The sequence below is a fragment of the Lissotriton vulgaris genome, chromosome 11 (assembly GCF_964263255.1).
Source record: "Lissotriton vulgaris chromosome 11, aLisVul1.2, whole genome shotgun sequence".
In the NCBI taxonomy this organism is placed as follows: domain Eukaryota; kingdom Metazoa; phylum Chordata; class Amphibia; order Caudata; family Salamandridae; genus Lissotriton; species Lissotriton vulgaris.
In genome coordinates, this window is record NC_141699.1 from 189333752 (window position 1) to 189622109 (window position 288358).

Here is a 288358-nt window from a genome sequence, read left to right on the forward strand (position 1 = left end):
TGAATGTCTGCAGCTGTATTTGAAAAGACAGAGTGCGAAAGGAAATGGGGGGCCGCTCGGCCCCCACGCACGCATGGCTGGGCCCGGCCCCCCTCACCCCTCCTGATTGGTGGGTCCCACCGTTGACCCGGAAGCGCTGCAAGTGCTTCTGGGTCAAGGAGCGGGACCAGGCGGGCTTTAAGAGGCTTGGGGGGGCGCGGGAAGCACCCTCTTGTACCCACGCTCCCCAGGCTCGCTCCTCGCCCCGCTGTGGGGCCGGTAATTTTTCTTTTGCTTTTTATTTACTGCAGGTCTACAAGCCAACGGAGCGAGAGGCTGTCGGCATTGCGGGTGAACTACGAGCGGACACCCGGCACCGGCACTGGCACCCAGTGAATTGGAGGAGCAGGCGGCATCTCTGGCATAGCGTGTGAGGCGCCTGGGACACGGAGCATTTCTTGAGCGGTCAGCGTTTTCACAGGGCACTCGGCGCAATTGTAGGCGACAGTCACGGCCGGTGGTGAACAAGTGAGTAGGTAGTATAAGGGGCTGTGCTAGGCAGGGCAGTTGTGGAGCAAGTATCGGCCCGACTTCAGTGGGATGGTGGAATAGCTGCACTGAATTTCATTGTTTGTGAAGCGAAGCAGGGTCGGCCCGGGTAATAGCTGAATGGGAGACCACAGATAGATCAATGGGGGAAAGCCTTGCGGTGCCTTAATTTTGCAGAATTGTAGAAACAAGTGCAAGATTGTGTGGTGTTTAAGGAATTATAAAACCCCAGGCCTATTTATTGGGCAGGACAGGATTAAAAACCCCTTGACACCACATTATTTAAATACTGTGCCCAGCCCAGCTTTATCAACATATAAAAGGGGGCAGGCGGTCAGCAAGAGGGTGTGTTTTGACGTACGGTCTGTATAAATATAATCCTGCACAATGTACAGCGAGGTCCTTTTTTAATGCTATAGCTGCGATTAGGGACCAGGTGAGGCCAAAAGGGGACTGTATAAAGATAAGTGTGATTAAGGGGCAGCCCCATTGCATTCATTTGATTACGGTGCAGAACGAAAGCTAGAGTGTTTTGAAAGGGTGAATTACCCCACCTTACAAACTGCAACGGTCATTGTCGCATTGAGCCGGATTTGTTTAACATTTCTTTCATTGTAGGCTTACAGACAGGGTGCGCAGCAGACCGAGTTGCGGAGGAGCGCACAGTGGACTGTGTGATCCGAGGACACGGGCAGGCCTGCATTTCACTGCTGCTGGTGGGCCGCGGGGCTAGAGTGCGCTCACCCAAGCACCCAGGCTAGCTGGTGTGTTGCGGTCACAGTTGCGTGGTGCATACAGCCGGCCTGTGAGCCTCCATCTTTGGACAGGTACAAGGCACATCGTGCCCATAATTACCGTATTGTGTAGTGTAGGTGCTGTAGAATAGTAGAAAATTTCTGGTAAGTGGGGCGCAGGAAACTCCCGCAGGGAGCTAATGTTTCAAACCATGATGCGCAGAATGTCAGCGATGGACAAGAGATTGGGGAAAGTGGATAAATTGGGAAAGACCGTGGCGGATTTGGGTGAGAGGTTTGAGGCACAGGCAGGGCCATCAGAAAGGCCCAGGCGGGTGATCGTACCACCTAGACCCAGGGGGGAATATGAGGCCCCACCTAAGCATGGCAGAGCAAAGAAGGGTGGTAGTCGCCCCCCCAAGTCACGGTTGGGAGGGGGGTCCCCGGGGCCAGGCCCTAGCGGAGCACCTACATCACCTGGGACGCCCACACCACCCCCACCAACCCGATAAATGTACCGGTAGCACCGGCTCCAGTCACGCCACCTGTAAACTCAGTACCGACAGTGGTCCCACCAGTAATTCTGGCCAGCCCATCCCCTGGGGTGGGTCAGGTACCCCCAGAATTGGCAGCACAGATAGTGGCAGTGCTCCCATGGTTAGGGATTGGGGGACTGTTACCCTCACCAGCTGATCCCACGGCCGATACACAGAGAATGGTCGCAAAAATCATGGTGGCTAGGGGAGAGGGTAGCATGCCAAGCACACCAATTTCTCCCCAAACAGGGTCAGCGAGCGTTGCGGGCGTTGCGGGGAAAGACCATAGAACCAACGCGACTCGCTGAAAGTGGTAAGAAGGTTGCCTTGCCAGTATTAGGCGAAGGCGCAATACCCTCCACGGGGGAGAACTTGGCGCAACATGTCTCGCAGAGGGTTAAAGAATTGATCTGGGCAGACAAAGATGTAAATATATTTTCATTGCTGATTGACAACAGGGAGTGGGAGTATGCCAAGTCACAGAAAGATATGATGTTGCCTAGCGAATGGCGGTCTCAGTTGTATAAATTAAGGGTGGAGGAGACGCTCATCAACTGGATCAGGGTTTTTTGTGTATTTATGACGGTTACCGCTGAACGTTCACCTTCAATGCAGGCGGAGATGGCTTGTTATCAGAGTAGGATTACGATGTTCAGTGACAAACATGGGGGGGATGCATGGAAAGAATATGACATAGCTTTCAGGAAAGCTAGGGAATTTGATCAATCTTTAGCCTGGGACAAAGTTGATTTGTTTCCTGGCATTCTCAGTTTTCAGGGGGTCAATCAGCAGGCGGTAGCACTAGCTGGAACAAAGGATATTCGCCCAAGCCCCAGCAGCCCTTTCAGCAGCCCTTTCGCTCAGCACAAGGAGGGGAAGCGACCAATAAGGCCAGAGGCAATACAGGCGGGAAGGGCGTGTGCTGGGATTTCAACAGGCGAACATGTACCAGGGCAGCAGGCACGTGCAAATTCAGACGTGCCTGTTACATATGCGGCCACCCTTCCCACCCAGAAACGGCATGCCGTTCAAAGGGTAGTACTTCAGGTAACAGGGGGAGAAAGAAACCAGAATAGTGGGGGACACCCCCGGGTCGCTCACTCCCCCATTGACCTTTTGGCTATGATTCCTTGGCTGAACAGATACCCAGACCATACCTCCGCAAGGATGCCACAAGAAGGTTTCACACATGGTTTTCGGATTCCAGCTGGGGGATATACCGGGACACCGCAGTGTAGGAACCAGTTGTCAGTGAAACACAATCCTGGGGTGGTAGCGGCGAAAATTGAGAAAGAATTGCGCCTAGGTAGAGTAGCGGGTCCCTTCATTGACATCCCAGTACCAGATTTTGTCTGCTCACCTCTGGGGGTGGTACCGAAAAAAGAAAAGGGCGAATTCAGACTCATACACAATCTCTCTGCACCTAGGGGCTTGTCATTGAATGATGCGATTGATGAGGGCATTTGCAGCGTAAGATATGCGTCTTTTGATCAGGCAGTAGTGATGTTGAGAGTTTGGGGCCCTGGGGCATTGATGGCAAAATCAGACATTGAGTCCGCGTTGAGACTACTGCCAGTACATCCATCTGACCAACACCTGCTAGGCTTTTCCTTCGAAGGCAAATATTATATGGGCATGTGTATGCCCATGGGTTGCTCTGGTACATGTGCCTACTTGGAGACATTCAGTTCTTTCCTGGAATGGGTTTTGAGACAATCTACAAACCACCAGCATGTGATGCATTACATTGACGATTTTCTTTTGCTGGGGGTGTCGGGCTCACAGGAGTGTGCGTGGGCATTGCATGAGTTTTTTGTGCTCATGCGTGCTTTTGGGGTCCCGCTGGCCCCAGGAAAAACGGTGGGGCCATCTACATGCCTGGAATTCGTAGGCATCGAATTGGACTCCATTGAGAGTTGTTTCAGGTTACCCAAGGAAAAAATTGCAAAGTTCGGGGCAGCCCTACAACAATGTTTGGTTAAGGAGAAAGTCACATTACAGCAGTTGCAGCAGACTGTGGTCCAGCTGAAGTTTGCATTAAGGGTCATCCCTATGGCGCGCCCATTTTCCCGCTCAATTACACAGGCCACAAAGGGCCTGCGAGACAAGCATCATCGCACGAGACTGTCAGCCGAGGTTCGCCAGGACATGCGGATATGGATTGCATTCCTGGAGGATTTCAATGGCAGAGTAGTGTGGGGTGTCCCCCACATTACCTCGGCGGAGTTGGGACTATGGACCGACGCTGCTGGCAGTGTAGGGTTTGGCGCCATACTTGGCAACAAGTGGGTGGCAGAAAAGTGGCCCGATGGTCGTAGGAGAGCAGTTTGACAGCAAACTGTGGATTTCTGGAGCTCTTCCCAATATGGGTTGCTTTAAGGGTTTGGCCTGATCAATTGTGTAATCGATCCGTGATTTTCTGCTCGGATAACATGACAGTAGTAGAATACATCAATCAACAGGCAGCACGGTGTAAGTTGATACTCCGCCTTATGAAGGAGATCGTGCTAAGATGCATGAAGTTGAACGTACAATTCAGGGCCAAACATGTTCCAGGGGTCTTGAATAACCCAGTTGACGCCCATTCTCGCTTTAAGATGCAGGTATTCAGGGAACACCTACCAGCTGCAGAGGCTTCACCAGCACACTTCCCAACAACACTTTGGCAGATTGGTGCCCCCAACTACAGGACCTTGTGGCAGCCAGCCTAGCTCCCAGGGCCAGGAAAGCTTACGAAGGGGCGTTCAGGTCTTACTGCAATTTTCTGGGACAGGATTGGGAGGCCAAATGGGATCAGGAGGCAAACTTTACTAGAAACTTTGACTCATTGCACAGGGAGGGGCGCTCAGCTGTGACAGCTAGCAGGCACAAGGCAGCTGTTTCTTTCTTCGCACAGGCTAAGAGGGCCAGAATTCCCACGAATAGCTTTGTGGTATGAAAGGCGATGAAGGGGTGGTGGCGCCTACAGGCAAACACCGCCGATGGCAGAAGGCCGATAGGTTTAGAACGGTTGGCAGTGGTATTAGTTGAATTACAACCAAGCGAAACCGCTTGCCCTCTGTGCACTGTTGCTAGTCCCTGTTGGGAATTTGTAACCAAAGCTAATCAGATATGCTTCATAACATTCCACAAAATGTTCAACATTTGGTTTTGATCAATGCTTTTTTACTGAAAGTTTATAGTCCATCAGAACATTATTATGATTCATAATATCCAGTATACATATACGATACATTCCTTTGACAATCCAATACTTTTTTCAAGAAATGCTCAGATGCCCAATGCATTTTGGGCCCCACAGCCCTTCGTCAGGGGCTGTATCTGAAAAACAGAGCGTCGCCCCTTCTAAGGTTAGTCTTGTGCAACATATGCACGTTTTATTTTTATTTCATATTGTTGCCACAGTGAAGTGAGACCGGTTTCTTTTGTCAACAGTTAGATGCTAGTTTATTACGGGACAACCTTGAAAAGCCAGGACCACTTTTTTTGAGCATCACGGGTTTTCACACACAAGTGAGTGTTTCTCAAAGCGCATTAAGTTCATTTGTACAATCATGTCACTATTTCGATTTCCCTTCTTTTCACTACAAATACAAGTCATGTGTTAATGAATTTTTTGTTTATATATTACCAATGGATGACATTATGTTGCATATGTAATGAGGAAGCTATAGACTGTAACCCATGTCATTGGAGATTTGATTAGTGCAGTGAATGTATTATTTAATGTTTTTCATATACATCGTCTGATGAAGGGCCGTGGGGCCCGAAATGCATTGGGTATCTAAGCATTTCTTGAAAAAAGTATTGGATTGTCAAAGGAATGTATCGTATATGTATACTGGATATTATGAATCATAATAATGTTCTGATGGACTATAAACTTTCAGTAAAAAAGCATTGATCAAAACCAAATGATGAACATTTTGCGGAATGTTATGAAGCATATCTGATTAGCTTTGGTTACAAATTCCCAACAGGGACTAGCAACAGTGCACAGAGGGCAAGCGGTTTCGCTTGGTTGTAATTCATGTTTCAGGCGCAATTGGGACATTGTGCGAACCTCAGTAGCACGCATTGAGTATTTTTTCAGACAGTTCAGAAAAAGTGAAGCAACTTAGGAGTGCCCTTCCCTAAATTATTTTAGTGGTATTAGTTGCCATACCGGACACATGCAGCTCTTCAGGGGAGGTACTCCTATTTAAAGCTGCCTTTTCCCTGGCATTTTACGGGGCATTGCGGTTAAGTGAACTAGTGGCTAAGAACAAACTCAACAGGTTAGGTGGCCTGCACTTGGTAGACACTACGATATGGGGCAACTCTATGTGGGTGACCATTCGGAAATCCAAAACTGATCAGGAGGCCCGGGGTAATAGTTTAGTGCTACACCGGGCGCCGAACAACCTGTGCTGCCCAGTGTCGCATGTGGAGGCGTTCATCAGACAACAGGCAGGTGTGGCGTTGGAAGCATTGTTAATACATGCAGATGGTACCCCTTTGACCAGGTTTCAGTTCCAGAGAGTGTTGGCAATGGCAATCGCCAAAGCGGGTTTGAACCCCAAGGAATTTGGGACACATTCTTTTTAAATAGTGGCGGCCACCGAGGCCACTGCGAGAGGATTGGACGCCAACAGTGTGAAGAGGATTTGGAGGTGGTCTTCCAATGCCCATAAGCGTTATGTGCGGCTGCACATGTTGTGAGGGTCAACTACACCCCCCTGACACCTGCCTTGTGTATGTTTATCTTTCAGTTTCTCAGGCCTGTGACGCAGGACAGAAACTACCACAGGGTCATCAAATGCAACCACCAACAATTCGGCAACGGTAGGAAGACAAGAGGAGGACACATGTAGTATGGGTTGTTGGTCATTCTTATGTGAAGGAGGGTGTAGACGGAGGGTGGAGAGCGGGGGTTTCAATGTTTCCTTTCATGGCAGAGGGGGGCTCTGCCTTAGCCAGCTTAGGGGCTTTATTTCTGACTTACTTGAAAGACACCCCACCGCCCTCAGTGGTTATCCTGCACCTGGGGGGAACAATTTGGTGACGCTGGGCAGAAGGGTCTTGTTGGAAGAGATTATCTCAGCAGCGGGTTGGCTGGCGAAGTTGCTACTGGGTTGCACCATAGTGTGGTCACATTTAATTCCTAGACTTCAGTGGAGGGGAGGGGAATCAGTTAGGGCATTAAATCACTCGGTAAAGAGGGTCAACAACAAGATCGAGAAGCTGTTTCGAACACCTCAACTGCAGAGTATCCCACATGGGTGCATTTGGGGAGATCATTTCTACTTAAGGGATGGGGTCCACTTGACTGAGGCAGGTAATGACCTATTAGTAAGGAACATACTGGCATGGTTAGAAGGTTTTGCGAGGTAGGTATGACCTTTCAGTGTAGGCATTTTGGGGGAGTCAGATAGTCGGTCAACTATGCTGGCCTGTGGCGGTAAGGTCATAATCGGTGAGCAGAAATTTAAGGTCCTTAGGGGGCGGCAGCATTATCGAATGGGGATGCCCAGGGGGAGGGGCCACTGGTCTTTCCTAGAACTTCAGGGACAGGATATCCGCTTGCTTGGAAGGGTGCGGGGGAGGGAGTTACGCTTTCCTCTGGCTGGTAGCCACCCAGCACATACACTATGATGTCAACAAACGGCGCGAGTGAAAGGGCCCTCCTTTTTGGTTAAATGGAGTTCGCGGAGCGTACGAGGGTAACCAGGAGAGGAACGAACTCTCCCAGTAACCGGGCCCTTGTTGCGCATGCGCACTCAGACATGAGGGCGTAGCTGGGGAAAGGCTCTGACACCGGTTAATGACCTTGCAGTAGGCCCAGAAATTATTAGAATGCAAAAATGATACGCAGGATGTTAGATTCGGTTAGGAACACGCTGTATTAGACATTTGTTAAGGTTAGCCCTTCATACCTCTCTACATTGCTGTAAATCTAATGTCGGAATTTTGCATTTAAATAATTATGTAAATAATGTTTCATTTTCTCAATTTTATTTGTTTTCATATTTTAATAAATACGGCCGGGCGGTCGCGAGACCCCCTGCCTTCCAAAGAATTCTCTCGCCTGGCTAATTTACTATGGGGATTGTAAATGTTCCTTGCATGATGGGGAAGGGGTGGTCGGTAGTCCCAGACCATGAGGAAAGGGGGGCCGCTTGGCCCCCACGCACCCATGGCTGGGCCCGGCCCCCTCTCCCCTCCTGATTGGTGGGTCCAATCGTTGACCCCGAAGCGGTGCGAGTGCTTCCGGGTCAAGGGGCGGGACCAGGGGGGCTTTAAGAGGCCTGGGGGCGCAGGAAGCGCCCTCTTGTATCCGCGCTCCCCAGGCTCGCTCCTCACCCCGCTGTGGGGCCAGTAATTTTTCCCCACCCACCATTCCTGTTAGCAGAATTTCAGTTTGAACGTTGGTAAGTATCACTGGTGATGGTATTGAGTGCTGTAGATATGTGTGTAGTTTTCTTCCTAAAGCCTTTTTTTCCCGTGTACAGGCAAGATTAGTGGAATGTGCGCATTTTGATATGTGGATGTGTATTTACTTGTTTTTTCCTTAGGCCCTTTTCCCTTCATATGTTTCTTAATTGTCGTATTTATTGCGCTGGTCAGGCGGTAAGGTCAATTCTCTCGCCTGGCTAATTTACTATGGGGATTGTAAATGTTCTTTGCATGATGGGGAGGGGGTGGTCGGTAGTCTCAGACCATGCTGCTTATAGGGACTTTTCTTAGTAATGCACTCAAGGTCCTGCCTCAAACAATAGGCTACAGTGGTATGATAGTTTGCATTGCCAAGCCAATGGGGTGCAAACAAGATCTGCACGTGTTGGAATTGTCTGACTGCATAGTGTTTGTTTACCCAACTTCTCAATAAATATAGCTAATAATGACTACCCGCCGACCCTGTTTTCTCCTTCTGATCTCTAGGCGATACATGGCGTAAAGGGTTCATATTGAAAATGTTTTTTAGTTTGTAGCTGGTTCTACTACGAGGTAAAGTGCAACTTTTTTTATAGATCTGGGTGACATTTCTGTTACAGTGAGATAATCTTGCATCATTTTGTTACACGTATTACATGAAATGGCCGAAATTATTATGTCACATCGTGTGATTATGTCCTGTACTCAGCAGAAATTTAGCCCTAGCATAGGGTAACAACATACCAGAACAGAAAGCAATGAGCCCAAGGGTATATTTGTGCTTTTTTTCCTGAGGAAAATGCATCCTCTAGTCCTACATGGATGCTAGGACTCTAAACTTTAATACAAAATACCGGTTTTGCTTTTCAAGTAATTTCTCATCATTTTTCAAAATGTTGCCTGCACGTGCAAAAACAGATGACGTGAATTAAGCACACTCCCACTGTTCTTTCATTCTGTGGCGTTCTCTGTAGGAGAGTAGGGTCTGCAATCCTATGGTCACCCCCGATTTTTGCTTTTTGCTTCACTGGTTTACGACTTTCCCTGGCTGTGGGCCTGCTAATCAGACCCACAGCCTAGCTGTTCTCTCTCTAAATTGACAACCATGTACCTTAGGTGCATTTACCAATTGGTACTGGGCCACCTTATCAGTCCTTGTACAGCATACCTTAGGTATCCAGGGCATAGGTGTACCCAGGGCCTACCAGGGGCTGAAGCATGTATTATCCCACCCCTGGCTGGCCATCTAAACAGACACAACTGGCTGCCCGACAGCTGGGGCAAGGTGGTGTAATCACCCTTTGCTTTAGATATAGTCCCCTATATCTAAACTTAAAATGGACACATATATTCCTATCAGTCAATCCTGAAGGCAGGGTGCTTGGAATTATGTGAGATGGTGCTCTGGCATGAGCTGAGCCCGTTTTCAGCTTGCGGAACCAAGTCCTAATAGCTGTTCCATGATAACGCTATACCATATACTCTTAAGTGCATTATAATCCTCGTGGTTAAATGCTAACTTTGGTATAGCATTATCAAAACATGTCGAGTAAGGTGTCAAACGAATTGTAATACTACCCCCTCGCCAATTCTGGCGACGGGGGTAGCATTCCACCCTTCTAGAGGGACACGACATGTATGTAACTGTGAACCCCGGTTAAAGTTAACTCGAGCCTCAGCATCACAAAATGGATGCTGCCACCACAGACACAAGTCTGACCTCCTGCTGCTGGGAGTCCTTCCAGTGAGGGAGGCTTGGACAAAGGGTTTCCTGCCTTGGGAGGTGCTAGCACCACCCCTGACAGGATTTTTTGTATTAGGTAGGACAGGGCTGAAAGGAATGAGACATGCCTGGGGCACACAAGGTGTCTCTGTGGATACTCCGGTCTAAACCAGTTCCTGGGGCACTCCAGCCCCAGAGCTGGCGCAAGACCGGACAAAGGATAGGGGGTGTAACCACCCCCCTTCCTGGTCCCACCCAGGGGAGGGACCTAGTCGTAGTGCAGCCTCCTTTAGCTGAATAAAGGTAGGAGCTGGACCCATTCCAAATTAGATTATCCTGAACAACTTTACAAGAAGAAACTCTGGACTTCGACGTTCTGCTCCACTTACTCAAAATGCACTTACTCTTTCCTTTCACGAGAACAACTTTTCAGGAACTTCCAAGATGTGAAACTAGATGTAAGAAATGTGTGGAAAGTTGACAGACTTATACGTATGTGAGTGTTTCTTTACTTTTGCAGGGTGGCCCACCAGAAACACCCATGATCTTGCCCCTAAACATATGCTTGTGAATGTGGAAATTCCAGCAAAGGAGACGCATTTCTGAATTAAAAAATGTAGATTATTACCAATACTACTCTTCCTGAGAAGTAGGAGTAGGAATTTCTATTAGCAAATGTTTTTTGTGTACCTACCCAATCATTATGCACATAAATTACTAGAGGAATTGAGCCTTAACTGTTGTCAAGAGCTTTTATCCTGTTCCCATTAAGTGACTAAAGGTGCATTGGAACCAGTGACCATGAAGAACATGGTAGTCTAACCTTGTACTTAACTAGTCACCCATCAAGTGCCATTTTGATGAGATTGTGGTTTATAGACCGTATGACATAAGCTATTTCCTTATTAAATTTTTGATCTATCCCACAGTTTATGCAGCATTGAATACAATGAATGATCCCATAAGGAACCTTGGTATTTCCTGAGATAAAAGAAATAATGGCATGCTTCAGCCTTCAGAGCAGGGGCCATAAATTCCTAAAAGACCATTGTGCTTTGTTAGCTCTGAAGTGATGAATGGCAGCAAGCCATACCACTGCTTCTGCTCCATTTTTGAAGAAAGAGAAAATTGATCCAATTTACACAAAACAAAACCACTGAAGGGTTTCCTGCGCTCCGCTATGCCCACTCGCCCTTGCTTTGCTTTCAGCTGCAATGGAGTTGCGCGGAGGAAGCAATAGGTTTCGGTCTCGATAAATGAGACGGGCTGAGCCTTCCATTCATGAAGAAAAAAAAATCAGATCAAAACAAAATGTTGATCATCCTCTATATTTTCGTGTCGTTTGTTCACAAATGTTTGCTGAGAGTGAGTGACAAGCCAGTAGCAAGGGTTGCTGCCAGCACCATTAGCTTAAAAGCCAAGTAGTGGAATGCGGCTGTGCATGGTTCCAGCGCAGCATACACCTCCAGCACTAAAAGACATCTACTTGGTGTCAGTGAGTTATGATTAAGAATTTTCCTCCAAGCCTCGAAGTGTTTTTCTGCCTTCATCTATCAATCTGCCTGCACCCGCGTGGAACCAGGAGAAGCAGAAAACAAACAACACAACCGCCTGAATAATTCAACTCTCACTGCAACCTTTGGCTACAAGAATCTTTTTCTGCAAGTCCCACACTTTGTACACAGCGGCTATTTTCTGCTCAGCCAAACACCTCTTAGCATTTCAAAGGCCAAGATGCAATAGGGAACGTTCTCTTACCCATTTAATGGGCGAAAAATTTGCGTGGAAAATGATTTTAATTAAACTCGCCTTCTTAATTAATTAAAAACAAATATCCCCCGAGCGCACCCCCAGTGCAGCTCAATGCGCTCCTTTCAAGCGAGGCTTTGATTTTAAATCTCGGAAACGGGCAATTGCTCGTGTTGTGATATGGAAAGCAGGCTCCGGGCGTCCCGTTCAAAGGCGCGCGCGCGCGCGGGCTGGCACGAGATCTGTTTCCTACATCACCATCAAGCTGTTTACTTGTGATTCATAACAAACAATTTGCGTTCTCAGAAAGAAAAATGCTGCCGATGTAGAAAGGGACCAGTTTCATCTGTAAAGCGAAAAGTCAAACTTTCCAGAAAAGAACGGTACTCCGAGAGCGAGAGGCAGATGTTGCCTGTCGAATTATTCAGACTTAATGCGCGAGACCTTTTTCAAATGAAAAGGCTGTAACCTAAAGATTCAATTAGGTTGCTTTGTTGACAGCCTAAACCCTGCCCTGGGGAGAATGGGGGGATTCTATCCCCAGATGTTATTGATGGAGGCGGTAAATCTTCAACTCATTAGGCAGCAGCTCTTCTAAATATACTACCTACAATATATTACATCGCGTCGATAGTTTGTGCTCAGAAATCATTTAGATGAGTTCTAGAAGGCTAATAGCTTCGTCCATCTCTGTGGGAAAGCCTGATATAAGGCCTCTGCTTTCCGTCAGTGCTGGAAAAGAGATGTCTATCCCGCCCAAAGCTAATGAAAGGTATAGTTTCAAGCCTGTGTGGCCTAATGTTGGTTACACAATTGAGTGTTGGCAAGAATCTGGTTAATTAATTCAGCACATACCTATCAACTTATGTATTCAGTGGTCATGATTTTAGCTTGCTCCACGCGATTTGTGCTGGGGCACCATTTTTTTAACCTAGAAGCATCATGAAAGGTCAATGTGACGATTCATCAAGTGTGACAGTGATTGTGCATGTGGTTCCAAAGGTAAAATTTACCACATGGAGGCGTCATTAAGTGATTTAAATGGTAATGAAAGGCGCTCTGCCCACCTACCGGTTTTATTGGACAGATACAGAATCAACATTGGCCGTGGCAGCTGTCCAACACCTTTCGCCCCCTTGATGCTGATGTGATAAAGGTATCACAGCCGCCTGAGAGTCACAATATCCCTGATTCGAGCACAAACAATATTTTATTGACCAAGTGGATTTCCGAGTACAAATTTCCAAATTAAAACCTCACACAATTGTCTTGGGAAGTAACAACAATATGCTGAGTTTTGCAGCGCGTAAAAGAAGAAACATGCAGTAATGCCACTTGATTCTGTAGGCCATTTTGCAAACTCGAAATGATGCAATGGTATTATTAAATTCCCACGTTATTCCCCCAAAATGTGTTATTCCAGTTATTTCCCACTCTTGGAGTTACCCGCAACTCTGGCAAGGGTAATTCCAAGGAGGGAATACAACGGGGATTACTTTGGGGCCCCCGTAATATGTACAAGAGCAGCACAATGCCTTTACCATGGTCTTCAGTGATTCATTGCAGTGTTATTACTTGTAGCATCTTCTGTTCCGCTGCCAATATAGGGTGCTGTGGTACATGTTCATTGATGTGTTTCATACCACTAGTTTAAGTTTTAGGTAGTGTGACATTATGGTTGTTCTGTGCAGTAACATTGTGCAGTATGTTTTGCTCTAGGCACTGAGCCATCACTAAGGGACTAATTAAGACTTGGCGGTGCAGGGGCAGGCAACATACGTCCACATGCCATTGCATGCATTTACCAGAGTTAGCACTCAAAAGTCATCTCACCTAACTGAAGTTAAATACATTCGGGGGCTCATTACAATGTCGGTGGTGAGCAAAAAAAACGATGGATTTAGGCCCAGATCTCTGTACTGGGGTGAATGTATGACATTGTTCTGCATTCTGTCCATCAACTGTTGTTTTTGCATTTGTCACCCCGAGTTGGATGGGTATGCTCAGACGTGAGTCCCGTGCTCTCCATGCCACTGGAGTCAAGCTATCCTGGCTGAAGACGGCTGATAGCCAGAAACCGGTCCTAGGATGCTTGATTACGGTCCAGGGAAGACATGGCTTGGCAGTTCAGGCTCGACTGTTCCCATGAGGCACAGGGTCAAGGCTGATTTGCATATTGCCATGTCTGAACTGAGGTCGTGTGGTGAGCAAAAAAACGATGGATTTAGGCCCAGATCTCTGTACTGGGGTGAATGTATGACATTGTTCTGCATTCTGTCCATCAACTGTTGCTTTTGCATTTGTCACCCCGAGTGGGACGGGTATGCTCAGACGTGAGTCCTGTGCTCTCCACGCCACTGGAGTCAAGCTATCCTGGCTGAAGATGGCTGATAGCCAGAAACCGGTCCTAGGATGCTTGATTCCGGTCCAGGGAAGACAAGGCTTGGCAGTTCGGGCTGGACTGTTCCCATGAGGCACAGGGTCAAAGCTGATTTGCATATTGCCATGTCTGAACTGAGGTGGTGTGGTGAGCAAACAAACTATGGATTTAGGCCCAGATCTCTGTACTGGGGTGAATGTATGACATTGGTCTGCATTCTGTCCATCAACTGTTGTTTTTGCACTTGATTCTGTAGGCCATTCTGCAAACTCGAAATGATCCTGTGATATTATTAAATTCCCACGTTATTCCTCCCGCAACTCCGGCAAGGGTAATTCCAAGGAGGGAATACAAAGGGGATTACTTTGGGGCCCCCGTAAATGTACAAGAGCAGCACAATGCCTTTACCATGGTCTTCAGTGGTTCATTGCAGTGTTATTACTTGTAGCATCTTCTGTTCCGCTGCCAATATAGGGTGCTGTGGTACATGTTCACTGATGTGTTTCATACCACTAGTTTAAGTTTTAGGTAGTGTGACATTATGGTCGTTCTGTGCAGTAACATTGTGCAGTATGTTTTGCTCTAGGCACTGAGCCTTCACTAAGGGACTAATTAAGACTTGGCGGTGCGGAGGCAGGCAACATACGTCCACATGCCATTGCATGCATTTACCAGAGTTAGCACTCAATAGTCATTTCACCTAACTGAAGTTAAATACAATGTCGGACGGAGAGCGTACGCCCAACTCTGTATCGGATTCGGGACTGACCCACTTGTGTCGGCAGTTCCAACCACCTCATCATGATGCGACCTAAAACTGTTCGGTCGGGTAACCATTGTTTCCTAAAGGAGCCTGTGTTATGCCCAAGAACACAGGCTCCTATGGGGAAATAGGGTGTGGGAGGAAAACCCTGCATCCTGTCGCAGGCACCCCATGGTGCCTCCCACACAGTGCAGGGTTTCACAGGGGCTACCTTAGGTACCCCCTCGGCTACCAACTGAAGGCCGTGGGGCCAAGGGGCCCTGCCAGGGCCCTCAGAGCCTCTTTCCGACAACCTTTCCATGTTGGACAGGCCTTTGTGGAAAGGCTGTTGGAAACCGACATCGTAATCCTGACTGGAGAAACGCCATCCATAGGGGGCTACATTGCTGTTCCGATCGACACAATTAAGCCGCAAGTTGGAGGGAATCTACTCAGAATAACCGGCCTGTGAACATTATGGCCGCGAACATTGTAATCGGGCGGTCGAACTGTAAACCGATTAGTCGGTCAGAAAGGCTCTGGCACATTCGCAGTGATTCCGACTGTCGGGCAGAGACTTTCAACCTGACAGCATAATGAGCCCATTGGTGTAGACAGTTCAACTGAATTAATTGAAATCTGTTCTGGAATTACATCCCACTTAACAGTAAAAGAAAAAAGCGGAAGAGTCCCATATGGAAGGCTGATTTGCATATAGCCATTGTCTGACCTAGGGTGGTGTGGAGTGCAAAAAAACGATGGATTTAGGCCCAGATCTTTGTACTGGGGTGAATGTAAGACATTGCTCTGCATTCTATCCATCAACTGTGTTTTTTGCAAATATAGGTATTTGGCTGCCACCAGGGCGGTCACATCCCTGTGCCCCATGAACTCAAACCATAAAGGGCGGCTCACAAGACGTATGGATTGTAGTCTGTAAGAGCCGGAGAGATAGGGAAAAATTGGGACCCTCTGTGCATTATTAACATTCCCCTGGTAGATTATTTTAATTTAAGCCTTTGTTGTGCTATGTGAGTCTGCCAGTTAGGCTGTAAGTGTGATCCCTAATCAATCAAAGGTATGCACATTATCCACAGCGATCCTCCTTAGGGTGGCATTTGATCCTGTGAAGTTGCATGGATTCAAAACCATATACTTGGTTTCCCTACTTTAATCTTTAGGCCCCTTTGTCTGCAGAAGCCCTTAAAATGATCTACATTTTTTGCAGCCCCATAGGAGATTTGGAGAGCAATCTCCCGGACCTTATCTAACCCTGGTGTTATTGGGGACTATTTTCTTGATGGCCTTACTTATCTCCAGGTTTGAAATAAAGAGGCTCTCTGCATGACCATTCAGTTTGATGGATCTAGACCGTCAAATAGATTTTCCTGAAACTCTGTCAGTGCAAGGGCCAACTGGTTCACTTTGGGAGACGTTAAGTCCTCCTGGCAAAGAATACAAGCTGGAAAAATGTGCAACCCAAACTGGCACAGCCATGTTATTTTCAAAAGTGCAGAAGCCATCGGAGCATCCTGTGACACAGTGTTCCAAAAACAACGGTGGTCCCCTTCTGTAGCTGCAACTAGCAAATCTTTTTGCATCGGTGACAGTGCTTTTGTACACACCCTTGTTACTTGGATCAGGGATCTATCTTGTTGTTTTATATTATCAGTGAGCACTGCCCTGGCACTTCTACACTGCTTATTGTACCCAAAAGGGATGTTTTTCTCCCTGCTTGGTTCTACATAAAAATAATGTTTTTAAGCTCTGAAACACTTGGATGTAGATAGTAATAATCTTATCTAGAGTTTCCCCTTGGTCCAGTGACAGATGCAGTAGGACAACTTGTTTGCAGATCACGACCAACTTGCTCCTGAGACCGGGTCATGGCACTCCATTTCACTCTGCTCCGATTATCAGTCAAATGGAGCCTTCCATCAAAGGGTTCAACACAGCTGACATGACTAATGCGGGCTGAGAGTCTAAGTGAAAGGATAGAAGCGCTGTGATCACTCTCGTAAATGGAGAAGAAAGGGGTAGGGCTCCAAGGCGGCTATGTAGAGCCTATGCAACTTTCTAAACAAACAAGGATCAGCCTTCATTTTAGAGTGCTGCTTTTACTTCAACAGACTAAGAGCATTCTCTGATTCAAATGATCTGAAGTATTTATTTACTTCTCTTTAAATATTTCTGCATGTTCATATCATTTGGGAAACATGTCAATTTGAAAGACAGACCACCTACAACAATTATCTACACATATATGCACACTGTGCTAAAATTTAACTAAACATACAATATATACAAATTATAACCCCAATTAGGTTACAATCAGGTTGAATCCAGTCAATACACAACACAACAGCCATTTGGGAGGTTATTCTTTACATTTAGTTATTTTTACTGCAAAGGCTGTTGCCTACTGGGTACACGTTTGTATACTAAAGGGTCAAAAGAATTTTTGTAACCAATTGCTCCCTGCAGGAGAGTAATGTTCAATAAGTATTATATCCAATAGAAGCTAACTACATTGCGTTTCGAGCCTGCCCGGAAGGATTGAGTGAATGTGTTGTTAGAGAGTTCATCATGAATTTCCCTCGGATCTTTTCGCGAGGAGGAACTCCAGTCACAATTGTCATATAAGGGCACGATGCAGGGGGAGAATTCCCACATGATCGTTAGGGTTCTGGAAGGCTTGACAGACCCAGGATGATCCTGGATTGTGGCTTTCTGGTGATTATTCCCATCATGGTGGTTTGCATTGTGATCAACAAACTTGGCTTACTGGTAAAGGTTGGAATTATGGGCTCAGGGCGATGACTATCCAGCTAAGGCTAAGTAATGATACAGGCTCAGCTGCACATAATGAGTTTCTTAGAGTGGGCACCTTACCCAGGTTAGTCGCAGGAGGCATAATTGGTTCTTGTGCAGCCTCGGGTTTTGGATGAGGTAGCTTAATAGCAGCCAGCCTCATGCTCAATCGCTGCCAGACAATCTATTACCGGGGTTAATTCTGCAACAGTAAATCTTTGACTTTAACAATGCAGTCCTCCAGCAGTTTTGCTACCCAGGGAGTTTTGGACATGATTGCTCCTTCAGCGTTCTTCATGAGCATTGATGGTACCATAGCGAGGGGCAAATAAACAGTTGAGGTTTGACTAGCACCCTCTATAGATTTGTTTTGGGCCGCCCGCCTAGGTCATTTGGCAATTGCAGATGGCTGTAAGCTGCCTGTGGTGGTAAAAACTTATCAATTTGAGCATATCTGCTATTCAGAAGGGGGCACCCTTGGTGAATGCCCCAGCATGTTGCTGGGAGAAAGGGACGCACTAGTACCTATAGCACCTGGTGCAGTACCTGAGCCAAGTGAAAGTCTCCTGTCTGTTAGTTCAATTTCAGTAGTTATACCCCCCACAGTCCTTTGTAGCTCCTGAGGCCGTATTTGGGTATCCCACCTATCTGTATTGTAATTATGCTGCCCAATAGTATAATTCCTAAGATAGTACTCTCAGTACACCCTACGTGAAAAGGTGAATCTTACCTAACACTACCCTCCATCTACTTTTCCAGAAAACCAGGATGCCAACCAGTGGTTGTTCCTCTAGGGAGTGCCATGGGCCGGTGGGGTGGGGGAGGGGCATGGTTGGGGGTAGTAAACTCTGTCATATGGCCGTCGGAATTTAAGTAAATAAACAAATAAAACGAATTACATTGCACGCGCTGCATCACCATTTGGCATTGCAGCGCACGCAATGTAATTCTTTTTATTTATTTACTTAACTCTGTTCGGCTGTATGCAGAGTTTACTACCCCCGATTCTGCCCTCCCCCGCCCACCTCACCACAGCACTCCCTCGAAGAGCCACCACTGCTGCCAACTATAATCCAAACCCCTTTAAAAAGTGTATGCAGCAGTATCACTGAAAGGTTTGCAAAGTAAGAGAGAATTCAAGGAAGAATTGTCCTATCCTAAAGTTTTATTGATTTGATTCTCTACCAAGTTACTGTCTGACTGGTACACATGTATTTCTAAATATCTGGGCATACACGAGTTCCATTCAAAAGGAGCTATATCAGTTTTACCAAATTTTTCCTCCTCATTCTCTCTCATTGGGAATAAACGGAATTTTTCCCAATCAAAGTAAAAGTCCAAAAATACAGCCACATCCTCTAACTTCTTCATTACTGCCAGGTGATGGTTTGTGGGTTCACTAATATACAATAATGTATCAATAGGATAACCTTTACATCTAAAGAGATAATTAGTTGATGCCTTGATAACATCAACCCCCAGTCAGAACCCTACATGTCAATGACTCCATTAACAGAGTAAATAGCAAGAGTAAAGGCATCACTGTCTAAATGCTATTTCAGCTGCCCACTGTAATTAATATATACATATCTTGTATGGACCTTTTGCATATGAGCTCCCTATTACAAAGAAATCCCATTCCAAGGAGAGTATGGCTGGCCCCAGTTTGCAGAAACCTTGGGGCATCTAGTGATGTTGAGGGGCTAAGAATCATCTGTACCTCCACTGATATGCCCATTGTGCTGGGAACAGCAAAGTACTTGGGGTGGGCATGGTCCATTAGGCGGAGGGCTTTATCTGCTAATATGAACTGACATTGTTATATACGTTTATATAAGTTTAAATTACTTTTTTTCCCTTTTTGTGTTAAAGCTTGCAGAAATGTTTTAAATGTATTTATATGTATGAAATATGGATTTTAATTAACATGTGTTTTTAAATGTATGTTTGTGCTTTTATGAGTATATATCTCGAATAAAGCTTTACAACAACAAAGAAATCCAGTTTTGTATTTACGATCTGAAGCCTAGCTGCTCTAGAACTACCTCTAAATAGTTCCAACAATCCACATTTAACACCAACTTCATGTCCATTGATGCAATCCCTGAGGGTGGTCCATGCTCCAGGACCAAAGACATCAAATAGAAATGTAATTGAAAATTAGCTGATAAACTCTGCCCTAGCGGTAAGCCATTTTGATAAGAATGTATTATCACGTGTAGCACTAGCTGTCCCAAGTCAGCCATTACTTTACTCAAAATGTTATAGTTACATTAAGTAAGGAGAGGGATCTATAAGACCCCTTTTCCAGTTTGCCTTTTCCAGGGTTGTGTTGGAGCAACGCCTCTCTTGTTGCATAAGGTAGTGATAACCCTTTTATCACCACATTATCTAAGTCCAACAGTCTGGGGCATAACTATCTTTTGCACAACTCATAGAATTCTAATGGTAAGCTATTCACCCCGAAGTCTTTTTCCTGTCCATGTGTCCGCTTCAAGAAAATTATAAGCACCCACAGGCCTGTATTGCTTCAATTTTGCTGACGAATGCTGTTGGTACCGACCTACTTATGATTGGATATTCACATATAAAAAGATAGTCTTAAGAACAATTTTGCTTATGTCTTCTTTCACATTTATTTTTACAAACAATTTCTGTTACTCCATATGAATTATTATGAAAATCATTTCCTTATTGAAAAATGTCTACAAACACATTTTAAAGTCCTTTCTATTTATTGTGACACATTTGTAAACATAGGTTTCTTTGCTTTTGTTAAAAACACAATGGCTTCACCAAAGATGAACCACCTGCTCTCATACCCAACCCTTTCAATCTTACTATTGTTCACACTGTAACACTGAGTCCCAGTAATATGTACATCAAAACAAGCCTTAGCAGTAATACAGCAATTGTTGTTATCCGCTGTGGTGTGTGAGCTGGGATCTGTTATCCAACAGTGATCAACACACGTTTCGGTGTGGGCTTATAATGCGCCTGTCACCTTCAGGACTGCTGACTGCGGGAGGTTTCCTGCCCCGCTCGAAGGTCGCTACAAGAGCCAGGTCGCTGCTACAGACTAAAATATTACGTTGTAGATAGCTGCCGCTACAGCTGCTGTTACTACTATAAAGAACAAGGGAACCCGCTAGGTAGGCAAGGACCTGGGGTATCAATTGTAAGAAAAACAATGGTCCTTGACACAAAAATAGAAGGTTATAATAATTATAGGCCACAATGTGCGCTATAATAGCAAAAAAGTCCAGCCGGACTTACAAATTTATTCAATAATTCAGTAAACCAATTTAAAGGGAACAATAAAACAGTGGGACACAGTCCTGTATCCACAACGCTTACACAAACTTAGAGACAAACATATAAGATGTATCAGGCATGTGAACAAAATGGAGCAAGAAAGGGAAACTCTATAACACGCTTGCTTCACATATGTGGGGAACAAAACAGATTATGCACATAATAGTGAACCAGTGTTAAGCCCACATATCATGTCGACGGCGTTTTGATCCATTCAGGGATAGTGGATCATCATCAGGACAACCATTGTCTGCCTGAATAAAAGCCTGTAAAAACGTGGACAAGGGGAACATATAACAACGAATTAGACTTCTGTGTAGCACTTGAAATATTTCTAGAATTCGGACTCATACCATGCTTTTAAGGTGTTGCTAATTAATTCCTGTGTGAGAAGTGTCAAGCAACCTGTGCTGAGCATCCACGGCGCAAGGTGTTCAATACATGCGACGGGAACAAGGTGTACAAATGTGATTGTAATTCAATATGTGTCTCACATGCCTTGGTGGTTAATACTATATTGGCATTGGGTGAAGGAGTGGGTGAACAAAGAAGTGAAAGCAATGGGATAATTACATCAGGGCAAGGAGAAGTTGAGCTGCCACGTAAGGTCCAGATGGGCTGGGGGGGACTGGGTCAGAGCTAACTAGCCGCGGTGCGCCGATGCGCTTGTGCCTGGGTGGGAATTGCAATGGTCAGGGGATGAGTTTAATTGACAAACCAAGCCATGACCCCACACCCTAAAGAAAAAGGCTTACCGAGTGCCCTGGGAATGATTGAAGCAGTAGACTCGGCACCGTGGTTGCAAGTAGTCTGAAGGGCATAATTAAGGGACATCAGACTAATGGACCGCTGCGGTAAACATAGACAGTTCCTAATGCGTACAAACACTGTGCACGGTGTACCGCTTACCTGAGGGAATTAGTATTGGGACAGCTGTGCGAGGATCATGGAAGTGCTATAGCTGGGCGCGAGGTCTCATAGGAGTTGCGGCGTGGGTCTTAGGGTGACCTGGCATGAGCAAGGGGAGAGGATGAGTGGATGTGGATGTTACAGCACGGGTGTGAAGCAATAAATATACCCGATGCATAACAAGTTTTTAGGAGACAGATTTTGATGTTCACTTATACATTTGTGTACAGGCAGGACACTCCCTGAGGGATTGTTGGGATCTTCCATTCGCTGGGCAACCGAAACGCGTATGATGGCGCATGTTAATAACCTAACAGAACAAACAGCCTCAAGATGGAGGAAGCACTTTGAGGTGGAGAGGGTAGACAATCTCTTTACTAGTGACAAACATTACACTGAGATGTGAATCTGTTGTAAGGTATTAATGAGAAACAGAGCCTGCCGGCAGTAGTGTTTATAAACTATGGTGGATATTGGACTCTGGAGTTTCGATTTCCCAGAACTTACAGATATTTTCTTTGATTGGGACTTTTTTAATATACATTTTCCTGAAGAAGGTGATGGCCAACTATTAGTGCCCACCGAAATGTGTCAATGCTTTTCAGAGAAAACCTTTTTAAAATCTATGGTAACGATTGTTTCCAATTGCAGCATTTCTCGTAGATCAAGTACAGCTGTTACAATTGATCCTTGAATGATTTACTGGCTTTCTTTTGTGATATGAATTAATTTTTCCTTTTATGTCCCTTATTAAGTTCTTGTATAATTTTTTGTGCAGAATTTTGTGTAGAATTTAATTGCTGTATTTTTATGTGTTGTGTGTATGGATATATGTTTTTAATAGAGTTTACACCATAATTTACAGTGAAAAGATAGATAACCACTGTTGAGAGGCATATCTGTGTATGATTGTAGTGAAAAATGTGTATTTAGCCAAAGGGGCTTCTTTCTTGACTCTGACCTTCTTCAGGACCACACAACAATGTTCTAAATCATTTCTATAGGTGGGTTTGATGTGAAGACTCTAATAAAAACAAAAAAATGGGATCAGGACAAACCAAAATAAGCTCCTAGGATCTGGAGAAAAACCCTTCTGTTAAAGGTGGGTTTACATGTGCTGTACCATCAAAGACACACCCAAAACTGGTGCTGAACAGATTGTGATAATGTAGGAAAAAAGTGCTACTTCACCCAAGCATTCCTAGTGCAGAACCCATGCGTGTTCATTATTCCATGTGTCAAACATGAGATTTCAAATGAGATCCCAAGATTCAAAGAAAACATTTTTGATAGAGAGCGGCAGATAAATACGTGCATAGGAAGTCTCTTTCTTATTCATAGTTATATTTCTTATCGACCATGCAAGGGTATATTTATAAATACTTTTGCACTTACTATGCTTATCATGTGGACGTCCCTACTCCTAGAGTGCTTTCAGTCTTTGGAGATTAAATGGGGAACCAGGAGTAAGCATGGGCGAAAAATTTGTTCCGCTTGCGAATTTGCGGATTTTCTGCGATTTCGCGATCTGCGAATCGCGCGTAATCGTGGCAAAATCCTTGAGCTGGATGAATTATGCTCAGGAAGCACTTACAGGGTTACAGCAGGTGCCCAAGTTGAAGCTAATTTCTTTGTAACCATTTACAAAATGGTTACAAAGAAATTAACTTCAACTTGGGCACCTGCTGTAACCCTGTAAGTGCTACCTGAGCGGCGCCTCGTTGCCTACTTGCAACTATTCTCTGACCCTGCTCTGACCCTCGAAGCAGGGTCAGAGAATAGTTACAATTAGGCAATGAGGCTCCTGTCACAAAAATTAAACCTCAGCAGGAAGCACTTACAGATATAAATCAGGTGCCCGAGTTCAAGCTCAAATTCAGTAACTCATTATAATCAACAGCCCAAGAATCTAGTGAGCACGGTCGATGCTAGGCAGGTGTGCTTTCTCCCCAAATAGCTGTAATGGGTGATGGAGGTCTAGGCATCCAAGAGTTTCTTAAGCGCAGCCCCCCTGTGCTTCCAGTGACCAGGAGGCTGCTTTCTCCTCATCTGCTGCTCTAATCGGCCTCTGACCTTTATAAACAAGAGGCATGTGAACTCGCACAGAAGCCCGGCCCCAAACACACTAGGCTATGCAACCTCTTCCCGCCCTTTCCCCCACTGTGATGGACAGCTAACACGAGGGACCTCGGCGCCTCTGGGCGCGGTGGCAAAGTTACAGACACAGGGGCTCACTGGAGACAACTCTTCTGGGCCTTTACACAGCTGTAGTGCAGGAAAAGCGCAATACATTTATCCAATGGGGTTGCACTTACTGCTTTCTCCTCATCTGCAGCGCTGATCGGCCTCTGACCTTTTAAACCATAGGCATGTGAACTCGCACAGAATCCCGGCCCCACACACACTAGGCCATGCAACCTCTTCCCGCCCTTTCCCCCACTGTGATGGACAGCTCACTCGAGGGACCTCGGCGCCTATGGGTGCGGTGTCAAAGTTACAGACACACGGGCTCACTGGAGACAACTCTTCTGGGCCTTTACACAGCTGTAGTGCAGGAAAAGCAAAATACATTTATCCAACAAGGTAGCACTTACTGCTTTCTCCTCATCTGCTGCGCTGATCGGCCTGAATTTGAATTTGATTTTGAATTTGAATGTAGATTTGTGAAGCGCATAGCTGCCCTGGGGCGTCCAAGCGCTGACAATCAACCTGTAGCTTTCAGAGGGGGGGGAGTTGTAGGGATGGGTTATGGGAAGAGCCACGTTTTTAGTTGCCTACGAAAGGCTAGTAGGTTGTGTTCTCTTCGGATGGAGAGTGGGAGGGAGTTCCACAGCTTTGGAGCATTGTTTGAAAACAGTCGCCCCCCAGAGCAGGCCTTTCTTATTCTGGGGACACTGGCCAAGGAAAGGGAGTCTGATCTGAGTTGTCTATTTGAATGGTGCAGTTTGACAAGAGATCTCAGAATAGGTGGGCCTCGGCCTTGAAGTATTTTGTGTGAGATGCAGAGGGTCTTAAAGGTGATCATTTCCTTGATCAGGAGCCAGTGTAGGGATCTGAGGGCTGGTTTGGCAGAGCATCTAGATTTGGTCCCAGTCAGGAGTCTGGCGGCGACGTTTTGGGCGTATTGCAGTCTGTTGATGACCGATGCGGGAGTCCCTAGATAAAGGGCATTTCCGTAGTCCAGTCTGGAATTAACTAGCCCCTGTATGAGCAGTTTCCTGGACTGAAAGGGGATTAAGTGGAGGATTTTTCGCGCTGTTTGAATAAGGCCGAAGCATGTGCCGGCGGTTTTTCTGGCCTGGACTTTAAAGTTGAGGTCTTGGTACAACCAGATACCTAGGCTCTTGACTTCGGACTTGGGGGTGGGGGGTGATCCCATACAGGGTGGCCAGGAGAGGGATGGGGAGTCTGTGTGGGTCTCCCAGAAGAAGGATCTCGGATTTCTCTCCGTTTAGTTTCAGACGCGATTTTCACATCCATTGAAAGATATTCTGGAGGCATGATGACAAGTTGTCCAGACATTTAGTCGACTGGTTTATGGAGACTACCAGCTGGGTATCGTTGGCGTACATAACTGTTTTTATGCCGATGGAGTTACAATGACCTTTATAAACAAGATGCATGTGAACTCGTACAGAAGCCCGGCCCCACACACACTAGGCTATGCAACCTCTTCCCGCTCTTTCCCCCACTGTGATGGACAGCTCACTAGAGGGACCTCGGCGCCTTTGGGCACGGTGGCAAAGTTACAGACAGCCATGCTCACTGGAGGCAACTCTTCTGGACCTTTACACAGCTGTAGTGCAAGAAAAGCACGATACATTTATCCAACAAGGTAGCACTTACTGCTTTCTCCTCATCTGCTGCGCTGATCGGCCACTGACCTTTACAAACAAGAGGCATGTGAACTCGCACAGAAGCCCGGCCCCACACACACTAGGCTATGCAACCTCTTCCCGCCCTTTTCCCCACTGTGATGGACAGCTCACTCGAAGGGCCTTGGTGCCTATGGGCGTGGTGGCAAAGTTACAGACACACGGGCTCACTGGAGACAACTCTTCTGGGCCTTTACACAGCTGAACTGCAGGAAAAGCACGATACATTTACCCAATGAGGTAGCACTTACTAATTAGCCAGTAGAAAGTACTCCAGTTGAGTATAGTGTGCAATTGCAACAAAATCCGGGATTTCACGGGGAAATCTGCGAATTCGCAGATTTTTTTTGCGAATTTGCGCGAATTTGCGAACCGCGAATTCGCAAAATTCGCCCATACTTATCCAGGAGCACAGTCTCCTAAGATGATGCGCGAGTCTCTTTAGATGCATGTCTGTATAGAGGTTAGTTTTCTAAAAAATTGATAAAGTAGGTAATTATTATCCCAAAAGGATGTAGAAACGTTATCTGTTGTTAATACTAGGGTGTCTAGAGTTACCATGGTCCGGTGTTAGCTCGGTGACTGCCAGGTCTGTAGGTGTGTCCTCTATATAGCACTTCAATTAAGCTTATTTACTTTGGTACTAAACAGCCAGTATCCTGGTAAGTGAAAAAAGATAGCCTATTTAGTCAGATGTTACTGAGACGTACGAACTATGATATAGGGGAAAGTATATAGTTTATGCATATCAGAAAGGAAACGTGCAAAGAATCAAAAACGATTCCAACCTAGCTTATGTCTGTCTCCTGTTAATATATGCGCAGAGAGACACATAATATCATGACATATTCGAACTGCTGAGATGAATTACTGCCCTCCAGTATGAGGTGGGGTTCTTTCTGTAGCTGTAAATCTAATATGAGGAGACTAATGTTAAAGTGTGTTCTGCATTCTATCCAACATAATAAGTGTCGCTTATCAGGTAGAGGCAGATTGAAGGAATGAATGAATGTTTGTCTAGTTCACTGCCAAAAATCAGGACTTCTGTTTTGTCCCCAATGAGTTGTAAGTAGTTTTCTACCATCCAGGCAGCCATGGCCCGCATGCAGCTTTTGAAGTTTGCTGGGTACGCCTCAATCCTGTTGATGATTGACACAATTGTTTGTCTATCGTCCGCATAGGACAAGGCCTCCAGCCCAAAAGTTCTAACAACCTTGGCCAGTGGGGCGACATAGATGTTGAATAAGGTTGGACTCAATGAGGAACCCTGGGGCACCTCGCAGAATGTGTAAGTGAAGTCAGAGTAGAATTGGTCCAGTTTTACTTTTTGTGACCTATCTGTGAGAAATGAGGACAGAAGCTCCAAAGGGGAGCCTAAGACCCCAATTTCTTTAAGGCGGCTGACCAGCACATGGTATCAAAGGCCACAGTTAGATCTAAGAGAACTAACAGAGAAGTGTACCCAGCTTCTACTTGAATACCTATGTTATTTACTGCAGATGTTAAAGCAGAATCCGGGCTAAGGCCTCTCCTGAACCCATGCTGGGAGCCATCAAGCAGGTGATGTTGCTCCAAGTAGGAGCTAAGTTGGATATTTAGATGCTTCTCCAAAATGTTGGCAGGGACTGGTAGCAGAGAAATTGGCTGATAATTTTTTAGTTCTGAGGAGTCCAAAGTAACTTTTTTAAATAATGGTTTAACTACCGCTGTTTTCCAAATGAGTGGGTACTGCCCTGATGAAATGGCCACGTTGAGCGTGGTTGTTAGGTGAGGGACAATCATCTCCCTACCTAATTTCATAATCCACAGGGGGCAGAGTTCCAGAGGGGGACCAGGTGTAATTCCCCCTAAGAAAAGATCTATATGCTCATGAAACAAGGAAGGGAAGGCAGATAGTTTGGCTTCCCCCTCGTTGAGTAAGGGAGGATTATAGGGAACAGAGCTGGCTGTTACCGGTGTATTATACAGCCCTGAATTAAGATTGTCCAGGGAGGAATATATTTCTGAGATTTTTGAGTGGAAATATTTAGCCATCTTGTTACAGAAATCTTGTGAGCTATTGTTGTATAAAGAGAGTTCAGAAAACTGTAGAAAGAGGTATTCAGTTACTACAAATTGAATGAACTGTGTCTGTTTTATTAGTAAGATCTCACACAAAAAGACAAGTGCTAGAAATTATTAAATTATTGTTTGTGTATATACGAGAACATAAGAGGTCTCAATTTGCAAAGCTTACCCGATTCAAGGTTGCACCTAGAATTGAATCCTATCTAGTGGGTAAAGTCCACATGGGATGTCTCCCATGGCATCCTGCTAGTTTATTGTTACCAGAAGCTGTTTTAAAAAAAATAGGTGTATGCACGTAGTTGATGTGTGCGCTTAACCATGCCTAAAGAGTTGATGAAAACCTATCGCCATATTGGAGTGTTGTCTCCTCGTAATCAAGCCACATGGGCATATGCTGAATAAAAAAAGTGTGTTCAATGGTACATAGAGAACCACACTTGGAGCAAAGAGAAGGGAAATGTCACTGGCCTCGCTTTGGTCAGTTAGAAAAGCCCTCACTCACCGACCTGGTCGATGACATGCTTCATCATCGGGCCCCACTGAAGAGGCCGAGTGCCTCTTCAGTGTGCTGCGACGCTAGATCTACTGCAGAGCGGGTTTTTTTGTGAGTTCAGGCGTGATGTGAAACTAATTAGTGGTAGTGTGAGATAAAAAATGTCTTAAGTGTATCAAAAATTATTTATTATATGATCACTAGGACATTAATAAAATCTAGTGTTGGAAGATGAACCCAAATTAATTGTTAGGTTAATTCCAATAGATGTTTACATCAGTCAACATGTTTCTGCCTTTGAAACGGTGTAATTGTACCAGGCATTCGTCAGGACAACAAAATGGACTAAACCCTGGCGGTACGACCACGAGCTCCTCTTGATAACACTTTGTGATATTGGCATCGATGATCCAATCATCACCTTTATAAAAGAACTCTATAAGGATGCAGGTGCTAGAGTGAGGTTTGGTCAACAAGGAGAATGCTCAGATAAATTTCCCATACTGAGAGGGGTTAGACAAGGTTGCATATTAGCACCGCTGTTATTTACCCTATACATCAATTCTATTGGGCAACATATAACAGACTCATTATATGACTACCCTTCTGTAAACGGGTCCCTGGTGCCTATCCTACTATACTCCGAGGATGCGGCAATAATGTCACGAACGAGGCTTGGATTACAGCGGGCAGTGGAAAAATTTACAGGCTTCATGAGGGACAGAGGCCTAAAGGTGAACATTTCTAAAACTTACACCATGCCCTGTGCATCAAAGTTAAGGAGGGTTCCCTGACCCATATTCTTAGAAGACCAAAGAATTGAAACAGCCGACAGATTTTGTTATCTGGGAGTAATGTTCGATAGGCGGGGTGGCTGGCAGGCCGCAATAGCTGCTAGGAAATTGCTTTTACCCGGACCATAGGTGCCCTAAGAAACTTTTCTGTAAAAATTGGCGGTAAACCAGTCAAAGAATTAATACACATATACAAGGCAAAGTGTGTATCCATGGCCACGTATGGTGCAGGGTTATGGGGAATTGAGAGTTCCCAGACTTAACAATGTTGTGAAAACCGGTTTATTCGCTACTTACTGGGTGTATCAAAAACTACATCAACTTACATGACACATATTGAAGCGGGAGTCACCTATATTAGCGATATTATCAGGATGTCCCCTATCCTGCTATTGCATAAGGTTTGGGTTACAGAAGAAACCACGCTGAATAGAGACCTAATCAGCGCCTGTCTGGCATTGGACGGGGTAGCTAACATCAGATGGTTATCTTACGTGAGAAACTTGTTCATTGAATTAGGTCATCCAGAGTTCTTTGACAAGCCTACCACCTTAGAAGGGATTACTAGATCCTTACTGAAAAAGATGGTGGCCACTCACTTCAATACCATCAGATGGAATCATGAAAAATCTAAAAATACTGTGCTCAGATTTCAGGAAATTACACTTTGCGAGGGGTTACAACCTTATCTTGTCCTGGTCCAGAGCCCTTACTCCCACATGTTGTTGACACGCTGAAGATTGGGTAACTTTTTCCGTATGGTCCCTCTACCAACTTGTAATGATTGGTCTGCTGCCAAATTAATTTGCCCTTGTAACAACAGTGCATCCCAATCGAACATTCACTTTGCGTTATTTTGTAAATTTTACATGAATACCAGAAAGATGTTTTTATTACCAATCCTTAAATCCTGGGGGATTCGTACATGTAGATCAGCATTCGTGAAACTTCTACAACTAGGAGATGAACATGTTATTTATGCTGTCTCATGTTTTTTAAAAGCTGTGATAAAAGTTAGAAGTTCCCTGTAATTGGCTCTGCTTGATAATACATTATTAATGTCATTTTCCTGTTTTTAATAATTTTTATTAGATGACTGAAGATGGTTTTTTAGATATCAATCAAGCCTATTCTGTATAATATGGATTGTATTTTGTCTATTTTAAAAATTTGTAAAAGTGTGATTTTATGCTTTTATGATTTTAAATCAAAAATCGAAAAAAGCTTGTTTTGATTTGATTTGATTTGAACATCCGTTCCGCCGACCTTGACCTGGCAGAGACCCCCCCACATCTGCAGAAGCCAAGCAGGCAAAAGAGCCTCCTCCTACATCGCAGCCAAGACCTGGAACCAGCTCCCAGTGAACATCAGACTCTCCCGACTCTTCACCTGTTCATGAAGAACCTCAAGACCTGGCTCTTTGACTGAAACTGGAGCTGCACACCCCCCCTCCTGAAATCAAACCCTGGTTTAAATCTATATATATGAAAATGAAAGTATGTCTGTTTGTCCTTTATGCATTACTACACCATTCATCCGATCGCCATGAAACTTTGGGAAGTTGTTGAGTACACTCTGGCGAAGGTTTCTGGCAAAAAAAACAATTGTTAAATATCGGCCCCCCCGGCCCCCAAGGCCCTCATAATCCATCCAATACTGAACGTTTACAGTTTCCGGTGCAACTAGCTTTTTCAATGACCATCAACAAAGCACAAGGACAATCACTGCAAGTGTGTGGACTAGATTTGGAGAATCCGTACTTCTCACATGGACAACTGTATGTGGCAAGCTCACGAGTCGGAAAACCTTCTGATTTATTTGTGTACGCACCAGACAGAAAAACAAAAAATACTGTGTATCCACAAGCACTCGAATAAATAAACAGAATTAAAACAGCACTTTAGAATGTTTTCCATATTAAAATGAATACGTTTCAATAAAAATGACACAATGTAAATTGAATGTTATCATAACAAGTTTCCTTAAATTTCCTTTCTTCTGAGATCGCAGCAACGCGCGACGGGTAAGCTAGTCTGTAATAGATGAAAGTTAATTTACACATGATATCAATGAGTTTCCTTGATTTTTGTTTAGACAGCTTAAAGAGAAATACATGCCAATAGTATTAGTACAGTTGTCATTAGTACACAGACTAAGTTGGTATACATAGTACTTTGGTTGTATATCATGACAACGCGTGGTATTACCAAGTGTGCCATTACAACGCGGGGATTACAACGAAAGTCGGTACAACGACTTTTGCTCTGGAGGGCGCTGGATAGTGGAATAGTTACATTTTCTATTCCAACTCCAGCCCACGTTGACAGTAGGGAAGATGTTGGATAGAAAATTAAACTATTCCCTATCCAACAGCGCTCTCCAGCGAAAGTCGTTGTAAAGACTTTTGTTGTAATCCTCGCGTTGTAATGGCAGTGCGGGGTATTCCCAGCGTTGTCATGGCTGTTCACCTAGTACTTGGGGATAAGAATACCCCCTATTAGTTACTACATTATCTACACATGGGGTTCACTAATAGCCTTCCTCAAGAGATCTACATGTACCTAGGGTGAAATTAAAAGAATTCCAAGATTTATCTGAAATAAGAGATGTATGACTCACAGCGGAAAACCTTGTGATGAAAAGGATAAAAGGAAAGCCAGGGATGATCTCATAATGCTATGAATTGCTGGTGCCACCTAGATCTCTTTATGTAATTTTCCTTTTGATCTCTTAGTTTACTCTTTCTTTTACTGTATTGAGAGAGAAGATCGAAAAGTTCTCTCTTTCTTTACGTACTTGCATCATGGTGTGTCCAGTAACAGGAAACTAGCTGGATGCCATTGGAGACGTCCCATGTGGACTTTTCCCGCTGGATAGGATTCCACTCTAGGTGCAACTTGAAATCGGGTAAGCTTTGCAGATTGGTACCTCACATATTTTCGTATATGCACAGACAGTAGTTTAATCCTTTCTAGCACTTGCCTTTTTCTGTGACATCTTACTAATAAAACAGACACAGTGCATTCAATTTGCAGTAACTGAATACCAATCGATCAATAAATCATAGCATTTATAAAGTGCACTACTTATCTGTGAGGGTCTCAAGGTGCAGGGGGGATTCTGTTACTGTTCGAAGAGCCAGGTCTTGAGGAGTCTTCTGAAGGTCAGGAGGTCTTGGGTCTGCTGTAGAAGGATGGGGAGGGTGTTCCATGTCTTGGCGGCGAGGTGGGAGAATGATCTGCCGCCGGTGCTCACTCTTCAGATGCGGGGGACGGTGGCAAGGGCGCAGTCTGCAGAGCGGAGCTGGCGGGTGGGGGTGTAGAAGCTGAGTCGGCTGTTGAGGTACGCTGGTCCGGTGTTGTGGAGTGCCTTGTGTGCGTGGGTGAGGAGTTTGAAGGTTATCCACTTGTTGACAGGGAGCCAGTGCAGGTCTTTTAGGTGTGGTGTGATGTGGCTGCGGCGAGGGATGTCGAGGATCAGGTGTTAGGAGGCGTTCTGGATGCGTTGGAGCAGTTTCAGGAGTTTGGCCGAGGCTACTGCGTAGAGGGCATTTCCGTAGTCCCGTCTGCTGCTGACGAGGGCCTGGGTGACTGTCCTACTTGTTTCGGTGGGGATCCACTTTTAGATCCTGCAGAGCATGCAGAGGGTGTTGAAGCAGGAGGAGGAGACGGCGTTGGCATGCTACCTCATGGAGAGGGGCGAGTTGAAGAAGACCCCTTGGTTTCGTGCGTGGTGAGTGGGTGTTGGAGCTGTTCCTAGTGCAGTTGGCCACCAGGAGTCGTCCCAGGCCGAGGGGGTGGATCCGAGGATGAGGACCTCTTCTTGTCCGAGTTCAGCTTCAGTCGGCTGTTCCTCATCCATTCTGTGACGGCCTTCATTACTTCGTGGAGTATTTTTTGGGTGGTGAAGGGCTCTTTGGTGAGGGAGAGGGTGTCGTAGGCGTAGGAGATGATGTTGAGGTCGTGCAGTCGGGCGACGTGGGTGAGCGGTGCGATGTATATGTTAAACAGCGTTAGGCTTAGGGATGCGCCCTGGGGTATGCTGTAGATGATCTCGGTGGCTTCGGAGCGGAATGGGGGAGCCAGACACTCTGTGTTCTGCCGGAGAGGAAGGAGGTGGTCCAGTGCAGGGCCTTCTCTTGGATTCCGGCGTCAAAGAGGCGTGTTCGTAGTGTGCGGTGGCAGATTGTGTCGTAGGTGGCTGACAGGTCCAGGACGATGAGGGCCGGGGTTTCTCTGTTGTCTAGCAGGGTCCTGATGTCATCAGTGGCGGCGATGAGGGCAGTTTCGGTGCTGTGGTTGCTGCAGAATCCAGACTGGGACGGGTCTAGGATGATGTTCTCCTCAAGGAAGCCTGTCAATTGTTTGTTGATGGTCTTCTCAATGACCTTTGCCGGGAACAGGAGCAGGGAGATGGGTCGGAGGTTCTTGAGGTCCTTGGGGTCCTCCTTTGGCTTCTTGAGTAAGGCGTTGATCTCGGCGTGTTTCCAGCTCTCCGGAAAGGTTGCTGTCTCGAAGGAGAAGTTGATGGCTTTCTGGAGGTGGGGTGGAATGTTGATGCTGGCTTTGTTGAAGATGTGGTGTGGGCAGGGGTCTGACGCAGATCCAGAGTGGACGGTGTTCATGATCTTGATGGTGTTGTCGTCTTTGATGTTGGTCCAGGAGAGCAGGCGGTTGGTGCGGATGGTGGTCATGGGGGCCACGGTCTCGGTGGTTGCTGGGGTGGTCACGGAGTTGAAGCTGTTGTGGATGTTTGTGATCTTGCGGTGGAAGAAGGTGGCCAGCGAGTCGCACAGGTCTTGCAACGGTGGGATATCGTTGGTGTTTGAGCTGGGGTTGGAGAGTTCCTTCATGATGTTAAAGAGCTCTTTGCTGTTGTATGCATTGTTGTCTAGGCGGTCTTTGAAGGAGGCCCTTTTGGCAGACCTGATGAGGTGGTGGTGTCTGCAGGAGGCGTTCTTGTGGGCTGCATAGCTTTCCGGTGTTCGTTCACGGATCCTGTTCTTCTCCAGCTTTCGGCAGGTTTAGGAGGTCTCCGGAGAACCAGCTGGCTTTCTTTCTGGTGTGGCTGGTGGGGGGCATCTTGAGCGGGTGAGGGTGTTGGCACAGTCGTTGATCCACTGTCTGAGGTTGCGGGCCGAGGCATCGGGGTCAGTCGGGTCTGCCGGTGGGCTCTGGTCAAGGGTGGTGGATAGCTGGTCTTTGGTGACTTTGCTCCAGCAGTGGCGTGGCATCTGTTGGGTGCGGTGTTGCATGGTGGGTTTCCGGAAGGTGAAGTGGATGCACCAATGGAGGTCCAGTGGAGCTCGGTGGTGTGGTTGAAGGAGACGTGGGAGCTTGCGGAGAAGATGGGGTCAATCGCGTGGCTGACAGAGTGGGTGGGTGTTGTGACGAGTTGTCTGAGTCCGAGGTTGGTGAGGTTGGTGCTCAGGGTAGAGGAGTTGGAGTCGTTGTTGTTTTCGAGGTGGAAGTTCAGGGCCCCAAGGAGGATGTAATCCAAGGAGGCGAGGGCGTGTGTGCTGATGAAGTCGGCGATGGATTTGCTGAACTGTGGTCGGAGTCTGTGGTTCTGTTGATGAGGGTTCATCTGAGTGTGGTGCTGGGGTCGGTGTGGATCTGGAAGTGCAGGTGCTCGGCAGTGCTGAGGGTGTCGTTGGTATAAGTCAAGACTTTGAGAGTGTTCCTGTGGATGATAGCGATTCCTCTTCCTACTCCATTGGTTCTGTCCTAGCGGGTGTTCTTATAGTCTTTCGGGATGGCTATGACAATGTCGGGTGCAAAGGAAGGGCTCAACCAAGTCTCCGTCAGGAAGGCGACGTCCGGGGTGTTGGAGTCGAGAAGGTCCCATAGTTCAACGGCGTGTTTGCGGGCGGAGCGGGTGTTGAGAAGGATGCATCTGAGGTAGTTGGGTTCTTTGATAGGTGGGGTGGCGAACTGGATGTTGGTGAAGCTGCAGTTCCAGCAGGGGAAGGGTCCTTGGGTGCGCTTCGGGGAGGCTAGGGAGCAGGTGCGTGATCGTCCAGCGCTGAGTGCGTCGAGGGTGCTGGAGTCGTAGCAAGGATGGGCGTTGTGGCGTTCGCGTAGGCCAGGGGTTCTGGCGTTGGGCACAGTCCAGGCGCAGACGGGCACAGACTGACTTGCCTTAGGCACGCCCGCAGCACGCAACTACGCAGTGGCCGGTATATGTAGGAGAGGGGGGAGAAATGAGCAGCTGGGAGGCGGGAGCGGGGGGTGCAGGATAGAAGAAGAAACGACGGGAAAAGCAGGCAGGGAATGCAGACAAAATACAACAAAGCTTTACTTACAGGCATAAGCTAACTCATGGGCACAAAGGTTAGCTTACGAGCACAATACCAGAGGAGAATATAAACAGCTGACACAGGAATTAGCGGGCTGAGGGGAAGCTCGAACCCTGAATGGAGGGCTGGCTGGCAGGAAGGCAGCGCTGTTCGCCGAAGAGCTCTCACTGTAACTTTCTATACTTTTTCCAATCTCTTTATTCATTCTGCCTTTACCGGATAAGCAGCACATAAAAATATGTCATATCGAATGCAGAACACACTTTAACTTAGTCACCTCATATTAGATTTACAGTTGCAGAAAGAACACCACCTCGTAATGTAGGGCATTAATTCATGTCAGGAGCGACAATATGTCAAGACATTATGTGCCTCTCTGCACATTTATTAACAGGAGACAGACATAAGCTAGCTTGGAATCTTTTTTTGATTCTTTCTTCTTTCTGATATGCATAAGCTATATACTTTCCCCTTTATCACTGTTCAGACATTTCGGTAACATCTGACTACCCTTTTTTACTTACCAGGATACTGGCTGTGGAGTCCTAAAGTAAATAAGCTTAATTGAAATGCCATATGGAAGGCACACCAACAGACCGGGCAGTCACCGAGCTAACACCGGACCAATGTAACACTATACACCCTAGAAGTAACAACAGATAACGTTTCAATATCCTTTTAGAATAATACTTAGCTACTTTATCAACAAATAAAAAATAGTGACCTCAATGCAGACATACATCTAAAGAGACTTGTGCATCATCTTAGGAGACTGAGTTCCTGGATCCCCATTGAAAAGGACTGAAAGCACCCTAGGATTAGGGATGTCCACATAATAAGCATAATACGTGCAGAAGTATTTATAAATATGCATGGGCGATATGTTCTGCCGCTCTCCTGTCAAAAACCTTTTCTTTGATTCTTGGGATCTCATTTAAAATCTCATGTTTGACATGTGAATAATGAACATGCATTGGTCCTGCACTAGGAATGCTTGGGTGAGGTAGCAATTTTCTCCTACATTATCACAATCTGTCCAGCATCAGGTTTGGGTGTCACTTTGATGGTACTACACATGTGAACCCACCTATCAAATATAAAGGCTTTCCTCCAGAGCCTAGTAGGATAATTTGGTTTGTCCTCATACCCTTTTTTGTTTTAATTAGAGTCTCCACATCATGCCAATCCTATGGAAATGGTTCAGAAAATTGTTGTGTGGTCCTGAAGAAGGTGATAGGCACAGTATATGCCCACACCAAAATGTGTGTTGACATCACACCACAGCGGATAACAACAATTGCTGTAGTACTGCTGAGGCTCATTTTTATGTACAGATTACTAGGACTCTTGAAGGAATGTTTAATTTGCTAGGGTTACAGTGTGCATGATAGTAATAATGCAAGTGTTGGGTATGACAGCAGGTAGTTCATCTACGGTGAAACCCTTGTGTTTTTAACAAAATCAAAGAAACCTATGTTTACAAATGTGTCACAATATATAGAAAGGACTTTGAAATATGCTTGAAGACATTTTTCAATAATGAAATGATTTTCAAAATAATTTATAGGGAGTAACAGAACATTTTGTAAAAATAAATTTGAAAGAAGACATGATAAAATTGATCTTAAGACAATCTTTTTATGTGCAAATATCCTATCAAATGTGGGTCAGTACCAACGACATGCATCAGCAAATTTGAAGCAATACAGCCCTGTGGGTGTTTTGCATATTCTTGTAGTAGTTTATCTCCCTGCACCCAGACCTAGAATTATTTGTCTCAGGGGTTACCTTCTTACATGTGATCATATGTCCGCTTCTTCAATCTCTTGAACTGTTACTGGGGCATCCAGCCGGTAGGCTGCAACTCCTTTAGACTTACATATCCCCCTAATCTAACTATAAATGCATCCAAGAGCCCAAAACACAGATTTCCCGACTACAACCCAGAAATGCTAATCTCTGACCATATTTCTGCACACCAACCTCCACAAGGGAATGAAGGCCATCGCCGACTGGATGAGGAGCAGCCGTCTAAAGCTGAATTCGGACAAGACGGATGTCCTCATCCTCGGACCCACCCCCTCAGCCTGGGACGACTCCTGGTGGCCGACCCCACTGGGAACAGCAGCAACACCCACGGACCATGCATGAAATCTAGGGTTCATCCTCGACTCCTCCCTCTCCATGTCTAAGCAGGTCAGCGCCGTCTCCTCCTCCGCCTACAACTAAGTATGGGCCGAAAATCCGTTCCGCTCGTGGAATTTGCGGATTTTAGGCTATTTCGCGATCTGCGAATCTCACGAAATTGCCGAAAAATCCACAAATCCGCTCAACGGGAGCCCCCCCCTCTCAAAGCATTCAAATCATTCAAAGAGTGTAGAGTTTGTACTTTGGTGCCCCACCATGGCCGACGTGTGATTTGCACACGTGCTCCCCGCATAGATTCAGTCCGGTCAAACTAACTAGCAATGTCCCCCCACTCTAAAGAGAAGCAAACACCGAAAACACAAGCCACAAACAGGGACGATAGTGGGTGGGTTATATTGGGGGGCGGGGGTGGGGGTTGATGAACATAATGCATTCGAGAATCTGAGTTATGCCGAAGTATCTAGTGTAGATATATTGCTACTTCTGAGAACACTTTAAAATGTTAGCGAGGCTGGCTGAAACAGTTAAATCCCGCCAGAATATATCCGCACTCCGGACCTCGGGACAGTTCTGCGACCACACGTGCCACCCATCACCCACGAAAGGGCCGTCTATCATGCGATCCGAAGAGGCTGTTTCAATAGGCACGTGGCCACCCCACACCCGAGGGAGCCCGTGCACCCATCAGGGCCGCGAGTCACCCACTCGCAAAAGCTGACGCCAGATTAGAACTGTGAACTCTTAATAGCCAAGCAAATGCCCTACCGCTGGGCTCGGATGCCCAATCTCTATGATCAAAGGCCCATGTTGCCGACGAGGGACCATAGTGTACCAAATGACGGAGAGGCCACAAATATCTGCTCTTTGTGCTTACCAAGCGCACTTCTCTTCTTATCTTGCAGTTTAGGCGACATCAGTGACATTAAAGGTGACATTAAAGATGTCCATCTATTAACCATGGGCTTAGCTCTTACATTTTACCAGAACCTCCTACAACCACTACAACCCATTTTGCACATGCCCCCCCCCCGGCACCGCGCACACCATGTACACCCCAGACGCCCCAAGACCCCCCGCACCACCACCACAAGCACAGCTGCAACCAACTCTACCCCAAGAAACCGGCAACCAAAAAAATGGCACCAACCCGGAGCGACCCCCAAAGCACACAAACACACGCGCATCCCCCCACACACAACACAATGGCACCGCCACCGCCACCATCCAGAAGCCGAAATCATTACAGAACTTCAACGTCCAAAGGGCAATAATGTCAATGACTGCGCCACCGCGCCGCACATGGGGGAAGACGTGCGCGCTCCCGCACGCCCGGGAGCCACTCCCCCCGGCCGCCAGCCCCACGGGGCAGAGTCGCCAACAACCGTATCCCTGGAGGTAAATCTTCTGTCCCTTTACGCAGTTGCAATGTACGAAAAGCACTATACATTCACCCAACGAGCAAGCACTTACTGATTAGCCAGTAGAGAAAGTCGAAACAGTCTTTGTGCAATCGCAGATTTGTTTGCAATTTTGCACTAATTTGTGGACCGCAAATCCGCAAAATTCGCCCATACTTAGCTACAACACCCTCCGCATGCCAACAATACTTTATTTGGTTACTCAAAACCATTAAAGAAGATGTCAAACTTTAAATAGGTATTGTTTTCGTATCAGAGATAAAATAAAGAAAAAGAAAAAAAAGGTTTAAAAATGAGTAAAAACATGGTTAAAAGAGCTAAGTTCATTAGTCCATTTCCACGTAAACTGAAATGTCTCATTGATGTGGTAGTTAGCGGCCGCTGGCCTAATTGTGCTGGGCCATCAGCTTCCTGCGTGTCTGTTGAATGAATTTGCTGAACACCGCCATGTCTTTCACTGTTTCCATTGTGAATAGATAGTTGACCACCTCCTTTATCGTTCTAATTCCTTGTCTGAGTAGAATTGGCTTTAAATAGCGGTTACACAAGATCTACAAGTGTATCCCGACCGAAACAAGAAACACGGTGACACAGGCCCTCGTCAGCAGCAGACTAGACTACAGCAACGCACTCTACGCAGGAATCTCAGCCAAACACCTACAACGACTACAACGCATCCAAAACGCCTCCGTCCGATTGATCGTCAACGTCCCCCGCTGCAGCCACATCACCCCCACCTAAGAGTCCTACACTGGCTCCCCATCGACAAGAGAATCACCTTCAAGCTCCTCACCCACGCACACAAAGCACTTCACAACGCCGGACCAGCCTACCTGAACAGCAAACTCAGCTTCCACACCCCCACCTGCCTGCACCTCTCCGCCAGCCTCGCCCTCGCCACTGTCCCCCGCATCCAACAAATGACCTCCGGTGGCAGATCCTTCTCCTACCTCGCCGACAAGACCTGGAACACCCTCCCTACCCACATACGGCAGACCCAAGACCTACTCGCCTTCAGAAGACTCCTCAAGACTCGGCTCTTCGAGCTGTAGCAGCACCCCCCTCTCCGCTCAGCGCCTTGGGACCCTCAAGGCTAAGTAGCGCGCTTCACAAGTACACTATAAGTGATCTTATTTTCTACACTAAGAGAAGAGCACAATGTAGGAAAGGCTTGCTCTCTCAGCTCCGGATCATGGCATCCAGGAAAATTCCACATGGGCTCAAACTCTCAGTAGCCCCCTCATCAACTTGTGAGCTGAGGCAAAATTCACCCTATGCAATAACTCGATCATTCTCATTGTTGAACTTTGCCCTTTTTGCAGGGTTTATCCTAGAACTTTTCGCCTTCCTGCTGTATTTTTTCTGACCTGTGTTGGTGGTTTTAGGACTCTGGGCACTTTATCACTGCTGTTCAGGGCTAAAGTGCATGTGCTCTCTATGGTGAACTTGGTAAGATGGGTTCACACCTGTTTGACATATTTAATGTACCTGTCAGTCCCTTGTTCAGTGGGATCTCATATACCCAGTGGCAGTAAATTAAATGCTACAGGTGAGCTTGCAGCGCTGCTTGCGCCACCAACCAAAGTGGCCTTTCAAACCTGTCTCAGGCCTCTGGCATTGCAGGGCCTTCACACACAGTTTACTGCCACTGCCACTGTGACGTGGCACATAAAGTGGTTGCCACATCCATGACTCCTCTTTTACTACATATCAGTCACCCCTAAGTTGGCCCTAGCTAGCTCTATGGGCGGAGTGTGGTGTAGATAAAAGGTAGGACATGTGCCCTAACTGTGTGGCATGTCCTTCTAGTGACAAACATCCTATTTTCTTTCTCACTGCTGTGAGGCTGCCCTCTTATAGGAATGCATTGGGGATTCCCTGATATGTGCTTCAGTGGTAATTCCTGAACTGAGAGGGGTAGCAGGATCAAGTTTGGTATGTTTGGAATGCTCTGTAATGGTGTTCCCGGATTTATTATTACTATTTTAGATATGCCACTTTTAGAAGTGGCCATTTCTGTGTGCTAGGTAACCCTGGGCGCAGTGCTACGCTTCGCCCACGGAGTGTACGCAGTGTTGCCTACTTCGCACTTTGCAAAGTAGGCGGAGTAGGCAATGCTACGCACACTCCATGAACGGAGCGAAGTTGCCCGCCACCCGCCTCCCTCCCGCCCTCTTCTACATGCTTCTATTAATTTAAAATACATTTAAAGTACATTAATAGCACTTACCTTTTATGCGGCGTCCCAGGGTTCCCTCTTCTGATGTTGCGGCGAGTACTTCTAGCCAAATGCGCATGCGCGGGCGCCTGCGTATGCGCATTTCTTGCAAGTAATGTGCGGGCGCATGCGCATTTAGCTAGAAGAACTTGCCGCGTCATCAGAAGCGGGAGCCCTGGGACGCCTCAAATAAGGTAAGTGCTTTTAATGTACTTTAACTGTATTTTAAACTAATAGAAGCATGTAAAAGAGAGCGGGAGGGAGGCGGGCAGCGCGTAGTTGGGCTACGCGAAGTGTGTGGGTGGGCGTAGCGCCCTCCCCACTTCACAAAGCTTTGTGTAGCCTCACTACGCTCACTACACCCACCCTTAGTGCTAGGTGTCTTTGTGCCTGCCTGTTGTGTATTGACTGTCTGGCCTTGGAGTGACCGGGGCTGGGGAGGTGCAGTAGCCCGGAGAGTCTGGGTGAGTCAGTACTAGGCTGAATAGGCCTGATCTGCATTTGCAGTAGTGGGAGGAGTAGTACCTAAACCTGAATAGGGCTGTGCCTGCCATCCACATTGCTGGGCCTGCCCCCCTGTGGTGTGTCTGGGTCGAGAGCCTACTCTCACAATAGGGAGTGTTGTACACTTGATAAGTGCCTCCCAGAACTGGTTTGGACTGAGTCCAGGGCCTTGTACTAGGGCTGAACAAAGCCTTTGTGGAATATAAATATTAGGGCTGGGACTGCATGTCTGTTGACCTGCTTAGAACTAAGACACTGCATGAACCGCTGTGTGCTAGGAGGAACCGCCACATTGACTGACCTACTGGGGGAGCTGGAAGGACCCCCCCCCCTCTGCTGAAAAGTCCAGTGGGATAGCCTGCCTTGTGAGAATCTGGAGACTTAGGACTGACCTGAGAACTGTGTTCTTTCCATTGCCCTGAAGCATGAGGAGCGCTTTGCCTTCACTGAGCCCCTTAGCGCTGTGCCCGCACACCAGAAGTGCGTGGTGGGCGTTTTTTAAATTTTATTTCCTGAGCCTGAGGTGGGGACTCCTACATTAAGTGGGGTGGGCGCCGTTGCAGAGAAGCCACAGAACAGGAAGCCATGCAGCTGTTGCCTGGTTGAGGGTGAGGACCCCTACAAGGAGGAAATCAAGCCTCGGGCCTACCTTCATCTGGGGGCCGCCAAAGGTTTGCAACGAGAGAATGGAGGGCGCGTGGTCTTCCTGAGCCCAAGGAGTGGGCTCAACCCCACCTGGGCTCAACCCCCCCCACGGCCGGCGCGGTGGGTGTTGTAGTGTAGCCAGAAGTCAGGTGGTGTCTTGGCCTGACTGTGGGTGGGTCCAATTCCCATAAGCAAAAAGGAGCAGAAACGTTTGAGACCGCTCCATGTGTGGCCGGCAGCAAGACTCTCCCTTCCGGGCCGGTTTCGCGTGGGTACATGCAGCCGGCACCGGAGGAAACCAGCGAGGCAACCAAGTTAGGCTGTCTCTGTTCTGTTGTTGTGTCACACAGTCACGGGTAAGCATGGGCGAATTTTGCGAATCTGGCGTTCTCGAATTTGCGTATTTGCGAACTCGCAATCCGCAAAATCCCCGAATTCTCGGGAATTTGCGTATTTTTATTTTTTTTGTGTTCGCAAGGGTTTCTGCAAGTTCGCGAGGGTTTAGTACCAGTTCGCAATTGCGAACTTACTTGTCGGCTCGCAACGGTCGCGACTATGTTGTTTCTACGTCTGGTTCATCATCACAGGTTCCCAGCACCCTCTGTTTCACCACTGCCACCCTCTGTTTCACCCATGCCACCCTCTGGTACATCAATGCCACCCTCTGGTTCATCATCACTCTAGATTATGGGGGGGGAAAGCAAGCACACCTGCCCTGCTTCAACTGACATGAATTATTTTGGGGTTGATTTATTTATGTGTCACTGTTTTAAAATTCCAGTCTGGCACCTGCTTCCTTATCTGTAATTTGCTTTCTGTTGCAGTGGAATTTTTTTTCCAGGACCTTTGTGGCCTACTTGTAGCTATTCTATGAGCCTGCTGTGAGGGTCAGAGCAGGGTCATACAATTGTTGCAACTAGCAACTGCACACTGGAGGGGCCCCAGTCAGGAAGCACTACAGGGAATGGTTACTAATGATGAGTTTGAAGTTGAAATTTTGCACCTGCTGAGTGCTTTCAGTTTTGCAAAACTCGTTTATCTGCAGAACAGCAACTATAATGCCCCAAACAAACATAGGCAACTGAACTCTGGAGGGGCCCCTCAGGAAGTACTACAGGGAATGGTTACTAATGATGAGTGAACTTTTGCACCTGCTGAGTGCTTTCAGTTTTGCAAAACTCGTTTTTCTGCAGAACAGCAACTGCTATGCCCCAAACAAACTTACTTGTGAAAGTTGATTTCTAATCCAAAAGTGATCCAAAGAAAGTCAAAAGGCCTCAAATCCAAAAAAGTGCAGGCAAATGTAAACCTGAGGAGTTATTCTGATAAAAATCATCATTTTCAGAAGGTCTATGCTGCTTGCTAGTGGATTTCTTGTGCAGAATTGCAAATTTTGTAATTTCGCGAGTGCGAGATTGTTGCTGCCCGCCGCACCTACATGTTCGCAATTGCGAACTCTCGCGATGCGTCGCCAAACTCCCGCAGCAAGATCCAAAATGGCGCAGCATTTGCAAAATATCGAGAAAACAACTCGGCAAATGCTGAATGACGGTAAGTGAACGCTGCGTGCGAATTTGCGGATTTTCGGTATATTCGCGAGCGTTCGCGGATTGCGAATTTACCGAAAATCTGCAAAATCCGCGAGTGGAACGGATTTTCCGCCCATGCTTAGTCGCGGGCAGCTGTCTCTGTGGGATTCCTCCAATGGGGGCTAGAGAACCACTCCCACGCCAACCACACTGTTGTAGAAGCTTTGGCAGTGACTCTGCATGATTGCAGGAGGATTCCAGGTGAGATGGGGGTGCAGCAGCCTCCCCGCCATGCTATGTGCGCTGGACACTGAGGACACTCTTCTTTAGTAAGGACAGGGTGTGTGTTGCACCCCACCCTAGATTTTGTGCACTGGGCACCAGGGCCATTCTGCTCAGGCAACGTGGGAACAAGATACTGGCTGCACTTTGCCTCCTGGTGTTGGGCCAAGACCGGGTGCATGTTGCGCCCGCCCCCTTATTTGGTGTGCTGGGCACTGGGGACAATCTTGATTACCAGGAATGAGGGTGGAACCTCAACGAAGACCCCCTTGTCCCAAAGGAGAAAGGATCTCCTCAAATGTATTGCATTCCCTGTAGCAGGCCGGCAGGTAGCACAGGAGCCTACGCAGGGAAAGACAGTACAGGTAGCAGGACCGCTCCTTAGTTGTGGTAACCACTTTTCTGGGTTACACCCTATGCACGTTAATGGTGATATGCCTAAGGTGGGCATAATGGATTTATAAGGTGTGCAACCTACTAATCTTTACTACGGTGCACTGATGCTGATGTTATGTATAATGTATTATGCTCAGTGTGATCCTAATAGTAGTTACTGGTGACCCCTTCTGTAAGGTTTATGCCTAATTGTGTTGTTCCTAGTGCAATCTTGCCAGTCATTACTGGTTATCCTCACTAATTGCGAATTGTGATGATTATTACAGTGGCCCGATTGGTCATTTATGCAAATACCTGTAAATACATGAAAAGGGCCTGGTGGCATAATATATATATGTGATATGTTCTAATGTGTTTTATGATAATTCAAAGCAATTTTTATGTAACCATTTTGTGTGCAGTTTCCTTTGTGGTGTGCCTAGTGTGTCGCTGCTGTGTGAGTGCGTTGCGCAAATGCTTCACACATTGCCTCTGGGGTAAGCCTGACTGCTCTGCCAAGCTACTAAGGGGGGGAGCAGGGGTTATCTTCAGTGTGTTACTCCCTTGCCCTGACTTGAGTGTTGGTTTCTGCCTGGCTTTGGGGCATGCCCTAGCCAACCAGAAATCCCATTTCTACCACTTATCCAATCTTCAGACTGACACCTAGAATTCTTTAGTGAAACCTTCTCTATCATCAAAAACTCTTTACATAGTAACGAACACTCCCCATCACAAGGCTATCTTGACTCTGCAGGCTCCTCTCGGGAACCCACAGTAATGTACCCTCATATCTTATCTGCATTAAGTGTTCCACCCCTTACCCCTCTTACCCCCCTCCCCATGGTGTGCTACACACATAAAACCAACTCTCCACCTCCTTCTGAGAAAAATAAATCCCCACCCATAAGGCACCAAACTTGACTACCACCTTATTATCCTGCTAATATAGCCCATACAGAGATTATTAACAGTCAACAAAATAACCATACCCCCTTGACTGTCCCCCTAACGGCTCAACACACACCCATGAATTCATCAAATTCACCTAAGTCACTCCCTTTGGCCCAAATTATCTCACCCATGATGCCTGATTACCCCCTACCGAACAACATCACATAACATACCTGGCCAGATCACCAACCCTCTTCTTCCACTCCTCAAACCCCTTCCCATCTACACCTCAATCTCCACTCGGCTGGTTCTACCAGGTCAGCAACCATCTAACAGAACAGTAATGAGCTCCCCCCTTTTCCAGGGCTCTGGACCCAAACCTCAACCTCTTGCTCTCACACATCACTAGATTCTAAAAGTGATGCACTTACAAGAGACCTACAACTTCTTAAGGCAAACCTACGAATCTAATTAGCATTGTCACAGAATTGGCTAACAACAGATGGATCTGCAAAACTCCCGTGAGGAATAGCCACAATACGTTCCAGGCACTAAACCGCCTTCAGGCTGCACAACCAATGGGACCCCAACTTTCTCAGCATCTACACATCTTAAATGGAGAACAAGACCCTACCCCATTCCCTACACTCGGCCCTCAAGACTCAAAGATCCTCTTTCCGAAGGTGAAATTCACACCCTCCTCCTCTCGTATAATTCTACAGAGTCCGGCATAGAGCTGAATTGGACCAAATACAAACAATTTTTAAAAACCCGCACATAGAACCATGGCACAATCACAGAACTGCAAACAAGTCAAACCTCAAGTTACTGCCTGTTGGAACTGGGGTAGCCTGGCCTAGGGGAAGACATTCATTTCAGAGGCACAGTGTAAAGGTTGCAGACCACCCAACAGTAAAACCACGCAATAGCACCCAAAAAGATAACGCTACACCAAAATGTGGAAAAATATGTACTGGTTTATAAAAATAATGTCGTTGTACTTTTACTTTCAGAGTTCACTATTAATTTACACTTCAGTTGGTTTGGAATTTGGCAAGAATACTTTTAAGTTCTAAATCATATTAACAACCAGCATTTATAATATGGACAGATCGCCTAACCAAAACTAGCAGGTAACTCTTACATTTTTTTTTAGCTCAGTTAGGCATTTACTACACACTGCTTACTTTATATCATCTCTCATCACAGCATTACTTTAAAGTTTGGCAAGATCAACACTTAAATCAGATCAGAATAATACTTTCCTTTACATGGATAACATTACAGTTCTTCTTCTACTCCTGTTTAAAAGCAATCGGTTAAGAACCACTTAAATCAGCTTCCCACAGAACCCTGTCAAAGATTCCTCATGGACTGGTTAATCTTGTGGAAGTCACTCCCCCACGTAACTACCTCCTTACTTGTTGGTGTTGTTCATGAAGTAGTCCTGCGCCAGAGGTGAAGAAGCAACAAGAGCGGGGGGGGCTAAGGAAGTAAGGCTGAAGAGGCTCTCACGCCTCTGAAGACCCCTCAGGGCTCCCCAACTCGGGCCGACTCCTCCGCACTGCACTAGCGCAGGAACAACAAAGGCAGTTATCACAATGCCCCCAGACCTCTACCGGGCCTTGTATCTCTCCCTCTCAGCTCGGGCCGGCTCCTCAGCGCGGCACTCCAGCAGGAGGAAAACGAGCCGAACACTCGGCCAGATGAAGGAACCTCCGGCGCCTCTCCTCAGCGCTGAGCTCTAAAGACACTCCTCAGGCGGGCATGCGCGGTAGCGCTCCTGCTGTTGCCGCCTCCCACTGCTCCCTCTCCAGGGACGAACACTACTCTTGGGCCTGCTCACCTCTTTGCCCCTCCTTCCGGGGACATCAGCTTCCGACGGGGCATGCGCGTAGGCGCCCTCACTCTCCTTTCAGCTGGGTTGCTACAGACAACGCGATTAAGCGCAGTAGGCGCCCCCGGGGTCCCGCTCTCGAAGGGAAGCCTCGCCAGGCTTCTCAGGCTCAGTGGATCCCGGGGGGGGGGGTTGCTGGCACAGAGCGCAAACGGTGTTCCAGAGGCCCCGCTCCCAGTTCAAGGAAGGGAACAAGTTCTTCACCTCGCACCTTCCACCCAACAGGCGGGGAGGCTTGACACATGCCACAGAGCCAGTCAATGGTAAGGAAATCTTGAAGTTGTTCAGGGGAGTTATTTCCTTTCTTCACTATAACGAAGAGGGAGGTAAAAACGGGGGGCTCCTTCAGGAAAAAGCCACAGTGCACTTCCTCAGCACTAATCCCCTTTCCCTCTTTACTGGACAGACTAGGGGCACAGGGGAACTCTTAATTCAGCTCCCAGGGTAAGGCTCTCCTCAGTTTCCAAGACTACTAGAATTAACCCCTTCACCTATCTGCCCAGGATCAGCAGGATGGGCTAACTTGGTTAGGACAACAGGAAATGGGGGGGAAAGAAACCCAGACAGAGGGCTACTCTTGTAGAGGAAACCACCCTTCAGGATCCTGCCCCTGCCAGACCTCAACCTTCACTCTAGCTGCTCCTCACTGACAGACAAAATGGCTGTCCAGCATTCCGCCTTATATAGGCTGCCCTTCAGTGGTCCAGAATGGACCAGAAGGTTCTAGAACGCCCTATGCTAGGCTATGGCCGAGTTCTGAGTGTGACAGTTAGGGCAGTTGGTGGCCACCATTTTGTGTGGTTCCAACTTTTCATGTCAGAACAGGCCTCTGGGCCTGAGGTGAAAAATTATGAGGGGGGAAAAGAACACCTATCCCCTGGGCCAACACCTAGAAAAAGTCAGTGGACAAAAATTATCAAGGGTATGAGGGGCAAAAAGGGGACAAAATAAATAATAAATAGGAGGGACTACGTCAAAAAGCCAGACAGGTCTAACACGCGTCCCCCCCAGCTGAAAGTGGGGAGAACTACCCAACCCCTTGGGAGTCCTCATCACTAAGGCGGAAATACCTGGAGAGACCGTCTGCATTGGCGTGGTCCACTCCAGGCCGATGTTCCACCCGGAAGTCCATTCCCTGTAGGGAGATGGACCACCTCAACAGCTTGGGATTTTTCCCCCTTCATCTGCATCAGCCAACGAAGGGGTCGGTGGTCAGTCTGAACCAGGAAGTGCGAGCCAAAGAGGTATGGCTGCAGCTTCTTCAGAGCCCACACCACCGCAAAAGCTTCCCTCTCAATCGCACTCCACTTCTGTTCCCGGGGAAGCAGTCTCCTGGATAAGAAGACTACAGGCTGATCCAGGCCCTCTTCATTTAGTTGCGATAACACTGCCCCAATGCCATGTTCTGATGCATCTGTTTGGACAATGAACTCCTTGGAGAAGTCTGGGGCCTACAGGACCGGTGCTACACACATTGCCTGCTTCAACTTTTCAAAGGCTTGCTGACAAGCCTTTGTCCAAACTACCCGTCGAGGTTGTTTCTTAGAGGTGAGCTCTGTGAGGGGCGCTACAATAGTGCCATACCCCTTCACAAAGCGACGGTAGTAACCTGTGAGGCCCAGAAAAGCTCGGACCTCAGTCTGTGTCTTGGGGGGTTCCCAGGCCATGATTGCCTCAATCTTCGCCTGCAGGGGCTGCACAGTCCCTCTACCCACCAAGTGTCCAAGGTACACAACTGACCCCTGCCCAATCTGACATTTGCTGGCCTTGATTGTCAATCCAGCTTGTTTCAGGGCCTGGAGAACTGCTTGCAAATGCTGCAAATGGTCCTCCCAACTGCTACTGAAGACAGCAATGTCTTCCAAGTAAGCAGCAGAGAAACTCTCCAATCCAGAGAGGACCTGGTTCACCAGCCGCTGAAATGTGGCAGGGGCGTTCTTGAGCCCAAAGGGCATCACACAGAACTGGAAGTGTCCCTCAGGCATGGAGAAGGCTGACCTTTCCCTTGCTCCATCTGTCAAGGAGATCTGCCAGTACCCTGAAGTGAGGTCAAAGGTACTCAGATATTGGGCAGATCCTAGCCGGTCAATCAATTCATCCGCCCTAGGGATCGGATGAGCATCAGTCTTGGTTACTGAGTTCAGTTATCGGTAATCCACACAGAACCTCAGTTCAGGTGTGGTGCCTGGTGGTGCGGCTTTTGGCACGAGCACCACCGGACTGGACCAAGGGCTGTTGGAAGGTTCAATAACTCCCAGCTCTAGCATCTTGGCAACCTCTCCATGGATGCTAGCCTTCACCTTGTCGGACAGCCGGTAGGTCTTTGACTTCACTGGTGGGCTGTCCCCTGTGTCCACGTCATGGGTACACAGGTGAGTCCTTCCCGGGACAAGGGAGAACAACGAAGAGTACTGCTCCAGGATCTGGCGGCAGTCCTCCCGTTGCTCAGGAGTTAGAGTAGGAGAGAGAATCACTCCCTCCACTGACCCATCCTTCTCTTGAGACGAGAATAGATCTGGGAGAGGTTCGCTTTCCGCTTCCTCTTCCCCGTCAGTCACCATCATCAACATGACTTCGGGCCTCTCATGGTGGGGCTTGAGACGGTTGGCATGCAGCACCCGTAGGGGCTGTCGAGGGGTCTTAAGGTCACCAGGTATGTGGCCTTACCCTTCTTCTCCAACACCTCAAAGGGGCCTGTCCAGCGATCCTGGAGGGCGCTAAGCTCTCCAGGCTCCATCACCCACACTTTCTGGCCAGGCTCCAATTCCACCTGGTGAGCATTGTGGTCATACCACTCCTTCATGACTGCCTGGCTGGCCTCCAAGTTGTCAGAAGCTTGCTTCCACAACTTCGCCATTTGGCTCCTGAAGGCCAGCATGTAGCTCACCACATCCTGGGGGGGTTTCCTGGGAGATTTCTCCCAACCTTCCTTCACCAGGCTGAGAGGACCGCGTACAGGGTGCCCATACAGAAGCTCAAAGGGGCTGAAGCCCACTCTCTTCTGTGGCACTTCCCTGTAAGAAAAGAGCAAACAGGGTAGGAGGACGTCCCATTTCCTCCGCAGGCTTTCGGGCAGACTTCTGATCATGCCCTTCAAGGTCTTATTAAACTTCTCAACCAGTCCATTCGACTGGGGGTGATAGGGAGTGGTGAACCGGTAGGTCACTCCACACTCCTTCCACATTGCCCGCATGTAAGCTGACATGAAGTTGGTCCCCCTGTCAGACACAACTTCCTTGGGAAATCCCACTCGGGTAAAGATTCCCATTAGGGCTCTTGCCACTACAGGTGCAGTGACTGTCCTCAGAGGTATTGCCTCTGGGTACCGTGTGGCATGATCCACCAAAACCAGGATAAACCTGTGACCAGCTGTTGTTGGTGGATCCAAAGGCCCTACAATGTCGATGCCCACCCTCTCAAAGGGTGTGCTAACGACTGGAAGTGGTTCCAGGGGAGCCTTTAGCTTCACCCCTGTTTTCCCACTGGCCTGGCAGGTTACACATGTCCGACAGTAAGTGTTGGACGCCCCTTTCATCTGAGGCCAGTAAAAGTGGAGGACAAGCCGTGCAAAGGTCTTGTCCTGGCCTAAGTGTCCTGCCAGGGGTATGGCATGAGCCAATTCCAAAAGAAAGGCTCGGTACTGTTGCGGGACTACCAAGGCCCTTGATGAACCCGGCAAGGGTACCTTGGGTTCACTGTAGAGGAGTCCATCCTCCCAGTAAATATGGTAGTGTCCCGTAACATCACCTGCTGCTTGGGCTTCAGCCTGTCGCCTCAGTCCCTCAAGGGTGGGGCACTCCCTTTGCCCCTTACAGAATTCCTCTCTGGTAGGACCTCCCTCCACATGCCACTCCGCAGGGATGGGTAAATCCTCCAGAGAGTCTACTTCCCCCTCCACGGACTCCTGGTCCACCACCGCAGGTGGCCGATCTGTCACATGGGGTGTGGAAGCCGGAGCAGGCTTTCTCTGTCTCCGGGTCTGTCCCTACTTAGCAGCGGGTTGGGCCATTGTTCCAGGCTCCAACCCAGGCGGTCTCCCTCTCCGGGCAGTCGCAGACCGTGTGCTTGCACAGGCCCAGTCAGGTGTACCCAGCATCGCAGAATGCGTCCGGTATTCCACCTCTCTCCAAGTGTTGTGCTCCATGTCATTCCCCAACAGACAATCGACTGGCACGGCAGGGCTTACGGCAACTCGAAGTGAACCTGCAACCCCCTCCCATTCAAAGGGAACCTCAGCCACTGGATAGTGGCCCATTCTGCCGTCAGCCATCGCGGCGGGGTGGAGTACATTAGGAACAACCTGCTCTGGAGACACCAGCTGACTTCTCACCATAGTCATACTGGCTCCTGTATCTCTCAGAGCCTCCCCTCTCTGGCCATTGATGGTAACCCATTGCCCATACTTTGTAGTATTTGGGGGCACCTGGATCTTTGGAACCATCTCCTGCTCTCCCAGGGACACTAAGGTGACACCTGCCCACTCACCCCCCTTATCTAAGGGCAACTCCTCCCCGAGCGCTACACTAGCTACTCCCGGTGACTTTCCTCCGGTGGGAGGGGGTGGTCTCTTTGGGCATCTGACATCCCCCTTATAATGTCCAACACCACCACATTCAAAACAGTGGAGAGCCCTTGGCTGCTGGCTTTGGCCAGGATTAGGGTTTCTGGGCGGGTTTGCCCTAGGGGTGAAACCTGCTCCCTTCCCTTGGAATTTATTTTGGGGACCTTTAGAGAACTCTTTCTTTTTCTCCCCCCCTCCTTCTTCTGGGGGGCGCCCTGTCCGGCTTTTTGAGAATCCCCTCCAGTCCCCTTGGAGGACACCCGGGTACTTGCCCAGATGTCCGCCTCCTCTGCAAGCTTCCGGGGATTGGTCAGCTTGCTGTCCACCAGGTGTTGGCGCAGCTCGGGAAAACATTTCTCGAGGAGGTGTTCTCTCAAAAATAGATCGTACAGCCCCTCATAATCTTTCACCTCACTGCCCTTGACCCAACCCTCTAAGGCCTTTCTGGCGTAGTCAAGGAAGTCCACCCAGTTCTGGGTGCTTAATTTGTGGCTCCCCCTGAACTTCTGTCGGTACCTTTCTGGGGTAAGCCCGAACTTCCTTAACAACGCCAGCTTCATGGTGGGGTAGTTAGTTTGTTCCTCTGGTTCCAGGGCCAGCAAGGTGTCCCGACCAGCAGGAGGCATGTACTTGTACAAAACTACCCCCCCAGTGCTTCTCCTGCACCCCATGAACCCTCAGAGAAACCTCATAAGCAGCCAGCCACTTAGCTATATCATCCCCCTGACTGAAGCTCGCTATCAGGTCTTTTGGTAAATAGGGTTTTGTCTCCCTGGCTGTCTCCTTTGGTTCGCTGCCACCATTCCTTTCAGGAGAGGACCCCCGTCGCAGGCTTTGGATCTCCAGTTCCTTCAGTCTGAACTCGTGGGCCATCCTCCTCTCCTCTTTCTCCTGCTCCAACTTAGCCAACTCCCATCTCAACTGTCTTTTCTCCCTCCTATCTGTGAGCTCGGCTTCAGTTAACCTTCCCCCAGAGGCGCTACTGCCCCTTCTGGAGTAGGACACTGGTCCTGGGAGTAAGTTTTCCCCTTCAGTGTGGAATAACTCATCTATCTCCCCCACCGTGTCCTGATCTACCCCCTCTTCCTCCTCCTTCTTTTCTTGGTGTGCCTCCACCCAAGCCCTAAGACTGGTCTGGAGCTCCCCCTTCCTGGCACCATGTTTGAAAAATACCCCCATTTGCTGGCAGAACATTCTCAACTGTGACACAGAATAGACCTCTAGGTTTTCCACAGCGAACTCCATTTTGAGTCAGGCAAACCTAGATAACACACCAGAAATTGCAGAGTTGCAAGGGCAACCTAAAGCCACCTCCACCCACCACCAGGAACAAATTTGGAAAAATCAAAAAGACAAATTAGGAGGGCCGCAAGGAGAAAACTCCTGGTGTAGGTTTAGTGTATTACGTTGAATTACTATTGAGTAGCTGCAAACAAGTCAGTATCCCACCGCTAGGCACCAATCTGTTGGAACTGGGGTAGCCTGGCCTAGGGCAAGACATTCATTTCAGAGGCACAGTGTAAAGGTTGCAGACCACCCAACAGTAAAACCACGCAATAGCACACAAAAAGATAACGCTACACCAAAATGTGGAAAAATATGTACTGGTTTATAAAAATAATGTCGTTGTACTTTTACTTTCAGAGTTCACTATTAATTTACACTTCAGTTGGTTTGGAATTTGGCAAGAATACTTTTAAGTTCTAAATCATATTAACAACCAGCATTTATAATATAGACAGATCCCCTAACCAAAACTAGCAGGTAACTCTTACATTTTTTTTAGCTCAGTTAGGCATTTACTACACACTGCTTACTTTATATCATCTCTCATCACAGCATTACTTTAAAGTTTGGCAAGATCAACACTTAAATCAGATCAGAATAATACTTTCCTTTACATGGATAACATTACAGTTCTTCTTCTACTCCTGTTTAAAAGCAATCGGTTAAGAACGACTTCAATCAGCTTCCCATAGAACCCTGTCAAAGATTCCTCATGGACTGGTTAATCTTGTGGAAGTCACTCCCCCACGTAACTACCTCCTTACTTGTTGGTGTTGTTCATGAAGTAGTCCTGCGCCAGAGGTGAAGAAGCAACAAGAGCGGGGGGGCTAAGGAAGTAAGGCTGAAGAGGCTCTCACGCCTCTGAAGACCCCTCAGGGCTCCCCAACTCGGGCCGACTCCTCCGCGCTGCACTAGCGCAGGAACAACAAAGGCAGTTATCACAATGCCCCCAGACCTCTACCGGGCCTTGTATCTCTCCCTCTCAGCTCGGGCCGGCTCCTCAGCGCGGCGCTCGAGCAGGAGGAAAACGAGCCGAACACTCGGCCAGATGAAGGAACCTCCGGCGCCTCTCCTCAGCGCTGAGCTCTGAAGACACTCCTCCGGCGGGCATGCGCGGTAGCGCTCCTGCTGTTGCCGCCTCCCACTGCTCCCGCTCCAGGGACGAACACTACTCTTGGGCCTGCTCACCTCTTTTCCCCTCCTTCCGGGGACATCAGCTTCCGACGGGGCATGCGTGTAGGCGCCCTCACTCTCCTTTCAGCTGGGATGCTACAGACAACGCAATTAAGCGCGGTAGGCGCCCCCGGGGTCCCGCTCTCGAAGGGAAGCCTCGCCAGGCTTCTCAGGCTCAGTGGATCCCGGGGGGGGTTGCTGGCACAGAGCGCAAACGGTGTTCCAGAGGCCCCGCTCCCAGTTCAAGGAAGGGAACAAGTTCTTCACCTCGCACCTTCCACCCCACAGGCGGGGAGGCTTGACACACGCCACAGAGCCAGTCAATGGTAAGGAAATCTTGAAGTTGTTCAGGGGAGTTATTTCCTTTCTTCACTATAACGAAGAGGGGGGTAAAAACGGGGGGCTCCTTCAGGAAAAAGCCACAGTGCACTTCCTCAGCACTAATCCCCTTTCCCTCTTTACTGGACAGACTAGGGGCACAGGGGAACTCTTAATTCAGCTCCCAGGGTAAGGCTCTCCTCAGTTTCCAAGACTACTAGAATTAACCCCTTCACCTAACTGCCCAGGATCAGCAGGATGGGCTAACTTGGTTAGGACAACAGGAAATGGGGGGGAAAGAAACCCAGACAGAGGGCTACTCTTGTAGAGGAAACCACCCTTCAGGATCCTGCCCCTGCCAGACCTCAACCTTCACTCTAGCTGCTCCTCACTGACAGACAAAATGGCTATCCAGCATTCCGCCTTATATAGGCTGCCCTTCAGTGGTCCAGAATGGACCAGAAGGTTCTAGAACGCCCTATGCTAGGCTATGGCCAAGTTCTGAGTGTGACAGTTAGGGCAGTTGGTGGCCACCATTTTGTGTGGTTCCAACTTTTCCTGTCAGAACAGGCCTCTGGGCCTGAGGTGAAAAATTATGAGGGGGGAAAAGAACACCTATCCCCTGGGCCAACACCTAGAAAAAGTCAGTGGACAAAAATTATCAAGGGTATGAGGGTCAAAAAGGGGACAAAATAAATATTAAATAGGAGGGACTACGTCAAAAAGCCAGACAGGTCTAACACTGCCCATCACTCAAATAACCGTCAAGGACACCAAAGCACACTTGATATGCATGTTACTCAATTGCAGATCGGCAATGAAACATGCAGAAGACATAGCAAACCTCATACATGCACACAAGCTGGACATACTACTCCTTACAGAAAGTTGTCTAAATGACTCATCCACACCTACCCTGAACTTACTAGTTCCGCCTAACCATGACATTAGCAGATCAAAAAGACCCAGCAGACCAGGAGGAGGTATTGCTTGTATCCACCGTAACAACCTCTATGTGAAACAGTCACACAACATTGCCCTATCCTCATGTGAATACTTAGGCATTGATATTCTGAATTACAACAACCCAGTGTGCAAACTCCACACAAATTGCCATCCACCACAAGATAACATTGCATTCATAGAACAAATTATGGATACCATCTCTTCTAACGCAGGACAACATTGCACCCAGATCTTCCTCTGAGATTTCAACCTCCACTGGAATGACCGTAATGACCCACCAGTCAGTAGCCTTAAATCCTTCTTAGTAGACCTCAACGTGACACAAGTCTGTGACAGATCTAGCCACAATTTAGGGGCCACTTTGGACCTTATTATCACCAAGTCTAACAACATCCAGATGGAATCGATCACCCCTTGTGATCCCCACCTCATCACTTTCCTCATCACATAATCAGTAAAAACAAGAAAGGCTCAACCAAAGAAACCCATACACTGGAAAAGAAGCATGCACAGTACCAACCTAAACAGTCTGGCATCCCTCTGCAATAACATCTTGACACATCCCTTGAATATGGCAGAGGTCTAAAATCCTCCCAGCCCATTACAACAAGTCAATGCTGAAAGTTCTAGATATGATAGCACCATTACAATTCAAAAGAATGCCCACAAACCTAAACCATGGTTTCATAACATCGTAAATGTAGATAAACGTAAGCTCCGACTAGCCGAATGATCGTGGAGATTCGCACACTCCATCAGACATCTTAAACACTTGAGATCATTGAGGAACACTTACAACAAACGGATCCGAATCTCGAAAGTGAACTTCTTTAGTAACCAAGTGGATAATGCTGGAAATCGCCCAAGAAAGTTATTCAAACTTATCACGCTATAAACCAATGGACAACCCAACTCTACTGCTACAGACTCTAATCCACAGCTGAACTGTGAGGACTTTGCCTACTTCTTCAAGGAAAAAACAAGACAGATCAAAAGTGATCTGCAAAAAAGGTATAGAGCACCTCTCTCTCACATCTCATGTTAACTCATCCCTGCTGGGGATCGATAAGCCATTAATCCTCTGAGACAACACCCCCAAAAACAATGCCTCATGGAGCACATTCAAAACCTTTGATGAAAGCACCAATCTCAAAATACTAATAAAACTAAAACCCTCAAACCACTTCAAGTACCCCCTACGAGCAAATATCTTCTTGTCCGAAAGTAGCAATTAGGGCAAGCAGAAGCACAATAGTTTTTGTGCTCAGATCAAATCGGGTTCATAAATTCTGTCCCTTCTAAAAGTGCTGTCTCTGTACTTAAATCTGCCCGGAAGCTGAATTGCGAAGGATGGAAGATGTTAGCCTCCTCAAAGAAGTTGGTAACCTTATGATTAACCAGGGATTCCAGCATCTTTCCACTAACTGGGAGAAGTGAGGGTCTATACTTGGCTGGACATGTGGGGTCCAGGTTGATTTTTTTTTTAAAAGAGGAAGGACCTCTCATATGTTCTATAATTGTTCCTTACTTAAACCTTTCTGGGACCTTATTCAGCAACATTTATCTCTTATCTTTGACATTCAGCTCCAGCTCTCTTTTCCTCTAATTATATTCTCATATGTTCTATAATTGTTCCTTACTTAAACCTTTCTGGGACCTTATTCAGCAACATTTATCTCTTATCTTTGACATTCAGCTCCAGCTCTCTTTTCCTCTAGTTATATTCACCCCTCCTCCCCTACCATTTCGCTATTTTGTATTTGGCTCAAAGCTGGTCATGTTGCCTCCCACATATATAAGTTTCTATCTTCTACTTCGCTTCCTGACCAGACGGTTGCACAACAAAAATGGATGCGTCATTTTGATCACAATATTACAGATCATTTATCATCTGAAGCTTGGCAATCCATTAGCAAATTTGCGCTTCGTAACAAAATAGCTCCTTCCCTAATACAGTCCAAGTTTTTCTCGATTAACTTACTCCACTGGACACCTGTACGTCTTCATTCTCTCAACCTTAAAGAAGATGATCTCTGTTGGAGTTGTGGCCTGGAGGCGGGGGATTTCCCTCATATGTTCTATAATTGTTCCTTACTTAAACCTTTCTGGGACCTTATTCAGCAACATTTATCTCTTATCTTTGACATTCAGCTCCAGCTCTCTTTTCCTCTAGTTATATTAGGTCCCTGGGCTGCTCCTACGCCCCTTCCCCTTGATTTGTTGCAATTACAGCTGTTAGATCTTCTTTTATCTATTGCGGTCAAGGTTATCCTTATGGATTGGAAATCTTTCTCGTCAGTCTCTTACCATACGTGGTGGGCATGGGTTTCCTTCTTACGCAGTGCTCACACCTCAGTAGATCTAGCACACCTATCGCCTTCCATTTCGAGTGGGGTTTGGGCATCCCTGGATAAATACATGGAACTCTCCTCGCAAGGTGTAGTCCCTCGATTTCCTGTTGGTTTGTCTACTTAATGTTTGGTCTGCTAGTTACGTTGCATTGGGTTATTCCTGTGGGATTCCTTCTCTCTTTTTCCCTCTTTCCTGTCCTCTCATCCCGTTCTTTCTTTCTACTGCTATTTTTCCTTTCTTTCCTTCCTTCCTCCTTTTGCTCTTGTTTCTTCCCCTGCCCCTACCCTCATCTCAGAGGCTGTTATGTTCCACGTTCTGCATGATATACCCATTATTGACTTATATTGGTAACTCCATATTGATTCCCTTCTTTCTAATTTTATTTACATATAATTGAGTTACTGATCAAATGATATCCATGTTTGTTTTTTCACGTTCTACTCATATTGGAATGTATCACCTCTTTGTATTTTGACTGCTATTATTTGGATCCTTATTTCTCTCAATAAAATCTTGTTGAACTAAAAAAAAAGAGGAAGGACCAATGCCAGGGTACAAGGGTTCCTGGATTGGCACTAGGCAGCAGTTTGTGTGCTAGCACAGGCAGAGCGCAAGAATGTGCCCTATCTTGATAGATATGATGCATTCCTGCACCCTCCTTTTTTATGCAGTGCAGAAAAAGTGTTTTGCAGCGCTGCGTGAAATAATGATAATTATGGCCCCAGGCCAGACAGTTTACCATAAACTTGGCGCCTTCTTTCTGTATCCCGTTGCTGCACAGAGGTGGTTTTTCTTGACTATGGTGTCACAGCAACAGGTCACAATTTTATAGATCACCGGAGTGGAAGGAGTAAAAGGCAGAGTGCCTAGAAATCACATCCTTTAGGCCATCTTGAAGCAACGACCCAACCCCACCTCCCTCTCCTCAATTTCGATATATTTCAATATTCTGTATGCCCATAACTTGACACAGTATCATACAATCTTTAGATTTTTCATCTCAAATGCCAGGACTACATCACATTCTATTTCACCTACATGCATTTTATATGGAATTCCACAACCCACAGTCAGTGTTAACATAATCCACAAAGTTACTCTTACTAGTAATATAGAAAACAACTCTTTTTTTTAAAAAAAAGGAAATCATTAAGCCTTTGCCTTTTTTTCCAAACAGGTATTTTGAAAATAATCTATTGCAAACATCTCTTTCATGACTCATAGAGAATACTACTTATGTTAATGACATCATACTTTGACAACATATGACTAATTATGAAAAATATTAGTAAAGAGAAAAATAAAAAAGAGCTGTTACATAGAATGGCTCAATTGGATGAGGGGATAGTCATAGCGCAGATGTATTTTTCTTTTTCAGAATGATCCTGCATCTGTATCCTTTCAGTCTCCAGTAATTATATTGGGAGATGGTCAAGATGGTTAAGTTAGTCAAGTTTGTCTGTTGGTATTTAACTTATCCATTAGAATCTTTGTGGGGCTAAAGTGTCTACATTTGCTCTAAAATATCACCACAAATGATCAATCAGGGGGACTGTGAAATGTTGATAATTTCCACTGATGTTTGCCCAATTTTGTTCATGCTCTATACATCATGTTTATGTTTTACTGACCCATAGATTCAGTAGAAATGAAAAGTGAAAATATCAGCCGATGTTTTTACACAACTATATGTTGGCAGCCCAGCGTATGCATTTGTTGTCTGTGCTGAGTAAGTGTAATATCAAAATATCAAAGTTTATACAAATCCCCAAATAATGTTTACATTAATCCTACGTGAACATAATAATGCTGATCCAAAATGATGCGACATTGCATAAGCTTTATCCGTGGTTTTACCTACTGTATGATTTTCTGAAGACTGTGAACTAACATACACATTCTCAGGTTGTACAATATGTTGAAATGCTCAGGATAAAGATGTACATAATTTGCATTTGCAAGTTGACGACTTCAGATTGGTGAGATTTAACAATCTCAAGAAATGTCAGGGTTTCCAAAACTACTTATGTAAACCCGCGACCCTGGTAGGTTTCCAGATATACTCCTAGAAAAGATATGTGAATTTTGGCTTATGACCCTATAATAGAATTTTCTCCTGCATATTGCACATAGTGTATCATGTCACATGGTTAGACGTGCCATGGTACTTTTAATGCAACTGCAACTTTATTTCTCTACTGGGAAATTATTTTTTCCATTGGAAAAAACGTACTTTACTTCCCCCTCTCACAATTATTTTGAAGCTGGAAAAAAGATTACTATTACTCTTTTGAGAAATGCATATCGGGCCATTCTCATGGTAGGAATGAGTTAGTTAGGGGTGTTCTCAAATTCTCCAGGGCTTTCCTTCCCTTGAGCGTAAAGTAGTATTCATCCATGCCTAAAATGACACCTTTGTAGGTTAATATTATGCATGTCTAAATAGATTTTTCATAGCAAGTTACCTTTTTAAGAATTCCTTGCACTCATCAACCCACTTGTGTGCATAATGTTAATTTACGTATGGACATGGCATCCAGACCTGAATTGGGCCTTCAGTGTTTTACAGGGGGTAAAAAAAAACTTGAGAAAGAATAATACCAATTCCCTGCCCCAGGCGGGCAGAAAATCAGTGACCAAGCAGTACAGCCAATCCAAAGTTTGTCCCAGCAATCAGATCTATGCCAAGGGACTTTTGGTTCTAGTCACAAAGCAAGCATCTGCGAAGGAGACCTAAATAATCAGGGCAAAGCAAACCAAATCTGTAAAACAACGTACAAGGTGATTCTTACCCCCAGATATCATATCAAAGGCCAACATGATATTTTAAATAGGGGAAATCTACTCAGACTTTTTAAGCACATCCTGTCTCTTACGGAAATACAGTCAAACGACTTAGTCTGGGTTAAGTTCCTAAGTCTAACCAGCGACTCTCATGGTGAATCAACCTCGATTGGTTTGAGTCGACACGCCCAAGTGAGTCTCACAACAGATGAAACAGCAAAAATGTCTGCCTGGGGTATTGACATAGCATTTCCCATACGCGAGAAATACCCACATGTATTAGCAGTAACTTCTCCAACAAGGGAAGTTTATTCGGTTTTAAGGGGGACGGTCGTTAATCAAATAGGGAAAAGCTCTGCCACTGAACCCAGACTGTACAACGCTTACAAGATAAAAAGCACAGCAGAGCAAAGGGCAGTGTTCTACACGGAACCAAAGCACAGCGCAAGGCAGAACACGCTGATTGGTTCCGGGTGGCTCGAGCCCTCGACGGCATATCTAACAGTAATAAGGCAGCCAGTTTTTTGAACAAGAATAGAAGAGCGGGGAATATCACTCTTCTGTCCATCCTATCGTGGAACGTCGCAGGGCTAAAAAGACTGCTCAGCTGTTAAGCACCATGCTTGCACCTTCGAGAAAATGACATTCTCTGCCTACAAGAGACATGAGGCACTGAACCTCTAATTCTCTCAGGCTACTATGAGATTCACACTGCAGCAATATAAAGCAACATCTTTGGGAGAGCAGCAGGTGGGCTCTCAATCTATATCAATCACAACCGCAAAATGGAGGTAAAATCAATAGAAACCAACCCCCCCAACCTCCAAGCAGTACTGATCGGTGGATTTAAAAGCAAAAATAACTCAATTCGACTGCTAATAATCAATTGTTACATAACTCCTGCCACAAGGCAAAAAAGCAAGCATTAAAATCATTAACCAAAAAAATGGACCACCTTATAAACAAATATGCCTCTCATTTCCCAATCATCGTAGGGGACATGAATATCAGGGGCTTGGGAGATGGTACGAGGAAACCTCCAAACATAACTTTGAATATCTTTATTCGGCAACTTGATCACCATAAAAGAATACATATAAAATACATTTCCAATACACAATAAAATATTAAAATACAGTAAAAGAATAAGGTGCAACACAATCACCAATTTGCTACCAGCAGATATGGCATCAGACCGTTGGGCCCCCCGACTGCAGTTTCAGTAAGTGGGATCGCGTCATCCATGCACTTCCCAAGAACTTTGCTATCCCACAAATCATAAAGGAAGATGATGAGTCCGTGGAGAGTACACGAAGAGCCTGTCTATGGCACCTCAACCCCAGTTCCCTGCAGACAGGTTTCAGCCAAAATTTCCGCGCCCCTTTATAAGCTGGGCAGGCAAAAAATAGATGGGCCACAGACTCAGTTGGTGCTACACAGCCAGGGCATGAACGCAGGGGGGCACCAGAGTTTGACCACCTCACCATAAAGTCATGCACCGGAAGCGTCCCATATCGCAGTTTTAGGTATAGTGCGCGATCAAAGGGTTTAGTTATCAGGTCGAGGAAGGGCTCCAATTTCCTCACACATTTAAATAACAAAAATTGGTCCGTGAGTGAGCCCCCATCCGTGGCCCTCAACACATTACTCTGAACCCAGTCCCAGTATAACTTTTTGATCACATCCTTTGGTGGCGGCGATTGTGACTCCCAAGCATCTCTTAGCCCTAACTTAAGAACCAAGTCTTTCAATTTATTCAATTTTTTTTCCCGTGTCCAGTAAAAAAAGATCGTCCAGCCCCTCAGCATATTTTGCAAGCTCTTCCGTTCTTCTTAAACGGGTCCAAAAGAGCAACGGGCGTAGCCTTGCCAAGTCCTTAAATGCTCTTCTGCCCAGATCTAATCTCAGGGGAATTAGTGGGGTGGAAGCAGGAAGAGCCACCACCTTCCTTAGAAAATTATTTTCCGCTGTCGATAGATCTGATACATTTTCGAACCCCCAAAGTTCAGAGCCATATAATGCAGCTGGGATAATCTGACCCTCGTATATGGCCATGGCCGGGGAGACAGGTTTACTACATGATTCACGGACTTCCCTCAGAATCACCCCCGATACTCTTTGATGACTGAGTAACATTTTGGCCAAGTGATCCTTCCAGGTCATTCGGCTGTTTATCCGGACACCAAGGTAGTCAAAAGACTCAACCAGCTCCAAAGGGACACCATTAAGCAGGAAATTATTTTTGAATCTTTTAGAGGGGGAGAGTGCCATCAATTTAGTTTTTGAGGTATTGATGGTTAAGCCTCGGGCGGTACAGAAGGAGCTAAACCGGTTCAAGAGTTTTTGTAGACCCACTGGGGATTTGGAGATTAATATGGTGTCATCGGCGAAGAGTAAAGTGGGGATTCTTTCCCCCGCCAGGGATGGGGCATCCGTCTCCTCCCCCTTCAGATGCTCCACCACTCCATTCACGAATAGGGAGAAGAGGGTCGGAGCCATAACACATCCCTGACGTACTCCTCTCCGCACAGGGATCCTCTCTGTCAATTGTCCCTGGGGTCCCCATCTAACCTTCGCGTAATTCCCCTCGTGGAGCTTTACGATAAGGTTCAGGAGACCACTTGGGAAACCCATCTCTCCTAGAATCTCCCATAATTTTGCCCGGGGGACCAGGTCAAAAGCCGTCTTGAGATCTATGAAGGCCATATATAAACTGCCTTTCTTGATGGTAACTGCCTTCCAATAGATAACAAAAAAACGAAAGACCTGGTCCATCGTGCCTACCTTTCTTCTGAACCCCGCCTGTAGGTGAGAGAGAATACTGGCCTCCTCCATCCAATCTCCTACTCTTGAGATGATGACCCTGCCGACCACTTTCTGAATTATGTCTATCAGACTAATAGGTCTGTAGTTCGCAGGGTCGTCTCTTACCCCCTTCTTGAACACGGTTACTACCTCTGCCCCTTTCCAGGAGTCTGGCACCTGGTGACCCCTGGTGATCAAATTCATTATAGTAGCGATTAATTTAGCCCAAGCCTGCGGCTCCGCTATCAACAGGTCTCCAGGAATCCCGTCCTGTCCAGCTGCTTTCTTTGGGGTTAGGTGCCTGATCGCCATCACTACTTCCATGGTCGTAAATGGAGGATCGTCCACCCCAGAGAAAACTCCATCTCTCAAACTATCTGCCCCAGGGCTAGTTGTTTCCTCATTACCTCCATAAAGGGATGAGAAATGATCAAACCATTGCTGGCTGGTTATATGTGCAGCCAATGGTTGCGATTTCCTCTGCCTAGTTCTATTCATCAGGTCCCAGAAAAGGTTCGGGTTCCTACTACTTACAGCATTGGATAAGTCCTGCCAATGCTGTTCCTCCTACTCCCGCTTGGCCAATAATAATACATGTAGGTATTCCTTCCTGGCCGCTCTAACCAGCAAAGGATCCCCAGAAATCAGGGCTTTTGTCAGATTTTTCCTTTTGCCCTTACACAGGACTGTATACCAAGGTTTATTAGAAGAGGGGGGATTGACAGTATCCCTATTGCTTTTCCCTTTCGAGATGAAACATTTGCCAACATGATCAATTGTAGCTTTATAGGCTGAGTCAAGGGAGGGGTATGGGACCCTGTTGGTCTGATTTTCACCCACCCAATCTTCCAGATCAGAAGACAAGCCCTCAACCAATAATGTTATCGCCCCTAAATCTTCCTCCTTGAGTTTAGCCTTATCCCATTTTAATCTACGGTTGTTATTATAGGGGATAATCTCTTTAGATGTTTTTAAGGTGACATTCATCCTCCTATCTTTAAGGGTGCCCCAATAAAACTTGCAGCACAAGGGATTGTGATCGCTATCCTGGCTTGGGAGGACTTCCATGTCAATAAGCTCTGCACAAAAATTAATATCCATTAGGATATAGTCAATTCGGGATGGCCCAGTAAGCCTATTAAAGGTCAATGCCCCTGCCTGGTCGGATATAGTCCTGCCATTGAGGGCTCTTAACTTGTGAACCCTGGTCAATGTATTGATTTGAATAGCCCTAGCCGACCACCTCCTAATGGGGCAAGGATAAACTTGGGATGGACCATTTTGAATCCTCCTCTTCAATGCCCAAGGGGTCATCTCCGAGGAGGGGTTCAAACGTGCAATTAAAATCACCCCCCACAATAATTTTTGCTGTTGAAGGGCAATTAGCTAAGGCGGAGTCCAGGGCTGTTAAAGTCAGAGAGGTAGAGTCCCCAGGTGTCCCTCTAGCATAGACATTGAAAATGTCAAGCCTACTACCCTCTAACTTTCCTCTGGAGGAGAGATGGAGTATATCATTACACTCCAAATTGTGACGTGTGACCACCCAATCCAGTTCTACTTTAATCCAGACCATGAGACCACCCGCTGGTCTACCCTTTCCCTTACTTACTGCTGACAGAAAATGGGTTGTATACCCTGATTTGTGTAATGGTGATAGGCTCCAAGTTTCCTGAAATAGGCAAACATCGAACCCCTCAATGAACGTATGCCACTCTGGAATGTCTAACTTCCTTTTTAGCCCCGCAATGTTCCAAGAAAGGAAATTTATTACCCGCCGTCCATTAGGCACTATGGTGGACCCCCCCCATTCGCACCCTCCTTATCCACCCTGGTCTTACATCTCCCGCCCTCCTGTGCCGGGTGAATAGGTGTTACGAGGCAACCAACCATGCTAGTCATAGGCCCATCAAAGGAAGGAACCTCTGTAATGTTATTAATACTAACAGTTTGAGCTGGAAAAGAATTACCTTCCCCTATACCTATGCTACCACATGGTCTTGTTGGGGCCCCCCCATCCAGAAGTTCACTTGCCTCCCCCCCAGGCGCTGAACTTCAATCGCAATCTTCCAGCCCAGAAAGCTGGGAAAACCGATTGTAAGTGTCCAGTGGGGTAAAAGGCCTCAAATGATTCATCCTGGTGCCATGGTTCATCGTATGTCTATAAGGGACAGTAGACCAGGCAGAGATCTGTTCAGGTACCAAGGAAAAGTGTTGCCCAAAATGGGTATAATTGTTATTGTAGGGCAAAGTAAGGGGTGGTCTATAAGAATGAGGTTTATTTGGATATCTAAATGGGGTGTCCTCTGGCCTAGGATAGAAGTATGTTAGGGCCCGAGGAATGATGCAAGTTCCCCCGTTTCCTGGTGGCCAATTTAGGATATAATCAACGGCCCGAGGGTCTCTAAAATTGACCACCACTAGATCCCCCTCCATATTTTTAGTTCTACTCCCCAGCCAGTTAATCCGTCTAACATGGACTATATCTCCATCTATGTTGGGCGCTATCGGCCTATACGTCCTTAACCAATGAATAGTTTTATTTCTAAGGTCAACATATCCCTCCTTCTTATTTTCTGCTAGCTGAGGGACCCCTGTTAGGACCACCACAAAGGGCACTGCTTCAGGGGGAATCTCCACTTGTGGCACCTTTTTGCGTGGTATTCTATTATTACTAGTTTCCCCATTGTACATCCTGGTTGTTGCTTGCCGGGACCTTAGGAATAGATTTATTTGAGGCGCCACCCGATTCAACTACTGGTGTCTTTACATGTTCAGGAGGCAGTGGGTTTTCGGAGGGAAGGTCAGCTCTAACCTGGGGCTGAATAGTTTGCTTGGCCGACTGAGCTGGGGCAGGTGGGTTCTTTTGGACAGAGGTAGGGGGGGCCTTATCGGGGGTGTAGGATGCACCACCCCACTCCCCTGGGTTTTTGACAGAGTGGCCATACTAGTTATAGCTGCTTCCAATATGGTAAGTCTGATTTCCACATTTTTAATAGACTCATTGATTGGTACAAGGAGAGATCTCAACAAAAACTCCAAGTTTCCTATCAATGTGGGGGGAGGTAAAGTATCAGCTGCTGTATCTCTAATATTACTGTCAGAAGCCGCCACCTGCATGGCTACTTCAGGTAAAGTACAAATCAATGATGGTACTACTGCTGGTGTAGAATCCCGAACCTCTGCTGGGGTAATCTCAATTGAAATGGGGTTTTTTGCCCTTTTACCAAACTCAGTATGCGGGGTTTTTGCTTTACCTGGGGCCTCCCTAAGTTTTCTCCTCTTTTACTAGGTGGTGGGCGATGAATCTGAGCCGCGGGTAGAGGCTTAAGTTTCTGTTTCCTAGGTTTAGGTGTGGCCCTAATGCGACTGGGACTAGGGGTAGGAGAAACTATTGTGATATTATCCACAGGCAGACAAGGTGTGGATACAAAATCACGGAACAATAGTGGGACGCCTTCTAGACTAGCATTGTCCTCACTCAAGTCTACTGAACCTCCTTCCCGGGTCATAACAAGCAAGGAGCTATCCGTGAGGGGTCTATGCTTCATGCTCTCAACAGAGCGACGGCGCTCTGCCCTACGCTCTGCTAGAATAGAGTCCTTTTCGCCCTCACTCTTCTTCTGAAAATAGTTCTCCAATGACCCATTGCGTAATCTACCTTTTTTTCCAGGGGTATCCTCCTCTGTCGTCATATCCGACGAAGCAGGTCAGGGGCCACTGGGCAGCAGATGTTAGGGAGGTGGCCCAGCCCGGCCTCCTCTGGCCTACGAGGGCCTTAGAGGGCCCGCCCTTGTCCCGGGCTTCTCCCGGCGTGCTCCCGCGCAGCGGTAATCACATGTTATTTTATGGCTGTTATGGTGATGGACGGGTTGTCGGGGGCGGGGCGGGGAGGGAGAGCAGCCCAGGTGGAACGGGCGGGGTTACTGGGACTCCTGGGAAATGTAGTCCCAGCCCTCTTGCTCGCAGCCCTCAGCCCCTGTTTTACCCCAGCAGCAGCTAACAGCCCACAAAGGAGAGCGCCCTTCTGCGAAGCGGGACCCACGCAGCGAGTTCCGCAAGGCGTTGGTGGAGATGCAAGGAGTCCACGGGCAATCCAAACAGCAAGGCAGGTTTGTCAAGGTGTCCCACAAAGTGCAGGGCAGGCCAGCATTTGATCACCCGGTCGTTGGGGGCTGGGCGGGGAGGGAGAGCAGCCCAGGTGGAACGGGCGGGGTTACTGGGACTCCTGGGAAATGTAGTCCCAGCCCTCTTGCTCGCAGCCCTCAGCCCCTGTTTTACCCCAGCAGCAGCTAACAGCCCACAAAGGAGAGCTCCCTTCTGCGAAGCGGGACCCGCGCAGCGGGTTCCGCGAGGCGTTGGTGGAGATGCAAGGAGTCCACGGGCAATCCAAACAGCAAGGCAGGTTTGTCAAGGTGTCCCACGAAGTGCAGGGCAGGCCAGTTTTTGATCACCCGGTCGTTGGGGGCTGGGCGGGGAGGGAGAGCAGCCCAGGTGGAACGGGCGGGGTTACTGGGACTCCTGGGAAATGTAGTCCCAGCCCTCTTGCTCGCAGCCCTCAGCCCCTGTTTTACCCCAGCAGCAGCTAACAGCCCACAAAGGAGAGTGCCCTTCTGCGAAGCGGGACCCGCGCAGCGGGTTCCGCGAGGCGTTGGTGGAGATGCAAGGAGTCCACGGGCAATCCAAACAGCAAGGCAGGTTTGTCAAGGTGTCCCACGAAGTGCAGGGCAGGCCAGTATTTGATCACCCGGTCGTTGGGGGCGGGGCGGGGAGGGAGAGCAGCCCAGGTGGAACGGGCGGGGTTACTGGGACTCCTGGGAAATGTAGTCCCAGCCCTCTTGCTCGCAGCCCTCAGCCCCTGTTTTACCCCAGCAGCAGCTAACAGCCCACAAAGGAGAGTGCCCTTCTGCGAAGCGGGACCCGCGCAGCGGGTTCCGCGAGGCGTTGGTGGAGATGCAAGGAGTCCACGGGCAATCCAAACAGCAAGGCAGGTTTGTCAAGGTGTCCCACGAAGTGCAGGGCAGGCCAGTATTTGATCACCCGGTCGTTGGGGGCGGGGCGGGGAGGGAGAGCAGCCCAGGTGGAACGGGCGGGGTTACTGGGACTCCTGGGAAATGTAGTCCCAGCCCTCTTGCTCGCAGCCCTCAGCCCCTGTTTTACCCCAGCAGCAGCTAACAGCCCACAAAGGAGAGCGCCCTTCTGCGAAGCGGGACTCGCGCAGCGGGTTCCGCGTTTAGTTGGTGGAGATGCAAGGAGTCCACGGGCAATCCAAACAACAAGGCAGGTTTGTCAAGGTGTCCCACGAAGTGCAGGGCAGGCCAGTATTTGATCACCCGGTCGTTGGGGGCTGGGCGGGGAGGGAGAGCAGCCCAGGTGGAACGGGCGGGGTTACTGGGACTCCTGGGAAATGTAGTCCCAGCCCTCTTGCTCGCAGCCCTCAGCCCCTGTTTTACCCCAGCAGCAGCTAACAGCCCACAAAGGAGAGTGCCCTTCTGCGAAGCGGGACCCGCGCAGCGGGTTCCGCGAGGCGTTGGTGGAGATGCAAGGAGTCCACGGGCAATCCAAACAGCAAGGCAGGTTTGTCACGGTGTCCCACGAAGTGCAGGGCAGGCCATTATTTGATCACCCGGTCGTTGGGGGCGGGGCGGGGAGGGAGAGCAGCCCAGGTGGAACGGGCGGGGTTACTGGGACTCCTGGGAAATGTAGTCCCAGCCCTCTTGCTCGCAGCCCTCAGCCCCTGTTTTACCCCAGCAGCAGCTAACAGCCCACAAAGGAGAGCGCCCTTCTGCGAAGCGGGACTCGCGCAGCGGGTTCCGCGTTTAGTTGGTGGAGATGCAAGGAGTCCACGGGCAATCCAAACAACAAGGCAGGTTTGTCAAGGTGTCCCACGAAGTGCAGGGCAGGCCAGTATTTGATCACCCGGTCGTTGGGGGCTGGGCGGGGAGGGAGAGCAGCCCAGGTGGAACGGGCGGGGTTACTGGGACTCCTGGGAAATGTAGTCCCAGCCCTCTTGCTCGCAGCCCTCAGCCCCTGTTTTACCCCAGCAGCAGCTAACAGCCCACAAAGGAGAGCGCCCTTCTGCGAAGCGGGAACCGCGCAGCGGGTTCCGCGAGGCGTTGGTGGAGATGCAAGGAGTCCACGGGCAATCCAAACAGCAAGGCAGGTTTGTCAAGGTGTCCCACGAAGTGCAGGGCAGGCCAGCCAAACATAACAGAATTAGCGCCTCTACATCGGCTGCTTTTCGAGCATAATATGGTTTCCACCCACGCCTCCAAGAAAGCAGTGGACCCTCGATGGCTTCCCTTGCCCACCTTCAGGATAAGTCAACAATTGATTACATCTTTATCGTCAAAAAATTGCTAACATACTATAAAGACTTCGAGGTGAGAAACAGGGAGGAAAGTGATCACAGGCCATTGAGGGTCACCCTTGATATAAATGGGAAATCCGTAAAACACCCCGGAACACTGGGTATCTCAACCGAGGAAGAGCACCACACAGCACTGAATAGAATAAAATGGTCCACAAAACTATGTCCAGTACTCATGGAGTGGGTCACTCATAAAGAGCAGTGCAAAACACTGGCACCTCCCCTGGAGCACTGGAAGGAATTACTGGAGGAACTAAAATCCCCAGGGACCTAGAGCAAATCAAACGGAGTCTCTCAAAGGCCTTGAAGGCGAGAAGAAAAGGAGTCACAAATCACCTCATACAGGAAATTAAAGCGCTTCGAGGAGAACATAGCAAAAAAAATATGGAAAATTCGAACATAGAAAATTGAGGCAGAGTGGCTGAAAATATTCAATATGCTTAAAGAAAAGGGACATACTTGACTTTGGAGACACATCAGACAATTGTGCCACACCGGTCAAAGCAAAGAAAATGGGGTGGCAGCCGCAGAGTGAGTTAAGTATGTAAAGCAACTGTACACAACAGACCAGGAAAGGACGGACATCCAAGAACAACATTTCCCACCAGCAAATGAAGAAGAGGACAAAAGACCATTTATCAATATAATAGAGATAACCAATTGGATTAAGAAAATGAGGACAGACAGCGCACTGGGTCCTAACGGAGTGCCAGCGGCGGTGTTCAGATTGTCTCATGGATTCTGGGCGGACCAGTTAACCCCACTCTTCAAGTATGCCTTTGAAACAGCCTCCATTCCATCATCATGGAAAGGCTCAATACTTTTCCCTATACATAAAAAAAGTGACCGCACAAAACTCGAAAATTATCGGCTTGTGGCTCTGACATCGAAGCAAAGGCATATCCTAGAGTATTGCTGAAGGAACTAGAAAGCTGGGTAAAGGAGCACAACATCCTCACCAACTGGGGCATTCCTCAAAAGTTGCTAAAGGCGATAATGGCTCTATACGATGGGACTTGGGTACGCATCAAGACCAGCCAAACGTCGTTAACAACTAAGGTCCCAAATAATAACGGCTAAAACAAGGGTGCGTTCTTGCACCTTTACTCTTTAACATCTACACATTCGATCTGGGTCAAGCCCTGGAGGGGGCAAATCTAGTTATTCCAAAGTTGGGGAATGTGCGGCTTCAAATCCTCCAATACGCGGACGATCTTGTTATATGGGACCACACTAGGACAGGTTTACAGAAAGCCTTAGATGCGCTACATAGATTCAATCAAAAGAATAATTTTCTGGTAAACCAGGAGAAGACCAATATCCTTATCTTTGGGAAGTACCATCGAAAGCAAACAGCTCAATGGCGCCTAGGTGACCATCAAATCAGATCTTGTAAAAACTATAACTATCTGGGTCTCAGGCTAATGGAAGGGGCAAAATCAACAGCTCATTTGAAACACTTAAGAAACAAAGGGGTCAGAATCATCTGCAGCTTAAGAAGTCTTAACCGAAAACTACACAGTCCATCCACAGAACCCATTCTGAAAGTCCTAAAAGCAAAAGTAGTGCCCTCAGTTAACTACGGCCACTTAATCTTTCCTGGCGCCCTTACTAACTTTTTCATGAGTTTTCTAATTTCTGTATACAAGAAAGTAAAGGAATCCCACAACAGGCCAGGAGAGCCAGAGTAAGGTTGGAGCTGGGTCTATCTCGCCCAGATATTTCCTGCCTGGGTGACACAATAAAATACTACATTAGTACCCTGCAAGCTCCAGCAACAGCCTTAAAAGCGCAAATCAAAACAATCTTCGAAGAAAGCGGATCCCCATGGCAAGCGCAATTGTCAGTAGCCACAAATCTGCTAGAAATATAGGTGCAAAACTTGGACAACGCTAATATTTCAATAGCTGCATGGAAAAGACAGGTCAAGCATATATCACACGTAAGAGACCTGGAAAGTCTGCATCACCATCCAAATCTTTCTACATTGGATGTCTCCTACAGAGAGGGAAAAGTACAGCCTTATCTTGAGCAAGCACTATCTGTCCAAACCCGAAAAAAGATCACTTACATGAGGCTTCTCGCATTACCCAACGTGGATTTTAATCAAAGCTGGGCCCGTACGGTTAAATTAGCAGCATGCAGACTTTGCAAGTACCATCAGGAATCCTGGCTCCATTTGTTGTGTTGTTGGCCAAAGCTAGCTAGTGAGTGGCACCGTTTGGTCACCCCAATCTGCAGAGCTCAGGGCCTCACACGATGCAGTGAAATCTCTGACTTGTGTTTTTCTTCAACCTCAACTCAAACAGTAGCATGGCTGGGGAAATTCATAGAACTAATTTGAGCTGCACTGACCGCAAACATAGAGCCTCATAAAGAAAACAGTCGGCCCTGAAGTATGGGTGCTGCGAACACACCACCCATTTAAAAACCAAGGCTCTATTGTTTCTTCAGTTCTGTCTAATGTCTTCATAGGATTTCTGCTTTTATCTTCTATGTGATATTCTAGGCATCATTAGTAGCATTAGCCATATAGTATGCAGTAGCATGTGCAGAAACAAAGCAATGACTAAAAGTGAAATGCATACTAACCTCGGAGTTATCTTATAATGAAGATAGAGTGTCTAAAGAATGTAATTAGAAAATTAGAACAGTAATTCAAGCATAAGCATGGCATAACAAGCTTAGGGCCCCATGCATCAATGAAAAACCGGTCCGAAACAGGCAGATTCTCAGAATCTGCCCCTTTGCGACAGTTGTTTTTTGCATTTGGGATGCATCATCCCAAATGCAAACATCGCAAATTGTGCTTGCATTTAAAGAATCGCAAATTGCGACGCCTTGCATGTAATGCAAGATGCCATTTAAAATACCGATTTCGCTATTAGTATCCACTAATACCGGAAAATTATAGCTGATGGTAATTAGCGAAAAGTTCCAGGTTACACCCACACATGCCCTTGGGGTATGTGTATGCACAACATGAGTGCACATCACAATTTCAGGGGTGCAACAGGGTGTCCTTATGCGCCCTTGAACAATTCAAATTGCATGCGCAATTCGCGAGAACCTAATTTGTACTGGCAAATTGCGCATGCAATTCCCATTCATTCCTATGGGCCGGTAGGCCCATCGTAATGAATGGGAAGCCATTCCTTAATTGCGACTCGTAATTTGCGACTCGTAATCAAGGAGTTTGAAAGAATCGCTATTTTGTTAGCGGTTCCTACATGCATAGGCGTTTGCGATTCCATAAGTGTGATTCCTTAATAATCGCAATTAAGGAATTGCAAAAGCCTACTTTGATGCATGTGGTGGTAAGTTCTTTAAGTACACAAGTCTACAAGACATTCCAAACAATGTGTATGTTGTATCTATTTACCCTTTCACGTTACTAAATAGTTAGATCTTACAATTTTAGCAATTTCCTCCACCTTTAGGAAAGGTTTGATGGCACAACAAGATATCAGATAAACTTTGAACATTAATGAGAGTTGTAACATTGACACAATTGAGTGTTTGCTCAGTAGCCTCTAAGCATTGTGGTAGATGTAGTCCCTGCATCTCTCATTTAACAGTTAAATATGGAACTATATTCAATGATGCAATCTCCTTTTATTTAAACAGTCATGAATTCAATTTTCTTTGAGGTAACCACCTGACATCATGACATTTAACTATCATTAAAGCCCTTCAGAGGAAAAACAGCATCGACCCGTCGTCTAAAAAGACCATGGCACAAACTGTCCCGCAGTGACCTCCATACCACCCTTGGAGAATTCCACCATGACACCAATTCTGACATCAACGCTAACTATAGCGCGTTTCATGATTGGATCACGGGAGCGCTAGATGCCCTCATTCCAGCAAAATGGTCGATAGGACGCAACTCCCCATCCAACCCTTGGTATAATGACACCCTCAAAAACATGCGCAAAGACTGTAAAAGAGCGGAGCGCCTTTGGAGAAGGGACTATAACAACGAAGCTAAATCCAACTATCTACTAAAACAAAAAACGTACCACAAAGCCATCCGTGCTGCGCGAACTGCCTTCTATGCTGACAAAATCGAATCTAGTCCCACCCCTGCCAAGGAAGTTTTTAAACTTGTTCAAGAACTTCAGAGCGGCAAATCCCCCCTCCCTAATATCTCCTCCGCACAGCAATGCGAAGATCTTGCTAGGTTTTTTGTCGACAAGGTACAGAAAATATATACTTCTTTTCCTCAGCATTCCCCCAGCCCTACCAATAGCCTTTCTCCTCCTTCCAACTATTCTACCTTGACTCACATCCCGGAAATTTCCAGTGATAACCTCATCAAACTTTGCCAAAAAGTTAAATCTGGTTCACCGGCTGACCCCATGCGCCCAGCTCAATTCTTAGAGTCACTCAACTTCTTTCTACCCCCACTCACCTCTATGCTGAACCTCTCCTTTACCTCAGCGAGCGTACCATCTGCCTGGAAACAAGCGTGGGTTTCACCCATCATCAAGAAACCCACCCTCGACCCATCGAAACTGGAGAATTTTCGACCAATCTCCCTGCTTCCATGGCTGTCTAAACTTGCTGAGGCACATGTGAACAGCACTCTATCTCAGCACATGGTCAACAATCACATCCTGGACCCATCCCAAAATGGGTTCAGACCAGGCCATAGTACTGAGTCTGCTCTCCTGGCCACCACAGAGCACCTCCGAACGATTTTAGATGCCAGTCAAAGTGCTGCGCTGATTCTTCTCGACCTCAGCGCGGCCTTTGATACGGTATCCCATGACATCCTCCTCAATCGTTTGGAAACATTTGGAGTGTCTGGCCAAGCTTTGGATTGGTTCCGATCTTTTCTCAAAGACAGATCCTTTCGGGTCTCTGCTCCCCCCTTTCTATCCAAACCCCACCCTATTGCACAGGGAGTTCCGCAGGGCTCTGCGTTGAGCCCATCCCTTTTTAATCTTTACGTCCAGCCTTTGGCGGCAGTGGCCAAAGAGTGGGGCCTGACATTAGTGTTGTACGCCGACGACACACAGCGGGCCATCGCACTTACAGAAGCCCCCTCCATCTCATCCTCCAGTTTTAAAAACGGTCTCTCCGCGTTTGCTCAATGGATGACAAATAACTGTCTACAGCTTAATGCTGGTAAAACAGAGGTGTAACTCCTTGGCAAAAACACCAGCCTCTGGAATGAGCACTGGTGGCCGTCTTCCCTAGGCACCATCCCATCTCCCAAATCCCTAGTGAAAAACCTAGGAGTCTGGATGGATGCCTCACTCAACTTTCAGGCCCACACCAAAAAAGTTGCTGGCACCTGTATTGGCCTGCTGAGGAGTCTTAGCCACATACTAGGCTCCTTCTACGCCAAGACTCGCCAACTTATCATTCAAGCCACCATCCTTTCGTGTCTTGACTACGCCAATGTTCTCCTTCTTGGCGCCAACAAAAGTGAGGTAGCACGACTCCAACGCGTGCAAAACTCTGCGGCTAGAACTCTAGTCGGCCTCCCCCGCAGATGTTCAGCCAGAGCGACCATATACAAACTACACTGGCTACCCGTCGACTCCAGAATTAAGTTCAAGGCCCTCATCATGACCTTCAAAATCATCAAACTGGATACCCCCCCACTGCTTCGACCACTCCTCACCCCCTACGCGCTGTTACGTAACCTGCGATCTTCAAACCAAAATCTCCTATGCGTTCCACGCATAAAACTCTGCCGCATGGGCGGCCGCTCTTTTAGGTTCCTTGGAGCTAAACTATGGAACAGTCTGCCACAATACATCCGCTCCATAGAAAGCCTGCCGGCATTCCGGAAAGCAATTAAAACGTACCTATTCCCTCTCCCCTAATTCCCTCCCACCCTTTCCCGCTCAGGCCAGGGTCTGTGGTTCCTAGCGCCAGGACGCCTCATTGCTGGGGCAGCTGTTTGCGCTCTACCAAAACAATACAATACAATACAATAAAATATGATCACATTCAGCCAAGAGACTTAGAAATAAAAGATTGCAAAGAGAAATGCAATTCGAGGCACCAGAATTTTACATACTGACATAAGGCCTTTGTGAGAAATTGTGTTCTTGGTTGAGGAGGGTGTGTGCCCTTTTCAAGCTACATCCAACATCCTTGTCAGGGTGAACAACAAAAAGTCATTAAATTAACCAGTGCTCAACCCTTTGGTAGATTGGCACAAAAGCAGTCACGATTTGCTTAGACTTAATGTGTTTTTTAAAGCACTTGAACAGTAATAAAGTGAAAGCACAACCAAGAAAAACCCCATTCTAATTTAGAAAAATAGAGTAAAATGCAATAAATTATTTGACAGCAAAACGACAAAAGTCCACTTGGACACAAAAATGACAAATGTCCAGTCAGTGGAACCACAGTTTTGAATTGTTAAAGGTTTTATTGCAATCTAGCTCATAAAAGATCAAAGCGCCAACTGCGGATATCTAGTTGCGCGAGGTCGGGCAAAGTTGAAAGTTATAGACAACTGCGATAGGGTGCGGTTTGGATACAAGTTGTGGAGTGGCCCTGATCTCAGCTTGACTTTGGAATTAGAAGAAATTTCATAGACAAATGTCTGAGAAGATAAAGTTCAGTGAGACAAGGCAGCTGACGATGTCCGAGGAGGAGGTGTTGTCATCAGGGAGCCAGTTGACGAAGTTGTAGTACGATTTCTTTGTTCAGAGTTAGGGCCTGATTTAGATTTCGGTGGAGTGGTTACTCTGTCTGTGACCCATTATAACCTGTGGTATTTATACTTCGGTGGATGGGATATCCATCACCGTTGTAATGGAGTAACTTGTCTACCAAGATCTAAATCAGGCCCATAGTCTCATTTTTGGAAATCAAAGATCTCCAATTGGGAGAAGCTGCAGGCGGTATCTGATAAGTTCTCCAGGAGGCTGGATACCCTTCTTGAGAGGTGCTGAACTGGATTTTGCTGTTGTGGAGAAGAACATAGTGAGAGCTACTGTAAAGTTAGGCCGGCTGGCGATGCACCATGGGCGTATCAGCAAACAGGTAGGTACTGGTCTCCTCTCGGTTTTCAGAGCACTTTTGGCAGAACATTTTCAGTCCCACGTTTATAATTTTTGCGGATTTGCACCTTTAGCACCACTTCCAAGGGTCCAGGACTGGGAAGCACTTGGAGGGTGGGGCCTCTCTTCAGACTGGTTGAAGGTGCACTTTAAAAGTTGTTGCAGTCTATTTGTGTCCCTGTTGGTCTGAACAGGAGGCCAGCAAAGTGCCCTTTGAGTCACACTGGTGACCATGGACCATGCAGGAAAGCAAATCTCAAGCAGCAGGGCACTGGGCAGTCCTCTGAGGGAACCAGGCAGGCTTCAGGCAGCAGAGTAGTCCTCCTGGAGCAGTAGGGCAGTCCTTGGAAGTGCACCTCATGTCAGGCAGCAGAGCAGTCCCCCGAGACTCCTCTGCAGGTCAATAAATGAACTTAAGAGCATGTCTGAGGGTCCTCTTTTAATACCTGTTGTCAGCTTTAAAGTGGAAGAAACTTCTAGAGTTTTCACCCCAGAGATGGTCCTGGAATTACCTGCCTCCCTGCCAAGGCTTCACTGTGCCTGGGGTCACATAAGGCTAGTGTCAATTTCTTGGTGTTTGTGCTGAGGCACATCCTTTGAAATGTAAGTGGGGCTGTGTGAACCTCTGCCTCTCCATTTCTGACAAGATTGCCCATCCTGCCAACACCAATTCCCCCTTTGTGTTACTGTCATGTAGGAATACACAACAACCAATTGCCAACTACACCTAATATTGTGACCCAGGAAACAGGCTGCAAGCACCAAATGGATAGGACAAGAAAATGCAAACTTTCTAAAAGTGGAATTTTCTGAATTGTGACTTAAAATCAAACTTTACCATTAAAGAGGATTATAAATAACAATTCATCAGATACCAAACACAATTTCCCTACCTGTTCTCAATTAAACATTTCCACTTAATAATAAATGTAATAAAGTAACTCAGTGTTATCCTATGAGAGAGGTAAGCCTTGTAGTAGTAAAAACGGAATTTGTGAGTTTTTCACTAACATGACATGAAAACCTTAAAAGTTTATGTCTAACTTTTTAACTACAATGCACCTTGCCATATGGGTTGTCTAGGGCCTACCTTAGGGGTGGCATATATATTACACTCCTGGACCTGTGGATACTACAGAAGAAAGTCTGGACTGCCCCCAGAGGAATGCCCTGCTGCCTGAGAAGGAAGACTCGACCTGCTCTTTTCCTCCTAGGCTACCTGAAGTGATTCCAAAGGTCAGCTGACTGACAGGTTTAGAGCTACAGGGCCATAAAAAGCTCCAGATGCCTTTCTGCAATTGCCCAGCTGACCTGCTGCAATTGAACCTGCCTAGGTCCTGATGGCCGCTGCATGAGAGAGTCCCTGATCCCCAAGAGGCACCTCTCCAGGTCCTGGGTTGTCATTGGAGCACCTCTCTGAACACAAAGGAGAATCCAGAAGTTGTGGGCTCTCCGCAAACTGCCAACGGGCCCGTTTGTGCTGAGATCTGCCACTCGTGTTGATCACCAAAGCGAAGTTTCAGTAAACTCAACTCTTCAAACTACAGCTTAGACAGGGCACAGTGACTGCTAACACGAAGCTCCGGCAATGACCGCACCACAGGATCTTTGTGCTACAGTGATGACCATTGTGATGTCTAGCCTGCTCTTCTCAGGCTTGTGCACTGAGAACTGGACTCTTCGCACTGGATTTTAGGAAGGTAACTCTTTCAGCGGGAATAATGTGACACTGTATTTTGCCTGTGATCCATTGCAGTTGGCCTAAACTTGTGACTTTCACCCAGTCTCATATGACCAGATAACCGCAAGTGGCACTATACATACCTAAATCTTTGAAATTCCATATCTCCAGTTCTACTTATTGGATATTTGTCGTTTTAGTGTCAAATATGTTCTGTACATGTTTCTGAAATCATGTGGGATTTTTCTTGTGTTGTATTTTAATTTTGTTACTGTTTGTGTGCTGCATAAATACTTTACACATTCCTATATTAGAGGTGTAATTGTAGTGTATGCTTCAGAAAACAAAAAAGGATGTCAGAAGGAATTGGAATACTAGAATAATACATGTTGAGTGTGGAAAAAAGATGTAGTCTTACGAATAAAGATACATGAAAGAATGAAACTCGATATGCATATATGAAATTAACAAACAATACACTAAGAAGGCAGAGTTCGGCTTCTTCAGAGTATGACAAAAGTATTGTGACTATGGGGATAAATATAGAATACCTATAAGAGTCAAATTAAATAATCCGAACAATACTAGGAGGAAAGGATCAGAAAGTTTAAGGCATAAAAACATAGACATAAGCTACTCATTCGTAAGATTCTATAATAAATTAGACAAAGCAGCTGAATGTGACAAGGAGGTAATAAAAGAGTGATATTAAGTGTAAATGAGTATTAATGAATATGAATTAACCAAGCACTGTTAGGATTACTTCTGAGGCTAACAAACAATTCAAACAGTATCTGAGGTTCTCAGCAGGTCGCAGATAAGTGTGTGTGTTCGTACCCCAGTGAGGATAAAGACGTTATTTGCATTTTTATTGAGGCTAGGAAATCATCCCAAAACAATAGAGCCTACTTGCTGGGGTAGTGATGTGTTTGTATGTTTGATTGTATCCAGTGAGGATCCAGTCACAGATTGGAGTTTTTTCTGAGCTTCTGAGCAAAAAAAAGCCAAACATGTGTGTATGTGCGAGTGTGTGAATGGGTGTGTATGTGTGTGTCTGTATGTTTGCCTATACCCATCCAGGAGCCAGGTGCCGTCTAATTTTTTTCTGAAGATGGGAAAAGTAGATATGGTCTACTTGACTGATGGATTTGTTTTCAAGATTACAGATTTTCTATTTTATTTGAATGACATAGATGTACATTTAGAACCATATTTATACAGTACTCATATGATGGCTGCAATTTTATGCTGTGCATCATGTAGTGTGGGCTGGGCCCTGTTGCGCACATTGTTAAGTTAGCATAGGCTTATTAGAAGTTTGATAGCTGTTTTACATTTTTGCCACTTTTGCACACAACACTGCACATAATTGTTGTCATAAGTTAGGCTGCATGAAATGCTTCACATGAGAAGGGCTTGTTTTCAGCATCCCTAAACGTACATCGTGACTCTAGTCTGCACACTGAGTTCTAAAGCCTGCAAGGTCATCATAACAAAGTAGCTGTTGTTCAAGCTGATTGGCTCACGCTCTAGCCATAACATATGCAGATGCAAGCCAATGTGTTTCTGGCGCCTTTATTATCACACTGTAAGCATGATTTCACACACTTGGAAGAAGCCCTTTTTTCTAGACAGACAGAGAGCTTTTGCAGATCCTGATGTGATTCACACTTGCTGATCTTGGAGGTCTGGGGTCCCCTAAACAAGCCTAAGAGACATTCCATATTTTATAAAAATATAGTTCCTAGCTAGGGAGGGTGATGCACTAGGCGCTATAGGAACTATTTTCACCATCATTGTGGTACTGAAAATTCTGGACCCGTGTTATAAACATCGTCGTATCATGACGATTTTGGTATCAGCAGACCGAGAATGATTAAGATACTATGTTCAAGCATTTCCGTCATATTCGGGTGAGGAAATCACCCTGAAATCGGAGTTTCCGCCTTGAACCCTCGGGTTCCATTTTGTGCACGGCAGCCATTGTGTGATTGCCCTCACCTAGGCCAAATGACTAAAGCCAAAATCGAGTTTGAAGGACACGTACATCTTTGCTGACTCCTCTGTGACCTGGGCGAGCTGAGTCCACTGCCTGAAGCCAAACCTGTTCGGCCGGTTCCTTTCCCAGTGGCCGAATGAGATTAGCATCAAAGCACAACATGTCATAAACCTTTCATCGCACACAAACCATGCCTAATCTTACACACACACCTGTCCCTGTTTCTTTCTTTATGACTTGCTTTACGAGGAGGAGGTGTCCATTTTTATTGGAGGTCCGTCGATATCTGATGAAAATACTGGGCCTTGCCGGATAATTGATTGTGGGCTGAACAAATTGAAATATGGGCTTGTCATCATGACTCTGCTTTTTCTCTGTAGTGAAAATATGTGAATGGTCAACTGTAAAATAAGGAATGTTTGCCTAAAGCATAATATTTTGTATAAAAAGAGAAGGCTGGCTTTGTGAGATTGAGCAGTCTCCTGAGAACATACACCGTGTTGTACTTCTAGGATACCTGTTACTGGCTGCAGCCAATAGATACGATCTTTGACTTCACCTAGAAGACTCTGTGTTTCTGCAGTCTGAAACAGGAAGGACTCAAGGTTTTCGGGTGTGTTCCCTGGCACCGCTGGGTTCTTATAAACCCAGTACTTCATCATTTAATATGATTTCTCCCTTTGTGTTTTATGGAATTGTAACAATGCTGATCATATTATTTCTAATCATATGCCTGCTTATGTTAGCAAAGATACTGCATCTTAGAGCACGTTGTTAAAATAAACATTTTAACCTTACCCGTGTCGCTTTTTTACTCCTGTTGTGGACTGGTATGAGAGTATAACGAAGGTGTGTTCTTACTTCCCACCATTCCTGAGTATAACCTAAGTTGCATGTTCTGGGTTGTCTAATCATTGATTCCTTTGCTATAGGACGAAGAGCTAATGTGACACTGATGCTAGCTGGTTAGGGTTTCTAAGCACTGAGGTGAGTTTTTTGGTACACCACAATTCACTGAGGTCCTGGGTCTCTGTGCACAGTACTGTGTAGGAGCAGAAACCCTGCGACATGGCGCACCTAACAATGTGGTCTTATTGTGAGACTCTCGAGTAGTGCTTATATCAGTCCACGACCTCCTCACTATTGTTTACAGTTGACAGTGGTGACAGATAAACCTACCTATAGTAACATAGGTCTTTTGAAGCTTGATAATATAAAAACGGTTTCTATTGAATTACTACCCAGTTGTGCTACATTACTTTGTAATGTACTGTTTTCTTTCTGTGTCCTTATGGCAGCCGTTGATATCCCACAGCACAGTAGATTGGCTGTTCGCAATCATCTGCAGGGTTTCAACGGTGCCTTGGAAGGCATGGCAGTCATTTTTGTTGTGAGTGCCGACGCAGCTTACCCATTTGAGCTTTTCTACTCATTGGTTACGTTTACAGCCGTTAATGAGGATACCAATGTGTTTCATACGTACACTCCCACTGCCGTGCCTGCGGAGTACACTCCTTATAGGACACAGGAGGTTCCGATTTCTGCTTGGCAGCACAGCATTTGGTTTGATGCCTCCCTTTCCCACCCTCTAACGACAATTAGATTGGGTCCTTTGTCCATTCCAGGCGCTTCTTGGCATGTTTTGGCTTGATTTACCCCTCACCCGTGTGCAGGGGAATGTCCCTTAATTGAATTAAGGCCCCTTTATACCTTTGTAGTAGCAGTTATTAGGGCTCTGGTTCATTAAATTTCCCGCATCTTGCCAGGTGGGGGCCCTGGTATTGCGGCGCATCCAGTTGGGCCGAACGGGTTGAAGCTTAGTCCCGTTATGGTTAATGCGTCTATTGGCAAGCATCCCCAAGATAAGGATGAAATGCCTTTTTGGCTTGCCGAGAAATTTGACCAACTGGAGGCGGTACACACAGTATTCTGACGATTAGTTTGCAGAAAGACTTAGTACCTGAAGTGACTGACTGTACCACATGGGGTATGATTTTTGCAGCAGTCTATATCAGGTGCTTCGGCACCCCGTCAATGTCTGTCCTACCCTCCATCATTGAGCGTGTTCAGGATGAGCACGGGCCGAAGGCAGCTGTTGAAATGGGAATGAGACTCGTTGGAGTGTGTGACGTAGTTTCCGATCTTGTCCTTGCTAACGTTAAGGGAGTTGTGGTAAGCTTCCAGGTGTTGAATGCTTTGCGCGATGTCCCCGATGCAAAGAAACCCTGTCAGTTACTGAGAATTATCACAGCGGCTTATAAGACTGCTGACCATAATAGGTTAGGTGTTAAGCCTTTTGCCAAGACAGCGAAAAAGCAAACACAGGGAGCGAAGTCTGACAAAGATGATCGCTCCGCAGGTCCAAAACAGACTTGGACTAAAAATAAAAAACAAGGGAAAAAGCAACAGAAACAAGGGTCCCATTCTGCCTCGCCAATGCCTGTGTCTACTGAGCGCACTTATGAATTGCGCGACCGTGCTACGATTAAGTCACCTGATCGTTTTCAGGTTCCTGAACAATGTTCTCCTCGCTCTTTGCAGGATTCATCTGTCTCACCCACCGGTGGAGACGGCGGCAAGGGTAAGCAAGACCCACCCGGCAAGGCTGACGGTAAAGGCAAGAAGGACGATTCTCCACGTGTGAGACCACAGTTACAGAAAAAGAAAGTTGCAGCTGTAACAGCGAGATATGCCACAGATAGTGAGAACGCAGCTTCGTAATCTGACGTGGGTGCTGCGCTGTTTGACAGCGCGGCGGAGATTACCATAGTGCGAGAGGCCCTGCATCCATTATTGAAGGTGACAGCGACAGAGAAATTTGTTGTAGTCAAGACGGCTGACACTTGGGTGACACCCCCTGAAAGACTTTTTGAAATTGTCCTTTTAATTGAAGGTGACATACAACGTACCATAAAAGGGTATTTTGGGAAAATCTTACTACTACCTATGACATTTTGTTGGCGGAGGTCGACCACCTTTTGTTTTGGCAGCTCCGCAAGGGGAGGAGGTGATCTTCCCTAGTTTCGCGCACACAGTGCTGAAGGAGCAGGCCATGCATTTTGCACAAGATTGGGCTAAGGCTCTTGCGCCGGATTTGTATTGTACTCACTGTGGTTGGGACAAATTTTCCCCTTCATCTGTGTCGTGTTGACCGCAAAATTTGCCATTTTGCGGATTTTGGATATAAATTCAACTTTGCAAAATCACACATTGCAGAGTATAAAGTGTTGTTCCTGGGCTATGAGTTCAACTATGAAGATTGAGGCTTGGCTCCTCACTTCCTAGTTCAAGTTCAGAAATTTGTATAGCGCGCTATCCACCAGGAGGGTCTCAAGGCGCTTGAGGGAGGGTGGGTGCATTATTTATCGAATAGCCATGTTTTAAGCTGCTTTCTGAAGGAGAGGTGGTTCTGTGTGAGGCGGAGGTGAGTGGGGAGGGAGTTCCAGGTCTTGGCCGCTAAGTAGGAGAAGGATTTTCCTCCCATGGCGGATCTCTTGATGCGCGGAATTGCGTCGATGGCTTGATTGGTTGATCGTAGTTGGCGGGTGGGTGTGTAGAAGGACAGTCGTGTGTTGAGACATTCAGGTCCTAGGTCATAGAGGGCCTTGTGTGCGTGGGTGAGGAGACGGAACGTTATTCTCTTGTTGATGGGGAGCCAATGGAGGTCTTTCAGGTGACCGGAGATGTGAGCTTGACGGGGTATGTCCAGTATGAGTCTGACTGAGGCGTTTTGGCTGCGTTGGAGTTTTTTCTGTAGTTTAGCTGTGGTTCCGGCGTAAAGGGTATTTCCATAGTTAAGTCGGCTCGTGACCAGTGCGTGGGTAACTGTCTTTCTTGTTTCGGTGGGGATCCAGCAGAAGACTTTTTTGAGTATGCGTAGGATGTTGAAGCATGAAGATGAGACGGCGTTGACTTGTCTGGTCATTGAGAGGGAGGAGTCTAGGATGAAGCCTAGGTTACGTGCGTGATCTGTGGGTATGGGTGCTGTACCCAGGGCGGGTGGCCACCAAGAGTCGTCCCAGGCAGAGGGGGATGATCCTAAGATGAGAACTTCCGTTTTGTCCGAGTTTAGTTTTAAACAGCTGATCTTCATCCATTCGGCTACTTCTTTCATTCCTTCGTGGAGATTGGATTCGGCGGTGTTTGGGTCTTTGGTGAGGGACAGGATCAGCTGGGTGTCGTCTGTGTAGGAGATGATGCTGGGGTTGTGTTGTCGCGCGATGGATGCGAGGGGACTCATGTAAACATTGAAGAGGGTGGGACTGAGAGATGAACCATGTGGTACGCCACAGATGACTTCGGTGGCTTCTGATTTGAATGGGGGGAGGCGGACTCTCTGGGTTCTTCCGGCGAGGAACGAGATGATCCAGTCCAAAGCTTTTCCTTGAATTCCAACGTTGCTGAGGCGTTGTATGAGGGTGCTATGGCAGACTGTGTCGAAGGCGGCGGAGAGGTCGAGTAGTATGAGGGCAGCTGTTTCTCCGTTGTCCAGTAGTGTTCGGATGTCGTCAGTTGCTGCGATGAGGGCGGTTTCGGTGCTATGTTTGGCTCGGAAGCCGGCTTGTGAAGGGTCGAGGGATTTGTTGGATTCGAGGAAGGTGGCGAGCTGGCTGTTGTCGATTACTTTGGCAGGGAATGGGACGAGCGAGATGGGGCGGTAGTTCTTGAGTTCCGTGGGGTCAACTGTGGGTTTCTTCAAAAGGGCGCTGAGTTCGGCGTGTTTCCAGCTTTCCGGGAAGGTAGCGGAGTTGAAGGAACAGTTGATGACATTGCGGAGATGGGGTGCGATGATGGAGTCTGCTTTATTGAAGATGTGGTGGGGGCAGGGGTCGGTAGGCGAACCTGAGTGGATGGAGTTCATCAGGCGGATGGTGTCTTCAGTAGTGATTGGGTTCCAGGCGTAGAGGTTGTTAGGGTGTTGTTTAGGTTCGGAGGTGGGTGGGGTGGACTGTTCTACGGGCTGGTTTTCAAAGCTGTTATGTATGTCGACGATTTTGTTGTGGAAGAAAGAGGATAAGGAGTCGCAGAGGTCTTGGGAGGGAGTGATGTCGTTGGAGCCGGCGGAGGGGTTGGTAAATTCTTTGACGATGTTAAATAGTTCCTTGCTGTTGTGGGCGTTGTTGTCGAGACGATCCTTGAATGCTGATTGTTTGGTGGATCGGATCAATCGGTTGTGTTTGCGTGTGGCGTCCTTGAATGTGGCAAGGTTGTCAGTGGTTGGTTTTTTTCTCCAGGTTTTCTCGAGAGTGCAACATAACTTCTTGGATTTCTTGAGGTCATCGTTGAACCAGGGGGCCTTTTTGCTACCTTGTTTGATTTGATGGTTTTTCAAGGGTGCTAATTCGTCAGCGCTGTAGGTGATCCATTGTGTGAATTTGGTGGCCGCTTGGTTTGGGTCCGATGGTATGGCGGGAGGGTTTTGGTTAAGTGAAGGGAAAAGTTGGTCGGTGGCGATTTTTTTCCAATTTCTTCGAGGAATAGGTTGTGGAGGGTTGTGGGTCGTGGTCTGTTTGTAGCTGAAGTGAACGCAGCTGTGGTCCATCCAGTGGAGAGCTGTGGTGTGATCGAGGGAGATGTGTTTGCTGGAGGTGAAGATGGGGTCGAGCGTGTGTCCCGCCAAGTGGGTGGGGGTGTCAACAAGTTATTTTAGTCCGAGATTGGCCAGGTTGTCCAGAAGGGTGGAGGTGTTGCTGTCGTTTTTCTTTTCCAGGTGGAAGTTGAGGTCTCCTAGTAGGATGTAGTTCTCGGAGGTGAGGGCATGTGGGCTGATGAAGTCTGAGATGTCTTCGCTGAATTGTGTGCGGGTTCCTGGTGGTCTGTAGATGAGGGTGCCTCTGAGTGTGGTCTTGGGGTCGGTGTGGATCTGGAAGTGATGGTGTTCGGCGGTAGCGAGGTTATCGTTGGCGCTGGTCGTGATTCGGATGGTGTTCTTAGGGACGATGGCGATGCCTCCTCCTGTTTGGTTGGTGCGGTCCTTACGGGTGATCTTGTAGCCGTGGCTATGGCGATGTCGGGCGATGATGAGGCGTTCAACCATGTTTCTGTAACGAAGGCGACGTCCGGCGCGGTAGTGTCGAGTAGGTCCCAGAGTTCAGTGGCGTGTCTGTGGACCGATTGGATGTTGAGCAGGATGCACTTCAGGTGATTAGAGTTGGAGCTGTGTTTGGAGTTAGTGGATTTTGTGTGGGTCCTGATGCAGGTGAACTTGCAGGCGTGGCAGGTGAAGAGTCCATGGGTGTGTCCTGGGGAAGCCTCGCAGCATTGTGGCGTTCGACCGGGGTTCAGAGCAAAGAGGGTTGCGGCATCGTAGGATATGTGGGCGGAAGGAATGAAGCGGGGGCCAGGTGGTCTGGCGCTGGGCGCGGTCCAGGCGCGGATGGGCGTAGACGGGCTTACCTTTGGCACACCTTCGGCGCGCATAGGGCGCAACTGCTGCGTGTGAACGCTGCGCGCAAAAGCATCTGTCATAAGTGGATAGTGAAGGGGAGGGGCGAGGGAGGGTCAGCTGGGAGGCGGGAGCGGGGTGGAGATCAGGGCAAGGAGGCAGAACAACAACAACAAAATGGCAGCAAGCAGCCAATATCTAAACAAGACTGGGGCACAATCCACAATAGCGCGATGCAAATGGCGGAGACGCAGGCACAATCAGGCACAAATAAAACTGCAGGCAGCACAGCACAAGTTCTAATGTCGGACAAGCGCACCTTGGCAGTCGAGCGCTACGATCTAATTCACCTCAGCAGATATTATAAATAATGCTAAGCAGGCGGGGCAATCTAGCGCTACGAACTAGGTTAGATAATTATACAGGCTTAAGCAGTAGGCGAGATAGGCACTCAGCAGTCTACGATACCAGGTGAGGAGGCTGGGAGCAGTGTGTGGAGCGACCGCTTCTGCTGGGAGCAGGACGGTCACAGAGCTACCACGGCAGAGCGGGGAGATCAGTATCAGTGGGAGGGAGGGTCAGCTGGGAGGCAGCAGCGGGGTGGAGATCAGGGCAAGGAGGCAGAACAACAACAACAAAATGGCAGCAAGCAGCCAATATCTAAACAAGACTGGGGCACAATCCACAATAGCGCGATGCAAATGGCAGAGGCGCAGGCACAATCAGGCACAAATAAAACTGCAGGCAGCACAGCACAAGTTCTAATGTCGGACAAGCGCACCTTGGCAGTCGAGCGCTACGATCTAATTCACCTCAGCAGATATTATAAATAATGCTAAGCAGGCGGGGCAATCTAGCGCTACGAACTAGGTTAGATAATTATACAGGCTTAAGCAGTAGGCGAGATAGGCACTCAGCAGTCTAGGATACCAGGTGAGGAGGCTGGGAGCAGCGTGTGGAGCGACCGCTTCTGCTGGGAGCAGGACGGTCACAGCGCTACCACGGCAGAGTGGGAGATCAGTATCAGTCGGAGGGAGGGTCAGCTGGGAGGCGGGAGCGGGGTGGAGATCAGGGCAAGGAGGCAGAACAACAACAACAAAATGGCAGCAAGCAGCCAATATCTAAACAAGACTGGGGCACAATCCACAATAGCTCGATGCAAATGGCGGAGGAACTTCCTGGAGAAATGCGCACAGCTGTGTGCTCCAACAACACTGAAAAATCTACAATATTTACTGGGCTTTTTGAATTTTGGGCGTACTTATATTCCCGATTAAGCCCAGCGTATCAAGCCTCTTTACGCTTTGATAGAACCTACTTTCTCCAAATCGTGCTGGTTGCCCGCGCATTCAACCATTTTGCAATCTTTGCAGGCTGATCTTCTAGAATCTAAATTCTTGTTGACCCATGATAACCACACCAAGCTGGTGATACGAACCTTACCAGGGGTGGTGGGTTTCACGTACCTCATTTTAAATGAGGGTGACACAGTCCCTATTGCTTACAAGTCACACTTGTACACTTTGGCTGAGTTGTGGTTTTCCACTGTGGAAAAAAGTTTGACAGCAGTGCAAATGGCGATTCTTACGGAACGTGCTCTGTCGCAGGGAAAGCGCATTTTGGTTGTTACTCCGTATCCTCCCTTGGAGGCAGTGCCGAAAGCCAGTGTCCCAATTTCAAAGGCTTTGCACCCACGGTGGATACAATGGGCTACGTCCTTAACATCTCCAGATGTCACATTCATTTTTGATTCCTCTCTGCAGACTCAGGAGGTTTTGCAGTATGAATTTGTTCCTCCTGCTCCTCTGACCATGCGGCCACTTGAGGATTTTCATTGTATCATTTACACTGATGATGGTGCGCAAGTGGCTACGGTTTCTAAGCATGCATATTCTTTGGCCTGTGCAATAGTGGTCGGTACTATGGATACACAGACAATAGGGGACTGTACCACCCAATTGGCAGAGCTTTGTGCTCTGATGCTTGCATTGGAGTACGCAGATTCTAGTGTGACTACTCTTATCGTAAGTGACTCTTACTACTGTGTTCGAGCATACAAAGACAATTTATCCTTTTGGACTCAGAATGACTATTTTGACTACAAAGGTAGCACAATAAAACATAAGATGATCTGGGCTTGAGTGGCTGAGCTCAAAGAATGGCTCCCACTTGTGTTTGTAATTCATACTCTTGGTCACCAGCGTGTAGGAGTTCACGCTGTTGGCAATAGTCTTGCAGATAAAGCAGCCAAGACAGCAGTTGCAGCATATTCAGTAGCAGCAGTTACACGTTCCAAAAGTAAAATTGACGATGGCATCTTGGCAGCTATTGCCGCAACTGAGACGGGAGGTAATTACCCGAAAGGTTTCCCTTCTAAATATTCTTATCATTTAAACCCTGATAAAGTTCCTTATGTGAGAATTAACGATGTTGGTGACAGGTTGATTCCGAACGCAGACCGCAGGCAGACTTGGATTACAGCGGCACACGAGGGTATGGCCTCAGCGCATTGCAGCGTGCCAGCTTCTGTTTCTCCTCTGCAACAGCATTACTGGTGGCGGGGATTGTACAAGCAAACGCGTGATTATGTCCTTCATTGTGACATTTGCCAGCAGATTAAACCTTCTACTGCTGCACGTCTACCCCAGACACAGTTTTACATATCTAATAAACCACTTGTGTGTGTTTATTTAGATCACTGCGGTCCTTTCTCCTCTGAAACTGCGTATAAGTACATCTTAGTTGCAGTTGATTCGTGCATACGCTTTGTGTGGTTGTTGCCACAAAGGAGTGTTGATTCTCGAACTCTCGTAAGGGATTTGTGTGTCTTTGTGGGAATTTTTGCATGTGGTACCTTCCATTTGGACCAGGGTCCAGTGTTTGCCTCTAAGGCATACAAGGATGGCATGCGTTCATTGGGGGTCTGTAATGGCCAGATTTTCTGCTTAGATGGGATCCGCCCCTAGGGGCCCCTCTAACCCAGCCAAAACGTAACCACATCCCTCCTCAGGACCATCTATTCAGGCACCTGGGTACCTACCTGAGGATGGGGAACTCGCAATATACAAGCTCATATTATCAGAAACACCACTAAATCTATAGGGATACTAAGAATACTTACTGATTACTAAGGACATCCATGCCCTACACCACACTCATACCTTATAGTCTGGCGACCACATGGGTCCAGGCTAATCTACCCTGGGGCAGTTCTGATTATCTACCATTACACACCAGTATCCTACCTGGTGTTCTCATTACACACATGGGTCTGCAGTCCCAGTGCTCTCATTTATACCCGGTCTGCAATCCAGCAGACCTACACACCCCTCAATCTTGGGTGCTCTCACTTACACACGGCCTACAATCCGGCAGGCCTCCGCACCGTATCCCTCTGGTGCTCTCATTTAACACAAGCCACAATCCTGTGGGTATACACACTGACCGCAATCAGTGCTCTCACTAACGCCACTTACCAATGACGACCACTTTCCTATGGACACCTATGGTTTTCTCTTGGGAAGTCTCTCTCACTATTCACTAAGGGCTTGCTACTACAATAATAGAAATTGGTATAAACCTTTATCCCTTAGTTGCAGGTCTTCTGTTTCCCTAATTATTCACTATTACTTACCTGATCAGGGGTAGCATCTGTTCAAACAGTAATAATTGACTAGAAAACGGGATTACCCTCACTGTATAGGGACAAAAATATACACACTATGTGATTAAGTTATTCCTTGATTTAAGCGCTCCTACTCCCTTCTGAAGACAGGCTAACTTTATCATAAACAAACTCATACACACTAGTTCACTAATTAAATGGAATCACTTTATTGTAACAATGATAAAGACACATACACAGATCTGTATTATAATGGACACATCCCCATGTAACTGACAAAGACTATAGATAGAACACACCGCTGCAAGGAAAAGGATTAGCAATACAAAAGCCTAGGGAATAAAGATAAGATTAAGATGTAAGTATGATTAGTTCAGACTACCTCACCTATTAGAAGGAAGATTTCTCTCTGACCCTGGTGGTATCAGGGCTCTCTCTGTCTCTCCCTCCGTCACCACATCACCACGCCTCTGGTTCAATTGCTCCAGCTGACAGCCTTCTTTGATGCTCTCTGCACTGCTCTCTCTCCTCATCTTCAGCAATCATCTGCCTTCTTTCTCCATTCCAGAACTGCACTCTATTCTGCAGCTCCAACAGAAATCCTGTTCTCTCCTCTGCAAAGATAGTACTCTGCTCTGACTCCAAGCTGAGCTGACCTCCAAGCTGCGCTGCACACAAGCTGGACTGAACACAAGCTGGAATGAACACTCCTCCTCCCCTGTAGTTCGCTAATATGGATTCCTCTCCCCTCATGGAAATTTCCAACAGAGGGCTGCCTCCTACCGAATTCCTGTGCCAGCTCCCAGGCTTCCACGCAACCGCAGTGGCCAGCTGCTTGTTACGTCTGGGCCCAAGAGAAAAACAATTCAATTCAAAAAGTGCTTTATTCGAGTATTACTCATAAAAGCAAGACAAACAAACATATAATTAAAAAACCAATTAAATTTACATACTCAATCAGTCAAGCACATACACATTATAACAATTTCTCAGATAAGAAGCAGTCCTAACCGGTCTTCCTCTAGCACACAAACAGCCTTAACTATAAACTTTACCTTTACCCTGAAAGCCTCTCAGCTTCATCAACATGGAGTCTGTCTAGTTCTGGGCCTGTACGCCTGAGAAGGATGAAATACCCCTTAGCTCTGTCAGAGTACCTACATAAACCATACCAATGTGTAATATAAAGTCAGGACCACAGGATCCAACCTCTACTATAAGCAAGAATGTCAAAGCCAATAGGCAATAGACAGATTAGAGTCAAGAATAAGGGATCTATCATCATATTAAGCAGCTATCCTCTTCTAGGTCAGGAAAAAGGGCTTAAAAAGGCCAACATAAGCTAGGAATACATATCCTATATGTGAGCAAGATTAAAGTCTATACTACTGCTAAATAGAGCCAAAAACCCTGCCATTACAGGGTCCAAGTCAAAATTTCGTCTCCATATCAGCCTTAGGCCAATGGTGTTGTGGAGCGGATGAATCGTGACTTAAAGCAATCCTTGACAGCTAGAGTATTAGGTACAGGCCCAAACTGGCTAGCCCACCTCAACAGCGTACAGCATGCACTTAATAATCTCCCTAGAAGGTCTCTGGGTGGGTGGACCCCATACGAAAGGCTCTTTGGCAGAAACAAGTTTGTTCCGGACCTTGAGGGTCTAGATATGGCGGCGTCGGCCGCATCCTTTGACGTAGATGAACATTCTAATGTTTTACAGAATCTACAAAAGACCAGAGACAGTCTTGCAAAGGAACATTTGCCCTCCACATATGATGCTGCGTTGCACATTCCGGTAGTTGGCTGGCTACCCCGAGTTTGTGAACTGGTCTGAGAAAAGGGCGCAAAAAAGAGGGAGTTTGGTCCCTCATATCGTGCTCCAGCTCCTGTGCTTGGCGTGCAAGGTACAAGAACAGTCATTTTACCTCCACTTCCTGGCCGAAAGGAAAACAGGTACATCCCTATTGACAATGTCAAACTACAGAGTGGCCGATTCTTCTTAGTATGACACCTACGGTCTCTTGTCCAGCTATGGTGTGAAACGCTGTTTTGGCACCTGTTTTGGCTCCAACACCTGCTGCCGGACCTGATGTTACCATCAAGATGACTACAGTTACAAATCCTCTATTGAATCCACCGGCTGATAATCCTCTTGATGTTACTGAGTACATTTATGCAACAGACTTATCAAGGCCTGATTTAAAGACCTGTGTGGCTAATCAATCACGTTTTTCATTTGACACTGACTCTACCACATCAAAGTCCCCTTCAAAAGTTTCGATTTTTGCTATATGGTTTAAAAAACATTGTTTTATTTCCCCATGGACTTACATTTGGCTGGTGCTTTTTGGGATTGAGCATACAGCGCTTGCGCAGTCGCTTAGCCACCTATTGTGTATGGTTTAGAAGGTGAACTCCGCCCATTCTTAGCCGATTGCTTGAATTGGTCTGTTAGTGCCCTCTAAAAATGCTTGTTTTCAAATGGGCAACCCGCCGTCTTTCTCCATCCTTCTCGTTTCCGGTTTCCCCCGTGCAGCACCGACCAACTACTACATTATTACGTCCTACATGTTTACGTCTTCGTTGGGGGACTACTTTTGTTGTTTGTGCATTTCCCTGCCTCATCGCCACACTTGTTTTGTAACCAGCGTTGTCGCCTTAGCTGATATAACAGGCATTTACAGGTGCATGTTTGTTTGTTTTTTCTATCGTTTAACTTTTGTTACAATCGCAAACCCTAGCTTTAAATATTTTAAGCAAAAGCGTGGGTGCTGTGATTGCTTCAAAAGTAAATAATTAGAAAATACATGTTCATTTTTTTCTTTTTCTTGACTTTGGAAGCAATTGTGTCACACGCGCTTTAACTTAAGATGTTTAAATCTAAAGCGCGTTTGCCACCATTGTAACAAAAGCAAACAAATAGAAAGAAAATAAACGGGTCCACCATGTCTTTCTGTTTGTTTACTGTTCTTGCAATGGCGGCACATGGGTTTAGTTTTAAACATCTTAAGCTAAAGCGCAGTGCCGCAATTGCTTCAAAAGTCAAGAAATAGAAAAAAAGATTTAAAAAAAAATCTTTTTCTTGACTTTTAGAGCAATCGTAGCACTGCGCTTTAGCTTATTGCATTGGTCCTTTGGTGCAAGCGTTGTGGCAAAATTGCCCATCTCTGTAACCCGGGAATGGCAAGTAAAATTGCTGCGCTCAGTTGCAGCGTCGGATGCCGTCAACTCAGTGACTTCAGCCAGACATCTACGGGGAATCTTCATTATCTGTTGATATGCGCATAGACAGCGTTTTAACTCACTGCGCTTCCATGATAGCTGCCAAGTAAAACATTCCTGGCCCGGTCTCCTGACAGCTCCCAAGCCTCCCGGTCTCCCTGGCATCTGTGTAACTAGACTCAGGGGCCTCTTAGAGAGTAGACGGCTGTCAGCAGTGCCGGGGTGGGGGGCGGTCTTCGGATGTGCTTTGATGTCCATTCACTGCCGCTAGGAAGTTTAAGAAAGAAGTGTGCGATCAACATGTCTGACTGGTTTCTGTTTAGGGGCGCCGGCAACTGGCACCGGATTGGGCTTTGTTTAGGGGCGCTCGCAGCTGAGAGACAGGTTTTGACTCTCTGCATGCAGGCCTTCTTAGTAAGACAAAGCGGACTCTTATAGTGCCCTCCTGTACTATGGAGTTACATTCCCATGTACTCAGGCTACAGCTATTTAGAACACTCCCACGTGCTGGGGCTCTGAAGTGGCTCCTGCTGCTGGCCTACGCAGCAGACTTTAGTCTTCTGCCCTCTGCAGCAGACTTTAGTCTTCTGCTCTGAATTAGTCTACCCATGCTGTCTGACTGGCTGACCGTGTTTGGTGGGGGAACAAGCGTGTTTACTTCGTAGCATTAGTCAGCATCTGCTTTACGTCACATCAGTTTAATTATGTGGTGCAGGGACCAAGTGTAGATTGATTTGATTGCTGTATGTCGGCCGCTCGCGATGTGACGGAGGTAGTATTTCCTTTATTTCTAATCCTACGAATGTGTTGCTCCCTCGCTCACTATTTTTTTCAGGCAATGAGTGATTTTCCAAGAGTCACAGGATGTTTAACTCCGAACCCCAGTTCCAAAGTCGACAGCTCTGGTCCTTATGCCACATTTTCTGAACCCTCAGAAACATGTATTTGGAATTTACACTACAAAAATCATCAATAATGCCATGTGGTTGGGTCGCTAGGTGCAAGCAGATTTACAGTGGGATTAATAGGAGTGCATTCACTCCGAAAAAGTATTCCCTGCACTGGGGGAGAGGGAGGGGCAATGGGGGGTTTACTGAAAATCCATTGGACCTGTCAGAGGTGGATGAATTTTAAACCTTCCATCTTTAAGTGCAAAATTACTAAACGTACTACATAATCGTGGAAAATCCTCTGTGCTACAGTGTATCTCAATGTTTCAGTAGGCTTTGCCATCCCTTTACAGAAGTAGAACTTTTCCTCCATGCAAATGGTGACGTTTTTATAACAATGTGTTGATTTGATAGCATCTCGTTTCCTCTAAAGAACCACGCTACTACACTTAGCAATGACCATCGGGCAGCCTTTTGAAGAAGGCATCTTAGTCAGCAGAGAGATTGCCTGGTTGACACATCGTATGGTCTCATTCGCTTATGCAGCACAGACCTACTTAAGGTTAAATAGAACCTTGAAAGTTTTAGTTTTAAACCTTTTTAAACCCCAGTACAGATCCTACAGAATATACGCAGCCCTTCATTAAAAAGCATCAAAAACCTTAAATGTAACCGTTCTAACAGGCACAGAGATTATAGGGTAGCGTTAGCTCTAACAAGAAGTTTCATTTTATTTTTTTAAACTTAAACACCGTGCGCTCTGCAGTACAACAGGTATTGCTTTTTCAAAACTTTGAACTATTGGTATTATAAATGACAATGCCTTTTAATATTATTAAAAGCATTGCTATTTACAATGCCAATAACCTCAAAACCTGAAATTGCAAGACCTGTTGCTGTAAATGCTTGCTTTAATTTGTTTGTTCATGTCCATTGGATTTGTAGTGTATTTTTTCCGTCTTGTGAATGGACACTATGTTAAAGAAAGAACTACGACTAGGCTAATTGATGGAACTTTGGCACCCCACTTCTCTTCACACAGAATGAAAAGGGACCAGACTTTTGTGAATATCACTGCTTGGCCTGTCCTAGATGCTGTAAAATTTCAAATCCACAGACCCCCAGAGGTTAATAATGTCCCTAATGTACTTTGTGTTTCAATGGGGGATGTGCTTAAACAAAATGTTCGCTCTGATGATTGGGACGTCCAAGCCGTAGAGGCTCTATTTTCTGATTTAAAATATTATGCTGCCTTTGATGCTGAAGATTTGTATTAAGATTCTGCTATTTATGGTGATTTGTTTTTTTTAACACTATGGAAATCTCTTCCTGCACAAAGCAAACACATTTAGAAATGTGATTAATTACACACAGTGGGAACATTGCCCGGCTCCTGTTGAAGGCAGCTCCAAAACTCTTTTAAAAAAGTGTTCATATTTTACTGATTTTAATCAAACCAACCCTGAGGCATTTTATTTTAAGTTGACTGAAAAGTCCTCTTCCAAATTTAGAATTACCCACACTAAATTATTGTATTCAAAGTCCCCATAGGAGGCTTTGAGCTGTGGAAATATACCATCAATCTTAAATCTGTTTGGGGTACTAAGCATTGGCAAGTGCAAGGCACTAAGGAGTCGCATCATGTATGTCTCATTCCGAACCATATGTTGTTTCTGAATTCGACTATTTCACAAATCACATGCTTTGGGTTGGTAACGTCTAAAAAATTAAATGCCCCCTCTATTCCTAATTTGGGAGAATACTCCAATTGTAATAATCATACCAGTAGGTCCCTTAGTGATTTACAAACTCTGTTATAGAATTCATCCTTTAACATTTCCAGTTTGGATCCCAAAGTCTGGCTGTTATGGTAAAAAAGTGCAAATTCATGCCAGCATTGTTTTCTGGGTTTAGACCCTGGCTATGCACAAGTTAGGGTGGAACCCCGTTTTGAGATTGACCATTCTGTCACTACCTATTCTGTTGGCAAGCTTTGTCAGTCCTGGTTCAAACACTCTACCTTAGCGTCAGTTAAACTACATTTGTCTAAATTGACTGACGCCGTTGACTTTAATAACTTTGTCACAGGTCCTGCGAAAGGCAGGTCCAAAAGATAGATCTATGCAGTTTATAACGAAATTTGGAAGTTGTCCCAAACTGAAGCTGCTTCTAGGTTATGTGCTATTGATCAAGCTAATTTAGAAAAAGGGCTTGAAGTTGTAGATAATAGCATTAACACTCTCTCTTCCCGCATTTTCACATTATATAATATTGTTTCTTCGGTTGTTGATATTGTGCAAGATTAAGTCTCAGTTTTGTACCATGGTCAAAATCAATTGCATTCTATTATGCAGTTTGCATGGACTTTACAAACGTTAAAGGCTGGGAAAGTGCCTTGGGACTACATGAACACTTCTTCATTATTTTTGCCATTTAATCTGACTGTCAAACAACAATTTATGTCAATGAAAGATGCCACGTTTTCACTGCTACATATTGAAAAGTTAGAACTCCTACCATTTACTGTGGCCGAAACCAATTCAGCAGTTTGGTTCATCCATGGGTTAATAACGTTACCTTTTCCGCTGTTTAAATTTGAATCATGCATGAAAACTATGCCATAGGCAGATATGATCTCACAAATGGGAGGGGAGAGGGTCTACACACAACTCTGTCACCCCGAACCCCCTAAAGTAAATGTAATATACACGTAGAGGGGTGGAGAGTAAAGAAATACATAAAATGAGGCGTACAAGCAGTGACACACTTGTGTATTATGAAAAACATGCTTCATCATCGGGTCTGCTGCGAGGTTAAAACTGGCTCCTGGATACCTGTTTAAGCTTTATTGGTAGGTTCCAAGGTCAGGATTAAAACTAAATTGCGGATGGTGGTATTGAAATAGGAAATTAGGACCCCCTAAAACTCCTCCTCTACTGCTAAAGTCAACATGTTTCGACCTAAGCGTGCCCTCAAATGGTCGGTCACATCGGTCTTCTTCAGGACGTTTGGCTGTCCCAGTCTCATATAGTAACCCCCCTTACCTTAGTCTGGTGCTACAGAGGTACTAGTAGATTTATAAATCATTTAGGTCCATGTGGAGGGAATTCCGCCAACACGGATGACATATAGCGCAGGGAATTAAATTGTAATCAAGGCCAAATGTTGCCTATTCTACAGTGTTTCAAAACATCTTATTCCCTCGTCTTGCGTAATGTCCCTCCATCTCAAATATATTTACTTCGAACCCTCAGGTTCAACAACAAATATATAATAACTAAACAAAGCAAATATGTCTGGACAGATAAATATATCTAAATAGACAAATAAATTCTCTCTATCCCCACGGAAGAGCTCTAAACATAAAATTTAATCTAACGACCAAAGATATACACATATATTTCCACCAGTCTTACCATTCATACAATCCACACTCTCATAGAAATCACATAAAGCAGATTATACACAGACAATATATACAAAAGGCAGAAACCCACAAAAGGTACAGGGCACTAGTGCACCTAATATGTGCTGTCAGAAGTTAGTGGTCCAAAGGTTTCTGGCTTGCACAGTGTCAATGCGCGTTTTGGTGCTGGGCTAACAAGTAGCCATCACCTTCCTCAGGGCACTAAAGAAATCTGGAAAAGAGCACTGGGGTGGGGAAAATCAGGCGGGAGGGGAAAGGTTTTTACATGCTCAGCCTGGGAGTCAAAAGGACACTTTTCATAGACAGCAGTTCTGTAAAAGTGAAGATCCGGTAACCAGCCCGTCCTCTGATGATTATAAGGGAAAAAGACAGAACAGGATGCCGATAACACACAGAATGATGATGCCTTGAAGACAGCAATGTCTGGGGCCAAGTGGTCGGACTGAAGACAGATCTGAACGACTGTGTCTATACCAGGAAACAGGATGGATCCAGATGAGGCGTGGGTTAACACCAAGGACCCTTTCGCTATTATAGCAGTTAAATTCGAATGAACAAGATAAATATCTCGGAGGACGAACAAAAGGTGCGCTGCCTCCCTGTGCAAATGCTAGCATGCTGGACAAGTGCAGTTCACGGTCCCAAGAAGCAGGAGGGAAACAGCATTCTCCTCCAGAAGCGACAACAATATTCAGGCGTACAGGACTTCCGAGAAAATGGCGGGTCTCGTCTTCGCAGGATCTTGAAAATGAGAAAGCGTAATTTAGAACTTTGTGCTGTTAACTGCCATCAAACAGCTGTGTGTATACTGCAAGCATTATGTTGGATTGATATGTTTTTTTTTGCCCAGTCTTTCATTATCCTAATCTTGCCAAAAGGGTTCAGTTGGGTAGAAAACAATTCTTGTTATTAAAGAATACCCCTAACAATGGTGTTACATTTTAAATTCAGAATGTGTGCTTTTCCAGAATATGGACTCTTAAGCTATATTGCCTACCAGTATCACTAACATGTCATGGAACTGATGATAGTGTGAGAGGAGGCAGTAGCCTGTTTCTGTTTAGCATAGTGGCTTCCGAAAGTCATGAAAATGCACCATTTCCCCACTCAGTTTTCAAAATGTTCTTGGGGGAGAACGCCCCGAACCCTGCTTAGGTCGTTTGGGCTCGCTTGCTCGCCGCGGTGTGCTCCACCACTAATTATACACCTCACCACTTTCAAGTGTCACCAGCCGTCACTGTGTTCGCTTAGCCTATCCGCCTGCCGCACCTGTTTCCCGGCTTCCAGCACTCAGTCTTGCCCAGCTCCCTTGATCCTTCTGCTTTGACCTCACTGCAAAGAATGTCCTGCATTACTCTTGCACCTGGATAGAAAAAAAGAAGACAAAGAAAAGGAGATATACATTAACAGACTTGACTTTACTACACACTGAGTAACCACTGTTTTTCTTAAAATTGTAGATACCGTTGGCAGTGCTCTGCCAGAGAGGACTTGTGTGAAGCTAACCCCATCCAAATTTGCTTGTGGGTTGGATTATGAAATCATACTCACTACATTTTTAAAAGATTCGATAAAGAAGCCTCTGCAGACAATCTAAATGAAAGCAAATCAACAACAAAACTAAAGGTACCATATCTGCCAGAACCATTCATCAGACTGGTGTGAATGTCTGCTGCAGTGTTGCTGTTGAGTAGACGAGTCACAGCATCTTTAACTCGACACACTCTCTCCATTCCAACCCCTTCCCCCTAGGATTCCCCACCACAGCAGTGTCTTCTCCTGTAAACCAAGGGCAAGTCTCAGGAGGATTCTCAAACTAGCTTTGCTGCCCTATTGAAGTCATCTGGGATCCAGGTAGGTGGCTTATGACAGTGGACCTGTGGGTATTTGAACCTGTTACCATTAGGTCAAACACAGGCACCTACAGTGGACACTAAGCCACCAGACCAGGTTATGCACTAGCTAATGATTGGAGAATGTGTCCCATTTAATCCTATTTTGTTTCTCACACTATACCCACCTCCTTTTCTCTGTTCTTCCTTTGTGTTTTACAGTAAACATCTCCAGAAGTCTTACATCTAAAAAGGCTAGCTTCCTTTTCCTTCCGAAGGGCTTCTATTTCTCCCTTTCTCAATACGATTTAGATGGGAAAACCTCAACTCTGTGAGGGACAAGACTGGTTCTTTTGCTGGATAAGAGTCGAAATTGTAGCGTTCATGTCTTATCAGAAGGCCCAGACGAAATTTACACTACACCTGCATAATTAGCGTAAGTTCGGTAATGTCATGTTACTTTTAATATGCTAAATTCCTGAAATGATGCTATTATACCACACTGCATAATTATGTGCAGTTGGCTGCAAAATTTACCCAAAATACACGATTCATTGTAAAAAAAATTCAGTAAATTTATGGGAACAACGCTACCATCAGAGCGCAAGCAATTGTTGTTGGTAGTGATTTTTATGTTTTTTTTAGTATTTTTTTCTGCAAAATGCATCCTTGCTTCCAAACAACACAGACATACAGATTTAGTGCTCAATTACCACTCCTAAAACTAGTTTTTCATTTTGCCTAATTAAGTGCAATTTCATGTCATTTTGCTAAAAGTTAATGTAATTACCAAAAGGCACATTCTTTAGATTTTGCAGACCCTTACTTCTAACAGATATATTTACCCCCAAATCCCATCCACAACTGGATCTGGGCACCAAATGATTTTGCTTCCACCCTTTGCTCAGGGCATTGCGACTCAGGATGTCATCTGAACTGTCATGGCAGGAGTCATGCTGACAAGATTTTAGCAGTTGCATGTGTACTGCCCAATTGTTAGCTACTCTCCATCACCAGCGCAGTCGATTCTGTTCCGCAAGGCCATACACAAATGTTCGATCTGAGTGAGATGCTACAGGGGATTCAAGGATCTACTGCAAGATTTGAGGATCCTATAAGGATTCTAGATTTCAAGGATCTACTACCGGAATTTTAGAATCCTGGGATTCTAGCATCTACTGAAGGGAAGGAATTGAGGATGCTGAATTCTATAAAAGTGAACCCAGGGCATATCAAGGTGCTTGGCTTTCCTCTCTATTACTTGGCTTGGGCTCTGCTCTTCACTAGTACTCCTCTGACATCATAAACATCTTCTCAGACATTTTTTGTTTGCAGCTCTTCTTGAAATTCCTTCGACAGCATCATTTCAAAGTCTTTACCTGTATGGTTGTAATTATTCCTTCTCTCACGCACTGTCTTTAGAAGCCTAAAGTTTGTGATAGCTAAGGAAAGTTGGAAATTATTTGTTTCAAATGTGGGACTACTCTTTGTCTCCTCTACTGTCTCCTGCACCTATGTATTGGGATTCTGTCACACCCTCGAAGTTGTGCTGTGACTGTTGTGACCTGTTCCTCATGGACCATGTGAAAGGGTAGACTCACCCTTCACTCTGACTTTTCTTGCCTGGCCCTTCCCTACAGCTGCAATGCTGTGCACCTTTTATGACTCCCTGGGCTTGTGCCTGCCATACCCCTGACACAGTCCATGATATGTCACATTGAGAAAATGAAACCCCATGCCCAGTGGTTAATTTGTTAAAAAATAAGTGCTGGTGCTCTGGTCGGGAGGCAGCTTCGACCAAGCCCAATTCTCCTGTTAGTGCAGCCTAACACAGAACCAATAAATCTTACAAGTGGGATGGGGATGTGGCGGAATGCCGACCTTGGGGATGAAGAACCCAGTTTGAACCTCGGCCTGTGCCCCGTGCCTATCAAAAATGAATGTGTCCTTAACTGGTGCTCAAGCACAGGTGTTGAGGCTTAAGTGCCGGTGCTGAGCACCGGAAACAACTGGCTCAAATTAAACAGTGCCTGTGCCCTAATAAGTGACCCCAAGCACTTCCCTCATCAGCCCAAGAGAAAAGGCCTCCTTCCTGTCCACTTTTCCCTCCTTTCTGGCTGTTTCCATGCGGGACTCTGGATCTCATGAGATCTCAAGCTCTTGCGAGAGTTGGCGGTCATTGCGTGGTCTATAAACACGGTGGTGATTTCTTCAGGATGCTGTTTTGCTTGTGCTCATGACGGAATGGTTCTGTGACGAGCACTAGTGCTCCTGTGCTCATGACTGAACCATTCCATCATGTGCAGCGGCACACAAAATCCCCCTGCTACAGACAGCAGAGGGATTTCCTTTTTTTAAATGTTTGCCTCTGGGATAGGGAAGAGCTTCTTCAACCTCCAGGGGCTTTTTTTTTTCTTACAGTGTCATCATTACATTGAAAAAGAAACTGAAACATAGTTTCAGTTTCACTGTTACAGTGTTTGTGGGGCTATCTCAACCCCCGAGCACCGAAACACATGGGAGAGGTATTGTTGGAAAGGGGAGAATCTCCCCTATCCAATGCTACCACTCCCTAGAGGATCCCTGCTTGGGGATCACCCTCCTGGGCCCACCCTAGAAACCAGGGATTATTTTTTCATAGCTCAGGGGTGGGGGCTCCCCACAATGGGCATGCCAATACCCCCACCCCTTCTCCGCAAAAAAGCAAAAGTCTTTCTGCCCCCCAGGAGGCAGATGGGGCAATAGCCCCTGATCTGCCCGGGAGGGAGGATGAGGGGGGGAAGAAAGCCCACTAGGCACCAGAGATTTTTAAAAAAATGTTGCACATAGGTGTGGGGGCCCCCCAGAATGGTCATGCCAGTGCCTCCGCCTAAAAAAAAATTCTACAGTCATTCTGCCCCCGAAAGGCAGATAGGGAAATGGCCCCGTATCTGCCCCCAGCGGGGAGCAGAAAGCCCACTAAGCACCGGGGAATCTTTTTTTCAGAGTTCAGGGGTGGGTGCTGCCCAGAATGGGCATGCCAATGCCCCCCCAAAAAACTTACTACAGTTTTTTTGCCCCGCCAGGAGGCAGATGGGATAGTAGCCCCTGATCTGTCTCCCCCCGGAGGGCAGATAGCCCACTAGGCACCCAGGATGGGGTTTTTTATATGTAGGGGTGCGGGCTAGCCATTGCCCCACCACAAAAAACATAGCCACAGTCTTTCTACCCCCCCCCCCTCGGGAGGCAGATGGGGGTAATAACCCCCTATCTGCCCCGGGGGGCATAAAGCCCACTAGGCACCGGGGAATATTTTTAGTTCAGGGGTGTGGGTTGTCCAGAATGAGCATGCCAATGCTCCCAACCCCCCAAAAGGCCACAGTGTCTCTGCCCCCCCCCAGGAGACAGATGGGGGCAGTAGTCCCTGATCTGCCCCTGGGGGGGCAGAAAGCCCACTGGGCGCCAGCAATTATGCTGGCTTTTTTATACATAGGGGTGGGGGCTGCCCCGAATGAGTATACCCATGCCCCCACCCTCCAAAAATAGCCAGAGTCTTTCTGCCCCCCTTGGGAGCATATTGGGGCATTACCCAGGTCAACAGAAAGCCCACCAGGCACTGACTTTTTTACAATGTGCCAACCTGTGGATTTTGAGTCCTAGCGCAGCTGGCACCTAGGGAAACCTAGCAAACCTGTACATTTTTAAAAACTAGACACAAGGGGAATCCAGGAAGGGGTGACTTGTGTGCCTCTCACCGGGTTCTGTTACCCAGAATCCCATGCAAATTTCAAAATTAGTTTTAAAAAAACACATTTTCCTCATATTTCTGTAATGGAAAGTTCTGGAACCTGCGCAGATCCACAATCTTGCATAAATCAAGCACTCCCCCAAGACTCCCGATAAAAATGGTACTGCACTTGTGTGGGTAGGCCTAGTGGCAGCTACAGGAAATGGCCCAAAATGTAACATGGACACATCACAACCTAGCATACCTATACATTTTTGAAAGCCAGACACACTGGGGAATCCAGGATGTGGTGACTTGGGTGGCTCTCACCAGGTTCTATTAGCCAGAATACCTTGCAAACCTCAACCATTGCCAAAAAAACTAATTTTCCAAACAGTTCTGTGATGGAAAGTTCTGGAATCTGTGAGGAAGTACAAACTTCTACAGACCCAGCATTAATCAAAATCTCCCAATAAAAATGGTACCTCACTTGTGTGGGTAGGCCTAGTGCCCGTGACATGAAACAGCCCAAAATGTACTGCAGAGACTTCAAAATTATAGATTACAAAAAGATCTTGTTTTGTGAGGAAGTCACCTGCGTTTTTGATCTTGGGTTCGGCGGCCATCTAGAGAAACCTACCAATCCCAGACATCTCTGAAAGCCAGGCGCCCTGGGGAGTCCAGGTTGTGTGACTTGCGTGGATTCCACAACGTTTTCCTATCCAGAATTAACCCTGGGCGGAGTTCACGGAGTTGCACTATCCAGAACTCCGCAAACTGCAAAAAAAACTCTGCCGCATACGTGGAGCTCTGCAAGCGGTGGAGTACAGTAGAAAAATGCTGTTCACGTTGATTGTACAGTGCCGGATGCTGTCTGCAAAGTGCAATCATTGCGAACGGCACCATGCACATCGTAAGCGGTCCCGGCTTTCCTTTTCTGCCACTCGAGTAGATATTTTCTCTCGCAGCAGCTTTCTCAACGCGAACGGGCAGTTTCTCAACACAAGCTGTCACGAACATACGCGACCACTTGCAATGAGAAACCTGCTCCCCCCCCCGCATTGAGAAATCTCACTGGGATGTTGATTTTCCATGCTCGTGCACGCCAACTTGATGTTGAAGATCGAGAACAAGGAAAAATCTCGCCAGGAATTTGATTTTCCTCGCTTTTTGTCCCTAACTTGATGTTGATAAATTGAAACTAGGAAAAAATACAAAGTGGAGCAGAGTTTTTTGGAACTCCGCGAGCTCCGCTCAACGCGGAGTGCAAAAAACTCTGAAAACTCCATGAGTGGGTTACAACAAAAGGGTTCACCCAATATCGTCACTGGGGCCTGGGTATGTATATTGCTGAGAAAGAGGGGTCCCAGTAATCACACAAAAAGTTATTTACAAAACATCGAGATAAATCAAATATGAAGACAAAAAGGTCAATCTGCTAGCATTGTTTTTAATTACAATGAAGCTAAGCCCATTATTTGGGCAAACATTCTTGATGCAACACTTTTAATTTAATATGGCGCTTCTCAATTAGTGAGGTCTGTCCCCCCACTGCGCAAGATATAATGCAGGGTAGTTTATCCATCCTTCTATTCCCTCCTAATGACGACTTGATCTACATAGACTGTTCAATTTTTTCCAATCTTGATTTATGGGCGTAAATTATGTGTGATAAACAGCATATGGTAACAATTGTTATATGGGCCTTTACCGTCCTGTGACAGGTACGCCTTTTTTGCAACATATATACTGGTTGATGGGTGTGATTGTATATCAAATGTATGACAACATTCTATGTGAATTTGCTTTTGTGCCTTTAATCCAAGATCCTATAAACATGCCTGGGTGGACTATACCGTCTTGTGACAGGTACGCCATACTTTGTTGTTGTTTCTTCTAAAATCTCCTAACAATCTTGAACTTCCTCTATCGACATTCGTGATACAATACATGTCTTTAGGAATAACCTACCTTACCCCTATGTTATTTATAATGACTTGCCATGTTTATGGTTCAATTTCGGAACTCAATCAGCCGGACACCAAACCCAACCCAACCCCCCAATCCCCCCTCCCCCCCCCCCCCCTTCCGGTTGTATTTCATCCCGATTGGAAGTGCATACTGTTGAACCTATGCCTTGATCACTCAACACAAAAAAATCTTTTACATTATGAAAATATTTTTCACATGCTCCCCGTTGCCATCATTGCGATGCCGCATTGGTTTCTGCTCCCGAGTAATGTTGGCCCGTTTTGTACCATCGTGCAACATACCAAGAGTCATTCTATGATGGCCGCCTCAAGATGCGTACTAATGCATTAGATACTTGTCCTCTTCTATTTTTATGACGATCAGTACCATGTGATCGCAATTTAAGCTTGGAAACACTCGGCGTACTCCGCTACGCAAACTCTGCTACGCTGCTGCTGTTTGTACTCTGATCAACTCCTCATGCATCAGGTACATCCCTCACCCCATTATCCGCAGCTTATATACTTAGCTTACCGTCCCCCAATGAATTTTAACAGAGACCTCCGGTTTCTGTCCCTGACAGGTGCCGGATTGAATAATAAGATTTTGCAGAGTGCAGTATGCAAGCTTGGTGACTCCTCCAATCAACTTGTAACCGGTAGGCTCCATTTAATTGGTTTTTGATCAAGGCATTCCCCGACGTGTGTTACATTAAGTGAAGGTCTCCTCCCTTTCTTCCTTTAGAGACCTTCAGTTGCCTGATTTTTCCTTTGCCGATTCACACATTGATGTGACTCGGAGGGCCAATTTCGAATCACACAGATTTTGGTTTTCCTGACCTAGTGAGAATCCATTTGGGAATTAAGACAGGTGCTCATTGTAAGTTCACTTACTGTAATTCCGCTACGCCTTTTTACCATTTAAACCGCTTGGTATTGGCTTACTGATTTCATTATTTATTCCCTATCTAGAAGGACACCTTTCGTCTATCTTAATTACCCATTCATCCATTACCCATGTCTGACACCAGAGGTTGGTCTTGAAGTCCAGGCTCTTTCTAGCCTGTCTTGTGAGAGTGATAGTTCCTTCTTCGCCCTTCAAAACAAGCATCCCCGGTATGTCTTGTTTTCCTTAGTTCTGATGTGCTTAGTTTTTTAATTATAACACCGTGGATTCGTCCCTAATTGTAGACATTTTTGCACTAAATAGGTTTGTGTCCATGTCTCCCGTCCTGATGAAGACCCAAATGCAAGGGATCATTTCAAGCCTGCCTTTATAAAAGGGGTCGAAACGTCGACTTTTTCTTGTGTTTTCAGCTTCATTTCAATAATTATGTTATTAAGTATATTCATAAAGCATGTTATTTTGGAGTATTACATTTGAACCTATGGTCGGTGATAATCTGAATTAGTGTATGTGTCAATCCATTACTGTGTGGCCTTGTGGCTTTGTTTTTATGTCACTTAGCCTTTCCTACACTCACTGCACACTTCCCCTCTCCCTTTTCCAGGGCACTATATTAAATTTTCAAGTGTTGCATCAAGAATGTTTGCCCAAATAATGGGCTTAGCTTCATTGTAATTAAAAACAATGCTAGCAGATTGACCTTTTTGTCTTCATATTTGATTTATCTCGATGTTTTGTAACTAACTTTTTGTGTGATTACTGGGACCCCTCTTTCTCAGCAACTCCATGAGTGGAGCAGAGTTTACCACCCAGGGTTATCCAGAATCCCAAGCAAACCTCAAATGTAGCTGAAAAAAAACTATTTTTTCTGAGATTTCTGGGTGTCTCACTGGGCTAACACAAATTTCCTACCACCCTGCATTCCCCCAGGTCTCCTGATAAAAATGGTACCTACCTTGTGTGGGTGAGCCAAGATCATACCAATTTTATCAGAAGAGTTTGGGGAATGTGCGGGGTGCATGGAAATGTGTGGATCCACACAGATTCCAGAACTTTCCATCACAGAAATGGTAGTAAAATGTGTTTTTTTACCAACTTTGAGTTTTGCAAGGGAGTCTGGTTAACAAAACCTGGTGAGAGCCACACAAGTCACCCCATCCTGGATTCCCATGGGTGCCTAGTCTTTAAAATGTATAGGTTTGCTAGGTTTCCCTACCTGCAGAGGTAGGGTTCAATATCTACGGCTAGGCGCTTTGCCAATAAAGGGTCCGTTTTTGATGTAAAAATGTGGTGTGTCCATGTTGCGTTTTGGGCCGTTTCCTGTCACGGACACAAGGCCTACCCACACAAGTGATGTACCTTTTTCATCTGAAGACTTTGAAGAATGTGGGGTGGGTAAAAGTTTGTGGATCCATGCAGATTCCAGAACTTTCTATCACAGAAATGTGAGGAAAATATGTTATTTTTAATAAAGTTTGAGGATTTCAAGGGATTCTGGGTAATAGAACCTGGTGAGAGCCATACAAGTCACCCCTCCTGGATTCCTCGGGATGACTAGTTTTAAAAAAATGTATAGGTTTGCTAGGTTTCCCTAGGTGCCGGCAGATTGTGCTTCAAAAGCTAGAGCTAGGCACTTTGCAAAAAAATCGGTCAGTTTTCACTGTACAAATGTGGTGTGTCCACGTTGCGTTTTGGTTAATTTTCTGTCGCTGTCATTCAGCCTTCCCACACAAGTGAGGTACCATTTTTATCGGAAGACTTTACGGAATGCTGGGTTGGTGGAATTTTGTGGATCCATGCAGATTCCAGAACTTTCCATCACCAAAATTCGAGGAAAGTGTGTTTTTTTTACAAAGCTTGAGGATTACGAGGGATCCTGGGTAACAGAACCTAGTGAGAGCCATACAAGCCACCCCATTCTGGATTTCCCTGGGTGTCTAGTTTTCAAAAGTATATTGGTGTGCTAGGTTTCCCACGGTGCCGGCAGAGCTAGTGCACAGCTAGGCACTTTGCAAAAAAAAGGGTCAGTTTCCACTATAAAAATATGGTATGTCAACGTTGTGTTTTGGGTCGTTTTCTGTCGCAGGCGCAAGTCCTACCCACACTAGTGATGTCCCATTTTTAGTAGAAGACTTTGGGAAATGTAGGGTGGGTGGGATTTCGTGGATCCACGCAGATTCCAGAACTTTTCATCACAGAAATATGAGGAAAATATGTTTGTTTGGTTTTTTAAAGTTTGAGTTTTGCAAGGTATTCTGGGTAACAGAACCTGGGAGGAGCCACACAAGTCACACCATTCTGGATTCTCCTGAGTGTCTAGTTTTCTGGGTAACAGAATCTAGTGAGAGCCACACACGCCACCCCATTCTGGATTTCCCTGGGTGTCTAGTTTTCAAAATTGTATTGGTTTGCTAGGTTTCCCCACGTGCCGGCAGAGCTAGGGTTCAAAATCTGTAGCTAGGCACTTTGCAAATAAAAGGGTCTGTTTTCACTGTAAAAATGTGGTGTGTCCACGTTGCGTTTTGGGCCATTTCCTGTCGCTGTCAATCAGCCTACCCACACAAGTGAGGTACCATTTTTATCAGAAGATTTTAGGGAAGGTGTGGTTGGTGGAAGTTTGTGGATCCATGCAGATTCCAGAACTCTCCATCAGCAAAATTTGTGGAATGTGTGTTTTTTTTACAAAGTTTGAGGATTACGAGGGATTCTGGGTAACAGAACCTAGTGAGAGCCACATAAGCCACCCCATCCTGGATTTGCCTAGGTGTCTAGTTTTCATAATTATATTGGTTTCCTAGGTTTCCGTAGGTACTGTCAGAGATAGGGTTCACAATCTACAGCTAGGGAGGGGCGTGGCTTGGATGCCGAGGCGACATGGTGGACATGATGGGAGCTCCGCTCCATCGCGGGACTCAGATGCGCAGTTCAAGCCTCTTTGTCCTGTCTTCACTATTGGGAGTGCCGGTCCTGCTCATGTGATGCTGCAGTAAGTCCTGCTGCCTCTCTTCAGCATTGCTGACATTGTTTTTGTGCCCATTCACCAGTGCAGCTATTTCTGCCTCACTAAGATGCGAGTGGCCGCCATTTTGCATCACGGTGCTTGCGTCCCTTCTTTCTGCCATTTTTTGGACGTCTGCAGCAAAGGTGGGGCATTTTTTTATCCTGACGTCTGCCTGCATCTATAAATTCCTTTGGATATGTTGCAAGGTGCAGATACTCCGTTTTCTGCCTCAAAATAATACCAATATGGAGCAGCTATTTTTCAAGTATTTTCAGCTTTCACTGTGTGAGGAACTCAGTCAGAGCATACTTTTGCTTTCTTTTAATGGAGGATTTTGATCCGTTCACTGCATTATGACAGTAATACTTCCACTATTTATTCTTCACTACAGTACATAATTGGTGTCTCACAGCCCTTAGAGGTTAGTCGCGGGTAGCCGCCATTTTGGGTCGCAGTGCTTGTGTCTCGCCTTGAAACCAACATTCTGGTGTCTTCCTCAACTAATGGTGAGACCTTACTGACTTATGCTACATTCTATATGTCGATGCCCTTTTGGTCATGGCGCAACCTATGAATATGTTGCTTTTTACCTTTCAGACACCTCTAATGAAGTAATTCCTTCTTAATTGTTTCTAACATCATTTTCTGTGCAGAATTTGAGTTGAAGTACACTACTTTTTTTAATTATTGTTGAATTCTGAGGGACATTGCATTACAAATGTTCATTTACTACAAGGAATATCTTGCCCCTCACAACACTTACAGCCTTTATTAAGTGTTCACTTCTTGCTACATCTCTCAAAGTGATTTCCTTTGTAGATTAAAAATGGCTAATGATATCCACATGGCCAGACCTTCTTCATCTGGTACAAAACCAAAAAGGCATAAGAACGACCCACCTTCTCCAATTCTATCCTCACAGAATCCAGTTCTGGACTCTATCCTCGATGAAGTTCATGGTCTCCAACGCTTTATATCCACTACAAATGAAAAGCTAAAACAAATTGAGGATAGATGGATTATAATGGAGGGAAAGGTCTTAGAGCTTCAACAATGAGTTAGCAACGTACAAGATATCTCTACAAAGATCCCTCTACTACAACAAGAAATATAAAAATACAAAATCTGAACTGAGGACCTTGAAAATCAAAACCGCAGGAATAATCTACGACTTTATGGACTTCCGGACAATTTTGAAGGTCCTGATATGGTTGCATTTCTTCAGAAATTTCTTCCAGAGCTCTTAGACTTTCCATCATCATCAACTCCTCTCAACTTACAAAAAGCGCATCGTCTGGGTCGTCTTCAGCCTTCTGCTAACAAACCACGTGGAATCATAATGCTTTTCTTGGAATTTACTGAACTTATGCACATCTTGAAAGCTGTAAGACTTAAACGTCGTCTTATCTGGTCGGGCCATAACATCTTCATTTGTAAATTCTACTTCACTAATCTGTAACAGGTGAAGGTTTTTGGGTATCACAATGTATATAACAGAGAGCTGATAGTAGCCAACTTTTGTGTTGCAGGCTTCCTGCGGATGATAACATTGGAAGATTTTGCTGATTTCTGAACCTTGTTTATTGTTTGTTCATCTATTGTTTTCCCCTGACGAAGGGTTCATATGTTGGAACCCGAAATGCATTGGGATTTTCGTTTATTCTAATCAGTATTTACCTCATTGTACTGTTGTTTAATGGCACTTTAAAATTCAATGAAACACGTCAGATATTGTTGTGTTGAAATTGTTTATTATTATTTTTCATGTTCATTACTATTTCTCGTGAATGTGCACTAATTATGTTGCCCTTTGAAATTTTCATACAAATAATGAACAAAGCTTTGAATGAACATTGAATCAATTTGGTTTATTGTTTAAAATTTGTAGAAAAACTGGGAGACAACAGATAGTTGTCCTTCAAGCATTGCACCGTTTTCAGACTCTGGTAGTCCAGAGCCTTCTTCACATTGTATACATTTGGAGTGATAGGGGTCTACTCACTCCACACATCGGTAGCCTGCACACATAATTAACCACGGAGTACTGATAACCATTGTGGTTTTCATTAAAAAATAAGGTGTGCAGTAACACTCACTTCTTTTGTCTTGTTTATAAAGGTCAGAGACTGATAAGAGCAGCAGATAAGGAGAAAGCAGTAAGTGCTACCTCGTTGGGTAAATGTTTGTGCTTTTCCTACACTTCAGCAGCGTAAAGGCCCGGAAGAGTTGTCTTCAGTGACCCCGTGTGTCTGTAACTTTGCCACTGCGCCCATAGGCGCCGAGGTCCCTCGAGTGAGCTGTCCATCACAGTGGGGGAAAGGGAGGGAAGAGGTTGCATAGCCTAGAGCGTGTAGGAAGGGGCCAAACGGGCAGGGCTTCTGTGCGAGTTCACATGCCTTTCGTTTATAAAGGGTCAGAGACCGATCAGAGCAGCAAATGAGGAGAAAGCAGTAAGTGCTGGTCACTGGAAGTACAGGGGGATTGCGCTCGAGAAACTCGTGGATGCCTAGACCCCCATCACGGATTACAGTAGACAGTAGATCTGGGGAGAAAGCACACCTGCCTAGCATCGACCGTGCTCACTAGATTCTTGGGCTGATTATAATGCATTACTGAATTTGAGCTTCAACTCGGGCACCTGCTTTATTTATATCTGTAAGTGCTTCCTGCTGAGGTTTAATTTTTGTGACAGAAGCCTTGTTGCCTAATTGTAACTATTCTCTGACCCTGCTTTGAGGGTCAGAGAATAGTTGCAAGTAGGCAGCGAGGCACCAGGAAGCACTTACAGGGTTACAGCAGGTGCCCAAGTCAGGCGCCCAAGTTGAAGTTAATTTCTTTGTAACCATTTTGTAAATGGTCACAAAAAAATTAGCTTCACCTTGGGCACCTGCTGTAACCCTGTAAGTGCTTCCTGAGCAAAATTTGTCCCGCTCGCGGATTCGTGGATTTTGCCGCGATTTCTCACAATTCGCACATCGCGAAATCGCGGAAAATCTGCAAATTCACCAGCGGAATGAATTTTCCGCCCATACTTAGTTTTTTCCTACTCTCCTCAATTTGGTATAACAAACACATCAAATTCCGTCATAAATCATTCTAATGCAAACACTGGAAAGAAAAGTGTATTTTTTATGTTAGTGAAATGATTGTTAATAATGTGATTTTACCTTTTTATACACTGCAAGTGACATTTAACCTTCCTGATTCCTTCATTCAACAGTATAACATTTTAGCACCAATACTTCAGGGTTGTGTACAGAGTTTTAATTCTCTCCTAATTCCTACATCCCTCACTCCTGACACTCAGTTGTACCGAATTCCGTCTGACATTATTCCCAGTGCCTCCTCTATTTATAAATCTTTATCTTCTCCTAACTGCACACAGGTTGAATCGCATATTGAACTAGAATGGGAACAGCATCTTCCTCAAACACTCTCAGGGTATCAGTGGGACAAATTCTGGCAAAAACTCTTTAAAACATCCAAAGCTGCAAATATTATACAATCCTTGTATTTTATTTATGATCGTGTTATTATTACTCCCCTTCTCTTACATAAGTTTAACAAATCAGTCTCTTCATCTTGTTGGTCTTGTCTTACTGCTGAAGGTTCTTTAATGCATTTATTGTTCTATTGTCCTAAGGTACATGATTTATGGAAAGCTGTTTGGTCAAAATGTGTATTGATTTTTTCCTATAATATTCCATTCAACATTCACAATGTATTTTTAGGAACTTTGCCCCTGATTTTGATCTAATTTTTTCGAAATCAATTTTATTTGACCTATTTATTGCTATAGCTTTTAAGGTTATATTAATTTGTTGGAAAGATAACTCTAAACTATCATTTTTACTTTGGTGGAATCTAATATGTGATGAACATAGAATTGCTATGTGCCTAATACTTCAATTCAGCTGCAAATTAAATCTGATTTACTATGGTTGCCATTCACTACTTTTCTATCATCGGATTCACCTTCATTATAGTTTTCTCTCTTATACTATTTATTGACTTTTTCTCTCTCTTCATATCTTCTTTTCTTTCTATCTCCTCTTTCTCTTTTCTCTTTTCTCTTCTCCTTTTTCATTTCTTTTATATAAAATTTTTCAATTTGTTTTTCTTGAATACTGTTTATCTTCTCTTATTTCACGCAGGTTCTTACTTCACCAAAACAAATATTTTATCTTCTAGTTCTAGTGTTTTTATATTGCGCTGTTTCATAGTAGTATGTAATTTCGTAATCCACAGCTAGGCACTTTGAAAAAATGGGTCAATTTTCACTGTAAAAATGTGGTGTGTCCACATTGCGTTTTGGGTCATTTCCTGTCACGGGCACTAGGCCAACCCACACATGTGAGGTACAAATTTATAAAAAGAGTTTGCAGAATGCGGGTGGGTAGAATTTTGTGGATCCATTCCCATTCCAGAATTTTCCATCACAGACATTTGAGGAAAATTTGTCTTTTTACAAAGTTTGAGGTTTGCCAGGGATTCTGGATAACAGAACCTTGTTAGAGACACTCAAGTCACCTCATCCTGGATTCCTCTGGGTTTCCCTAGGTGCCGGCTGAGCTAGGGTTCAAAATCCAGAGCTAGGCACTTTCCAAAAAAGGGATCTGTTTTCACTGTGTTTTCACTGTGAAAATGTTGTGTGTCCACGTTGCATTTTGGGCTGTTTCCTATTGTGAGCACTAGGCCAGCCCACACAAGTGAAGTACTATTTTTATTGGGAGACTTAGCACAACACAGAATTGTAGAGCAACTGTTTATTACCTATTGAATTTTGATGCATTTCTGCCTGCCAAATGTAACCCCTTCCGTTCTCAGGACAGCCGGGAGCTGTCATGAGAAACGGTGGGTGTGTGCTCAGGACGGCCCCCGGCCGTCTTAGCACCGACCCATAGGGGAAGCACTTGCGCTTCTCCCATGGGCTGCCCATCTACGTGCCCACAATGGGGATTGGCAGGGAAAGCCCTTTCCTTGCCTCCCCCACGCCCCTTCCGCATCATCAATGAAGTCAGCGCACGAGGCACGCAGACGTCATTGAGGGATTCCCAATGCGCTGGAAGCCATTTGTTTTCAGTTCGTTGGAGAACACGAAGGTGAGTTTCTCCTCCTGGGAGAGGGGATTTTAAAAAAGAGGCATCAGGGGAAAGGAAAGGGTTTTTGTTTCCTCTGATGCCTCTTTTGGGCATTCCTGCTGCACGTTTATGGGATGATGCAGCAGGTATGCCCACTAGACACCAGGGATTTTTTTTTAATGAAACTATTTACCTGTTTGTGGGGAGTCGCCCCTTGGACAAGGGTTGCTACCCTGTTTGGGGGAAATTTGTTTTGGCTGTGTCTGCCCCCCTAGGGGGCAGATTGCAGCATTTTCTTTTATTAAAGTGGCCCACTAAACCACCAGGGATACATTTATGGGGAGTGGCCCCTTGGGCAAGGGTCGCTCCCCTTGTGGGCATAGTTTTTGGCTGTTTCTCCTCTATAAATGAGCACACAAACTGATGTATGTACACAAATAGTACTCTAATTATAGGCAGTACAAAGCTACTAACTCTCACACACACATAGGCACACGGACACACACACGCGTAGGGCTCTATTAATAGGCAGTACAATTCCACACACACACACACTCCTCGTCAAGTAGTACTCTCATGACTGACAGTGCAGAGCTATTACTTTTAAGCACTTCAGTAAGTCACCCACCATACACATTTCAAAAAGTTGGCTTGCAAAAGATAAGAAATATAGGGGATTGTGGTTTTTTGCCACATTGGCTGTGGTGCCATTCTTAGCAGGTGCACAAAAAGGGCCACAGAGCGTTAGTTGGCTATAGGCAGAGACCCCACTTCCATTGCTGGTGGGTCAATCAATCAATCATAGCATTTGTAAAGCGCACTAAATACTTGAGAGCCTCTCAAAGCGCTGGGGGGGGGGCGGGGGGGACGCTGCTACTGTTTGAAGAGCCAGGTCATGAGGAGTCTCCTGAAGATTACGAGGTGTTTGGTCTGCTGTAGGCGGATGGGAAGGGTGTTCCACGTCTTGGCGGCGATATGGGAGAATGATCTGCCGCCGGCGGTCACTCTTCAGATGAGGGGGACAGTGGCGAGGGCCCGGTCTTCAGAGTGGAGCTGGCGGGACGGGGTGTAGAGTCTGAGTCGGCTGATGAGGTATGCTGGTCCGGTGTCGTGGAGTGCCTTGTGTGCGTGGGTGAGGAGTTTGAAGGTTATCCTCTTGTAGATGGGGAGCCAGTGCAGGTCTCTCAGGTGGGGTGTGATGTGGCTGCGGCGCGGGATGTTGAGGATCAGGCGTGCTGAGGCATTCTGGATGTGTTGGAGCTGTTTCAAAAGTTTGGCCGGGGCTCCTGCATAGAGTGCATTGCCGTAGTCCAGTCTACTGCTGACGAGGGCCTGGGGGACCGTCCTTCTAGTTGTGGTGGGATCCACTTGAAGATCCTGAGAAGCATGCGGAGGGTGTTGAAGTAGGAGGAGGAGATGGCGTTGACCTGCTTTGTCATGGAGTGTGTGGAGTCGAGGGTGACCCCCAGGTTTCGTGCATGGTCGGTGGGTGTAGGGGGTGCTCCTAGTGCCGTCGACTACCAGGGGTCGTCCCAGGCTGATTGGGTGGAACCGAGGATGAGGACCTACGTCTTGTCCGAGTTCAGCTTCAGACAGCTGTTCCTCATCCAGTCGGCGACGGCCTTTATTCCTTAGTTGGCGTTGGCTGTGGCCATGTGGGGGTCCTTGGTGAGCGAGAGGATCAGCTGGGTGTCATCAACGTAGGAGATGATGTTTAGGTTGTGCCGTCGTGCACCGTGGGCGAGCGGTGCCATGTAAACTTTTAACAACGTTGGACTGAGGGATGATCCTTGGGGAATGCTGCAGATGATCTCGGTGGCTTTGGAGCGGAAGGGGGGAGGCGGACACTCTGGGTCCTCCTGGAGAGGAAGGAGGTGGTCCAGTCCAGGGCCTTCTCTTGGATTCCAGCGTCGTTGAGACGTGCTTTTAGTGTGCGGTGGCAGACTGTCGAAAGCGGCTGACAGGTGACAGGGTTCTCCGTTGTCGAGCAGGATCCGGATGTCATCGGTGGTGGCGATAAGGTCAGTTTCGGTGCTGTGGTTGCTACGGAAACCGGACTTGGACGGGTCCAGTATGTTGTTTTCTTCGAGGAAGCTGGTCAGTTGTTTGTTGACGGCCTTTTCGATGACCTTCGCCAGGAACAGAAGCAGGGAGATGGGTTGGATGTTTTTTAGGTCCTTGCGGTCTGCCTTGGGTTTCTTGAGAAAGGCAATGATCTCTGCATGCGTCCAGCTGTCTGGGAAGGTCGCTGTCTGGAAGAAGATGCTGATGGTTTTCTGGAGGTGGGGTGCAATGGTGCTGCTGGCTTTGTTGAAGATGTGGTGTGTGTGTCTTCCGGGGATCGGGAGTGGACGGTGTTCATGATCTTGATGGTGTTGTTGTCATTGATGTTGGTCTAGGCGAGCAGGCGGTTGGTGCGGGTGGTGGTCGTGGGAGTGGGGTACCTGCATCTACTGGGGTGATGACGGCGTCAATGCTGTCGTAGATGTCTGCAATCTTGCGATAGAAGAAGGTGGTCAGTGAGTCGCACAGGTCTTGTGATGGTGGGATGTCGTTGGTGTTGGAACTGGTTTTGGAGAGTTCCTCCACGATGCTGAAGAGCTCTTTGCTGTTGTGTGCGTTGTTGTCTGTGCGGTCTCTGAATGTGGTCCTTTTGGTGAATCTGATGAGTTGGTGGTGTGGGCAGGTGGCGTTCCTGTTTTTTTCACGGGTCCAGTTTTTTTCCGGTTTTCGGCATATTCGCTTGGAGGCCTGGAGGTCTTGGGTGAACCAGCTGGCTCTCTTAATGGTCTGGGTGTTGGGGGGGTTTCTTGAGCGGGGCGAGGGTGTTTGGCACAGTCATCGATCCATTGTCTGAGGTTGCGGGCTTTGGCATCGGGGTCGGCCGGGTCTGCAGGTGGACTCTGCTCGAGGGCGGTGGTTAGCTGGTCCTCGGTGATCTTGCCCCAGCTGCCGCGAGGCATCGGCTAGGTGTGGTGGTGGGTGGCGTGTTTCCGGAAGGTGAAGTGTATTCAGCGGTGGTCGGTCCAGTGGAGTTCTGTGGTGCGGTCGAAGGAGACGTGGGTGCTTGCCGAGAAGATGGGGTAAATCGTGTGGCTGGCGGAGTGAGTGGGTGTTGTGACGACTTGTCTGAGTCCACGATTGCCGAGGTTGTCGATCGGGGTGAAGGTGCTCGGGTTGTTGTTGTTCTCGAAGTCCCCTAGGAGAATGTAGTCCATGAAGGCGAGGGCATGTGTGCTGATGAAGTCGGCAATGGAGTCGCTGAACTGCGGTCGGGGTACAGGGTGTCTATAGATGAGGGTGCCTCTGAGGGTGGTGTTGGGGTCGGTGTGGATCTGGAAGTGCAAGTGTTTGGCGGTGCTGAGGGTGTCGTCAGCATCTGTCGAGATTTTGATGGTGTTGCTGTGGACGATGGCAATTCCTCCACCTACTCCGTTCATGCGGTCCTTGCGGGTGAGCTTGTAGCCTTCTGGGATGGCTATGTCGATGTCAGGCACCAAGGTGGGGGTCAGCCAGGTCTCCATCAGGAAGGCGACGTCTGGGGCGCTGGTGTCGAGTAGATCCCAGAGTTCGATGGCGTGTTTGCGGGCAGAGCAGGTGTTGAGCAGGATGCATCTGAGGAAGTTGGGTTCTTCGGTGGGTGGGTTGGCGGGCCAGATGCTGGTGAAGCTGCAGCTTCGGCAGGAGAAGGGTCCTTGGGTGCGCTTTGGGGTGGCCAGGCAGCAGGTGCATGACCATCCGGTGTTCAGTGCTTGGAGGGTGCTGGAGTCGTAGCGGTGGCGGGCATCGTGGTGAGTGTGGGGGCCAGAGGTCCTGGCGCTGGGAGCGGTCCAGTTGCAGACGGGCACAGATGGGCTTGCCTTCGGGGTCCTCTGCTGTGCGCCCGCTGCCTGGCCTCCATATGAGGGGGAGTGGGAGGGAGGAGCAGCTGGGAGGCAGGAGCAGGGTGGCGAATGGGAGCTCAGGGGCGGAGGGCCGCAGGGAACGCAGTGGTGGGAAAAAAGCATGGATGATGGTGAGCAGGGAATACAGATGGCAAAGTGTGGAACAGAGGGGCACAAAAGTACAAAAAACAACAATGCTAACCAAGCAGGTGGGGGCGAGCGGGGGATACACAAGGCAAAGTGGGGCACAAAGTACAAAGAGAACAACAATGCAGGCACAAACCAGTTCGAGCGGCAGCAGCGCAGCAGCGCAGCGGCTCAGGGCACACAGGCGGGCTGTGTGGTGGCGTGCGGGAGCGACCTGCCTATTACATCTCCTAGGATGCTACTAACAATCCGCACCTTGTAGTGTTACGGTTGACTCACCGCCAAAGCACATTTCTCTTTAACTCAAACATAAGTAAAAAGCACTCCCACCCATTGTACACACACACACACACACACGTAATATTAAAAAATGGCAACACAAAGCCACACACACGCTTCTCATCAAGTAGTACTCTAATGATTGGCAGTACAAAGATATTACTATCAAGCCCTTCAGTAAGTTACCCACCATGCACATTTCACAAAGTGGAATTGGAAAAGATAAGAAAGATAAGGGGATTGTGGTGTTGTGCCACACAGGTTGTAGTGGCATACTTAGCGGGTGCACAAAATGGGCCACATAGCAGTAGTTGGTTATAAGCTGAGACCCCTCTTTAATGGCAAGCAGGTCTTTTTTTAATACTATGATGTCAATTAGGATGCTACCAATAACCTGCACCTTGCAATTTCACAATTGACTCACCTCCAAACAGCACTTTTCTCCTTCACTCAAACAGAAGTAAAAAACACTCCCACCCTACGTACACTCTCACACACAAACAAAGGCACACACACAAAACACACACATGCACACACACTGAACCAACTAGGGATTTAAACAGGCAGCAGATTCAGGACACTTTACTAGTGAAACGGATCCTTCCAGTCTGATCTGTCCACAGCAAAGACTTTGTATTGCCGGGGTGGAATGAGGTTCACCTTTAGGTTATATCCCTGGAGCCCTCATCTCTGACTTTCCAAATCACCCCTGGTTGTAAGGTGCTCACGTCCAGGACCACTCTCTGGCTCTCGTCCCTCACTCATGCGATCCAGCACTCTTATCCCTTCTGGTTCCTGTCCGAGGCTCCATTCAATCGAAGCCTCCCCACCATCACTTTGGGTATCAACCTCTCTGCGGGCCTCCAACCTGCCCATCGCCCTGCCTGCCTTACAGGTTTAGCCTCTGGGGTCCAGTAGCTCCTAAAGAAGGCGACATTCCTCACAATTACCTCAGCCACCTTTCTTGCTGAAACTACAGTGTCATTCATTCGAGTCACAGTTAAGGCTCCTGGCTCAAAAGAAAGCAGGAATTTTCTATTTGGATGTCTGTCTTTCACCAGCACTCTGATTATGATGTTAATCACTCATCTCCAGGTCTCACCATATTTATTTATTTAGAGGCCCACTAGACCACCAAGAATTCTTTCGTGGGGAATGGCCCATTGGGCAAGGGTCACTCCCCCTTGAGGGTCATGTTTTTGGCTGTCTGCGTCCCCCTAGGGGGGCATATCTCGCCAATTTTATGTAGTTGACCACTGTTTTTTGTTATGTTGGGGAGCTGCCCCTTGGGCCAGGGTCGCTCCCCTTTATGGGAAAATCATTGGGGCTACTTCTGCCCTCTTTGGGTGGCAGATCAGCAGTATGTTTTATGCCCATCTGCCCCCATCTGCCCCCAAGGGGGGCAGAAGCCACTAGACACCAGGGTTTTTTAAATGTTGGTATTGGGGTTTGGTTTTCAAGGGATTCTGGTTAACAGAACCTGGTGAAACGCAGTCAAGTCACCCTATCCCGGATTTTCCTGGGTATCTAGTTTTCAAAAATGTATAGGTTTGATAGGTTTTCCCAGGTGCCAGCAGAGCTAGGGTTCAAAAACTAATACTAGGCACTTTGCCAAAAAAGGGTAATTTTTCATTATGAAAATGTGGTGAGTTTCTGTTGCATTTTGAGCCATTTCCTGTCATGCGCACCATGCCTACCCACACAAGTGAGGTACAATTTTTATCGGGAGACGTAGGGTGATTCATATTTGTTGAGCAACTATTAATACCTATTGACTTTCGATGCATTTCTGCCTTTCAAATAAAAGACAATATGTAAAAAAGAAGTCATTTTGAAAAATGACCGATAACCCTCATGCTAGTATGAGTATTCCCAATTTCGGAGATGTGCAAATATCTACTGTTTGTAAACTCCATATTTTGTTCCCATTTCAGGAATACATAGGTTTCTTTCATACCAATTTTTTATGTATACATGTTCCCAGAATAATTGCTATATACCTGGTACATAATAAAAAAAATCGCAATTTGTTACTCAGTTTTTGGCTCTGGATTCGTCGGGTTCTTGGTGAACCTACAAGTCCTATATATTCCCACAACCAGTAGGGTCTAGCGGATGTAACGGTATATTGCTTTTAAAGAGCTGTCATAGTTACAGGTGAAAATGTTGACACAAAAGGCTGTTTTTTTCAACTAATTTTCAACTTTTCCTATATTTTACTGCTAGCTTCTATGAAGAAATCTTGAAGGATCTACACAAATGACCCCTTGCTGAATTCAGAATTTTGTCTACTTTCTTTTTTGAAATGTATAGCTTTCCAGGATCCATTATTGCTTTCATACCCATTTCTACCGTTAACTATAAGAGGGTTGAAAGCAGAAAAAATAGCAAAAATAGTTTCTGTGTAACAATTTTTGCTTTTCTGACAAATGTCTGTCATTCCGTAAAAGCTGGGAAATAGTGATTTCAGTCCCCGAAACCCTTTTTGGATACCATTTGCAGGGAATAACCCAGACGCTTTCATTTGCAGCACTTTTTTCCCATTTAAAAAAAATAAATAAAATGTAGCTGTATTTTGGCTAATTTCTGGGTCCCCTCCAGGGGAATTCACAAACCCTGGGTACCTTTAGAATCCCCATGATGTTGAAAGGAAAGAACGCAAATTCGGCGTGGATACCTTTATGTGGTCAAAAGGTTAAAAGGCCTAAGCGAGAACTACTCCAAATAGCCATAGAAAAGGCTTAGTACAGGTGGGGAAAAGGCCTAGCAGCGAAAGGGCTTTCTCCTGGTGGGTCCCTGTTAGACCTGGCATCATTGGTATGGGTTTCCCCTGCGTTTTTGCCTTTTCCACCTGTGTTTTTCTGTGTGTTGGACTTTGTTTTGCTGGTCTAGATGCTATGAGCATTTTGCCACTGCTGTTCAGTGCCAAAGTGCAAGTGCTCCCTTTATAAATTGTTGTTATGGATTGGTGTTTCCTTTATTGGCTTGTTTGATTTATTAGTCAATCCCTAGTACAGGTCACTGTGTGTGCCTAGGGCCTGTGAATCAAATGCTGCTAGTGGTCTTGCAGCACTTATTGTGTCACCCACATAAGCAGCCTGTAAATGCAACTCAAGCCAGCCATTGCAGAGCCTGTGTGCAGTCTGGTACTGCCATGTCGACTTGGCAAGTGCACAAACTTGTCAGTCCCTAACCTTACCTTTTCTTACATGTTGTCACCCCTAAAGTAGGCCCAAAATGTACCTCTTTGGGCAGGGTGCAATATATGAGAAAGGTAGGACATGCTCTGGTGTGCGTGGCATGTGGTGCATGTCCTGATGGTGAAATCCTGCCAATTTCGTTTTTCACTATTGCAAGGCTACCTTTCCCTATAGGATAGAATGAAGGGTTTGCTTATAACATCTTATAAACATAACTACCCCTGGGAACAAGGTAGAAAAATAAAGTTTAGTATGCCTGCACTCAGAATGTTAAAATGCATCTTTTAGTAAGGGTGATTTTTACATTCCGTGTTTGAAAATACCACTTTTAGAAAGAAGGTATTTTCTTGCTTAGCCAACCGCTGTGCATGTGTTAGGATGTGTATTAGCTGTCTGGCTTTAGAGTGACAGGGGCTGGAGAAGTGCTGTGGCTCCATAGAGTCTGGATGGGTCAAGGCTGGGTTGAATGGACCTGGGCTGTATTTAGAGTAGGGGAGATTTCCTTTCACTGCATGGGCCTGGTCTACCTTCCACAATGATGTCTCCATCGCCTGCTAGGAAGCTGCACCAGAGAGGACATAACTGGTTTTGACTGAGAACAGGACTTCTCTGCCACCAGAGAACAAAGGATTTTGCTATATAAAAAGAGAGGCCCATAACCCAGACGTGTATCACTTCTGGGAATCAAGAGGAACCTTTGCCAAGGAGAAGAGCCAGAGTAGCTGAAAAGGAATACTGACCCTGTGGTGTTTTGCTGTCTGGGGTTGGTCTGCAGTGGCTACTTGCTGACAAGGAAAGGCGAAGGACTTTGTTGTGTGCTGTGTCTCCTGCTTGAGGAAGATCCCTAAGGGCTTGAAATAGAGCTTGCCTTCAGATCTGGAGTCTCAGGGACACAAAGACTTCATTTCTTCTGTCTTTCTGCATCTGGAACTGCTGTTTCAGCTGCCACAGAAGGAAATTGCAACACCAATGCCGGCGAGCAACGCTGTAACCTGCACCGAAGCCGTAGGCACCGCTCATGAAGAGCACAATGCACCACCCGAACTTGCACCGTAGGCCCGATGCTTGCTGATGCCGTGCGCCATCAACTCTGAAGCTGTCACTGAGGAAGCTGCCTGCACCAGAGTTGAGGACACCGCTCGTAAAATCCATGACGCAACATCCCGATTCGCACCGCAGCCCCGACTTAACTGACGACGGTGCTTCATCACCACAGAGCCGATCCTCGACGTGGGTGACTCCTGAATCCATCGACACCGCACCATCGTAAGCAACTGATGCCTCCCCTTCACCATGACGTCACCTCTCTGGCACAGTGATGAACCAACGTCTCACCTACCCTGCATCGCAGTAAGGAACCGAGGCTTTACCTCCCTTGGGGTCGTAAGGAACCGACGCCACCCGGCGCCAACAAAGCATCACCTCCCTGATGCCGTGCACCGTCCTTGCTTTTCTCATTTCAAAGGTTCTGTTCTTTAGGGGTCTGCTTGACTCTGTGCCTGATGCCGCGCACTTCGCAGTTGGCGCAGGGCTTTGGGATTTTCATTGTCACTACGTCCTAATAACTCCAGGTGGAGTTATTTGTTGCTACAAACTTTATTTGAATGAATAACCTATTTCTAAGGATATCATGATAACTATTGTGGGTTTATTTTTGTCGTTTGGTCTTGTTTTTGTTTTTCTAAACTGGTGTGGTGTACATTTGAAATGTTTTCACTGTATTGCTGTATGTGTTCACAAATGCTTTACATGCTGCTAAGATAAGCCTGTCTGCTCGTGCAAAGCTACCATTGGGTTGAGCAGGGCTTTTTTTAGAAGTGTATGCCCCTTACCCTGACTAGGTAGAAGGGCCCCTACTTGGACAAAGGTACATCCCTCTGCCAACTAGAGACCCCCATCTCTAACCGCTCCCAATTCCGAATCTCAACCCAACTATTTCCTACCTGAAAAGAGAAAAAAGAAGGAACTTCAATATTCAAAAGGTGAATAACAGAAAATACAGTTTCCAACACAAACGAGGCCAGTGCACGGAACCTATTGTGTGCAGAAAAAAAACAATTGAGACTTTAATAAATTAATTGTCCTTTGCTCAAACAAAGCATAAGTGAACTTTATAACTGATGAATCATTTAAAGCAACAATTTCACATGCTTTACTTGGAGAACTATGGGCATTGCTCCTTTAATGGAATAGGAAGAAACTCTGGCAGATCTAAGTAAAAATATTTGGGGGGCATGTTTCATGAGGTGAAATGTGTTTGTAACATTTAGAATGATGTCTGTAATAGGGGATTAAGGGTTGTTCATTGTTCTTTAAGCCTTGCTTGTGATTTACCAAAAGAAGTGAGAACCTGAAACTCCAAGCTGAGTGTGCATCAACATCCGAGACCAGAGGGAGAGTCTAGAATCCTGGGACAACACACTGAACCTCAAGTCAGGATACTTGAGATCATTCATCCGTTCTTCTTTTCAAAATACAGAAACCCCCTTTACCCAGGGGTTAACTGAAGCACTCGTTCTTGCTACTCTGTGAGTTGAGGGTTACCCTCGAGGTGATTGAAAGGACTATCTTTGCTCTAAAAGAACATGAATCTTCAGGTGAGTAGACCTTAAAAGAAAGCCAAGCTAACGAAATGTAATCTAGCCAAGAGAAGATGGACCAGCCTGATTTTTTTGATACTGAAGATCTGACCCACGTACAGTCAGGTGTAGCATCGAGCCCCACCAAGGAAGACTTATTAATATGTAAAACAGGTTTTCCAATATTGCAAAGGCTCTTTTCCTTTCTATGTGTCACTGAACTTCTTTTAAATTGCAGCCTAGCCAGCACAATGTTGCTCTTAGCAGCTATATTTATTTTCTTTGTATGTGGGTGGTGTGAATGCACTGTAGCCAGTATATGACAGTTAGCTCTCATAACTTTAGGGTATTTTCTGTACCATTATCCATGGCATTAGAGGAACGTTAAATAGACCATTTGGCTTGTGCCAATTGTAGCATTATTATGTTAGGGCCAGGGCCCAGCACTGTAGCACTGAAGAGAAATATAATGATGCACAGAGCACTAAAACTAGCAAAATAAGGTCCAGGAAAAGCTGAAAGATCCAAGGTGGCCATGCAGAAAAGGTATTTCTAGAGTTAGTATGTGTTGAGACACCTCTCTAAAGCATTAGTAAATTTACAGTGATTAGCATGACTTTGAAATCCTATTCCACTACATTTGGAACTGTTACAAGATATTGGAGAGAGTGTCTGTATCTCTAAAGAGTATTGGACACACCACGTAGTAATTTTGATGCCTTGTTCAAATTAAAAAGTCATCTGATTCTTCTTAACATCAGGAGCTGGAAATTAGTATTCTCTGCAATTGCAGAGATTTGATGAGCAACTAAAAATCCTGTGATGAACCGTACACCAAATAATGTTACAGCTTTGACAGTCTTGAGGTAGACAAGTGTATGTATTTGGATACGAATATGTGATTTTCCTGGGATGTCATTTCGGCTTCCGACTGATGTGAAACAAGATATAAAGCATGAAGAGTCAGAAATGCAGCACCAGTTTTCTAGGTCATGCTTAAGATACTTTCCAAGTCTCAAGATATGTCCACAAATTCAGACAGTGATAAGTATCACCAAAGGAAAGTTGACCACTTTCATTGATGAATGTTGAGGAAAAGAATAAAGAGACAAACCTGGGCCAGTGCCTGGGTGCTGTATAAAGGTGTCTTGGTCTCACCTGGTATTTTCCACTGGCTGTGGTCCTCGCTGAGATCTCCAGGCACTCTGCGCTGCTATTTCGAAGAGTAGAAGGTCTTTCCACGCACCACAAAACATGCGTAAGACATCTTGAGGCTGCGAAACCGGCTGCACCTACCAGTCTTGGCCTCAGAGTCCTGCTGCACCATCGTGACAAGGGCTCGAGGAACCACTGGGGAACTTTCCAAAAAAAAGGGGACTAGATAAACATGGTATATATATTTCAAATGTTAATAATATAAATAGATGCAAAGTTCAAATATTCTCAGCAGCATGATTACAAATAAAATGAGGTTTCACGAACACTTGCGCGCCTCACGCACGCACCCGCGCACACACGCACATACTGAGCGATGCTATCAGTCTAACATTAAAACGCACTGAGTTGCTTTTTATTTTCGTTTTTTCCTTGATAAATGTTGCTGAGGTGTCTCTTCAGAAATAAATTGTATTTGCCAGCGTTTTGGATGAGGCGAAGTGTAGCTAATAATGTCCCGCTTCAAAAAGCGATGCTTCAGCAGCACTAATAAAACTATTACAATGCTCCCAGAATATAATACATTCGCATTTGATTGTTTAAATGGAAAACAACTTCTATCCTCCGTGCAGCTGAATGCATTACTTTGGCATTCAAATGACTGATGAACAGCGCTTTTAAGCTAAGACTGGTAAGGTTATGCACTTTCCTGCATAGTAAAATACTCCTTTATCATTCAGAATCTCCTAATGCTTCGTATTGCTTGCTTACATGAGGGTTCTTCTCATCCGCCCTTGGCGCCACGCCGCCACTTGAAGTCCTGTAGAACGGCTGCTCTTGGCGCGGTGGGTCTCGAGGAGCCACGAGACGCATGCGTGCAAAGGTCAATTGCTTATCAATGCATGTTCCAGTGACCTTGTACATATTAATAAAGAACGTGCGATGCAACGCGTACAGCGCATTCAATCTATCTCAGAAGAAGAAGGAATGGAGAGGTCGGTGCCAACTTTCTGACAGTCGTTTCTATTTCCGGACAATAGTGGCTATTCTGCCTTCGAAGCACTAGTTTTAAAAATGTAAGACTTGTCTACGATAGGTTAGAGAACGATGTATCCAACCCACGTATCTGTCTTTCTTCAGTGTTCTTTATCGAGCTGTAAACTTCTTTGCAATTAGCAAGCGGGGTAAAAAAGGTGGCAACATTTGGAGAGCAGTGACCCAAGGGTGGAGATCAAAGACAGGGAGAAGAGTCCTTTGCCTCACCTAGATATTGGTGATTAATACAAAACTGCAGTGAAATGTGCTTCCTACATGTGATGTGCAAAACATTCACGTACGTTCTTGCAATGAGTGAAACTGAAAGAAAAATATACTATATCAGCTCCTATCTTTAAGAAACTAAGGGGCATTTTACCAACAACTAGCGATATTTATCGCTAAGTAGGCTTAGCGGCAATTTTTTTATCGCCGCGCATCGACGGATATTATCGTGCTATTAGCAACGTTTATCTCAAAAGATTCTGTGTGAAGAGAATTTCCTTCACTTGCTTGTGGAAGTGCAGGAGGGAGGTACTTGTCGGTGCCACATTATCAGGCTGCTCGAAACGTAGAGTAGGAGGGGAACTCCCTCCTACAGCTGAGCGCGCTGTTTTACGACAGAACTCAAAAGTTTCTTTTCAGTATTTTACATATTTTCATAACATCAATTTTTCATGTATAATGAATCATGTGAATAATCCAAAGTTAGTCTGCTCGGTATAAAGCTTTTATTATTCAATCTTAAGCAATTTCGTTATACCAGGTTAGAAATTCATTTTAGCAAACCCAATGCATTTCGGGTCTGTCCAATAGACCCTTCATCAGGGGACTATGAATAGAAAAGAAACAGGACCTGTTAATTCACTATACCAAATGAACACAAAAATAAGGGTACATATCAATCTGCATATATAATCATAATAGAATTCGAGCTCCTTGACATGATTACACATCTTTTCTGAGATGCTGTCTCTTGATTTTTTACCACAAAAAACGGCGTAAATATAATAACCTACTTAACTTCCTATAACCATACTGTTGAATAGCGCTAAAAACAATAATACATTCTCAATACAGCTGTACTTACAAAAGACCGTCCGGTCTGGTACCTAAGTTCGGCGTCTCTATGTTTCGCGCCAACACTAAACAACTCATATGTTAGTTCCGTGCACGTGATCGGAAAGCCTTCCAATCACGGCGGAAAGGCCCTCGTCATGTGACCTGTTCCATAACAGCTTCAAGGAAGTGTGAGGAGTATTTACGCGCTAGCAAAACAAATATAAATATAATATCGGTTACACCCGATAGAAACTGTATCTCTAAATGAAAAGACAAAAGTGGCCATGACATTAAAGTGACTATAAACATATCTACAATTAACATACCAATTTGAATTGAATGAAAAACGATACTTTCATGAGCAAAGAGAGTTATAGCAAACCTTAATGAACACATCAAGGGTCTCGGGTATGGTTCAAACCCATAGTTGAGTAGTTTATAAAAAACATGAATGTTCAATTCTGTCATTAAGCCCAATAGGGTGGCTTGAATTAAGTTTTTTGATCCAGTAGTATTCACTTCTGAGTCTTTGCTTAGTGGGATCCATGTCGTTACGTGGAAGGATTCTCTCTAAGACCATAAATTTTAGTTGGGAAATTTGATGACGTGCTTCAAGCCAGTGACTTGCCACTGTGGATTTTGGATTCATCAATCTAATATTACTCTTGTGTTCAGTTATGCGTTTTTTCACTTTTCTTTCCGTCTGTCCTACATAGGTTTTTCCGCATGGGCATTTTATAACATACACACAATTCATCGTGTCGCATGTACTATTGTGTTTCAGTTCAATTGGATATCCTTTGGTAGGGTGAGTGAATTGGTTTCCCATAATTACATTGCCACAGTGGGTGCAATTTTGACATTTTTGCATGCCTCGATAGGTCATAGTTGGTTTCTTAGGTGTGTTCAACATTTCTTTAATGTTCTTAGATCTTTGAAAAGCGAAAGTTATGTTGTCTTGATACAGGCCTGTTAGATCGGGTTCTCGTTGAATCAGTCCCCAGTGTTTATTCACTATTCTTTTGATTTTAGTTGCATCTGTAGAAAATTTCAATACGCACACTGTTTTGGTTTCTTTTGTTTTCTCCACTTCTTTCAGCATACTGGCTCGAGATTGTTTAGCCACTTTGTTTAACGATGTTTGCAGTACATCATTTGGATATCCTCTTGTTTGATACTTTTTTATTTGTTCCTGAAAATTTTGTTGCAACTCTGTTTCATTGGAAGTGATTCTTTTGATTCTTATGAATTGCGACGTAGGCAAATGCTTTTTCAATGTCATGGGATGAAAACTGTGAAACAATAATGCAGAGTTCTTGTCTGTTTTCTTGATATGGACATTAGTGGTGATAACATTCTTAGTTATGGACACTTTCACATCGAGGAATGCTATATTTTGCTCATCTATACTGTGAGTAAATTTTATCCTTTCGTTGCAGGCATTCAGGGCAATGATGTTGTTTTCCAAATCTCCTTTGGTTCCTCTCCATATTATGAATAGGTCATCTATGTACCTTTTGTACATGATCAAGTGGTTTGTCCAAGATGGATTCTCAAGAATGTGTTCTGTTTCAAATTTGCTCATGAAAATATTCGCATATGAGGGGGCCCCCCCAAATCCCATTGATGTTCCACTGCTTTGGTTGTAATATTTTCCATTCCATTCGAAGTAGCTACAGATTAATGCAAATTGCATGAGTTGTATGATGAGCAGTTTTTGTTCTTCCTGTAGATTGCTTTTCACAAGACTCCATTCCAATGCTTCTATACCCTCATTGTGGGGGATAGAGGTGTATAGGGCGGTTACATCTATAGTGCATAGTAGATATGTTTCATCAGTTTTTAGCACTAGCTTATTCAACATATTCAAGAAGGTTGTCGTATCCTTGATATACGTGGCTGAGTTTTGTACAATAGGCTGTAAAAACCTATCAATAAATTTTCCTATGGGCTCAGAGATAGACCCACACGCACCACTAATGTCCATATCAAGAAAACAGACAAGAACTCTGCATTATTGTTTCACAGTTTTCATCCCATGACATTGAAAAAGCATTTGCCTACGTCGCAATTCATAAGAATCAAAAGAATCACTTCCAATGAAACAGAGTTGCAACAAAATTTTCAGGAACAAATAAAAAAGTATCAAACAAGAGGATATCCAAATGATGTACTGCAAACATCGTTAAACAAAGTGGCTAAACAATCTCGAGCCAGTATGCTGAAAGAAGTGGAGAAAACAAAAGAAACCAAAACAGTGTGCGTATTGAAATTTTCTACAGATGCAACTAAAATCAAAAGAATAGTGAATAAACACTGGGGACTGATTCAACGAGAACCCGATCTAACAGGCCTGTATCAAGACAACATAACTTTCGCTTTTCAAAGATCTAAGAACATTAAAGAAATGTTGAACACACCTAAGAAACCAACTATGACCTATCGAGGCATGCAAAAATGTCAAAATTGCACCCACTGTGGCAATGTAATTATGGGAAACCAATTCACTCACCCTACCAAAGGATATCCAATTGAACTGAAACACAATAGTACATGCGACACGATGAATTGTGTGTATGTTATAAAATGCCCATGCGGAAAAACCTATGTAGGACAGACGGAAAGAAAAGTGAAAAAACGCATAACTGAACACAAGAGTAATATTAGATTGATGAATCCAAAATCCACAGTGGCAAGTCACTGGCTTGAAGCACGTCATCAAATTTCCCAACTAAAATTTATGGTCTTAGAGAGAATCCTTCCACGTAACGACATGGATCCCACTAAGCAAAGACTCAGAAGTGAATACTACTGGATCAAAAAACTTAATTCAAGCCACCCTATTGGGCTTAATGACAGAATTGAACATTCATGTTTTTTATAAACTACTCAACTATGGGTTTGAACCATACCCGAGACCCTTGATGTGTTCATTAATGTTTGCTATAACTCTCTTTGCTCATGAAAGTATCTTTTTTCATTCAATTCAAATTGGTATGTTAATTGTAGATATGTTTATAGTCACTTTAATGTCATGGCCACTTTTGTCTTTTCATTTAGAGATACAGTTTCTATCGGGTGTAACCGATATTATATTTATATTTGTTTTGCTAGCGCGTAAATACTCCTCACACTTCCTTGAAGCTGTTATGGAACAGGTCACATGACGAGGGCCTTTCCGCCGTGATTGGAAGGCTTTCCGATCACGTGCACGGAACTAACATATGAGTTGTTTAGTGTTGGCGCGAAACATAGAGACGCCGAACTTAGGTACCAGACCGGACGGTCTTTTGTAAGTACAGCTGTATTGAGAATGTATTATTGTTTTTAGCGCTATTCAACAGTATGGTTATAGGAAGTTAAGTAGGTTATTATATTTACGCCGTTTTTTGTGGTAAAAAATCAAGAGACAGCATCTCAGAAAAGATGTGTAATCATGTCAAGGAGCTCGAATTCTATTATGATTATATATGCAGATTGATATGTACCCTTATTTTTGTGTTCATTTGGTATAGTGAATTAACAGGTCCTGTTTCTTTTCTATTCATAGTCCCCTGATGAAGGGTCTATTGGACAGACCCGAAATGCATTGGGTTTGCTAAAATGAATTTCTAACCTGGTATAACGAAATTGCTTAAGATTGAATAATAAAAGCTTTATACCGAGCAGACTAACTTTGGATTATTCACATGATTCATTATACATGAAAAATTGATGTTATGAAAATATGTAAAATACTGAAAAGAAACTTTTGAGTTCTGTCGTAAAACAGCGCGCTCAGCTGTAGGAGGGAGTTCCCCTCCTACTCTACGTTTCGAGTTACTTGAAGACAAGGGCAGGACGCCTTGTGGCCTGAGCAGCGCTAACTAAAATCAGAAAAATTATTTGACTTTGAAGATAGGTTAATTTTGTGTGCACCAGGATAACACGTTTCAAGTTATTACCTGCAGCCCTACCGATCCGTGGTAGCACCAACAAACAAATAAACATGCAATTAGATGACATTGCACTGACCACCACCAACAAAGCAGAAACTTTAGCGTTTACCGCTGAAGCAGCAAAAGAAATTTATGATTTGATTCAGGAGACCAGGCAATTCACTTCACAGAAAACCACTACGGCACAGCTAATACGCCAATTTGAATACTTGAGTAAAAAAGAAATAAACCAGAGGATGCATGCCACCACACTCATCCATTACCATAGAAATCAACGAATACCCAGGGGCCTTAGGATTGCCCTCAAGCCCATGTTGTGCAAAAATAGTAAAAAATTCATTGAACGTTGGTATCAAATTTTAAATAAATGTTCGTTGGATTTGATTCTGCTTATAGTGGAAGAACTGTCTAAAGCATTAATGGAAATCGAAGAAGAAATCAAAACATTAAAAGCTCAAATCAGTACAATTGAAGATTTGGAAAAAACGTTAGAAGATGTGAACAATAAACTAGATAAGTACGCTAAAGAAGTGAATGAAAGAAAGATTCGTAAATACCGCAGAGACACTCTGGACTATAAACTAGATGAGGTTTATACCTGGGCCGATATTTACAATCAAAAAAAATGGCAATCCCAGCAGCAACAACCAAAAAAAACCACCACAACATCCTCTCAAGAGAGTATAGTATCAGACTCAGACATCGCATCTACAAGGAGACCTTTAACAAAAACCACAAACCTTACAGGAGAAAAACCTTCTACAAGCAATGTCACTCCTCAAGTGAGTTTTTTAGAGATCAGCCCTGCGGCAAACGCACCACCAATCAGTACAAACCAACAAGACGAGGAAACGGAAAAAAGCATAGCAGAAAGAACAAGGAGCCAGAAAGAGAAAACGAAAAGCAACTAATAGTGAATATTTCATCCAAACAATTCACACAAGCAGAAACTGATCTACTTAATAAAGGGATGACATTTGTACCTACATACCGTTCAAATGCAGCCGAAACAGACATAGCACTGTTTAAATTTTTCAGATCACTGAAATTAAGATATTTCTTTAACCCCTTCGATGCTCATGACGGAACGGTTCCGTCATGAGCATCGGTTGAGCTGTGCTCATGACGGAACCGTTCCGTCATGACCACACCCATTAACATTATGGGTCAGCACAGGATATAAATCTGGGTAGCAGCCAAGGTGTTAAAGATTCGATGGATACTCAAACTGAAACAAATTGGGAAAAAGAATTTCGTCCAAAAAGTTCATTTTGCGCTCCATTCACTCATAAAACCATTGAAGCTTTCGAGAGATCAGTTCTCACAGAGGTACAACAAATAACCTACAGTAAACCTCAAAGAAATAATCTCACATCTAGAGAATGGAATACGTTAAAAAATTTAACCAACAACAAACAACTGACATTTCAAAAGGCAGACAAGGGAGGCGCCCTTGTAGTCATGGACACAGATTTCTACACTAAAAAAGTGAATGACCATGTGAATAACACAGATATTTACCTTCCACTAGAATCGGACCCTACCGAAGAATATCAATCAATTCTTAAAAAGATCATCAATGATGCCCATGGAAACAACTGGATTAATGATAAAACTAAACAGTTTCTAGAAATTAAATACCCGAGAAGACCTAAATTGTATATGACACCCAAGATACATAAAAACTTGACTAACCCGCCATTTAGACCCATTGTCTCTGCGTGTGGGTCTATCTCTGAGCCCATAGGAAAATTTATTGATAGGTTTTTACAGCCTATTGTACAAAACTCAGCCACGTATATCAAGGATACGACAACCTTCTTGAATATGTTGAATAAGCTAGTGCTAAAAACTGATGAAACATATCTACTATGCACTATAGATGTAACCGCCCTATACACCTCTATCCCCCACAATGAGGGTATAGAAGCATTGGAATGGAGTCTTGTGAAAAGCAATCTACAGGAAGAACAAAAACTGCTCATCATACAACTCATGCAATTTGCATTATTCTGTAGCTACTTCGAATGGAATGGAAAATATTACAACCAAAGCAGTGGAACATCAATGGGATTTGGGGGGGCCCCCTCATATGCGAATATTTTCATGAGCAAATTTGAAACAGAACACATTCTTGAGAATCCATCTTGGACAAACCACTTGATCATGTACAAAAGGTACATAGATGACCTATTCATAATATGGAGAGGAACCAAAGGAGATTTGGAAAACAACATCATTGCCCTGAATGCCTGCAACGAAAGGATAAAATTTACTCACAGTATAGATGAGCAAAATATAGCATTCCTCGATGTGAAAGTGTCCATAACTAAGAATGTTATCACCACTAATGTCCATATCAAGAAAACAGACAAGAACTCTGCATTATTGTTTCACAGTTTTCATCCCATGACATTGAAAAAGCATTTGCCTACGTCGCAATTCATAAGAATCAAAAGAATCACTTCCAATGAAACAGAGTTGCAACAAAATTTTCAGGAACAAATAAAAAAGTATCAAACAAGAGGATATCCAAATGATGTACTGCAAACATCGTTAAACAAAGTGGCTAAACAATCTCGAGCCAGTATGCTGAAAGAAGTGGAGAAAACAAAAGAAACCAAAACAGTGTGCGTATTGAAATTTTCTACAGATGCAACTAAAATCAAAAGAATAGTGAATAAACACTGGGGACTGATTCAACGAGAACCCGATCTAACAGGCCTGTATCAAGACAACATAACTTTCGCTTTTCAAAGATCTAAGAACATTAAAGAAATGTTGAACACACCTAAGAAACCAACTATGACCTATCGAGGCATGCAAAAATGTCAAAATTGCACCCACTGTGGCAATGTAATTATGGGAAACCAATTCACTCACCCTACCAAAGGATATCCAATTGAACTGAAACACAATAGTACATGCGACACGATGAATTGTGTGTATGTTATAAAATGCCCATGCGGAAAAACCTATGTAGGACAGACGGAAAGAAAAGTGAAAAAACGCATAACTGAACACAAGAGTAATATTAGATTGATGAATCCAAAATCCACAGTGGCAAGTCACTGGCTTGAAGCACGTCATCAAATTTCCCAACTAAAATTTATGGTCTTAGAGAGAATCCTTCCACGTAACGACATGGATCCCACTAAGCAAAGACTCAGAAGTGAATACTACTGGATCAAAAAACTTAATTCAAGCCACCCTATTGGGCTTAATGACAGAATTGAACATTCATGTTTTTTATAAACTACTCAACTATGGGTTTGAACCATACCCGAGACCCTTGATGTGTTCATTAAGGTTTGCTATAACTCTCTTTGCTCATGAAAGTATCGTTTTTCATTCAATTCAAATTGGTATGTTAATTGTAGATATGTTTATAGTCACTTTAATGTCATGGCCACTTTTGTCTTTTCATTTAGAGATACAGTTTCTATCGGGTGTAACCGATATTATATTTATATTTGTTTTGCTAGCGCGTAAATACTCCTCACACTTCCTTGAAGCTGTTATGGAACAGGTCACATGACGAGGGCCTTTCCGCCGTGATTGGAAGGCTTTCCGATCACGTGCACGGAACTAACATATGAGTTGTTTAGTGTTGGCGCGAAACATAGAGACGCCGAACTTAGGTACCAGACCGGACGGTCTTTTGTAAGTACAGCTGTATTGAGAATGTATTATTGTTTTTAGCGCTATTCAACAGTATGGTTATAGGAAGTTAAGTAGGTTATTATATTTACGCCGTTTTTTGTGGTAAAAAATCAAGAGACAGCATCTCAGAAAAGATGTGTAATCATGTCAAGGAGCTCGAATTCTATTATGATTATATATGCAGATTGATATGTACCCTTATTTTTGTGTTCATTTGGTATAGTGAATTAACAGGTCCTGTTTCTTTTCTATTCATAGACCCCTGATGAAGGGTCTATTGGACAGACCCGAAATGCATTGGGTTTGCTAAAATGAATTTCTAACCTGGTATAACGAAATTGCTTAAGATTGAATAATAAAAGCTTTATACCGAGCAGACTAACTTTGGATTATTCACATGATTCATTATACATGAAAAATTGATGTTATGAAAATATGTAAAATACTGAAAAGAAACTTTTGAGTTCTGTCGTAAAACAGCGCGCTCAGCTGTAGGAGGGAGTTCCCCTCCTACTCTACGTTTCGAGTTACTTGAAGACAAGGGCAGGACGCCTTGTGGCCTGAGCAGCGCTAACTAAAATCAGAAAAATTATTTGACTTTGAAGATAGGTTAATTTTGTGTGCACCAGGATAACACGTTTCACATTATCAGGCTGCAGCAGGAGAAGACTTAGGGGCTGATTGCACGTTTCGGCGGTCTGCTCTGCTCCAGGACTGCTAAAAATCACCTCCACCCCCACCAGTTTACAAGTAATTTTGTGGTCTGGTGGGCGGGTGGTGTGGCGTTGTGCTCATTGTGAGCCTTAAACAGCACCACCACGTGACCACCTGGGCACATTCCTGCACAGGAAGAAATGCACTATGTCAGATAAGCCTGACTTGACTGCTCTTTGCCATACTACCAGAGGTGAGCTCAGGTTATCTAGAATGCTTTCTAATACCTGTCAAGGTCCTGGGGATACCACTTGGGGATTAGTACATCTCTACAATAGAAACCAGTAGCAGGGTCCAGGGCAGGTCCAATTGATACTGGTCAGCTGGGATGTTACAGAGTAAGGGCCTCTGGAAACTTGTTGTGTCCCTGTAGCTCAAACAGGAGGTAAGCTAACTGACCCTTGGAGTCACTTCTCAGATCCTGGATTTGAGGCAAGCAGGGTCAATCTTCCTTCAGGTCTCAGACAGGAGAACAATATTTCTTCTGATTTACATACACCCAGGAGTGTTCTGAGGAGAGGGCTGTGGGGTCGAATTATTAGCCCAGTGCCATCCAACCTCCTAAACTAATTCTGATCAGTCCCTTTCCTCCCACTGGGTTTGGTGCCAGCCTGCCTACAGAGACAAAAGAGAGGCAGGCTTAGGATGAGCTTCATTTGCCAGTAAGAAGGCGGACATCCTTTGAAGATCATTAGGGGCTGATAACACAGACCATCCTGTCATTGGAGGTGCCCCCGTCCCCACACCCAGAGCTCTTTGTACACTGCCAATGCACATCTCACCACAGGGGAGTCATCATGGGTCATGTGACTCCGGGACACTGGCAGGAAAGTCTTTTGGTTATAGAAAGGAAAATGGCAACTTCCTGAAAGTCTAATTTCAAAACTAATAATATAATATCTGAATGGTCCATTAAGTTGGATTTCAGATTACTATTAAAATGAGTCCTTGAACCACTGTTCTAGCTCTTCCCATTCAAAATTAGCATGTATTAAATGTAATAGTGTAAACCAGTGTTAACCTATGGGAAAGCCTTGCACATTGAAAAACAGCATGAAAAAATAGAATATTCATGTCATACGTTTTAAATTCAATGCATCCTGCCCTATGGGCCTTTAAGACCTACCCTAGGGGTGATGTATAAGTATTAAAAAATAAGGTTTAAGCCTGGCAAAAGGTTTATTTTGCTAGGTCGAAATCGAAGTTTAAAACTGCACACCCAGGCTGTAGTAGCAGGCCTTGAGACGTATTTTACTGGGTTACTTAAGTGAGTGTCACACTAATAGCATTTATGTACAGGCCCAAGGTATGTGTTGTAGTAGGAACATACAAGTATATTAAATGTGCCAAATAGGGCTATACCCATGGTATGCTGCTGGTATGCTTGTTATAAGAGTGGGGAGCGGTGGAGTACCTGGTGGGGTGGAGAAGGAACTGGCAGCAGTGCAAACTTAACCTGTGCTGAGGAGCCTGCTATCCCCATTCGAGGTGAGGCCTTGACACAGCGATGGGAAATGAGACATAGTGGGACCCAGCAGGGTCAAGCCTGGGCTGGTTGGAAGGCAATGGGAAGTGGCGGTTGGCCACCTTTGGGAGTGCCCTTCCTCCTAGCTTTGCTCCCTAACTGTCCTGGACCAGAAGAAATCAATACAATTATTTGCCATGTGTAGCTGTCGCTCGTGACTTACGAGGCTGAGTCGGCACCAGGCAGAGTTGTCTGTGGGAGACAAGGATGACTAGGTACCATGATAACACCATATGCAGCCCACATGGAAACCTAACTGTTGCTGTGGCCCAATTCAACACTACAACTAAAGCGCCTGGTGCGGGAGCTCGCAAGACCTCTGTGGTGCAGAGAGCCCTCTGTTCAACAACTTGTCTCTCTTGTACAGTGGCATCCTACCAGGGATGATGGCTGTGACATCTGCAACAACACACCATATCCTGGTCAGCAACACATGAGAACACTCAAAAGGACCCAAAGGCAATAGTTCAAATTCACTGCAGTACAGTCTAATCTCCACCACAGAAGACTGGAAATGTGAGGAATTGTTTGCCTCACTAGTGAAATCTGACACTGACTCGCCACTAGAATTTAAATTTCACTGTGCCTCACTTTCTTTGGTTCAATATGGGAAATACAAACAGCTCCAGATCAAGCTCATATTCGAGCCCACTGTTGACTCATTCACAGTGGAGAAAGGTGCCCAGAGTCCCATAAGGGTCGGAACCTTTTCTAATATTACAGCATTTCTCCATGAAGTGCAAAACAGCCTACTCAAATTGAAGGTAAGCTAGAAATCCTGGTAACAAGACTCAATCAGATGGAGGAGTGCACGGAAAAGTGAGCTGGACATGGCCAAAGGAAGGATATCAGATGCAAAGGACTCCTTAGCTTCACATGACACCAGCTTTTCCCATGACTTGCACTGTCAATGCCTGGACAAACTGGGGTAGTTCGAATAAACTCTCAATATAGGCCAATAATGTAATAACTCTGCCCTTCCACTTATAGCAGAACTGAACATAAGGCAACAGCTTGGGGTCACAGACATAGCCACACAGGTAAACATGTCTAGTGATGATGTCTTTATTACTTCAAATGAGTTTGCACTGACCACTCCCACCCACTAGATCATTGCTCGAGGCCCCACTGTATTACAGACTGAGATCTCCTAATAGCAATATTAGGACCTGTACTCATCATCCCCAAAGCTGGACATAATCAGCTATAGCCTTACTGCTAGCTAAAAGGCAGGTCGCCACACATTGGGGTAGAGTCCCATCCCTTAAAGCTGAGCATTGCACTTGAGCAAATTTCTTGGTGACAGAAGACAAAGGGACAGATGTGTGAAGCATTTTTCTGGTTGCAAATGGCCCAATTCACAGAATGTATCAATCTTAAATAGCAATTCGGTAACATGTTACTGAATAACACTTTGGAATTGCGAATAGTAACAGATTCAGAATGAGAAAGGGGCATGTTTAGGGCGTCCCTTCATAATACCGAATCCAGTGGTATGTATGACTGTTTTGCGACCAAAAAGTTAAATCACATTTTACCACCTACTTCAAGTAGGTGGTAACCAGATTGCAAATAAGAAGGGGTCACTAAGGGACCCCTTCCCCTTCACGATTATAAATAAAAATATTTCAGGAGCAGGCAGTGGTCCCATGGACCACTACCTATTCTTAAAAAATGAAACAGCAAAGTTTCATTTTTTCTTTTTATAGTTTATATCTCTTTATTGAATCATCAACAACCTAAAAAAGGACAACAGGCAATGCTACATCAACATGTAGGGCCCTTCTGTCAGGGCCATTTACGCTGTAGGTTATCAGCATTCAACCCCACCAACTCCCTCCCCCATCCCCAGACATTATGACTGCTATAGAGCGGAGAAATGAAAGGAAGGAAAGAGAGAGAGGAAGATCCTAACTCAGCTCATGCCCCGGGGTGTCTTATATTGTGATCTTTAAGTGGAGGCCACAAGAGGCCCCAACATTTGGCCAGTCTCAGGAGCCGTAGATATTTGGGGCAGGTAGGTTTCCTAAATTCCAATATAAGTAGGGTTAGGAAGGGTCCCCACATTGCAGGGAAGGAAGCACTGTGGTTGTATGAGGAGAGTGATGTCTTCCATGCCCAATTTATGCCATACCCAATATAACCATCCTCAGTTTGTGGGTACAAGCCCCGAGTACTAGTGGATAAGATGTTCTGTAGAGTCACCCTTAGGGCCAGGGGGATCTGCCTACCTCCCTTTGACCTAAGGAGGAAAGTGAGAGGGCTGGGGAGTCATAATAGAATGTATGCTGGGAATCTGGGGACATCGGTGTCAAAGTGTGTGTCTATATCTGCAAGTACCTGCTCCCAATATGGCTGTATTTTACATAGTCCCATAAGATGCGCAGTAATGTGGCAGTTTGGCCGCATTGGCGCCAGCATTCCGATGATATGGATGGATTATAGCTATGTAGTTGGTGAGGTGTGTAGTACCAATAGATAAAGATTTTGGTGGGGGTGTCAATGCTAGCCATATTGTGGGCCGTGTGTCGCGCCCAATAGTAAATATCGTCCCACTCTTTTGCCATTAGTTCCCTACCTTGGTCTGCCTACTAAGCTGGCTCTTAGGTTTAGGAGTGTCTGTGGAGCGGCTCAGATGCGAACATAGGGGTGCATTACCCAGTGGCGAATCTGCATGTAGTGCCATCGATCCAATTCCGGGAGCACAAAATCTGTGCCTAGTGTCTCAAAGGGAATGGGGCAATCTGCATCAAATTGGTGGCCCACTGACCTGCAGCCTGTCTGGCTCCAAATCAAGAATGCCAGGTCCTGGAGAACTGGGTCGAAATCAAGGTTTTTGACTATGGTCGTGAGAGGTGAGGGAAAGGATGTCAGGTCCCTCTTTCTAGCTAGCTCATCCCATACTACCAATGATGCCCTGGTTATAGGGAAAAGGTAAAGGGTTTTGGGTTGTGCTTGTTTAGGAAATAAAGGGAGTCCTGTCCATAAATAACCAGCACTTCTCGGATTACGTACTCAACAATTCGTCAAAAACCCTGAGCTGAGCGGCTGGGTAGTAGCGCTGGAGATCCAAGAGGCCAAGAACTACTTAGCTGTGGGGTTTGTAGCTAAGGTCTCGCTGGAGGCGGGGCACTTGTCCACCCACACAAATTTGTTTATCTCCTGTTGGAGGAGGTGTATAGTTCCAGGAGGAGGCGAGACAGGGAGAGCCTGGAAGAGGAACAAGATCTTGGGAAGTACCGCCATTTTGATTGCCAAGGTTCAGCCTAGCCAAGATAAAGAGTGGGAGCACCAGCAGTGGAGATCTGACTAAATCTGTTGAGTTAGAGTCTGATAATTAAGGGCCACTGTCTCAGCTATGGTAGGGGAGAGAATTACAGGTCCAATTGGAGATGGAGTGTTCAGCAAAGGACTTACAGCATGTTTTGGGTGATGGGTGAGATCAAGGGCTTGTAATTTATGTACATTTATTTTGAATCTCGGCTCCAAACCAAATGCTTCCAATTCGGCTATCATCGCGGGTAGGGAGGTCAATGGCTCTTCTAGGGACACTATGGCGATGTCCGCGTATAGACTTATTAGATGCCTTTCTCCTCGAATTGGATTTCTTTTCCCTGCGGGTTGTTATGGGCCTTATGGCCATAGGTTCCATGTAGAGAGCGAACAACAGGGGTGACGACATAGGGTACCCCTGCCTCATCCCCCTACCAATGCCGAATGGGGTAGATGAGCATACATTGACCCGAGCCACCACTGTGGGCTGGGTATAGATGCTAATGATCCATTTTTTAAAGCAGTTTCCCATGGTGAAATGAGCCACGGTTGCTGCTAGGTAAGGTCAGTGGACTCTGTTGATGGATAGAAGCATCCTCTCTTGTTCATACCTCTGGGATTTATCAATTAAGTGTAAAACACGTCTGGTGTTATGGGTGCACTGCCGTTGGGGTACAAATCTCGCCTGATCCAGGTCCACAATGCTCGGGAATATTGGGATCAGCCTGGTAGCGATGAATGCCTGTAAAAAGTTTAAAGATCCATGTTTAAAAGGGAAATTGGGCGTGGAGCATTGAATTTTTCCTTCCCCTGTTTAGGGACTACCACTATCGCTGCCTGAAACATGGAGTGGGGAACAGAGACCGTATCTCCAATTGCATTGAATAGTCTGGTGAGGAGTGGTGCTATGCTTTGACAAAAGACATTAAAAGAGGATGCCGTAAACCCGTCGGGCCCGTGAACTTAGATATCTTTTGGTGAGAAATAATGGTTCCTCTCTAAATTGATTAGAAGTACTTTCGATACACTCCAGTTTGGTTACTGGGGTACCCATGTGAGTCGCTAGTATATGGTACACCAGGTACTTAGGGCATAGGTAGCTCAGAGGCTTACCAGGGGCTGCAGCATGTATTATGCCACCCCTGAGAAGCCTTCCAAAATGGCACCACAGGACTGCTACAGCAGCCTGGGTAAGATGGTGCATGCACCCCTTACTAAGATATAGGTTACCTATATCTACCTTAAATCACTGCACATAGAAAAATATCAGTCACCTCTATGGCAGACCTTATCACTCCGGAAGGCAGGGTGCTTGGTTTCGTGTGAGAGGGTGCCCATGCATGAGCAGGACCCCTCTGCAGCTTTAGGAATCTATTCCCTAAGGCTGTTCAGTGATGCAGCCAGGCCATATACTCTTAAGTTCATTATAAATGCTGACTTTGGAATGGCTGCATGGAAACATGTTGTGTTTGGTGTCAAACACTTTGGAATCCTACCCCCCCCCCCCCCCGCCAGTCCTGGTGGCGGGGGTAGACTTCCACCCTTCTAGAGGGAGAGATATGGCCACAACCGGTCTGCCCGGTAATAGTTTGCAAGAACCCTGGCATCACAAAATGGGTGCTGCAGCCACAGGCCTCCTGCTGCTGACTGAAACTCCGGCAGGGGAGGCCTGGACAATAGGTTTCCGGTCACATGGAGGTGTAACCATCTCCCAGACAGGCTTTAGTGTATTGGGGCTGGGTGGGTACACTCTGAGAGTGCTTTGAAGTCTGCACTTGGAGCACATTTGGTGTCCCTGTGCATTGACTAGTTCAAACTGGTTGCAGGGGCTACTAGCCCCTGCTCTGGCGTGAAACTGGACAAAGAAAATGGGTGTAGCCACCCCTCTTTCCAGACCCTCACATAGGTGGGTCCCCAGAGTATGTCCAACCTCTTTCTTAGGTATAATTAAGGAACCCCTGGTCACAGGACTTTAGATTACACCTGGACGCAACTCTGCTACAGAAATCCTGGAACTTTGACGCTCTACTAAAGACTAGAGGTCGGAAGAATCTCCCTTGGGGTCAAGGAGTGACTCCCCTGCTTGGTAGGCACCAATGAAGGATTTGCCAATCTGCATCTCTGAAGCTCCCTCTGAACCCTGAAGTATTTGCAGCCCAGGAAGAGGATTTCCGAACTTCTCAGAGGCCGACCCAAGTCCCCAGCAAAGCTGAGACCCACAGCCCTCACGAGTGCTGTGAAACCTGAACTCCTGGACACGGTGAGCATTTGCCAGTGCATTAACTTATCGATGTCTCTTGCAGATGTGCTTTGAGCTATTTCTAGACCAAGCCCCAAACACCATCGGCACAAAAGATTGTGGGCCTACGCTCCATGAGTGGTCCGTGAGCTTGCTTCTTGCATTTCCGCTTGAGGCTCCTTCGCGATCCCTGATCCGTCAACTGGTGGGTCCCTACTAAGGCAACTCTGATTTTCCTTGGCCTTCCCTGGTTGCTCCAGATGTGCTGACTCCCCACCACGTTGTGAGTCCCTCGGACCTTGCTGGTCTACACCGCAGCATTTCTTTACTTGCTGCGTGGTTTGCTGTTGCCAAGGCTTGTTGGGTCCAATCTAGGCACCGACCGCGCAGCACTCAACATCCTTTAAGGGACATCTTGATTCCAGATCCTGGTTGTCATCGATGCCTCCTGGTCCTTGTAGCTGAAGAGTCAGGCTTCACCTTCTTCCTCCGGAAATCACCCGACAACGGTGGCAATTTGACCATCATGCCCCTGGTCACTGGCAAGTGACCCAGACTCTGTCCCCTCTGCTTTCAGGTTCTTCTCATCTTTGATCCAGGCTTGGATCACACCGGACACTTTTCTCTTTGACGGCAGCAGCACTTTGCAGCAGATCGCCATTGAAATCAACAACGATTCCCCACACCAAATACACCTATCCACCTGGCTTCCCTGGGTGAGGTAACTCGAGTACTCCGGTGCTCCTGTGGGTGTTGGCCATAGAACCCCTTAAATCTAAAGGGGTTTGCTGAAAGTCCTCTCCTAGGTGTCCTTAATCTTTAAATTTCTAACTGGGACTTTCCCCATAGAAGCTAACGGCGTCCAGCAGCTGTGTTCTCACACTGCACGCGTCCTCCGTGGGTCCCCTGTGTCACTACCTTGGGTGGTTCCTTGTGGACCCAGCGATTCTACAGACTCTAGGCCTTGTGTCTAGTCAAGTCGTGGTTCTTATGCCACTTTCTTAATATATGGTTTGGTACACCCCTAGGGTTCAACATATATTGTGCTAATTTACTGTGTGCTATTAAGTTTTCTGTATGTACTTTTGCCTCTAGCCTGATAAAGAGACTAGTGGGATGTGTTTAGAATAAATACATATATTTTATTTATATACCTGGTGTGGTTCCCCTTTCATTTGGTCATTCACGAGATTATAGACTGGTAAAACAAGCTGCTTTACATTCCTCCAAGACTTAGCCTGAAGGCTGCTCTCCATAGCTATAACTAGGATAGCTTTAAATAAGGGTTGTCTTTAACCTATCATCAATAAGGGTTGTTTGGACTGGTACAAGGTGCCCACTAGAATAGTGGATGGCATATGCCAAGCCAACTTCTCACAGGTCGCCCCTACATAAAAGCTGTGTTGAATCCTAAGAGCTGAATACTCCGCACTGTCGGAGTCGAGGCCAGCCAGCTCAACACAGGTACCTTCTAGCTGTCTTCAGACCCTGGCGGTTCACATTCTTTTGTGTATGAGTTAAAATTCCCCAGCTTGACGGGGCAAGGTCCCCCTCTTTTCCCGGGGAACCTTATAATCTGCGGCTGCTATCGCTATAATCCTCCCCTAACTACCACTTTAAAGGCATTCCACAGGTGAGAGACTGAGACCTCTCGATTGTTGTTAATGAGCAGGTAGTTTTCAATTGTCTTAGGGGCACATGCATCAAGCATTTTACCGGACGCAAATAGGCCGATTCGCAGAATCGACCCATTTGCAACCAGTAAATTGCTATTTCCGATGCATCAACCCCAAAGGTATTCGTCATTAAGGAAATTGCAATTTTTTGCAATTTCCATAATTGTGAATGCAGTTAGGGAATCGTAAATTGCAATTCCCTCAATTCGATGCATTATGCATTCGCAAACCCCCTTTTCCCAATTTGGAATTGGAAATAACCATCAACTTCAAGTTGATGGTAATTTGTAATGTCTTAGAAAAATGCTTACAATTGCATTTTCTGAGTGCCTTGTGGCGTACACATATGCCCTTAGGGCATCTGTGTGAGACACATATGCACACATGCCAATTTTGGGGGTGCAGCAAGGTGGCCTTTTTCTCCCTAGCACCCTTCAAATAGCATTCACAATTTGCAAGTACCTATTTGGTACTCGCAAATTGCAAATTACTTCCCATTCATTCCTATGTACCTCTAGGTCCATAGGAATGAATGGAAAGGCATTCCTCAATAGCGAGTCTCAATTAAGGAATTTGTGGGAATCACAATTTTTCTTGCGATTCCTACATACATAAGGAATTGTGATTCCTAAATAACGATTCCCTAAAAATCGCTTTTTAGGAATCGCAATTCCTTTCTTTGATGCATGTGCCCTTTAGTGATTTGGGCTGTAACTTCTGGGCGCTGGAGTAGGGTGTCTCTCAGCTGCCAGGTTTTAGAGGGTGGGCTAGTTGTCTGGATTGTGTCTGTCACAGTCACCACAGAGTGGTCAGATAACATGCGGGCTTGATCTTGGTGGATCAAATCGGGCTGTGATCTCTGAGTTGCCTAAGAAACAGTTAAATCTAGCATAGGTCTTATGTAGGCATGAGCGGGAAATCCGTTACGCCCGCGGATTTTGCGGATTTTTGGGAAATTCGCAATCCGCGAATTTTGCGGATTTCCCGCAAAAAAAAATCGGCGGACGTAACGGGTTCAAAAGTTGAACCCCCACTCATGTAATTATTTTACAATGGCGCCAGCAAGCTGCCAGCGCCGTTGTAAAATAGTTACAAAGTTAGCTTGCACAGGAACCACTAGATAAAACGAAGCAGGTGCTGCTTTATTTTATCTAAGTGCTTCCTGTGCAAGCTAACTTTGTAACTATTTTACAACGGCGCTGGCAGCTTGCTGGCGCCATTGTAAAATAGTTACATGAGTAGGCTGGGCACAGGTCTGCTTTCTCCCCACATCTACCTCCTTCGAAAATCCGCTGTGATGCTGGACAGAGCCACTTGCATCCTTGACTTTCACGAGCGCAATACCCGTGCTGTTCCTGTGACCAGGGGCTTCTTTCTCTTCATCTGCTGAACTGATCTTTCTCTGACCTTTTATACACACAAGAGGCATGTGAACTCGCATTGAAGGACAGCTCACTCAAGGGAGCCCTGCGCCCTTTGGCGCGATTGCATAGTAACACACACATGGTCGCTCGAACTAGTTGAAGCTCAAATTCAGTGACTCATTCATTAGCCCAAAAACAATCGTGAGGGTCGTCGAGGCTTGGCAGGTGTGCCTTCTTCCCAAATCTACCGTGGAACATCAGCTGTGATGCTGGATAGAGGCCTTTTGCATCCTTGACTTTCACGAGCACAACACCAGTGCTGTTCCTGTGACCAGGAACTTCTTTCTCTTCATCTGCTGAACTAATCTTTCTCTGACCTTTTATACACACAAGAGGCATGTGAACTCGCATTGAAGCCATGCCTGTTTGGCCCCGCCCACACACTCGCGGTGTGCACCGTCTTCCCGCCATTTACCCACTATGATGGACAGCTCACTCAAGGGACCCCTGAGTCCTTCCGCGCGATTGGTCACCACAAAATCCGCAATCCGCGGATTCGCAAAATCCGCGGATTTTGTGAATTTGCAAATCCGCAAATTTGCAAATCCGCGGATTGCGAATCCGCAAAATCCGCTCATGCCTAGTCTTATGGGCATGGGAGTTGAAGGTAAAATCTCGGGAGTATGGATGAGACAGTCTCCATAAGTCCGTCAAGCCCATGTAGGTCAACCAGTCCAGACCCGTCAGGGAGAGTGGCCCAGCCTGTCAGTGGCGCTGTGTTGATCTGTCTAAATCGGTATTTAAAACATTATTCAGATTTCCCCCTAACAGCAACCAAGCCCCTGCTCTGGCGTGAAACTGGACAAAGAAAATGGGTGTAGCCACCCCTCTTTCCAGACCCTCACATAGGTGGGTCCCCAGAGTATGTCCAACCTCTTTCTTAGGTATAATTAAGGAACCCCTGGTCACAGGACTTTAGATTACACCTGGACGCAACTCTGCTACAGAAATCCTGGAACTTTGACGCTCTACTGAAGACTAGAGGTCGGAAGAATCTCCCTTGGGGTCAAGGAGTGACTCCCCTGCTTGGTAGGCACCAATGAAGGATTTGCCAATCTGCATCTCTGAAGCTCGTGCCGAACTCTGAAGTATTTGTAGCCCAGGAAGAGGATTTCCGAACTTCTCAGAGGCGGACCCAAGTCCCCCGCAAAGCTGAGACCCACAGCCCTCACGAGTGCTGTGAAACCTGAACTCCTGGACACGGTGAGCATTTGCCAGTGCATTAACTTCTCGATGTCTCTTGCAGATGTGCTTTGAGCTATTTGTAGTCCAAGCCCCAAACACCATCGGCACCAAAAGATTGTGGGCCTACGCTCCATGAGTGGTCCGTGAGCTTGCTTCTTGCATTTCCGCTTGAGGCTCCTTCGCGATCCCTGATCCGTCAACTGGTGGGTCCCTACTAAGGCAACTCTGATTTTCCTTGGCCTTCCCTGGTTGCTCCAGATGTGCTGACTCCCCACCACGTTGTGAGTCCCTCGGACCTTGCTGGTCTACACCGCAGCATTTCTTTACTTGATGCGTGGTTTGCTGTTGCCAAGGCTTGTTGGGTCCAATCTAGGCACCGACCGCGCAGCACTCAACATCCTTTAAGGGACATCTTGATTCCAGATCCTGGTTGTCATCGATGTCTCCTGGTCCTTGTAGCTGAAGAGTCAGGCTTCACCTTTTCATCCGGAAATCACCCGACAACGGTGGCCATTTGACCATCATGCCCCTGGTCACTGGCAAGTGACCCAGACTCTGTCCCCTCTGCTTTCAGGTTCTTCTCATCTTTTATCCAGGCTTGGATCACACCGGACACTTTTCTCTTTGACGGCAGCAGCACTTTGCAGCAGATCGCCATTGAAATCAACAACGATTCCCCACACCAAATACACCTATCCACCTGGCTTCCCTGGGTGAGGTAACTCGAGTACTCCGGTGCTCCTGTGGGTGTTGGCCCTAGAACCCCTTAAGTCCAAAGGGGTTTGCTGAAAGTCCTCTCCTAAGTGTCCTTAATCTTTAAATTTCTAACTGGGACTTTCCCCATAGTAGCTAACGGCGTCCAGCAGCTGTGTTCTCACACTGCACGCGTCCTCCGTGGGTCCCCTGTGTCACTACCTTGGGTGGTTCCTTGTGGACCCAGCGATTCTACAGGCTCTAGGCCTTGTGTCTAGTCAAGTCATGGTTCTTATGCCACTTTCTTAATATATGGTTTGGTACACCCCTAGGGTTCAACATATATTGTGCTAATTTACTGTGTGCTATTAAGTTTTCTGTATGTACTTTTGCCTCTAGCCTGATAAAGAGACTAGTGGGATGTGTTTAGAATAAATACATATATTTTATTTATATACCTGGTGTGGTTCCCCTTTCATTTGGTCATTCACGAGATTATAGACTGGTAAAACAAGCTGCTTTACATTCCTCCAAGACTTAGCCTGAAGGCTGCTCTCCATAGCTATCACTAGGATAGCTTTAAATAAGGGTTGTCTTTAACCTATCATCAATAAGGGTTGTTTGGACTGGTACAAGGTGCCCACTAGAATAGTGGACGGCATATGCCAAGCCAACTTCTCACAGGTCGCCCCTACATAAAAGCTGTGTTGAATCCTAAGAGCTGAATACTCCGCACTGTCGGAGTCGAGGCCAGCCAGCTCAACACAGGTACCTTCTAGCTGTCTTCAGACCCTGGCGTCTCACATTCTTTTGTGTATGAGTTAAAATTCCACAGCTTGACGGGCAAGGTCCCCCTCTTTTCCCGGGGAACCTTATAATCTGCGGTTGCTATCGCTATAATCCTCCCCTAACTACCACTTTAAAGGCATCCCACAGGTGAGAGACTGAGACCTCTCGATTGTTGTTAATGAGCAGGTAGTTTTCAATTGTCTTAGGGGCACATGCATCAAGCATTTTACCGGACGCAAATAGGCCGATTCGCAGAATCGGCCCATTTGCAACCAGTAAATTGCTATTTCCGATGCATCAACCCCAAAGGTATTCGTCATTAAGGAAATTGCAATTTTTTGCAATTTCCATAATTGTGAATGCAGTTAGGGAATCGCAAATTGCGATTCCCTCAATGCGATGCATTATGCATTCGCAAATTGCATTTTCCCAATTTGGAATTGGAAATAACCATCAACTTCGAGTTGATAGTAATTTGTAATTTCTTAGAAAAATGCTTACAATTGCATTTTCTGAGTGCCTTGTGGCGTACACATATGCCCTTAGGGCATCTGTGTGAGACACATATGCACACATGCCAATTTTGGGGGTGCAGCAAGGTGGCCTTTTTCTCCCTAGCACCCTTCAAATAGCATTCACAATTTGCAAGTACCTATTTGGTACTCGCAAATTGCAAATGACTTCCCATTCATTCTAGGTCCATAGGAATGAATGGAAAGGCATTCCTCAATAGCGAGTCGCAATTAAGGAATTTGTGGGAATCACAATTTTTCTTGCGATTCCTACATACATAAGGAATTGTGATTCCTAAATAACGATTCCCTAAAAATCGCTTTTTAGGAATCGCAATTCCTTTCTTTGATGCATGTGCCCTTTAGTGATTTGGGCTGTAACTTCTGGGCGCTGGAGTAGGGTGTTTCTCAGCTGCCAGGTTTTAGAGGGTGGGCTAGTTGTCTGGATTGTGACTGTCACAGTCACCGCAGAGTGGTCAGATAACAAGCGGGCTTGGTGGATCAAATCGGGCTGTGATCTCTGAGTTGCCTAAGAAATAGTCTAGTCTAGCATAGGTCTTATGGGCATGGGAGTTGAAGGTAAAATCTCGGGAGTATGGATGAGACAGTCTCCATAAGTCCGTCAAGCCCATGTAGGTCAACCAGTCCAGGCCCGTCAGGGAGAGTGGCCCAGCCTGTCAGTGGCGCTGTGTTGATCTGTCTAAATCGGTATTTAAAACATTATTCAGATTTCCCCCTAACAGCAACCACATATCTTGTGTGCCCATGATCTCTGTCACTGCTTTGTGGAGAAAGGACTCCTGCCCTTCATTTGGGGAGTATATGGAACACCCTGTGCTGTTGCTGGAGACCAGAGATAGGGAGTTTACTAAAAGTCTACCCTTGACCTCTGCCTGTTTAGGGACCATATTCCACCTGAATGCCCAGGAGATCAGTATCACTACACCAGCCAACTTGAATAGGGGAGAAAGGTAAGAAAGGATTGAGCTCCGTTTCAATGAGTGATTAAGATTAATGCCTTTAACTTTGAGAGTGATTATCCGCAGTGTATCTGTAACAGTGGTATACAGAAGGGTACAGCGCTTGATATGGTCCTGCGGTGGTTTACCTTGCCCCAGCTTTTATTATATGCCAGAGCGAGTGGGTCAGGCACAGGAGCTTAGAGAGTGGAGTAAAGTATATGATCGGTCACAAGGTCAAGCATAAACCCCAAACGAAAAAGCCAAGTGGGCCAAAAAAATCATGAAAAATGTGTCCTTGGAGAGTGAGTCACTGTCCAGGATGTGATTCTCCGTGAAGTATTAAGTAGAAAAAGGAGTGTTGATAGGCCCACACCCCACCCCCTGGTGAAAAACAAATAGCGGCCCTTAATTGAACACATACCCGTGAATAGGTGTAATCGGCAGGTAAGGATCACCCCTCACCACTATTGGTAAGGATCAACCCTCACCACTATTGGTGAGGGTTGATCCTTACCTCACGATTACACCTATTCACGGGTATGTGTTTAATTAAGGGCCGCTATTTGTTTTTCGCCTGGGGGTTACCCTTTTTCTTCTCTACTCACTAAGCCACCCCCGCCCACCCGGTCCCTTACCTCGTTCTTGTCCACGTCGTTTTGTCCTTTTCTCTTCCCAGCTTGCTTTTTTACAGGCATTCCTTATAGGTAATCTTTCCCCTTTTTTACCTTTTTCTTACATTTCCATTTTCTCATTTTTTGCTTATTAACAGGTGGTTTTGGAGTGTTTTCCTTCTACTTAAAGTATTTTGGAAGAGGGTCAACAAAACATTACAGGGGTATTCCCTAATCTTACACGCTTCCTCAAGACAGCTCTATGCAGGTGAGGAGACCGAGATACTAAATAGTTTAAAATACCTAGTTTTGGGTTGGGTCACCGTCAGTTTTTTCAGTAAATGCGAGGATAGTTATTTGTGTGAGATAATTTCCCTCCTCAAGCTTGTTGGTATGATAACTACTTAATGGTGGTTTTTTGGAATTGTTTTGGTTAAATCGCACATATAGGCCTTGCAGTATCTGTGCTCGTTGCTTACCAATTATTATGTATGTATGTATGTATGTATTTGAGCTTATATAGCGCACAGCTACCCACAAAGGGTTTCCCGGCGCTTGCTTAGGGAACCCGTCCTGGTATTCCCCTGTGAGATAACCCCGGCAGGGTATCCACAAGGTGAAAGCCAGGCATCCCGCCGCGAAGGGCCGTTGTGGAGATTAAGCAAGCTATTGCCCAGAGTTATGTTGAATTAGTTACTGCTGCTCAGTATTTTTGTTTTCTTATGTATAGGACTCTTTCCTGTTCTAACCAGTTTGATTATTTACAATATATATAAATCCATGACCCATCTTAATGAGCAATATATTTTGTTCTTGCCTATTACCTGGGCATTATGCATTACCTTTACCTTATGTTTTTGTACAGACCATACGCCGCGCTGTGTGAAATAAGGGGTGGACCTGTATACTTTATAGACCGTTTTAATCTTGGACTGTTCAGATATTTACCTTTTTTGAGGTGAGATTGCTCTACCATTGATCCCAGTGTTCTGGAATATTGGACACATGGCAGACTTTCTGATGATTGTTCTCGTCTTTCTGTTCTTTCTTCTTTTTCTTTACTTTTACTCCTTCACCACGGTTTACCAATTGTTACATCCAGTACTGATATATATATTCTTTCTTCATTCTTTTCTCTGCTATATAAGTTGGTGATAGACTATCTCTAGCCTACTGATAGAAAATGTCTCCCCGTTCCCCATTTATATATGAGAGAGGAAATGTCTAGAGTAACATTACTATTTATTGGATGCGTGAATTGAGAAAGCCAGTTTTATAATACTCTTTATTCTGGTTATTTAAAGAGTTGTGATTATGTGATTGTACATATGTATGTATATATATGTTTTTGATACTTCCTTTTTCTGTGTTTTTTGTAATCATGACAATGATTTTTTTCTATGTATCACACATTGGTATTTCATTTTAGTGTAATTGTTTCTCTTTCCATTTTCTGTTTGTCAGTATTTTTGTAATATGTACAGATTATTTGCGTTTGTTAATGTGTGTACTGAGTTTGTCTATTTTAAACTTTTTTCAGCCCTGAAGAAGTTCTGCAAGGAACGAAACGCGTTGGCTGAGGCCTTTTAAGAATTTTGATAAAATAAAAAGGACTTTTTTGAACGTAAAGCTCTCTGGACTTATCTTTAGTGCATTGTCTCTGTTCCAAAGAAAACCCCTTTTCATTACTACTGTTCACTACACAGTATAATGCCACCACCACGCTTGTGCAGCTTGACTCCTGGTGAAGGTGGTAGCCTTTCACCACTATGAGGGTAGTGCTTTAGGCATCCGTCCCGGTCCAACATGACTGAAAACGATGAGACAGGCTTTTGTCATGGAACGCATGCTAGATTCGTGTTCGCCTATGCAGAAAAAAACAGCATTAGGGAATTGACAATAGACCATTTGGGATTTCAAAGCATGGGAACACGTCTTTTACCATGCAGAGGACTTTTCTGTCCCAACAAATGTATTTCCCTTAAGTGTGTATTGAGGCAATCACCACTGACTGAGAGCTCCAAACCACAATCACCTGTCTGACCTGCGGCAAGGAGGGCAGCAGACACCTTTTCCGCACCAGGAGGTGCTTGAAATCAGGCTCAGTGTCCATGCAGTGTGAGAGGTAATCACTGCTGGCTGTGGCTCTAAACAACAAACCTTAGCCTGGCCTGTGGCAAGGAGGGCCACTGATGCACTTTAGTGCCAGGAGTTGTTTGAAATCAGGCTCCATGTCCCTTCAGAGCGGGAAGCGGACACCGCTGGCTGGGAGCTCCAAACCACAAGCCCCAGCCTGACCTGCGGCAAGGAGGATCACCAGTGCCTTTTCCATACCAGCAGATGCTTCATGACCCCGCAGCGTGGGACACGCCCAGGCACGTGCCCGGGAAAAGTCTGGGGCAAAAGCGGGCCCACCTGAGCCCGTCCACAGATGGACGAGTCTGGGCTGGGCCTTGTCTCTTGGTCCTAGCCCCTTAAAATTCAAGCGGTATGACCAGGCAACTGGAATGAAATACCCCTATCAACTCTAAAAAAGCATCCAACAGGTAACTATTTTGTAATTAACTTTGTTATTACAAGGCTGGGGAAAGGAAAGGGAAGCCAAGCCACTTTACTACCGGCACAAAAAAGGGGAGATTACATCCAAATCTATTAAACTTTATATGTTACCTGTAATGGGGGCCATTGAAACTGAGGTTGACCGGGTAGAAGAAAGGATGGGAAATGAAGAGAACAGGTCTCTCTGAACCCAAGGCGCACATGGTGGACTTAATTGAACCTACCCAGAAGAAGCCTCCTAGTCAGATATCCTTAGGGGATCTAAATACTGTAGAATAATTACGCGCATCAAAGAACAACTGCCACACTTCCAGCTGCTTTAACCCATGTGTGGCCCAACACTCCCAATCTGACTAGGCTGGAAGTAACATCTCAATCAGATAGCCCTTCCTCTAAGAGAAGCAGCCAAGAGGTGATCAAAGCTGTATCTCCCATTCAGAATGTAATGCCCGCCTCCGCGGAAGCAAGGCCTGGGTGTTAAGTGTAACACAGGGAAAAAGCATGAAAAAAAAGATCGCCACCTGTGAATGTGACTCAAAAAAGTCTGCTCTAAATTATTCAGGCAGACTGGATCAATTGGGAAATCTTCTTAAGACCATAGCTCAATCATGCTCCATGGTAATTTCAAAACTAGATGTACTGAGGGAAAGCTTGATAGCATTCGATCATCCCAGGAGAAACTCATAGATAGATTGGCCCATTTGGAAGGGCAAGCAAAGAGTTTAGGTGAATTGAGCAGCCAAGCGCAGATGTCCAACTTCGGAAACTCAACATAACTTGAGCGGCATGGAGAGCAAGCTACAGGCTCATGTGTTCCCCAGTCTGATAGAGTGCATTCGTCCACTTTATAGCCCACATAAAACCAGATAGCTCCAGAACCACGGTACACTGTTAATAGGGATTCTCAGACTGTAATTAGTGCAAGCTGAATAAGGTGCATGGTACTCGCCCTCACATCCCTCTTGAATGTACGCCCTATGTAATTGTTCTGGAGAATGTTCTCAAAGTAGAGCAAAAGCTAAATTAAACTCATACCTCTCTACTGAACAAAGTCCCTTTTTGGCTAGAAAATGCTCTGACTGGCCCAATGACCTATCAAATAAAACTATTACCACAAGAAGAGTTTCTTGGGTTGGCCCATCTCCAAAGGGCACGCACGGTGACTGTAATTATAAACTTCAGACGCCCAGGCTTGGTTTGTGGGTTGTTACACTGTCTCCACAAAATATCAACTTCCTCCGAGGGCATTAGAGTTGAGCCACTAGGATTTTTCTACCACCCAAGAATCTCTCAGCCAATGGGCATTCACAATAGACACCCTACACTTGGCTTCACAAAGGATAAAGCCGCAACCTATCAACCACAAAGTAACTTGCCCCTCTTCAACAAATGCGAGGCCCCGTCATCGGTGGAGCAACTAGATTGACTGCCACAGCAAGCAGATAGATTAGACCATATCAACAAACTTACAACTCCATCTGCATCCTTCAAATCTTTGGCAAATGCTATACCCACTCAGGAAAAGACTTGAAGTGCAACTTTATGGAAAGTGGCAGGACTGCGCTCCAAGGAAGGAACTCCGGATTTGTTAGCGATTGTAGAACAATCTTTAATAATCTGTTGCCAAGAGCCCTGGCTCTTCGATTCTCAATGCAGATGGATATGTTACCTATTTTGTGTCAGCTATCCCCTTGAAGCCAGGCTGGGCTAAAAGAAGCGAGGACACCTACATATTAGTGACCCTGGTGGATGTTATTGTTCGAGAAGTTACTGGAACACCATATTATCACATGCTTTTAATCACTCTGCAGAAGTCTTTCGATTTGTTGTTAGTTAACTTTTATTACAAAAAAATTGACTAAACTGTGACCAATACTATGGATAGGTTGGAGGACAATTTACATAAAGCACAAAATGACCATGGAAAGGATTTTTTAAATATTTGGGTAGGATAATTTAATATTCAAGTATGTGACCCTAGAGTGTTGGTTTAATGTGGCAAGCTTTGACGAGTCAGAACAACCCCTCACACACTTTAAGAACACCCCATATGGGAGACACTGAATAGAGTGGTAATTTCCAAAAATCTGATATTCGCCCAAGAGTTCAGTATGGTTAGCCCCATGTGAATTTCAACATATATGAGGACAGGTTCCAGTTCCATCATTGACCATATGTTAATCTCCTAAGAATCCCTACTGATACTAAAAGCATGTAAAGTTTTGATTAGTCGCATAAGTGATATTAACACTCTAACTTTGGCTTTTAATTTAGTCTTGGGAAGAAACACCCATAAAGAATTACAATACAGGGTGCATTACAATAAGAATAAGGGCATGAACATCAACTGGGAAAAAAATGATAAGGAGGCCTTTTTAAAAGACCTTCTATTAAATGATTGGTCATAAATTGAGGTGGTCCTGCAAGATAATTACAATCCAGCCAACGGCATACAGGCCTTTACCCCTCTAAATAGCTAGATGGCATTTAAACTAATGAAAAGCGCAATGAAAATAAGTGACACTGCTCGGTGGTTCCAAAGAGCCTGCTCCATGTCCCACAAATTTGTAATGTTTGCTCTGAGCAAAAATCCAAGAGATCAGGTTGGAGTAGTAAAGGCTAGGAAAGCCTACAAAGAAATGATCAGAAAAAAGAAGCTTTAATTAAAAGAGAAGGCCTGGGAAGACCAAAGACTGCATGCACCCTGAAAGACCCAGAGCCTTCTGGCAGGTTGTTAATTATCCAAATGTGTTGGAGAATGAAATACCTAAAGTTGAGACCAATGTACCATCTAAGGACTGGTTTGGCCATTTCTCAAAAATATTTTGCCACAATTCCCAGACTACAAACTTGGTTCTGGACTCGGCAGTCCCCTTTGATGCAGCTTTATCTCTGAATAACTCAATTGAGGTAGCAGATATATTTTTAGCCATTTAGAGAACGCCATCAGAGAAAGCCACAAGTCATGATAGAATCCAATCAGATATTTTAACATATGTTCCGCAATTTTCGGCCCCGTCAAAAACCAACATTATAAGATGTGCAATTGTGAGCCTTCTAGTCTGGACAAGAGCCAACCCCATTGCTACCGCCCAATTTCCCTGATAGCAAGCTGGCTAAACTGGCCAAACTGGAACTCGGGCGTCTGAGACTCAACAGCTCTCGGACTTCCAGTTCTGGTTCTGTCCAGGCTTAGGAACTGTAGTGAAGTCATTTAACCTATCTCTTATAGTCCAAAAATATACAAAGGCATAAAAAGGGTGTGTCCACCTGGCCTTTATTAACTTAATATGTGATTTTTACACATTGGATCACCCGAAATTATGGCCAATAATGTCACATTTAGGGATCCATGGTGCAAATATTACCTTGATTAGTAGGCTTCACGAGCACACCTCAGCTAGAGTTCATTATGACAGGAACGTGGATCTAACAGGCAAGTTCCCTTCTGTAGTAGGGGTTAGACAAGGATGCATGTTGGCACCATTTCTTTTTTTAGTCTACATCAATGGGCTTGGAGATTTATTTGTTTTTGCAGGTTTTTATATAGCGCGAACGTGACCGAATCAGGTTTCAGAGCGCTTTACATAGCACCAGTTACATTACATTAGGACACACATTCATTTTTGTTAGGCACTGGGAGATTAAGTGATTTGCCCAGAATTACAGGATGTTCAGCGTCATTCCCTAGACTCAAATCCAGTTTCCCAGATTCAAGGTTGACCGCCCTCCCCTAGCCATTAGGCCAACTCTTCTCCCCGATGATTGCCTGTGTAAAGCTGGGTAAAACATTCAGAGGGTTAATTTAAGTCAAATTCCTGTGTTATTATATGCAGATTATGTTGTTCTGCGAGCACAGCCAATGTCCTCCAATACCTGCTCGACGCTTTTAATAGATTTATGGATAACTTAGGACTTAAAACTAAACGTACAAAATCTTTTGTAGTGAAAGTCAGTCTACAAATAGTCATAACTAGAAAATGTTTGCTTGAAGGATATGAAATTAGGGAAAGAAAAAAATCACGTATCTGAGAGTGCCATTTGATGTGGATTTAAATTAAAAGCTTTTACTGCATGTTAAACCTATGCAATTCCAAAGAGCGATTCCTGCTTTTTTTAATATTTTCTTAATGATTATGTCATAAGGCAGCAACAGAATTGCTTTGTATTTTTAAAAGCAAATGCTTGTCATTGTTACTTTTGGTGCCGGTGTATGGGGATATATTAATTACAATTTTCTATAAGTCATAGAATACAGTTCATAAGTAGATTGCTGGCAGTGCCCCAATCTACCTCTGTATAATTATGTCACGAAGAATACAGATTGGGGGCCTCATTTATGAAAAGTGACTCATCGCTGCGTCAAAACAGCGATGCGTCACTTTACATTGCCGCCCTCCTTGCGACACCAATGATGCATCATATTTACAGTATGACGCATCATTGCGCAATGAGTTACAGATACGTCCGTATTTGGGACGTATCTGCATGGCACAAAAGTGACGCATTGCTGGAGTGTGTCACAAAAGAGACGCAACTCCAGCAATGTGTCCTTTCACATGGGGGAAGCCCCATGTGAAGGGGCCTGCGTCAGTCTTATGCAATAGAACACAATGGTTCAGCACTCCCACACAATGCACAATAACAATAGTAGTTCCAACGGTAATACAAAAAGAATCAATTCAGTAGGACTTGAAATTTTTCTTTTTTTCTTTATTATTCAAAATCTTCATACAAAGCGTGGCCAATGCATTTCGTCCGAAGGACTTCTTCAGGGCTACAACAAACAAATATACAAAATACACATATTATACAAAACTATTTACAATAAAAACCCAGTTCATGGTACATCATAATTGCAAACGCATGGTATGCATACCACTTAATCTCTAAATGAGATTAGCCTACTGAAAAGATTTACAATTTAGCATCTGTTTATAGCAAAAAAGTAATAAGAAAAGAAATCCAGGATGAGCAAGGGAATTGATACACTCAGAGAATGTATCAGACTTGTGACATTTTATGCATAATAAGTATTTATCCATTTATAATATCGATTTAGGAAGGAGATTTTGTTTAAAAAATGACGAAAGGGGAATCCTTATAATTCTATATTATACACTAGGTCTAAACTTAGTCATTATAAAGATAAGTTCAATCGGTCCAAGACTTTATCTTACTGAAAGATAAGAAGATTGTATCAGAAGTTACTTCAAGGATTTTAATGTTCGAAACTTCGAGTGTACGTGGCAAAAGTAGCCTGTTATGAGGGGAAGTACAATATTGATTTAGTTTTAATTCACACAATTATTGATGTTTCGCTTTCCAATTATCTGCAAATGCATCACATACCTTGGTCTAAATTGTTGTGCAAGCTAGACACAGGGGTCATGGTTCAGAAAGGTAAACGTCACTTGTGTAAGTTCACTATTGTTTGCTCTCCACAAAGGTATTTTACTAGTAGTATCTTTATGACTGGGGAATCTCTGCACATAAAATGATAGGACTTTGCTGTATTTTTATGTGCGTCTGCAGTTGCTAAAATTCTACTAGTAAGCATGAGCGTGAAATCCGTTACGCTCGCGGATTTTGCGGATTTTTGGGAAATCCGCAATCCGCAAATTTTGCGGATTTCCCGCAAAATCCGCAAAAAAAAATCTGCAAACGTAACGGGTTCAAAAGTTGAACCCACACTCATTTAACTATTTTACAATGGCGCCAGCAAGCTGCCAGCGCCGTTGTAAAATAGTTACAAAGTTAGCTTGCACAGGAACCACTAGATAAAACGAAGCAGGTGCTTCCTGTGCAAGCTAACTTTGTAACTATTTTACAACGGCGCTGGCAGCTTGCTGGCGCCATTGTAAAATAGTTACAGGGCAGCACAGCCTTACAGGTCACTCAAGGGACCCCTGCGCCCTTCAGGGCGATTGCATAGTAACACACACATGGTCGCTCGAACTAGTTAATGCTCAAATTCAGTGACTCATTCATTAGCCCAAAAACAATCATGTGCCTCTTCCCAAATGTACCGCGGAAAATCAGCTGTGATGCTGGATAGAGGCCTTTGCATCCTTGACTTTCACGAGCGCAATACCCGTGCTGTTCCTGTGACCAGGAGCTTCTTTTTCTTCATCTGCTGAACCGATCTTTCTCTGACCTTTTATACATACAAGAGGCATGTGAACTCGCATGGAAGCACCCCCCCCCACCACAAAATCCGCAAATCATGGTCGCTCGAACTAGTTAATGCTCAAATTCAGTGACTCATTCATTAGCCCAAAAACAATCATGAGCGTCTTCGAGGCTGGACAGGTGTGCCTCTTCCCAAATCTACCGTGGAAAATCAGCTGTGATGCTGGGTAGAGGCCTTTGCATCCTTGACTTTCATGAGCGCAATCCCCGTGCTGTTCCTGTGACCAGGAGCTTCTTTCTCTTCGTGTTCGCACGGGTTGCTGCAAGTTCGCACGCGTTTTGTACAATTTCGCAATTTGCGAAATTGTACAAAACCCTCGCGAACTTGCAAAAACCCGTGCAAACATAAAAAAAAAATCCGCAAATTCGCGAGAATTCGCGGATTTTGCGGATTGCGAGTTCGCAAATCCGCAAAATCCGCGAACGCGAGATCCGCAAAATTCGCCCATGCTTAACTACTAGCAAATTACTTTTCTGAATAGAAAACCATTGCATATCTAAACAAAGGTGTACCTTTACCTTTGTTAATCAGGTTCAGGGTCTGAGGGTTAACAGAGAGGAACTTGCCAGGTGACAATGGAAGAGACTGGCCATGCAGAATCCATCACCTACTTTGGCGCAAGGCTAACCGAAAGGCAGGCAACCTTCACTAACTGCTCTTATCCACCCAGATGCTGGCACAAGATGAGAATAGCAAACTCTGCTGCTATAGACAACATAAAGCCTTATTGTTCAAACAGATCTGCAAGTGTGAACCAACTTTGAGACTCAAAATTACGTTTTCCTTTCAGTGCTAAGATTAGGGTAGTGAACAGATGTAGAAAAAAAGGGAGGTATTGCTATAAAGTTATACAGTAAACATGTTGGAATTATACTTGTCACATGCACTAAGATAGGATTTTAATTTTTAAAATAAATCCTTTTTAGTGTAGTCTTCCTTAATGAAAGAGGGTTCGGGTTTCACTAACTATCCTGTGATTTCTCATAGCATTTTTATAGGATTGATAATCATATGAAAGGAATCTCATAAAAAATTGCTCAGTGTATTGTCTCGGGTGACTTAGTCATTGGTGCCAGTCTTTGAGCTATATTCCAGAGGATGATCTAGAAAATGTATCACAAACATGTCGAATGTGGTAATGTGATGGCTGCAATCTCATCTGGGTAAGAGCATGCTGCTGTGATGATGATGTTACTTGTGTAAGGCAGATAGTCTGATTGTCAGATACAGAAGTTCCAATGGGAGAGGACAAGTGTGTTGACACTTTTAGAAAGGCGGGGCCGATATCGCACTTATGGCGGGGCACACCGGCCCCCACTCGCCCCGGGTTCCCTGGTGACCCGGAAGTGATTGAGTCATTTCTGGGTCACGAAGGGAATAAAGGCCAGGCCGGTTAGATCCGGCCTGGTCGGCGAAGGGTTAAAAAGGCCGTGCAGCGCGGGAGTCGGCCTCTTTGGCTCCTGCGCGCCACGGCATGCCCCCTTCCAGCCTCTAGGAGGCTGTAATTAATTTTTGCTTTATCTTTTCAGGACGCAGCGAGGCTCAACTAAGAAGATTCCATCGGCGTTGTGTGGTTCGCTGGACGGCGGTAGCGGAATCGGGCGGCCTCGCGTGGAGGCCTTTAACCATGTTATTTTCTTATGCAGGCTTTTTTTAAAAAAGGGGGCCGTGAGTGGAGGAGATTCAGCACGGAAAAAAACAGTGGGGAGGCAGGAGCAGATGCACGTCATCGTCGTAGCTTACCTCCGGAGCGGGCGAACAGCTGATCACAGCACATCGGTGCTCAACTCCACGCAAACAGGGATGGCATTCGGAGTCTCAGCTGAGTGGGCAGCATTATCAACATTAGAACAGCGTTCGACCCAACCTCCCTTTACCTGGCAGAAAGCTGGCTCTGCGGCTGGACCGGATGGCTGGTATCGGTGTGTCAATCAGTGGAACTGGGTGCTCATCCCCAGAATGGTGAGTATACTAAATGCTCTTAAAAGCATTTTGGAGCCGCTAATACACGGTTCGGCGGTGAGCATTGGCATGACTATATATTAGGTTTAAATGGCTCACTTCTATTTCATTGGAGGATAGAGTAAGCTGTGCTGTGCTTTGGTAGCGCAAGTGAATGAGCGTTAGCAGCGACCTGTTGCTTGCTGGTTTCTTTTCTTCGTTACAGTTTGTTGGCATATTCGTGAAAGAAGAAAGGAAAGTTAGGATTGCGCTGACTTTACGCAGCCACAATTATTAGATTTTACAATATGCTTCTTATTAATGCTAGGCCCAGACTCGGTTGCAGAGGTCAGCTAAAAGTGATACATGACCCTTACGTCTTCAGGCCTTTGCTTAACCGGGCAGTTTCATTCCCTTCTGAAGCGCAGTTTCGGTATCTTTCCCAGTCTAAGGCTCTGGACTCTCAGCATTTCCCCGCATGTTTTATCATTGATTAACCAAGTACGTAGATGATAAGTGCAGGTTTATGTTGGGGAGGTAATGCATATTTTATACTGCACCCACATGCATCCGCCATGTTTGAATAGGATTACCTTGCACTGAGGCGACCGCCTGTGTTTGGACATAGGCAATCTCCAGTTAGACCAATGCAGCAGACAGGCTTATCCCCAAGGCAATGTGTATAATAAATGCATTTAACACAAACAGTGACCCCCAATCCACCACAAACTGTGATCACACAGGTAAGTATATTTATAAAAATATAACTTTATCTAGTTTATGCAGTAAAAATCAGCAGTTATACGATGATAGCTCTTTCTCATAAGGTTGCACGTAATCTTGATGGTTGCACTAGTACTTGTCAGGAATGTCCTAATATAAAAATAGTCTCAAGTCTCTCTTAAAAACAATTATCAAAGAATATTTTTGTAGGTTATGGTCGCTTATCAAACGATCATGGGGCCGTGCCTAGCGCTATTCCGATGAAGCACTCCTTCCTTGTTAGACACTCGGATCACACAGACTCCCCCCTGGCCTTTGCTGAACCAGCTAGCTCCCTGCCTGCTCGTGATACGACAGCGAGCGGCAGGAGCCTCAAATACCTTGCTAACACGGAGGAGGCAGGCCGGGGGTGATCGCTGCGGTTTCTTTGTTGATTCCCAGCTTCGGCGAGGCTCCCGGTATCTCCTGGCGATGACACCTCGCTTGGACCAATCCGGTCGCGGTTCCTCTGGCGAGCCCTCCTTGACGACACGGCGTTCTTCACAGCGGAACAATCAGCAGGCCGCTCCACACGCCGAGCTTACCGCAGCCCGCCAATCACAGCGCGGCGCTCGGACTAGCCCTCCGTTACGTAGACACTTCTGCGGGGGGATCAGCCAACCAGAGCGCAGCGCCTCACGACCAGCCTTCGGTCAGCAGCCAATCAGAGCCAATCAGAGCGCGGCCCCTTCGGTGTTGCGAACAGACCCTCGAGGTCGATTTCAGGACCCCGGCCCGCGGCGGTGTTGAGGCGGACAGGCTGAATCAACACGCCCCGCACTGGGGAGGCTCACAACCCTTCGGCTACCACAAAACACGTGTCGATGAACACGTCGATCTCGTAACACGGCAGGCAGCAGTCAGCGCAGCGCTCTCAATCAGATCAGAGAGCAGCCAGCGCGCTACACGGGGCAAGCAGCAGGTCTTAGTCGAGCAGGCTCTGGACTCTCAGCATTTCCCTGCGTGTTTTATCATTGATTAACCAAGTACGTAGATGATAAGCGCGGGTTTATGTTGGGGGAGGTAATGCATATTTTATACTGCACCCACGTGCATCCGCCATGTTTGAATAGGATTACCTCGTACTGAGGCGACCGCCTGTGTTTGGACGTAGGCAATCTCCAGTTAGACCAATGCACGAGGTCGCGTAAGAATAAAGCAATGAACGCTGTGAATCGTGGCAGTGGTGCAGATGCTTCTCTTGGCTCTCTACCGGCCCCATCTTTTTTAAACGGAATAAAAATGGGACCCCTTTCAAAAGCACTCATAGTAGAACCAGGGCCACCTATAAGGGTATTGAACTAACTTTGAAAGTTTAGTTAACATCTGATTGCACTAGCAGAGTCAATTGAAAGGTGCGACAATTCCCCAGGCACCTGCAATTTGTTGTCAAAGGGGGGCCTCGAAACGGTACTCTGTCTGGCCCCCGGACTGCAGGCACATCATGTGTGGGTGATCACACACCGCTCACTTCACTAGTGGAAAAGTTACAGCATGAAGGCATGCCAAGTGAGCATTGTAGGGGGAGGGAGAGCCATTAAAGAGTTATTTTCTCTCCGGATTACCATTTCCTTTTTGAAATATAGGAGCAGCAATACTTTCGTGGTGTCCCCAGGGCTTCAAATGTAAGCTTTTTCAATATTATATACAAGCCATGGTTGCTGCTTATTTGTCTTAAGGCAGCGAACAGCCACTGACAAAGCCAATAGTCCTGACTTATAGGTATGATACTTGTACCCGCTATATTGCTGTAGTGTCCCCAGGGCGTCAAGTGTAAGCGTTTTCAATGTTATATACAAGCTATGGCTGCTGCTTATTTATCTTAGGCAGCGGACAGACACAGACAAAGCCAATAGTCCTGGCTTCTAGGTATGATACTGGTAACATATATCTGGGGGTATTGACAGGAGTGCCGCGCATGGGTCTTGTGACTCACAATGACGGTCACGCACGCGCTAATGTTTTGTAACAAAGAAAAATAGGTGAATGTGTACGATAATTGATACCGGCATCACTATTATTGGAAAGGCATTGTCAGGGGTGGCTTGGGTTTCTGGCTGCTTCATTTCACCACTTGAGTCATGGTTTAACAAACATTGGGCATCCTTCTTTATTGCCTCAGAAACCGGAGAATCGGATTTGGTCCCAACAAATCTCTAATTGATTTGTTGCTGGGTGAAATGTGTTATTGCACAATTATAAGTTTAAGTATAGCCATTCCTTTTATAGTTAAGACAATTTCTGAAATTCTCTCTGCTAATACTCTCTGTGGGGTCCTCCATGCGAGTAACATGTATCTAAGTCCAGGGCGGAGCGATGGTGCTTAGTGGAATTTGCAGTTCCAGCCAGTTTCCCTGTACCTAAATCGTCTTCACCTGGGAATTCAATCAATGGGAATAACACACATAACAGTAAAGGTTTGTTAGTATTATTATGGACTTGGAAAACCAGCAGCGTGTAAAAGATCCCTTGGGTAGGGGCAGAACTATACCTCTCTGGGGGCTCTAATGGGATGAGCGGATTTAGTGTGCCGCTGATGTTGTTGGTGCTCTATACGGGGACTGTTTGACACCTAAATCTGAGGACTACCCAGAGTTCTCTGCTTCTTTATTGCATAATTTATGAAAAGGATTACTTCTGAACGGTTTTTGTTAGACTTAAACTGGGTGCTCCTTTGGGTAGGGACCGAGCTATACCTCTCTGAGGGCTCTAATTATTGTGGAACACATGTCAGGAGTTACTGTCAATCATGTCGGGTTAGCTTGGATGGGATGGTTACCAAAAGCCAGAGCTGTAATTGTTGCTGCTGATGTTGAATGCTCTATACGGGAGCTGCTTTCCACCTAAATTTGAGAACTACCCAGGGTTCCCTGCTTCTTTATTGAATAATTTATGCAGCACTGAATTTCTGAACATGTTTAGTTTAAAATTAACTGGGTGCCCACCCTTGGGTAAGGACAGAACTATACCTATCTGAGGGCTCTAATGAGAGTGACAGACATGTCAGGGGTTGCTTTTGATCATGTCAGGTTGGTTTGTATGGTAGTTTACCAAAAGCAGATGCTGCAATGTTGTGCCTGGACTGGTACAGGGCTTTTGGGCCATTGTACAGCTCGGCACGGATGGCACTGTGCTAATCCTATGCTGCATGACTTTGCTGCTGAACTGGCAAAGGCAGTGCCCCTTTCGATCTGAGATCCTACGCCTAAAGACTTTGATAGTAAAACAGACATTGTAAGTTAGGTCATGGGTAGGCGAGTGGGGCTATGCCATTGAAAAACCCTTATCTGTATCCCATGCAATTGCAGGGCAGAACCGATGGTACAGTGGTAGTTCATAGGGGCTATGAGTGCTTTTTCGCAATGATAGGATTAGTACCCTCACTGTGGTGCTTGGATTTCTAATCTCAGGGACGATGTTGGGAGGAGAAATAGGGACATAGGTCCACCAGTAGATTGCTAATTAATTTACAGTACCATGCAGTCACCGAACAATGTTCTTACTGGACAAGACGTCTCAACAATGTTCTTACTGGACGAAACTGCACATGTCATGGCCAGTAAGCTACATTAAGAATTAGGGGGCGAAAGCCATTGACACCATGTGCTGGTACACTACCACGTATGTGTTATCTGACTTCGGGAGTACCGTTTTGCATCGGCCTGTCTAGGAATGTACTTGGCTGCGGCATAATTCTTTGATAACCATGAATGCACTGTGTCACTGCACTTCACACTGTGTACTATTCTTTAATGAAGGTCATACTACTGGGCACCCTCTCCGTAACACTAATTCAAACACTCCACATGGGACACAGACTGATGCTATGCGAAACACTTACAGTTGAAAGTGTTAATGGGAATGCATCTGGCGCTAATCTTAGCTAAAGACTTAGCATATGAGGGCAATGTAATACAGGTATGTGTACTGCAGTTATCGTCAGGAGACCAGAAACACTAATCTTTTGTGTTTGTCTTTTCCATTTATGTATGGCCGGGTCCTTGGCGGATATCTGTGGAGTGCTCCACACCGCAACAGCTGCAACAGGTGGACAGCCAAAGGGACGCGTACGTCAGGTACGGGAATGGCAAACAACGACATCAAGCGTGATGGTCGATCGATCAAGGACGCAGGAGGTGCCAACACTCGGTTGATTGTTTATTGGTGTGTTAACCCTAGATTTGGCTGGCCGCAGTAATGTAGCGGGATGTTGGTTCACATAAGAGGGCAGTATGTTCCTTATCAGGAAGCTGTATTTCGACAGTAACGACGCCTGTGCTCGCTGGTGCCACCGTGGTGATCATAGTATATTCATAGGTTACCAATTGGTAGGGCCAACAATAGTGATGTGGCAGTGCACAGGGGTGTGCCTGGCCAGCCTGGCCAAACCCAGGAGTAATAGGCCTATGCAGCACCTCAGCACCTCTTGTCGGCAAGCTGGACTCTGCCTTTACGGGGGCCCGAGCTCCCAGTTGCCATTTGAGTAGACACAGAGCGTTTGGTGACTTCCATAGTAGGGAGGTGGACATACACTGACGTATAGCCTTTTCAGTTGCACGGACAGTGGGTGGCAGCGTCAGGAGCGCCGTGTATTAGCGGGTACAGCGTAATGCCATTTAAATTAAGCCCATCTGGTGGCCTATGGCGGCACGTTTATTTTCCCTGGATCAGTCAGCCCTAGCAAAATTAGCACGCATTTTGGGGGCGGGGGGCCTGAATGAACAGGTATACCAGGACGCCTGGGTAGAAGGGGGTCGACATGTCCGTACTCGAGGTACACCCTGGTGCAGACATTTCAGATCTCCCGAAGTGGGGAAGCGAGTCTGTGAGACCATATTGTGCCCATGGAAGCAAATACCTAATAACAACAGTAGTAAGGCATGCTAATTACAGACCATAGTCCAGGGATGCATCTGGGGGGAGTGGTGCATTTTGAAAGACTGCGTCCATCTGTAAACATCTGGGGTTGAAACCATTGCAGATAATTTTTCTTGCCTACGAAAGGGAGTATAGGGACAAGATATGATCTTGCAAGGAGTTGGTAGGGCCCGATAGTTGGACTAAACATATGAGGCATAGGTGTGAGAATTTAGGGTTAGGGCATGGCCTTTCAGTGTAGGAGGGTAGGGGGGAGAGATAGTCGGTCAACTACTTAAGGTCTTTAGGGGGCTGCCATTCTCGAATGGGGTCGCCCAAAGGGAGAGACAAGTGGTCTCTCATAGAACTCCAGGGGCAGGTACAGCCTGTTGGGTATATGGCTGAAGGGGAGACAGTCACGCTTTCTCTAGGCTGTTTGGCCACCCCGCACGTGCACAATGATGCCAGTAAACGACACAGAGATGCAAGGGCCCCCTTTAATGTAGTTAATGGAGCTTACGGGGTAACCAGAGGGCCAAAGTACCCTCACGGTCAGCGGGCACTCTACGCATGCGCACTTTGACAGAAGGGCGTGGTTAATAGGTCGTACGGGGTAACCGGGGAGGCAATGTCCCCCCACGGTAAACGGGCCCTCCTGCGCACGCGCACTCCAACAGGAGGGTGTGGTTAAATAGGGCGTACGGAGGTAACCGGGGAGGGGATGTGCCCCCACGGTAAACGGGCCCTCCTGCACATGCGCACTCCTTCAGGAGAGCGTGGTTTAGTGATAAGGAACTGACACCAGTTATTGACCTTGCCGTAGGCAAATAGGTACGCAGAAAATTAACTATTGTATAATGTGAATCGATATGTTAGTTTCCGATAGGAAATACCTTGTACCAGAAATATGTTAAGGTTAGCCATCTGAATACCTGTATATATCAATTGTAACATTTTCTGCGTAATTGTGTAAATACTGTTTATTTCAAATTTTGATTTATTTTGTATGTTTTAATAAATATGGCCGGGGGGTCGAAAGATCCCTCGCCTTCCAAAGAAAGCCATCTCACGTCCTGTTAATAATCTTATGTTGGTTAACGGAAGGGTGGGGGCCCACCGGCTGTCCCTGGCCATATGTTTTCTGTGCTGGGCAAGAAACTTCATCAGCTATGTCCATCGTTTTAGGTTCCAAAGCCCCTGTCATTAGTTGAAACACCGACGGAGTCTTGAACCAGAAGATGATCACATGAGGAGAGGTATGTAGAGTATATCAGGCACAGACACCATAGATATTGGATTTGCTGTTAACAGCACTGCAGGGCTGGGATAGAATTTGCCAAAGCTTCTTGGCACACCTCAGTAGCTGATCTGTAATGATGGCTGCCCGCAAGACATGTTGGGTCTATCCCAGGAATGCAAAGCAGCACCCCCATGGAGGGAGCAACGGAGCGAAAAATACAAAAACATGAAACTAACAATATTGTAGACTTACTAAATAGCACTGATAAAACAACACATGAAAATATGCCATACATTATTTATAACTACATTTCCATTTCAGGACACATATTGTTGAGTCGTTAAGGAGATTCCTGATGCTGATGATTGAAAACATGCCGTAAACACTGTATTTTCATATTATTTTAACTAGATGTGGCCGAAATATAAATTAGTCATGCAAAACATTTCAATGGTTCACATTACGTTGCTTTGCATAACTGTGTTTTACACATGCACACACCTCATTTGACAACGTCTTGCATGATACTGTCAGGACACAGTTGGCATAGAAAATGTCTCATCAAGAGATATTTGCTGCTTAAAGTCTCCTGCTGGTATCTTATGCGGCCTATTTTTATGGGAGGAGCGCACTTGGAAAAAAAAACATTTTTTTTTCGGTGAGTTACCCACAAACCATATTTTTATATGAATGTGTAATTTAGTGAAAAGTTCATCGAATTTTCATAAAACGTTAAATTTGGCAAAAATAAATATACAATTTCAGACAATAAGCTTTCATATGTACATTTAAAATTTTAAGTCATACAGAAAATGAAGACATTTGTGTTTGTTATTATGACTTTAATATATTTGAGATGTTTAAGCAACATTGAATTCTGTAAACTCAAGATTTCGGTGATTCACTTTAATGAGAATAGAGAAATTGTAATCATGAATTGAATATTAAGTGAGAAGATTGTCAGAACAATGCTTGGCAGGAACAGTTGGCATGCGAAGATAATGGGGGTTTAACAGTAGATGGGGGCAGGTTGCAGATACTCCATCTTTCACAGTGAGCGAGACCAGCATGCCACAGTTTATGAGTGCGGGAAACACAAACTACAAAGTGAAAGGAAAGTGTACATTTCATATTATCTTTCTGAATGTTCAAACTAAATATTGGTTCTGATTTTAAACCTACATGTTAAATGTCATTTTAAGTTTGCACAGTGAAGATTAACAGGCTGTGTTTTATTTCAGTAAGTTTAGAATTTTTCATATAAACACACAAATTAAGACATAGCATTTGAAAGCAAACACAGAACAGAATGTGTTACAAGTGTTTATTTCACTACAGCTTAAATGAAGGTCAAATGGCATTGAAATCCTTCGATCCTTTAATGTGCCATTCATAAAATTACTTAAATACCTGCAAATGTCCAGAAATATATATTTTTCTTCTTTTTGAGGACTTAAGACGGCAATTGATCTATATATTATTCTACAAAGTAAAATGTTTATTTCTTTAACAATTTGAGACCTATTAATGTATTTTTAGGACCGTTAGTGGAAACAGGTTTTTGATATTATTTGTTGGGATGATGAACTGGATTATTTGCATGAATATATATTACATTTTATTAAAACTATAAATGCCTGCTTGCACCTGTAGTTTGCGTTAATATTATTCCTCGGCACGTTATCGATAACATAAGATAAATCTTCATTTGCAGATTAATAAGAATCTTTGCAAAGCGTACAGTACAGAGAATTTTTAAACACATGATTGTATTTCTTATATAAGTATTTCTATACTGCATGCATCCGTGTGTATTTTAAGCTATGGATGTAGGCACCCACAGTACCAAAAGGGATGTTGTGTTAGAGATATCTGATGAAGCCTTATTGATCACATACACATACCAGATGGAAAGAGAATCTGCAGGGAATATACACATGGAGTATAAGATTTGGATTTTGTGATACTTGTTAAAAAAGGTATCTGAAGGCGTGGCCAAGATGGCGACCGAGTAGGATGTTGAACTTGGTCCCTCCATCCTGTGGCCACCCGGCACCCTTATAGGCATCGATGTAGGTGGTGAAATTACAGAGCGGAGTGCTGGAGGGAGCCAGGAATCAATATTGCCCCCTTCTGAGTCTGAGTTGAGCCAGGGGTGCAGTTTTGCTGCCCTTTGAGAAATTGGAGTGGGTGTGCATAGCTGGGTCTAGTGGAGCGGAGCTGGGAGCAAATCCGGCGGCTCACATGAAAAGGGAGGGGCAGATTTCCTCTATGCAACTTGCACTCGGATCCACCTCGAGAGTAGAGGCCCAGCTCTTGGCGAGAGGAGAAGCACGGAGTAGGTAGGCGATCAGTGCGCCACACGGGCCGTCCACCAAGCAAGAGTAAAGAGTGGCTGGCCCGAGACCCAACAGGAGTGGGGGCAGCACACGGAGCGACGGGGAGGAACAGCGGACCGGCACCAGAGTCATCAGGAATGGAGGAGCATTGAAGGACCCGGGAGCCCTGGCGTGAATCAGAAGCATTGTCCCTTTAAGGTACCAGGAGTTGGGGGCTGGGACCTGTTTGTGGAGCCCCGGGAACAGTCAGTATTAGCACCTGGAACACAGAGCATGTGGCAGCTATGGAACATAGGAGGATTGGGACAGAGGCCTGAACCTCAGATTGAGAGCAATAAGCGGCAGAGGCCAGAGGGGAATACCCCAAACAAAGCAGCGCCGAACAAAGATGGCAGACGGCGTGGGAGGTAGTAGACATCCAGGCACAGAGGTTGTGGCAAGGCCCACAAGCTGAGGAAGGGGCAAAAGGAAGATGGGGGGACATGCAATAGAGCTGGAAGATACCTGGAGGGGCACTAAGAAGCTGGAAAAATATGGGTATTGGAATGCAGGGCCTGAGATGCCGCTACAGAGCCCGGGAGGCCTTGACACCAACAATCTCCATAGGCTAAGGTGGAATTACAGGGGGGGCCAGGAGGTAACTTGAGAGGCTCGGAACAAGCCTGAGCATAGGCGAGCCAATGGCACAAACAGCAGAAGTACAGCTCAAAGGTAGAGCGCCTCCTTACTAGGAACAACAGTAGTCAGGGGAAAGAGAGGAGCATAGGCCCCTTTAAGAAGGAGGACTCCGCTCTGATGGTGTCAGGTCGCACCAAAATAGAAGGAACACTCAAGGAGATGTTCTCAAAGCAAGTGTTTTTGCAGGAGGGGGACACACCGAAAATGGTGAGCAGAGCATCCTCACCCTCGTGGAAGCTGCCGAGGCACTGGTCACTCGATCCTACTTGGAATCACTGTTCTCCTCCTTGAGGGAGGATCTACAACAGTTCACAAAAGATCTCTCAAGTGAGATGCAGGCAATCGGAAAGGATGTGAATGAGATAGGGGAATTGAGTGGATACCCTTGAAACCCAAGGGACTGCCCGCGACCAAGAGACCAAACATTCGACTCAATGAGCAATATCTAGCCATACAGGCCCACACAGAGGATATCGAAACCTGCTTGAGACGTAATATTATCCAGATTAGAGGAGTCCCACACGATGCAGAAAAAGGAGATGTGGAGAACTATGTCACAGAACTGTTTGCCCCCAGATATCCAGATATAAGGGGACATTCCAGCAAACGAGATCCGTCTAGAAAGGACACATAGAGTAGGGCGTGGTGGCCCAGGGCAAGCACAGCCAGCGGGCATTGTAACATATGTACACAGCTTCCTTCTAATGGAAAGAATCTTTAGAGAAGCCAGGGCAACCCCTCAAGTGTCCTTCTGGGGTAACCAGATACTGCTGTTTCAAGACCTCCACACTTCTTAGTAGGAGGGAGGTTCAGTCAGTTACTGCTTTTTTGAGAGATCAGGAGATCCCATACTCCTGGGGCCACCCCTTCCGGCTGACTTTTTGCTGGCAGGACTGACTTCATCATCTTCGTTCCCTGAAGGAGGCATGCACGTTGCTGAAGATTGACACCCAAAATTAAGAGAAAGCTGATATAGAGAGGCGAAAGTGGCGAGTGACTGGGTATTTGTGATGGAGGAGAGTGGCTCCTGAGCGAGGAGTCTCCAGAGCAGACTCAGAGAGCATTGCATTGGAGAGACTAGGCCTGCTGGAAAAGCTCTCTGAAGACTCAGGTTCACCGGGTCCCGCCTAATGGCACAAGGTCGATGGGGGGGCCGAGGCGCTTGGGTGGGAGAGGCCAAACACAGAGGGCGATGGTCATGTCTCCTGGCTACATTTTTCTACTGGACTGGGGTCGGAGCTGTTGGCCCTTCCCGCATTCGGGGGACATTTAATTTTCTTTGGTGCTTAGCTTGTCATTGGTTTTTTACAACACTGCAGGTAGGGTCAATGGAACCTTGTGCTGGGAGGGGACAGGGCAGAGTAAGAGGGGCTGGAGAGGGAGGAGGAACTGAAGTAGCATGTCCATTCAATGTCTCTTATGGCGGAAGGGCTGAAAGTGTGAACTCTCAATATGAAAGAGCTCAATATCCTGGTGAAGTGAAGGGCCAATATTGCCTACCTAGAAAAGTCACAAGCAGACATCTGCTTACTTCAAGAAACACACTTGCTCTCAAAAGATTGGCATAGGTTGAGAATCAGGGCATTCCCCCAACAGTTCTTCTCCTCTCTGACACGTAAGGCTGTGAGGGTGGCTATTCCTCACACGTTCTTTTACAGGGAAAGTGGGAGTGAAAATAGCAGAAATTAAGGGCCGACTTTTGGGGTATCAGGTGCATGTAGAAACACAGGTACGGGTGGTGGGTTCCATCTATGGCCCAAATGAAGGATAGGAAAAGTTCTTGCTAGGCGCAATAGCGGATATTATACCCACGAAAGACCACAGGGTGATCCTTGGGGGAGATCTTAATCTGGTGATGTACAGCAAGCTGGATCATTCGGTACAGAGACAGGGAGACAAGAGGGCAATATCATTTGAAGGGGCGCAATGTTACAGGAACTGGGATCGCATGATTTATGGAGTGTTAAGCATCCATACACAAGAGACTACACTTTTTTTCCCCATGTGCATAAATCTTCTGGACTATTTCCTGGGGACTCAGCCGGATCCAGACATCCTAGCGACAATAGGGATAGAACCACAGGTCCTGTCAGATTACTTGGTGGTTTTATGACATTATCTCTCCCTAGGGTAAAAGATAGATCACGTTTGTGGAGATTAAGGAAAACCCGGCTTAGTAGAAAGGAAGTTGTGGAGCAGATTAGTGTGGCCATTAAAAATTATATGCAAATCAATGATACCCCCAAGGTGAAACCAGCTACAGTATGGTAGGCAATACAGGCAGTCATAAGGGGAAAGTTTATTGCCATCTCGGCAGGAGATAACAAGATAAGAGGTGAAACACGCGTCCAGTTCCAACAGAAAGTAAGAAAGCTGAAATGTATTCATCATCGCACAGGGGCACCTAGAATATGGAGCTAGTTGGAAGCAACTAGAAAACAACTAGCAGGAATCGACTTAGACAATGCAGAATATTCCCTCCTATGCCTTAAGCACTCTTTCTACGTCGGGGACAACAATTGTGGCAGGTTATTAGCAAATAAACTCAAGGGTCAAGGAAAATCCACTGTGATAAATGCCCTGAAAGAAGAGGATGGCACCTTAGTTACTGGTGATAAACAGATAGCAGAGAGGTTTAGAGCCTACTACGCAGCCCTCTATGACTCTCAAGACTACCCCGCTTCCAACATCCAATGAAACAGCAAGCAGAGGCTCTAGATGCCTCCATAGGGATAGGGGAGGCTATATCAGCAATATCCTGATTGGTCTCCCAGTGGCCTTTTATAAAACCTTCTGTTTGGAATTGGCCCTGATTCTTACCACAGTCTTCAATTCAATAACGGGCCCAGGAACTCTCCCATCATCAATGGCCGAGGTATCCATTACGGTTATAGCTAAGCCAGGGAAAGATAAACAACACTGTGGGTCTAAGAGACCCATCATGCTCCTGAATGTTGATTGGAAATTACTGACGGGGATATTGGCAGCCTGCCTAGGTCCACTGACGCCAGGTTTAGTTGAGCCAGATCAAGCGAGGTTCATACCGTCCATGCAGTGTCCCGACAAAACTAAAAGGGTTCTACATCTGATAGATAAGATCACCCGCAAGCAGGGGGAGTCATGCTGCTCTCTATAGATGCAGAGAAGGCCTTTGACTGGGTCCACTGGCCATACCTTATGGAGACGCTAGCTCACTTCAGATTGGGTGGGAGGTTTCGAGCTTGGGTGCTGAGTGGTTACAATTCTCCAGTGTCCTTGATCAAGGTGAATGGGCACAAGTCAAAACTCTTTCCAGTCAGAAGGTGAGAGGTAACCCAGGGGTGAAGGGAGTGAGCATTAGTGGAGAAGAGCGCCTAATCACTCTCAATGCACATATCTTCTGAGCTTTCTTGAGGAAGCACAACAAATAAGGGAGATCCCTGGAGTCCATGTAAATATCACTAAATCCCAGGCGCTAGACCTTACAGTCGCCCCTGAACCCCGGGCAACTACATCTAAGGCATTCTCCATTAAATGGGCCTTGCGTGCTATTTCCTATCTGGGCATACAGATTGCCCCAACAATACAGAAGGTATCTGGACTGAATTATCAAGACCTATTGTGGAGGGTGAAGGCGGATTTGTTGCATTGGAAACTGTACCAGCTGTCTTGGCTTGGTAGGATTACGGATGTAAAAATGACAGTACTACCCAAAATCTTATATCCGTTTCAGACCCTCCCACTGCAACCCCCAAAAGTAATGATAGCATAGTTGCAAGGGGAGCTGCAACAATTTGCCGAGCGGGTAAGCGGCCCAGAGTGAGTCGGGTCCGCTGCTGGGAAACTGCGTTAACGGGAGGTATGAGTGTCCCGTAACTGCTTCAATAATATCGAGCACCCAACTTAGGTATTAGTGGAGTGGTTGAGGCCAGAGTCTGAGAAGCAGTGGCTCTTTATGGATAAGGCTCTAGCGGGCACAGATCTGTGGAAGATCCCATTTTTTATACGTTCCCACCGTCCTACCAATCTCTACCTGTCATTGATTACATCCCCCACGTTGTGTGCCTGGGACACTGTAGCCACCTCTAAATAGCTGACATCCTTCCCTTCCCTCCCCCCCTCACTCCAGTGATAGGGAACAGGGACTTCCAGCCAGGATTGGACATCAGTGGGTTCAAAGCATGCCAGGGACCAGATTGCCTGTCAATCAGCCATTTTTACGATGAGTATGGCTTCATACCCCTTGATGACTTACAGAGAGACCGGGCTGCATTTGAGATAGAGAGATATAGATACATGCAGAAAACGCACTGGTTGATGCTGCCCTTAGTAAGAGAAGCAGTGCGCCGTCCTTCAACCTCTTTCGGGAAATGGCTGATTCGCAAAGCCATGGACTGGGATCTGATTACAAAATTATATTAGCATCTTAGATGGGGAGAGACTCGAAATTGCCTTCGCAGCTTAGGTGGAAAAGGGCGGTGGACAGACAGCTCTCCTCGAAGGAATAACTGGATGTCTTCTTCCGAGCATGAAACACAGCATCATATATGACCAGTACTGAGACGGCAACACAAACCGCCTCATATTGGTATCTAACTCATGAAAGATTACACCGGAGGAAACCAGAACGAAGTGAGAGGTCCTGTAGAGGATGTGGTGCACAGGGGACATTGCTACACATACTTTGGGAGTGTGTCAGGCTGTCGAAATTCTGGGAAGAGGTATTACACGACATTGATGCACACTATAACACCCAATGGCCTAGGTTCCCCGCCTTCACAGAACTTGGTCTCCCTAATCCACTCACTTACCCGTTACGCTCTAGAGAAGGTAGACACATAGAGTTGGCACTGGGGGCAGCACACCAATCAATATTGGCACTTTGGGGAACAGGGAAGATACCGACTAGGTTAAATTTGTTACACAGTCTTTGGCACATTTTGGGACAGGAACGACTCTCCTTGTCTTTGACGCAACAGGATGATGCATATCAGGAATTATGGAAGCTGTTTCTCCATTTACTATCACAAGAATTTACTGAACTTACCCAAAGATTTCCAGCTGCTCCGGCTTATGGCACAACGTGAGAACTCCTGAGTGGGAGAAGCCTTTGAAATTCAGAGTTGTCCCAGTTTTTTTCTTTCTCTACTGTAGTGGCTATTGTTTGTTGTTTATATACCTGGAACGGGGTGAAGGGTGAAGGGCTGGGGGGAGAGGATTTGATTCAAACTTGAACCGGGTGGTCTGATAAAATATTTGGTTTCAATAAAACAGATGTAAACCTTAAAACATGATATCTGATCCATAGACAGTGTGAATGCAGGAGGGTTTAATGTAAAAATGAAAATGTTGGTCTAACCCACTAATGATAATAGCATGGAATTCACATCATAGATCAAAAGGGGATGGAAGGGAGAGAAGTTCATATCATTGTGTTGCCTTGCTACAAATATTTGCTTTACCATATATGGGGACAGTCACAGGTTAGTGGAAGTTTCAAAGGGTGTGAGTTTGTGAGGGAATAGGCACAGATCATATTTGGTAGCCAGGATTGTTGCTGAGAACAGATGTCTCATATAGTTGATGACCAAAAGACTTTGAAACAGAAAACGTACCTGCTTACAACAATGTTGGCACAGTAGCAGGCAGGCCATCCTCCAATTGCTGTGGAAGGGTGAGTTGAACCCATGATCCAGGTCCATCATCAAGCAATGCAGCTACTACCTGAATCGTGGTGCATCTTTTGTGTGCATGCTTTCCCTGATCCAGGCATCCCTTCATAGTTACTCCCATCATGTGCTGTTCGGCTTCACACTGCTTTTACAATATGAGATACAGCCATTTGACTTGCTTCTCAACTGCAGAGTACTTGTAAGGCCATTTGTACTTGTAAGGCCACTACACAGTGTGAACCACTATGTCTGACTCTTCTACTATAGAATTTTCATCCTCTTGTTGGCGCCATAGCTATTGTTCTGAATTTAATACAGTCACTCACTAGATAAAGTTGCCCAAGGTGTCACCAGATTTGCTACGTATGTGTCTGTGTGCATAATGATCTTTAAGCATGCCTGATTGTCTTCAGGTATGAGATTTTTCACCAGATGTGCCTTTTTACCAATACCATCTTTGCTGTGCATTGCTGTGGCCAGGTTAACAAAATGATTCTTCATTGTTAGCAATATACACATCCCATGTGCACACATACATGTTTAAGAATTTGTAGTTTAATGTGCATAAATACAGATGAAAGAAAAAATATAGACAGCGAGATCTAACGTTGAACATTTAGAGCCCAATTCACAAAGGTAAACTGAGCTGAAAGTCTAACTTTATGACTTTCGGTATTCACAAAGGCATTTACGAGTAGTAAAGTTAGACTTTTGTCTCAGTTAAACGTAAGTTTTGGTCTTCTTTAACTGAAACCAAAAGGTTAAACTTATGCCAAAACTTCAGTTTAACTGAGAAAAAAGCCTAACTTTACTACGTAAATGTCCTTTGTGAATACCGAAAGTCGTGAACTTAGACTTTTTTCTCAGTTTACCTTTGTGACTCGGGCCCTTAGAGGCTGATTCACAGAAGTAAACTTACACATTTGTGTAAGTTTATGCTTTTTTGGTATTCACAAACTATTAAGATTCAGTTTTGTGAATAGTGAAAAAGCGTAAACTTACACAAACGTGTAGGTTTCCGTTGTGAATCAGGCAGATAGAATTACAAACGGATGTTTATCAATCAAATCATAAAGCTGTCCATATTTGAGGGCATAGATTTGGGCTTAGGTAGATTTTCGGTTTTATCGTCATAATTATCGTTATCGATCGTTATCGGTTTCGCAAGCGAATGGAATAGGCGAAAATTCAAGGGCTTGATCGACTAGTGAAACCACTGCGGTTTCATCACAGTGCATGTGAGGTCACGTGACCACAAAAGCGGGTCACGTGACCACACAAGCACGCGCATCTCCCTAATCCGCCTGCCTCCCCTCGCTCGCATTCACGCCCCCCCACCAGGCTCTCCCGCCCCCATCAGGCTTCCCTCCGAATCCACCTGCCTCCCCTCGCGCATTCACGCCCCCCCACCAGGCTCTCCCGCCCCCATCCGGCTTCCCTCCTAATCCGCCTGCCTCCCCTCGCTCGCATTCCTGCCCCAGGCTCTCCCGCCCCATCCGGCTTCCCTCCGTGCACATAAAACATCTTGCGCGGTGGCTGTAAAATGCTGAAGTCACCATCAGTACAGAGCTGCGGTCGCAGGGCATTGTGCGCCTTGTTCACTTTCTTTCTCTTTCTGTATCCCCCCCTCTCCTGTCACATTTCTTCCTTTGCCTTTTTTCCTTAACTATTTCACGCTTTATCTTTCCTTTTCTTTATTTCTGGCTCACTGCATTTCTTTCTCTCCGGATACCCGTCTCTACCAATTTTTTCACATCAGCCCCACATTTCGTCGGATCTTTCTTTGTTTCTTTTACCCAATTTTCACCCTCCCATCCATTCCGCCTTTTCTTCTGTTCCTTTTTCCACCCACGTTTCCATCCCTCCGTGGGCCCATGGTCCTCCACCCTCCCCTGTCCACATGTGCCTCAGTGAGCCCACACCCTTCCACGGTACCTAACGAGGTAGAAATAACTCCGGTTTTAAACAAACAACCGCCCCCAAGCAGCAGAACCGCAGAGGATGACAAACCATGGCCCGGGGGCCCAACAGCCCAGTCGGGCAGGTAGAGGCGCCGGCATGTGAGGCTCGTTGTGCCAAACCCGTGGCGAGGAACGCGAGGCCTGCCGCAAAACGACCCGTGGCAGAGCACGTGCATTGCTCCGCGCGTCATCTCCACCCCCGTTCCTGCTGTTATCACCTTCAATGCAAACACGTTGACCCAGGCAGGGCTATAGACAAAAGATCTAGCGTTCCAACGCCAACTGGGCTGGAGCAGAGTCACTCGCGCGTCAGATCAGAGCCTCGTTTATTTATTTATTTTTGTGAATACCCGACAGCTGCACATTCCCGACAGGGCCTTCCTGCTGGTCTTTTGCTCCAAAACATTTATCAACCCCCAACACGCCTTGCTTTATTTATGTTTCATTCATTTAAATTATTTTTGCGACTGCCAGTACTAAAGAGCAGCTTGCATCTCTGTTTTGCATTCACACTTCTCCTCCCCTCGCTCGCATTCCCGCCCCCCCACCAGGCTCTCCCGCCCCATCCGGCTTCCCTCCGGCCATTTGCCACACTCCTTGCCTCTGTCTTGCCTCCCCCTCCAAGACACAAAATAAAGCACTATGGCTTATAGACGTGATTTGCCACAACACTCAATGGGCACCAGGCATACAGATTACCAAGGTATATAACTGATACTTTGTTAGCCAAAGATATTTCACTCATCAACTGTGTGGCTCTCCAGAATGTACTGAATCACCTACGTTTTATTCAAAGTGATTCATGTTAGCTTCTACTTTTGTCCCAAACTGTCGACTCATTTTAGCTGGTGACATCCCACTTTTAAGCGTATTATGATAACAGACTAAAAATAATTTTCCACAAGAAGTCTCAAAATAAACTACCGAGAGCCCAGAACCAGTGGTTCTAAAGCTACTAACAGATCAAAGCAGTACAGTATGCCAGTTACAACGAGCCCAATGTGGGGAAATACACGTTTAAAATGACGGAACAAAAAAAACAAAAATTCATACATCAAAGTTTTCATACGGATAAACTTGGTTACTGTTTTTTGCTTTGAATAGGCTTGCTTTTGTGCGGGTTTTACATCTCTGCTACCACCCAATCATATTTGTACCCCATAAGGTGCTGAGATCACAAACCAATTAAGCAGACTAAGTTAAACGAATATGCTGTCTTGGGGGGCTTAAGTAAAATAGTACACAGTGGTAAGACTTGTTCTTTAATCTAATGTAAATATATAAGCATAAAATGGAGAAGAGGCTTTGTGTCCGCCCCTTTTAACAGGATGGCTCGGCCTATGATTTTTCAAAAATCATTTTTCTCATGACTTACGTGCATTTGTTCTGCCTTGGACCAATTTCTTCTTAACATTGATGGAATAGCTTGACCTCACAACCCTGCCGACTAGCCTACACCCCCTGCTGGCTAAGGTACTATTTTTTAATTTAGGTTTCAGCACTCCATGGCAGGGCATTACTTTCTTCACTCCTCCCACTGTTATTTTTTATGTATTTATTTTTGTGAATACCCGACAGCTGCACATTCCCGACAGGGCCTTCCTACTGGTCTTTTGCTCCAAAACATTAATCAACCCCCAACACGCCTTGCTTTATTTATGTTTCATTCACATTTTTTAAATTATTTTTGCGACTGCCAGTACTAAAGAGCAGCTTGCATCTCTGTGTTGCATTCACATACACACTATTTCCTTAATTTACCACGGCCGTCTGCCACTTTGGAACACTAAATTATGACGACATCATACAAAAACATGTTATGATGATTGCCATAGAAAGGGACACATCGGTGGCCATCCAGAAATAATTTGTTAAATTTTGGGGGGAAATGTTTCATGATGGCTGCTCAAACACGGTGGCAATCTCGGAATTCTATTTTATACTTTGAAAAAAAGCAAAACGCCCATACATTAATCTGCACAAACATACATTCAAAGGCAGCCATCTAGGAAATGTTTTTACCTAAGGATGTGTAAAAAAAAAAGCACTGGCAAGGACAATAGCTCATCACACGCAACTATAAGGCAAGAGCAAGTAATTGTAGCTGCTGTGACCCAACAAAGCAAAATGGTCAGTCACACAGGTAAATTAGTTACATATGTTCCAATGCAATTAATTTGAAAGCAATTGTTTAAAAAAAACTATCATTGTAGGAACAATTAAATATTTACTGTCAAAACTAATCACAATCGGAGCACAAGTCTGAGACAGAAACGGGATGGCACTCCCGCCACCATTTTTTGATAAAGTACATCCGTATACCTAAGCTGATGGAGGCCTCACTATGCTATGCCCTGACCGTTTGCATCTACAAACATTTCCTTGTTGTGAATATGCTCTAGCTCAGTGGTTCCCAAAGTTTTGGCTCCTGAGGACCCCCATTGAGTAAGCACTGGAAGCCGGGGACCCCCTAGCAATCTGTATAATTTAAATTTTAAACAGTAATCCCAAAAAAATAAACACAGGTGTGAACACAAAACAAATAGTCGAATCACTGAGGATTTTAGTACTTTATATTGAGAGAATATGCAAAAAACTAAAAACTTTATTGGGAAGGTTGGTGCTACATCTCCATGACTAACTTTTTAAATGGTTGGTTTTATTTCACACTACGAGGCTCCTGCCACAGCCAGTCTGGAAACCCAAAGCAGCCCTGGCAAATGTTTTCAGACCAGTCTCCACAGGGTGCACACCAAGTGCAGTGAGTGAGTTGAACCACTACAAAGGGGACTTTGAGAGGGTCTCCCCCAAGACAATTTAGGAAACAATAGTGCATTCTACAACACATTTATCATTATATATTGAATTGGATTAGCTTTAAAAGAATTGTAAATGATGACTTTACTATGCACCAGGATACAATAATCTTTGTACGGGTTCTTCAGTGATTCCCTTGTTATCACACTCCAACAGTGCCTCTCATCTCTCCATAGTCCCTCTGTCAAATGTATTTCATTTGTTTTATAGCATCTCTCATAGCATTGTAGGATGTCAGAGCACTTTACAACATACACATATACGGGCAGATTTACAAGACCCTTGCGCAACCGGTGCGTCACAAAAAGTGAAGCTCCGGCGGCGCATTTTAGTGCCCCATATTTATAAGAACAGGAAAAGCCACCCTGCGTGACTTTTCCGTTCTTATAAATATGGCCCCTTTGCACAGGACCTTGCGTGAAAGGTGTGTTTCATGGGTTTTGCTGTGAGTGTTCCGAAGCAACACCCATGAAACCAGACATTTCCAGATTTACGAGAAATCATGACTCTGGAAATGCGTCTGAATGCTACACCTCCCCATTCATTTCTCCTCGTTGTTTAGGAAGATGAAATCCCCTCTAGTGATTGTTTATGTGCAGAAAGGGAATCCTACCTGAACATAAACAATCTCCCCACAACGCAGGCATCTTTGCACCATGGTACAAGGGTGCCTGTGCCGGGGCATGGCAGCAGTTTGTGCACCAGCGTAGGGAGAGCACTGAGATGCAACATACTATATGTTGCATCCCTGTGCTTTGAAAGTGACTAAGTGCAGCACAGCTAAATGGCTTGCAGCACTCACTGAGTCACTTTCCTTGTAAATCTACCCCATAGAGACAATGAATCATACATGTAATAACATAAGGCAAAGGTGACTACTAGTTGTAGGATTCACATCATTCATACTGATAGGCATAACAGTGTTTTGCATTGACTTTAACAATGAAACTTTATTTCCATTCAAATAAACCTTTTTAGCAGCATCAGGATGCTATGTTAAATGTGATGTTAAAATAATTTTTACCGCGCACGGTCACCAAACGGTTTCATGGCGCTTATAATAAAAGACTAGGAAGAAACTTAAGTTACTATCTTGTGCCACGCAGTTTGCAAACATCTTTTTGATGCCAGTTTATACAACTCTGTGCTAGATCACAATTGTCACTTATAAACTGCACAGTAACTAAAGAATCTCTGTGACAAAAGCAGTAACCCATTGACCTATGCAGATCAAACACAGTTTAAAAAATAAATACAGGCACACTTTCTTTGCAAGAGGCATATTAACCCTATGTGCTACATTAAATAAGTCAAGCTGCCACTGGACAAAACTCATCTCTCTCCAGCAGGAACATTAATCACTGGTGTTATCTTGGTCTTGACACTTTTATTGTTCCTCGAAAACTTCTAATTATACTTAGAACATTGCAGTGCTTTTAAAACTGCTGCCTGCGGACCCCCTGGGAATGTGTCACGGACCCCTAGTCTAGCTGATGCATTTGATCACTTGTCTTATACATAACTGGATGCCAAAGAAAGTTGTAAAGTCACAAGTCATTGCATGTCGTCATGTATGAGATCTTCAACAATTTTTGTGTCTTCATTAAAAAAGAGTATACATTTTCAGAAAACGTATGTATAGATTTCTGGGAGCGCCCACAAAAATCTACGAAAAAATACTAGTGCATTTAGATATTTAGACATTTAGACCATAGGCAATTGCTAGTGTTCCCATCTTTCACTTCAATTTTCTACGCAAAAGTCAGAAAAGCAAGTATGTTTAAAACATGTTGGCAAGGAAGAAGAATGTGAATTTGACACAGGTATTTTGTCGAATTGGTAAAATCAATTGGATTAGCTGCTTGTTGGATTGTTTACCCAAGGACTTTGCTTCAGATAAAGAAGACAGCAGCATACCCTCGTCCACTCTGGCAATGCATAACTTAGAAAAATTACTCCTTCCACAAAGCCAATAGGTTTGACTTTTGTATATTGTATGCACGGATGCAGACATACAGCATTCATGGATAACAAGGGCATGCAGATATGCGGACCCCTCAATACACCAACAGACAGCACTGCAAACACAGACCAGCACATCACATCTGAAGATGCACACTGACCTATAGGCACCACTATCAGGGGCGGCTCCTCCATAATAGCGGAGGAGCGTCGCCCCACCGAAATGCCCTCAGAAAAGCCCCAGAGACAATAAATATAATGGTAATGAAGTTAATTCATTATTTATTTATTTATTTTGCGTGTTTATAGAGCGCCTGAATAAACTCCCAAAGGAGTATCTCCGCGCTAGCTGACTGCTGAAACCTGCAGGAGATCGAATTACATGGCTGCAATCTAGTTCATAAACTGAATGGTTAGACCTGGAACAAGAACGTCTTCAGCTTTTTCCTAAAGGCCAGATGATTTTCAAGCTGCCTAAGCTGGAGAGGGAGACCATTCCATATCCTCGGTCCCCTCACAGACAAAGCCTTACCCCCTTGCCTTACCCGCTTGATCCTAGGAATCGTGAGAAGCATTTGGTCACTGGACCGTAGAGCACGGGAAGGAACACACAGCACAAACTTGTCAGCCAGATAGGAGGGACCCAAACCATGAAGTCCTTTGTGGACCGTACAACAGATCTTAAAAACAGCTCTCTGGCGGATGGAAAGCCAATGAAGCCTGGCAAGAAGAGGTTTTGAAGATGTTCTCAGAGGGGCATTTAGAACCAGCCTGGCTGCGGTGTTCTGCACGACCTGTAACCTATCCAGATCCTCCTCATTAGCTGACAGCAAGAGACCATTACAATAGTCGAGATGGCTGATAACCAACGCCTGGACCAGGGTCTTTCTGATGGTGTCTGGAAGCAATGGAAAAACTCTGCGCAGCAATCCAATGGTCCGAAAGCAAGACCCAACAAGGTTGGTAACATGCTGCTTCAAGCTGAGTTCTTGTTCCAGACGGACCCCTAGGTTCTTGACTATCTGCTTAGGCTCGGGGACTGGGCCTAGATCTAAAGGCCACCAGTCAGGAGCCCAGCAGATCTTAGCCTCACCGAAGAGCATGACCTCTGTCTTTGAGACATTGCACTGCAACATATTCAAAGACATCCACTGGGAAACTGCTCTCATCCCCTCAGAGAAAGAATGTAATACCTCTGGAGTTAGATGGTCAAAGGGAAAGAGCAGCTGGGTATCGTCAGCATATGACACTGGACAAAAACCAAAGGCTCTCAGGATATTAGTTACTATTATATAAAAGGCTCTCAGGATATTAGATATTATTACTATTATATTGTTCGTCAACTCGTCTCGAACCGAGTTTAAGGACAAGGCGGGGCCTGCTGAATGGCAGCAGCAGCAGGTAAGGGGGGTGAGATGTCTCTGCACTAGTTTAAAGTGCACATGTCTCCTTGTCTGGCTGTTTTACGACAGCCAGCCACATATGCGCACATCTGAAACAGCTGGATTAGAGAAAGCAAAAGCCTCCAGTGCTCTTGTGAGTGCTGATAGTGGCCGCTCCCTCCAATCGTGGCGCTGCTCTTACAGCTTGGGAGCAGCACCGGATGTACCATGTTACAACGCATACCATTACAACTACCTACCGTTACAACGCGACCATTACAACGCATACCATTACAACGCATAGCGCTTTGAGGTGCTGGATAGTGGTAAGTATAATTTACTATTCTAACTCCAGTCCCCGTGGACCCTAGGGAAGGTGGTGTTGGATAGTAAATTATACTTATTCCCTATCCTAGAGCGCCCCCCAGCGCAATGCGTTGTAATGGTATGCGTTGTAAAAGTCGCGTTGTAACGGTAGTGCGTTGTAACAAATGCGTTGTAACAGGTGTATACCGCAGCACCGGATTGGTTAAGAGACTTGGTTGGGGCCCTAGACTTCATGACGGAAGAAGAGGACCAGAGCAAGGCAGATGCAGCAAACACAGTAAGAATGGGTTTATTATTTTAACTTTATTTAAATAAAATATTTATTTTGTGTATACCATTTGCCCACCTATCCACTCGGCATAGTTGTCAGGTCTCACAAGCAGTCACCTATAAACACAGATCAAGAGACACGCTATATTATGTTGGTTCCAAGTATAGTGGCTTATCCTGTTTTAATGCCACAATAAAGCTTTAGATATGACAGAAAAATTATAGGGAAAGAATGAAAGAGGCAAATTAGTAAGGAGCCTTATTAATGGAGTGATATTCCATAAAGTTACTGGTAGCTAACATTAGTCATCTAGCTAGCAAGGAGAACTTTAGGGCAGAAACACATCAAATGAGAACTAAGGAGGAACCAGGAGAGACTAGGGATATAAAGTAAAGAGAAGTCATAAAATCCGATGAATAAAAGGTTGAACTGAAGATTGTGATAGAGATGCCGGAGACAAAGGTATATGTGTCCACAAACCAACGTACATAGGTTAGTACACATCAGCAAGAAACCTAAAGCCATGCAAACAGTCCCACACATTACAGGTGAGTTAGACAATGCACAAGCATGCACACATAGAGGGGCAGGGGGATGAACTGACACAAAGACAGAGGGATGCAGCAATGCAGATTTCATGCCCATTTAATATTTAGATACTTCGCTGTTGAAAGCAGATTTGAGGAAAGGTTTTTGGGAATGCCTAATAAGTGCCTTCCCATTTGATTGAAATATTAAGTCATTATTGGGTGATAGAATACTAGTGCCTCCATGTCCACTCAATCAATGCACTCCTTGTGGGACCTATTTTGTGATATGTAGCACTGCAACTCAGTACATTATTTTCTTTAACATTATCATTTGAAACACATGGGTTTCTAGATGTCTCTATCTGCCTCAACTATTGTGTGTCGTGGAACTTACATGTATAAATCATTATTTTCAAATGCAATTATTATATGAACACAAAAAAAGCCTACAAAGCATTAATCTGTTAAATAAATCTCCGGATAAAGGACATAGCACCAAGCGTATATGCAGCAAGATAGAGCAAAATCAATGTTTATTTATTCTTCTCTTTTAATCTTTCAAATCAAAATAACCTTAGTATTGCTCCAAATGACACGATACAAGAAAATACTTCCAATGTATTTGAGCTGTTCTACTTTACTAAAAATAAATACGGTCTTTTTGTCATTTGCAACTTGCACCAACAGCTCTTTTTAAGTCTTTTTTCCTTGCTCAGCTATATAAATCTGTTTATTTTACCTCCTGACAATTTCCTCCAGGCAGTTAATCAATGTAACTTGAGAGCCCTGGCTACCCAGTCAGGCAGCCATTCATGTCACAAGAAATACTACCTAAAAGTGCTCGTCATCCGGACTTTTTTTCTACCAATGTCACTGAGCCAACAAATCAAAATAACAAATAATGAATTAGCAGGTAAAAGATGGAAACTCCTTTGCTAGGCCATCATGCTTACATACCGTACTTTTTCTACCAGTCCCAAACTAGTTCTGTAGACCAACCCCTTCAATCTCTTTAGGGCATATTATCAAACCCCTATCTCCACCACACCGTCACTTTTTGTGACATTGTGGTGGAGATAGGGTCAGCGCCCTATTATCAAGGCAGCGCTAAGCCACTTAACGTGGCTTAAAGCCACAGTAATTGGCTTAACGCTGCCTTGATAATAGGGCCCTTTCACGCTAAACTTAGTGTGAAAGGAGGCGTGCAGTGGGTGTTGCTGTGGGCGTTTCACCGCAACACCTATTGAAGTCGATGCTGCCACCTAATATCAAGTTTGGCGATAATAGGTGGCAGCGTCGAACTTAAGACCAGAAAAATCCTGGTCTTTAGGTGGCGAAATGAGGAGAAATGCTTTATTTCTCCTCGTTTTTACTTTTTCCATGCGTGCTACCTTGTCCATGGTTTGTTCATGTACAGGAATGTGTCTCTTGCTGTACATGAACAAGCTGTTTTCCAAAATGCCGTTTTGTAACTTCCATGTATGCTGCACGAAGCAGCACACATATGGTGCAGCATGGCGTTTCCGAAGTGGCGGAGAGAGTCGTTAAGCCAAGACGGCTAACGCCTCTCTCCACCCTTCCTTGGTAATATGCCCCCATCTGTTCTATTCTGTATGGAATAATTTACCATGAATGGTGCAAGGGACATTATATCAAGCTTAAAATGTGCATGCTAATCGAGAGAAAAGTGAACATGTAAAGCACTGGGCTATTTTGAGAAATATGCTATTATTCTTAATTAAATGAAGTGAAAAGAAATAAAAATGAAATGCACCCGGAAACTTGCACTATTTACATAGTTATAGATTTACTCAATTAAGGTTTCACAAAACTCCTTCAAGTTACACCTAGAAGCCTAGAATGGATACACCTTACCAGGTGAGATCAGAGAAAGATTTTGTGAATGCTGTGTTTGCATATGAAACTGTCACACCCAACTAAAGAGGAGCACCTTCAGAGTCACGTGGTGATTATTTTCTTTCATTTTAATCCACGAGGAAAATACTTCTAGAGAAACCACTTGCCCTAGAAACCCAGCAGTTTTGGTGAAATGTCTTTTCCTGTCTCAACCAGAAGAGTACATTTCGGGCTTTTTCCGGGGTGAGAGCGGGTGGCAAAATGGTTTGTGAATGCCAACAAAAATATATGTTCGAGGACGAAAATATCCACAGTGGAGCAGATTTACTTACATGAGTAAAGAAAGCCATTTAATAATGCAAAACCTACTTTTCTGATGTCACACATCTAACAAATTCTGAATTAGGTAATAAATCCAAAGATAAAACTGAAAAGCAGGAAAAAGGTGAAAAATGATCCAAGTGATAGGAGGAGATCGGTGGTTACATTTTAAAAGTTTGGAACCAAAATACAAGGCTTCAGATAAATTCTGAAAATTGAGTATGCAACTTCGGGAGGACCTTGCCCACTACAAGGGTCTGCCTCACCCCGATGAAGGAGCCGGACTGCCTAAAAAAGACTAATTCAGAGAAAAAATCTCTTGACTGCTGTGACTTGTTAAGCTGACCCCTGCTATATCATGGTTAAAGTTTAACTATGCCTAGGTCTCTATCAACTGCAAACAATAACGCTGTGTAGTTTCTTGGTGCACTTTAAGTGAAAAACCTAAAAATCTTTAGCTCAATTTCCTTTAATCCAATTTTAACAGTGTCGTTTAATTTTTACTATTGCATTGTTCTCCTTCTTACTAAAATACTTTTGGACTCACTTTGTTATTGTTTTTGATGTTGCTTATATATTTAATGCATACCTCGCTGAGGAAAAGCCTGCTACTTGAAGCCATAGCTATGCACGTGTAATCCCAGTTTTCTCTTTGAACGCTGCTTTGGCATAGCAGTGTACTACTAGATGGTGGGACTTTTGTGTTAAATTAGTTATCCAGGATTTCACTGGCCTCAAATTTAAAACTACTTACAAGTGTAAGTCAAACGTACAGACAGAAATAGCCTGATTTACAAGCACAATAACACTTTTCGAATTGACAAACGATTTTTGCAATTGAATTACAGAGTACAAGAGTGAGTGGACTACTTCTTGCAATTATACTTGTGCTTAATGCTCTTGTTTCTGACAGTAGGTTGCACATCCTTTTTAAAGTGTAATGTTAATAAAAAGCTCTTATTGGCTTCGGGAACTACTGCAAACTTATTTTTGTAAAATATATCTAACTAGCTTAACCGCTGCGCGTTGCTGCGATCTCAGAAGAAAGGAAATTTAAGGAAACTTGTTATGATAATATTCAATTTACATTGTGTCATTTTTATTGAAACTTATTCATTTTAATATGGAAAACATTTCAAAGTGTTGTTTTAATTCTGTTTATTTATTTGAGTGCTTGTGGATACACGATATTTTTTGTTTTTACGTCTGGTGAGTAGACGAATAAATCAGAAGGTTTTCCGACGCAAGAGCTGGCCCCATACAGTTGTCCATGTGAGAAGCACGTATTCTCCAAATCTAGTCCACACACTTGCAGTGATTGTCCTTGTGCTTTGTTGATGGTCATTGCAAAAGCAAGTCGCACCGGAAACTGTAAACTAAGCATGGGCGGAAAATCCGTTTCGCTCGCGGATTTTGCGAATTTTCGGTAAATTTGCAATCCGCGAGATTCGCGAATCTCCTGCAAAATCCGCAAATCCGCGAGCAGCGGATTTTATGGCTTGCTCGCACTGTTCGCGTGAGTTCGCGGCTTCCCAGTACAACTTCGCGCCCCGCGAATAAGCGCTAAATTACAGAAATACGATCTTAGCAAAACTGAAACTACTTACCAGGTTCAAAAGTTCAGGCTCATCATTAGTAGCCATTTCCTGTAGTGCTTCCTGAGAGGCCCCTCCAGAGTTCAGTTGCCTACTTGCAACTATTATGTGACCCTGCTCTGAACCTCAGAATAGTTACACATATGCCACAAAGGTCCTGAATTACAGCTAAGGGAGACAAGCAGGAGCCAGGCTGGAAGTTCAAATCCATTAATCAGCCCCTAATTCATTATTGTCAGTTGGGGCAGGGCAGGTGTTGTAAATAATTTTGCAACAATGAAAGCACTTAGCAAGTGCAAAAGATCACTAATCAGGAAGCACTAAGGAAGCAGGTGCCAGCTAAAAAAATATTCTGTGACACATTAATCAGCCCCAAATTAATTCAGGTCACTTGAGGCAGGGAAGGTGTGCTTTGCTTTGCCACAATAATGTACACTGACTGGACAACCAGAGGGTGCTGTGATGAAACAGAGGGTGGCATGGGTGGGCCAGAGGGTGGCATGAGTAGTCAGAGAGTGGCAGTGGTGACAGAGAGTGGCAGTGATGAAGAAGAGTGTCCCAAACAGGCTGGACACGTAGAAACAACAAGTTCGCAAAACTTGCGACCCAACAGGTAAGTTCGCGTTTGCGAAATTGTACAAAACCCTCGCGAACTGGCAGAAACCCGCGCAAACACAAAAAAAAATCCGCAAATTCACGAGAATTCGCGGATTTTGCGAATTGCGAGTTCGCAAATCCGCAAAATTCGCGAACACGAGATTCGCAAAATTCGCCCATGCTTACTGTAAACGTTCATTATTGGAAAGATTATGAGGACCCTGGGGGGCCGGGGGCCGATATTTTACAAAATTTTTTGCCAGAAACCTTCGCGGGAGTGCACTCAACAACTTTTAACAATTTAATTTTTTTTTCGTTTGCCAGAAACCTTCGCGGGAGTGTACTCAACAACTTCCCAAAGTTTCATGCCAATCGGATGAATGGTGTAGTAATGCATAAAGGACGAACATACAAACTTTCGTTTTTTATATATATAGATTCAATATAACAAAATTCAAACTTCCCCCTTTCAAGTTTGTAGTATTTCCTTCCTGAAACTTCAGAGAATGGTTTAGCAAAGGACTAGTCACATTCCTGAACTCGCTTACAGATATACCTGGACATTTTGCCTCCTTGCATCTCTGATTCTTCACATCTGCATTTGGGACGTGAAGAAGGTCATGAAGGTAAATTTAGCATATTATATACATGTTGTCCTGCCATTTTATCATGCTCAATAGCTACATGAATATTAAAGCCACTCAACATTGCCATCCCCCTGATCTCTTTCTATGGCAAGGAGAGAGAGCATTGCATCCTGCTCCTGCCAGGGCACTTATTTCCCTTCCCTCTCCAAGTTTCCCAACAACCTTCCCTCCATCTCTGCATCACAGAGAAGACCCCGACCCCACTTACCACCTGCGGAGAGCAGGTGGTAAATGAAAGAGTAGGGAACGTAGTGCACACTTCAGCATAGTACTTTTAATCCCACACAGTTGTTCCCATCAGGGGCGGCCTTAGGCATGTGCAAGGTGTGCACCTGCACAGGGCCCCCAAAACCCATGGGCCACCACTCCAATTCTTAATAAAATAATCCTCTGAAGATGGATACATTTTTGCGTGGTTGCCCCTGGCAGGGATTTGGCGGCCTCCGGCTCTGTTCCACTTCCAAACACCCTGACCCACCCTCTTCACTGGGCTTGAGGCTCCGCCCTGCCCGGACCCCCTTTTCTGGGGCCCCCTACCTACGCTCCCTGCCCAGGGCCGCCATGAGCTTAGAGCCACTCCTGTTCCCATTCTGAGGAAGTCTAATGCATAATAGGTGGAATTACACGTGGAGATACGACCAGTAATGTTAATTAGGCCACTATGATTCTCCGAATGGAATTCCGACCTACATGTAACCGGAGCCCTAGTCATCTTCCCTTGGCCGTGTGAGCATCCTCTGACTGGACCAGCTCATCCTCACTGGGTCATTGCCCCCTGGCCCGGTCAGCTCCCCCTGACTCCTTCAGCTCCGCTTGACCAGTTTCTTTGTATAATCCTTTACCTGTTTTGCCACAAAGGATGGACCAAGGGATGGATGAAAGGATAGTGTGGTGCCAGCACAGAATTCATCTCCTCAGAATGTACATCGCTGTACTAGCTGTCTGTCCCCTAAAAGCACCCTCTCTCTCGCTGGTAGACCTAACGGGGTCTCCTTCAGTGCATTCTATTGTTCACTCAAACGGAAAATCCAAGTAATACTCTATGGCACATCATTTATAAACAAACTACACCCTGTAGCACAAAAAATCTCCTTGTGGTTCTCACTAATTGACCTTCTTTCCCAAAGACAACACCTTGCCAGTTGTCTACTACAAGCAGGAAATATCAAAACACTTCAGGTATATCCGTGCATCGCCTTAGAGTAAGTGCTTCCTTTACATTTAACTGTCACGGAGTCATTGGATATTAATACAGTCAGAAAAGATACAAATTATTGATTTAATTTGCTTTCAAGTTAGAAAAAACTGTAATATTTTCTACGTTATTTTTTGCACATTAACCAAAAAGGACTGGGATACAATGAGGATATTGTGGAGTTTATGAGCACCACTACCATATGCATCAATTTCCAGATATATATGACACTCCGTTCACAATGCCTGCTAAGAAACAGTGTGAAATTGATTTTCTAAATCATGATTACCTGCAATTTTACAAGGTGCGTGTCAAAACTGCATATTACACTACCGCAAACCATTTCTCAAAGATGTGTCAGTACTTGCTTGAATGGAATCTTATAAAGCTGTAATCTGTTCTCATCAATTCCATTACAGGCTATTGGACTCAATTGACTGAGACATAATTCAATAAACTGCTTCATGAGTTGTTGCTGGGGTATGCCAATGACAATTAATTTTGAAAAGGCCAGCAAAATCTAGAATGACATTCTCTGAAATACTGGTGTCTTGTCCAAGAGTGTGAAGGTGCTTCGTCTTCGAACGTGATCAAATATTCACAGGTTCAAAAAGATTGAATAAAACAAGTTGCACCCAATTGGGCATTATTAGTTACTAAGGGCCAGATGTACGACCCTTTTTAGCAGTCGCAAACAGAAAATTGGCCTGTAACCGCTAAAAAGGGTTGTGGTATCTTCTACTATTATCAAAGCATTTACAAACTATAGGTACATGCAGAAAGGTTAATGATGCATTTTGACAAAAGGGACACTTAACTCTTTCAACTCCTGCCTGCTGAGCCAATTTCCATCTTATAAAGGTTGGGATCTGCCCCAGCCTAACCTTCTGGGCCCACCTCCTTATGTAAATGCTTCCTATAACCCATAAGTAAGGCTGAATATGCCTCCCATAACTTGACTCTTTTAGATGATGCTAATAATCTCTCTTGCACACGTCTTCTATATCGCTCATCCTGGAGCCTTATTTTGCTTAGAGCTTTAATGTTTTCTTCTGATGCACTAAGGAAATTCTTTGGAGTTCTACCCCTACTGGAACATCCAGGGAGACCTGAATATCAAGGAGATTAGCAGCCCATTGACCAGCATACTTCTCCTGCAGGAAGGATACTACTATTTGCCTTAACCCCTTCGCTGCTGATGACGAGCTCAGCTCGTCATCAGCCACGGGTGGCGTGTGCTAATGACGAGCTGAGCTCGTCATGTAACGCGGAAAACGGAAAACAGCCGCACAGCGCAAAAATCACCGCAGCAGCGATGCGGTTAAAGAGCCCTCTTCAGCTTTAAGAAGACTAAACCAATGATTAAGGAACTGCTGTTTGTATTTAAATAGTACACTAGTAAGGCCCAATTCTAACCTAAGAGCACTATTTACGATCCTCTCGGCAGGCCAACCCCTTTTTTCATAAATTAATTTCTATGGTCTGCACCCCCCTCAAATATTTTCAGGGACCACCTCACATCCATATAAAAGCAGACTAACAATTGTGGCATTATAGGTCTCTCTCAGCACTTCAATTGACTTATGGCCAGTGCTTAATTTGTGCCGGTGCTTGCCGGTGTTTAGCACTGACACTTAATTATCAGGGCCGGGTCTACACATCTGCTGTGCACGCCCACATTTATGTTTTTTAAAATGTACCTTCATTTGTGCTCCGGTTCAGCCACAGGCCAGCAGCGTGTTTTACACGTATCCGCTGTGGGGTGTGAGTCACAGCGTTCAGTGTTGTTGCGAGTGCGACTCTCACAGTTCTTAATCACTTTCAGCATGCAGCCCTGCCCAAGTCCAAGAAGAGAATATTCAAATTATTGATAAAAAAATATAATATATATGTCTGTGTCATCATCATCGACATCATTGAGGCCGCAGGACCGCACGGCCCTGCTAGTGCAGCAGAGAAGCAGTGTTGACTGTTTCCCACAGTGGGCGAGCCGCAGACGTTTGGATTCGCAACATCAACACACTAACTATTTGGGCGCCTAGTTGGGCGGACCGTGGGGCCGGGCTGGGGGTTCTTAAGGGTTAGGGGCTGTGCACTTTTCCTTTCCACCAGTTGCCACGCCCCAGCATAACCACCGCAGGCTCAGTTCCCCACGAGTCATCGTCATCGGTGAAGTTAAGTCAGCCCGGCAGCCCGTCCCGACCCAACGGACGACGTTAAGGGCAGAGATGGGCAGCCTGTGTGACTGTGCAGGCATCGATCAATTGTCTGTCTGACCAGTTGGTACTGACAGTCTTGCACTTCTGGCAGACTGCGGTTCGGTAGCAAGCAGCACCACCAGGCCGTCGCTGCGGCCGAATCAATTGTAGTAGTACGTACGTACTAAGCAAACGTACAAGGCAGCAGTGTGCAGTGCAGCCAGCAGCATGTGTGTCCCTGCCAACCGGCCCACGCCCACCACGAGTAAAGGTAAGAAGATTAGAACTAAGTTGTTAAGCACTTTTAAGTTCAGCAATAATTTTTTAAAATAACTAGTAGTAGAGTAGGCATGCTAAGGCAGGAGTCAGCCAGCTAACTATCGATGCCATTGCCAACTGTGCTATGCCATCACCGACAGCACCAAAACCAATGCTGTTTTTTTTGGGTAGAGCTTGATGATGGTCCAGCGAGCTGCAGCAGCACTGAGGTTCCGTGACGATTTGAACCTGTGTTTTCAACATTGTCGGAAATACATAATATTGGTATCAGCGAACCGCAAATGATCCATTTAGCATATCCTAGTGTTTTCGCTATACTACGAGCAAGAGCACTCCTGTTATGAACACATTTCCGATCTACCCACGGCATCCATCTTAGATCATGGCCGCCATTTTGTGTTTCTTGCCCTCACATACGCAATAACCTCTGATCCCTTCATTTCGATTAAGGACACGTAGCCTTAGCCGGAGATTCACCTCTCTAGTGACACGTGCACCCTAAACCAGATCACGCTGTAGCTACGTGACTCGACAAAGGCTGCCTCCTCTGCCCGAGGCCAGACCACCTGAACTGGTTCTCGTGTCCATTGTCCCGATCTCGATTAGGTGGCCGAAGCCGGTAGCCTTGCCCATTTACGACCCACAAACATCTCTTATCCCGTTTTTCTATCTTCCACACCTGGCTCCGTTTCTTTCTTTCTGAATCTTTATTAGGGGGAGGTAACGAAATTTACGATGAGGCGGCCCAGCTCTTGAATGCAATATTGACAAGGGATTGTGATGAACTAGTGGGAACCCCTCTTCGTAGATGTTTTGTAACAGATTTTATCAACAGTTCCTGTGTACGCCAAATATTTATTGTTTGTGACACAAAGGTTTTGGGAATGTACCAACATGTAAAGAATTCGCCTGAAGGCCAAAAACTAGTATATAAGGAGCAACCCTCTTTGTACAATTTGAACAGGCTCCTAGTTACTGCCCATGCGTAGTTTCTGTGACTTCTGTGTCCCTGCAGTAATAAACCTTTGGTCTTTGACGCCACCATCGAGAAGCCCGTGTTTCTGTTCATTTGCGCACCAAGGCAGGTGGAACTCCGGGGTCTTTGGGTGTTGTTCCCTGACACCTCTGGACGGAACCAAAAAGTCCAGAACTCCAATTGGCGCCCAACGTGGGGCGACGTCATTTGGTACCGGTCCAAAAGCCTGAAGAGTTCGAGAAGCTTCGTGTGAAGATTCCTGAGGGAGGCGCCCCACTTCATCGATCCCGGCATATCGCAAAAGTGGCCCGAAGTTCTCTTCCACGAGGGTTCCCGTTCAGGACGGCTGCAGTGGGCTGTTGCCTTGACCGTCGCCCTGTCTTGGACCCGAGGTGCAGTCCTTAGTACAGCGAAACGTGACGGGTTTCTCTTTGGTGACGTCTTCAGTGCCTCAGTTAAGTATTTAGTGGTTGCTAGTTGGTTACTTCGTGAGGGGTGTTAAAATCCTTTTTGGTTCTTGGTTTGGTTTGGTTTCGTAAGATTATCACTGGTTGTTCTGGTCACGATAATCTATCTGGTTTAGTTCGGGTATCGATACATCAGTTCGTTTTGGTAGGCCTTAAAAGTTCTTGGTTCGAGTGCACATATCTGTTTTGTGTTTTGTTTGTTTTGTGTTCCGGACTGAAAAATGGTAAGTCGGAGAAATTGTATGTTGTCGTGCTTTAGTTGCAACAGTGACTCACGATTGGAGGACTCATGTCTGGTTCCTCCGATTGGGACTCCCCTATATGATTTATATTGTAAGCATGGTGTGGGTCCTATATCCTATAATGAGGTGTGGGTCCGCTACACCGAGAAAGACGGTGTCCTTAGTTGGCCACTGCATGGTAGTTTTGAACCCGAAATTCTCGACAATCTAGAAGCGAAATTGATTAAGAAGAAAGCCCGGCCGGCAATGTTTGATTCTTTCCGTTACTGGTGAAAAGAATCCAAACAGAGAGAAATGAAGCGATTAAAGAAAGAACAGAAAGAGAAAGAAGAGTTGACTCTAGAGCAAGCAACTAAACAGCTGCAAGATAACGAGTGTGAGAAGGCTATAGAAATGGCCATTAGAGAGCATAATTTAGCGATCGACAAGTGCTACCCTGCCTTGCCATCGAAAACGGCTAAGATACTGGAGGATTCAGAAAACGATCCTCTGTTGTCTTATCTGTTGCGGTCACCTCCACCGTATGCACAAGGTGCTACGGCTCCACTTGTACCAAATGTTCAATTGCCGGTTGCTGGACAACCTGGTATTCCTGCTCCTGCCCCTCAGAATCAAGTTCCTGTACCTCCTGTGGTTAATGTAAATGTTCCTACGGCTCCTCCTCTTCCTGGATTGCCGACTTCTATACCTGTATCTGTCTCGCTTACACCTACTGCTTCACAAACTATTTTTCTCGATACTCCTACTGCTTCGCTATCTGTTCCTACTTCCACTGTGTTTTCCACGTCTGCGAGTGTGTTGACTCCACTTTCTGTTCGTCGAAGAATCACTGATTCTGTGTCTAATATGCTGTCTCCTTTCTATAAAACCTTAATCAAGACTCCTACTTCTGACTCTGTTCAGAGACGTAGTCAGCATCCAAGCACTGAGGAACGGGGAATTTTAGATTCCACAGCTCTCAGATGGATATCGAAAAGTAGGAGATATAGTACAAGAGATGTGTTGGATACATTTATGCAGTGGAAGGAACCAACGCAACGGTACGTCTTTGATGAGATGTGCTCGTTGTTACGTGAGGAGATAGAGGAAGACGATATTGAATCAAATTTAGAAGACTTAATTAAAGTTCAGAAAGAGTTTGCTGCTGGGATGATAGTAGGGGAAAATATAGAAGAAGCGATGGAACTGATTTTAAGTTATAGGAATGATCCATCTCTTCGTTCACCGAGAGATTTAGAGAAAGGTAAAATGAAATGAAGTCGCCAATATCCAATGAGGGAGGTTCCTCCAATTTGGCGCGAAGCTGTGCAAGCTGACAATGTTAATGGTATTGCTGCCGCTCCGGCGCAATTCCAGAGAGTGTGGATACACATTCCATGGAAGCGAGCCGAAGTGCTAGCAGTGAAACAGGCCTTGCCAGATCCGCGTAAGAATCCTGCTGGATATTACAAGGAATTAACACAGACAGTTGAGGCTTGTATAATGAACTTAGCAGACATCGATATGTTGTTTGGCAATGTAGTTCCACAACCAGTGTGGGCTAAAATTCGTAGGGAAGATCATCAAGTAGCCTTAGGTGGTGATTGGGCAGCTATCACTGCAGCGGATGGTCAGCAAACGGGTGGTGCAAAACCTGAACCCCTAATTGCTAATCTTCCGGGTAGGATAATTGATCTAATGAAGACTCTGATGCCCGCATTACGTGTTAATTGGGACAAGTTATCAGCATGCAAGCAGAAGAAAGATGAAAGTGTCTCCGACTTCTTCACGAGGTTCGAAGAGACTTTTGTAGATCATAGTGGTCAGGATATGAGCACAGAAGGAGGACAGAGACTGTTTGTCGATAAATTTGTGCATAATTTGTTACCTGAGTTATGCAATAAATTAAAGGATTCAGAGAGTGCGTGGGCTGTTTCTACAACTGCGCAAATACTTGCAACTGCACAATATTACGAAAATAGGGATAAAGAGGAAAAAGAGAAATCAGAGAAGAAAACGAAGGATTTAAAGACTAAAGTTCTTTTGCAACAAGCGTATCCGTCTCGCACGAATCAGTCTAATATGCAACAGGGTTCGTATCAGAGGACAGATTATAGTTCACCGAGGCCTCAATATCAGTGGAACCAGTGTGCGTACTGTAAGAAGGAAGGTCACTACAAAAATGAATGTCCGGTCTTAGCGCAAAATAATGCAGCAGCAGCTCAGAGAGGTCGTGGTGGTTTTGTGCAGAATTCTAGAGGTCGAGGGCGAGGTGCTATGCCTCCACAAACGAATGATCGTCCTTCCAATCACTTTGATCAAAGAAATGGACAGTCAGCCCAGCAAAATAGATCTCAACAATATCTTGTTGAAGACTATTGTGAAGTGGATGAGGGATTTCAGCAAAATGGGTACTAGGACAGCCATGGACAGAGAGAGGGAGTAGTATCAGTTCCAGTAGATCAGAGTGGGCCTTATGTCGCAGTAGCAACATCAGGTGTAGTCGAACCGTTTCTGTTGGATACTGGTGCCGCAAAAAGTTCTATCATTCATGCGAAACTCCCTGGCGCACCATTGTCTGGCTCAACAAATGTTTCTGTAGGTTTTTCAGGCGCCCCTGTTTACAACCCCATATCTGGCCCTTTGTCTATTTCTGTTGGACCGTGTCAATTGAAAGCACCCCTGATTTTGACGACGGGTTGTAATGAAAACCTGCTTGGTTTAGACTTGTTAAAACGACTATATGCGACATTGTACTGTTCTCCGGAAGGAGTACAACTTACGTTGGGTAAAAGAATCACCTCTCCAATGTACTTGTCAATGGATGCACTCCCACCAGAGCTGCATTCACTCCCTGATTCTCTTTGGGCGACTGGTCCTAATGATGTAGGCCTTTTGGAAATACCACCATATGTAGTAACTTTGAAAGCAAATGTAAAGTTTCCAAGAATTCCGCAATACAAAATATCTAGTGAAGGTGAGCGTGCACTTTTATTAATTGTGCAAGATTTGATTAAGAAAGGTGTGGTTGAAGAGACTAGAGGAAATGTTTGTAATAGTCCTGTATTACCGATTTTGAAAAGAACTGATCCCACAAAGCCTCCAGTATATAGGTTTGTCATCGACCTCAGAGAAGTCAATAAGATTGTGGTCCCGCAGTTTCCTGTGGTTCCGGACATTACTGCCTTGTTAACATTAATTCCTGCTACAGCCACTTGGTTTTCAGTTATCGACTTGAAGAATGCCTTTTTCAGCATTCCGATAGCAGAGGAAAGCAGAGATATTTTTGGCTTCTGTCTAGGAGGTCGCAGTTTCAGATTTAAACGCGCTCCACAGGGCTACTGTGAGAGCCCATCTATTTACAGTCAAGCGTTAAAAAGCCAGTTAGACTCTTTTGTCCTTCCTCCAGGTTCTGCTCTAGTGCAGTATGTAGATGATCTTCTAGTGGCTGCCGATGACAAGGAAACTTGCAAAGCAGCTACAGTTTCGTTATTACATCACTTGTCTAATTTGAATCACAAAGTATCACCTTCTAAGATGCAATACTGCTGCCAAGAAGTGACCTACCTAGGTCATCTCTTGTCAAAGGAGGGAAGGAAGTTGACCCCAGAGAGAATAAAAGCAATTACGCAAATGAGTGTTCCACGCACACAAAGAGAAGTACGTGCCTTTCTAGGTATTACCTCTTATTGTAGGCAGTGGATCCCGAATTTTTCTCTTTTAGCGAAACCATTGGTAGCTTTGACTGGGAAAAATGTTCCGAGTCCGGTACCATGGTCTGATGAATGTCAAGAGAGTTTTTCTGAGTTGCGAAAAGCATTGTGTTCAGCTCCTGTATTGGGTACACCTGATTACAGTAAGCCATTTACGCTCTATGTTCATGAGAGAGAAGGTTGCGCGTTGAGTGTTCTGACACAGAAGTTTGGTGATAAACAACGCCCTTGTGCATATTTTTCATCAACATTGGATCCGGTAGCGAGAGCGTTACCTAGTTGTTTGAGAGCTACAGCGGCAGCTGCGGCTTCCATTCGACAATCTGCTGGTTTGGTAATGAACAATATGCTAGTGGTCATGGTTCCTCATGCAGTGGATACACTCATGAACCGAACCAAAACACAACACCTTACCAGTGCGAGACTATCTGGTTACGAGCTGACATTACTAGCGAGTCATATTCAGATTAAAAGATGTAATGTATTGAATCCAGCAACACTGTTGCCGGCTAATCAAGAGTCGAGTGATTCCGAACCACATGATTGTTGTTTTAGAACGGAGGAAGAGACAAAAGGACGAATTGACTTGAGGGATACTCCATTATCAGATCCAGATGGTACATTGTATGTGGATGGGTCATGTTTTAAATTGGAGAATGGTGATGTGACTGCTGCTTACGCAGTAACGACTTTGAAGACGATTGTGGAGACTGCAAGAGTAAGTCAGAATTCTGCCCAAGCTGCAGAATTAATAGCCTTAACGAGAGCGTGTGTTTTAGCTAAGGGAAAGAGAGTGAATGTTTTCACAGATAGTCAGTACGCATTTGGCGTGGCCCATAGTTTTGGCCGTTTGTGGAGAGAAAGAGGTTTCATTACGTCCCATGGGACTAAGATTCAACATGGTCAGCTAGTTAACGACTTGTTGGAATCTCTAACCTTGCCAACTGAAGTTGCGATTGTAAAGTGCAGTGCTCATAAAGCTATCACGGATGATGTTGGTCGCGGGAATGCTTTTGCTGATGAAATTGCTAAACAGACAGCTAGAGACACGATGAGCCGAATGTATGTTGTTACGTCTGCAAGATGGATTGCTGAATCTGGAATGTGTGAGGATACGATGGAAAGTGTGAAGGAGATTCAGAAAGAAGCAACTGAGGAAGAGAAACGTGTATGGAGAGAAAGTACGGGCAAGTTAGATTCGAATGGATGTTGGATTGATTTGACAGAACAGCAACGTTGGATGTTGCCTGATGCGTATGTGCTTGCAGTGGTGACAATGGCGCATGGAGTAGCGCATATAAGTTCTAAAGGAATTTGTAAGATGTTGGCTCCAGTCTGGAAAAATGATGGGATCAGTAAGTGTGCAGAGAGAGTGGTGAAAAATTGTATGGTATGCCTGATGCATAATCCTGGCAAGGGAACTCCAACTCCAGCTGGTCATTTCGCTCCTCCTTCCTGCCCCTTTGAAGTGATTCAGTTAGACTTCATTCACATGGATCGCTGTAATAATTTGAAATATGTCCTGGTGGTAGTTTGTGCTTTCTCCAGGTGGATCGAAGCATATCCACTAAAGGACAATACTGCCCTATCAACTGCCAAGATCCTTCTCAAGGAATATTTCCCTAGGTACGGAATGCCACGGATTGTATGGTCAGATAACGGAAGTGAGTTTATAGGGAAAGTTATGCAGAGTGTGTGTGCCGGCCTAGGTCTGAAACAGAAATTCCACAGTGCGAACCATCCCCAGTCTGCTGGTTTAGTGGAGGGTTACAATGGCACCCTCAAGCTGAAATTAGCCAAAATACAAGCATCCACAGGTTTAGCCTGGCCAGACGCACTTCCTTTGGCTTTGTTATCAACGAGAGCAACTGTACATTCTAGAGTGGGGCTTAGCCCCTACGAAATAGTCTTTGGCCGCCCGGCAAATATCTGGGGTGTGCCAAGGCCTAAGGAATTTTGTTCTCTAGAATATCCTATGTTGATAGACTACCTTTACGACTTGACTGCTAAATTGAGTCTTATTCATCAACAGGTTTTCGATGCTTTACCAAAGCCTCCGGAGAGTCCAGGGCATCAGCTGAAACCAGGAGACGTAGTAGTCATCAGGAATTTCGCGAGGACGAAGAACCTTCAACCGAGATTTATCGGCCCCTTCCAAGTCCTACTTACAACGAGAACAGCAGTTCGTGTAGCTGGTCGCAAGCATTGGGTGCACGCATCCCATGTTAAGCGTGTCCCTTTGCCGCTTCCTTACGATGACTGGGTGAAGAAGGGAATTGGTTCCTCCGAATTTGAAAGCACACCAAAGTTCATCCCTTTCAGCGATGCCGAATTAATCACTGACACTCCAAGCTCTGACTCTCCTTCAGAAAAGACTCCTTCGAACACTGAACATTTGTCTCCTGCATCAGAAGAAACTCTGCTATCTGCGAACTTGAACACTGCAACAGCTACCAGTGAAACGCTATTTGCTGATCAGACAGTACCTGCAAAGCAACGATATAATTTACGAAACCGTAAAATGGACAAATAAAGCAGGCAACTGCATATTGTGATATTTTGAAATTTTGAACTTTTGCCTTCAGCCAGGAAGTTTGCTATTGTTTTGTTATTTTAAAATTGTCTTGCCGTCTGGGTAGCCGTAGGGTCGTGGCTGTGTACCTAGTTGGATTTGCAGGGGTCTGACACAAGGTCGATGTTTCTGTTGGTTCTGGGAACTCCCAGGGCTGATAGAGGCATTTTCATCTACGTACACATCATCAGTGGTCGCGAGCGGATTGTAGAAGATGGAGCTTCCTGCGCTGCAACGAGAAAATGTGATTTATGTTCGCAGAAACAGACTTTACAGAATTCTTCATAGCAAATGCTTTTTGACGCAATGTGCCATTACATTTCTAATTGTTTTGATAACGTTGGTGGGTGGAATTGTTTTTGGTATAAGTTTGATTTATGTACCAGTAACTACAGTACCTCCCCTTAATCCTGTTACTTCTACTGTTTCCTCAATACACTCTTTTCATTCGTTTCCCGAACATGAGCAAGCCCGACGCTCAGAGTTCATTAACAACACTTTTGTACAGCTCTTGCACCAACACCAACTGGTAGTTAACACAACAGACTGCTGGGTGTGTGGCTTGATACCCCACACTATGGATAAAGGTATTCCCTATCTGGTTTTGCCTTTCAGCTACAATGGATCATTTCAGGCCCTTCAAACCATCTTTGCTTATGCCCTTGAAACCTATCCTCCGCGCCCCCCACGTTCCACTAAATATAACTCTGCAAACAAAGCTTTAGTCCAGGGAATTATTGACATGATCAAGGACGTCAATAATACTCCATCATACCCTAGAGACGAACTGCGAGTGTATTTAACTTGGAATACTTCAGAGTATCGCCTTAGTTTAGGAGAAAGCAAGCGTAAAAGCTCAACTCCAATCTGGGTCGTACCTCACCGAGGTCAGGTCTGTTTGCAAGGGAATGGGAGAAATCCGAGAGCCCAGCTAGGGAGGAGTGAGTGCGTTGAGACTTATGTGTTTCCGGCTAACTCTTCCCCTGCATTCCTTACTGCTAGGGGTACCTACTTCATCTGTCGAGACAGAGCATATACATGGTTGCCTGCCGACTTTTCAGGTTCATGCTATATTGCTCGATTGTTGCCTCCGACATACACTGCTTCATCTGATTACCACAGAACCAGAGTAGCGAGAGGTGTCTTCAGCAAGGAAGATACCGCTGGTCAGGAAGCTGGAGACTTCTTCAAAGGCTTCCTTCCGTTCTGGGGGCCTATGGCCAATAGTAGAAACATACGTCAGCTAACACGGGTAGTTGAATCTACTATTACCGAAACTGCTGGTGCCCTTAGCAATTTGACCGCTGAGCTTCAGGCGGATAGACTCATGACGTTACAGAACCGTATGGTTCTAGACGTTATCCTTGCAGACCGAGGTGGGGTATGCAGAATGATCCAATCGAGCTGCTGTGTCTTTATTCCTAATAATGCTCCAACAGTCTATGAGGCGATCTCTAAGCTACACAAGATTTCCGACTCTATACACGTAGACAAGGGAAACTGGTCCTTTATGGAGTGGTTTTGGACTCTGATCTCGGCGTGGGGATGGAAGGTTCTAATGGTCGTTGGTGTCATCTTAGTATTCCTATTCTCATGTTGCTTGATTATCCAGTGTGGTCCTGCTCTGTGTAGTCTTTGTGCTGCAACTTGTTTTAGGAAACCACCTGCGTTTGGAGAAAAGGCACGAGAAAGGATGATGATACAACAGCATGTCACTGACCTGATGAACATAGAACTAGATTCTGACATAGACTGAGTAATTGCCTATGTAAGGGCAAAAGGAGGGTCTGAGGTTCCGTGACGATTTGAACCCGTGTTTTCAACATTGTCGGAAATACATAATATTGGTATCAGCGAACCGCAAATGATCCATTTAGCATATCCTAGTGTTTTCGCTATACTACGAGCAAGAGCACTCCTGTTATGAACACATTTCCGATCTACCCACGGCATCCATCTTAGATCATGGCCGCCATTTTGTGTTTCTTGCCCTCACATACGCAATAACCTCTGATCCCTTCATTTCGATTAAGGACACGTAGCCTTAGCCGGAGATTCACCTCTCTAGTGACACGTGCACCCTAAACCAGATCACGCTGTAGCTACGTGACTCGACAAAGGCTGCCTCCTCTGCCCGAGGCCAGCCCACCTGAACTGGTTCTCGTGTCCATTGTCCCGATCTCGATTAGGTGGCCGAAGCCGGTAGCCTTGCCCATTTACGACCCACAAACATCTCTTATCCCGTTTTTCTATCTTCCACACCTGGCTCCGTTTCTTTCTTTCTGAATCTTTATTAGGGGGAGGTAACGAAATTTACGATGAGGCGGTCCAGCTCTTGAATGCAATATTGACAAGGGATTGTGATGAACTAGTGGGAACCCCTCTTCGTAGATGTTTTGTAACAGATTTTATCAACAGTTCCTGTGTACGCCAAATATTTATTGTTTGTGACACAAAGGTTTTGGGAATGTACCAACATGTAAAGAATTCGCCTGAAGGCCAAAAACTAGTATATAAGGAGCAACCCTCTTTGTACAATTTGAACAGGCTCCTAGTTACTGCCCATGCGTAGTTTCTGTGACTTCTGTGTCCCTGCAGTAATAAACCTTTGGTCTTTGACGCCACCATCGAGAAGCCCGTGTTTCTGTTCATTTGCGCACCAAGGCAGGTGGAACTCCGGGGTCTTTGGGTGTTGTTCCCTGACACCTCTGGACGGAACCAAAAAGTCCAGAACTCCAGCACCGGCGTGGACCGTGGGATGGGGGGAGGTAGGCAGGTTGCAGACAGGCAGCTCACCTCTGACCCGCGGCTCCATAATAATAAATATATATATACGAGCGACGAAGCAAAGTCATACCTGCCATGGTCTCAGGTTGCTTGTTGTGTGTGACATTTTCATGATTTCATTGTGTCCGCTTCTGACCCGTGCCTCCATAATATTAAATATAAATATATATATATATATATATATATATATTCACTGAAAAAACCATTGGTTATAGACCATATATAGTTAGGGATTAGCATTTACAAAACCTTAATTTACTCGCACAAAACCATAGAAATTTGCATATATAGTTAGTTGCAATAACTATATATCGCACACCCGCAATCCACTGCTGATGATGTCACATATTACATCATTCATGACATGGTCAGTGACATCACTGATGACATCACTGATGACATCTCAAATGACATCACTGATGACATCTCAAATGACATCACTGATGACATCACTGATGACAACATCCAGTGACTGTATGTTTCTGTAAAGTTAAAATATGTCTTACATATTGAAGAATGAGTGGATGTATAAGTGTTTGGATGAAGGATTTAGTAGGTGCATGACTGACTGTATGAGAGAATGATTAAATGTGTCTCACTGGAGTGCATGGGTTAGTGACTAAACTGTCTTAATGTGTGCATCATTATTTCTGTAGTTCTGTAAACTGCTGCATGTGTTGATCAGTATCTATATGAGTAACTATATGTGTTATTGATTGGTTGCCCAAATATTTGTATGGGAGAGTGAGTGTGTGTGTGGGGGTGGCTGGGAGGTATGTGACTCTGTGCATAGATGTGTGAGCAGTTGATTCAGTAGATGTATGGGTTCAAAAGTGCATGTGGAAACAGCTGTATGGGCGGTTGACTATCTGCATGAGTGTATTGGTGAGTGATTGGATTTCTCAGTGCTACACGTCAAAGTAAGTACATATGTAAAACACAGTACATGTAAGAGTTGACATATATAAATAACTGTGCATAAGAGCCAGTGAATGTGTGAGTGGTTGTATGGATCATTGTGAACTTGTATCAGTGATTGTATAAGTGAGTAAATATGTGTTAGTATATGTTTGATTAAGTAAGGTGTGTATAACTGTATAGTTGAGGAAATGGAGGTGTGATTGATTCTTTGCATGACTGACTAGGTGTGTGAGTAACTCCATGGATGAGTGACAGTCTGTGAGTGTCTGTTTACACTGATTGTATCTAAGGTTATATTAGAGTCTGAAGAGGTTCATCGTATTGTCACATGAATGATATCATCAGTGATGTGATCAGTAATGTCAAATGAGATGTTATCAGTGATTTCATCAGTGATGTCATTTGAGATGTCATTAGTGATATCATCAGTGATGTCATTTGAGATGTCATCAGTGATGTCATTTGAGATGTCATCAGTGATATCATTTGAGATGTCATCAGTGATGTCATCAGTGATGTCACTGACCATGTCATGAATGATGTAATATGTGACATCATCAGCAGTGGATTGCGGGTGCGCAATATATAGTTATTGCATCTAACTATATATGCGAATTTCTATGGTTTTGTGCGAGTAAATTAAGGTTTTGTAAATGCTAATCCCTAACTATATATGGTCTATAACCAATGGTTTTTTCAGTGAAATTTCATAGTTTTGTAAATGCAAATTCCTAACTATATATGGTCTATAACCTATGGTTTTTTCAGTGAATTTCATTGGTTTTTTAAAAGCTAATATCTATAGCTGTAAAATATATTCTTTATTACGTGACGTATCACGTAGCCACGTGAGACGCCTCATGACGCGTCGCATAAATGTGACGTATCGTCTCTGCAGCGCAAACAAAACCCGTAACGTAAGCGCGCCAGAGCACGCTTACAGATATATATATATTTTTTTAACCTTAATTAGGCAAAATCCACACGTGCACATATCTTGAGGCCTTGCAAAGGCACAATAAACAAACAGTCCCTAGAATTTTGCCAAGTTTGGTGGAAATCTATTCCTTTAAATTTTATTTTACTGTTTCTCTTGGTTTTCCCCTTGTTACGCTTACCGGAACTCTACCCGGTACGCAAACCGGACGCTCCAAAAACACAAGATGTCGGACTCCCGTTACGCTGCCGGTTAGCTGCCCGGTTGGGGTACCGGGAAGCGCCTCTACCGTGAAAAATCGCAATTTTCTTTTTTTTTCTTTTGCCCCGCGGGGCACTTTAATATCCCCCTCATCAATCCTAGGGGGTCAGGAGGGGTCTACCTTGCCCCCTTTCCTTCATTTCCCCCTTCGTTTTTCACCACCTCTTGTCTCTCGATCCTACCGAGAGACAAGATGGCGGCCGCTCCAGACTGTTTACAATGTTGACAGCCAATCAGCTTCTCCTCAGACTCCCGTTACGCTGCCGGTTAGCTGCCCAGTTAGCTGCCCGGTTCGCGTACCGGGACGCGCCTTTACAGCGAAAAATCACAATTTTTTTTTTTATTTTTTATTTTTTGCCCCGCGGGCCACTTTAATATCCCCCTCATCAATCCTAGGGGGTCAGGAGGGGTCTACCTTGCCCCCTTTCCTTCATTTCCCCCTTCGTTTTTCACCACCTCTTGTCTCTCGATCCTACCGAGAGACAAGATGGCGGCCGCTCCAGACTGTTTATAATGTTGACAGCCAATCAGCTTCTCCTCAGACTCCCGTTACGCTGCCGGTTAGCTGCCCGGTTAGCTGCCCGGTTCACGTACCGATTTGCGCCTCTACGACGAAAAATCGCAATGTTTTTTAATTTTTTTTTTGGCCCCGCGGGGCACTTTAATATCCCCCTCATCAATCCTAGGGGGTCAGAAGAGGTCTACCTTGCCCCATTTCCTTCATTTCCCCCTTCGTTTTGGCCTCCTCTTGTCTCTCGATCCTACCGAGAGACAAGATGGCGGCCGCTCCGGACTGTTTAGAATGTTGACAGACACCGGAGAGCCAATCAGCTTCGCTTCGCAAAGCTCCGTTACGCGAAAAGTACGCGAACTGGTGCGCTATCGGGTACGCTGTCACAGATATATCTGTTTTTTTAAACGTTAATTTCTCAAAATCCACTGGAGCACATATATTGAGACCCAGCAAAGGCACATCGGGCTAACAGTCCCTACAATTTTGCCAAGTTTCGTGCAAATCCATTCAGCCGTTCGAGCTAAAAGTGAGGCCAAACGCCCTATGGAAAAATGAATGGGAAAAACGCGTTTGGGGACTCCCCTTTTTTCTCGGCCCCCCCTTGACGGAACCCCCCCAAATTTTCAGGGGCTGCTCAGAAACAAAATGTGCCATTTTCCTGACAATTCCATCCAATTCCGTCCACAAACGCCAAAGTTATTAGACATAGAATTTTCAAAAGTTCCATAGAGAAAAAATCCTAACTATATATACCTACTGGCTATCGCCAGTAGGTAATATATATATATATATATATATATATATATATATATATATATATATATATATATATATATATATATATATATATGAGCGACGAAGCAAAGTCATACCTGCCATAGTTTCAGGTTGCTTGTAACATGTGACTTTTTCATGATTTCATTGTGCGCGCTTCAAGTATTACTCTGCACACTCACAGAGACATCGGTGTGCGGGCGCGCACGTTATAGGGAACAGTGGGTGGTGCTACTAGAGGAAATACAAGATTTGTGTCAGTCTTTAATGGTAAAAGGATACCTTCTCTACACAATGCTGACAAAGAAAAAGACAGCCAGAATGTAGCTGCCAGTGCATGAGTTATGTTGTAAAAAAGAGACACTGGAATTCTGCAGAGTTGATGTTTTATTTGGCATAGCAACAATGGAGTATATGATCTACAGCGGAGGTCCTGCAGAGGGCAACATAATTTGCCATATGAAAGTCTATTATTCATGATCAGAATAAAGTGCCCTATATCAGAAAAAGCGTAGCCATGTATCCAGCAAGGAGTTATACAAATCAGTGCTAAGGTTTAGGTCACAATAGCATGGGTGAACCAAGCAAAGTCTGTAAATAAACATCAGAAATCTTGGGTACAAAGCATGCAACTGCCCCAAAGATCTAACTTGTTTTTTTTAAGTTGTTTATGGGCGTCTTGAGAGACCTGTAATGTCCTGGCTGATAATTGCATGCATATCCCCTCTCACTGGCAAGGCTACTGTGCTCCTGAGCTACTGAACCCCAATGCAGAGGTGTATATGGAAGCCTTTTAGAATGTTTGTAAACTGGAGAGAGACACAATTCTATTATGGGCTATGGCTCCTGTCCCTTGGTGGATTTCACTTTAATAGAACAAGCCCTACATAAAAGCAATTCAGACATAATGCTGATAATAGTACCCCGTTTAAAACATAAGAACATACAATAGCAAGAACTCCAGGCGTCTGCAATCTTGATGCTTGTTCACTACTGACAAAGGTTCAACACGGTCTTCAAATGTGACTGTAGTAAAGAATGCAAAAAGAGCACAACAATGTGCACAAAGATCTGTAAATCCGGCAACAAGCAATTGCAAATCTGCATCAGGATTACATCTGCTAACGCTTAGTTTCCATCCAGTTTTTCTGCAGGGGGACATCCATATATTGAAGAAGTCAATAGCTTTGATTAGGGCATCACACGTTGAGGCTGTGACCTTTGAGTTCATTGAATTCTGGGCAAGAGCAGGGAGAAACTGCTACGTGTCAAGCAAGAATCGGAATCTTCCACTTGTATGTTATGTAATATTATAGGCCACATTTACCATAATGTCTCCTGGTACTGTGGTGGGTATGGTAGACCCAGTGCTTAATTTGAGCCAATGGTTGAAGATGGGACATACCAGCACTCGTATTCTATCAACAAACTGATCAAGTACATTAGAGAAAACAACACAAAAGATGGAAGGAGGCTCAGTGTAATTATAAGGGCCATTTTTCAACTAGGAGTGACACTTTCCCGTGAGGAAAATCAAGCATGAAGAGGATGGAAACTCATAAATATAAAAAATTACACGCATTTGAGCAGTGAAACTCTTTAAGAATTTCTTTAAACTGCTGCAAAGCACTGGAAATGGAAGGGTACTAACCTAGTGCTAAAAATAATATAAGACTGTAGAAGGTACTAGAGACACTTACTAGTCTATAGTGAGTAGCACATGACTGGACAGAAATAAAAACAATAAAACACTCCAGCTAGTGTGTTTACTTCTTATATCACCATGACCACACTCTGACATAAGCGGACTGCTGCATTTCACTCTTGAGAATTTCAAATGATGAAAACTTTCATTCAATAATGACACATGCTGAGACTTGTAGTTTCATTTGCCTGGTATAAGCATATGCCTGCAATTCCCAGCATGCTAACTCTCAAGCAATGAATCCTCAATAGCTTTGAGGTGGTCCTAAAGAAAGAGTGATAGAGATCCAGGGCTGGCCCCCACATCCACGATTGGGCAATGGTTCCATCTTTGACAGTCTAACCATCATGGCTGTGCCATGGATCTTAATTAAAGTCATGGGAAGATGTAAAGAACACATTGTCTACGCCCTTCCTTTATCCACCTATCCAGGCCTAGTGGGAGAAAAGTTGCCCCCAGAATCTATTGATTTTGGGCATAGGGTCTCTGCACAGGAGAAGGAAACATTTTGCAATGTTGGTTTTGAGAAGTGAGGAACAAGGTACAATAAATTGCAGTAAAACACACAAACACACAGGAAGAGCTGCAAAAGTGGGTGTGGTTACCCCAGGGGGGGCACTTTACTCTATTGGTTAAGAAGTGGCCAGGACTTCCCCCATCTACATGCTGCCACTGGGCATTAAAGTGGCACCCACAATAGCCTCCTCACATCACGTCTGGACCAGTGGAAAAAAAGAAGAGGACTGAACCTGCTGTCTGTGACCTGAGAAGTTACCTGAATACTGGACTGCTCTCCCTCTTGCACCCAGAACAAAGAAGGGTCATAAGGCTGACTTCTTGCTTAGGGTAGAGGAAGCAAATAAGCTTCAAGAGGCCTTTTCCTGCATTCCTAGCTGGCAAATTCTAATTGCACCTGTACTCTGCCCTCTAACCTGCCGCTGGCCACTGTTGGAGTGACTACTGACCCCCAAGTGTTGACCCCAAGGTCCTGGACTCTTGATTGGTGCCAAAGTGTACTCCTCCTAAAAGTTCCTGAAACCTGGGACTTAGGAACATTTTGCCAACTTGTTGCCCTCGGAACATAATTAGGACTGGAACCAATTGATCAAGCTGATCTGCTGATGGTGCATCGCTAATGGGATTGAGTTCACTGCAGCTCCAACTGCGTTCTTCTCCATAACAGCAAATCCATTACAGTGGGACATTTATTGACCAGCATCTGATGATATTGAACCTCCTGCCACCACAGCTTGCAGCCTTTTCCTACTCAAGAAAAGTTTCTACATCCAAAGATTGAAAGCTTCGCCAGACTAATCCTCCCACTGTGCCCGATCAGAGTCGAGGGCGGTTTGACTGTGAAAAATAAACTTTTTATGTTAGGAGCATTCCAGCCTTCTTCAACAACTTTCCAGAGACAAGGTCCCCGTTGTCATTGAGCCATATTTGGCCAGAGCCTGCTGCCTTTCCCCACTCAGAACATATTGCTCCATAAACGTATCTAAATGAGAAGGCAACTTTCTGACCATGGTGAACGTTGTCCTTGTACCCAACTTGTGCTCCATTGCAGTTGGCCTTAAACGTAACCCTTGTCCCAGACAAGTCCAACAAAAAATCTGTGTTAAGCACTTGAGCTTTTTGGAGCTAATGTGAACCTTAAAGTTTAAAAATACATATCTCTTATTCTACACATTGAATTTGTGTTGTTTTGTGGGTATTTTATTTATTAAACTAGACTCTATTTATTTAATTGGTTTGAGATTTTTCTTGTGTTATTTTTCACTTTATTTCCATTTGAGTACTGCACGAGGACTGCATAAATACTTTACACATTGCCTTTAAAGTAAGTGTGCCTCTTCTGTGCCATAGCTACTAGCTACCGACGGGTTGAGCGCAGGTTAATTTAGTGACTTCAAGGGCTGTGGTTAATATTTGAGGTGGGTACTCACCCTCCTCAACTAATACCCTAATTTCTTACAGCATTTTACAATGGTGCCTATTTATGTTGTGCACAATTTTGGCACTTGAAAAGTTCTAACTAGAAAGTGGCAACTCTATTAATTTAAAGGTACTTAAATTATCAACAAAAGAAAGATAAGAATCTTATTCAGGCTTATTGGAAATTAAACATGCAGATTATAAATAGATGCTACCAATGAGAGCTTAATTTGGTGTGCTGCAAACTTCAAATAAAGGGTCAACAATTTAAGAATTTCTCTCTTGTACCCTGTTGGACCTGGCCTTTTTCTGCAGGGTCACCCCTAAATATTTTGACTTCCTCCTCCTTTTTTTCAGACCTCATTTGTGTTGGTTTTAGGACTCTGGGTGCTTTACCACTGGTAACCGGTACTAAAGTGCATCTGCTCACTCCCTAAAATGTGGTAGCATTGGCTTAGCCACACTTGGCATATTTAATGTATCTATGATTCCCTAGTAAAATACTCTATATGTTCTCAGTTTTAAGCTGCCATTTCCACCTGGCAAGTTAACCTACTTGTCAGGCCCAAACCTTGCCTTTTATTACTATGGTAGGCTCTAGGGAGCCCTATTGGCAGGGTGCAGTGTATTTAAAAGGTAGGACCTGTACTTTTGAGTTTTACATGTGGTAGTCAAAAACTATTACATTCGTTTTTCACTACTGCAAGGCCTATCTCGCCCATTGGTTAACATTGGGATTGCCTTAAAACAACTTTTAAGTGCAAATTCCAATTGAGAAAAGATAGAGATTTGAAGTTTGGTGTCTCTGGACTCACAATGTAAAATCACACTTAATGGTGAAGGCAAATTTTAAATTGGAAGTTTGAAAATGCCACTTTTAGAAAGTTGGCATTTTCTAGCTTTAACCATTCTCTCTCTTAATATATGTCTGGGTTGGGTGACAGCTGGGCTTTGTGCATTTCCTCTAGACAGTCAAACAAAGGAAGACAGGCTGTGATATTTGCATCCTGATGGCTCATCACCTGCTGGTGTGCCTTCCTGAAGTAGATTGGGAGGGAGGAGCTGCTACTTGCACCTGAATAGGGCTGTGCCTGTCCCCACACAAAGAGCTGCATAACCCCTTGTAGTGAGTGTGAAGCCAAGGCAGCAAAGGCAGGGACATTGTGATCTTCAAAGGCCTCTTTGATGTCTCCCCACTTCAAAGGCACATATGGGTATAAGTACCAGCAGGTGCCTGACACCATCAAATCAGAACATTACTGGAAGCAAGGACATTCTGGCTGGAGGGAGAGCTACGGTGCTGTAGGAGGGACCAACACTTTACTGACTTGCATTGCTATGTTGGCGGCTACCTGCCTTGCTGTGTGGTCTGCTGCCTGCTGCTTCTTGCCTGGGAGTGAGAAGGACTGGACCTGTTCTCTACATCCTTGAATCCAGGGCTTGCCTCCTGTTTGCTGAAGACTTAGGGACAAAAATACTATTTGCAACTCTCCTGGTGCAGCTGGGTTCTGCCATCTGTGAGTCCTACCCTTGCCTGAGGTGTCCACTTCAGTCCTATGCCTCAGAAGTGGGTTCTGCAGCTGTTTTCTGCAAAACCCGATGCATGATCACCTTTGCGCCGTTCGGAACCAAAGCCTTGCGCTTCAGCACTAACGCAGAGGCTGTTCAACAACAGCAGTTCCACAGTCTGTGTGGCCCGATGACGACCCTCTGCACGACTTGACAACAATGCATTGCCTGCATTTCAATGGAGCTCGAAGGCAATGCAGAGACCCGACTGTGCAGGACATTTCGACGCATCACGCCCTCAAGACCCACGCTTTGCCCCATACAAGTTACTTTTTCAGCTGTCCCTGTGTGGGTTCTGTAGCCAACCTGCCCTCCATTATGGTCAGCCTGAACTTTGGATTAGTAACCTCAAGTAACCTTTTGCCTAGTGACTTCTGAGCACTGTTTTTGCATTTAATATTTAAAAATTAATATTCTATATGAGTTACTGCAATTAAGGTGTGCACAATACTTTACAAAGTTAAGCCTGACTGCTCTGTGCCAAGCTCCAAAGGGTAAGCACAGGTTAATTTAGGTTGTGTATCTGACTTTTTCTGACTATGATTGTGTTCCCTACTTGCATAGGATTCAAACCTCTGCCAACTAGACACCCAATTTCTTAAATGCCCCATCTTGAAATGTTTCTTGCTACTTGATTCCTCATTCAAATATCCATTGTTTTCTAGTGAGGTCCTAGCTCTCTAAATAATACAAGCATTTATTCAAAGGTATATGTTAATTTTGGTGGAAGGTACATCCACTGTTGGGCCCTTGGGCTCTGCAGGCTTAAACAATGTATTTCCTTGAGTGGACTCAAGACATTTTCTGTACAGTGTGTCAATTGAAGTGTGACAGAAACAAAGATATAATTTGGCAGCTGATGCTGATCTCCTGGCCTTTCAATCAAAATAGCAAAACACTTGTGAATCCTAATTGCCTGAAAGTGTTGCTTTGGGGGATTCAAAGCTTCTCCGTGTGTCACAGGTCTGGCCTTGAGGTGAAAGGTTGCAGACCAGGCTCACAAATCGAGGGGCTGCTTTCCAGGAGCCATAAAAGCAGAAGGAGGAAACTTGATCACTCTAGCCTCTCTTCTCATCATGGATTCATATTGGTAAATGCATAATGGGAGGCTGATATTCAGCTAAACATAAGAACTGGCATCCTGCGAAGAAGACGGAGGATTGCTCAGCCAATGAGAATGCTTATGATGTATTGTTGTTGGTGTGCCTTGAAGGTTCAGGGGCAAGGTCATGAAGCAAAGATGGAGCAGTAGGCATTTCTAATTACCTTTCATGGATGAGATTAGCGGGACATGTGACAATGGCCGTACCATTATCATGCTGTCCTGTCTTAATCACCGCTAAATGCTTCCAACATATAATGCTCCCATTGCTTCAGGTTGGGCCAATCATTGTGGTTTGAACAAAGGAAACACAAGGAGATGATGGACGGAGAGATAACACTTTTCAGACACTCACCCCCAGCTAAAGATCTGGGTTGAATCCATCATCTTTCTATAGCTCACTTCGCCACCCACTTCAGACAAAGCTATATGCAAATCAGTCTTGACCCTGTGCCTCATGGAAAGGGCAAAACCGGTCCTAGGATGCTTGTTTCCAGTCCAGGGAGGACCTGGTCCGACAGTTCAGGCCAGACTTTTCCCATTTGGCGCAGGGTCAAGACTGATTTGCATATGGCTGGGTCCAAACTGGAATGGCATGGTGAGCAAAAAACTGATGTATTTTGGCCCAGATCTCTGTACTGAGGGGTGAATGTATGACATTGTTCTACATTCTGTCCATCAAATGTTCTTTTTGCAGTAAGTAAGCATTTTGAGTTGGGCAAATACTTTAGCATTAAACCCTGCCTCAGGGGGCCTGACCACCACCACATTGTGGGACCGCCTGCAGTATTACAGATGTGGTGGTCGGACCACCACAGGACCGCTGTATCCGGTGGGGATCCAGGATCCTATGGCAGTCACACAGCGGTCAGGGAGCTGCAATAAGCTGGTGGTGCAGCAGCGGCACCGGTGAGCATATTCCAAGTTGGCTTGCCACCAACTAATTCATGCAAGTGAGCCCGCTACGAAAAGGTTGGCGGAGAGGCAACAGAAGGGGCCCTAATAGGTCCCCTTGCCACTCCTGGGCCTGGAGTTGCATGCGGTGGGGACACATGTAGTGCCCCCATAAATTTGCACTCCCTATTACTAAATCAAGTACAACCATGTCTTAGAATACATGAAGCACCACCTAAGGCCACAGACCGAGATGACAACACAATTTGATATAACTAAACAGCGGCAAGGAATAACACATAGAAAAAATACATAGATTTTATAATATGAAAATGCATTTTATTATTAGTTTTAAAAATGTAAGCATAATTATTTATGTACATCTTAAATGCATTACATGTTGCTGCTTTCTCAAATCCAATGAGAGTGTAGAGTTAGACAATGTATTTCCTTGTAATGATCAAAAACAAAAGTAACTATATGGTCTGTCTCCTCCTCAGTGAAGTTCCTCTTCTTCTTGACTGAGGCTGCCAGAACCTTGGAATCTGTAGATGTTATGTTTGACAGTGCAAGAGTAAGAGGGTAAAGCCTAAGGTGTGTGCTGGATTTATGTGTGTTAGAATTTGTGTTTTTGGGTAATGAGCTGAATTCCCACTCAGGAAAAAACCACAATCCTTGTCAAGGTGAACAACAAAAGTCACTACAGTAACCTGTGCTAAAGCCTCTTGTATCTTGGCACTAAAGCAGTCAGGCTTAACTTAGAGGCACTGTGTGAAGTATTGATGCAGCACACAAACAATAATAAAGTGAAAACACATCACAAGAAATATCCTATACCAACTTAGAAAAATAGAGAAAAATGTAATGTTATTTTACACCAAAATTACGAAAAATCCAATCAGTATAACCAGTTATGATTTTTTCTGTGAACAATTGTGCATACAAGGTCATAGCGCCAAAGGCTGACATCTAGTTGTGTGAGATGGGGGCAGAGTCAAAATGTATGTCTGTCCACGATTGAGCACAGATGGAATACATGAAGTGGATTGGGCCCAGTCTTGACTTACTTTGGAACTTGGAAAAAATGTTGAAGAAAAATGTCTGATAAGGTAAAGTTCAGCAACGAAAGGCCATCAGAGGTGTCCAAGGATGAGACTTCATTATTGGGGAGCCACTGGATTAAGTTGCGGTGAAGATTTTTATGTTTGAACTTTGTCACTTTTTTAGAAGATGAAAATCTTCAGTGGAATGAAGCTGCAGGCTGCATCTGAGGAGGGCTACTAGAGGCCAGACTATTACAAATGCAGAATGTCAACATTTTCCTCCAGTTTTTTTTATTTGAAGCACAGCAACATAGAGCAGTCTGGTCATCACGAAGGTCCAGTGCAACTGACCCTTCAGCTGAACAACTGAACAGCTACTGAGTTCCAAATAGAATTAGAATGCAGAACAAAACATGCATAGCAATGAGATAAGAAAAGAACTGTACAAGAAATATCAAAGAAGTGACATGTAAGAATATAACACAGACCCCCTCTGAAAAGGAGCCACTGAAAAGGATTTGCTACTGCTGAGAAGAATGTAGAGGGAGCTATGCAAAGTCAGGCCAACTTGTGATGCACGCTGGGCTGATCAGCGAGCAAATAGTTCCCGGTCTCCTGTCAGTTCTCAGGGCACTTTTTGGCTGAATTTTTTCAAGGTCAAGGTCTAGCCCACAGCACAATCACATCAACCAACACCTCAGTGAACTCCACTGGCTCCACGTCGGAAGAAGAATAACTTTCAAGCTGCTCACGGACGACTACAAATCCCTCTATACCATTGGACCCCAACAACCGCCTCTCCTTCCATGCCCCCAAGAGAAACCTGTACCCAGCCGACTTCTCCCTAGCCACCATTCCACACTTCTACTGGTCCAGAGTGGGTGAAAGGTCCTTCTCCTACCTCGCAGCCAAGACCTGGAACAGCCTCCACATTTACCTCCGGTGAAGCCCGACACTGCACCAATTCAGGAAATACCTCAAGACCTGGCTCTTCGATTGACCCCAGTGGAGCTGCTCACACCCATCCTTCAGCCCCTTGAGACTCTAACAGGTGAGTAGTGCCCTCTACAAAACCCTGATTGATTGATTGAAGTCCCAAGTTTTGGTTTAGGGCTACGTGGGGACCTTTAGCACCACTTCCAAGATTGAGGGACTGACAAGATGTGCACCACCTAGAGGGTAGGACTCTTGTCAGGCTGGGACCAGGTGCAAATTAAAGGTTGTTAGAGATTTTGTGTACCTGTAGCTCAGAACAAGAGGCCAGCCAACAAGCCATTTCTATCACTCTGGCAGTCCTGGGATCAAGAGAAAAATAGGCCTCAAGCACCTGGCTAGCCATCTGTTAGTAGCAGGGTGGTCATCTGAAGTACAAAGCAGGCCCCAAGAAGCAGGGTAGTTCTCTGAAATACAAGTTAGTCCTTCTAAGTTTCCTCCAAAGGTAAAGGAGTAAACTGAGAAGAATGGCTCAGAGGGTCCTATTTTTTGTATCTGGTGACAGCTTTGGGGTGGAAAAACATCTGTAGTTATTGCCCCCACAGATGGTTCTGGAATTTCCTTACTCCACACCTTGGTCCCTAAACGCTGGGGGTGACAAAGGGCTAATGAGTAGTCCTTTGTGATCATGCTGAAGCAGCTCCTTTGAAATGTAAGTGGGGCTGTGAACAGCTGTGCCCTTCCCATCCTGGCAGCATGGCCCAACCTGCCAACACATAGTCCCTCTTTGTCGCACTGCCTGAAAGTAATACACAAAAGCCTACTGCCAACTGCATTGGCTGCAGGCACCAAAGTGTTAGGGCAAGAAAATGGCAACTTTCTAAAAGTGTCAATTTCAGAATTGTAACTTAAAATCAGATCTTACCATTAAAGAGGACTTAAACTTACATTCTGTAGGGATCAAACACATGATATTTCTACTTGTTTCTAAACAAAAGTTATCACTTATTAAAAGTAATAAGATAATCCAATGTTATGCAATGAGAGAGGTAGGCATTGCATTAGTAAAAAAAAACAAGTTTGTTTTCACTACCTGGATGTGTAAAACATAAAAGTACATGTCCAACTTTATAAATATCAACAGAAAGAGGAGCGTCACATCAAACATTGACTACAGGATTGAAGGAAAGCAAGCAAGTAGTCTAGCACACAGTCTAAGCTGCTTGCAAAGAAAACCTTTTTCGGTTGATTTGAAACCCCTGACATGCTTCATCATCGGGCCCCACCAGGAGTGGCCGAGTGCCACCCCGGTGTGCTGCAACGCTAGGTTACTGCGGAGATGGTTATTGTGAATATGAAGTGAGATAGAGTGAGTATTAAAATGTCACAATTGAGTCAAAAAAATAATTTATTCGTTTTGCCAATTGGACAAGGATACAAGAATGGAGGTGTAGGATAAGGGATCAGAATTGAAAGTCCAATATTATCGTGGTGCGAGGTCAACATGTTTCAGCCTATGTGAAGTGGTATATCAGGCATTCGTCAGGACCAGTGAATTAAAAATTAGTGTATGTGGTGTCAAACCCGGTGGTATGGGCGCGCTAAGGCCCACCCTAGCCTGGCTTTACCAGTGTAAAAAATATAAAGAACACTTTACTAAGATTCCATCACGCTGGAGTGGAACGGAGTTTATTAGATGGTTCAGAGCACCATGGATCTCGGGAGGGGGGTGGTAGCAAATTGGCACACTGCCTTATTAGCTAGGCACCCGCTTGGCACCTGCATCACCCTCATCTGCCGAGCGGGGGCCTAGCTAATAGGGCAGGGTGCCAATTTGCTACCACCCCCCTCCCAAGATCCATGGGGCTCTGATTCTTAGCACCATCTAATAAACTCAGTTCTAATAGATGCCATATATGAAAGAGAAGGCGAACAGTAACTTTGAAACTGCAAACAAGCAGAGTAAATAAATCCTGGACTCAACAGTCAGTTACACTTCACCAGCACCTCCTACATGTTTCAGAAGAACTCTGGCAACAGCGGCTGCTATGACTCCTTTGCTTACATTTCGGTTTACACCCAGACTACTATCTGTTCAACTTTATTATTTTTCTCCATTCTCGGTTCCCTCAGTCCTCATCCCCATTTGACTACCACACTTGTGCTGTTCCTGCTTTTTTCCCTTGTAGACTTCTCCCTTCTGGTGCTGCAGAATTGTCTCATTTTAATTTGGCTTTAGGGTGGGTTTCTGGTTTGCCTGGGGCTTGTCACAGTTCACCTGCACTCCACACAGGGTATGTCCTAATTTGCTTTATCCATTCAATTCGAATGTGAATAAGATTCCCCTTGTTTATAGTGAGACTTACCTTTTGGCAGGAAAGTTGCAGTCCTCGATTCCTGTTCAAGGAATTGTGCCGTTATCATTGGTCATGCTCAGGACCAGGTCTTCCAACAAGTTACCTGCTGGAATTACTATTCCTCTCTTCCGCAACCTATTGTTCTCCTTGGTCAAAGGTTCAGTACATTATACCTAGACCGCACTTGCCTATGGCCTCCAGTTCCTGCTTGCTTCAGCCTGCTCCAATGGCACTGCCACTGAGTTTTCCCACCTGGGTTTTACCACTCACCGTTCTTAATTCCCACAGAAACCCTGCCTACCCTAGGAGCTACTTAATGCATGCCGCAGCATGACCACACCACTGGTGCACCAAAGGCAAGCCCATCTGTGCCTGTCCTTGTCAGTACCATGCCTAGCACCACAATCCCTGGCCCTCCCACCCCTCAAAAACACACCATCGCTGAGCTCTAAACCTCCGACCCCGGACACTACAACCATCACTGCCACTGTGCTGACCCACACTCCACGGTAGGAGCTTTCACTTGCACCCACTACCACTTCACCTGCCACAGCAAACACACCAGCTCACTCAACAGACCACCCCAGCACACCACAGACACCACCTAAACAAAAACAACAATTTGCATGCCCCTTCTCAACACATACTCACTATGCAAAGACACCACTGAGATTTAGGACCTCATCTCCACCCTCACACCTGATGTCCTCTCCCTCACTAAGAGCTAATTCAACCTCACTTCTGTGTCCAACATCGCCCCCATAATATCCGAAGGATACAAGATCACCCACCACAACTGCATCAACAATTTTGGTGGAGAGATCCCCATTAAATACAAGGAATCCATCCAGTGCACCAACACAAAAGACAACATTACCCCAGCCAAGGAACACACTGACTTTCCGTTCCAAAGAGACAGCAAAACCATCATCAGGGGCACCCTTGCCTACTGCCTTCGGGGGCTATGTACATCCTTCTGCAACTTCATCCCCTACTTTATTGCCCCCTTGCCATAAACTCCAGCAACTAAGTTTCCCTCTGTGTTCTCAAGTGTTCTCAACTTCATTCTCCACAACCGCAATGACATAAACACTATCAACCTTCCCGACAGCATAAACAACATCAGACTAACCCAAATTGTCCATGACCTCAAGCCCAATGCAGGCCACATGCTAGGCCCCATCTTCACATCCTGCAACAGCATCAGATACAGCCACACTGTGGATATCACCTGGCTGACATCTCCATCAGCCAACTCAACATCACCAGTTCACGGACCTCCACCACCTGTCTGCCCATCACCCCGCACCACAACAGGAGCACAGTCTCAAAGGAAACATGGATCAGCACCCTATGTCCTCCAACAACTTAAAGCATGACAGAAACTTCAACAAATGGATCATCAACTACATCAACAGCGTCACTCCTACCTGTAGCAACAGCCTCAGAATATCAACCAAGCAGTCTAGCTGGTACACTGAAGACTTCAGAACAGCTAAACAACACTGTAAACAAGTGGAAAGGAGATGGCGCGCCAGCAAGGACACTACTGACAAGACCACCTTCAAGACAACCTTCCACCTCAACTGCAAACAGTTGAGAAAATCAAAGCCTCACTGCTCAAATTAAGCTGCAATCACAGCTGGGTACTCTTCAACATCATCAAAGAGTTCTCCAACCCCTCTGCTCCTACAAACAACATTACGTCCTCACAGGAACTCTGCAACAAACCTTCCAAACTTCATCCATGACAGGATCCCCAACATCTACAGAAACATCTACAGAAACTTCAAACCCCAGCCCAGAGCCACTCACTTCTTCAAGCAACACAACAACCCCACTACCACCACAAACATCTGACTAACTAAATGGAGCCAGCTCACCCCGCTGAACACCGCCTCCATCAAAATTCAATGACCTCAATCAACCCATGCGCCCACCATATCTTCCACCTAGGCCAAGCCAGAATCAGCCATGTACTCATCACCTTATTCAACACCTCAACTGCCACAGCCACCTTCCCCAGGGACTGGAAACAGGCATAAGTCACACCCTATTTAAGAAACCATTGGCACACCCCAGCAAACTCAGCAACTACCAATGGATCTCCCTGCTCCATTCCTGGCCAAAGTACTAAAAAATGGCATCCTACTCGACTCCTCCCAATCTGGATTCACAGCAACCACAGCACTAAGACAGCCCTCATTGCGGCTACTGATGACATTGGAGCCCTACTCAACTAAGTAAAGACTGTATCTCTGATCTTCTTAGACCCTTTGGCAGCCTTTGATATGGTGTCCCACCTCAGACTCATCACAAGGCTGTGGAATATAAGCAACTCTGTCTCCTCCTCCTGCTTCTTCAACTTGTACATGCTTTATAAGATAATCAAATGCCTACCCCAAAGCTAAAGATGCACAATCACCCAGGCCCTCGTCTCCAGCAGACTGGACTACAGCAACGCTCTCTATGCAGGGATCGCAACTCACCTCCTGCACTGACTATAGACCATACAGAACACCACAGCCTGACTCGTCCTTGATCCCCCTAGATGAACCCACATCACCCCCTACCTCAGTGAACTCGATTGGCTCCCTGTAAATAAAAGGTGCCAATTCAAGTTCCTGACCCATGCATACAAGGCTTTACACAACTGTGGAGCTGCCTTCTTGAACCATAGCCTGAATTTCCAGCAGCCACCCAGACACCTCTGCTCCACGTCCCTTTCTCCAACCCTTAACTCCTGCACCCGATGTAGCGAAGGTCGCTCCTGCTCCTACTTAGCAGCAAAAACAAGGAATGAGTGGCCCTTTCATCTACGTACCTCCCCAAAGCATGCAAGATAGGACGGAACATCAAAAACTTAAAAGATGCTGCCGGTAAAAACTTTGTAATCAGAACCAACATTAACTGCGAATCGTCATTTGTTGTATATATGATCCAATGTTATTGTGGAAAATCTTACATTGGAAGTACGACATGCTCGATAAAAACACGAATACTTCAACACATACGAGCCATCCAGAACAGCGATCACTCCTATGCAATTGCAAAACATCTAGCAAATCATGAAAACAAAACTTGGTTAGATGTAAGATATTTTGGACTTGCAAGTGTACCACAGCATGAGAGAGGAGTCAATCGCATACAAAGACTAAGACGACTTGAATCCAAGTTAATCATGAGGTTCAAAACGAAACAGCCTGCTGGCCTCAACGGCGATGAAGAACTTTATGTTCATTTATGAGGACCAAGTAACAGACTATCCTGCATAAGGCATAAACTCTTGATCAATAATCACAGTAATGTGTTCTTAGAACCAATGCTTCAATAATCTTGCTAATAACAGTCCCGATAACTGAGTTATCTTTGGTTATATAGGACTGCCAATCATTAATGAAGTAACAATATGTCGTGGGCAGCTGCACACATTGGGGACATAGGGCACTCAGCCCTCTAATGTCAAAAGGACCTCAGTCCATACAGTTACGCATTGCAATCAACCCTCAGGTAAACAGAGAGTTGATTATACACGCACGTGTAATCACGAGCGTCAGAAAAGCGATATTGTCCTTGTTAACTGCGGACACGCTTTCCACATGCAGTAACATAAATCAGTGCTCCAATGCTGCAAAAACACACGACCTCGAAAGGTATAATTGAATTGGCAATAACATTAATTTAAACTACAAGCCCTAGTTAAACAGAGGGTGTGCCTACAGGCTGAATGTATTGAAATAATGAAGGGACTAATCACCTAAGCTACCGTGAACAGGAACTACAGTTCGAAACGCGTAGGGGTGTTTGTCACGTTTGAAAATAAAGAAATTGCAAAATCATCAAGGTGTGTGCAGCGACCTCTTGGTATTGCATATATATAACATTGGAGGCTACCAGCTTCCACCAGCAGTCTCTCATATCAAGTATCCCGTACGGGGAATTCTTACGTCTGAGGAGGATTTGCAGTGAAGAACAGGAGTGGCAGAAACAAAGTAAAACTGCCAAGCAGCGCTTCAGTAAAAGACGATACAACCAACGAGCCACAGAACTATGTTGGGAAAGAGCCAATCAAACAGCAAGGGAAGATTGCTTAAAGGCAAAGGAAACCCAAATCCCAACACAAGAAGAACCAATCAGATTCATCACAGATTATAGTCAGGAAACCAAGCAAGTAAATCAGATACTAAAAAGAAATTGGAAGCTTTTACAATTGGACCCAGTGATAGGAGAAAAAATGGGCAACCACCCCATATTGACATACAGAAGAGCCAAAAACCTCCAGGACCAATTGGTTCACAGCCATTTCCAAACCTCCGGAAAAAAGAAGTCATGGTTGCAAACTAAGGGCTTTGTGAAATGCTATAACTGTAAGATCTGCGACATAGCAAAACCGACCACAGAAATACTCATGCCCAACAATAAAACCTGGAAAATCAAAGAATGCATTACATGTAATAGTAAAAACACGGTATACATGATTGAGTGCCCATGCAAGCTAAGATATATAGGCAGCACAATCTGCGAATTAAAAAAACGTATACTTGAGCATGTAAGGGCCACTGTACACAAGGACAGAAGCAACGCAGTTGCTAAACACATGGAACTGAACCATGAAGGAGACTGGAAAAACTACGCTTCTGGGGCATTGAAACCTAGAGTCTCTCAGCAAGGGGTGGACACAATGAGAAAGATCTCCGACATAAGGAATCAAAGCACATCTTGAGCTTCAGGACCATGACACCGTTTGGGCTCAATCAGTCGGAGGAACTGTACATACACCTTTAACAAAATGAAGTTTTGAACCTTTCTGTAACCTCCCGCCGACCATGAACAATTTTAACTTGATTTCTCCCCTAATTAATTTTTCACCACCTTACCCATTTTTACACTTGATTTAAAGCTCACTTGTGAAACTGGCTGCTGTTCCACTACACATTAATATGCCCACCAGAGGGCAGTATTTTTTGCAAAAATAACGGAAGCCTTGGCTAGAACCCGAGTATGGGGACAAATGTGTTCTGCTTATACACTGTATTGTTGCTTGTCTGAATAATGTGACCAATAGGAAAAGCCTTGACTTGCTAGCGCCGCATAAATCGCTGAGGGCATAGCACATGACTCAGAATAACCTAGCCACAATGAAGGTAATCTGGCGACTACCAGTTCCATCAAGCACCACACGGTGGATCCACCCCAATAAAGCACCAATTTGTAGACCAAGCCCACTGGAGGGCGGGATTCTAGCACTACTAGGTTCTCCATGGTTTCCCCTCGCAAGATTGCATTCACGATAAAACTTTTTTTTAATTAATGCGAAAATGTTAAAATGGAAAAAAGTGGACAGCATGCTACACTAAAATGAGGAAAGTCAATGGTAATACATCCCCAGGTTTTTTGTTGGCTGAAAATGTTTAAAATAACTATACCAGTGCCATGAAGGTAATTCATAGACTACTAGTCCCAGAACACCCAGAACTAATGGGTGGGACCTAGAGACCAAGGGGGTGTAACTTCAATGTTTTGTTTGTTTCATAAAAACGTGAGCTTCACACACCTAGCTGACCGTGATCAAGACAGTGGACGCTGTCGAAACGCGTTGGTTGCTTTTTTGTTGTTTGAACCCCCCCACATGGATTGATGGAAATAAATCTTGAATTTTCACTGATATAAGCGTTTCAGAACCGTCTTTTCAGCGACTCCACTCTTCCCCGGGACCGGGGAAAACCTGTTGTAAATATATATATATATATATATATATATATATATATATATATATATATATATATATATATATATATATATATATATATATATATATATATATATAATATATATATATATATATATATTCAATGAAAAAAACATTGGTTATAGAACATATATAGTTAGGAATTTGCATTTACAAAACCTTATTTTACTCGCATAAAACCATTGAAATTCCATATATAGTTAGATGCGCTAACTATATATCGCGCACCCGCAATCCACTGCTGATGATGTCACATATTACATCATTCATGACATGGTCAGTGACATCACTGATGACATCACTGATGACATCTCAAATGACATCACTGATGACATCACTGATGACATATCAAATGACATCACTGATGATATCATTCATGTGATAATACGATGAACCTCTTCAGACTCTAATATAACCTTAGATACAATCAGTGTAAACAGACACTCACAGACTGTCACTCATTCATGGAGTTACTCACACAACTAGTCAGTCATGCAAACAATCAATCACACCTCCATTTCCTCAACTATACAGTTATACAAACTTTACTTATTCAAACATATACTAACACATATTTTCTCTCTTATACAATCACTGATACAAGTTGTCAATGATCCATGCAACCACTGACACATTCACTAGCTCTTATACAGTTATTTATATATGTAAACTCTCACATGTACTGTGTTTTACATATGTACTTACTTTGACATGTAGCACTGAGATATCCATTCACTCACCAATACACTCATGCACACAGTCAACCACCCATACAGCTGTTTCCACATGCAATTTTGAACCCACACATCTAGTGAATCAGCTGTTCACACATCTATGCACAGAGTCACACACCTCCCAGCCACTCACACACATACTCAGTCTTCCATACAAATACTTGGGCAACCAATCAATAACCCATATAGTTACTCATATAGCTACTGATCAACACATGCAGCAGTTTACAGAACAACAGATATAATGATGCACAAATTAATACAGTTTAATCACTAACCCATGCACTCAGTGAGACACATTTAATCACTCCCTCATACAATCAGTCATGCACCTACTAAATCCTTCATTCAGACATTTATACATCCACTCATTCTTCAATATGTAAGACATATTTTAACTTTACAGAAACATACAGTCACTGGATGTTGTCATCAGTGATGTCATTTGAGATGTCATCAGTGATGTCATCAGTGATGTCACTGACCATGTCATGAATGATGTAATATGTGACATCATCAGCAGTGGATTGCGGGTGCGCGATATATATAGTTAGCGCATCTAACTATATATGGAATTTCAATGGTTTTATGCGAGTAAAATAAGGTTTTGTAAATGCAAATTCCTAACTATATATGTTCTATAACCAATGGTTTTTTCATTGAATTTTCAAAGTTTTGTAAATGCAAATTCCTAACTATATATGGCCTATAACCTATGGTTTTTTCAGTGAATTTCATTGGTTTTTTAATAGCAAATATCAAAAGCTGTAAAATGTCAAGTACGTGATAGGTAAAAACGTTTTCGTGTTTATGCACGCTGATGTGCTTTGAACGCTGCCCCCCTCCCCTCTTTTCTCTTAGTAGTACTCTCTCTTTGCAGATAGGGAAGAGTAGTTAACGCAGGCCTTTACCCCCGTTGTAATCCGTCGTGCCTGCTTGTCTCTCCATTTGATTGATTGTTATCCAAGCATTTACTGTTTTACAATTGATTCTCTTTGGTTCATTCTCTATTTACAAACAAGCACAAAGTCGCAATACTCTGTTTAGTCTTTGCAGATAGTGAAAAATCGTGAAAAATCGTGTAAAAAAATAAAAGTAATCGAGCAAAATCAGTAGGCCACTAATTGGATCTCTTTTTGACCTCGCTAAAATAGAAATATTAGGAACAACCCTTCATGAGAAATACGAAAATAGTGAGATGAACTGAGCTCCACACCATGAGGGCTGCAAGACAGCTCGGCTCCGCCACCCACCCCGCCCAAAATAACGACAAACCCTATGCAAATATTAAAAATATAGACAACACACCAGCAAAGAAACAGGGTAAAACATTTTATTAAATAACTATTTACATAACTATTTTATACTTTTTATTGCCCGATCCGGCTAGCTCAATCGATCGAGCATGAAACTCATGCACTCTGATAGCAAGCGTTGCTACTGATGCTATGCAGACCAAAACTGGTTTTCAGTTTGTACATTTTTCTAGATTTTTCTATCCAAGGTTGGTTGACTTTGTAGAACGATGGCTTCAGATTTTCAACATACGGTGTGGTGGCGCGGACTGGGAGGGGGCGCTTCGCTCCTGCCCCCTCCCCAAGTAAGATTTTCATACGTGAAAGTACGTTAATGGTTTTGGTCCCTGAGTTGCTTCAATGTCACTGCCATTCTCAAATGGCATAAGTTCTGGATGTTGGGTGCCATAGTTCAGAGTTCTGAGCAGCGCTTGTAACACTGTCTGAAGCGTATTTCCACCTACTGCAGCTTCACTATTCTCAAAGTAAGTGAGTGTCGTTTGTGGACCTGACTGCATTTGAAAACAATGTGATATGTTACCTTCCTAAACCGCTTGACGGAGGCCCCCGAGGGGCGGTGTGATGGCCATGGACTCGGAGAAGACGCTTGGCTCCGACCCCCTCCCTAAGTCTTATAGCACCGGTGTAGCCTGAGATCGCCCCCGACATAGGCGGCCGGCTCCCGGGGTCCGGCGGAACTTTTTGCCTTTTGATGACTTTTCTATTCTGGACCTTGTCCCACAATCCGTTTGACCTGAAGACACGCTGTAGTGGGGCGCCCCTTTACCGTTTTAGTTGCCATTCCGCCCGCTTTTGCTACACTGTGCCTCTTCCGCCATTCAGCTGTTTACCGCCCGCTCTTGCAACTACAGCGTCTCGCTCACCATGTAGTTGAGTTGCTCCCGCTCTTGCGATGCAACGATAAGCGACTGCCACAGGACTCTGAAAATGGCGGCCGGCTCTTCAGATTTGGGCGTGGTCCACTAAAATGGCCCTGGGACACCTTGGAACTCGGACGCTTCCCTGATAGGGCTTGGGTCCCATTCTCGAAAGCGTCCCCTCAGCCGTGAAGATTCTACAAAAGTCTTGGGGGCCCCCGACTCCCGCAGGCTTCTGGTGGGGAGCGGCTGCCATGTTTGCTCGTGGAATGGCCACGACGGACCTACGAGATGGTAGTGCTCTCATGCTGACGCCAGCTTTAGTCTGAAACATCCAGAAACACTGTAGACTACCAATTCGATCAGTTCCGGTAGCGCCCCAACATGACCCGGTAGAGAAGAACTTGCCCTCCCCTCTTTGACTGATGGTTCTTGTTGCCTGTCCCCTCTGTTGTCATTTTACAGAACTTTTTGGACTGCTGAAAGGGGTTGTGTTCCGAACGCTGGTTGGTGGAGACATTTTGACTATATTCTTGACCTACGTTGTCGCGTAATGCGTTATATGACACGCCGCATTAGCGCACCCGGAAGTAATCCGGGGCGCGGCGCGCAGCGCGTAACGTAAGCATAACAGGTCATGTGACTTGTTAATAAAACTTTTTATTGGTTCATTTTACTTTTGTTATTTTAATAATGAAAAGCTTGGTCATATGACCTAAAAAATACGCTTTTTATTGATTTCGAACTTTTTTTTAAAAAACATATATGTTATAATATTCCAGGCTAATGTACTTTCCCCGAAAATTTACAACTGTCCTGCAAGTAAAATATATTCCTTTTTCGAGAAAAAGGGCATTTCTTCGTTCCATGACGGAGCCGTTGAGTAAAAGAGACTCGGCCTGCTGTCTTAGTCGCCGATACGCCTGATTATCAGATTCTTATCGATCACTTTATGTTGCAGGAGAGGAAAACACAACTGCCCTTGACCATTTATCTTTACTGCGTTCCTACATATTATACCTTTTATCTGTCATGTAATTGGACTGCTTTATTTCACTTGCCTTTTACTGATTCGAAAACAGTGACTAAAAGTAAAAACTTTACCAATGTAAATACTACTACCATGTTTTGTTTTAAAAACCTTTATTGTGAAAATGTCAGCATACAAATACGGGCCTATAACCACGTGGGCCGGCCACGGAGCAAACTGAAATTCGAACTTTCAATAGTACAGTAATCAATAACACATCAGAACTTAATATCAATAGGGATGTCGAAATATTCAATCAATTCTCGTCCCCGCCCGCCATGAGCATCAAAACTGCATTCATATCTCGTGATATCAAGGTTGTTCAACCAGTACACAACAATGAGTTACGAGTCCCATTTATACCGGCGCCATTTTGGGCGAGGCCGGGCAGGTCCAAGATATAGTCAAAATGTCTCCACCAACAATCGGCCAGACCAGAACCCCTTTCGGCCCTTTATGCTACAAGATGGTGTCTTCCATTCAGAAAATATTGTTGGCAGCATTTTGAAAGGAAACATAAACAGCCGTTCTCCTAGTGAGTCTCACATTGTTACATTTAGGAAGAATGTTGAAGAGTAGTATGTGGAAAATCTGAAGCCATTTTTCTACAAACTCTCAATCAGCCTTGGATGGAAAAAAAATCCTGAAGAATGTACAAACTGAAAACCAATTTTTGTCTGTATAGCATCAACAGCAACGCTTGAGTCAGCTTTGTGTCAAGCCGCCATTTTGATTCAATCAATAACGTCCCCCTGCACACATTCAGGGACCTGGTCATGTCTTCAGATGAAACGGATTGTGGGACAAGAAGCAAAAAGGAAAAGGAAAAAAGTTCTGTCGGACCTCGGGAGCCGGCCGCCTATGTCATGTGCGACCTTTGGCCACACCAGGGCAATAGTGAAGCTGCAGCAGGTGCAAATAAGCTTCAGACAGTCTTCAACTTAGTCTGATTCTTATAATAAGTGCGTCGACAACACACACAAGTGAAATTAGGCCTCTCACTTGAATTCATTTGACTTTCGGCGCAGCATTGTAGGATGGCCACACCAGTGCGGCAACTTGCTGGACACCACCTCGGTGCCATCCGGATCTCGGCGCGTTCGAATCACTGTACCGCAAGAGTGACCGCAACTCAGCTGGACACGCCGTCTTTCGGCGCAGCATTGTAGGATGGCCACACCAGTGCGGTAATTTGCTGGACACCACCTCGGTGCCATCCGGATCTCGGCGCGTTGTGCTGCCTTTGGCCTACTGTAGCCGCAAGTGCGGACGCAACTCAGTTGGACGGCGAGTGAAACGCTAAGGGGCGCCGCACTGCAGCCGAGGAGCCTCCATCTTGGGGGAGACGCACAGCCCCCACTGACTGACGCGACCTCACAGGCCAACGGGGCGCCCCACGCCGACTTTCGGCGCAGCATTGTAGGATAGCCACACCAGTGCAGCAACTTGCTGGACACTAACTCGGTGCCATCCGGATCTCGGCGCGTTGTGCTGCCTTCGGCCTATTCGCACATCGGTCCGCTACTGACGCCGCCTCATGTGCCAACGGATTTTCTACGCTTTTTGTAGCCCTATGCCGCATAACAGGTCATGTGACTTGTTTATAAAACTTTTCATTGGTTCATTTTACTTTTGGTTTCCTAAAGATGGAAGGCTTGGTCATATGACCTAAAAATAACACTTTTCATTGGTTTAGAACCTTTTTTTTTCCCAAACGATGAAAGCCCCACCTTGTTTCTGGATGATTCAGACTGAAGCTGGCGTCAGCATGAGAGCACCACCATCTCGTGGCTCCGTCGTGGTCATTCCGCGAGCAATCATGGCAGCCGCTCCCCACCGGAAGCCTGCAGGAGTCGAGGGCCCCCAAGACTTTTGTAGAATCTTCACGGCTGAGGGGACGCTTTCGAGAATGGAGCCCAAGCCCTAGCAGGCAAGCGTCCGAGTTCCAAGGTGTCCCAGGGCCATTTTAGTGGACCAGGCCCAAAACCGAAGAGCCGTCCGCCATTTTAAGAGTCATGTGGCAGCCGCCTATCGCTGCACCGCAAGAGTGGGAGCAACTCAACAACATGGTGAGCGAGACGCTGTAGCCGCAAGAGCGGGCGCAACTCAGCTGGATGGCTGCCACCTGGGGAGGCCCGTTCACGCCGCCTCCCCCACGCCCCCCCCCGGGCCGCCCCACGCCAATTTTCGGAGCAGCATTGTAGGATACCAAAACCAGTGCAGCAGTTTACTGGACATCACCTGGGTGCCATCTCAGCGCGTTCTGCTGCCTTGGAACTATTCGCACAACAGACCGCTACTGACGAGGCCTCCCTCCGCAACACCCTGGACTCCCAACGCTGTTTTTCTTTGCTGCATTGTAGGATCCCAAAAACCAGTGCGGCACCCAGATGACATCACCTGGGTGCCGTCCAGAACTCAGCACGTTGTGCTGCCTTGGGACTATTCGCACAAAAGACAGCTTCTGACCATTGTTGCTTTTTTTTGTGAAAAATGTTTAAATGTTTTTACAGTTTTTGTTCCGTTCGTTATATTTAAAAGTTAATAAAGTTTTATAATCCCACTTTGTTGGAGTGCTATATATTTTTAAAAAATCGGGTGAATGGGGCCTTGAATCGGGTTATTGTCATGTGTGGGCTTTGCAAGTGTACTGCTACAGGATCGGACATTTCAAACTCAAATGCACGTTCTTTTTCTTACCTTTCCGAAGCATGGAGCGCAATAGCAGGCAGAGAAAGGGTGATGCAAGTGTTGAACACTGCCTGGCCTGGAAGTTGCTGGCAGTGCCCCCCCCCCCGCCCGCTCCTGAAAGAGGACACACACACACCGCCGCCCCGAGTACTTCACAGATCTTTAAAAGACCATGCGCTTGTTCATGAGGCTTAAATGGTTTATCACCCCTTCTAGAACCCCTGCATCGACCCTCTGACGTTTCCTGGAAGAATTACCACGTAACACAATACCAAGCCTTGTCAACTGAAACCCCCGAGGAATCGTGGGGCATATTATCAAGGGGGTTTATCTCCGCTTTTTTGGCTTTAAAAGCCAAGAAAGCGGAGATAAAATTATCTCCCTATTACCAAGCTGTCGCTAACACCAGTTAGTGACAGCTAAAAGGAGATAGCGACCATCTTGGGCCCCGCTTTGCATGTCAGTGATATTTATCACTAATGACATGCAAAGTGGGCGTGCCAAGATGTTAGCGACTGGAAACAGTCCCTAACATCGCTATCTCCTATTACCAACTTTTGGAGATATTCGCGCTAAGCGCGAATATCTCCAAAAGCTAACACCTGACCTGAGCAGTTCTTAGCCATGTTATCCACCTCCCATTGGATAAGAGCATTTGCTCGATAATACATGAATATCGCTGACTTTTCTGCGATATTCATGCATTGCGGCCGTTTTTTATCGCATTTGCGATAAACCTTGCTAATAGCAAGGTTTATCTGCGATAAAAATCGCCGATGTGCGGCGATAATTTTTGTCTCTAAACAAGTTAGAGACAAAAATTATCGCTAGTTGTTGGTAATATGCCCCCGGGTTTTTGCTTGCAGAAATCGGGAGGCGGGAGACTAGCACTGAAATCAGTAGTCTCACGCCTGAATCGGGAGGGTTGGCATGTCTGGATTCTCTACAGCTGGGGCCATAAACTACATCCGCAGGGGTAGGTGATAGCCTGGGACCAGCCTGGCATCTAAAATGGCTGCCGTGCACGACAAAATTGTGGCATTGGAAAAAAGGCAAGATGGCGCAGACAATGTTTATCAATAAGGATTCATTTATAACAAAATATTTTATCGCAGTGACAAATTGGCGGTCAACACTTCCTGATTTCCATCGAATCGAACGTTAACAGACGTCACGCAGCAAAAAAAAAAAAGCTCACGCACAGCCGCTGGAAGAGATGTATCAACATATATGAGCCTCCTCAGCCACCCTCAGGAAACATAGGGGATTAGGATACGTCTCCCGCACCCCTTATACCTAGTAATTTAATTAAAACGAAGCACAAAATGGCGAATTCCCGTTTCGCTACCAGTTTGCGGCCCAGTTCGCGGCCCGTGAAGCGCTTCTACCGTGAAAAATCATTTTTTTTTTATTTTCCCCACGGGACCCTTTAATAACCCCAACAACATTCATAGGGGGTCAAGAGGGGTATACCTTGCCCCCTTTCATTAAATTCCCCCTTCGTTTTTCACCTCTTCTTCTCTCTCGATCCTACCGAGAGATAAGATGGCGGCCTCTCCGGACTGTTTAGAATGTTGACAGACACCGGAGAGCCAATCAGCTTTCTGCGCGCAAAGTTCCGTTTCGCGAAAAGTAAGCGAACCGGAGCGCAGCCCGGAGCGCTGTTACAGATATATATCTTGTTTTGAACGTTAATTTCTCAAAAACTACTGGAGCACATATATTGAGACCCAGCAAAGGCACATCGGGCTAACAGTCCCTACAATTTTGCCAAGTTTCGTGCAAATCCATTCAGCCGTTCGAGCTAAAAGTGAGTACAACCGCCCTATGGAAATTAACATGGGAAAAACGCGTTTTGGGACCCCCCTTTTTTCTCGGCCCCCCCTCGACAAAACCCCCCCAAATTTTCAAGGGCTGCTCAGAAACAAAATGTGCCATTTTCCTGAAAATTTCAGCCGATTCCGTCCACAAACGCCAAAGTTATTAGACATAGAATTTTCAAAAATCCCATAGGGAATAAATCCTAACTATATATACCTACTGGCGATAGCCAGTAGGTAATATATATATATATTCGTTCCACAAATCTTCAAAATTACGAAGAAAACAAGACACCCAGAGCTTCAGTTCGAGGATTTATTTGGCAGATGAACAAATCTCCACGACGTGTTTCGCCATTACGGCTTGGTAACGCTCATCTCGTGGTATTGGCAGCCATTTTTAAAACCCAACACCTCAGTGCACATAGTTTCCATCACAGTAAAGTGGCGGCCATCTTGTAACATGGTAAAAATAGGACAAATCATACATTTTGATGTTATGATAATGTTTTGTAACCAAAAGATATAATGAGGTTAAAGAGGCATACATTTCTGATATTACCGCATAGTCATGACATAAATTTGAGTCCCATGATTCATTGTGAATAATAGACACAATTACCTTATCCTGCGCGGATATTGATACACAATTAATAATAAATATCATTGGGCACATTGTTATCAATATATCGTTCAAAATTTAAATGAACACGAAGCGTCCTAATGGACGGATCCATCCTTCTGATTGGATGTTGCGAACAAACTTGTATGTTATTGGATACATCATGGTTGCTTTGAAACCCAAAAGTGACAACGTCTGATATATACGCTCCCGTGAAATCAATAGTCTTACTGTTGCATGATTAACAGCGACCCTTATAGTAGTATAGCCCCAGTGGGCGATTGCTTTCCATAAGCCTAGATCCTGCCCCAGTGGGCGTTTCAGTGCTTGATTATCAAGCAGTATAACATTACTGAATTTCCAATTGGTACAATTGGCCATGTGGGCATATTATATATTAACCTTGGTCTTGCCCTAGTGGGCAATTCAATAGATCATGAACCAAAACTTGTTATAAATGTCCAACATAATAAATCAGAACAAATACATCAGCAATAGTGCATGTGATTCCACACAGACATCCATGTTCTTCCGCTACCCCATGATGTGTGAAATCTAAAAATAAGCTCATCTCTCAATGATTTCCCTTTTCGAAATGTAATTTGGGGATTGTCATTTAGGTATTTTTTGAGAGGGCTGTCCGTTTGTAGGACGTGCCAATGTTTTTTGAAAATCTTACGCACCTCATGTGCTTGCCAAGAGAAAGTGGTTATGAATCTCACATTGTCTGTTTCCTCTGTCTCAGTACGAGGGTTAAGTAGTTCTTCCCTATTCTTTACCGCCACTCGTTCTCTCGCTATGTTGATTATTTTTTGGCTGTACCCTCTGCATCGGAATCTTTCACACATAACCTTTTCTTCATCCTGATATGTTTCTTGTGTACTGCAATTACAAAAATGCAAAACGTAATATATATATATATATATATATATATATATATATATATATATATATATATATATATATATATATATATATATATATATATATATATATATGTGTATATATATATATATTGAAGCTCCAAGTTTCCCACAAAGAATAGACGTACTCGGACATTTCGCTCCAAGTTTCCCACAAAGAATAGACGTACTCGGACATTTCAGCAAGCAGCAGGGCTTTTAATAGGTAAACCGGAGCTTGCACACCAATCCGAAATTACAGCTTTGACTGTCTTCTTCGCCTGACGCGTTTCAGTGCTACTCCGCATTTTCCTCAGAGGCTCGACAATCCTGTGATGTTCCTGCCACACCCTCCAGTTAAATCAAAGAGTTTTTGCCCTCCAATGGGCTGCTCCGTTGAGCATGCAGTGATTTCTGGGTCTTGTAGTGCAGTCAGTCATCATACCCCAGACGGGTGTTCGTAAATCTTGCTGTTGACAAAAAACCCTGGATGGGCCTCAGCACACAAGTCTGGTATAATCCTCTTGAAATGCCATATATATATATATATATATATATATATATATATATATATATATATATATATATATATATATATATATATATATATATATATATATATATATATATATATATATATATATATATATATATTCACAGAAAAAACCATAGGTTATAGTGGATATATAGTTAGGAATTTGCATTTAGAAAACCTTGAAAATTCAATGAAAAAACCATTGGTTTTAGGCCATATATAGTTAGGAATTAGCATTTACAAAACCTTATTTTACTCGCATAAAACCATTGAAATTCCATATATAGTTAGAAGCGCTAACTATATATCGCGCACCCGCAATCCACTGCTGATGATGTCACATATTACATCATTCATGACATGGTCAGTGACATCACTGATGACATCACTGATGACATCTCAAATGACATCACTGATGACATCACTGATCACAACATCCAGTGATTGTATGTGTCTGTAAAGTTTAAATATGTTTCACATATTGAAGAATGAGTGGATGTATAAGTGTCTGGATGAAGAATTTAGTAGGTGCATGACTGACTGTATGAGTGAGTGATTAAATGTGTCTCACTGAGTGCATGGGTTAGTGACTAAACTGTCTTAATTTGTGCATCAGTATGTTTGTTGTTGTGTAAGCTGCTGCATGTGTTGATCAGTAGCTATAAGAGTGGCCATATTGGTTATTGATTGGTTGCCCAAGTATTTGAATGGGAGGCTGAGTGTGTGTGTGGGTGGCTGGGAGGTGCGTGACTCTGTGCATAGATGTGTAAGCAGTTGATTCACTAGGAGTATGAGTTCAAGAGTGCATGTGGAAACAGCTATATGGGCGGTTGACTATGCATGGGTGTGTTGGTGAGTGAATGGATTTCTCATTGCTACATGTGCAAGTAAGTACGTATGTAAAACACAATACATGTGAGAGTTGAGATATATAAATAACTGAACATAAGAGCCAGTGAATGTGTGAGTGGCTGTATCGATCACTGTGAGCTTGTATCAGGGATTATATAAGAGAATAAATATGTGTTATTATATGTTTGAATAAGTAAGATGTGTATAACTTTATAGTTGAGGAAATGGAGGTGTGATTGATTCTTTGCATGACTGACTAGGTGTGTGAGTAACTCCATGGATGAGTGACAGTCTGTGAGTGTCTGTTTATACTGAGTGTATGTAAGGTTATATTAGAGTCTGAAGAGGTTCTTTGTATTATCACATAAGTGATGTGATCAGTGATGACAAATGAGATGTCATCAGTGATGTCATTTGAGTTGTCATCAGTGATGTCATCAGTGATGTCATTTGAGATGTCATCAGTGATGTCATTTGAGTTGTCATCAGTGATGTCATTTGAGATGTCATCAGTGATGTCATCAGTGATGTCACTGACCATGTCATGAATGATGTAATATGTGACATCATCAGCAGTGGATTGCGGGTGCGCGATATATAGTTAGCGCTTCTAACTATATATGGAATTTCAATGGTTTTATGCGAGTAAAATAAGGTTTTGTAAATGCTAATTCCTAACTATATATGGCCTAAAACCAATGGTTTTTTCATTGAATTTTCAAGGTTTTCTAAATGCAAATTCCTAACTATATATCCACTATAACCTATGGTTTTTTCTGTGAATTTCATTGGTTTTTTAATAGCAAATATGAAAAGCTTTAAAATGTCAAGTACGTGATAGATAAAAACATTTTCGTATTTATGCACGCTGATGTGCTTTGAACGCTGCACCCCCCCCCCCTCCCCTCTTTTGTCTTAGTAGTACTCTCTCTTTGCAGATACTGAAGGGTAGTTAACGCAGGCCTTTACCACCGTTGTAATCCGTCGTGCCTCCTTGTCTCTCCATTTGATTGATTGTTGTCCAAGCATTTACTGTTTTAGAATTGGTTCTCTTTGGATCATTCTCTATTTACAAACAAGCACAAAGTCGCAATACTCTGTTTAGTCTTTGCAGATAGTGAAAAATCGTGTAAAAAAATAAAAGTAATCGAGCAAAATCAGTAGGCCACTAATTGGATCTCTTTTTGACCTCGCTAAAATAGAAATATTAGGAACAACCCTTCATGAGAAATACGAAAATAGTGAGATGAACTGAGCTCCACACCATGAGGGCTGCAAGACAGCTCGGCTCCATCACCCATCCCGCACAAAATAACGACAAACCCTATGCAAATATTAAAAATATAGACAACACACCAGCAAAGAAACAGGGTAAAACATTTTATTAAAAAACTATTTACATAACGTTGGTTTATAAGATGATGTCAGTAGTGGACCGATGTGTGAATAGATCGAAAACAGCACAAGGCTCCAAGATCCGGATGGCAAGCTCCTGGATGTTGGGTGCCATAGTTTAGAGTTCTGAATTTCAGCCTTTTTCAATGCCTGTGCTTTGTTGAATCAAAATGGCGGCTTGACACAAAGCTGACTCAAGCGTTGCTACTGATGCTATGCAGACCAAAACTGGTTTTCAGTTTGTACATTTTTCTAGATTTTTCAATCCAAGTTTGGTTGACTTTGTAGAACGATGGCTTCAGATTTTCAACATACGGTGTGGTGGCGCTGACTGGGAGGGGGCGCTTCGCTCCTGCCCCCTCCCCAAGTAAGATTTTCATACGTGAAAGTACGTTAATGGTTTTGGTCCCTGAGATGCTTCGATGTCACTACCATTCTCAAATAGCATAAGTTCTGGATGTTGGGTGCCATAGTTAAGAGTTCTGAGCAGTGCTTGTAACACTGTCTGAAGCTTATTTCCACCTACTGCAGCTTCACTATTCTCAAAGTAAGTGAGTGTCGTTTGTGGACCTGACTGCATTAGAAAACAATGTGATATGTTACCTTCCTAAACAGCTTGACGGAGGCCCCTGAGGGGCGGTGTGATGGCCATGGACTCGGAGAAGACGCTTGGCTCCGACACCCTCCCCAAGTCTTATAGCACTGGTGTAGCCTGAGATCGCCCCCGACATAGGCGGCCGGCTCCCGGGGTCCGGCGGAACTTTTTGCCTTTTGATGACTCTTCAATTCTGGACCTTGTCCCACAATCCGTTTGACCTGAAGACAAGCTGTAGTGGGGCGCCCCTTTATCGTTTTAGTTGCCATTCCGCCCGCTTTTGCTACACTGTGCCTCTTCCGCCATTCAGCTGTTTACCGCCCGCTCTTGCGACTACAGCGTCTCGCTCACCATGTAGTTGAGATGCGCCCGCTCTTGCGCTGCAGCGATAGGCGGCTGCCACAGGACTCTCAAAATGGCGGCCGGCTCTTCGGTTTTGGGCCTGGTCCACTAAAATGGCCCTGGGACACCTTGGAACTCGGACGCTTGTCTGCTAGGGCTTGGGTCCCATTCTCGAAAAGCGTCCCTTCAGCCGTGAAGATTCTACAAAAGTCTTGGGGGCCTCCGACTCCCGCAGGCTTCTGGTGGGGAGCGGCTGCCATGATTGCTCGTGGAATGGCCACGACGGAGCTACGAGATGGTAGTGGTCTCATGCTGACGCCAGCTTTAGTCTGAAACATCCAGAAACACTATAGACTACCAATTCAATCAGTTCCGGTAGCGCCCCAACATGACCCGGAAGAGAAGAACTTGCCCTCCCCTCTTTGACTGATGGTTCTTGTTGCCTGTCCCCTCTGTTGTCATTTAACAGAACTTTTTGGACTGCTGAAAGGGGTTGTGTTCTGAACGCTGGTTGGTGGAGACATTTAGACTATATTGTTGACCTACGTTGTCGCGTAATGCGTTTTATGACACGCCGCGTTAGCGCACCCGGAAGTGATCCGAGGCGCGGCGCGCAGCGCGTAACGTAAGCATAACAGGTCATGTGACTTGTTAATAAAACTTTTCATTGGTTCATTTTACTTTTGTTAATTTAATGATGAAAAGCTTGGTCATATGACCTAAAAATTACGCTTTTTATTATTTTCGAACAATATTTTTTTTTCAAACATATGTTATAATATTCCAGGCTAATGTACTTTCCCGGAAAATTTACAACTGTCTTGCAAGTAAAATATATTCCTTTTTCGAGAAAAAGGGCGTTTCTTCCTTCCATGACGGAGCCGTTGAGTAAAAGAGATTCGGCCTGCTGTCTTAGTCGCCGATACGCCTGATTATCAGATTCTTATCGATCACTTTATGTTGCAGACATGAAAAACACAACTGCCCTTGACCATTTATCTTTACTGCGTTCCTACATATTATACCTTTTATCCGTCATGTAATTGGACTGCTTTATTTCACTTGCCTTTTACTGATTCGAAAACAGTCACTAAAAGTAAAAACTTTACAAATGTAAATACTACTACCGTGTTTTGTTTTAAAAACCTTTATTGTGAAAATGTCAGTATACAAATACGGGCCTATAACCACGTGGGCCGGCCACGGAGCAAACTGAAATCGTATATGATGAGGAGACATTTACATTGTAGAAGAACGTAACGAGCGGGCCATTAGGTGACAAGAACAAAGGTGTCTAACAGTTGCGGAATCGGTGGACGTACATTTTGTAATTAAAATACGACAGGGCCACTTACAATAACATTTTCTAGATATACATTTGCGGGCAAGGAGTTACGAGTCCCATTTATACCGGCGCCATTTTGGGCGAGGCCGGGCAGGTCCAAGATATAGTCAAAATGTCTCCACCAACCATCGGCCAGACCAGAACCCCTTTCGGCCCTTTATGCTACAAGATGGTGTCTTCCATTCAGAAAATATTGGTGGCAGCATTTTGAAAGGAAACAGAAACAGCCGTTCTCCTAGTGAGTTTCACATTGTTACATTTAGGAAGAATGTTGAAGAGTAGTATGTGGAAAATCTGAAGCCATTTTTCTACAAACTCTCAATCAGACTTGGATGGAAAAAAAAAACCTGAAGAATGTACAAACTGAAAACCAATTTTTGTCTGTATAGCACCAACAGTAACGCTTGAGTCAGCTTTGTGTCAAGCCGCCATTTTCATTCAATCAATAGCGTCCCCCTGCACACATTCAGGGACCTGGTCGTGTCTTCAGATGAAATGCATTGTAGGAAAAGAAGCAGAAAGGAAAAGGAAAAAAGTTCCGCCGGACCTAGTGAAGCTGCAGCAGGTGCAAATAAGCTTCAGACAGTCTTACAAGCACTGCTCAGAACTCTCAACTGAGGCACTCAACATCCAGGACTTGCCATTCGGATCTTGGTGCCTTGTGCTGGTTCCGACCTATTCACACATTGGTCCACTACTGACATCACCTCATAAGCCAACGGGGCACCCCACGCCGACTTTCGGCGCAGCATTGTAGGATGGCCACACCAGTGCGGCAACTTGCTGGACACAACATCGGGGCCATCCAGATCTCGGCGCGTTCGACTCACTGTACCGCAACAGTGACCGCAACTCAGCTGGACACGCCGTCTTTCGGCGCAGCATTGTAGGATGGCCACACCAGTGCGGCAATTTGCTGGACACCACCTCGGTGCCATCCGGATCTCGGCGCGTTCGAGTCACTGTACCGCAACAGTGACCGCAATTCAGCTGGACACGCCGTCTTTCGGCGCAGCATTGTAGGATGGCCACACCAGTGCGGCAATTTGCTGGACACCACCTCGGTACCATCCGGATCTCGGCCCGTTGTGCTGCCTTCGGCCTATTCGCACATCGGTCCGCTACTGACGCCGCCTCACGTGCCAACGGATTTTCTACGCTTTTTGTAGCCCTATGCCGCATAACAGGTCATGTGACTTGTTTATAAAACTTTTCATTGGTTCATTTTACTTTTGGTTTCCTAAAGATGGAAGGCTTGGTCATATGACCTAAAAATAACACTTTTCATTGGTTTAGAACATTTTTTTTTCCCAAACGATGAAAGCCCCACCTTGTTTCTGGATCATTCAGACTGAAGCTGGCGTCAGCATGAGAGCACCACCATCTCGTGGCTCCGTCGTGGTCATTCCGCGAGCAATCATGGCAGCCGCTCCCCACCGGAAGCCTGCGGGAGTCGGGGGCCCCCAAGACTTTTATACAATCTTCACGGCTGAGGGGTTCCAAAGTGTCCCAGGACCATTTCAGTGGACCAGGCCTAAAACCGAGGAGCTGTCCGCCATTTTAAGAGCCATGTGGCAGCCGCCTATCGCTGCACTGCAAGAGTGGGAGCAACTCAACAACATGGTGAGCGAGACGCTGTGGCCGCAAGAGCGAGCGCAACTCAGCTAGATGGCCGCCACCTGGGGAGGCCCGTTCACGCCGGCTCCCCCACGCCCCCCCCCCCCCGGGCCGCCGCATGCCAATTTTCGGAGCAGCATTGTAGGATACCAAAACCAGTGCGGCAGTTTACTGGACATCACCTGGGTGCCTGTCGTACATGTTGTGTCAGCCATGTGACACTGGACACAGACCGCTACTGACGAGGCCTCCCCCCGCACCACCCGGGACGCCCCACGCTGTTTTTCTGTGCTGCATTGTAGGATCCCTAAACCAGTGCGGCACCCAGGCGACATCACCTGGGTGCCGTCCAGAACTCTGCACGTTGTGCTGCCTTGGGACTATTCGCACAACAGACCGCTACTGACGAGGCCTCCCCCCGCCCCACCCGGGACGCCCCACGCCAATTTTCGGAGCAGCATTGTAGGATCCCTAAACCAGTGCGGCACCCAGGCGACATCACCTGGGTGCCGTCCAGAACTCTGCACGTTGTGCTGCCTTGGGACTATTCGCACAAAAGACAGCTTCTAACCATTGTTGCTTTTTGTGTTGAGAAATGTTTAAATGTTTTTAGTTTTTGTTCCGTTCGTTAAAGTTAGTAGTTAATAAAGTTTTATAACCTTACTTTGTTGGAGTGTTATCTATTTTTTTAAAAACGGGTGAATGGGGCCTTGAATCGGGTTATTGTCATGTGTGGGCTTTGGAAGTGTGCTGCTGCAGGATCGGACATTTCAAACTCAAATGCACGTTCTTTTTCTTACCTTTCCGAAGCATGGAGCGCAATAGCAGGCAGAGAAAGGGTGATGCACGTGTTGAACACTACCTGACCTGGCAAGTTGCTGGCAGTGCCCCCCCGCCCGCTCCTGAAAGAGGGCACACACACACCGCCGCCCCGAGTACTTCACAAATCTTTAAAAGACCATGCGCTTGTTCATGAGGCTTAAATGGTTTATCACCTCTTCTAGAACCCCTGCATCGACCCTCTGACGTTTCATGGAAAAATTACCATGTAACACAATACCAAGCCCTGTCAGCTGAAACCCCCAAGGAATCGTGGGGCATATTATCAAGGGGGTTTATCTCCGCTTTTTTGGCTTTAAAAGCCATGAAAGCGGAGATAAAATTATTTCCCTATTACCAAGCTGTCGCTAACACCAGTTAGTGACAACTAAAAGGAGATAGCGACCATCTTGGGCCCCGCTTTGCATGTCAGTGATACTTATCACTAATGACATGCAAAGTGGCGTGCCAAGATGTTAGCGACTGGAAACAGTCCCTAACATCGCTACCTTCTATTACCAACTTTTGGAGATATTCGCGCTAAGCGCGAATATCTCCAAAATCTAACACCTGCCCTGAGCAGTTCTTAGCCATGTTATCCAATGGGAGGTGGATAACATGGCTAAGAGCATTAGATCGATAATACATGAATATCGCTGACTTTTCACCTGCCCTGAGCAGTTCTTAGCCATGTTATCCAATGGGAGGTGGATAACATGGCTAAGAGCATTAGATCGATAATACATGAATATCGCTGACTTTTCTGCGATAATAGCAAGGTTTATCTGCGATAAAAATCGCCGATGTGCGGCGATAATTTTTGTCTCTAAACAAGTTAGAGACAAAAATTATCGCTAGTTGTTCGTAATATGCCCCCGGGTTTTTGCTTGCAGAAATCGGGAGGCGGGAGACTAGCACTGAAATCAGTACTCACACGCCTGAATCAGGAGGATTGGCATGTCTGAATTCTCTACAGCTGGGGCCATAAACTACATCCGCAGGGTTAGGTGATAGCCTGGGACCAGCCTGGCATCTAAAATGGCTGCCGTGCACGACAAAATTGTGGCATTCGAAAAAAGGCAAGATGGCGCAGCCGCTGGAAGAGATGTATCAACATATATCAGCCTCCTCAGCCACCCTCAGGAAACATAGGGGATTAGGATACGTCTCCCGCACCCCCTTATACCTAGTACTTTAATTAACGAAGCACAAAATGGCGAATTCCCGTTTCGCTACCAGTTTGCGGCCCAGTTCGCGGCCCGTGAAGCGCTTCTACCGTGAAAAATCATTTTTTTTTTATTTTCCCCACGGGACCCTTTAATAACCCCAACAACATTCCTAGGGGGTCAAGAGGGGGATACCTTGCCCCCTTTCATTAAATTCCCCTTTCGTTTTCCACCTCTTCTTCTCTCTCGATCCTACCGAGAGACAAGATGGCGTCCGCTCCGGACTGTTTAGAATGTTGACAGACACCGGAGAGCCAATCAGCTTTCTGCGCGCAAAGTTCCGATAAGCGAAAAGTAAGCGGACCGGATCGCTGCCCAGAGCGCTGTTACAGATATATATCTTGGTTTGAACGTTAATTTCTCAAAAACTACTGGAGCACATATATTGAGACCTAGCAAAGGCACATCGGGTTAACAGTCCCTACAATTTTGCCAAGTTTCGTGCAAATCCATTCAGCCGTTCGAGCTAAAAGTGAGTCCAACCGCCCTATGGAAAAATGAATGGAAAAAACGCGTTTTGGGACCCCCCTTTTTTCTCAGCCCCCCCTTGACGAAACCCCCCTAAATTTTCAGGGGCTGCTCAGAATCAAAATGTGCCATTTTCCTGAAAATTTCAGCCGATTCCGTCCACAAACGCCAAAGTTATTAGACATAGAATTTTCAAAAGTCCCATAGAGAAAAAATTCTAACTATATATACCTACTGGCGATAGCCAGTAGGTAATATATATATATTACCTACTGGCGGTCGCCAGTAGGTATATATAGTTAGGATTTTTTCTCTATGGGACTTTTGAAAATTCTATGTCTAATAACTTTGGCGTTTGTGGACGGAATCGGCTGAAATTTTCAGGAAAATGGCACATTTTGTTTCTGAGCAGCCCCTGAAAATTTGGGGGGGGGGGGTTCGTCAAGGGGGGCCGAGAAAAAAGGGGGGTCCCAAAACGCGTTTTTCCCATGTTAATTTCCATAGGGCGGTTGGCCTCACTTTTAGCCCGAACGGCTGAATGGATTTGCACGAAACTTGGCAAAATTGTAGGAACTGTTAGCCCGATGTGCCTTTGCTAGGTCTTAATATATGTGCTCCAGTGGATTTTGAGAAATTAACGTTCAAAAAAAGATATATATCTGTAACAGCGCTCCGGGTAGCGCTCCGGTTCGCGTACTTTTCGCGTAACGGAACTTTGCGATGCGAAGCTGATTGGCTCTCTGGTGTCTGTCAACATTCTAAACAGTCCGGAGCGGCCGCCATCTTGTCTCTCGGTAGGATCGAGAGACAAGCGGAGGCCAAAACAAAGGGGGAAATTACCATAAGGGGGCATAGTAGATCCTCGTTGACCCCCTAGGTTTGGTGTGGAGGTTTTAAAAGGGCCCAGCAGGGCATGAGCGCCCAGTCCGCGAACCGGAAAGCGTTCTGGGCAGCGTACTATAAGGAAAAAAGAATGATAGACTTTTCAAATACTGTATGTTAATTGTTTGTTGTTTTTGTTGATTTTTTTTATTTTCTTTATTTTTTAAGCATTTTTTTTATTTTGATTGTGTTTCATAATTTATTAAACTTTCTAACATTTCATTGTCAGAAATTTCATAATTGTCATTGAATATATTTTGTAGTCTATGAGGGTGTAAAATGTCCTCATTTTTAAGCAGGTTATCCACTGCTTCCACACATTGCAGTAGTTCCTGGTCCCTACTTTCATCCATAAATTCATTTTGATTTTCATCAATGTTTCCTTGGCTGCTCTCTTGCAGTACAATTTTAAATTGAACTTGCTGCTCGCCTTCCATTTTGCCTGAAATTTGGATTAAAAAAATATATATTAGTAGAGATAGGGCACTGTTGGGATTAATTTTAGATAGGCAGTTTTTATCAGTGAATTTATCTTTTGGCAGTGTATAGTATCAGAGTGGAAGTAGGACTATAAAAAAGTGTATGTGATTTAACCAAGAGAAGCCTAACTCCATCCATAACTATAACAGAGAAGTCTATCTAAATCTATAACTACTACAGAGGGATAGTATATAACTATCAGAAAAAGTTTACCATATTAAGTTATAGTGCACAATATACTTCAGTTTTAAAAATAACAACTTACCTTCACAAACAAGTTGAAGTGTTTAGTAACTATTCAAATGTAATGTACAACAAGAAGTAGTAGTCAAAATGGCTGGGTTTTCTTCTCTTCCTTTATATATATTCAGGTATATAACCAATCAAATGTCAGGTAATAAAAGTAGAAAATGAAAGTAACATTTTCATTGGTTGTCAATTCCAACACTTCAGATGTGTTTTGTGAAGTAATTTACCTCACGGTATTTAGAGAGGTCTACAGGCTTAATGGCTAAATGGAATTTCAATCAAATTTGTGAAAATGAAAGGGATTGTTATGTAGTATGAGCTAATCTATATTTGGTGAGAGTGTCTCTAGTCGTTTTTCTGTAAATTACTTTCCCACCTTTTTTTTGGACCGCTTCCCGGGAAGCGGTCCGGTTCGCGAACCAGCAGCGTTACGGGAATCCACCATTTTGTGTTTCGGTCGAATTAAGATACAAGATGGAGGGCAAATAATGTTCAGAATGGGTAGAAGGGGGCACGGTACAAGTATCTTGACCCCCTAGGTTTTCTGAGGGTGGCTGAGGAGGCCCATATGTGCGGGAAAAAAAATTTTTTTTTAGAATTTTTGCGCAGTTAGCTTCCGGTTCGCGTACCGGGTAGCGCTCCGGGGAGCGTAGTTTGTTGAAATTTAGAGAAAAAAGTTAGAGTTAAATAATAATTGTGAGTGATCAGATGTAGGGTAGCTCTGAGAAGAGCTTTTGGGTTTATGGTACATTTTGGTACTTATAAGTAGGTACCAATGCACAGTCTTAAATTCAAAATGAAAATTCTGTTGCCCTCATCTGAGAAGTGAACTCCATCTCCTCTGTAGATATCTTGCATGTAGTAACGCAAGTTATTGTTGTACATGGAGCCCATTCCATGGTCTCTCATGTAAGCTGAAACAGATTTGTTTACATGCTTCCTCGACTTCTCAATTTGTGGACAAAATTGGTTGGACCACCTCCATTTCTGTCTTTGGCATATATTGGAATATACCAAGGCAGTTTGAGGAAAAAGTGCCATTAATTGCTCAAAGGTGTCCTTTAAAAGCATTTCCAGACCTACCCCAGTCAAAGTGCCCAAATCATTACCTCCACAGTGCACAATTAACAGGTCAGGTTTTGGCAAATGCATAAAGGTTTTCACCAATGGTATCAATTGGTGACATTTTAATCCTCTTTGGCCCAACCACTTAATTTCCACATCTTGTAAATTGAGGTTAGGTAAATTTCTGTTCTCAGCATACCTTTGAGCCCAGTAGATGTAACTATGTCCAACAATCCAGACATTAAACATGGTGAGAGAAGGTTGGGCTGCAGTCAGATGAAGTGTGGTAATGAAAGGGCAGTTGAAACAGTAGGAGTTTGTAAAGAAAAAAAAAACTGTGGATTTCCAGTGCTAATGATTCATTAGCAGTGATTGGTGCATTTCCATTTCTGAAAACAGAAAGTTAGGGTGCATGGATGTGTTCTTTGAAAGATGTAATTTGAATGGTCAAGGAAAAAACATTTAATGAAAGATTGCACTGGATACGCAGGTGCACTGAGAGTTCAGAGTTCAATTGAAACATTGTTGTGTGAACTTGCAAACATGAGAGGTCTTTCAGGAGGTGGTTGCTAAGCAAAAAAGGCAGAGAGGGCAGAGGGGGGAAGGGTTTTGATTTGAAAAAAGTGAGGGAAGAGTTATGATTGGCTAATATGAGAGATATGTGTAATGAATATCAGCATTTCTGTGCTTTCTATAGCTGCAGCCTCTGGAGTGCATCCTCTTTGTTCTGCTGAAGACAATTTGGAGTATTTCTGAGACTGTTTTGAAACTCAAAAAGTATTTGCTAAGGTGAGAAAAGATTTATTTAATTTAGATAGAGAATAGTATGATTTAAGGAGAAAATGATGAAGAAAGCTGTGTTTTTAAAATGTGGCTTTGTCTCAAGTGATATACAAATAGATTTTGTTTCTTTGAGAAATTGTAATTGCATATTCGGTTTAGCATTCTGGCATGCAGTAACACAAGTTATTGTTGTACATGGAGCCCATTCCATGGTCTCTCATGTAAGCTGAAACAGATATGTTGTGTTTAAAAACGATTTTTGAAAACAATTACATTTCTGGATATGTTCTGCTAGAGTTTCATAGGTTGTTTGGGCCATATTTATAAGGCATTTGAGTGTCTCTGATGTTATTGTTCTCATTTTAATTGAAGAGCTTTTTTCATGGGGCTAGTTTCTTGTAAATACGCTCCCACCTGTGCTTGATAAATTTATATTTTGATTATGGGAGTTACATAGCCATGTTAAAAATGTCCCAAAAATGGTGCAAGGGCATTCAAAAACACGCTTTCATGTGTCTTAAGGACATTTTTAGTCATTTCCTCTTGAATGTAGGTATACAATTGATTTATATGCTGTGTTTAAAAACGATTTTTTGAAATCAATTACATTTCTGGATATGTACTGCTAGAGCTTCATAGGTTGTTTGGGTCATATTTATAAGGCATTTGAGTGTCTATGATGTTATTTTTCCCTTTTTAAATGGAAAGCGTTCTTCATGGGGCAAGTTTCTTGTAAATACGCTCCCACCTGTGCTTGGCAAATTTAGATTTTGATTATGGGAGTTACATAGCCATGTTAAAAATGTCCCAAAAATGGTGCAAGGGCAATCAAAAAAACGCTTTCATGTGTTTTAAGGACATTTACAGTCATTTCCAACTGAATGTAGGTATACAATTGATTTATATGTTGTGTTTAAAAACGATTTTTTGAAATCAATTACATTTCTGGATATGTACTGCTAGAGCTTCATAGGTTGTTTGGGCCATATTTATAAGGCATTTGAGTGTCTATGATGTTATTTTTCCCTTTTTAAATGGAAAGCGTTCTTCATGGGGCAAGTTTCTTGTAAATACGCTCCCACCTGTGCTTGGCAAATTTAGATATTGATTATGGGAGTTACACAGCCATGTTAAAAAATCAAAAAAACGCTTTCATGTGTCTTAAGGACATTTACAGTCATTTCCAACTGAATGTAGGTATACAATTGATTTATATGTTGTGTTTAAAAACGATTTTTTGAAATCAATTACATTTCTGGATATGTACTGCTAGAACTTCATAGGTTGTTTGGAGCATATTTAAAAGGCATTTGAGTGTCTATGATGTTATTTTTCCCATTTAAATTGAAGAGCTTTCTGCATGGGGCAAGTTTCTTGTAAATATGCTCCCACCTGTGCTTGGCAAATTTAGATTTTGATTATGGGAGTTACATAGCCATGTTAAAAATGTCCCAAAAATGGTGCAAGGGCATTAAAAAAAGCGCTTTCATGTGTCTCAAGGACATTTTCAGTCATTTCATCTCGAATGTAGGTATACAATTGATTTATATGTTGTGTTCAAAAACTTTTTTGAAATCAATTACATTTCTGGATATGTACTGCTAGAACTTCATAGGTTGTTTGGAGCATATTTAAAAGGCATTTGAGTGTCTATGATGTTATTTTTCCCATTTAAATTGAAGAGCTTTCTGCATGGGGCAAGTTTCTTGTAAATATGCTCCCACCTGTGCTTGGCAAATTTAGATTTTGATTATGGGAGTTACATAGCCATGTTAAAAATGACCCAAAAATGGTGCAAGGGCAATCAAAAAAACGCTTTCATGTGTATTAAGGACATTTTAAGTCAATGAGGAAACACAGGTGATGTAATTTTGAAATGAGGAAAAGAAACTCCACATTTTTCAATTACATCACTAGTGTTTCCTAAGTTTATGAATGACATTGTGCAGATGAAGTTTAGGTCTGACCACAGATTCAAAAGAGGTCTGCCCTTTGTTCAAGAGTGAAGTGGACATGACTTACTTCATTGGTAGGCCTTCACATGTATTATCTCCTTTGTTTTCTTCAACAAGCGAAAATCTCATCTGCAACCGTGTGTTGGCTTCACCCCAAACAAACTAAACAGGTGATGGACCGAATGTGGATCAATGACACACATTCACCCCAGTCCAAAGATCTGGGCCCAAACAAACCTCTAGATAGGCCACACCTTATCGTCATCCTGAATCAATCATTTAAAATGTTAGGGAGAGATTTATGATAGGTGTATGCCTGTTTTGTACCACTGTGTGTCACTTTTGTGACGCAGTGGTGGTGCAAAAGATTTGCTATGTTAAATAATAAGTAGGGTGTTAAGTTTTTGATGACTGTTATTCATTTACTGTTTGGTAATAGTGGTTAATAACATTTTTTATTATATTTTTCCACAGATTCAACTGCAGATCATTTCAAAATTTGCAAAATGCCAACTAAGAATCGAATTAGAAAGGCTAGAAAACGTCAAAGACAGCAGGATCATCTATTATTGCAGCAGTCCTCTCCCCCAAAAACTTGTGAAATCACCAAGAAAGCTCCGGGTAAGAGCATGAAATCATTCATAAGAAATATTTGTAGTAAAAAAAGTATTTCAACAAAAAATGTTTCAGTCCAGAAAAAGAGAAGCAATTTAAATGGAAAGGAAAGACCAATCAAAAATGTTACTGGTAGAGCAAGAGATAACTCTGTGCATGATAGTAGAAGGAAACAACAGTTTAGGGACATTCGAAAACGAATGTTCCGCAATAGGATAATAGTTCATTTATTAAAAAATATTAAGAAAGGCCAACAGAAAGGGGCATTTTATAAGAAGAAGAAAAATGTGGAGAAAATTATTGATCATGCTTTCGAAATTAAGCGAAAGTTGTTTATTTTGGTAATCAATAGAATTAGGACACTAAACAAGGTAATTTCTGATTTCAAATCAAATAGTAGATGGAAGAGAATAGTTAATCGTAGTAACTTTTGTGAAGTTTTTTCCGGAGAATGGATGCATATTTCAAGTTGTGAGGCATTTTTTAATGAGGAGAGTTATTTTCAGGATAATGATTTGGTGTTTGCAGTTGACACCAGTGGTCGAGCTTATGAAGTGAAGGATGGTTGTCCAGTTGAAAAAGAAAAACTTGTGACAACAGAGATAGAAGAGGTGTTAGGTAATGAGGTTTTAGAAAGACGTCCTAAAGGTCCTGTGTACATTTGGAAGTGTAGTTCTATTTGCAGTGTGCGACAGGATTCCATCAATTTGCTTTGTGATTTTGTACGGAAATTTAATAAGAAAAGTTTGAAGCAGAAAATGAAGTTGTTGCAAGAATTAGATCCTTGCAGAGTGAGACAAATGACAGGTTTGCGTGGTCATTCACTGGCTTGTCTTTCCAGGAGAGTATGCCAGAGTGTTTTTCATCATTTCAGGATGCTAGCAGTGGATCATAATAAAGTGAGGAAAATAGTGAGAATGTTGTATCATGCTAAGAGTCCAGCAATTATGCTTAAACAATTATGTGCTGCTCTTTTGCATGGTTCTGAAATAGATGTCAAGAATATTTGTGAAGAAATTGAGTTTTGTTACTTTGGAAGTAAAGATGAGAATGTTCAAATTGACCCAGAAGTAGAGGGTAATGTTGAAGATAATGTACAGGTTTCCAGTACAGATAAATTTCAGAAGGAAATTGCCACGTTTCAGATGAAATCAAGTGAGAGGCCTAATTTCACTTGTGTGTGTTGTCGACGCACTTATTACAAGAATCAGATTAAGTTAGTGGATTTATATGCAAAAAGTGAAAGGGAAAATAATAGTGAATGGAAGGATTTTGCCACATACTTGATGGTAGAAAATTATTTTGATTTGGGATCGGATCAACGTGTGTGTACTTATTGTTGTAACAAATTAAACCAAAACCAGATGCCTGCTAGGGCGGTTCATAATAATCTGGAATTGGTTGAGATTCCTTCTGAATTGAAGGATTTAAATACTTATGAATCTATTTTGATTCAAAGTATCCATCCCTTTCAGGCTATTGTAAGAATGGAGCCAAAGACAGGGAAGTTGCCTCCATCAGATTTACAGAGAGGATTAAAGGGAAGAGTTGTTTATTTGCCTCTAGATTTGAACAAAAACATTAACACAATTGGAGTAGAAAAAGTGGAAGAGGAACCTCTGGTTATCTTGGTTAATGGGGTTCCGACAAAGAATAAGAAAATATGGCAAGATTTAGTGGATGTTAGGAAAGTCAAAAAGGCAACATTGTTTTTGAAGAAAAATAATAAGTACTATAAGAATGTATATGTTGCAGAAGAGGAAGTAAGTGATGAAGAGGATAGCGATTTGTGTGCTGGTCAAATTGAGAAAGTAGAGGCCTCTAAAAGTGAAGAAATATATGAACATTATAGTGTTCATCCTTTGCATTCCAAGGAAGTCATGGGGAATGCTATTGAGTTGTTTCAAATGAAACAAGCCAAAGGGAGTCCCATTAGTGTTTGGGAGGAAAGTTTGGAAGCTCGGTGTTTCCCACAGCTATTTCCAACAGGTCAAGGAGGAAGATATGATGAGCGACCTCATCAAATTCCTGCGTCTGAATACCGGACTTTACGATTGTATGCAGAAGATCCTAGGTTTCGTCAATGCATTCCCTATTTGTTTCATCTCTTGTTTGAAAGCGATCTGTCTGGACTGTCATATGCAGTGAACAACATCTTAAAAAGTGGTATACAGATGTGAAACATCTCGGCAAGTGACTTTATGCATAAAGTCAATGTCCAAGTCAGTATTTTGGATTCTCACCTAATTAATCTCATGGCGTGTCAGCGTGGTACTAATGAGTACTGGTACCGTCGTCATGGTGATTTAAAATGTATGCTGAGGAACTTAGGAACTCCAACATGGTTCCTCACTCTGAGCTGTGCCGAGTATGGCTGGGAAGACTTACTTGAATTTCTACGAGAGGCAAATGGAAATATTGAAAACATTGAATTCAAGACACCTGGAGAACTGTGTTCTTTGGATCCAGTGAATGTATGCAGGTACTTCAATCATAGATTTGAAGCTATGATGTCTTTCATCACAAATAGGAAGAATCCACCTCTTGGAGAGGTGTTGGATTTCTTCTGGAGAAAGGAGTACCAAGCAAGAGATGCTCCTCATATACATATGTTGCTGTGGATCAAGGATGCACCTAAATTTGGAACAGATCCGGATGACTTAGTGATGAATTTCATAGAACAGTATTCTACGTGTGCTGTTCCAAACGCAACGGAGAAGAAAAGCCTAAGAGAACAAGTTCTACGTTTCCAAAGCCATCGTTGTGGAAAGTACTGTCGTCGTAAATTCAGAAACAAGGACAAGTTCTACACCAAATGTCGTTTCAACTTTCCACGACCGGTGATTTCTAAAGGAAGAGTGAACAGTTTGATGTCTTCTCTGCGACATAATGTGACGAGGAAATCACCCAAAAATACATACAATTTGAAAAGGAACGAAGAGTCCAAGTACATCAACGACTCCAACCCAGTGATTTTGTCCATGTGGAATGCTAACATATACAGTTTGTGGCTGACAACTGTATGGCTGTGGCTCGGTATGTGACATCTTACATCACCAAAAAAGAAAAGACAGAATTGAAGGGAATGTGGGAGGACATTTCCCATGAAAAGAGCCTCAGCAAGAAGTTGTACAGTTTCAGTCTGAAGATGTTGTCGCATCGAGAAATCGGAGCTTACGAATGTTCTGACCGGTTGTCTTCAGCAAGTCTCTATGCCAAATCCAGGAGTATCGTTTGGGCGAGTCTTGGTCTTGCTGCAACGCGAAATCGAGTTCTAAAACCTGTCCGGGAAATTGAGTATTTGGCGGAAAAGGAACCAAACAGTACCGACATTTTGAAGACCAACATGTTGGATACATATTATCCAAATCGAAGCAGTCACCTTAAGAATGTTTGTCTATATGAGGTTCTACAAAATTATATATTCAAGAGGAACATCAAAGAAGATATTGAGAAAGGAGTGTATGCTGTAATTGGAAGTGAGGGATGTCTGGTCAAGCAAAGAAAATGCCAATTAGTAAACCATCGAAAATTGAGTGGCGAATCTCCAGAAAAAAAGGAGTTTTTCTATTTAGCACTTTTGCAACTTTTCAAGCCTTGGCGTGCAGAAGAGGAACTGCTTGGAGATTTCCTCTGTTACGAAGACTCTTTCACTGCTGCTAAGAAGACCATAGAATGTCCTGCTTTTCCCAAATATCAAGAAATATTGACTTTGGAAATTGAGCAGGAAGCAACGATTGCAGCCGAGATTGCCAGAGACAGTTCTCAGGACAGTCAGAGTTCTGTTTCATTGAGTCAGGATCCACTAGGAGGACCTATTATCGAAAATGAAGCTGCCACTGCTATGAATGAAGTGGAAAGAGCCATGGCACATGCTCAGGAGGATGCGGTTAACTTAGAAGACTTGGAAAAACAACTCAACGTTGAGCAGAGGAAAATATATGACGAAGTTACCAAGCAAATTGATCATGGATTAAGTCATGAGAAGAAAGAGTGCTCATGTACGTCGTTGAAGCCTGTCCGACTGTACGTGAGTGGAGAAGCGGGAACTGGAAAAAGTTTCCTTATTAAAGCAATTTCTTGTTATTTGCAGGAAAGGACTGAGTCATCGCTGTCTTGTGTTGTTACCGCTCCTACTGGACTGGCAGCACATAACATTAAAGGTATTACTTTGCATCGTCTACTGATGCTGCCAGTGGAGCATGACAACAAATTACAATACCACAAGTTATCTGGGGATGCTTGTTGTGAAGTTTCAAGAGTCTTGAGGAAAATGAAACTTCTTATCATTGACGAAGTAAGCATGGTTTCCAATGTCATGCTTGCCTTTGTGCATTTGAGAATGCAAGAAGTTCTTAAAACTGAGTATGATGTGTTATTTGGTGGCAAACACATCATTGTTTTCGGAGATCTTCTGCAGCTGACACCAGTAAAAGGACAACCTGTGTTCAAAATACTCACGCATGAAGATACCAGGAAGTGCCTAGGGAGCATTGGCAACGTCAATATATGGTTAAACTTCAATTATGCTGAACTGCATGAAAATATGCGCCAGGCAAAGGATGACGATTACAAGAATATTCTACAAGATATTAGAATTGGAAAAGTGACCGAGCATGGGAAAGAAGCTTTAAATGCACGATTACTGTCAAATTTATATCCAGAACAAGACGTTGTGCCTGAGAATATTTTTCAGAAAATTACTGAGAAGAAATCCGGAATATGTTTGATGCCAACTCTTGCAGAATGTGCCATCTTCAACAACAAAATGTTGAATTTAGAAAAGCAAGAGATTGTGAAACTTGAAGCTATTGACAGAATAGAGCATATGGGATCAACAATTATTTTGTCTGAGAATTTGAAATCAAAATTGGATTCATTAGAGAAGACTATATCTAAAACAGCGGGTTTTGAAAAGACTTTAAATGTGTGTTTAAATTGCCGAATCATTTTGAGAAGGAATTTACATGTTGAAAGAGGTCTGGTAAATGGATCAATGGGTAATGTTGTTGATTTTGAGAAATACAGAAGTAGAGATGGTATTGAATTTTTAAAAATTAAATTTGATGGCATTGAGGAAGTACAGCTAATTGGTCGTTGTTCTGCTAGGTTTTTGCTTGTTAAAGACTTATATGTTCGCCGTAAACAGTTTCCTGTTTGCTTGGCATATGCGGTGACAATCCATAAATCGCAAGGTTTAAGTGTAGATAGTGCATTGGTGAATATTGGCAGTTCTGTGTTCAAAGAGGGTATGGCATATGTGGCATTGTCACGAGTTAGAACTTTATCGGGATTGTACTTGATTGATTGTGATGTCACAAACATTTGTGCGGATCTAGATTGTGTTAAGGAATACAATAGGTTAAGAAGAGAGTATGCGCCACATTTGCCTCAATATCCTTTGTTTGAGAAACATGTGGTAGGCCGTAAACGAAGAAATATCACTAATAGTAGGGAGGTTGTAGCAAAAAGCCGAAAAGTCGATGAACCGAAAATTGTAAGCAGAAAGAAAACGGATTCTGTTGAAGATGTTGTCGGTTTTCAATTTGAAAACAGTTCTGGTGTCAACTGCTATGCAAATGTAGTGGTTAATGTTCTCTTTTCACTAGAGACTTTAAAAGAACAGATTGTGTTCAATTCGGAACAAAGTTTATGCTGTTTGTTGAATTCTGTGTTAGAGAAATGTAGCACTGATCGAACAAAAGTAGAAAGTGTGTCTGAAGTTCGTTATCTGTTAGATGAATGTTCAGGTCAAACAGACTTCTCTGAAAATAATCAGCAGGATTGTCAGGAGTTTTTAATGTATATGCATGATGTATTGCAAGATGAGGGTGTAGATGTAGATCACCTGTTTGGGCTTTCTTATCAATGGCAGCATGACTGCGAGAACTGTATGGTATCAAGTACTACTAGTGCAGACTCAGAAAGATTTATATATTGAACTTTGCCAGACAGTAAATCAGTCTCCTTTAATAAGCTAGTAAATGCAGCTGATCACAACATGGAGTGTAGCCAATGTAAATCTGAAATGATGTCAACATTATTTATACGAAGATATGGCCAGTATGTCATTTTAATGATCCAACGATGTAGGCCTGATGGATCAAAATTGTCAACTTTAATAAAAAAATGTGTTGCTTCTCAGCTGTCAATATCAGGAAGGACTTTTGTAACTGTAGCAATTATCTATCACGATGGTCCTTCAACAACATCAGGACATTACACAGCTTATTTAAAGTCTAGAAATGGCTGGTCATTCTGCAACGATTCTGTTGTAACTTTCAAAAAAAAATTGCCGTTTGACCTTAAAAATTCTTACCTGGTGTTTTTAAAACCAAAATTTTAAGGAAAGATTCTCGGGATTTCCCCTGAGGAATTGCAAAAGGTTCATGAAGTAGAGGGAATGTAAGTCTGCAATGCTGTCTAGATTATTGGTCCAAAACTTTTAATTATAATGTCATTTTAAAAATCAAACTATATAAACCTGATGCAAGTAAGTCTGCTTCATAGTAAGCAGTATCAGTGTCATAGGAAAAGTAGAACATGAGTGAGCAAGAAGGGTAAGATATTAGTAGTCCAGGATTGTGAAAGTAATCTTAAATGTTTTCTTTTTGAAAGTGCGAAAATAGAAAATGACGGGATTTGATTACAAGAATTACAAGAGTTGTAAATCGCTGCAACATGATTTGGCCAAGTGGAAACATGTGGTAGAATGTGAGAAGTCTTTTATTGTATGTAACATATTTTTCAAAACGATGGAGGTTTTCTTTCAGAAAGTGGCGGGCTGAAAATATTTATAGCACAACAGAGTGTACGCTGTTCATAGGACATCCTTCGACGTTATGGAAAGTAAGTTAATTTTAAGGAGTTTTGAATTCAGATTTCTTATGTTGTATGGGTTTTTTAAACACAATCATTTTGATTGTGTTTTTTTTTCCCCGCTGTTACATGATGAATACCTTCAAGTCACTGATTTAAGTGAAATTTGATACATTCTGAGAACAGCAAAAATAAACCATTTAACATGTATAATTAATGTTCTACTTTTTGTACTTATGATATACATTTAGAAATGTGAGGTAGATATGGAGAAACTGAGGCTTCTGTAAGTGTCAAAGTTAATGCTTACAGTGCTGCACTTCTGGGTACTGTTTTTTTTTAAAACTGAATAGGCCTCACCTCAAAGAAACCTCTTGAAAGGACACATCTTATTTGCATCCTGAAACAATCATTTAAAATGTTAGACACAATTTTATGATGGCTTTACATCTCTTTTGCGCTGCTATTGCATCATTATTGTGAGACATCAGCAGTGCAAAAGATGCACCATGTTCCAAAATAGGCCTCACTTCATCAGCATCAAGATACTGTTTGTTTAATATATATATCTTTAGGATTGTGTAGGGGACGTAGAGAAGCAGAGGCTTCTGTAAATGTCAAAGTTGTTAAAAAACTGTTTGTTCTTGAACCTTTTCCCTTGTCTTTTCTAATTTTTAAATACATGTTTTAATATTTTTGAAATGTTTGTTCTCTCTTTCACAGATTGAAAGTATGAAAAAAGAATTGAAAAAGTTAACAAGAATTATAAGGTAAATGTTTTCTACTCTTTCTACCCGCAATCCACTGCTGATGATGTCACTGACCATGTCATGAATGATGTAATAAGTGGACATGACTTACTTCATTGGTAGGCCTTCACATGTATTATCTCCTCTGTATTCTTCAACAAGCGTAAAATTGATCTGCAACCCTGAGTAGGCCTCACCTTCAACAAACCTCTGGAGAGACCACACCTTATCGTCATCCTGAATTAATTATTTAAAATGTTAGGGACAGATTTATGATATGTGTATGCCTCTTTTGCGCCACTGTGCGTCAGTTTTGTGACGCAGTGGCGGTGCAAAAGATTTGTTATGAGGCGTCAAAATTACAAATTGATGCATCTAGGCAAATGTGTCATGCTGTTTTAAAACCGTGCCACATGAAACCGATGCAGCAGTGATGAAAAAGATGCACCATGTTGCAAGACAGGCCTCACTTGGGGCCATATGTATCAAGCTAATTAGAATGCTTTGGCGAAATATTTCTGCTGATAAAAGCTGCAAAACTTTTATTGCCTATGTTGATGATATGGCTCTATGTTATTTACATTTCTTTGCTGTTTCAATTAATCTTTTTCTGTTTTTTTTTCTTTTCTGTTTTCTATTTTTTCTCTCTGTTATTCCACATGTTTTAATCTTATTTTGAACATTCACTCACATTCTCCAAGAAACTCTTCTTTGTTATTGTTCTACTCTCTTTTTTTTCTTTCACTTCCTTATCCATTTTGTTTTTTGCAATTATACCCTCTTCCATCTTTTCTTCGGAAAATAGATCTATTAAACAGTATCTCTGGTTTACTCCCTATAGCTGTCTTTCTTTTAACATTACTCTCTGTTTTCTTCCCTTATACTTACTCTTCTTTTTTTTTTTTTTAAATGTTTTGGTTCGCTCCAAGTTCGCGAACCGGGCAGCGAACGGGGAAGCGAACCAAAAGAAATAGAGCTTGCCAGAGTGCTTAACATTCTAGCAATTTTATTTGACAGGGGAGGTAGTTCTGAAAAGAACTTTTTTTTAATGTTTTTGTTGTTTTTTTTTGTTTTTTTTTTCTGAACATTTTTTGTTTTTTTTGTATTTTTTGAACAGTTTTATGTTTTTTTTTGTTTTTGATGGAGGGGAAACAACAAAAAACAGGCATTTAAAAGGGCTCAACAGGAGCAAAAAAAAAATTACTGTCTGGGGCGGTTAGGGCAATTATGATTTTCATAAGCAACGTTCATTAACGATATGCTCATGTTACCACATGAAAGCAATGCACCGCAATACAAACAGGTTAATTTCATATGTAAAAAGTTCTGCTGAATGTTTGGCACGGTTTCCCGTGCCTCTGCTGCTGTCAACGATATTTGCGAAGTTGACCTGGCCACAGGAGTTGTTGTTGGATTATCCTGCAGGTCACGCAACTCTGCACGGCTGTAGTTCAATGGATGCCACCTGCTCATATGCCGATGCATGGTATAGTTCCCAAAGCTATACTTTTTATCAGTGCCTCTTGATAACCTGTCTTTACAAATGAGGCAGGTGACATACTTAGCATTTACTTTCTTCTGCCCTCGAGGGAGTGAAAAAAACTGCCAAATGAAACTGGTTTTCCGATGGGAAACACAGGGCACCTCTTGTAAGAACTGTGGTCCTTCTGTCTCCTCTTCCTCTAGTTCATCCTCTTCCTCCTCTGTGTTGGTGATGAACTGGGGTGGTGGTCCTCTCTTCCCATGAGGAGGTGAAGGTGGTGGTGGGGGTGCACCAGCTGAAGCAACTACTGAAGCCATTGCTCAACTATGAAAAAGGGTCTTTCTCTCACCAAGATGAAAGTCAGAGTGAGGAAAGAAGGAGGGGTTTTCATCATTTGGGAAAAGCAAAAGTTCTAAACCAATGAAAAGTGTTATTTTTAGGTCATATGACCTAGTCTTACATCATTTGGAAACCAAAAGTGAAATGAACCAATGAAAAGTTTTATAAACAAGTCACATGACCTGTTCCGCTCACGTTACGCGGTGCGCGCCGCGCCCCGGATCGCTTCCGGTTCGCGGTCCGGAGCACTTCCGGGAGCGCTAACGCGGCGCGTCATAAGACGCATTACGCGACGACGTGATACGTCGCACTTCCGCGACGCGTCACAATGTTGATTTCTAACGCGGCAGTTGCGCAAACGGATCGTTTACCGGTTCGCGGACTAGGGCGCAGCATCAAGATGAGCTAACGGGAAGCTTCCCGGTTCGCGAACCGGGAGCGAAGAAAAAAAATATTTAAAAAAAAAATTATTAATAAACATTTAAAATATATTTTTGGATTTAAAGAAGAATACATTTTACAGCTACAGATATTAGCTTTTAAAAAACCAATGAAATTCACTGAAAAAACCATAGGTTATAGACCATATATAGTTAGGAATTAGCATTTACAAAACCTTGAAAATTCACTGAAAAAACCATAGGTTATAAACCATATATAGTTAGGGATTAGCATTTACAAAACCTTATTTTACTCGCACAAAACCATTAAAATTCCCATATATAGTTAGTTGCACTAACTATATATCGCGCACCCGCAATCCACTGCTGATGATGTCACATATTACATCATTCATGACATGGTCAGTGACATCACTGATGACATCACTGATGACATCTCAAATGACATCACTGATGACATCACTGATGACATCACTGATGACATCTCATTTGACATTACTTATCACATCACTGATTACATCATTCATGTGATAATACGATGATCCTCTTCAGACTCTAATTAAACCTTAGATACAATCAGTGTAAACAGACACTCACAGACTGTCACTCATCCATGGAGTTACTCACACACCTAGTCAGTCATGCAAAGAATCAATCACACCTCCATTTCCTCAACTATACAGTTATACACACCTTACTTATTCAAATATATACTAACACATATTTACTCTCTTATACAATCCCTGATACAAGTTCACAATGATCCATACAGCCACTCACACATTCACTGGCTCTTATGCACAGTTATTTATATATGTCAACTCTCACATGTACTGTGTTTTACATATGTACTTACTTTGACATGTAGCACTGAGATATCCATTCACTCACCAATACACTCATGCACACAGTCAACCGCCCATACAGCTGTTTCCACATGCACTTTTGAACCCATACATCTAGTGAATCAACTGCTCACACATCTATGCACAGAGTCATACACCTCCCAGCCACCCACACACACACTCAGTCTCCCTTACAAATACTTAGGCAACCAATCAATAACCCATATAGTTACTCATATAGCTACTGATCAACACATGCAGCAGTTTACAGAACAACAGACATAATGATGCACAAATTAAGACAGTTTAGTCACTAACCCATGCACTCAGTGAGACACATTTAATCACTCACTCACACAGTCAGTCATGCACCTACTAAATCCTTCATCCAGACACTTATACATCCACTCATTCTTCAATATGTAAGGCATATTTTAACTTTACAGAAACATACAGTCACTGGATGTTGTCATCAGTGATGTCACTGACCATGTCATGGATGATGTAATATGTGACATCATCAGCAGTGGATTGCGGGTACGCGATATATAGTTAGTGCAACTAACTATATATGGGAATTTCAATGGTTTTGTGCGAGTAAAATAAGGTTTTGTAAATGCTAATCCCTAACTATATATGGTCTATAACCTATGGTTTTTTCAGTGAATTATATATATATATATATATATATATATATATATATATTATATCTATGATATGTAAAACCATGCTCAATGTATGGTGTTGTGAATCATGTCACCTCACTCATTGGTGTGCATCGCCCTCTTGTTAGATTCACACTACATTATATCAGCACATATATTCAGACTCTACTCAACCAGAAAAACTGTATCAAATTCCTACTGTGTAATTAATTGAAAATGGGTTTACAGTAAATAGATATATAAAACTGAGGAATCGCTTGGCAGGTAAGGTTTTCAAAAATGTTGACCCAGGATTTTTCCTATGGAATCCGCTGAAATAAAAAAAAAAGCAAATAGATATATAAATATATGCATTACTTTAAGAGCTGACTCAGTTATTGAAAAAATATCATTTTTAAGCGGGAAATGTCAACAAGAGTGCAGGTATTAGTTACATATTGATCCTGAAGGAGTTTCCAATGTAAAAGCAGTTGTTATTACATTATCATCTGTAGTAACATTGTCATTAATAATGGAGTGGTGTGATTTTGCCGAATGCACATTACTTGCATAATTATATTATTTTGAAATAACAAATGACTTTGCATGGAAATATTTTCAAAATAATGATTCTATCAATAGCAATCAACAAATACATATATATCTTAGAAACACCAACAAATTAATTTTAGGTAAGACTTCATCAAATATCGCCCATTCGCATATATCTATTTCATTTTATTTATTTATTTTAAAGGTATTATATAGCGCTGGCTTCACCCTGAGGTATCAGAGCTCTTTACATTGGAATGATGATAGGACATGGATTATAAAACAAATAATAGCTAAATGAAACATTAAGATATGCTAGAACAAAATGAGTAACAAATCTTGATTTGGATACACAGTGAAATGATGAAGCTATTTACATTACAACATGAGAATGGGAAAATTCAAATTAATGAACATTAAAAAGGAGGTGCACTCATTTTTGTGAAAAAGGAAGGGTTATGTGAGTGTGGTGAAGGAGGGGTGGACAAAATGTAAGGAGGGAGCTGAAAAGGAGGGGACACAAGTGTTGAGAAGGGGTACAGTGTTGGTGTGGAGCAGGTGTTGGTAGAGTACAGGAGAGGTGAGAGAAAGGGGGGAGGTAGGGGATTCAGAAAGGAAGAGATTGGACGACAGGTATGGAAATAGAATGACTATGGACCCCCAGACATGGGTCTCGTGCTCACTAAGCCACTGGAGTCAAGCTATCCTGGCTTAAGATGGCTGATAGCCAGAAACCGGTCCTAGAATGCTTGATTCCGGTCCAGGCTAGACATGGCTTGGCAGTTCGGGCTGGACTGTTCCTATGAGGCACAGGGTCAAGACTGATTTGCATATGGCCATGTCTGAACTGGGGTGGCTTGGTGAGCAAAATAACGAGGGATTAAACCCAGATCTGTGACTGGGGGTGAATGTTTTGCCATTGTGCAACATTCCGTCCATCATCTTGTGTGTTTTGCTGTTCACCCTATGTGAGAAGGGTATGCCCAGACGTGGGTCCCGTGCTCACTAAGCTACTGGAGTCAAGCTTTCCTGGCTGATAGCCAGAAACCGGTCCTAGGATGCTTGATTCCGGTCCAGGGAAGACATGGCTTGGCAGTTCCAGCTGAACTGTTCCCATGAGGCACAGGGTCAAGACTGATTTGCATATGCAGGGGTGGCTTGGTGAGCAAAATAACAATGGATCAAACCTATATCTGTGACTGGGAGTGAATATTTTGCCATTGTGCAACATTCCATCCATCATCTTGTGTGTTTTTTCTGTTCACGCTATGTGGGAAGGGTATGCCCAGACGTGGGTCCCGTGCTGACTAAACCACTGGAGTCAAGCTACCTGGCTGAAGACGGCTGATAGCCAGAAACCGGTCCTAGGATTCTTGATTCCGGTCCAGGGAAGACATGACTTGGCAGTTCGGGCTGGACTGTTTCCATGAGGCACAGGGTCAAGACTGATTTGCATATGGCCATGTCTAAACTGGGGTGGCTTGGTGAGCAAAATAACGATGGATTAAACCCAGATCTGTGACTGGGGTGAATGTTTTGCCATTGTGCATCATTCCGTCCATCATCTTGTGTGTTTTCCCTATATTTGTGGAGCAGGTGCATTTTAAGATCTTTTTTAAACTGACATATGAAGGGTTAAATCGTAGGTCTTCGGGGAGGGCATTCCAGATGCTGGGATCGATCTATCGATCAATCTATCTATCTATCTATCTATCTATCTATCTATCTATCTATCTATCTATCTATCTATCTATCTATCTATCTATCTATCTATCTATCTATCTATCTATCTATCTATCTAGCTGTCTGTCTGTCTATCTGTCTGTCTGTCGGTCTGACTGTCTGTCTGTCTGTCTGTCTGTCTGTCTGTCTGTCTATCTATCTATCTATCTATCTATCTATCTATCTATCTATCTATCTGTCTGTCTGTCTGTCTGTCTATCTATCTATCTATCTATCTATCTATCTATCTATCTATCTATCTATCTATCTATATCCACTGAAAAGAACAAAGGTTAAAGGGACAATACAATTAGATAAAAATGTTGTTTGAAACATACCATCTGAAACTAACAAAATCACTGAAATTCCCTAGTTATAATTATCTCAAGTATAACTTGTACCCTAAAGTAACTATATCTTGCACCCCCATGCACAGTATTATCAATAATAATGGCATTTCCGATGTGATGAGGAATATTATTAATGTAGTCATTGAACATGTCATGAGTGATTTAAAAAGTGAGGGTAAAAGCAGTGCAAATAATCATGACCATCAGCAGCAAACTCACTTCCGATCCACTTTACAACACAAAATGAGACAACCACATTCTCCACGTGCTATTTTGACCTTTCCAACTCCCCCAAACCCCTCTGGAAGCTTGTTGTGTCCCTGTCGCTCACACAGGAGTTCAGCCAGATTACTTTTGGAGTCGCTTTTGGCAGCCTGGGTTTAAGGCAATCAGGTCCAATCTTCCATCTTCAGACAGCAATACAGCTCTTTAAGCTGCAGGGCAATCCTTCTGGCAGCGTGACAGTTCTTTTCATGAATCTTCGACAGGTCTGATGAGTGGTCTGTAGGTCCCTTTTTAATATCCGGTACCAGCCATTGTGTGGGGAATTTCTGGCCTAACCCCAAAACTGGTTCTGGCCGGTTCTTCCCTTCCCCTTGTCTAGGTTACAATTTATCTGTAGTGACAAATAGCAGGGCAGGCATCAGATTAATGTGTGTGTGCAGAAGGCAAAGCCATTTGAAGTGTAGGCAGAACTGGGTACAGCCCCTATCCAGTCCTCCTGCCAGGATGGCCTATCCATACCTAAGCCCTCGTTGTGTTAGTGTCTGAAAACCATACGCAAACCCTAACAACAGAGCTATTCATAGTCATGTGACTCAGGACACTGACCGAAGGCACAAATAGTTGAGACTAGAAACTTTATTAAAGGGGCCTTTTCTGAATTGTGACATAAAACCCAACTATTCCATTATGAAGGATTTTAAAATACAGTTCATTTGAGTGTAAACAGCATATCCTTATCTGCTCACAATCTGAAGATAGCACTTATTAATTGTAAAAAGGTAACCCAGTGTTAGTCATTGGGAAATTTAGGCCTTACATCAGTTAAAAGTGGCTTTTTCATCAACAATTTTCTCACTGCCAGTACATGTAAAAGTACGAATTTTTCAATGCAATGCACCCTGCTAATGAACTTTTAAGGCCTATCTTAGGGGTAACATAAGTATTAAGAAGGACTGTAGCAGGGATACCTCTCCCATAGTCTAACACTTGGCTACTTAATTATACCTATATGAACCTAGCCTTTTTGCAAGGTTATCTCCAAACAATTTCCTTTCTTCCTCCTATTTTTCTGACCTCTTTCTGTTGACTTTAGGACTGTGGCCAATTTACTACTACTAACCAGTGGCAGGGTGCAGTGTATGTGAAATGTAGGGCAAGTACTGGCATTTTTTACATGTCCTGATAGTGAAATACTGCCAATTTCGTTTTTCACTCTTGCAAGGACTATCCCTTCCATAGGTTATCATTGGAGCAACCTTGTAACCTCTTACAAGTGTAACTTCCAATTGGAAAGAGATTGAGATTTAAAGTTACGGGTCCCTGAACAAACAATTAAAAACTACATTTTTTAGTGAAGTTGACTTTTAAATTTATTGTTTGAAATTGCTACTTTTACAAAGTGGGCTTTTTCTAGTTTTAACATTCTGTGCCCCTGTCAGCTTGTGGAATCCGCATCTGATTTCGAATGACAGTTGGGCTGTTTGTGCTTTCACCTTAGACGGTCACACAAAGGGAGCTGGGGTGTGCCCTGAATAGCCTGATGACCCATCACTGGGCTGATGAGTCTTCCTGAGCTAGAGTGGTGGGAGTCACTGACACTTAAATAGGGCTGTCCCTGTCCTCACACAAAGCTGTCTCCACCTCCCTGTATTGTGTCCGGAGTCGTGGAAAGGCAGGGTCTTGTGCACTACAAAGACTTTCCTTTGAAATTTGCCTACTTCAAAGTCAAAAACGGTATGAGTACTGGAGCTGTGACACCATAACTGCAGAATACTATAGAATGTGTGCTATGCAGTGTTGGCCTCCTGACTGTTGCTTCTGTCTTGGACAGTGACAGGACTGGACTTTGCCTTTTCTACATCATACTTGCCAAGATTCGCCAATGGCTTGCGTGTGCTTACCTCATGTTAAGAAGTCTCAGGGCTATCAAAGACTTCATCTGCAGCCCCTGAGCTCCTCGGATGGGAGTTTTGACCTGCCAAGTGGTGCCAATTCCAGTTCTGGGCCCCTAGAGGTGGTTTTGCTGCAAAGGACTGAGACAATTCGCACAGTACCTGTTTTTCCTGACCCAGCACCACCATGCGAGTGAAAAAAACAATGCATCACTGCAGTGCACCCGAATAATTGATACAGTCCCTGTTGTGCGGCTGAAAAGATTGCAGCAGCTTGTGTCCTGAGCACTGTTTCTCCGATGTCCGAGTCACCCACTTTGACTCCAACGCGGGCTCTACTATGCAGCTGAAGAAATCTATGCATCTTCTGCTCTGTGGCTGGAAAATCGATGTAGCGCCTGTTTCACAACCACCGCATCGACCCAACACATCCAGATTTTTGATGCATTGCACCTGTGCACCAAGTTTTTCATCGATGCAGCCCAGCATTAAGGAACCGAGGCAGAATGTGCGGAAACAGATGCATTATATCCTCTAGCAGGAAGTAGTCTGACCACCCTAGTTGTGCTGGTGGGGTCCTGCTGAGACCACGACAGGGCCAAAAATCACGCTTTAAAAGAAATGTTGCAGTAAAAACATGTTAGTCACAAAATTGTGGCAAAACTTAAGGAAAAAACAGGCACCAACGCCTGCACTTGTTTTGAATACAGCCCCTAGGTGGGCTAGTTACCGGGGGGAATTTATTTTTGAAAAGGAGAGGGGCTTGGCGGAAGCTTTGACATCTCCCACCAGGTCAGAGGACGCTAGAGCTGTCCATGTTCTCACTTGCTGTAAGCAGAGGTTTAATCCGTTTCGGGAAACAGACTAAAGCATTGCTCTAACAGACCGTGAGCTGCATGTTTAGTGCCCTGTGTGTGTGAGCAATGGCATCTCCCACAGGGGGTGGGAAACCGGCTAGGACCATGGGGTATTGAGATTCCCCCGGTGGTTCCGGGGGAAATGAGAAGAAAGAGGCAAAATAAAGGTCAGAAATGAGAAAAAAGAGGCAAAATAGAGATCAAGTTAAGTCAAGTTTGTTGTGATATGGAACTCGTATGGAGGTCCACATAATTGTACACTGCAGATAAAATTAAAGATTCATTTCCTTCAATAACTAGTTTTTACTTTGTCCGAAGCTGCCTCCTTACAATCTATTATCATACATACTATACAGAATGTGGGGGAGAATAAAACAGACATGTTGTCAGGCCCAGGGGCGCTTGCGGTCTAGGGCCCGCCCCATTTGGCCTTCGGCCATGTCCCAAACGTTTATGTGGAAAGACTCATGGGTCTTCCCCTGCTGGACATTGGTGGTTGCTTTGTTATAGGGCTAGGGCAGGCTAAACTTTGGAAATGTATTTTGCCCTAAAAAGTCCATTGATTCCCTATGGTCCGCGAGATGAGTGAGGTTTGGCAGGGTACGCGAGATGCGTGCACTTTGGCAACCGCGTACCGCGAGATGCGTGCAATTTGGCATGCTGTCGCATTTCAACGCCGCAAGCAGGGGAAATTACACGGGTGTGGTTACGTTGATGTACGTGACCACACCCAAGGATCTGTGCTCACTATTCTGGAGATTTCTGAGAAGGAGGTTGATTCCAGGTAGGCTGTGTTTTGGTATGCTGTTTAACCCTTTGATGCAGATTCGTGTGTGCCGCACTGGAGCAGACCTTTCCTGAGGAGCTTCTTGAGTTGGTAACTTCTCCGTCAGTCTTTGAGAAGGTGGTTTTGGACCGGATTTCTTCGAGGAATTTCTTCCTTTGGGGTCCAGAGTTTGCAGATCTAAAGAGCAAGAAAGATTTAAACGCTGTTTCAGTTTTTTATATCATGTTATTTAAGGAATTAGAAATCTTCAATGTTTTTGGTATGAAGTAAACCCAACATAATATTTCGAATAGAAAGTTATTGTTTTAGCACGGAAACAAGATAAATCTCTTGCTTATGTTTTTCTACATGTAACTTGATTATGAAGCTATAACAAGACAAAATTAGAGTGTTTTGCAATACACAGTTTTGTGCTATGTGAACAAGTTTAAAGGTTTTGATACTATCTAACAGTGAACAATTTACAGAAGATAATGTAAATCGTGCTTTTTTTTCTGAGAGAGTTTTATCAGAAATGTACAGATGTTTTATGTGCAAAGAAATATCAAGCATTTGGAGAATAATTAGTATAAAAGGTCAAATTGCAAGAGGTTTAATTGCGATATTATTCCACAGAATTTTGTGAAGTGAATCTAGTTTTACATGAAAACTCCATGCTTAGATTGCTGTTTGCATTAAGGAAAATTTACTGAAATATAAGTAAATAGGTATTAGTGTGTGTCTAACTTTTTCCTTTTCAGATCTCCCTCCAAGCTGTTCCCTTCCCAACTCCCTTTTTCCCCCCGCTTGATCACTTCAATATTCTGTGTAATAATTACAATCAGAATTGGAGGTATCGAGAGGTGGGCCCTTATATCATCGCATCAGATTCCGAGGAAGACATTGTCTGACAGAATAGTGAGCCCACGAATTATTTTCCTCCCGATCTGACTATGTTGACATAATGGCCACCATGGATGATTTACTTGCGGCAATAGTTAAAATGCAGGCAGATTTAAATGACACTATGGCTGCTACAGCATTGTTGTCTGATAAAGTAGATAATATTCAGATTTTGAACACTCCCCTTCCTGAGGAGGCGCAAGACACTAGAGCTTCCACAAATATATCAGTAACTGTTCCACCACAAATTCCTCTGGTTGCGCCAGAACGTTTTTCAGGAGACCCTTCTAAGGTTCAAATATTTTTAACACAAATAGAATTGCATTTCTCTTGTAGACCTGCAGCATTTCCCACCCCTCAATCCAGAATAGCTTTTCTAATTTCTTATCTGTCTGGAGATGCTGCAAATTGGGCAGTTCCGCTAGTACGTCAAGATAGCGCTCTATTGTACAACTTGCAAAAACAACAGGTGATGGACCGAATGTGGATCAATGTCACACACTCAACCCAGTCCAAAGATCTGGGCCCAAATCCATCGTTTTTTTTGCACTCCACACCACCCCGGGTTAGACAATGGCGATATGCAAATCAGCTCTGACCCTGTGCCCCATGGGAACAGTCCAGTCCGAACTACAAAAGCCATGTCCTTCCCAGAACGGAATCAAGCATCCGAGGACCGGACCGGTTTCGAGGTAACACCTCTCATCAGCCCGGCTAGCTTGACTCCAGTGGTGTGGAGTGCCTGGGACCCACGTCTGGGCATCCCCAGCGCACTTAGGGCGGAACTTGCAAAAACAACAGGTGATGGACCGAATGTGGATCAATGTCACACACTCAACCCAGTCCAAAGATCTGGGCCCAAATCCATCGTTTTTTTGCACTCCACACCACCCCGGGTTAGACAATGGCGATATGCAAATCAGCTCTGACCCTGTGCCCCATGGGAACAGTCCAGTCCGAACTACAAAAGCCATGTCCTTCCCAGAACGGAATCAAGCATCCGAGGACCGGACCGGTTTCGAGATAACACCTCTCATCAGCCCGGCTAGCTTGACTCCAGTGGTGTGGAGTGCTTGGGACCCACGTCTGGGCATCCCCAGCGCACTTAGGGCGGAATTTGCAAAAACAACAGGTGATGGACCGAATGTGGATCAATGTCACACACTCAACCCAGTCCAAAGATCTGGGCCCAAATCCATCGTTTTTTTGCACTCCACACCACCCCGGGTTAGACAATGGCGATATGCAAATCAGCTCTGACCCTGTGCCCCATGGGAACAGTCCAGTCCGAACTACATAAGCCATGTCCTTCCCAGAACAGAATCAAGCATCCGAGGACCGGACCGGTTTCGAGGTAACACCTCTCATCAGCCCGGCTAGCTTGACTCCAGTGGTGTGGAGTGCCTGAGACCCACGTCTGGGCATCCCCAGCGCACTAAGGGCGGAATTTGCAAAAACAACAGGTGATGGACCGAATGTGGATCAATGTCACACACTCAACCCAGTCCAAAGATCTGGGCCCAAATCCATCGTTTTTTTGCACTCCACACCACCCCGGGTTAGACAATCGTGATATGCAAATCAGCTCTGACCCTGTGCCCCATGGGAACAGTCCAGTCCGAACTACAAAAGCCATGTCCTTCCCAGAACGGAATCAAGCATCCAAGGACCGGACCGGTTTCGAGGTAACACCTCTCATCAGCCCGGCTAGCTTGACTCCAGTGGTGTGGAGTGCCTGGGACCCACGTCTGGGCATCCCCAGCGCACTTAGGGCGGAATTTTCAAAAACAACAGGTGATGGACCGAATGTGGATCAATGTCACACACTCAACCCAGTCCAAAGATCTGGGCCCAAATCCATCATTTTTTTGCACTCCACACCACCCCGGGTTAGACAATGGCGATATGCAAATCAGCTCTGACCCTGTGCCCCATGGGAACAGTCCAGTCCGAACTACAAAAGCCATGTCCTTCCCAGAACGGAATCAAGCATCCGAGGACCGGACCGATTTCGAGGTAACACCTCTCATCAGCCCGGCTAGCTTGACTCCAGTGGTGTGGAGTGCCTGGGACCCACGTCTGGGCATCCCCAGCGCACTTAGGGCGGAATTTGCAAAAACAACAGGTGATGGACCGAATGTGGATCAATGTCACACACTCAACCCAGTCCAAAGATCTGGGCCCAAATCCATCGTTTTTTTGCACTCCACACCACCCCGGGTTAGACAATGGCGATATGCAAATCAGCTCTGACCCTGTGCTCCATGGGAACAGTCCAGTCCGAACTACAAAAGCCATGTCCTTCCCAGAACGGAATCAAGCATCCGAGGACCGGACCGGTTTCGAGGTAACACCTCTCATCAGCCCGGCTAGCTTGACTCCAGTGGTGTGGAGTGCCTGGGACCCACGTCTGGGCATCCCCAGCGCACTTAGGGCGGAATTTGCAAAAACAACAGGTGATGGACCGAATGTGGATCAATGTCACACACTCAACCCAGTCCAAAGATGTGGGCCCAAATCCATCGTTTTTTCGCACTCCACACCACCCCGGGTTAGACAATGGCGATAGCCGGGCTGATGAGAGGTGTTACCTCGAAACCGGTCCGGTCCTCGGATGCTTGATTCCGTTCTGGGAAGGACATGGCTTTTGTAGTTCGGACTGGACTGTTCCCATGTGGCACAGGGTCAGAGCTGATTTGCATATCGCCATTGTCTAACCCAGGGTGGTGTGGAGTGCAAAAAAACGATGGATTTGGGCCCAGATCTTTGGACTGGGGTGAATGTGTGACATTGATCCACATTCGGTCCATCACCTGTTTTGTTTTCAAATTCGCCATAAGTGCACTGGGGATGCTCAGACGTGGGTCCCAGGCACTCCACACCACTGGAGTCAAGCTAGCCGGGCTGATGAGAGGTGTTACCTCGAAACCGGTCCGGTCCTCGGATGCTTGATTCCGTTCTGGGAAGGACATGGCTTTTGTAGTTCGGACTGGACTGTTCCCATGGGGCACAGGGTCAGAGCTGATTTGCCTATCGCCATTGTCTAACCCAGGGTGGTGTGGAGTGCAAAAAAACGATGGATTTGGGCCCAGATCTTTGGACTGGGGTGAATGTGTGACATTGATCCACATTCGGTCCATCACCTGTTTTGTTTGCAAATTCGCCATAAGTGCGCTGGGGATGCTCAGACGTGGGTCCCAGGCACTCCACACCACTGGAGTCAAGCTGGCCGGGCTGATGAGAGGTGTTACCTCGAAACCGGTCCGGTCCTCGGATGCTTGATTCCGTTCTGGGAAGGACATGGCTTTTGTAGTTCGGACTGGACTGTTCCCATGGGGCACAGGGTCAGAGCTGATTTGCATATCGCCATTGTCTAACCCAGGGTGGTGTGGAGTGCAAAAAAACGATGGATTTGGGCCCAGATCTTTGGACTGGGGTGAATGTGTGACATTGATCCACATTCGGTCCATCACCTGTTTTGTTTGCAAATTCGCCATAAGTGCACTGGGGATGCTCAGACGTGGGTCCCAGGCACTCAACACCACTGGAGTCAAGCTAGCCGGGCTGATGAGAGGTGTTACCTCGAAACCGGTCCGGTCCTCGGATGCTTGATTCCGTTCTGGGAAGGACATGGCTTTTGTAGTTCGGACTGGACTGTTCCCATGGGGCACAGGGTCAGAGCTGATTTGCATATCGCCATTGTCTAACCCAGGGTGGTGTGGAGTGCAAAAAAACGATGGATTTGGGCCCAGATCTTTGGACTGGGGTGAATGTGTGACATTGATCCACATTCGGTCCATCACCTGTTTTGTTTGCTATTGTACAACTGGCGGCGCTTTGTAGAAGAATTTGAGAAAGTATTCGACAGACGAACAGTAACTTTGTCTGCAGATCGAGAACTGTTACAATTAAGACAAGGAAATCGAGATCTCATTGCCTACTTGTCACATTTTAATAGATTGGTCGCAGAAACCTCTTAGCCTGAAGAAAAAAGAGCAGCACTTTTCTATCAAGGGTTGAAGGACGATCTGAAAGATGTGTTAGCTCAAATTGACCCACAACCAACAACTTGTTCAGATTTAATTATTCTAACTTTGAGATTGGATCACAGACTATCAGAACGAAGGGGTGATAAAAAAAAGAGGAGAGAAACCTAATTGGAAAAGTGAAACAAAACCCAGAACTCAGTTCACAGATTCTGAATCTAGCTCTGAACCAATGGAAATTGGAACCTTTAGACAACCATTGTCAAAAGACGAGAAAGAGAATAGACGCAAAAATGGACAGTGTCTCTATTGTGGACGCAAAGGACACTTTCTGAAAGATTGTATGTTGAAACCTAAGAATAAAACTCCAACCACAGGTAAAGTGTCAGTTTTGGAAACAAAAGACTTTGAGTCGGGAAACTAACATGCCCAGGATTGGTAGAAGGGGATATCTTGGGAACCATTGCTTACCCTTCAATAAACTCTTGTGTAAGTAATTACAAAGCACATTTTTGATTAGCAGTTTAAATACAACTGATTCACAAAATCTGGCAAATGGAAGTTTTAATTGACTCTGGGGCCTCAGGAAACTTTGTCGATTTAAAAACCGCCCAGCGACTGAGTATCATCTGTGAGAAAAAAGACACTCCTGAATTAGTCCAAGCCGTAGATGGAAAAGTTTTGTCCGGAGGTCCAGTCACCATGCAAACCTCAAAGGTAATAATGTGTAGTGAAGACTCAAAAAAGAGATATCATAGAGAGGAGGTTCAATTCGATGTAATCCAAGCACCTCAATACGGCTTTATTTTAGGAATGCCATGGCTCTGTCTACATAATCCAATTATTGACTGGCAAAAGAGAGAACATGTATTCCAATCTGATTTTTGTCAATCATCTTGTATGGGAACTCTCACAAAAACAATCAGTCAAATTGCTACTGCAGAAGAAAAAGAGACAATTCTACCCAAATGTTACAAAATGTTTCAGGAGGTATTCAGTGAAGAGAAAGCAGCAGTCCTTCCTCCTCATCGCAGCTATGATTGCCAAATCGATCTCATGCCGGGTTCATGTGTACCGAACTGTAGGATTTATGCACTCTCTGAAACAGAAAATCAACACTTGAGAGAATACTTGGATCAATATCTTGAAAATGGGTTCATTCGTCCTTCAAAGTCACCAGCCGCCTCCCCTTTGTTTTTTATTCCAAAAGCAAATGGTGAATTAAGAACGTGCATTGACTACAGGGCTTTGAACAAAATCACCATCAAAAACAAATATCCCTTACCATTAATCCCAGTTCTTTTAGATCAAGTAAAAACAGCAGTAATTTACACCAAGCTTGATCTAAGAGGAGCATACCATCTGGTGAGAATCAGACAAGGAGACAAATGGAAAACTGCATTTAAAACTAGATATGGACTGTTCGAATATTTGGTAATGCCGTTTGGTCTTTGTAATGCGCCAGCAGCCTTCCAGTTTTTCCTCAATGATGTTCTACGGGAATTTCTAGATTTATTTGTTATTGTCTATATAGATGATATCTTAATTTATTCCGATTCAGAAGAAAAGCACGAAGGTCATGTCAAACAAGTTTTAAAGGCATTACAATCACACAATCTGTATTGCAAGTTATCCAAATGCGATTTTCATGTCTTTGAGGTCAAATTTCTTGGAGTACTGCTCACACCAACGGGCATGAAAAGGACTGATAGAAAAATAAAGGCAGTAGCAGAATGGCCAATCCCAAAATCTGTTCGAGATGTGCAATGTTTTTTGGGCTTCGCAAACTTCTATCGACGATTTATCGATCACTTTTCAGCAGTCGTAGCTCCCATAACTCGTCTGTTACGAAAAAAGGTGAAGTTCGAATGGACTACAGAAGCAAATGAAGCATTCCAAAGTTTGAAAAAAGCTTTTACTGAAGCCCCAATTTTGATGCATCCTGATGTGAATGAACCTTTTATAATCGAAGCGGATGCCTCAGATGTTGAAATTGCAGCCATTCTATCTCAGAGACATCACAAAACTGGTCAAATGCATCCTGTCGCTTATATGTCTCGTAAATTGAATGCAGCTGAACAGAATTACATAATTGCATTGAAAGGGTTGCTTGCAATACTTGAAGCATTCAAAGAATGGAGACATTATATTATGGGAGCAAAATTCACAGTAACAGTGTATACAGATCACAGAAACTTACAATTCATGAGTTCAGCCAGAATGTTAACTCCACGACAAATGAGATGGATGATCTTCTTTTCAGAATATGATTTCATAGTAACCTATCGACCTGGACAAGACAACAAAAAGGCGGATGCTTTATCCAGGAAAGACTCAACATTACATAAGTGTGAAGGAACTCCACAAGCAATAATAGAACCTGACAAAGTGATCTGTTTGTTGAATGCTGATCAGTTCTTAGACAGTATACATGAGAATTTTCCTCCATCACAATGGGAGAAATGGAATAACAAGAAGAAAAACCAAACAATCAAAGAAGGAATACCATTTCATGGAAAACAAGTCTACCTTCCAACCAAGGAATTACATGAGACGGTCTTTAATTGGCTACATTCCCATCCTATGGCAGGACATCCAGGTCCAAAAAAGACTGTAGAAAAGATTCAAAACTTGTTTTGGTGGCCAACTCTCAAAAAGGATGTTTCTTTGATGGCTCAAAACTGTGAAACATGCGCTAGATTTAAAACTGATCATAGCAAACCAAAAGGTTTGTTACAAGTCTTACCAATACCAATCAAACCATGGGAACATGTTTCTTTAGATTTCATCACAAATTTACCACTAGTGAATCTTCATTCAGTAATTTTGGTAGTAGTGGACAGTTTAACAAAATATGCCCATTTCATTGCTTGCAAAAAATTGCCAACAGCAGGACAATTAGCGCAAATACTACTAACAAACATTGTGCGATTACATGGTTTGCCTTCAGTGTTACTGTCTGATCGAGGGTCTCAGTTTTCATCTAAATTCTGGCAGCAATGGTGTCAAAGTCTACAAATCACATCTAATATGTCTACTAGTTACCATCCCCAAACTGATGGTCAAACTGAATGATTAAATCAGACATTAAAGCAATACTTAAGATGTTACGTAGAAGACTCCAAGAGATCTTGGTATGATTTGCTTTGGATTGCAGAAATGGCTTATAACACATCACCGCATTCTTCAACTGGGTCATCTCCATTTGAGGCTCTCTATGGCTATTTACCAAACACAATTCCTTTAGTATTGCCCAAACGTGTAAGTGATACACCTGCAGTACAGGATGCTATACAACATATGCAAACTGTTCACCAACAAACTCACCAACGTTTACTGCAAAGTAAGGAAAAGTACAAACAGCAGTATGATAAACATCATAGACCTGGTCCAAGATATGTTGCTGGGGATAAAGTTTGGTTGTCTACCAAGAACTTAACGTTCAAAAGAAAAAGTATGTTTCATCCTAAGTTTATTGGACCATATTCAGTACTTCGTCAAGTCAATCCAGTAACGTACAAATTGTTACTTCCAAAAACTTTGAGAATCCATCCAGTGTTCCATACATCCCTTTTGAAACCAGCTAGACAAAATGTTGCAACTAGGCCAGCGCCAGTTTTGGTTCAGGGTAACTGGGAATACGAGGTAAAAGACATACTGAATTCTAAACTAAGGAGAAGCAGATTGTGGTATCTTGTCTCCTGGAAAGGTTACAGAGCTGAGAATGATTCTTAGAAACCGGCAGAGAACATTCATGCCTCTCGCTTGGTGCGACGATTCCACCTCCTTCATCCCTTGAAGCCGGGCCCTAGACCGCTCCAGGGAGGGGGGAATACTGTCAGGCCCAGGGGCGCTTGCGGTCTAGGGCCCGCCCCATTTGGCCTTCGGCCATGTCCCAAACGTTTATGTGGAAAGACTCAGGGGTCTTCCCCTGCTGGACATTGGTGATTGCTTTGTTATAGGGCTAGGGCAGGCTAAACTTTGGAAATGTATTTTGCCCTAAAAATTCCATTGATTCCCTATGGTCCGCGATATGAGTGAGGTTTGGCAGGGTACGCGAGATGCGTGCACTTTGGCAACCGCGTACCGCGAGATGCGTGCAATTTGGCATGCTGTCACATTTCAACGCCGCAAGCAGGGGAAATTACGCGGGTGTGGTTACGTTGATGTACGTGACCACATCCAGGATCTGTGCTCACTATTCTGGAGATTTCTGAGAAGGAGGTTGATTCCAGGCAGGCTCTGTGTTTTGGTATGCTGTTTAACCCTTTGATGCAGATTCGTGTGTGCCGCGCAGGAGCAGACCTTTCCTGAGGAGCTTCTTGAGTTGGTAACTTCTCCGGCAGTCTTTGAGAAGGTGGTTTTAGAACGGATTTCTTCGAGGAATTTCTTCCTTTGGGGTCCAGAGTTTTCAGATGAACCTATAATTAAGAGTAGGTCGTACTCTTTAGGTATGAAGGCGATTTAATGCACAAAAAGGTTTTTATTTTTTGTATTTACAGAATCTAAAGAGCAAGAAAGATTTAAACGCTGTTTCAGTTTTTTATATCATGTTATTTAAGGAATTAGAAATCTTCAATGTTTTTGGTATGAAGTAAACCCAACATAATATTTCGAATAGAAAGTTATTGTTTTAGCACAGAAACAAGATAAATCTATTGCTTATGTTTTTCTACATGTAACTTGATTATGAAGCTATAACAAGACAAAATTAGAGTGTTTTGCAATACACAGTTTTGTGCTATGTGAACAAGTTTAAAGGTTTTGATACTATCTAACAGTGAACAATTTACAGAAGATAATGTAAATCGTGCTTTTTTTTCTGAGAGAGTTTTATCAGAAATGTACAGATGTTTTATGTGCAAAGAAATATCAAGCATTTGGAGAATAATTAGTATAAAAGGTCAAATTGCAAGAGGTTTAATTGCGATATTATTCCACAGAATTTTGTGAAGTGAATCTAGTTTTACATGAAAACTCCATGCTTAGATTGCTGTTTGCATTAAGGAAAATTTACTGAAATATAAGTAAATAGGTATTAGTGTGTGTCTAACTTTTTCCTTTTCAGATCTCCCTCCAAGCTGTTCCCTTCCCAACTCCCTTTTTCCCCCCGCTTGATCACTTCAATATTCTGTGTAATAATTACAATCAGAATTGGAGGTATCGAGAGGTGGGCCCTTATATCATCGCATCAGATTCCGAGGAAGACATTGTCTGACAGAATAGTGAGCCCACGAATTATTTTCCTCCCGATCTGACTATGTTGACATAATGGCCACCATGGATGATTTACTTGCGGCAATAGTTAAAATGCAGGCAGATTTAAATGACACTATGGCTGCTACAGCATTGTTGTCTGATAAAGTAGATAATATTCAGATTTTGAACACTCCCCTTCCTGAGGAGGCGCAAGACACTAGAGCTTCCACAAATATATCAGTAACTGTTCCACCACAAATTCCTCTGGTTGCGCCAGAACGTTTTTCAGGAGACCCTTCTAAGGTTCAAATATTTTTAACACAAATAGAATTGCATTTCTCTTGTAGACCTGCAGCATTTCCCACCCCTCAATCCAGAATAGCTTTTCTAATTTCTTATCTGTCTGGAGATGCTGCAAATTGGGCAGTTCCGCTAGTACGTCAAGATAGCGCTCTATTGTACAACTTGCAAAAACAACAGGTGATGGACCGAATGTGGATCAATGTCACACACTCAACCCAGTCCAAAGATCTGGGCCCAAATCCATCGTTTTTTTTGCACTCCACACCACCCCGGGTTAGACAATGGCGATATGCAAATCAGCTCTGACCCTGTGCCCCATGGGAACAGTCCAGTCCGAACTACAAAAGCCATGTCCTTCCCAGAACGGAATCAAGCATCCGAGGACCGGACCGGTTTCGAGGTAACACCTCTCATCAGCCCGGCTAGCTTGACTCCAGTGGTGTGGAGTGCTTGGGACCCACGTCTGGGCATCCCCAGCGCACTTAGGGCGGAATTTGCAAAAACAACAGGTGATGGACCGAATGTGGATCAATGTCACACACTCAACCCAGTCCAAAGATCTGGGCCCAAATCCATCGTTTTTTTGCACTGCACACCACCCCGGGTTAGACAATGGCGATATGCAAATCAGCTCTGACCCTGTGCCCCATGGGAACAGTCCAGTCCGAACTACATAAGCCATGTCCTTCCCAGAACAGAATCAAGCATCCGAGGACCGGACCGGTTTCGAGGTAACACCTCTCATCAGCCCGGCTAGCTTGACTCCAGTGGTGTGGAGTGCCTGAGACCCACGTCTGGGCATCCCCAGCGCACTAAGGGCGGAATTTGCAAAAACAACAGGTGATGGACCGAATGTGGATCAATGTCACACACTCAACCCAGTCCAAAGATCTGGGCCCAAATCCATCGTTTTTTTGCACTCCACACCACCCCGGGTTAGACAATGGCGATATGCAAATCAGCTCTGACCCTGTGCCCCATGGGAACAGTCCAGTCCGAACTACAAAAGCCATGTCCTTCCCAGAACGGAATCAAGCATCCGAGGACCGGACCGGTTTCGAGGTAACACCTCTCATCAGCCCGGCTAGCTTGACTCCAGTGGTGTGGAGTGCTTGGGACCCACGTCTGGGCATCCCCAGCACACTTAGGGCGGAATTTGCAAAAACAACAGGTGATGGACCGAATGTGGATCAATGTCACACACTCAACCCAGTCCAAAGATCTGGGCCTAAATCCATCGTTTTTTTGCACTCCACACCACCCCGGGTTAGACAATGGCGATATGCAAATCAGCTCTGACCCTGTGCCCCATGGGAACAGTCCAGTCCGAACTACAAAAGCCATGTCCTTCCCAGAACAGAATCAAGCATCCGAGGACCGGACCGGTTTCGAGGTAACACCTCTCATCAGCCCGGCTAGCTTGACTCCAGTGGTGTGGAGTGCCTGGGACCCACGTCTGGGCATCCCCAGCGCACTTAGGGCGGAATTTGCAAAAACAACAAGTGATGGACCGAATGTGGATCAATGTCACACACTCAACCCAGTCCAAAGATCTGGGCCCAAATCCATCGTTTTTTTGCACTCCACACCACCCCGGGTTAGACAATCGCGATATGCAAATCAGCTCTGACCCTGTGCCCCATGGGAACAGTCCAGTCCGAACTACAAAAGCCATGTCCTTCCCAGAACGGAATCAAGCATCCAAGGACCGGACCGGTTTCGAGGTAACACCTCTCATCAGCCCGGCTAGCTTGACTCCAGTGGTGTGGAGTGCCTGGGACCCACGTCTGGGCATCCCCAGCGCACTTAGGGCGGAATTTTCAAAAACAACAGGTGATGGACCGAATGTGGATCAATGTCACACACTCAACCCAGTCCAAAGATCTGGGCCCAAATCCATCATTTTTTTGCACTCCACACCACCCCGGGTTAGACAATGGCGATATGCAAATCAGCTCTGACCCTGTGCCCCATGGGAACAGTCCAGTCCGAACTACAAAAGCCATGTCCTTCCCAGAACGGAATCAAGCATCCGAGGACCGGACCGGTTTCGAGGTAACACCTCTCATCAGCCCGGCTAGCTTGACTCCAGTGGTGTGGAGTGCCTGGGACCCACGTCTGGGCATCCCCAGCGCACTTAGGGCGGAATTTGCAAAAACAACAGGTGATGGACCGAATGTGGATCAATGTCACACACTCAACCCAGTCCAAAGATCTGGGCCCAAATCCATCGTTTTTTTGCACTCCACACCACCCCGGGTTAGACAATGGCGATATGCAAATCAGCTCTGACCCTGTGCTCCATGGGAACAGTCCAGTCCGAACTACAAAAGCCATGTCCTTCCCAGAACGGAATTAAGCATCCGAGGACCGGACCGGTTTCGAGGTAACACCTCTCATCAGCCCGGCTAGCTTGATTCCAGTGGTGTGGAGAGCCTGGGACCCACGTCTGGGCATCCCCAGCGCACTTAGGGCGGAATTTGCAAAAACAACAGGTGATGGACCGAATGTGGATCAATGTCACACACTCAACCAAGTCCAAAGATGTGGGCCCAAATCCATCGTTTTTTCGCACTCCACACCACCCCGGGTTAGACAATGGCGATAGCCGGGCTGATGAGAGGTGTTACCTCGAAAACGGTCCGGTCCTCGGATGCTTGATTCCGTTCTGGGAAGGACATGGCTTTTGTAGTTCGGACTGGACTGTTCCCATGGGGCACAGGGTCAGAGCTGATTTGCATATCACCATTGTCTAACCCAGGGTGGTGTGGAGTGCAAAAAAACGATGGATTTGGGCCCAGATCTTTGGACTGGGGTGAATGTGTGACATTGATCCACATTCGGTCCATCACCTGTTTTGTTTTCAAATTCGCCATAAGTGCGCTGGGGATGCTCAGACGTGGGTCCCAGGCACTCCACACCACTGGAGTCAAGCTAGCCGGGCTGATGAGAGGTGTTACCTCGAAACCGGTCCGGTCCTCGGATGCTTGATTCCGTTCTGGGAAGGACATGGCTTTTGTAGTTCGGACTGGACTGTTCCCATGGGGCACAGGGTCAGAGCTGATTTGCATATCGCCATTGTCTAACCCAGGGTGGTGTGGAGTGCAAAAAAACGATGGATTTGGGCCCAGATCTTTGGACTGTGGTGAATGTGTGACATTGATCCACATTCGGTCCATCACCTGTTTTGTTTGCAAATTCGCCATAAGTGCGCTGGGGATGCTCAGACATGGGTCCCAGGCACTCCACACCACTGGAGTCAAGCTAGCCGGGCTGATGAGAGGTGTTACCTCGAAACCGGTCCGGTCCTCGGATGCTTGATTCCGTTCTGGGAAGGACATGGCTTTTGTAGTTCGGACTGGACTGTTCCCATGGGGCACAGGGTCAGAGCTGATTTGCATATCGCCATTGTCTAACCCAGGGTGGTGTGGAGTGCAAAAAAACGATGGATTTGGGCCCAGATCTTTGGACTGGGGTGAATGTGTGACATTGATCCACATTCGGTCCATCACCTGTTTTGTTTGCAAATTCGCCATAAGTGCGCTGGGGATGCTCAGACGTGGGTCCCAGGCAATCCACACCACTGGAGTCAAGCTAGCCGGGCTGATGAGAGGTGTTACCTCGAAACCGGTCCGGTCCTCGGATGCTTGATTCCGTTCTGGGAAGGACATGGCTTTTGTAGTTCGGACTGGACTGTTCCCATGGGGCACAGGGTCAGAGCTGATTTGCATATCGCCATTGTCTAACCCAGGGTGGTGTGGAGTGCAAAAAAACAATGGATTTGGGCCCAGATCTTTGGACTGGGGTGAATGTGTGACATTGATCCACATTCGGTCCATCACCTGTTTTGTTTGCAAATTCGCCATAAGTGCACTGGGGATGCTCAGACGTGGGTCCCAGGCACTCCACACCACTGGAGTCAAGCTAGCCGGGCTGATGAGAGGTGTTACCTCGAAACCGGTCCGGTCCTCGGATGCTTGATTCCGTTCTGGGAAGGACATGGCTTTTGTAGTTCGGACTGGACTGTTCCCATGGGGCACAGGGTCAGAGCTGATTTGCATATCGCCATTGTCTAACCCAGGGTGGTGTGGAGTGCAAAAAAACGATGGATTTGGGCCCAGATCTTTGGACTGGGGTGAATGTGTGACATTGATCCACATTCGGTCCATCACCTGTTTTGTTTGCTATTGTACAACTGGCGGCGCTTTGTAGAAGAATTTGAGAAAGTATTCGACAGACGAACAGTAACTTTGTCTGCAGATCGAGAACAGTTACAATTAAGACAAGGAAATCGAGATCTCATTGCCTACTTGTCACATTTTAATAGATTGGTCGCAGAAACCTCTTGGCCTGAAGAAAAAAGAGCAGCACTGTTCTATCAAGGGTTGAAGGACGATCTGAAAGATGTGTTAGCTCAAATTGACCCACAACCAACAACTTGTTCAGATTTAATTATTCTAACTTTGAGATTGGATCACAGACTATCAGAACGAAGGGGTGATAAAAAAGAAGAGGAGAGAAACCTAATTGGAAAAGTGAAACAAAACCCAGAACTCAGTTCACAGATTCTGAATCTAGCTCTGAACCAATGGAAATTGGAACCTTTAGACAACCATTGTCAAAAGACGAGAAAGAGAATAGACGCAAAAATGGACAGTGTCTCTATTGTGGACGCAAAGGACACTTTCTGAAAGATTGTATGTTGAAACCTAAGAATAAAACTCCAACCACAGGTAAAGTGTCAGTTTTGGAAACAAAAGACTTTGAGTCGGGAAACTAACATGCCCAGGATTGGTAGAAGGGGATATCTTGGGAACCATTGCTTACCCTTCAATAAACTCTTGTGTAAGTAATTACAAAGCACATTTTTGATTAGCAGTTTAAATACAACTGATTCACAAAATCTGGCAAATGGAAGTTTTAATTGACTCTGGGGCCTCAGGAAACTTTGTCGATTTAAAAACCGCCCAGCGATTGAGTATCATCTGTGAGAAAAAAGACACTCCTGAATTAGTCCAAGCCGTAGATGGAAAAGTTTTGTCCGGAGGTCCAGTCACCATGCAAACCTCAAAGGTAATAATGTGTAGTGAAGACTCAAAAAAGAGATATCATAGAGAGGAGGTTCAATTCGATGTAATCCAAGCACCTCAATACGGCTTTATTTTAGGAATGCCATGGCTCTGTCTACATAATCCAATTATTGACTGGCAAAAGAGAGAACATGTATTCCAATCTGATTTTTGTCAATCATCTTGTATGGGAACTCTCACAAAAACAATCAGTCAAATTGCTACTGCAGAAGAAAAAGAGACAATTCTACCCAAATGTTACAAAATGTTTCAGGAGGTATTCAGTGAAGAGAAAGCAGCAGTCCTTCCTCCTCATCGCAGCTATGATTGCCAAATCGATCTCATGCCGGGTTCATGTGTACCGAACTGTAGGATTTATGCACTCTCTGAAACAGAAAATCAACACTTGAGAGAATACTTGGATCAATATCTTGAAAATGGGTTCATTCGTCCTTCAAAGTCACCAGCCGCCTCCCCTTTGTTTTTTATTCCAAAAGCAAATGGTGAATTAAGAACGTGCATTGACTATAGGGCTTTGAACAAAATCACCATCAAAAACAAATATCCCTTACCATTAATCCCAGTTCTTTTAGATCAAGTAAAAACAGCAGTAATTTACACCAAGCTTGATCTAAGAGGAGCATACCATCTGGTGAGAATCAGACAAGGAAACAAATGGAAAACTGCATTTAAAACTAGATATGGACAGTTCGAATATTTGGTAATGCCGTTTGGTCTTTGTAATGCGCCAGCAGCCTTCCAGTTTTTCCTCAATGATGTTCTACGGGAATTTCTAGATTTATTTGTTATTGTCTATATAGATGATATCTTAATTTATTCCGATTCAGAAGAAAAGCACGAAGGTCATGTCAAACAAGTTTTAAAGGCATTACAATCACACAATCTGTATTGCAAGTTATCCAAATTCGATTTTCATGTCTTTGAGGTCAAATTTCTTGGAGTACTGCTCACACCAACGGGCATGAAAAGGACTGATAGAAAAATAAAGGCAGTAGCAGAATGGCCAATCCCAAAATCTGTTCGAGATGTGCAATGTTTTTTGGGCTTCGCAAACTTCTATCGACGATTTATCGATCACTTTTCAGCAGTCGTAGCTCCCATAACTCGTCTGTTACGAAAAAAGGTGAAGTTCGAATGGACTACAGAAGCAAATGAAGCATTCCAAAGTTTGAAAAAAGCTTTTACTGAAGCCCCAATTTTGATGCATCCTGATGTGAATGAACCTTTTATAATCGAAGCGGATGCCTCAGATGTTGCAATTGCAGCCATTCTATCTCAGAGACATCACAAAACTGGTCAAATGCATCCTGTCGCTTATATGTCTCGTAAATTGAATGCAGCTGAACAGAATTACATAATTGCATTGAAAGGGTTGCTTGCAATACTTGAAGCATTCAAAGAATGGAGACATTATATTATGGGAGCAAAATTCACAGTAACAGTGTATACAGATCACAGAAACTTACAATTCATGAGTTCAGCCAGAATGTTAACTCCACGACAAATGAGATGGATGATCTTCTTTTCAGAATATGATTTCATAGTAACCTATCGACCTGGACAAGACAACAAAAAGGCGGATGCTTTATCCAGGAAAGACTCAACATTACATAAGTGTGAAGGAACTCCACAAGCAATAATAGAACCTGACAAAGTGAACTGTTTGTTGAATGCTGATCAGTTCTTAGACAGTATACATGAGAATTTTTCTCCATCACAATGGGAGAAATGGAATAACAAGAAGAAAAACCAAACAATCAAAGAAGGAATACCATTTCATGGAAAACAAGTCTACCTTCCAACCAAGGAATTACATGAGACGGTCTTTAATTGGCTACATTCCCATCCTATGGCAGGACATCCAGGTCCAAAAAAGACTGTAGAAAAGATTCAAAACTTGTTTTGGTGGCCAACTCTCAAAAAGGATGTTTCTTTGATGGCTCAAAACTGTGAAACATGCGCTAGATTTAAAACTGATCATAGCAAACCAAAAGGTTTGTTACAAGTCTTACCAATACCAATCAAACCATGGGAACATGTTTCTTTAGATTTCATCACAAATTTACCACTAGTGAATCTTCATTCAGTAATTTTCGTAGTAGTGGACAGTTTAACAAAATATGCCCATTTCATTGCTTGCAAAAAATTGCCAACAGCAGGACAATTAGCGCAAATACTACTAACAAACATTGTGCGATTACATGGTTTGCCTTCAGTGTTACTGTCTGATCGAGGGTCTCAGTTTTCATCTAAATTCTGGCAGCAATGGTGTCAAAGTCTACAAATCACATCTAATATGTCTACTAGTTACCATCCCCAAACTGATGGTCAAACTGAATGATTAAATCAGACATTAAAGCAATACTTAAGATGTTACGTAGAAGACTCCAAGAGATCTTGGTATGATTTGCTTTGGATTGCAGAAATGGCACATCACCGCATTCTTCAACTGGGTCATCTCCATTTGAGACTCTCTATGGCTATTTACCAAACACAATTCCTTTAGTATTGCCCAAACATGTAAGTGATACACCTGCAGTACAGGATGCTATACAACATATGCAAACTGTTCACCAACAAACTCACCAACGTTTACTGCAAAGTAAGGAAAAGTACAAACAGCAGTATGATAAACATCATAGACCTGGTCCAAGATATGTTGCTGGGGATAAAGTTTGGTTGTCTACCAAGAACTTAACGTTCAAAAGAAAAAGTATGTTTCATCCAAAGTTTATTGGACCATATTCAGTACTTCGTCAAGTCAATCCAGTAACGTACAAATTGTTACTTCCAAAAACTTTGAGAATCCATCCAGTGTTCCATACATCCCTTTTGAAACCAGCTAGACAAAATGTTGCAACTAGGCCAGCGCCAGTTTTGGTTCAGGGTAACTGGGAATACGAGGTAAAAGACATACTGAATTCTAAACTAAGGAGATGCAGATTGTGGTATCTTGTCTCCTGGAAAGGTTACGGAGCTGAGAATGATTCTTAGAAACCGGCAGAGAACATTCATGCCTCTCGCTTGGTGCGACGATTCCACCTCCTTCATCCCTTGAAGCCGGGCCCTAGACCGCTCCAGGGAGGGGGGAATACTGTCAGGCCCAGGGGCGCTTGCGGTCTAGGGCCCGCCCCATTTGGCCTTCGGCCATGTCCCAAACGTTTATGTGGAAAGACTCATGGGTCTTCCCCTGCTGGACATTGGTGGTTGCTTTGTTATAGGGCTAGGGCAGGCTAAACTTTGGAAATGTATTTTGCCC